General features: G+C 42.5%; 3 protein-coding genes across 10 annotated transcripts; 1 reads left to right on the top strand and 2 right to left on the bottom strand.

Annotated features, from left to right (window-relative positions):
- Positions 1-22,319: 22,319 nt before the first annotated feature.
- On the bottom strand, positions 22,320-59,196 carry LOC146344301 (ADP-ribosyl cyclase/cyclic ADP-ribose hydrolase 1-like). The gene is made up of 8 exons (XM_084857098.1): positions 58,850-59,196; positions 37,729-37,858; positions 32,494-32,629; positions 31,530-31,612; positions 29,656-29,732; positions 27,800-27,892; positions 24,896-24,982; positions 22,320-23,901 (listed from the first exon to the last, which is right to left on the bottom strand). The coding sequence occupies exons 1-8, from the start codon at positions 59,086-59,088 to the stop codon at positions 23,838-23,840; spliced, it is 909 nt and encodes a 302-aa protein (XP_084713224.1). The 5' UTR covers positions 59,089-59,196; the 3' UTR covers positions 22,320-23,837.
- Positions 59,197-88,269: 29,073 nt separating this feature from the next.
- FBXL5 (F-box and leucine rich repeat protein 5) lies at positions 88,270-122,783 on the top strand. Of its 3 annotated transcripts, none has more exons than XM_084857094.1 (11): positions 88,270-88,385; positions 101,088-101,303; positions 102,442-102,537; positions 105,018-105,207; positions 105,829-106,011; positions 107,800-107,925; positions 108,421-108,569; positions 108,796-108,878; positions 111,896-112,621; positions 113,941-114,089; positions 121,941-122,783. In XM_084857094.1, exons 1-11 carry the CDS (start codon positions 88,302-88,304, stop codon positions 122,015-122,017), a joined length of 2,079 nt encoding a protein of 692 aa, XP_084713220.1. In that variant the 5' UTR covers positions 88,270-88,301; the 3' UTR covers positions 122,018-122,783. The 3 variants fall into 3 exon arrangements, with proteins under 3 accessions (XP_084713220.1, XP_084713221.1, XP_084713222.1); XM_084857095.1 differs by lacking the exon at positions 88,270-88,385 and adding an exon at positions 93,425-95,811; XM_084857096.1 differs by lacking the exon at positions 88,270-88,385 and adding an exon at positions 94,694-95,529.
- A 238-nt stretch (positions 122,784-123,021) lies between these two features.
- On the bottom strand, positions 123,022-239,725 carry CC2D2A (coiled-coil and C2 domain containing 2A). 6 transcript variants are annotated; one of them, XM_084857088.1, is made up of 35 exons: positions 239,564-239,725; positions 235,611-235,701; positions 225,306-225,394; positions 223,492-223,593; positions 219,896-219,988; positions 217,971-218,153; positions 215,603-215,765; positions 211,385-211,521; positions 208,408-208,539; positions 207,541-207,750; positions 205,260-205,366; positions 196,514-196,654; positions 193,740-193,896; positions 190,197-190,438; positions 185,060-185,237; positions 184,112-184,268; positions 181,171-181,318; positions 177,408-177,546; positions 176,599-176,802; positions 175,430-175,522; positions 174,500-174,591; positions 169,303-169,470; positions 164,655-164,760; positions 162,631-162,740; positions 158,815-158,911; positions 153,051-153,152; positions 152,704-152,880; positions 148,292-148,495; positions 147,532-147,621; positions 146,543-146,656; positions 139,862-139,996; positions 136,411-136,533; positions 130,278-130,336; positions 128,933-129,110; positions 123,022-125,225 (listed from the first exon to the last, which is right to left on the bottom strand). In XM_084857088.1, exons 2-35 carry the CDS (start codon positions 235,639-235,641, stop codon positions 125,037-125,039), a joined length of 4,650 nt encoding a protein of 1,549 aa, XP_084713214.1. In that variant the 5' UTR covers positions 235,642-235,701; positions 239,564-239,725; the 3' UTR covers positions 123,022-125,036. The 6 variants fall into 6 exon arrangements, with proteins under 6 accessions (XP_084713214.1, XP_084713216.1, XP_084713215.1 ...); XM_084857090.1 differs by lacking the exon at positions 196,514-196,654; XM_084857089.1 differs by lacking the exon at positions 175,430-175,522.
- Positions 239,726-244,122: the final 4,397 nt, after the last annotated feature.

Genomic DNA, 244,122 nt, shown 5'->3' on the forward strand with positions numbered 1-244,122 from the left:
CACATTTTACGCATTCCTCCTGGTTCATACGAGCAGTTTATATACTTTATACGCTTAGATAACAAGCTTTGCACCCTCTGCTTGGTTAACCCTTGCCGATGGTGCCTCAGGCAGTGCAACTCTGTGCTCGTTAACTGATCTAAGTCTTCCGTTGGCTTCTTGATGTTTGTGGAACTGTTTGCTTCCTCCAGGCTGTCTCCAAGCGTGGCACTCCCTTGACTTGAGTCGTAGCTCATACTCCACACTGGGGAACTCTGTTAACATGTCAGGAAATGCTACCTGTTTTAGCATGCCGCACTTCCTTCCACTCATCTCTGCATACGCATTACAATGGACCCTGTAATCTCTCAATTATGGCAAAATGATAAGCTGATGTGCTCACATGTGGACACAGAGGGTGAAAAATTAGGGGATTCTGTAGGGTCAGTGAAGGTCTGCACCAGGGCTGGCCTGAGATATTTTGCTTCCTGAGGCAGAGCAGCAAATAGCACCCCAACCCCTTCTCAAATCCAAGTACACAGTACCCGTGGCAGGTCAGATCCTTTGGGCACTTGAGGCAGAAAATTCCACACACGCCATTTCTCCACCCTGGCAGTAAAAACTCATCAGTAAATTAAATTGCTAACAATTTGCTGCTCTTTCATGACACCTGAAATCAGCTGCCTGTGGGGGCCGCCTCAGTCTGCCTAAGGAGACTGGAGTGAATTGTGTGGCCTTCCGTTCAGCCCACACAGGAACTGCTGGCCAGGGTAGCTCTGAGAGGCTGCCCCTGTGTCCTGACAGCTCCCAGGACATGCTCTCCAAGGTTCTGTCACCACGGTATAGGGGGTTGTCTCTTTGCCACCGAAAAGATCCCAAGAACTGGGTCACAAGGACTTTGGTGCACTTTGAGACAAATCCACCCCTGTCCAATCACTTGGAGGGGTGGAACGGGATAAAACTCCCTCTGGGTGTGAACAAGGGACTGGGCTTGATCAAAGTGCTGAAAAGCCCAGTTTCCTTCCTCCTAGGGGAGGGAGATTTGGATGATCAGGTAACAGAGGTAGTGGTATGATACTTCTTTAGCTTCCTAAAATGCTTGCTGACAAACTGGTGCTAACAATGTACACATTGTCTTCAGTATGCGAACCGAGAACTACCGGAAGTACAAGCTAGGTTTCGAAGACGCAGAGGAACTAGAGATCAAATCGCCAACGTTCGCTGGATCATGGAGAAAGCAAGAGAATTCCAGAAAAATGTCTATTTCTGCTTCATTGACTACGCTAAAGCCTTTGATTGTGTGGATCACAACAAACTGTGGCACATTCTTAAAGTGATGGGAGTACCAGACTACCTTACCTGTCTCCTGAGAAACCTGTACGAGGGTCAAGAAGCAACAGTAAGAACCAGACATGGAACAACCGATTGCTTCAAAATTGGGAAAGGAGTACGACAAGGCTGCATATTGTCACCCTGCTTATTTAACTTATATGCAGAGTACATCATGAGAAACGCCGGGTTGGATGAATCACAGGTTGGAATTAAGATTGCTGGGATAATTATCAACAACCTCCGATATGCAGACAATACCACCCTAAGGGCAGAAAGCGAAGAGGATCTCAAGAGCCTCTTGTTCAGGGTGAAAGTGGAGAGTGCAAAAGCTGGTTTGAAACTCAACATTAAAAAAACTAAGATCATGTCATCTGGCCCCATCACTTCCTGGCATATAGAAGGGGAAAAAATGGAAGCAGTGATAGATTTTATTTTCTTGGGCTCCAAGATCACCGCAGACGGTGACTGTAGCCATGAAATTAAAAGACGCTTGCTCCTTGGGAGGAAAGCTATGGCAAACCTAGACAGCATAGTAAGAAGCAGAGACATCACCTTGCCGACAAAGGTCCATCTAATCAAAGCTATGGTTTTCCCAGTAGTAACGTATGGCTGTGAGAGCTGGACTATAAGGAAGGCTGAGCGCCGAAGAATTGATGCTTTCGAACTGTGGTGCTGGAGAAGACTCTTACTGGTCCCCTGGACTGCAAGGAGGTCAAATCAGTCCATCCTAAAGGAAATCAACCCTGAGTGCTCATTGGAAGGACAGATACTGAAGCTGAAGCTCAAATATTTTGGCCACCTACTGCGAAGAGAAAACTCTCTGGAAAAGACTCTGATGCTGGGAAAGACTGAAGGCAAAAGGAGAAGGGGACGACAGAGGATGAGATGGCTAGATAGCACCACAGATGCAATGAACATGAACTTGAGCACGCTCCGGGAGAGAGTGGAGGACAGGAAGGCCTGGCGTGCTATGGTCCATGGGGTCACGAAGAGTCGGACATGACTGAACGACTGAACAACAACAACTTCAGCATTGTAGATAGCGCAGCGATTAATCTTATATAGCCTGTAAATATAGTAAAAAACAATGCAATTCTGAAACATTTGTAAAGGTGGTCCTGGCCTTTTACCCAATGAAGAAATACGGAGGGGGGGGGAGAAAAACATCCAAAGTTTTCATAGAAAACCTTAAAAAAATGTATGTAATCTGTGAAGTACATGGACTAAATACTTAATTTGATCTTGAAAAAAAGAAAAACATTTTTCCTTGTTCACCTTACCCTTGTAGGTTGAAGCATCAGGAGAACTGTTTCCAAATTTCTCAAATGCATTGGGTCATCCAAATTACATGCAGCCTTCGACAAGCCTTGTGACAACAGATCCACAATATGCTGGAAGAAGATGGTTGGGTCAGTCACACCATACAGCAGCTGATTAACCCTCAGGCACTTGCTAATGGGCCTAGTTTAGAAATTGCTTGCCACCTGCCAGTTTCTTTGGAGTCCAGAAGAAGACACTGTTCTATCACCAACAATGAATTTATTAGTTAAGAACCTTCAGAAATTCTTGCTTACGTACATCCGGTGTAAGAGCTGCCCACTCAGTAAAAGGCAGTGGTGAAATGATGTGATCAGCTTGCCAAAGAGTTAGCTCCTTGTCTGCTGCCTTCCTCAGAACATTAGGTGAGGCCTAGAAAACCTAGGTGTGGCTTCTTGCTGAATAGTCTGATACACCTGCCATCCCTTTTCTTGGCCAAAGACGGAGTGTATGATTCTGTACACAACTGTTACACTGCATCTGACAGCATATGGAGAAGTGACAAGTCCAGCCCAAAATAGACAAGAGTCAGTCTAGTCCCACCCAAAGAGAATCAGATGACCATTCTTGGAAGTGAGTAACTGAATACTTGCTTTTCTGTCCTCAAAGGCAAACTTTTACCTGCCGTTTTCCTACTAACTGCACAGTATATTCAGTATAACAAAACAATTGCTAGCAGCAATAGCAGACAAGACAAATATGGCGTACCTCTGAAAATTCTGCATCCATATCTAATACACATGTGCAACTCAACATATGCCGATATGCAGAATAGTGGCATCACTCATGGTCCCAGCAAGGCATGGAAGCCCCAGTAAAGTGGATCGGGAAAAACAACAGCTATATTGCCAATCCCTGTTCACTAAAGAAAGCCATTTGACAGGGATCTTTTTAAGCTTTCTGAAATATACATGCCTCCTGTGTTGTTTTACTCTTAGCAGAAACATTCTATATAAAACCCAATTTGACTCTTTGTTTAAATTCCAGCTCCTTCATTGGTTTATGGGTACGCTACCTACATAGTCATGTTACATTACATATCATATATAGAATTTGCAATCTTGATATTATGCCAACATATCCTAGGGTGCTTCCCTGCTAGGGGTGCTTCAGACAAGGCTTTTATCTTGTAATTGCTCTGGCTCAAACATGGAATTTTACCGGGGCAGGGGGAGGGTGGTCAGATATGATTGTATTCCATATGTAGAGCTTTTCTACACGAGGCTGTTAATCCGCTATATCTACCTTCAGTTTCATCACACAATTGAGATCTGACCACTACATGAGGAATGTTTCCTTTCATTCTTTTCTGCTACACAGCCTCTAGGTGGCACTACGGTATAGCGGAATACACAAGAGGAAATTGCAAATAGACAAGAGGAAATTGCACTTTCTTTCACTTTCACAATTAAATGTTGCATTTTCCGTATTCTAAAAAAAACTCAGAAAGAACTTGTGAACAACCATGAGTAGAAACAGGCACACGAAAATGCCTTGTGTACAAAAGCCTGTAATTCTCCCTAGTTTCCCCATTTTTCCTACCACTTCTTCCATCTTTTTCCTTACCAGAACAAATCTGATATAGACGAAAAGACAGAATTGTTGCACAATGCCTTTTCACTGGTAGCACTAGGAGCCCACTGTCTAGAAGCATCCTAACAGAGAATCCTAATGCCTGGACTTCAGAGGTTCAGCACATGCAAAACTACATTGTGCTCATGCCAGCAGGGTAGATGTGAGGGAGGAGTAGCATTCACCTCCTTTCTATCCTGTATGTTTTTTTAAAAAAACTATTTCCTTCCCATTCTAAGCAATGGGAGAGGAATAATTTACACCAGCTACAGGACTGGCATAGTTTCTTCCATGTATTGGGTGGGGTGGGGGGTGTTTGAAGATCCAATCCACCCACACCATGCCTGAATCTGCCCACTTTCCCCCCTCTCTAATGACAGAGCTCTGATGTTGGAAAGGTAAGAGCCTTCCTCAGCAGTTGGGAGAGTAGTTCTGAGGTCAGATCTCCCGCTCTGACTTCAGACTTCTCTCTCCACTTTCCACGGGATTGCACCGTGTTTACATTGTAATATTACACTTTGTTCACTCACTTTTTACAGGGCCACAGGAACATAGGAAGCAGCTTTCTACCAAGTCCAACCATGGGCCCAACTAGCCCAGTGTTGTCTACACAGACTGCCAGCTGCTGCTCTCCAGGCTGTCAGAGAGGATTCTTTCTCAACCTGACCTAGAGATGCCAGAGACTGAACCTGGGATGTTTTGCTTCCAAAGTATGTGCTCTGCCATTGAACTATGGCTCTTCCCTTTCCTACTAGAAGCATTTTATCAGTGGGTTGGAAGGAACCAGTTAGCGTCTTTCCACTGACAGAAGGCTCTTGAAGGGAGGGAGGTGGGTTTTATCCTGCTATTGAGATTGCTCACTCACAGAAGTTTGCGGGCCCTTTCCCGCACACTGTGAACCCCCAGGTCTTCTACACTAAATTACCTTTATTCTGTTCTTAAATCGATTGGAGATAATGAGGTATCAAATTACCCCGCTTATGTTCTGCTTGAGTTTCCTCCATGAAAAAGGAAACTCCGCAAGAAGAGGAACTAGATCAATGAAACATAGGGAAGACTCAGAAAAGGGGGAGAAGGAGGGGGAAAGGGGAGGGGGGAAAGGAAGCATGTGTAAAGGGAGTCCGTTGCAATCTTGCCTTTAAAACGGAAGCAGAAAGCCCCGTTTTAAATGAGGGATTTTAGGCTGGTGTAGAGATGGTGAAATTTGGTGAAAGGGGAGTACAGAAGGCTGCAGGGAGGAGGAGCAATCACCAAAAATCACCTCCCTCCCTGTTCTACTGATAGAAGCCTCCACCAATGAGGGCTTGTGGCTCTGATGCCGGTGGGGTGATGAATCAATTCTGGGTTTCAGTCAGTACCAGTCAGAACTCTAAAGGAGCTATCCAAGGAGCTGAACCCAACTGAAATCGGAGCCACCAACCTCCACTGGATCAAACAGCCTTCCATCAGCAAAGGGTTACCCATTGGATACAACCCAGTGTGTTTACTTTTAATTAGTCTTTTAATTTGTGCTAAGATACTGTTTGCCCATTTAAAACAACAACAACATTGAAATGTTTTCTTAATAGTGCTTGAATGAAAAAGTACATTAATGCAAATTAAATGGGATATACAATTTTTTAAAAAAATCTATATCTCCTGAAGGATGGAAGCAATAAAGCTGAAACTCTGTTGCTGGTAGCAAATATCTCATTTTATGTTTATCTCATTCCATGTATAGTTGTTATTGAACTTGAATGGCACTTGTTGAAAACTGCAGTCATAAGGCAGTGTGAAGTGTACATGACATAGAGTTCGTAGGGCTAGTGCCACCTCACAACTTTTGACTGAGCTCAGCCTTTGATCATACAATCTCAAACACCAGTTATGATAAGTGTAATTAATCTGGGATTTCCAACTGATTTCAGAACTGAACATGCTGATATAAAGCCAGATGATGGCCACATCAGCTGGACTTTGCTATACAAGTAGGCCCCCACAACTAAGGGTGCAATCCTATGCATGTTTAGACAGAAAAAAGTCCTACAACTTCCAGCATGGTTGGCTGAGGAATGCTGCTAGTTGTAGGACTTGTTTCTGTCTAAACATGCATAGAATTCCACCCTGAATAGCTTTTCCTGCAGACCAGATTTCCCTAAAGTCCATGCCAATGAATTCCTCACGATCAGGAACAGATGCTGAGCACCAGCCCTTCTCTGCCTCCACTCTTCCTGTTTCTCCTGGCTTTTCAGCTTTTAGGCTGATTCAGATATTTCAGAGACTTGTAGAAGTTCCTAAAATGTATTATGTATAACTTGGTTTATTCATGAAATTATCATGTTTGCTATATTAAATTTAAATGTATAGTTTATTCAGACAAAATTGAGTTTTCTTTTAAATGTTTTTAATTAGAATGATAATTTTATGAGCAAAACAAGTTATTGCATTCTACAGGTATCTCCTCACAATGTGATAGTTCTCTCACATTGCAAATGATCTCTGCTGTTGCTGGTATTCCAGATTTACTTTGTTCTTCTACTGTAATTATTTTTAAAATTTAATATTAGTGAATTTAGTTTATTAAATATGGAGTTCTGAAGTGATTAACACAATGGCATACTCATTAAAACCATACACATTTCTTAAGAGCATCCATCCAAAAAACTACCTAATTCCCACCCCCATTCAACATAAGAATGGACAACAACAAAAACAGCCACCGAGGCCAAATCATTACGCCATCCATATGCTCAGGAAAGGATAAACATCTTCACCTGGCACCCAAAAGATAACAAAGAGTTTTTCTATACAAGGCATTTATTGTGCACGCATCATTCCATACTCATCACTGTTTATGGGTTCTTTAAATGATGTTGTGACCATCTAGTTCCACTTCTGTTTATAAACAGCACTTTTGGCGAGTTTTTTTAGAACAGAGAAAATAAGGTATTATTTTGATGGCGGAAAGAAAATGCTGTTTCTACTTCCGTATTTGCGCTATTTCGGTATATCACAGTGCCACCTAATGGTTCTGTAGGAGAAAAGGAGGAAAGGAAACACTCCTTGTGTAGTGCTTGGATTTCAACTCTGCAACAAAACCAAAAGTAGATACAAGAAAAGTGCAAAGGCTTGTTCCACTGCCTTTGGTTTCCGTCATGGTCATGCTTTTTTTTGTGCAAAATGGATTCATTGTTTTGGTGGCACATGGTAATTAATATAATGCAGTATCCACTGTGTTTATAAGGAAATCAAGCATCACACACAAACACATTTGTGAGAAAAGTAGAAGTCCCCCCCCTTTTTTTTTTACTTAGCTGAAAGCATGTACACCTTCAGTGGTGTACAGCAAGGGCTGTTTAAAAATAACTCGTAGATAACTCAGAGCTCCACTCCACCATATGTGTGCAGTCAAAAGTAGCTACAGAAAAAAAAATCACAGAGGAGGAGGAGAAGGATGTAGGGGGTGTTGCCTTGGAGCTACTTCAGCCTCATTATTCTCCTCTCCTCATGCCTTCAGCATGAGTGGGACCCCCACTCACCCCTGATGTCCTCTTCCTTTCTCACTAGCTGTCGCAAGGCAGTGCGCAGTAAAATGGTCCCTTGCTGCTGCCATTCCTCCCCTCCAAGTCTCTCTCTCTTCCTCCTCCTTTTATTCACTGCTCTTTCCTTGGTGATGACTGTCACGATTTTGTTGAACAGTGCCATGTGAGAGTGAGTGAGAAAGGAAGAGGGCATGGGGTGGGGCATGCCCACAAATCTCACTAAGATAAGATCAATGAGAGGAAAGAGCAGGGAACCGGAGGAGGAGGAGGAGAAAGATTGAGGTGGGGAAGCAATAAAGCAGCTCCTACCAGTAAGAGGTACAATACTGCTTGGTTGGAACACACATGTCTTTGTAGCACATGGAAACTGCAAGCCACAGAAAAAACATCATAAAGGTAGTTTGGAAAACAACAGAATATGGAGGGAGAAGTAATGAGAGGCGGGTGGTTTAGGGTGTGCATCGTGTGGCACACCGGTAAACCCGGCATTACAATGCTGGTAAAAATTCCTCATTAGATCAGTCCAAAGTGAGAGCTAGGCAAGCTTCCCTGAGGAGGGCATTCAGACAGCATTCTACCACCACAGGGCTACCACAGAAAAGGCCTGTTGCTACTCACTGAAAAGCTCTCCAAGGGGACATGGAGAGAAGGGCCTCAGACGTTGAACTCATGCTCCAGGTACATTTGTGTATAGTATTGTTAGAGCGCCATCCTAAGGTCTCGTTATACCAGCAGCCACTAAAGTTACTGTAACATCAACATAGTGTAGCCAAGATCCTATATATTCCCAGAAGATTCCTTCCCTGTCCCCACCTCTCTCCATGCTGCCCCCAGCCATACACACAAAACTGTATTTGACAGACCAGAGGCAGGCCTGACACAGGGGAGAGTGGGGATGACAGCGCCCTGGAATTTGCCAGGCATACTAACCGGGTGTGCTTAACTTGCAGCTGTATTCGGAACTGCTCCCTCTTCCCCCACCCCCACAGTGCCCCCTCCCTTGCCCTCGCACCTGCGCAACTACCTCTGGCTCTGGCTGCGGCAATCACAGGAGACAGGGAGGACCCCACCTCTGCCTCCCCGCCCCCCTCCCTGGCACGTGGGACACTGCAATGGCTCCTACATCTCCCAGGGTCCCTGGTGCCTGCAATGCTACTAGAGCAGCGCTGCAGGTGCTGGGGAACCTGGCATATGTAGGAGACGTGGTGCTGCAGAGCCTCAGACTTATCTGGTTCAGAGTTAGGACAGGAAAAGAGGGCGAGGCACCCAATTACAAGGCATTCGGGTGATTCCCCCTCTCTTCTGGCACTGTGCTGTGACTCAGAGCACAGCAGAAGAAGAGAGGGGGAGGTCCCCGGCACTGAGTAAGCAACAGTTCTCGGTCTTTCTGCACAGTGCTGTGCAGGCTCACTGTTTGCCTAGGTGACCGAGGGAGCTATTCCCGTTATCCTAACTCCAGGACAATACACACATATTGGCTGTGTAATCCATGCCTATACTCTGAATAGGGCCCATTTCCTCCATAGTTAGACAGAATAGTTTGATAAATGAAACAGAGAAAGAGAATGTGCTTTTAGACCATTCTTCAGGTCCATGGTGTCGTTGCAGGACTAGTTGCATGCAACTAGAGGTGGATTGGGGCTATCGTGTGGAAATGAGGCCCATGCAAGTCTCCTTGTAAGACTATAATGCATTTAGAATTGGGGTGTAAATCAGGACACTCTGGTACTGCAAAATTCCGGTTCAGGCTGTTCACTAAAGCAGTTCCCAGCATCAGTCTCATTGTATTATAATAAGCTTCCTTGCTCCTCCACATACATAAACAGAAATGTTCTATAGCAACCCTCGGATTTCCTGTTTCCTTAGACGCGTGTAAGCTTGTTTAAATATTACAAAAAACTTGATTGGCTTCTTAAAATCACCTCATATTCCATCTTCTAATTGTGGCAGTGTAAGGAAACTGCAGATGCCACATGATGCCTAGAGACATCTTTGCGTCCTGGCAATGTGTATGATTTTCAGGGCAGGACTCCACATAATGAGGCGAATGCAGAGTTCCCATGCCTATGTTTGATGTGTAATGCTAATGTGTGGCTGGGAAGGCATTTGTAGGGGGAAATCAAAGTGCTTAACCCTTCCCCTGATTTTTCCCCGGCAAGTCCCCCTGTCCTGTTACCACCAATTTTAACTTTTTTTTTTTTTCCTTCCCAGAACAACCCAAGACCAGAAATAAACCCAATGGGGAGGAAGATTTACCCAATCCCTCTGCCAGCCAGTTCTCCCTTGCAAGTGCCCCCTCCCATTAGGAACATACATTTGCCAAGTTAATATGCTACAATTGACTGAACATCTACAACTTAAAGATACCTTTTGATCAGCGATGGATCAGTTGACCCCGTCGTAATTCGTAATTTGTTTGCCAAGTTATGAATCCAATGTTATGAGCTTGGATGACAGTTCTCTGTTATTACAAGATTGTGAAGCATCTTCAGATTTTTGCACATGCATCTCACCAAAGTGCATCTTGGGAATGTGGCATGCATAATATGATGTTATTTTCCACCCCCTGTATCAACGCATTTCTTCTCTGCTTGGCTGTTATCACATGTGCTTTGCTTACAATAGTAGATTGACATGGAGTCACTGGTACAGGCAGCAGCCACCAAAGCAGAACAAGCAGAAGGAGAAACAAAAATGCCCTTTGGTTATGAATGGCTATTGTATGGTCCAGATCCAAACTTTTGAAATGATTGGTTCCTTTGGCAAAGAGTAATAAAAGCGTTAAAGTAAAATAATTCTACACGTGTGCATTGCAAACAGAAGGTTGTATCCAACGTAGGTCCCACTGAAAATAGACCCATTGAAATGAATGGGATTTAAGTTAGTAATGACTAACTTAAGTCCCGTTCATTTCAATGGGTCTACTAGAAATAAGACTAACTTTGGATGCAACCCAGGCCTTTTCATTTCTTTAGGAAACTAAATGGTTGCACCAAGGAACATCTGAGCACTCACAAAGATGACCGAGTTTAGCTGCTTAGGCAGGCCATTGATGGAATATGCACAAAGGATATAAATTAACACATAATCAGTCTCTGAATCAGGAAAATGTTAACATTTGTAGGATCAAAATTAGGGCTCATTATTCATTCAGGAATTACAAACCTACTAGATTTGACTTGCAAACCAACTGATTTCAAGTTTTGGCAGCATCACTAATTCTTATCAGCAGGGGCATTGCTAGAAGAGACCCACCTGGCCACAAGCCCCGGATCTTTTTGAGCTGTGCCCCAGATCTTTGAGCTGTCCTAATTGCCCCCCCCCCTTTTTTTTACATTTTCCCATTGGCTTGCATTGGAAAACAAAAATGGCCATAACGTTTTTAGTTTGTACGATAGATACATGAAATTTGGAATCTTGGTAGCCCCTGTGGAGCTGATGGAATATGCTGAATTTCAGGCAGTTAGGTCTAGTGGCTTTTGTGCTGGTCACAGGTAAAATTTGCTAGTATTTTCAAGAAACTCTGTCAAAGCAAAGAGCTATAATTTTTTCGTGCTTCCACATGCATGCATGGAATTTGGAGACCTGGCAGCCCCCATAGAGCTGACAGAGCCTGCCAAATTTCAGACAGATGTGCCTAGTGGATTTTGTGCTAGCCAAAGGTAAAATTTGCTTTTTCCAAGAAAATCTGTCAAAGTGAAGAGCTATAATTTCTTTGTGCTTCCACATACATTCATGGAATTTGGAGACCTAGCAGGCCCTATGGAGCTGACTGAACATACCAGGTTTCAGACAGTTAGGTCCAGTGGCTTTTGCTCTAACCATGCGGAAAGTTTCCTTTTCTCAAAATCTAAAACAAAAAGTAAAAACTGTCAAGTCACCCAGGGGATTGGAGATCCTAATCAGAAGGTGTTTAAGGTGACCATTGTTGTTCAGTCGTTCAGTCGTGTCCGACTCTTTGTGACCCCATGGACCATAGCACGCCAGGCCTTCCTGTCCTGCGCTCTCTCCCGGAGCGTGCTCAAGTTCATATTCATTGCATCGGTGATGCTATCTAGCCATCTCGTCCTCTGCCATCCCCTTCTCTTTTGCCTTCAGTCTTTCCCAGCATCAGAGTCTTTTCCAGAAAGTTTTCTCTTCGCATTAGGTGGCCAAAATATTTGAGCTTCAGCTTCAGTATCTGTCCTTCCAATGAGCACTCAGGGTTGATTTCCTTTAGGATGGACTGATTTGACCTCCTTGCAGTCCAGGGGACTCGTAAGAGTCTTCTCCAGCACCACAGTTCGAAAGCATCCATTCTTCGGCGCTCAGCCTTCCTTATAGTCCAGCTCTCACAGCCATACATTACTATTGGGAAAACCATAGCTTTGATTAGACGGACCTTTGTCGGCAAGGTGATGTCTCTGCTTCTTACTATGCTGTCTAGGTTTGCCATAGCTTTCCTCCCAAGGAGCGAGCATCTTTTAATTTCATGGCTACAGTCACCATCTGCGGTGATCTTGGAGCCCAAGAAAATAAAATCTGTCACAGCTTCCATTTCTTCCCCTTCTATATGCCAGGAAGTGATGGGGCCAGATGCCAGTATCTTAGTTTTTTTAATGTTGAGTTTCAAACCAGCTTTTGCACTCTCCACTTTCACCCTGAACAAGAGGCTCTTGAGATCCTCTTCGCTTTCTGCCATTAGGGTGGTATCGTCTGCATATCTGAGGTTGTTGATAATTATCCCAGCAATCTTAATTCCGAGCTGTGATTCATCCAACCCAGCGTTTCTCATGATGTACTCTGCATATAAGTTAAATAAGCAGGGCGACAATATGCAGCCTTGTCGTACTCCTTTCCCAATTTTGAACCAATTGGTTGTTCCATGTCTGGTTCTTACTGTTGCTTCTTGACCCTTGTACAGGTTTCTCAGGAGACAGGTAAGGTGGTCTGGTACTCCCATCTCTTTAAGAATGTGCCACAGTTTGTTGTGATCCACACAATCAAAGGCTTTAGCGTAGTCAATGAAGCAGAAATAGACGTTTTTCTGGAATTCTCTTGCTTTCTCCATGATGCAGCGAATGTTGGCGATTTGATCTCTAGTTCCTCTGCCTCTTTGAAACCCCTCTTGTACTTCTGGTAGTTCTCGGTTCGCATATTGCTGAAGCCTAGCTTGTAGGATTTTGAGCATCACCTTGCTGGCATGTGAAATGAGCTCAATTGTGCGGTAGTTTGAACACTCTTTGGCGTTGCCCTTCTTTGGAATTGGAATGTAAACTAACCTTTTCCAGTCTTGCGGCCATTGTTGAGTGTTCCAAATTTGTTGGCATATTGAATGCAGCACTTTAACAGCATCATCTTTTAGGATTTTAAATAGCTCAGCTGGAATACTGTCACCTCCTCTAGCTTTGTTGTTACTAATGCTTCCTAAGGCCCACTTGACTTCACTCTCGAGGATGTCCGGCTCAAGTTCAGTGAGCGCACTATCATGGCTCTCAGGGACATTAAGATCTTTCCTGTATAGTTCTTCTGTGTATTCTTGCCACCTCTTCTTAATCTCATCTGCTTCTGTTAGGTCCCTGCCTTCTTTGTCCTTGATCATGCCCGTCTTTGCACAAAACGTTCCCTTGAGATCTCCAATTTTCTTGAAGAGATCTCTAGTCTTTCCCATTCTGTTGTTTTCCTCGATTTCTTTGCATTGTTCATTTAAGAAGACCTTCTTGTCTCTCCTTGCTATTCTCTGGAACTCTGCATTCAGTTGGACATATCTTCCCCTTTCTCCCTTGCTTTTCGCTTCCCTTCTTTCCTCAGCTACTTGTAAAGCCTCATCAGACAGCCACTTGGCTTTCTTGCATTTCTTTTTCTTTGGGATGGATTTCGTTGCTGCCTCCTGAACAACGTTAGCCTTGTGATACGTTCCATGGGGTTTTCTTGGCAAGAATACTGGAGTGGGTTGCCATTTCCTTCTCCAGTGGACCACATTTTGTCAGAACTCTCTGCCATGACCTGTCCGTCTTGGGTGGCCCTGCACGGCATAGCTTACGGCTTCACTGAGTTACGCAAGCCCCTTCGCCACAACAAGGCAATGATCCATGAAGGGGAAGGTGACCATTAGGAGGTCATTATCCCTAATCTCTGGTGTAGGGTTGTTTTTGTTTTTTGTTTTTTGAGATGCAAAAACCCTCTCTCCCCCTACTTTTCTTCTCTGCTCTTACATGCCCACTGTTGGGAGCTTGCCTGCAATGAAATTTTGAAGAGGGAGGAGGAAGGGAAGAGCTCCATGTGAAATACTGGTATTTCACACAGCACCTGCTTTTACTGCCCCAAAGTGGAACTTTTGGCTTCTGCAGAAGTTTAGTAGCTTCAGTACAGCAAAGGATCCAATCAGCCTCCACAAACTTCTTTCTCCCCCTCCACTTTAACTTCTCCTAAATAGCTATAGAACTCAAATTATTCCAAAAGGAGGGTTAGGAGTATGTGGCATCATGATCAAGGAACTGCTAAGGTTTTTAAACAGGTTCTACAGTTTTAAGAAAGCTAGAAAAAGCCCTCCACCACCTCACCTCATAAAGTTAATTTCAGTATGTGCAGTCCCTGCAAACCCTGCACAGCCTCCTAAATTCCTCTGAAGTACTACCTCTCTGAAAGGAGCCCCTTGGCTTAGGGAATTCTCTCTACCCCCCCCACCCCCGTGCCCATTTCCAGTCACCATTCTTCTTCTTCCCTCCCCTATCCTGTTCTTTCTTTCTCTTCTTTATTCCACCCAGAGCATATCTTGGGGAATTCTTAAAGAGAATTCTCTTTGGCGGGCAAGAGAAGTTCTGAACTGTATTTGACTTCATACAAACAGACAAGAGGGCTGGTTTTTCTTCTCCTCACTCAAGCCTTTGAGAAGAGTGGGTTCACATGGTTGCAGAGAAACAAACCTGGGGCTGTTGTGTTTGCCAGTTGCCATTATCCAGCAATAGGAAGGGCTGTAGCTCAGTGGCAGAGCCCCTGCTTGGCAGGCAGAAGGTCCCAGGTTCAATCCCCAGCATCTCCAGGGAGGGCTAGGAAAGAATCCAGCCTGAAACCCTGGAGAGCTGCTGCTGCCAGTCTGTGTCAACAATACGGCGGTAGATGGACCCAGGATCTGACTCAGTATAAGGCAGCTTCCTATGTTCCCATGAATAGACAGCTTTAATATTTTTTTTAAAGGAGTCTTTGGTTTGTTTTTTAAGTGGAGGGGAGATAAACATTGCTAATTTATGCAATCCTTTGTTTGTCTACTGAAAAGTCCCATTATGTTTAATGAGGCTTTGCCTCAGGAAAGTGTGCATAGGATTCCAGCACAAGTTACTTTGGCAGGGCAGTTTACACCTTGATGTTCCGCATGTTTACTCAGAAATAATTGCTGAGTTACAAGCATGGTGCTGCAAGCTTAATACAGTGCTTACCCAATTCCGTCTAATGAATTGACTACCCTTTCAGCTCAGTCCTATGCATGTTTTGTCATTTGTGGGTTTGGTGGGTTTTTTTTGCATGAACTCTAGCTTCAGTGGTGAGGGAAAGGCAATTAGTACATGCTCAGAGTTTCTCTATAACTATTTTTAAAAACAGACTCATTGGCTGAATCCTGGTGAAGTCTTGGCACAAATGAAGTTACAGGGAGGAAGATACAATGACAGCTTGTGCATAACAAGGAGGAGGTAGAGAGGAGTTGCACAAAACAAGACATCTGTTTTTTATGAAGAGTTGCTGGAGGATGGTACGATGAGGAGGGATGGTTGCATGGAGGGGAATAGAATTTGTAGGGGGAGAATGTAAGTGCTCAGTGGTGAAAGAAAAACATTCTGCACATGCTCAGAGGCACTCTCTATTTAAGAACATAAGAGCCGTGCTGCATCAGACCAAGGTCCATCTAGTCCAGCATTCTGTTCACACAGTGGCCAACCAGATGTCCATAGGAAAGCCACAAGCAGGACATGAGTGCAATAGCACCTTCCCATCCATGTTCCCCTGCTGCTGACACTGGTGAAATGTAAATTCTAGTAATTCTAAATTAGAATGCATATATATCCTTCAGAAACTTTGCGGGTTTCTTGCCTGGGGGACACCAGTAATGACCTGTGCATTTTCATACAACTTTACCCAAAAACTATTGAGGAGGGGGTGAAAGGAAGGGAAAGCAAATCACTCCCTCCCCAAAACTGGAGAACTCCCCTTCCATATGAACTGCTGCACCTCTCCTTCTGAAACTTTGCTGTTTTCTTACTTAGGGACAACTGTAGGCTGTCTGTAGTTTTCAGAACAATGATCCACAAGAAACATAGGGAGATAATTATGTCCTCTTCTGGAGACCTCAAAATGTCAAGACCACCCTTGCACAAAAAAGCTTGTGGCTAGCGTTCTGAAATTTGGATGACATGATCTCCTCTGATGGGGCAATGAATCCTGAAATGTTTATCCAATTCTTCCAAGGAATTAAAATGTTATTGGCAGTTCTCTTTAAAAAAAAATCAAAATATAAACCCTGCACCTATTCTGACATTGGGCAGGTGTAATCCCCTTCTAGGGGGCTACTACACCTGAAATTATCAGCCAGTTCTGACCAAGAGAAGAAAGTTACAGTTTTTTTCTAATTTCCCATGGTAGTCAATTGGGATGTACGAATTACTTACCTGCCATTCTGGCGGGGGTAGTCCGCAGGGAGGGAGGCAATCCATCCCTCCCCCAGAAATCCTCGCTGGCTGGCTCCGCTCCACGGCAATTCCGTGGAGCTGCCGGCCAGCTCCGAAGCCCCAGCGATACGGCTGCCATTGCTGTATCGCTGGCTGGACTAACGTACTGTGTCATTTGTGTCCCTGGAACAGGGACGCAAATACGCCATTTGCATCCCTATTTTTTTACGCAATAGACTACGTAAAGATTTATGTAGCCTATCACGTCAAAGAGCAGGGACTCAAATGGTGTAGCCATTTGCGTCTGCAGTCCATCAGTCCAGCCAGCGATACGGCAATGGCAGCCGTACTGCTGGGGCTTTGGAGCTGGCAGCAGGCAGGATCCAGCCGGCGAGGACTTTGCGGGGAGGCGGAGGTCAGAGATCCAATTCTCCACGGACTTCAGGGGGCTGGATTCAATAGAATCCAGCCTCATTGGGGTCTGTGGAGGATTTCTCTGACATCCCTAGTAGTCAACAGGAGGCATTAAGATGCATTTTTCCAAACCTTGACTCAGGTTTGGTGCTGAGCTGAAGTGGTCTGACTACAAATTGGCCAGAGCAGAAGTGGGATGTTTTCCAAAATGCTGAATCGGGGTCTAAGTTGAAGTGGGGTAGGGGGTCAGTGCACACTTCTTATGTATGTATGTATGACATGCGCTTAGACATATATATATATATATATATATATATATATATATATATATGCAAATTTGTGTTATGGGCCTGTGCCCCAGATCTTTTAAGAACCTAGCAACACTCCTGCTTATAGGGCCTGAACTAAAGCCCACAATAATTCCTAAGGTTCAGGGGTGGTGACAGCTTGCAAGTTGCATCAAGTTCCTTCTTTTCTTCTCCAAAGCCCTGTTTACACATTCACTGTGAGAGTGTGTGTGGGGGGTGGGGGTCCTTGGCCCTTGTTAGGCCAGCCCCAACTTCTGAGGTTATGCGAGCGTTGACTCAGGGTTGGGCCTTTTCTGCAGTAGTGCCCTGCGTCTGAAATGCCATCCCAGTTTCCCAGGGCTATGTACCTGCTGCCTCCGCTTATGAGCCCAGTGAAAATAGCCTTCTTTTCCCATGTCTTTTCACTCAGGATTTGTGTTATTTTTATTTCCCCATTCCTTTTAATGTTATTTAAGCTGCCTCTTCTTTTAATATTAACATTATTCTTTCTTCTTATGTGTGTGTGTTTATTTAATTGTACTAATGTTCTACCTATCTAAAATAATTTCTACGCTGCCTAGATATATGTTGATATGTTTTATTATGAATATGTGCCATAACGGGCAGTGTCCTGTTTGGTACTAGCACTTACATCAATTACATTGAAATAGCAGAAGCTACCTCTGGTGCAATGCTAATAGTCTTGCTAGTGAGATGTCTTTCCCTGGAAAACCCATCACGCTAGCAAATGCTATTTTAATTCTAATTAAATTAAATACGTTGCATTAGAAGTAGCTTACACTAGTGCAATGTAACTGAAGTTAGAGCTAGTCCCAAATAGGGTACTATCCAATGTATGCATATGATGGGATATAAATACATTAACAGTAAAATCCAATGTGTGTCTGCTCAGAAGTAAGTCTCATTGAGTTCAATGGGAATGACTTCCAAGTAAGTGTGTATAGGATTGCAACCTAAGGCTGCCTGGGAGTAACTGCATATAGGATTGTGTTGTAAATGTGTAAATAAATAGATGAGGATTTGTTTCTTCACAACCCAATGAACGTGTGGAAATCACTATCATAAAAAGCTGCGACTGGCCACTAGCACAGATCTTTTTAAAAAGGGAATGGACTGATTTAAGGAGCTTGGACCTATCAACATCTATTAGGTGTTATAGCTAAATGGAGCCTCCATGTACAGAGGCAGTGTGTTTCTAATTATCAGATGGGGGAGGGTGGCAAAACCATGGGTTTGCCATTCCCTTCACGTCCTCTTTGTGGGCTTATAGAAGCCTAGATCACTCTCTGGTTGGCTCCAGCATAGCAATTCATACAGACTTATGCGTGATGCAGATGGATGAGGCCAGTTTGACAAAATTGTTCACTGCTTCTTCTCTTTTTGCATTTTGATATATGGTCCATTTAGCACTCCAGTCATAGCAATGTAAATGAAACTATTTTGTGTGAGATGCATTGACTCTCTGGCATCGCTGCAGAAAATTCATCAGCTCTGCTAATGTATTGTCACTACACTTTGAATTACTGTCCAGAAAACCTTACATCACTCCTAATTTCTTCCATTTACTGTCTGATCACTTAATGATGCTACTTTTAATTACCATAAGAGTGCTATTTCAATGTTAACAAACCCTGTGAGAATTGAGCTTGCCACACTGATCCAGAATTCTGTGCGTGTTCCAGGCACATGTTGTGTGGCACACCAGCACCTGTGTGCTGCCCTATTCACTTCAATGGAAGGGGCAGCATTGTTTGCACATATTTTTGTGCAGATCACCAAGCATTAGAATAACTATTTTTAGGCTATTTTCTTTCAGTCTACTGGCTATAATAGTAAAAGCCTTCTACCGCGATGGGTGATCAGTGCCAATCAGGGTAACGGTGTTCTGCTTGGTCAGTAAGAAAAGGGAGAGTTGAGTGTATGTATGTCATATTGGTGAGCTCCATGTCTATCATAGTCCAACTGACTACTTGCCTGGGTGGCAATTTCTGTGCATCATGTGCATGAATCCAGACAATCATGGCCTTGTTTATCGCACAAATAGTGGGACTTTCCCCAGGATATCCAAGAGGAGGAGTGTATTCAAATCTAGTGCAGCTGGCATCCATTTCAATTCTTTGTGTGCCATTAGTTGGATTCCTACTAAAGCAACAATGGTATATCTGTCCCTGTCTCTCTGCTCCCCCCACCCTGCATCCCTCATCTTGGGTCTTGTTTAAGAGATCAACTCATTTGAACTATATGTACTATTGAAAGTAGTAAAGAAATTTAAATGTATATTTATGCATCTTTCTGCAGCAGATTGAAAGCTATAATGAAAACACTCAAGTGAGAGACCATTACACAATGGCTTCCTCAGCGTTTCTGTGTTTTTCTAGAATACACCATTCAATTTAGCACCTTAGGTAAAGTTATAGTTAATATGTGTTTGTTCACCCTTAATTAAGTTCATTGGACTAATAGCAGTTTAGTTATGTGTGCTTTTCTAAGCTCATGTCACTTGGAATAAAAAATCAGGTATGATATCCCGAAATGGCAGCATTGTTCCACTTTGATTCTGGTCGACTTTGGATATGTTGATTAGGATACATTTCTGAGTATGAAAAAATACATACTTTTGTTGCAATTACTTTGAAGTTTTTCATTCCTCTCCTCCTGTATTTCTTTTCTTGTATTGTTTTACTTTACGTTTATTCATAAAATTGCATTGACTATTATGTGCTTGTTCATTTCATTTGTAACCAGTCATTCATTCCTGGGACCACTGTAATGTGTAACTTTGAAACCATTGTAATTTTACTATTTTAAAAACAGTAAAGCGTCTGAAATCTTTTCTACTGAATTTATTTTATGAGAGTGTTTGGAGGACAACTGGTACTCAACACGTATTATCTCAAGGGCTTCTCACCACCCAACAAGACTCCTCTGTGGCCAAAGGTTTGTAAAGGACTTTTATTTAGGACCCTCATTTGTTGGGTATTTCTGCCAATATGAGTTAACCACCAAATGAGTGAAAGCTTTCTGTAACTGATTTCTGAAGGACTCTTCATATAATGAGTTTGATGGGTACACAATAAAGATCTGCACTGCATACCTGCCTTAGCCCTAGTTCTCACTGAGGTGACAATAAGGTGTTTGGGCCATACCACTTCCGAGTGGATACATCTGTGTCAAGAGCTTCACCACACAGGGCTTTTATTCTGCTACTGGGATTGGTTATTCACGGATGTTTGCAGGTCCTTTACATGACAACGTCAACCTCCAGGGCCTCTCCCACACTAAATGACCTTTTCCCCATTTTTTAAAAGATCGGAGATAATGAGCTATCAAAGTACAGTGTGTTGAGTTTAACCGTGAAACGAGGAACTTCTGCAATTAGAGGAGCTAGACCACTGCGCCATCTAGTGGCTGTAGAATTAAACATATAGAACACGCAGATAAGGGGGAAAGTGCAGGGAGAAGGCTGCCCATCATGATCCTGAATTTAAAACGGAAGCAGAAAGCCCCATTAAAGTTGTGGGATTTTAGCCTGGTGTAAAAATGCTCCAAGCCCCCACTGGCAAGTTGGGGAAATCTGCAAGCTGGATTCAGCCCACAGGCTGGAGGTTCTCCACCACTGCTCTAAAGCTATTATATCTTTTTTCCATGCCAGTGTGTGTGTGTGTGTGTGAGAGAGAGAGAGAGAGAGATTCAGATATCTTTAAAAGCTGCTCTGAGAGTGTCAGCTGAAGAGCCACCAATAAGTAGTCAAATACATTTATTTGGTTATGGATATATGGATATCTGTTCTTTGGAGAGTTCAGGGTAGCTTATGTAGCACTCTCCTATCCTATCCAGGTACTGATGGGATGCATGGCCTCTTAGCTTTATTAATGCAATGGTATTATTAGTATTAGTATTACTATTATTATTATCATCATCTCCCAGTCCATGAACTGGCCCCATCCACTTTACTGGAATTTACAGAAACTTTTACAAGCAAGATGGAAGCTACAACTTTAAACTTAACAAGAACCAAGCAAGATGAATGTTTCATGACTTCATAATGTTAAATTTGTTTCACAGCCAACTGACTTGGCTTCTGACCAATCTTCTGACGAGGAAGATTGCTGCTGGCGTGGAGGCATGCCAACCACCATTTGTATGAAAGAGACATCATTTATTAAACTGCAGTGATCAGAATTAATGGCTCACTGTTGCCTTAAAATACATCATTTTCAAGATGAAATGAAAAAACCAAAGTTTGCTTTCTGTCCATTTTTGTGCATAAACAATGACAATCACCACAGTCCTCTTTTAACTTAAGTGAATTAGAGCTCAAATTGCTTGGCAACATCCAACAGTGAGGCCTGAAGTATCTCAGTATGCTTTATTGTGCAACATCCCTTCCTGCTGGTGTACTGAATTTATATATAATAGTAGGGCAGCCTTTCCCAGCCTGGTGCCTTCCAGATGTGTTGAACTAGAATTCTCAGTTCTATCCCCAGCCAGCATGAGTTTAGCTATCTATCCCTGAATAGTTCTACATCACATATTTGCCACTTTCAAAAATGGCTTTTTCAGTGGGGTGCAATTCCCACCACCACCACCGCTGCCAAAGAATTGCACAAATATTCATGTTTTCCCTATATTATTCAGCACTATTGGGTGCTGAACAGACTGGCAGCTTTTCCTAGTGCTAACTAATCTTTGCTCTTCCACTAAAAGTTACATGCAGAATTGCAGCTTTAGGGGGTATAGTGCTTGTGGATGTGTCTGTGTGTGCATCATATTATGTTCCACCCACACTAGCGGGCATAACATAACCATGTGGGTGGGGAATGGGCAATTCTAAGGATGTCATTTTTAGAAAACATTTTTAAATCAATTCTTTAATTTGCACTGAAGTGTTTTTTTAAGTGCTATTCTGGAATTATTTTCAAATTCTTTTTAAAAGGTAGGTGAAAAAGTGTTTTAGTGTTAATTAAAAGATCAGCAAAAAAAATTAACTCAAAAATTAACACACCGTTAAAATGGTGCTAATAAGAAAGGCAGTGTTAGGCTTTTAAATGAAAGTCAAAATTCACACTAAAATGCTTTTTAATTTAAGTGCTATTGGTTGAAAGGTAATCCTGAAGATGTACTAAAGTAGATGCATGGTAATGCATCCACACACCGCACACATCAAAACTGCACCTCTCTTAGCCTAACCTACCTCACTGGGTTGTTGCAATGATAAAAATGGGAGGAGCAAGATGTACATGTAATAAATAAACGTTTATTGAGATTTTCCATTATCTTTAATGACAGCAGCAATCAATAATAAACAAAGAGAGAAATATTAAGTAATAAAAATGGAACAAAAACTTGAAATTCAGAAAAGCTAGGACATTATCTCTTTGAGTAGTACAAAATTATCATGAAGAAAAGATTACATGATGGTCATCATTATCTATTTGGTCTCTGTGGATTTAAGGAGAGTTCAGTCTTGTTTTCACCTAGGTAAGTAAGATGAAGTGGAGAGGAAAAGGGAAGGAGAACATTCTCTATTTACATGAACAGCTGTACATCTCCACCTTGCATACATGACGTAACATGTGCCCCAGGCCATATTTGTGATGTTTTGTATCATCTTTTTTAAAAATAAAAAAGGAAGGTGGAAAAACTAACAAATGTACATGTTACTATAGATGTAGTATATGGGTGAAGCATTCATGCTTCCCACAGACATACAAGTATGGAGGGCTCATTCTGGTAAATGTGTGAACCAGCCTGTGTGTGTTCTGAGTCTATATGTTGGAGAAGAGGCCAGCATGCCCCTTTCAATCCAGCTGTAATGACATTAGCCATCTAGATACTCTGTTGCAAATGGGGACAGACTTTCTTAATGGACTGTTCTCTGCCTGCTTACCTTTTCCTCATTCCTGTGGCTGGGCATACTTGGAACACCGGAAGAGAGGGGAGATAAGACACTTCCTTTTCACCATCATTGGCTAATTTTTGTCCATTGTGAAATTATATATCACTTTAATGCTTTTCGAAAAGACTTAAGGATCATTATAGCTTTCTTACTATTTTGTATATGCACACATGTGCACACTCAGAAATATGCATTGTTGTTCAGTCGTTAAGTCGTGTCCGACTCTTCGTGACCCCATGGACCATAGCACGCCAGGCCTTCCTGTCCTAGAAATATGCAAACACAAATGCAAACCAAAGTGCATCAAGGAGTCAGCACATGACTATATAATTCTAAAGTATGATCACCTTCCATTTTTCTTTTAAAGCCACACCAGACTTCCATATATCATGGAAGCCTACAGTCACCATTATCAAAGACACTGTAGCAACAGATATGTGTGTTTAAACCCCAATCTCTTGAAATCAGGTAAAAGAGGGAGGGGTGGGGTGGGGCGAGTTTAAGAAGCAAAAGGCATACCATATGCCCCACCTGCAACTTATCTGCCTGCAGCCAATCTTCCCATTCTTCCCAGTGCTTTTATCCCAGGTAGGCTTACCCAGGATCAAAACTGGCTGAAGCAAAATTGATGTCAGGGGGGAGATAGAAGACAGAAACTGAAAGCAGGGGAGGGTTCTCCACTCTTCACCCCCAGTCCCTAATAACTCTGTAGGTGAAGTAGTCCTGGGTTTAAAACACAGAGATCTGTCACCATCATGTCTAGTTTTTTGGCCTTCATATATTACTCTCTCTCTGTACCCCATTCCTTATTATACAAAGCTGAACAATGATATAAACAACACAGGGCACCATGTTTTCAGGAGCAAACTCTGCAGATGGTGTGGTCAGGATTGTTGGTACACTGAAGCAACTGAACTGGCCTGTTGTAAGACAATAAAGAAATATGCAAGTGACTCAGTTTCCATATATTGGCTGTTTTAGGCAAATACGATGTCAAAAATTACCGGTGCAATCTATCCAAAATAATTATTTATGTAATCTAAAATATTAACATCCTATCTATCTTTATAATATTAGGACAGTTTTGTATTATTTATATAAATATAATAGAATAAAGCACATTCTATTCAGACATTGGAAAGTGAGTTAATTGAACTCAGCTTAGGAGAGCTATGATTCCCCTGTAAGAGATGAATGTTAGCAGTTTGCACTTTGTTTATCTGATTATGCATTTCTGCTCCTCACTCCAATGCATGTTCACTCAAACATTGTAAACCTATATGGGATTGTACTGCACAGCCACAAACTCAGATAAAGAAAATGCAGATAGTTAACATTCAGTTCTTCTGGGGGCATCAAAGCTTTCCTAAACAGAAATGTCTTCTGACTGTAGAAATTATACAACTATATAATTTCCCTCTCTAGATTCACCCATGAGAGAATATGTGCTGCGATCCAAAGAGCATTCACTGATGCTTATAGATAATAAGAGGAGGGAGCCATTATGATCATTTCAATAAATCAGATTTAAGGCCAAACTAGATGTGCCTGCCCGTTTTGTATAAAAACAGCAGAGTGTGTATGAGAGTCTTACTTTAACAATAAAAGGAATGCATGGGACAGAAGGGCTGAATTGTCCAGGCATTTTCTCCTTCCCAAGATCCTTTTTGGTATCAGGGCTGGGAAGAGAGAACAGGGCCCCCTAAAGCAACCAACTGCGGGGAAAAGAGTGTGGCATGAGATGGGTTCAGCACCTCTCTCTTGCACACTCCTTTTACTGATAAAGTAAATCCCCACTCTCCATTGTAGATGTGAATGGGACATGAGAATGAATCATGCTCCATCACGCTTAGTTTTGCCTTTACTGTTTTAAACAAGTTGATAACTATGCCACAAAAACATACAGCAAATTACCTGTAATTATCTGTACAAGACACACTTATTGTCCGGCTTTCTAGGATCTCTTTTAGCTTTGTTATGGAACGGCCTGTGCAAGATTCCCTGGAAATAAAAGCAATCACATTTCTGTTCCAAGTGTTTTTGTTTTAACATTCATTGACACTGTAATATTCACCACTGACTGTGTACAGGTAGTTTTAAAAACATTTCAAGAAAAGAAAAGTATGTCTGTCCTCAGAGCCTGATCCATAAAGGAGTTTTTGTAGAGTTCCAGTGCCTTCAGTTATGAGTTGAGAATCCCCTTCAGGCATGTTTCATAGTGGGCACATGGGGCTGTGGTCACCCTTATGTTCTGTCCCTGTGCTCTAGGAATCCCAGAAAAACCAAAAGTAATCATAGGAAAGGGTTTAATATGCATGCATTTGAATAAATTAATTTGCATTCAATGTAACTATTTTCTGGGTTGCAAGTATCAGTTTTGCCTCCAGGTTTTTTGGGGCCCTTGGGCGAGACACCCTTGATGGACCCCCTTCCTCAGTGAGTCTACTTCCCATGGCCATTGTCAGCAGCTGCTATTGTTCCTCATTCTCTTTCTCATCATTGCTACCCCTGGCTTGCTTGACAGGCAGACAACCAGTGGGCAAGTAGGCAATGGCAACTAGTGCTCCCCTACTCACTACCACTGTTGTCTGGGAAGAGCAAGAGGCAAGCAAATAAGGAGGTTGCAATGGTAAACAGCAGGAGCAACTCCAGGGGGCTTTTGTCCGTGGGCCCCTGCTGGGGTGTGACCCATCAGCAGATGCCCAGCCATGCCTACCCTTGACACCAGCCCTGACAAATAAGATGTTTCCCCCTTATAAATGGATTTACATTTCTGCATGTTCATCATGGCTACTGATCATTTTCTAGCACTGCCAGTGCAATTTCAGAAATGCTAACAATAAGAAAACACAAGCACAACACAGGGGCAAAGAATCAATGAAAATGTCACTCTTTTCCTTTCCTCTTTACTGAATTACCCAGTGATGCAATGAGGTTATTTTAGACTGTGGACACAGTCTTATTGGGGGGCATGTGTATTATTAAGTTGTGAAGCACACAATATATATTAATTTTCTCCCTCTCACCACCACCAGTCTATACTTTACAACTGCTACTACGTTCCTGATATGCTAGAGCAAAAAGCAAATAAAAAACTGTTTTCCAACCCTGATGAAAAAACATATTCTCTGAACATGTGCATTTTTACATTTTAAACTCATTTAAATCATAGCACCATCATGACTGCAGGAATAAAATGGAATGCTCTTCTGCTGCCTGGATGTTAAACACATTTACTTGGGAACAAGCACACTTCTGATGATGAAAAGGACAATATATCTTCAAAGTAAAAATAATAAAATGAGCATCTGTAACCATGTACACTCCCAGCTGGCTATACCCGACTATAAAATATTTTTTAAAATAAGAAGGCTGAAGGGATGCTGCAGTGAACAGCATCAGTGGGCTCTGGGTGGTCGTTTGGGGTCCCCCTGGCCTGCAGGGCCCACGACTTCAGCTGGAGGGTCTAGCTCTAGCAACACCACTGGAATGACCATGTGACACATTTCGCTTTGCGCCTCATTGTGGAGAGTACGTAACAAGAAAAATGAAATAGGGTGTGAAGAGGATGGATCCTAAGGGTTGCAAGAGGAGTTAAGTAGGAGGCTCATTGTACAGCACTGGAAGTTTCATATGCTTCCTTCTGTGGATAAAGAGGTCAGTAATATGCTTGATCTCTGTGTTTTTAAAAAAAGGATACTTGCACTTCCATATTAGGACTTTCTGTATCTTTGAGCAGTGATACGTGTTCTATGCATGTCCATTATCCATTGTTACCAGGCCTTTCCCCTTCCTTATCCCGCCTTTCTCTTTCTACATTCAGCCTCTAGCCTTTTCCGTTTTCAGCTGTATCCTTCCCTTCCTTCCTTCTCCTAGTTTTCTTTTATTTCTCTTCTTTCTATGGGCCAGGGGTTACTTTGGGTGCTGTTATAAAATGAAGCAAAATCTATTTATGTGGAACAGAGACCTCTACTGGCAGGAGCAGAGGGTACAAACAAACCCATTAACTTGTCCCACATAGGTGAAGCACATGTTTAAAGGAAAAAAAGCTGGACACAGACAATAGTTTTTAAGAAACTTGATGATGGAATAGTAGAAACATTGTTTCCCTTGATTTCTCATTTCTTTTGTGCTTGTTGTCTTTTGTCAAACAGGTTTGCAGGTTTTTGAAATGCAACAAAAGCTCGTAAAGCCTGTGAACAGAGATAGCAGTGGAATGAATGTGTGCAGCATGGTCCATGGTGATCCTGTCAGACTACTTTCAGCTTTCTGGTCATTGCAGACTGGAACTACTTTAATAGTCAGCCATTCTCTCTTCAGGTAGCCTTTTCAGATGTAGTTCTGTGAAGGTAGTGGGTGGGTTAAGGATCTCAGCACTCATACCAAATTAGAGTTCCCAGGATTCCTCACGGAAAGCCATGACATTAAACTGATGTATAACTGATATATGCTTTCAGTTGCTAAACCCTTTAAATCTTTCTCCAGCCCAAACTGCAGAGGACTGTGCCACAAAATGTGATACAGGATAGGACAGTATACATAATATTAAAAACACATGTTCAATATGTGGCAATGCCCTTGGCATATCAAAGTAGTATATTAATAAGAGTGTCCCTTTAAAAATGACCCTTTAAAATGGCTGCTCAAATTATGCTTATTTGACAGAAAGCAGAGCAAGACAACTAAAGAAGAAGGAAATGTTCTTAGGAGCGGAAAAAACCTGAGTGCTATTAATTAACAAGATTCCATTCTGATATGGTCCATTAAAATGAACCATAGCTATAAAGAGGCATTTTATTCTGTACTGGTAAGCCATACCTTTGAGGTCCATCAATGTCATGCACAAGCCAAATTTGCACCTTGGAGACTTTATCCGGATTTAAGTTAACCATCTCAACGCTGCCCAAAATGCTGAAAGAGCAGGAGCACAGAAAGGAACTCAAAAACATTTACTGGTTCAACAAAATATACCTGGTAAAATCCTTAGACATTATAATCCCATCATCACCAGTCAGAAATAGTTCCAGAAGACAGAGTATTTAGGCCTTGATTCACATATAGAGAATTCACATTGAGAGCCAGCGTGGTGTAGTGGCTAGAGTGTTGGACTGGGAGCTGGGAGATCCGGGTTCTAGTCCCCACTCGGCTATGGAAGCTCACTGGGTGACTTTAGGCCAGTCACAGACTCTCAGCCCAACTCACCTCACAGAGTTGTTGTTGTGAGGATAAAATGGAGGAGGATTATGTATGCCGCCTTGGGTTCCTTCCCAGAGGAAAAAAGGTGGGATATAAATGCAATAAAACAAACAAATAAATAAATATCTTTATGCATAGAGCTGGGTTGTCACAAGGATTTGTAAGTTGGTTGTGACTAATAGTCCATTCGTTTCAATAGGATTTAGGGTGTTTCCAGGTAGGCTTGTAATGCTTCCAATAAAATGACATCATGCATCTTTCTCTTCTTAATGGATTTCCCTCCTTAAAGATGGAAAAAGTGATGGGAAAACATGGGAGGCTTACAAATGGTAGACAGTGCCATCTGGATTGGAGCCCAAACCTTGAAGGAAGGGGTGGGGAAGATGTGGCCCTCCAGAAGTTGTTGGACTGCAACTTCTGTCAGCTCTAGCCAGCATAGTGAGGGATGATTTTTATTTATTTATTGGATTTATACCCCGCCTTTCCAAGAAAAAATGGTGCTCAAGGCTGATGATGGGAGTTGCAGTCCCAACAACATCTGGAATGCAACATGTTCCCCATACCTGCTTTAAGGAATATGGTAACAGCCCACCCTGTCCCCAAATCTGCTCAGTTAGCATGTTGGGTTGTGTCTAATTGTAAATAATAGAATTCATCGTTGTCTGTTATGAGTCCTTGTGTGTCTCTCTGATGCCTCAAAACAGGAGTGAGCAAGTTGTAGCCCTCCGGATGTTTTAGCTTATAACTCCCATCAGCCCTAGCAAGCATAGCCAATGGTGAAGGATCATGGGAGTTCAAGGCCAAAACACCTGGAGGGCCACACGTTGCCCTCCCCTGCCTTAAAGTAAGAACAACTGACATCGGCGCCACATCACTAGTATAGCTGCATTCTAAATCAAAATAAATGCTAAAGAATACTATCATGCTGGTTTCTGTGCTTTCCCACTACAATAAACAATGCAGGGACACTTTGAGCATCTCTACACCAGCCTAAAATGGGGCTTTCTGCTTCCATTTTAAATGCAGGGTCACGACAGACTCCCTTTATATGTGCTTCCTTTTCCCCCTTATCTGAGTCTTCCATATGTTTGATTATACAGTCGCTAGATGGCGCTGTGGTCTAGCTCCTATTATTGTGGGTTTTCCTCTTTTCACAGAGGGAACTCAAGCAGAACTCAAGTGCTGTAATTTGATAGCTCATTGTCTCTGATGTTTAAAGAAACGGAATAAAGGTCATTTTGTGCAGGAGACGCCCTAGATGACAATAGCATCTAAAGGACCCATAAACTTCCATGAGTAACCAATCTCAACAGCAGGATAAAAGCCCCCTGTAAAGAAGCCTTTTGTTAACAAACCGTGGGTAATTATCTAGTGATTCACTTAAAGAATATATCAAGCAGGTTGCTGGCCTGCCCACTACAAGATGAGTAGTGGGCAGGCATTATTCAACAAACAGACATTATTCAACAAACAGATACCTGCTATTTCTGAAAGCACCAGCTTCTATTGACCCATTGAGCATCACTTGGACTGTACCACAGGCTGCTTCTGCAAACTAAAACAAGTAGTAGCATCATTCCTAACTACGAATAAAAAAAATGAATAGGTATTTGAGGGGTTCAAAATTAGCATTACTTTTTGCAACATTAATTTCTGCAATATTTCCCCAAACCTGGGGAAAGGGCACAGCTTGAATTTTTAGTGTGCTCTCACAAATGGCTACCATGGGCTTGCCCATTCACAAAATGGCTGCCATGGTGGGCATGTCCACTCACAAAACATAAGGCAAAGTGGTGAAACTAAAAGAAAAGTACCTTGCCCAAGTACCTAATTACAAGGCAGAGGTGGGCGTCTAAGCTCCAAAACACAAAATGACTCTTTTGAACTGAAAGAAAAAAAGCGTTGGAGGACAGCACTTTGCTTTGCAGCATATCAGCTTCCCAGTTAAAAATAACAATAAAAATCTTAAGAAATAAAATAAAAATCAGGAGGGGCAGGGAGGGATGTTGGTGGGCATCACATTGGAGAACCCAAGTGTAGACCCAACCTACTATATATTTAACAAGGCATGTCTGTTAGGCTTTCTTTTTTTATTAATGGTATCTGAAAAACATCTCAATCCGCCACAAAATCTACATTCCCCAAAGCCAGTCAAAACAACTTTTTAAAGGAATGAGTAAAAATAACAACCCTGAAGATCATTTTAAAGTCAAAACAGTGAGGGTGGGGGCCTTTGGGGGAGTGAAAGTCTTAATGACATGACCCCCACTCACTGTTTTTGCTAACACTGCCTCTTAATGTCATCCTGAAGGAGGCAGCAATTGTGCTGTTATTGCTGTATAATAAGCCTGATATTGCTGGGTGACATTTTTCTTCAGTGCTTTGCTTTCTACTTACTGTTTGGCTGCAGATGACATTATTAATTAAGTCTCATTGGCTATGTGGCAATATAATGAAGCCAGATCATTGTCATGAAGCCAATCAGAGTGAGAGCAAGATACAATACAGCCTGCCTTCACTCAGGCATCTGGTGGGTAGGAAGCATTGGAGAAAGACTGTGACTAGGAGGAGAGTGAAATTGCTGCCACCAGTAAGTGGGGCAAGCACAGAGCCCTGCTTCATGCCTTCCAAATGTCTGAAATGCCCCCCAACCAGTCTGTGCACATAGTGGTAAAGCTGGAGGGCAATTTCAGTTCACCACTACTTTTAATTGCTTGTAAGTACTTAAATGCTTTTACGGCTAAATTCTTGACCTTTATGTTTACATAGCCACTGGCTAGAGCTGAAGGGAATTTTAGACCAAAACATCTGGAAGGACACAATTTGTCCACCCCTGGCCTAAGAGAAGAAAAAACTGTCCAGATTCAACAAGACATCTCAAGGCTTATTGCCTGATTATGCTGCTAGTCAAGGTATACGCTTTTTTTATTAACTATTTAAGGGTGCAATTCTATCCAAAGCAGGGCAGGAGAAGCATGGAGGGGATAGTTCTCTCCACAGTTCTCCTGCCCTGCATTTTTGGCTAGACAGCCAACTGCGGATGGATGGAGTGGGGGAAGAGGCTGCTGTATGACACATTGGATGTATACAGCATTTCCACCATCCCCGCCCCAGAAACGCCCCTTTTCAGGCGCTCCGCACTCCTCTTGAGAGCGCGGAGGACGGGGCTGTTCTACACTGCCTCCAAGGCAGGGCGGAAGTGGGGGGAGGTCAGTTCCCAGAAACAAGGTATCCTATGGACATCTAGCCGCTGTCTAGTGGCCATAGGATTGCTCCTTAATTGTATTAAATTATAGATAATTGAAGCTTAATATATAATTAGTATTATTGACTGGGGTTCTATAGAACATACCATCTTAGATGCCATTTTCCAGTATATTGTACTGGGGTTACTCTCACATTCAGTCCATTTGGGGCAAGATTTGTAGTTGACTCCTAAAAGAAATATATTTTGAACATAATTATAAAATAGATATTTTCAGCCCTATGAGAGAGTAGGCAAGAAGAATTAAGATTTAATGTACTGCCCCTAAGATTTAATGTACACAGAACGAGTCCCTTCTGTTCATGGAAGGGTGATTTAGGATCCAATGCATTATATTTTCTACTTTTACCCTAATGCTTTATATTTATTATTATTATTATTAATAATAATTACATTTCTATACCGCCCAATTGTCGAAGCTTTCTGGGTGGTTTACAAAGATTAAAAACATTAAAAATACAATAAAAAACATTTACATAAAAAACACATGAACAGACAATATACACAAAAGAAACATACATCTAAAACAACTTCAAACAAACAATCACAAAAGGAAACAACCATAACCATAAGACATTCCAGGATCGATTAAAACTTATCATATGCTGTCAAATGCCTGGGAGAAAAAGGTCTTAACCTGGTGCTGAAAAGATAACAATGTTGGCGCCAGGGGGGCCTCGTCAGGGAGATCATTCCATAATTTTAATTGTGTGTGTGTGTGTGTGTGTGTGTACAGGCGCCTGCATATGTGTCTGCATAGGTAGACAGATATAATTATTTAGTACTAAATGCTAAATCATAAGTGTTTATGGGGGGGTATGCATGCAAGTGGATGTGTAAAATCTAATCACACTCTATTGTATTTTCATAGAATATTTTATCCTAAAGGGACATGTTTCAGTCTCTTGGTAACCTGCTGCTAATCCACTAATAAATCCTTTCTATTTCAAACCTTCTTTAGGAATGAAATGCAATGCAATCTCTGCCCTCCCCACTATCAGGACAAAAAACTTATCTCTCTTTCTTGTAGAGAATAAGAAATTCTCCTTACCTGGACTGGAGGGATTTCCACACCATGATAACCCATCTGCTATGTAGCCTAGCAAAGTGTCCTCCAGTGTGAGGAAATTACTACTAGCTTTTGTGTAACGATGTACAAGGTCATTTGTCTTGCTCCAAAACAGTGACTGAAAGTAAAAGTTAATACTGAATTAATAGCTCTAGTATTATTATATATCATTGTAAACACAGGTATAGAGAATTCATTAGGGCAATATTGAACTTCGGAGCTGCCTCAAGACATTTTGATGCCTGAGGCAAAGGGCAAGATGGCGCCTCTCCCCTCCATTGCATGTACTGAAGCTGACTGGACTGGGAGCTGAACGTTACTTAAATATAGTCAATACAGCACCGTCCTCCCTTGCACCTGACAGCTGAGAGGGTGCAGGGCAGGTTGCATGTCACACACAGCTCTGACCTCCAGCACCTCACCCCTGCTCACTCACCACAGCTCCTGGCACGTACTCACTGCCTGCTCAAACAAATGCTGCACTGTAGTGGCAGTACTTGCATGTGCCATGTGAGCAGAGCAATGCCTGCTGGAGCATGTGGACTGGGCTGGCTGCTTTGCTGCCTCCTCTCTCAGCAAGAAGACTTCCCAGCAACATTCTGTGACACACTGAAAGAGGCCCACTAAGTGAGACTGACAGACAAGCAAGAACCGCCACCACCGGGGTGCCAGCTCAAAGGATGGGAGTGGAAGGGGGTACCACTGCTGCCCCTAGCAACTGCTGCCTGAGGCAGCCACCTCAATCTGCCTAATGGTAGGGACAGCCTATGATGTCTCTTCCTGTTTCCCCCAACAGTTTTCAGCTCGTAACTGAAAGGTCAACGTTTTCAGCTGTGCAGGATTTTTTTGTCTTAAGAGTCTGAGAGACCCAGACGGAGAAGCATAGAATATTTGGGCATCAGTACAAGGAAAAACAAGCATGCCTTGGCAGTTAGAATGGGTGCTTTTGAGGTTATTGGTGTTGCGGGAGGGCTGTTTCAGGGGCACAGTTCAATCTGTGAGCCCCTTATCCCCTTGGTCACAAGTTATATATGATTTCATAGGGTCCTCCTCTAATTTCTGTTGATTCCCTCCAGTTTCAGCTCCTCCTGTGCCACATTCAGTGCCATTGTGGAAGCTACCCTATGCCTCAAATGTAGCTTCTCAGGAGAGTGTAACGGGTTGCAGATGGGAGGAGGAGGGAAACTCATAAACAACACTGATATTCAGTGTATTCACTGGATTCAAGCCTTAAAATTTAATGATGAATTAATTGTTTATAGTCTAGATGCACTTAGCAAAATTTTATGGAAAGTGCAAGCACCTTGAAAATGAAAGGCCATTCTTAGCTGCTTGTTGTCTGCGCTGTCTGTCCTTTTGCCCCCAATGTATTGAAGGTGCACAAGTCTATTTCTCCCTTGCCCCACCTCCTTTTAGATAAGATATTTATTTTGAGCACCTGCATATGATGGATAATTTAATTACATTTATAGGGGCTATAATTACAATCCTGCAGATCCTCAGCCACTCCTTCCCTGCCCCCAGAATGCCCCATTTCCATTCTCATACATGTCTCCACGGTAGTTGGGAGGAGCCAAAAAGAGGGCTCTGACTATATCCTTTAAAAATCCTCTGAGGTCATAGCTCTGTGAATGGTGAAAGAGGGGTTTCTCTAGACAATCCTGTGATCCCTGGGATGCTGTCTAGGGACCATAAGGATTCTACTCTAAATCTTGTACTGTGTATATTTTATCTTATGTAATTGCTGCACTTTTTCTCTTGTGGGATTTTTATAGTTGGGTATTCTAGTTGCTACATTCTCCATCTTAATATTCAGTAAAAGTGTGAAACTTTATTCCTGTGTTCGTGTAACAGTACTGAAAGAGTGTTGGCACAGTATTATTGAAAATAACAGCAGCTGTTGGCATCAGCCAGGACTCAGATGTTACAACTATCACTAACCATATGGCTGCTGGTGACAAATACGAGTGTGGTTGCAAAACAACAAACACATTAGGTTGATCTTTACAACCAGATTCCATTCATTTTCTAGTTGACAAAAACAGCCAAATTTGGTGTAGAAATGCCCTAAGGGTGCAATCCTATGCATCATTAGATGGAAATAAGTTCCACAACTCCCAGCATCCCCCAGCCAACCATATAACTCCCAGACTAAATAGGCATAGGATCACACCCTAATAGAGATAGCAAGTCATAAAGTAAACTAGGGCTGCCTCAAAATGGCAATAATCATTTTGATGTCATTTCATTCACAAAGAGATTAACAGTGCAATCTTATGCATGCCTAATCAAAAGTAATCCCCATTGAGCTCAATGGGATTTTACTCCAGTGTAAATGTGCTGTAAATGTGCTTTGCTCTAGCAAAGGAGATCGCTACCTTGTCATGGTGCTGGAGCTTGAGCACCTCAATGATGCCATGAGCTAAACTGTGAAGGGACACCCAAGACGGGAAGGTCATGGCAGAGAGGTCAGACTAAATACGATCTCTGGGGAAGGTAATGGCAACCCACCCCAGTATTCTTGCCGTGAAAACTAAATGGATCAGTACAACCAGAGATATGTCGGTGTACCATTGGAAGAAGGGACTCCCAAGTCGGAAGATGGTCAAAATGCTACTGGGGAGGAACAGAGGATAAGTTCAACTAGCCCCAGATGTGATGATGCAGCTAGCTCAAAGCCGAAAGGACGGCTAGCGGCTGATGGTGCTGGTGGTGAACGACGAATCCGATGTTCTAAAGATCAACACACCATAGGAACCTGGAATGTAAGATCTATGAGCCAGGGCAAATTGGATGTAGTTATTGGGGAGATGTCTTGATGAAATATAGATATTTTGGGTGTCAGTGAACTGAAATGGACTGGAATGGGCCACTTCACATCAGATGACCACCAGATCTACTACTGTGGACAAGAGGACCACAGAAGAAATGGAGTAATTTCCATAATTTCTAATTATGGAAATTACTTCATAATTAATAATAAAGTGGCTAAAGCAGTGCTTGAATACAATCCAAAAAATGATAGAATTATCTCAATTTGAATTCAGGGTAAGCCATTTAACATCACAATGATCCAAATATACGCCCCAACCACAGATGCTGAAGATGCAGAAGTAGATCAGTTCTATGAGGATCTGCAGCACCTACTGGATAGTACACCAAAAAGAGATGTTATTTTCATTACAGGAGACTGGAATGCTAAGGTGGGTAGTCAAACGACACCTGGAATTACAGGCAAGCATGGTCTGGGAGAACAAAATGAAGCAGGACATAGGCTGATAGAATTTTGTCACCACAACTCACTATGCATAACAAACACTCTCTTCCAACAACCTAAAAGATGACTTTATACATGGACTTCACCAGATGGTTGACACCAAAATCAGATTGACTACATCCTTTGTAGCCAAAGGTGGTGGACATCTCTACAGTCGGTAAAAACAAGACCTGGAGCTGATTGTAGTTCAGATCACGAACTTCTTATTGCACAATTTAGAATCAGACTAAAGAGAATAGGGAAGACCCACAGATCAGGTAGATATGAGCTCACTAATATTCCTAATGAATATGCAGTGGAGGTGAAGAATAGATTTAAGGGACTAGATTTAGTAGATAGGGTCCTGGAAGAACTATGGACAGAAGTTCGCAACATTGTTTAGGAGGCGGCAACAAAAACTGTCCCAAAGAAAAAGAAAACCAAAAAGGCAAGATGACTGTCTGCTGAGATATTGGAAGTAGCCCAAGAAAGAAGGAAAGCAAAAGGCAACAGTGAAAGGGGGAGATATGCCCAATTAAATGCAAAATTCCAGAGGTTAGCCAGAAGAGGTAAGGAATTATTTTTAAACAAGCAATCCACAGAAGTGGAAGAAGGTAATAGAATAGGAAGGACAAGAGACCTCTTCCAGAAAATTAGAAACATCGGAGGTAAATTCCAGGAAAAATGGATATGATCAAAAACAAAAATGGCAAGGACCTAACAGAAGCAGAAAAGATCAAGAAAAGGTGGCAAGAATATACGGAAGATCTGTGTAGGAAGGATAATAATACCAGGGATAGATTTGACGGTGTGGTCAGTGAGTTAGAGCCAGACATCCTGAAGAGTGAGGTTGAATGGGCCTTAAGAAGCATTGCTAATAACAAGGCAGCAGGAGATGACAGTATCCCAGCTGAACTGTTTAAAATCTTGCAAGATGATGATGTCAAGGTGATGCATGCCATATGCCAGCAAATTTGGAAAACACAAGAATGGCCAACAGATTGGAAAAAATCAACCTATATCCCCATACCAAAAAAGGGAAACACTAAAGAATGTTCAAACTATCCAACAGTGGCACTTATTTCACATGCCAATAAGGTAATGCTCAAGATCTTGCAAGGTAGACTCCAGCAATTCTTGGAATGAGAATTGCCAGATGTACAAGCTGGGTTTAGCAAAGGCAGAGGAACTAGAGACCAAATTGCCAATATCTGCTGGATAATGGAGAAAGCCAGGGAGTTTCAGAAAAACATCTATTTTTATTGACTATTCTAAAGCCTTTGACTATGTGGATCATAACAAATTGTGGCAAGTTCTTAGTGGTATGGGGATACCAAATCATCTTGTCTGCCTCTTGAGGAATCTGTATAACGACCAAGTAGCAACGGTAAGAACAGACCACGGAACAACGGACTGGTTTAAGATTGGGAAAGGAGTACGGCAGGGTTGTATACTCTCACCCTACCTATTCAATGTGTACGCAGAACACATCATGCGACGTGCTGGGCTTGATGAGGCCAAGGCTGGAGTTAAAATCGCTGGAAGAAACATTAACCATCTCAGATATGCAGATGATACCACTTTGATGGCTGAAAGCGAGGAGGAGCTGAGGAACCTTATGACGAAGGGGAAAGAAGAAAGTGCAAAAGCTGGGTTGCAGTTAAACCCCCCAAAAAACCAAGATTATGGCAACCAGCTTGATTGATAGCTGGCAAATTGAGGGAGAAAATGTGGAGGCAGTGACAGACTTTGTATTTCTAGGCGCAAAGATTACTTCAGACGCTGACTGCAGCCAGGAAATCAGAAGACGTTTACTTCTTGGGAGGACAGCAATGACAAATCTTGATAAAATAGTGAAGAGCAGAGACATCACACAAGAAAGGGGGAAATAATAATTTTAAATAAAGTCACTCACAACCTTGCCCTGGGAATCAACTGGCACAAAAGGCTAGTGTTGTTACCTTGTTACATGGGATGGAATGACTGGCCAAATCCATCAGTGGCTGATAATCTTCCTCTGTCACATTGCATGGGTGCTTATACATGAATGCATTTTGCAACATTTCCCAAATTTTGAGGCAGTCTTTATCTCTGCAGAAAGATACAAACACAACAGACACTCTTAAAATCTGAATTATCAGGAATAGCACTTGGATGCTATGAAAACACATTAGGCATGATGCATGTTTAAGAATCTGTTCTCTCTCCTGAACAGCCTGGGAGATGTTGTACTGCTGTTTAAGAGGATTACTTGCAGCAGCAGTACTAGTACTTTACTTTTGGGGCATAACTATGGGCTTCTGCACACAGAGGCTTTTTCTCTCGCAATTTTACTAGGGCTTCTGCTTCCAGATTCTTTGTGGAATTAAGCTCGGCCCTTTACGTGCACTTCTCTCCCCGCCACATCTGTGAATTTTATATATTTCATTATACAGCCACTAGATGGCGCTGTAGCCTAGCTCAGAAAAATGTGCTGTATTTTAATACCTCATTATCTCTGCTATTTTAAAAAAACAGGATGAAGCTCAGAAGACATGGGAGAGGCCCTGGAGGCTGACGATGTCATGTAAAGGACCCATACATTTCCTTGAGTAACCAATGTCAATCACATGATAAAAGCACCAACCTCTCTGCCTCTCTTCTCCAGGTCAGCACCTTGGCCTCAAAGGAACAAATGTGTTCCCTGAGAGCCAGGACCTCATTACACCGAGCACACACCCATTACTTCTGTCCAGCAGGCAGATAGCCGTACATGTGGCACTCAGTGCAATACACTGGATAGCCCTCACCCCCCTGCTGGCTTTCTACCGTCATAACTGCCTCTCCCCTTGGTGAGAGGTGCCGTTCAGTGAATGAGAGAGTATTGTTTCCCACCCCTGTCCAAGCTCCCCCCTGCTACTGCGCTTTGAAATAAGGCTACATACTGTGAATCATGAAAGCTACTACTGTGCAATTGTGAAGGCTAGAAAAAGCACTGTAGTACTTTTATGAATTGGAAAGGCAGGCTAGTTACTCTGACTGGCCAAAGCAACTGCTTCACTATCCTGACTCCTTGAAAATGTGCGCCCTACTACCAATGGGGAAAAATAGTGAATGGGAGGGGGAGGGGCAGCTCCCCTTGACCATGTCACTGCCAGGTCACAGCCACATCACAGAGGCACGCCCAGGATTTAATGCAGGGGGATGGGGCACACTGCAGCGGAACCACGCAGGAGCCGCTTTAAGTAAAAAATACGGACTAAAAGGACTTTCCGAAAATGAGGCTTTTCAAGATGGAAGCTGCTGGTTGCCTGTGGACAGGCACCAGAATCATCTGTCAAAAACAACCCTGATGTGCTCTCCTTCTGCATTAAATCAGCCATGTAGATTGGCTCCAGGACTGTCAGCGGAGCTCCTTTATGCAAGCTCCACAGACCCACCCTGTTCCAGAAATGAGCGTCTTCACTCATTTTTGGTTGCCCCCTGGAAGCGTTAAATCTCCATTCCACAAGTGGTGGGTACTGCTTGCAGAAGGGAATCAGTGGGAGCGTAAGCACCCCATTGGATACTGCCCTCAGTTGTAAGTTGCCTCTGTATTCCAGCCGCTGGAGAACACAAGCAGGAAGGTCCTACTGTGCTCATGTCCTGCTTGTGGGCTACCCACAGGGTCATCTGGTTCATCACTTTGGAACAGAATGCTTGCTAGATTAGGTGGGCCTTTGGTACAGCAGGGTTCTTATTATTTACTTTTATTTATTTATTATTAAATTTATTAATCGCCCATCTGGCTGGTCACCCAGCCACTCTGGGCGATGTACAACATACAATAAAAACAGTTTAAAACAATAAAATTCTAACATAAAAACATTTTCTAAAATACCCTAACCCACCCCAAATGCCTGCCTGAACAGCCACGTTTTTAATGCATGATGGAAGCTCATTAAAGAGGGGGCATGACGGAGTTCCCTAGGGAGGGAGTTCCACAGAGTGGGGACCACCACAGAAAAGGCCCTCTCCCTCGTCCCCACCAGTCTAGCTGTCCTGGCTGATGGGACAGAGAGAAGGCCATCCGAGGCTGATCTTGTTAAGCGGCCTGTCTGGTGCTGCTGGAGGCGCGCCTTAAGATAGGCTGGGCCGGAACCATATAGGGTTTTAAAGGTCAAAACCAACACCTTGAATTTGGCCCGGAAAACAACTGGTAACCAGTGCAACTCCTTCAGCACTGGAGTGATGTGATCTCGCCGGCGGCTGCCTTTAATCAGGCGAGCCGCCGCGTTCTGTACCAGCTGCAGTTTCCGAACCGTCTTCAAGGGTAACCCCACGTAGAGCGCATTACAGTAGTCTAAACAAGAGGAGACCAGGGCATGTACTACCGATGGGAGCAGATGGTCGGGAAGGAAGGGGTGCAGCCGCCGTATCAGATGGAGTTGATACAGCGCTGTCCGGCTCACAGCTGACACCTGAGCCTCCATGGACAGCTGGGAGTCCAAAATGACCCCCAGGCTGCAGACCTGGTCTTTCAAGGGTAGCCGTACCCCATTCAACACCAGGTCAACATCCCCCAGCCTCCTCTTGTCTCCCACCAAAAGTACCTCGGTCTTGTCAGGGTTCAGCTTCAGCCTATTCCTCCCCATCCAGCCACTCACCATCTCCAGACATTTGGACAGGGATTCTACGGCCAACCTTGGTGAAGATTTAAACGAGAGGTAGAGCTGCGTGTCATCCGCATATTGATGACACTGCACCCCAAACCTCCTGATGATAGCCCCCAGCGGCTTCACATAGATGTTAAATAGCATCGGGGAGAGGATGGAACCCTGTGGCACCCCACAAGTAAGTGGCCACGGGTCTAAAACCTCCTCTCCCAGTGCTACCCTCTGGTACCTGCCGGAGAGGAAGGACTGGAACCACCGCAATATGGTGTCCCCAATGCCCAACCCCTCCAGGCGGTCCAGGAGGATACCGTGGTCAATGGTATTGAAAGCCGCTGAGAGGTCGAGGAGAACAAGGAAGGAGCATTCACCCCTATCCAGAGCCCTCCTCATATCATCCACCAAGGCGACCAAGGCCGTTTCTGTCCCATGCCCAGGCCTGAAGCCCGACTGAAATGGGTCTAGATAATCAGTTTCTTCCAAGTGTGCCTTCAACTGCACCGTCACCACCCGCTCAATCACCTTGCCCAAAAATGGCAGATTTGAGACTGGGCGAAAGTTGTTCAAAACTTGAGGATCCAAGGAGGGCTTCTTTAAGAGCGGTCTTATCACTGCCTCCTTGAGGGCTGATGGCATCACTCCCTCCTCAAGGGAGGCGTTCACCACCGCCTTGATCCCCTCACCCAGTCTCTCTCTGCAGCTCATAATGAGCCAAGATGGGCAAGGATCAAGTAAGCAGCTGGTCGGCCGTACCGATGAAAGCACCTTGTCCACTTCATCAGGAGGAAGAAGCTGGAACCGATCCCACAAAACCGGTTTGTATGCATTGAAGGGCAGGATGTAATTTTTGAATGAAATAATAATAAAAAAAAACAGCTGAGATACTTTTATAATTATAGCTTGAATTCTTTCTTCATATGAAAACTTAATTTAAGGTGAAATACTGCCACCATGTGGGAGAAAAAGGGACTAAAGGAATATTTGTGGAAAACATTAAAACTGATCTTCTGGGAATAACATAATTAACAAACGAAGAAGTTTACACAATTTTCATTTCTATAAAAACCATGGTGAGTGATAGCTTGGAGAATACATCAACATGCAGGGCTGGCAATGTGTTGTCTGCAGGCACCAATGCACCTGTAGATACAATCCACAAAAAGTCTTGCTGATAACCTGTGATTATTTTTATTTAATTTTTTTAAAATGTGGGTGCTTGGGAATGCTTCAAAGGGAATCCACTGGCCTCCAGCCATCTTTATTCCTCTGAATGCCTCTGGGCCTCACATGGACTCAAAGACATTATTAGGAAGTAAACATGGTGGGTGGCTGGGGGCAATAAACAAAATGATGGGAAGCGTGACAGAAATCTCTTAGCCTCTGTGCCTCCATTTTGTTCTGTCATTTCAGCCGATCGTGTCTTAATGAACCAAAAGCTGCTTCACCTTTTACACTTTCTTTAACTGTTGAAATGACAAAAGGTAACTGAAAGCAGACAACTGCAAACACAAGTTGTCTTAAATAAATCTGTGGCTAAGCGTGTCTCTTCTGCCTGAGAAACAATTTCTGTAAGTTCCCTTTTCACTGCAAGGCAAACATAAGTTGACCATTAGCACATCCAAGGGGAAAGGCTAGCTGATGATTCTGCGCATGCTTGAAACGTTTCAGTCTTGAAGATCAATCATATTAAAGAGGAATGTGCTGTCCATGTATTTTTTTCATGTGTGTATAAAACTTCATGTAAGCTAATTGTTCAGGGTCTAGTCTTGAGCCATTCTTGACTGTACCATGCCCTAGTGTTTGTTTTGAATAAAACATCCGCTCCAACTACCGTCTCTGGTCCTTTGACTGAGAGGGGAGAAACAGGTGGCTTAAAAATTCTCCAACAGAACCTAGGAGGGGCAGACCCCATTGCTGGTGCCTGGTAAAGGTAGACTTGAGGATGGCAGGGGGGAAACTGCGAGAAGGCTGGGGGTCACTCAATTGTGTGGGAGGATGACGTGGGGTGACCGGGCCTGGAATGGAGAGGGCTTCAGAAAGCAATGGGAGGCACTAAAGAGGCCTGTGAGGTGACCTAAGAGGGTGAGAAAATGGAGAATGATCTGTATATGGTGTGTGGAGGGGGGCAAAGAGCAGGGAGGAAGATCATTTAGGGAGTGATCCAGAATAAAAGAGAACTATCGGTTCAAAAGAGTGAGTTCGTGTTTTGGGGCTCAGATCCTACATCTGCTTTGTATTCATGTTTTGGAGCAAGTTACTTTTTTTTTTTTTTTAATCCTTACCACCTTCCTTTTCTGTGAATTAGATGCTTTGTGACTGTGTTCACCATAGCAGTCATTTTGTGAATGTGCAAACTCCATGGCAGCCATTTTGTGTTATCAAATTCAAATGTGCACACTGGCCCAAAATCATTGGAGAACCCATGGGACTCCTTGCCCCCAGGAGATCTTATAACTATGCCATCTTGTAAAGGATTTTTTCCAGTATTTTTTCAGTGGCTCATAAGCCTATTTGTTCAAAGGTAATAATATTAGGGTGGTTGGTAAGAGGAGTGTACTTGGATTTGGATCTAAACTTATGTACAATATTATTAGGTGAATCACCAAAAACCTGTCTGAGTTTCAGAATGTCAGTCCTAGTCTTTAAGGTATTATATCCTGGAGTTGGCACAAAAGAAAGTTCCTTATTCAGTCATCTAAGTTAATGTAAGTTCATCCTGACTCAGGCGGCATGATAATAAATTAACTACTAAGTCTGTCTCCAAGGAACCACCCAGTTGTAGTTGGTCCTTATCTGGATAGGGAAGTACTACTGATTTTTTTCTTTTGGAATGGATCCATTCAGTTTTTAGAAGATTGTCCTTAGATTATCCTGTTACTGGCTCAGGGGCAAGTCAGTTGGATACACAAAACTCCACTCCATGTTCCTTATAGGATTAAATAACAGAATGGACTTATCTGGGTTTTTTTGTAACCTTGTAAATTCACATGGGTGTTTGTATTTAAGAGATTTATCTGTAGACCTATTACAATATCACACGCTTTTTGTAAGTGAGAGTTCTTCTTGTCTCTATAGGTCTTTGAATTTGCTTAGGTACATAGTCTTATGTGAAAAAAATGCAGCTTTTTAATTTCTGTAACGTGGATTACAGAATCGAATCACTCCATAAAGCCCCACCATTTCTTTTCTCCATAAAAGCCCCAACAACTCCCCACCAGTTGTTTTGTCTTCTAAATTGTAGGTTAGTATTTGTATTACAAAGATTTAGATTTTCATTGGGAACTGCATATAAAAGTTGTGAATATATTTCCCATTACAGCTTTGGGCTGGGGGGGGGGGGCAAATAAAAAGAAAACCCCTTGGGAAATTCTTTGGGTAAAGATTTTGGAAGACTCACATTGGATAACGGGTGGTTTGGAAGAGGTACAGTCAGGGCCAGAAATATCGGAACAAGGATAACTGTTTTGGCAGTTGGCCTCTGTACACCACCACATTGAAGTTGAAAGGAAACACACCCAGATGGGAGCAAAGTCAGGACTTTCAGCTGTAATTCAAGGGGTTTGACAAAAGTGGGGCACTAACCATTCAGGAAGGACAGCCAGTGGCATACACCCCTCCCCCATCGTTGGTGGCTCATAAGTAATGGAATGAATGGCTGACAAGCAGCTGCATGGCCAGGTGTGACCTGTTTCCTGGGTTCCCTATGACCAATCAAGCAGATAAAAGGCGTGGAGGTGGTTCTGAGTATTACATTTGCATTTGGTAGCTGTTTGCTGGAACTCCCAACATGAGGTCCAAAGAGGTGTTCATGTGAGTGAAGGAGGCCATCATTAGGCTGAGGAAACAACATAAACCCATCAGAGAGATAGCAAAAACAGTGGGAGTGGCCAATACAACAGTTTGGAACATCCTGAAAAAGAAGGAATTAACTGACAATCTCAGCAACAGCAAAAGGCCTGGAAGACCACGGAAGACAACTAAAGTGGATGACCGCAGAATTCTGCTCATGGTGAAGAGGAAGCCTTTCACAACATCTAGCCAGGTCAAGAACGCTCTTGCGGAGGTAGGCATGTCATTGTCAACATCTACAGTCAAGGCTTTATGAATGTAAATACAGAGGCTTCACAACAAGGTGCAAACCACTGGTAACGCTCAAGAACAGACAGGCCAGATGAGCCTTTGCCAGCAAACACCTAAAAAAAGCCTTCCCAGTTCTGGAATAAGATTCTTTGGACTGATGAAACCAAGATTAACTTGTACCAGAGTGATGGGAAGAGAAAAGTATGGAGAAGGAAAGGAACAGCTCATGATCCAAAGCATACCACATCATCTGTCAAACATGGTGGAGGCAGTGTTACGGCATGGGCATGTATGGCTGCCAATGGAACCGCGTCACTGGTGTTTATTGATGACCTGACTGCTGATCAAAGCAGCAGGATGCATTCTGAAGTGTATAGGGCTATACTTTCTGCCCAGATTCAGCCGAATGCTACCAAACTGATAGGATGCCACTTCATATTGCAGATGGATAATGACCCAAAACATACAGCAAAAGCTACCCAAGAGTTTCTCCAGGCAAAGAAGTGGGATGTTCTTCAGTGGCCAAGTCAGTCACCTGATCTCAACCCAATAGAGCATGCTTCTCACTAACTGAAGACAAGACTGAAGGCAGAAAGACCCACAAACAAGCAGCAGCTGAAGGCAGTTAAGGCCTGGCAAAGCATCTTGAGGGAGGAAACTCAGCATTTGGTCATGTCCATGGGTTCCAGACTTCAGGCAGTCATTGACCGCAAAGGATTTTCATCCAGGTATTAAAGCCGATCCTTAAGTTTGAAATTATGTTGGTTTGTTCCATTACTTATGAGCCACCAACGATGGGGGAGGGGTGTATGCCACTGGCTGTACTTCCTGAATGGGTAGTGCCCTACTTTTGTCAAACCCCTTGAATTACAGCTGAAAGTCCTGACTTCGCTCCCATCTGGGTGTGTTTCCTTTCAACTTCAATGTGGGGGGGAAAAGAGGCCAACTGCCAAAACACTTATCCTTATTCTGATATTTCTGGCCCTGACTGTATATCAGAGGCCACAGAATAGCTTTAGTATTGTTTCAGTGGAGGAATGTTTTGGTTGGCTATGGTGATGCAGGCACTGGAAATCTCCTGATTGGAACACTGTAATGTGTTGTAAGTGGAGCTGCTTTTGAAGAGGACTCTGAAGTTTCAATTAGCATAGAATGCAGCTGCCAGAATTACCACTGGTACAGCCAGGTGAGGTTGTGTCACACTGATCCTTACAGAGCTATACTGGGTGCCAATTCACTTCTGAGCCCAATTCAAGGTGTTGGTGCTTACCTTTAAAGTCCTAAATGGCTTGGGACCCAAATACCTGAAGGAGCTCCTCTCCCTATATACTAAACTGCTCATGCCTTAAAGGAGGCTGTTCTCCAGGTTCCTATGTAGGAACATGGGAGAGGGCCTTGTCAGTGTTGGCATCCTTGTTTTGAAATGCCCTACCCATAGAACAGGTTCACACATCACAACAACAACACAGGGGTGGGGTGTTCCTGGGTTGTTTACAAAGCTGGATATAAAGCAGAAGTGATGAGCACTTGTGAGGCTCTCTCACTCTGGCATGGCCACAGCTAACTATAGTTTGTTTAACCCATGGTTAGCCATATGTGTGAACCAGATCTTTATGTAACGCTGTGCAGCTCTTACAACAGATATCAAAATAGCTGTAGCTTTTGCTTTCATTTCTCCACCCATGCTCCCAGAACTGCTTATCTCTGTGTACCTACTCACAGAATATTTATTCCAACTATCAAACAGGATGTCCCAACAGTAAACAAGGTCAATAAGGCACAAATCTTGTCATTTTGGGGGCTTCGTTGCAGCCTAAAGCATTCCAAACTGGATGGAGTAGAGGAGACATTTCTTCCCTTTTGGAGTCACATATTCAGAATTTAAGAGAAGTAGAAAGACTTCTCAGCACAAGTTAGATGTAATTTTGCACGTGTAGACAGAAAATAAATGGTGATTATAGACTAGCCTTCCCCAATCAGTTATCCTCCTGGGGGGGAACCACGACAACAGGTTTAGTTTGCTCTCCACTTCGCTGCGCTTTTTACTGGAGTCAAATCTGCTCCGTTTGGGGGACACATGGGGCTTGAAAACCCAGATTATCCCAAAGCTAGCCTGGGGCTCTCGGTAGGTCACATGGCAGTCTACTGTGAATTGTTTAGAAGGCTACTGGGTGGAGTCTCACCCACGTGATCATTTAGAGAGCCTGTTCTCTCCCTCCCACTCTCACCCTGTTCTGCCTCTTCTGCTTTCTCTGGCCAGTGTGTATGTTAGCACCCCCACCCTTCCCATCCTATATCCGACCCTTCTCACCCAATTTTTAAAAAACCTATTTTCCCTCTAAAACCACAATAGCGACAGGACTAAATGTGCAGACCCATTGATTTCGTTTTATTTGGGGTGCTGGAACCATCAGATGGAATAGTTGTTTCCTGGGGGACTTTGCCTATTCCCTCTTGTCTCCCCAACGGAAGTTTTCCCCATTCCCATTGAGAAAATCCCCAGGAGCGCAGCAGCGACCTTTCACATTACTACATTAGTGAGACACTCAATCACTTTAGGTAGCCTGCTTTCAATCTTTAACATTTCCCCCCCCCTATGCATGTTTACTAAGAAGTAAGAAATAAATCTCACTCCCCTGCAGGGAAAGGGTTAAAGACTAATGTAGTAACTCACCCTAAAGAGGTCTTTTGCTTCCCCTTTGCTCTCTTAAATCACTATTGTGATGTTGTGCTTCTTTGATCTGTAGTTTGTTATGTAAAGTCCCTTGCTTTATCGCATTAACAATCTTTCCTTCTCATTGTGAGCAGGGGGAAGGAGAAAGGGGGGAGTAGAAGCAGTAGGCAAAAGTGCGCACACAGGGAAAAATGGGGTGGGGAGCAATAACTCTGCAGCAGATTGCTGGGATGTGGCAAAACTGGGGTGCGGGGGGAGCTCTCAGATGCTGCACTGGCGGACTGGGAATTTTGGCTTCTTCAGGGAAATCTGCACACATGGAGAAAATTAGTTGCTCCCCATTCATAATGTGGTAGCGGCTCTCCATTCATAATGTGGCAACACTCAATCACTTTAGTTAGCCTGCTTTCAATCTTTAACATACCCCCCGTTCTGTACATGTTTACTCAGAAGTAAGAAATAAATCTCACTTCCCTGCAGTGAAAGGATTAAAGGCTAACTTTAGTAACTCACCCTAAAGCGCTCTTTCAATTCTCCGTTGCTCTCTTAGATCGTTATTGTGATGTTGTGCTTTTTTGATGTTCTGTAGTTTCTCTGTTATATAAAATCACTTCTCTGCTTTATTGCAGTAACTTCTCATTGCAAACGGGGAAGGAGAAAGAGGCGGGAGGTTGAAGCAATAGGCAAAAGTGTACACATGGGGAAAAATGGGGTGGAAAATAAGCTTTACTCATTGGTCTCCTCAGCTTGTTTTACTCTATGTCCACTTGCCCCATACCCCACTTGTAAATAAGTCCACTCCCCCCCCCCTTTGGCAGCTGTGGTTGGTGAAACTGGAGCACTTCAGGTTCACGATGTAGTGGCAATGTGCTATTTTGATGTTGCACTTTTACACAGTATCGATTTAAGAGGATTTTTTTTTTAAGGTAGAGGCTGCTGAGCAAAGCACACCTACACTTTTGGGGGGAATGGCTGGCAGAGGTTAGTGGCAGGCAAGGTGAAGTAAATACCATGAGGTAGCTCAGAACTCCTGAATGGCCCCCTGAAAAATGGCAGAAACACTGGGGAAACACAGGGAGGGGAAACATTGGGGGAACACCCCTTGCTGGGGGCCACGTCAAAGACACACCCCTGGGCAGGGCTATCATGCTGAAGTAAATGAGGAGGATTGGTAAACACTGCAACAGAAGCACTGACAAGCTGAATTAAGGAAAACAATCGGATTAAAAGTAGTCTCAGAAAACTGATTTTTCTGTGAAAATCTCCAGGATGGTTGTGGGATGGCCACAATATTGTGTGTCCCGAACGACCTCCAGAGTAGCCAACTTGCAGTAAATCGCTCGTGGAGGCACCCCCCTGGTGTGTTGGTCTGCAACTCTCCTCTTTCCCAGCCAGAATGGCGACTGTTATAGATGACATTTCCAAGCTTTTGCACAAATACCTTTAAAAAAATGCCCTAGGAGTCTGAATGCTGGTTGAATTCAGAAGAAGGAGTATTCTTTCAGGCTTCCTTACTTGTCTTTAAAAGCTCTAGCCAATTTCAGAGGTTTTGAAAAGGGAGCTTTTCAAAGCCTCTTTGTAAACTTTGTTTTCCTTTGGTGTATTCCTCTGTGCAAAGTCCTAGACACAAATAAAGAAGAATTAACTAATTCACACTTAGGATACTTCTGATGCAGTCTAACTACAAACAGCTGTCAAACGTACATGTGCATACAAAATATACAGAACCTGCTTTTTTGTTCAACGTGCCACAGTCAAAATAAAAATGTGTACAGGCAAGGGTTCACCCCAGTTTGTAAGGGTTTCATTTCAGATGTTGAACTTGACATATGATGAAGTAGTAATCCTGATCAGGAGCAATGCGTATATGGATGAAGCCAGAATTCTTAGGGGCAAACTCCATGCTACACAGAAACTGATGTAATACTTGCTCACTAAAATGGGCCTCTGAATCCTGCTAATGATCTCAAAGGGGTCCCACCTTTTGAGACCTCGGTATTCAAGCTATGTCCTGTAATCCCGGGGTGGGAAGAAGGTAGATTGATAGATCTCTAGGTCATTTGCAGTAGTTGAGAAAAGGTTTCTGGCATCCAACTATCTAACAACAGTAACAACAAAAGGCTTTCTCCCTCTCCTGGACCCCATGCCTTAATTTAGGCTGCTGAAACCAAGGAAGCTTGGCTGAAACCCAGAACTGGATTTTTTCCTGGGTTGGACATAAGCTCAGAAGCATCCTCTCCTTAATTATTAGCATTTTTCTGCACTCCTGAGACACTTTGCACCTGGCTCTGGTTGGCGGACTTTAGGGTTCTAGTAAAAAACAATAAATAATAAAGCAGATTCCACCAACCTAAAGCCTGTCCACCCATACTTCAATCTAAGGGCAAAATTGGCTACAACGAAGGATGTTACTGACCCAATAGGAGTATTATACTTCAGTGGTACTATTTTGAACTGTGTGGAGAGAATGTCCCACCGAAGGTGTCTGAGAATGACTTGTCCCTTGTAAGATCCACCATCTTGCCTGAATGACTGAGCAAGGTAACTAGTAAAGATGATGGAGAAGGGAAATCTCTGCAACTAACCTTCACTGTTTCTAGGACTTTGTGGGAAATTTGGATTCTACTTTCTTTCTGATGTACATCCACATCTTTGTACATCCACAAAACCCACACTCATGTGTTCTGTACTGATCCAATTATATAATTACTGGAAAGATGGTACCAACTCCAGTAAATTAGAGGAAGTTACCCTGGTGATGCTTTTTGAATTTTGTCTTTATTTTGGTTTGACTTGCTTGGGGAGCCCAAGTAATCCTGGGAGTGCAAACTGTCTAAAAATAAGAATATTCATTATTTTTAATAGCACTTTTTAAAATCTAGACTTAAAGGTTTTGTTTTGTTTTTTATTTCTGTATTGCTTGGCAAGTACAAAGGAGCTGTCAGTGGGCACTGTGACCTCCCAGCCTTTTGTAAGAAGACATTCCAAATAAAATGGTTTCCAGTTACATGCACATGACTGAGCAGCTATCTTTGCTGGGTTGCTCAACAGGAAGAAAAGAAATGGTGGCACACTCACATACGAGGACAGGACGAGGTTCCTAAGCATCAATCCTGAGTGGACCAGAGATAATCCTTGGCATTTCCAGGCAGGGCTGGAAATATTCCTGCCTGAAACCCTGGAGAGCTGCTTTCAGTCAATGTCAACAATACTGGGCTAAATTGACCATGGTCTGACTCAGTATAAGGCAGCTTCTTATGTTTCAGGGCTTTACTTTTAAGCTTGTGATTTTAATGGAATATATTTAACTTGTGTCTTATCACTGAACTTCTCTTAAATTAAAATCTACATCTGGGTTGAATGGGGCTTAAACTAAAGTTGTTCTACATGAGGAGAACGTTTATAATCCATAATTTGATTCTAACCCACTTGTGATTTTTTAAAAACTTAGCTATATACGTAGTGGGAAAATGAGGAAGTAGGAAGAAATAGAAGCAAGTTAAATGCCACTTAAAACTTTGTGCAGGATATATACTCAAATGATGTCAAATCTGGAAGTGAGTGCTATAGTTTTCCCTGGGGGATTATCAGCTAATATTGCTTAAAACCTTCAGCCTAGAATGCCATAATTTATGGACTTCAGCAGTAATAGAGATATTGCAGACAAGTTTACAACATTTAGATCCATACAGCCAATGTTTAAATTTGACTCAGTGAATAAAAGTATGTATTAAACAAGAAATAAGTGCCTATTAAAAAGGACATATTTGTCTTTTTAATGTTAACTTTTTAACCCTTTTATCCCTTTTTTCCTCAGCTCCATCCCTTTACCCCCTTTCCTTCCCACCCATATATCTGGCAGCTGCTGATCTGGGCAAGTGGGGGTAAGGAAAAAAGTGGGGACAGTGCTTCCCACCTTCCACATGTGAACAATGTCCATGATTCTGAGTCTCTCCCAAAGAGGGAAAATGTGTAAGATCAACCAATGCAAGGACACAATGCCTTTCAAAAGAGGCCTGGGGAGAGAAAGTACAAATCACTCACACTTCCTCTACTGCCAGTTTTTATAATCAGCAGAATTAAGTGGTAAACCCATTCCTGGGGCATCTCTACACCAGCCTAAAATCCTTCATTTAAAATGGGGCTTTCTGCTTCTGTTTTAAATGCAGGATCACGACTCCCTTTTTCACGTGCTTCCTTCCCCCTCCTTCCCCCTATATCTGAGTCTTCCATTATCTTTCATTGATCTCGCTCCTCTTCTTGCAGCTTTTACTCTTTTCACAGAGGAAACTGAAGCGGAACACAATGGGGTAATTTGATAGGTCATTATCTACAATTATTTAAAAATGGAACAAAGGGCATTTAGTGCAGGAGATGACTTGAATGATTGTGATGTCATGTAAAGAGCCCGCAAACTTCTGTGAAGGAGCAATCTCAATTGCAGGATAAAGGCTCAGTGTGAAGGTGCCCCTGGACTCTACTTCTTCAGGCTGCAAGTAGGGGTGTGAGTGGTATGTTTTAATATCCTCTCCAAACCCTCACCCTGCACATAGTGTTAGCATGTCTGGGAGGGAGACTTCAGATTAGTATTTTCCCTAGCATGTTTTTGTATACATATCAATCCCCTTTCTGGAACTGCGGGCTGAAATAGTACAGTCCGCATTGCAGCTTGATTGCATAAACTGTCTATCAAAAGCAATTTAGGGCACAATCCTATGCATGTTTAGACAGAAAAAAAGTCCTATAATTCCCAACATGCAGCAGCCAGCATGCGGCATGCTGCAAATTGTAGGACTGTTTTCTGTCTAAACATGCATAGGATTGTGCCCTTATAAGTTGATATGAGTGTGGCAGAAACCATAAACCTTTTCATTGAGCTAACATATAATTCAAGCTGAATTTAAGCACAAATAATTATTAGAACAAAAGCATACTCATTTAGCTCCAGAAGTGAGTGACTCAACTAGTTTCGTCAGCCTGACTGGCTCAACTTTAGCGTCTAGAAATACTTTGAATTAAATAGTGATTGTCATATAGAGACAAGACAGGAGCGGACAAAAAGAAGCTTGGCCAAGAATTTGTGACTCAAAAGAGTTTAGTTTTTGATGTAAAGTCAGAAACTGGAAGAAGTCTTTTTCCCTCCACAAACACAGTCTTTGAGTCACTCAGGGGTAGGAGGTATTGACCTTCCCTGGAACTCAAATCAAGTAAAACAAAACAATGAATGAAGGATTGAGACAGAATGTCACGTCTAGGGCTATGTGACATTCCTTCTGATATCATGCTGGTGACGGAGGGCACAATTCTATTGGGATAGGTGGCCGCCTCTGAACACGGAGGCGACTGCCTATCTAATGTAAGGCAGGTGGAGTGTGGAGGGGATCTTCTCCTCCATGATCTAGCTGCCCTGCATTTGTGGCCAGATGGCCAATTCCAGCTGTCTTGCTGCAGCACTTCGGAGCAGGGGGAGGGAGGAGGCTGGACGATGCATTGGAAGTGTCGTACGGGTGCATCCGAGGTCCCCTCTCCACCCGTGGGAACGCCCCCGTTCCTCCTGCTCTGTGCTGCTCTTCTGAGTGTGGAGCTGGGGACGTTCTGCACTGCCTACGAGGTGACAGGGTAGGGGGAAAGGAGGCGGTTTTTCAGGAACTGACCTTGGAGCACTGGCTCCAAGGTCAGTTCCCGAAGACCAAATAACCCTATGGCCATCTAGCTTCTGTCTAGCAGCCCTAGGGTTGCACCCTAAAGGTATTACTGAGAAGGCCTCAAGGGGGTGAAAATGAAGACTACGGTTTTAGGGGTGTTGCGTAAGTGAAACATTAAAAATAGAACAAAACATGCTTGACTATACTGATGTTCAGAAAGCTCATTCTTTGTGATCAAAGAATTTCAGAGAGAATGGTACTCTTGTGTTCTATCCACACAATTAAGCTGGAGTGTTCTTCGGAGTTCTCATGCTAGGCTTAAGAAGTCGCCAAAAAACAAACCCAGGCTTGTTAAATTATATTATTTCTATGTAATATGTAACAGTGCTTAGCATTTCTAGAGCCCTTTCAAGTGTTCAAAGCACTTGCATTCTCTTATTTTAATCCTTAAAACAATCTTATGAATTAATATTAATATCATCTCCATTTTGTGGTGCTGAGGCAGAGAAAAGTTGGCTTACTTAAGGCTACGCAGTGAATTCATAGCAGAAGCAAGAGTTAAAGTGGTGGCTTCCCAATTCATAGCTTGGTCTTTTAATCACTACACTACACCAGCTCTCTAACAGGCCACTTTTCAACAATGACTTGCCATTCATCTTGCCATTTGGAAATCTTAAGGCATATGGAATAAGACTCCACCTAGATCTGTACGTCTCCAACAGAAATCATGTTTTTAAGTTCAAGGTCATGAAGAGTCCAGGGAGAACTTAAAACAAGTGCCCCTCTCCACAATTAATGGGGGCGTTTTAAATTTGAAAAGTATACTTTAATACTTTTCAAGTCAGTTTTCCATTGAAAGTATTGTATATGGAGCCTTACCTTTTCATTCCATTTAACCCATTCCTCATTAACAGGGCAATCATATGCATGTTTATTTTCAGAAGGAAACCCCATTGTTCAATGGAGTTTACTCCCAGGTGTGAACAGGATTGCAACCTAACTGAAGTTTCCAGTTTAATGCAGAGAAAAGTGCAATCTACTCTATATGCCTGGGGCAGCTTTTATACTGGTTTCAGTAAATCAGGGTTTTATGGTGGAATGAATGAATCTGGCCCAAACTAAGGGCATTTCTACACTAGCCCAAAATCCTGCATTTAAAATGGGACTTTCTGCTTCCGTTTTAAATGCAGAATCACAACTGACTCCCTTTACATGTGCTTCCTTTCCCCCTTCTCCCTCTCCCTCCCTTCCTTCAGTATCTTTCATTAATCTCGCTCCTCTTCTTGCTGCTTTTACTCTTTTCACAGAGGAAATTGAAGTGGAGCACAATGGGGTAATTTGATAGCTCATTACTTGTGATCTATTTAAAAACATAACAAAGGGCGTTTAGTGCAGAAGGGTCACGGCAGGGTAAAGAGCCCGCAAACTCCTGTGAAGAAGCAATCTCAATCACAGGATAACAGCTCTGTGTGAAGGAGCCCTTAGAATTGAGGCCTTGCTGCATCTGTAACTATTGCCAGCTTGCTCAGGTGGGCAATGTAATTCAGTTTTAAAATTCTCATGTGACTAAAACCAGCTGTTATCAATTGAGAGAGTAAATTCCCAGATCGGCAGTGAATCATGACTGCTTTTTGTCTACCTTCTCATCCTGTCCTTAATTTCTTGTTAATCCTTGTCTATCTTTGTGTTATCTTCCTACTTATCTCACTGAAAACAAAGACTATGCTTTTTACAATTCCACAGGGGCCAAAGACTGTAATAACAGGGATATGATTTAATTATCAGAAGCCTCTAAGTTGTTGTTCTACTTTTAGTTATTTAACCTTGCCTTTTCATTTATATTGTTGTTCATTTTTATTGTTATAAACATCTTAATATACTGATAAGAATTCTTTTTCTTGGTTGCCCCATAATATAAGGTTTTCATGTGAATGAGGTTCAAAGTCCAGAGAGGATCCTAAATGTTTCCATGTTGTTTTGCTGGCTGGCTGTTCTGAGAAAATTTATGTAAAAATTTATTTATGCCCTGTAAAAGTTGTGAGCCTAGATTCTAGAATAGGCCTGACAGCCTTTCAACCATGCAATAGATAAAGTTGCTGTTTTCAACTGTAGCCCATTCTGGGTAATCCTAATGTTGTAGTTTATTCCACCCGGTACCAGTTTGACCAGATTAAGAATGTCAAAACCACTGCTCTCTGTATGGATTTTCAATTTTTAAGAATGCCATTCACATCTTTTAGCTGTTCTCCATTTTAAAACATGAAAAATCAAATCAATTTTGTTTGCTTTTTAAATTGGTGGAATATGCTGTGATGCATGTTCCACAGGAATGGCCCTTCCTTGCGCATGGCCATAATATTCAGGTGACCTTTGGAATGGCCATAGGAATGCCTTGGTCTGAGATAAGCAGCCCCACAGGAAACAGGATGAGCTCCCAAACTGCTCATGGGTGATAGATCTAGCACCCCAAGCATCCTAAGAGTCTCTGTTTGATGCATGTCCATAGGAATGGCACCTCATCTACATGGCCATAATATTCAGGCCCCAAGACACCTGATGCCATTAACCCCTACATAGCAATGGTGCCTCCTTGTGCATGGCCATAATATGCAGATGTCCTTCCGAATGGCCATAGGAATGCTGCTGAGACCAACAGCCCCACAGAAAAGTGCAGGCACCCCAGAACTGCACTGGCAAAGTTAGTACCCCCAAACATCCCAAAAGTCCTAGATTGATGAATCCGCCATAGGAACGGCTCCCTCCTTGCACATGGTCATAATATTCAGATGTCCTTCCAAATGGCCATAGGAATGCATTGGGCTCAGACAAGCAGCCTTACAGAAATGATTAGTAACCCCTGAACTGCTCACAGGTGACACAGTATGCCCAAACATCCCAAGAGTCATAATTTGATGCGTGCTCCACAGGAATGGCTGCTACTTTCGCGTAGCCATAATATTCAGGTGTCCTTCAGAATGGCCATAGAAATGTATTGGAGTGAGACAGGCAACCCCACAAGAAGGAGCAGGAGCCCCTATACTTCTCATAGGTGACAGTGGGAGCACCCCATAACATCCCAGGAGTTCCAGTGTGATTCATGCTCCATAGGAATGCCCCCCTTGTTGCGTATGGTCATAATATTCAGGTGTTGTTCAGAACGGTCATAGGAATGCATGGAAATGAGATAAACAGCTCCAAAGGAAGGAGCAGAGCCCTGATACTGCTCACAGGCAATAGGGGGAGTACCCCCAAAGGCCCAAGAGTTTTGCTGCTATCCTCCCCCCCCCCCATAGCAATGGGTCCTCCTTGCACATGGCCATAATTTTCAGGTGTCATTCCAAATGGCTATAGGAGTGGATTGGGCAGCTCCACAGAAAGGAGCAGGAGCCCCCAAACTGTCCACAGGTGATATAGTTAGTACCCCCCAAACATACAAAGAACCCAAATGTGAGGCACACTCCATAGGAATGGCCTCTCCTTCTGCACAGCCATAATATTCAGGCGTCCTTCTGAATGACCATAGGAATGCAATGGATGTATACAAACAGCTCCACAGGGGCAGTTTAAGAAGGAGCCCCTCAGAGTCATGCTTTTTGGACTGGCCAGCCTTCTGAAGAGCTGCGCCGGCCACTTCCTCATGCTGGCTGGGAATTATGGGAGTTGCAGTCAGACACATCTGAGAGCACCAAGTTGCAGAGGGCTGAACTACAGGAACTCCAAGAGGACCAGACTCTAAAGATGATGCATAAACCAGTGTCAGTAGTCAAGTTAAAGTATCCTAAACTGAATAAAACTGATGTCAACCATATTTCAGTTTTTGGCACAACATACAGCTGTGAATCACTGTTCTCTATGATACTACAGTAAACTATACTATACTAACATTGTGCAGTCTTTACAAATGAATATATCTACCTGAGTTCCTCCATATTACCTTGATAATGTTGTCAACTGGATGTCAAAAGACTTAAAAACCGCATGGAGACCCAGAAGTCCTCTACGTCTAATTAGCTGACATATAGTAAGTACAATTTCAATATTATTTCATATTATTAACATAAAATTAATATTTAAGGTGTGTATAAAAGTTGTGCATATCATGTCAATGTTGAACCTTTGGAGACTGTGTCTCCAAAAGTCTGAAAACTTGGGTCTGAAAACTTGGCCACCCATGTAATAGAACAACCTACTCATGTTTGTGTACCAGAAGCAGAGAGAAGGTACACAACAGATGAGTGACTACAAGGTAAATAAGTCCAAGCAAGAGATGCCAAATACCACAGAAGAAACAACCTGCCACTGTCCAGGGTAGCCAAACTACTTAACCCCCAAATGTGGTAATCTGTCAGTCTTGGAGTGTGAATAAAATCCAGTCACTAATTCTCTAAAATGGGGCGGTGGGGGGAGAGAGATAAATGTATATTATTCTCCAGAGAAGGGGAAGTGGAAACCTTCCCCAAACCGCATCCACATAGGAAACTGTGCACACCATAAGTAGTCAGGAATGTGTATTTTTCTGTGTTTTTGTGCTGGGAAACTTTATTACTCCAAATTTCCGGTTCATAAACACTGTGTACCTGCCCAAGGAAATACATAATTGCATCAGATCTAAAGTGGCTGCAACATTCTCCCAGAGAAAGGGAGATCAGAAGCTAAATTGAGACATCAGTTGTATATCTGTTTCTTTTCTAGGCAGGACAAATTACAAACATTTCTTGTAAGACCTCTGTTCTGCATATCTATCTGTTCATAAAAGTCAGCAACAGTATTGCCACACTGGTAAGATTCAGTGAATACTCTTGCAACACACTGATAAGGCTAACAGACACGCACCCACGTCAAGTTTTTGCAGGCTGCCTCCTAGTGCCAAATGATCAGTTACAAGCTACTAAAATAGTTCATAGTTCCATTGTCCCCACCCCAAACCAGCCATATATTGTATCACTCATTTGGAGGATTCACTTCGTTTCTCCTAGCCCTGACCTAAAAGCTAAAGCTTCAATCCTAAACTTACTAGGGAGTAAATCTCATTTCACTTAATGGGATTGATTTCTGAGTAAACATGCATAGGATTGCGCTTCAAGGCTGAAATCTGATGCATAGTTACTTGCAAGTAGGATGCATTGAACTAAGTGGGACTTGCTTCTGCATAAACACACATAGGTTTGTGCTGTCAGGCTGCAGTCCTATTCACACTTATCTGCAAATAAGCCCAGTTGAATATAGTTGGATTTATTGCCAGTAAGCCCAATTGAATATAATTGGATGTTTGCTAAGTCAACATAAATAGGATGGTGCTGTGAGCCCTGAGGAAATAACAGGAAATCCCTGTTTCAAATCTCACTTTTGTCACGAACTCACTAGATGAACTTGATCAAGTCAGAATTTTTCAGCCTCAGAACCCCATCTGCAATATGGAGATAACACTGACCTACCTTACAGGGCTGTTGTAAGGATAACAGAGTACATTTACCTTGCCATTTTTGGTAGAAAGGCAAGGTAAAAGTTAAATACATACATACATCAAGCACTTCACACACTCTGTACCATTAAGCATTATTATTCAGAAATACATTCCTGACCCATCAGGTCTCCATTACGTACACATGAAGGCAACTTTACACACTATATATACCCTGCCACCCACACAAGATTTCATTTTAAATTCCCTCTTCCAGTTTGATATCTTTAAATGCCACATTTTGCTGGGATGATTCCTGTGCCTTTAACAGCTGCATAATAAGCCAAAATTCAACAGGCGGAGTTTCCCCATCACTGCATGCTGGAAAAAAAGCTACATAACCTTTTGATCATGCAAATAATGAAGACATAGGAACCTTGCTCAGGAAGAGGTTTGCAACTTGCTGCAGGCAGTCAGATTTCTGCAGGTATTGCAGAAATGTGGGCAGAAGTCAGAGATTGTTCATCTAGTTTTCAATAAGGCTTTTGTAATGCTTAAAAATTGCTTCTCCCACCGACTTCCTTGTCCACCTGCACTTCCCTCCAGTCTGCATCCTGCTCTGTTATTCATAAGTGTATTCTTAGTACTCACCTGAGGTCAGGGTTCACCGTAGCAATATAGCTGTAACACCTGCCCAGGATGATGTCATGCAGGTGTTCAGTGGTCCCTTTGCCTTTCCACTGAATGATGTCTTTGCTGCTGGCCTCTTTCCTTCCAGGTCTCAGCACAGCAACCAACACAATCACAACTAGCACAACTAACAGAACCATGACCCCAGTCAATATCCATTTGCGCTGTGCAGACCTGGTAGAGCTATTTTGAAAGGGCATCTTGACTGAAGTTTCTGAAAAGCAGCGACAGCTGCTGCTTCCTTCATCACTGGCTGAAAAGGAGCTTTCTAATGTCACACACTGTTCCTGTTCTTCCTCCCTCCCTCTGTTTCTGTTTGTCTCCCCCCGCCCCCACGTAAAGACAAACTAGCAGAGGGGTGTGGGTTGCATTTCTGTTGGTTCAGGCAAAAAGGCTTCACCAGAAACATCACAGTATAAAACTCACTCAGGACCGCTGGGAGATTATCAATTTTGTACTTTCTGTCAGATTTACAGGGAGCAGTGACCAGTCATTCTTGTTTTTAACACTAGTCTGTATTTTGTTCTGCTATGTAGTCTTAGTCATAGACTTCTCACAGGGATGGCATTCCTTTCCCACTCTTGGGGGAAAATATGCAGAGGGTTCATTTTGTAAAGTCACTAAAGACTATTTGAAACAAGAAGCAAGGAATGCCTTCTAGCTTTTAAAGTTTAAAATTTAAACCATTGTTTTTTGTATCTTGGTAATTTGTCTTTTTGTAAGGCAGCCCACAAACCTCTTAAGTTAGTGTTAGCACTTAATGTAAACTGTAGTTAAAAATATGCTGGTTTAAGTAATATGTAGAATCACCATCTTGAAATTCTACTTTTAAATAAACATTAACAAGACAGGTCAAATAACTTGTAACAACTTCCAGAAGGGCAACTGTGTTAGTCTGTCGCAACAAAAACTACAGTTCCTTGTGGCATCTTAAAGGCTAACACAATTATTATTATTATTATTATTATTATTATTATTATTATTTCATATGCCATTATATTCCATCTCCATAAGGGGCAAACCTGTCTGACAAGCGTTCACAAACACGTTGGTCACATTCAGACTTGACATTTCCACCTGTAAACTTCAAACATCTTAGGTATACATCTAGAAATCTAATGTGTGAATTAGCCTTATGATTTTCTGGGCCTCAGCCTTTTCTGGGCCCCAGTATTTAACTGAACAGGTACTCTGTTTAACACATAATGATCATGTACAGCCCTACCATTGAGTCAATCAGGTGGGGCAGAGGTGACCCAAGACATTTTGCTGCCTGAGGCAAAGGACAAGATGGTGCCACCTCCCGTTACAGGAACAGAACCTGACCAGATGGGCAGTTAGATCTCACTCTGACAGTGGCAATGAGCCGCCACCTTCTAGTGAACTGGGAGGACGCAGACTAATTTAGGGTGTGTAGGATAGGCTACATGGCACCCACGGCTCTGTCCTCCAACATCTAGCTGCCACACTCCATCATCTGCTGAGTCAGCTGTCTCACTCTGCCTAATGGCCAGCCCTCAATGTACATAACAATGTATGGAGGAAGTGTTTGCAGACATTTCTTGCCCCTCCTATTTCCCAGGTACTTCAGGCTTGTGCCTGTCAGAGGAATAAGCCAAGTCTGTGGATTAAAGCCAAAGGATCTAATCAAAGACCATTGGACCTGGTGGGGGGGGTTGTATATATTTATTGTTTATATTTTATGTTTATCAAGGGGTTTTGTATTTAGTTTAAGAGTATATTTTAAATTCATCTTCAGTTTTGTTATTACAATTGGTAATCTTTTTCTTTAGATATTTTAAAAAGATTATGGTAATAACAAGGGCACAGATGGTTTGTAATATGGAGAAAGGATTTTCTCTTTGGCCCAGAAATCTATATTGGAATAGATATTCCCTGTGGAACCAGTGAAATATATGCTAAGACTATCTCTTCTTTGAGTCAGAAGGAAGCAGAAGAGTGTAGGCTTATGTACAGAAGACTGTTCTAATTCCTTAGCCCAACCAGGTAGACTGGGGCCCTGTCTCCCCGAGGATGGAAGGAGAAGGGAGGAGTGGCTCATCCACATTTTTGTAGGAGTCGCTTTTGGGCTGGGCGGGGCTCCACAAGGGTGTACATCGCACCATTCTAAGTGGCTTCACATAACTTACTTCCGGATGGGGTGGGGGTAGGGGTTGAAGTGAACGTCATCTGAGTGGCAGGGGCTGCTCAACCAATAACAGAGGCTGCCCCCCCCCCCAGTCTCCATAAGGAAGGTGTGAAGTAGTTACTTCCCCTTGTGCGCACTTGTAAGTCAAGCCTCCCGGCGAACCCCAAGCCCCATTGAACACAATGGGTGTTACTTCTGAGTAGACACACATATGCTAGTGCTGGGAAAGGCGGGGGTGGGGGAGAACACAGGGATGGAAAACCAGCCCCCTTTCTAACCAAACGGATACTGCGCAGGATCTCTATAACGAAGCTGTGAAGTAGTTACTTCCCAAGGCAATAAACCAAACAAAGAGAATTGGAGCCTCGAGATCCCCATTTAGAGCATTTAGAGAACGTGCTTTAAACTGTGCCATTTCAATTGAGGGGGATCTCTGTAAATTCTGATATGGGCATTCAGGGGACAAGCTTCACTGAGCAAAATGGGAGTTACTTCTGAGTAGACACTTTGGTTTGTGTAGGGATGGGAAACACACAGGAAACACCCCTTGATCAGGGTCATGGTGAAAGGCACACCCCTGGGCAGGGCTAGCATACCCAAGGTAAATGCGGGGGTTGGGGCACACAACAACTATACTGCTGAGAACCCGACTTGAGGAAAAGAATTGGACTTCAAGCAGTCTCAGGAAATCTTGTTTTTCCCTGATAAGCTCCAGGGGTGGCTACTGGATGGCCACAATGTCATGTATCCATAATGACCTCAACACGCAGCCAGCTCAGAGTAAATCGCTGGTGGAGACATCCCCTGGGAGAGAGAGTGGAGAAGCCACAAATGCAAAGTCACATGGGTGTGCAAGGTGATGTAATAGCAGACCCTCCTAGTTGTTACATGGCCAGATAACATTCCAACTAAGGAAAGAAGGAAAGGCATTATTTGAAACACACAGAGGCTGTTTCTACAACTTGATCAGGAGATTATGTTAATCAAAGTGACAAGGTAGAAACAAGTAGGGATGGGAGAATCTGTCAAGCTCCATTTTGCTCAGGTTCTCATTTTTCCAGTGCTAGGTTTGTTCTGTCCCTATTCTGTATTGGATGTTGAATATTACGTCTCTATAAAAATTTGTATGCATTTTGGGGTGCCTAAAAATAATGCTTTTTTGTGCATGCTTTCCCCAAATGTACACATTTTTGTGCACGCTCTTGCATATGTACACAGTGATTCCCACTGAAGAAAGAATTCTGGCTCATATTTTTGCAAATATAAGAATTTGGAGCACATTTAAAGTGTGCATTTTTGTATATACTTTTTCTTTTGCAAACTGCATTGAAGACATCTGAAATGTGTGTGTTTTGTCAGCAAATTGCATTCTAGTTCATCTTTAAGTTTGGGAAGTGCAAATTTGGTAAGTTTGCATTGAAATGCTAACCAAATTAATTTCTCTCCCATCTCTATAGTAAAGCTCCCCTTTCCTCATTGGTTGAATCAGGGCTGGTCCAGGACTCCTTGCTGCCTGAGGCAAAGGACAAGATGGTTCCCCTCCTCATTCCAAGTGCAAAAGCCAATCAGACTGGCAGCTGAACCTTCAACACTGGCAAGAGGACCCTCCTCCACCACACCCGAGGAGGCTGGCTAAGGGGGCACAAACTTCTGCCCAACACCTTGCTAGAGGTGGGAAAATACCACTTGCATTGTTAGGATGGGAATGTGTTACTGAGGTGCCAAGAGTCATGTAGGACGTAGTGATTGGGTTAGTCCTAGAGGTAGTGATTGAATTAGTACTAGAGGATGGTGGCTGATTAACTTACTGCACATGAGTCACAATGCCTAGCAGGGCTCTCGTTTCTGGAAACTGGAAAACTTCCTCTGAAGGACGTTTGTAGCCCCTTGACTCAGCGCTGCACCAAATACTAACCAAAGCCTAGGCCTTGCGCCTTGTTTACCTGTTTGTATTAATATCAAAGTTGCCTATTGTTCTGGGTCCAGTCCCGAGGGGCCACGTTGGCAACTCTTGACTGCACCACACCTTGGCATTCTGGTAATAAACATCTGCTCAAACAAAAACCCAGTGTCTGTTCTCTGGCTGAGCCCGGCAGAAGGGTGAAAGTCTGCAACACTATTAATCTCTAATCCTCCCAGCACCTGCCATCTAAGGTGGCCATCTAATGGGGCTGTGCTTGCCATACGTAAAATCAATTACATATGTTATGTATATTAGGACATTTTCCAAAATGTTCATATATTCCATTAATAAGGGTGCAATCTTATGGCTGCTAGTCAGCGGATAGATGGCCATAGGATAGGTTGGTTCCCGGGAACCGCCCTCCACCCCCCACCACGCTGCCTCATAGGCAGCTTGGAACAGCCCCGTGCTCCGCGCTTGGAAGAGGAGTGTGGAGTGGCGAAAACGGGGCGTTCCATGGCGGGGAAGGCGGAAATACTGGTACGACACATCCAACGTGTCATCCAGCCATCACTTCCTCCGCTCTGCCTTCCCATGGCTAGACAGCCGAAATCAGCTGTCTAGCCACAAATGCAGGGTGGCTGAAGCAAGGAGGGGACGATCCCCTCTGCACTTCTCCTGCCCTGCATTGGATAGGCAGTTGCCTCCGAGTTCGGAGGTGGCTGCCTATCCTGGTAGGATCGCTCCCTCCATCTGCTTTATTTTGGCTGCAAGACTTGCTCCTTTGCAAAGAGAGGAGAGCAAATATGGTGTAATGGCTAAGAGAAAGGAAAGGAAAGGTTCCTGCTGTGCAAGCACCGGGTCATTACTGACCCCTAGAGGGACGCTGCTTTTGCTGGCGTTTCCATGGCAGACTATAGTGGGGTGGTTTGCCATTGCCTTCCCCAGTCATGACTACCTTTCCCCCAGCAAGCTGGGTACTCATTTTACCGACCTCGGAAGGATGGAAGGCTGAGTCGACCTGAGCCGGCTACCTGAGACCTGGCTTCCGCTGGGATCGAACTTAGGTCATGGGGAGAGTTTCGGTTGCAATACTGCCGCCTACCACTCTGCACCGCACGAGGCAGTGGCTAAGAGACTGAGCTATAAAACAGGAATCCACAGTTTTATTTATTCATTTATTACATTTCTATACCGCCACATAGCCAAAGCTCTCTGGGCAGTTTACAAAAGTTAAAACAATAAAATACCATTTGTTTGAGCAGGAATAGCCTCTGCTAGCTCACATCTTGTCTTGTGTGTATATGTGTGTGTGTGTGTGTGTGTGTGTGTGTGTGTGAGAGAGAGAGAGAGAGAGAGAGAGAGAGAGAGAGAGAAGTTCTTTGTGTGAAAGCAAAAATAACAAGGAATCCAAATTCTGATTTGATTTGAAATTCCTCACAGAAATGTAGGCATAAATTCAGCAGCTGTACAAGCAATTCATTGGAGGAAGCTGTAGTGTTAGCTTTTTATCAGATGACTTCCCCCATCCATGAAGGATTACCCTTTCTGAATGCATATCCTCACCGCCGCCACCTACATGCAAAAGGATGCAGAAATGGAAATAATGCACAACCTCAGAGTCAGCTAGGGCACTGTCAGGACCAGCACAAGACCTTCCGCTGTCCTCCACTTCTCTCTCCCCCTGCCCACCAGCTGCCTCCCTCCCCTTCAATGCCCCACTTTGAGGGGTCCTTCCTCAGAGTGAGGCATTGGGAAGAAGGTGGCCTTGGAGACTGCCTGTGCCATGACAGTACAGACAGTACTCTAGGGCCACCTCACCCAGGATGCCTCGCTCTGAGAAAGGTCTCATCAGAGTGAGGCTTTTGGGACAGGTGGGCTCTCTGGAGAACCGCCCCTGTTGCTCTCCTCAGAGTGAGGCATAGGGTGAACAGTGGTGGTTGCTCTGGAGAGCTGTGCCAGTTGCTTTTCTTCTGCAACATTTGCTGCAGCAGGAGTGCAGCCAGCAGGACTATCCAGAGTGGTTGCCTGCCCTATGCTTCACTCGGAAAGGTCCTCAGAGTGAGGCATAGGGCAGCTGGGACGTGTGCCCCTCCCAGCATTGGGGGTACATGCAATGCACCCTGATCCTCCACATGAGGTGGGGGATTCACTCCACCTCATGGGAGGGCTGGCTGTGGGTAGGATCCCAGCCTCTAGTTCGATGTGGAATTGTGAATCATTCCCTGGATATGGATAAGGATGGCTGGAAGCAGCAGATGTGATTGGAGAAAGAGAATTTAATATATCAGAATTGTATTCTATCTTGGAACATTTCTGGATGGGTTAACTGGTAGGGAAATAATTTTTAAACTTTTACAGAATTATGGTATAATTTCTTTACAAGAGACATGGCATTTGGAGTATACCTTCTAGGATGGGGAGAGGTAAGGGTGGATTATTTGCATTAATGTTTACATACTCCAGCAGAGTTATCCCCATGGCATAGTCTGCATCTGCTTCTGGAAACTATTTTATTATGTTTTCCTGGTATGGATCTTTTATTACGTGGAGACCTTAATGCAGAGGTGGGCAACACCAAATTCGGTTAAAAGAAAATTAACTTTTTTTTCCAAAAGAAAAACAAGGTTCTATAGTGGCTACTGAGCACCAAAAGGGTCAACATTAGTAAGCTAATTTGACACTTTGGGCACTCTGTAGCTGCTACTGATGCCATTTTGGGGGGTTGCTGGGGAGGTGGCCCTCAGGGCGAAAATACCCCCTGGACCTCCTGCCCTTGGTCACTCCTGCTTTATTGCATGTATTGTTTTGAGATTGGAGCTGGAGTACGGTCAGATTTCAGCCTCTGGGCCATTGTTTATTTGATGTCACCTTAATAGTTCAATCCTATATATGTCTACTCAGAAGTAAGTAGCACTGTATTCACTTGAATTTACTCCCAGGTAAGTGGGTACAGGATTGCTGCCTAAATCAGTGTTCCTCACTGCAAGGCCCATTGGCCACTGATGGCTCCCAATCACCTCAAGTGCAGCTCTCTGGCTCTCTCATTCACTCTCATACTCTCTCTTTGCAATAGCTGCTTACCCTCAGCAGAGGCTCTTTAACACTGACTTGTTTTTTTGCTTTGCCTGCTTGGTGCCCTGCTCACCACCACCCCAATGTGATTTGCCAATCATGTGCTACACGCACACACACTCAGAAAGCACTCATTTTCTCCCTGCTAAGCTAGGAGCCAGGTGTTGACATTGCTTAGTTCTGGCAATGTCATTGTCTAATAAGGAGGCTTCCAGTTTGTATGCTTAGAACTCAAGACAGAGAAGGTGAATATGCCTGCCTCCCCAAAAGCAATGGAGATAAACAACCTGACCAAGAAAACTTGTAACAAGTAGAAGAAACCAGGTCCATTTCTATATGAGGCTATTATCCCGCGTCTTTACCGGGGCTTCTGCTTCTGGATTCTTTGTGAGATTAAGATTGGCTCCTTGACACGTGCTTTCTCCCCCACGATTTTTCTTTCTCTGCCTTTCTATATGTTTTGTTATACAACCACTAGATGGCACTGTGGTATAGTGGAATTGCGCATTTACACAAGGCTTCTGTAGCACAATTCAGAGAAAATGTCAGACTTTCCTCATTATGAAAAAATCCATGATAATGGTTGAAAGAGCAGGAAATGCCCTGGAGAATGGTGACATGGGTAAAGGACCCGCAAACTACTATGAGTGAGCAATCAGGGGTGCACAATAAAAGCTTTGGGTAGAAATGCCCTAGGTGTGGAAGGGCAGCCCAATGTCCCAGACGGAGGCTATCTCGATAAATTTAATGGAGATTTTGTTTTTGAGCTCTAGAGGCAGGAGTGTGGTAGTCTGTTTTTTTTTATGGCTGCCATGTTACTAGCTCCTGCGGTAAATGTTCATATTGATGAGCAAGCTGCGAGTAATTATTTGCCAATAATTCTCTCCCTGTCACGGGAGGTGTGGAATAAATCCCACTTTGAACACTGTATTTTAGGTGGTTTGAGAACGGGATAGAGGAGACTCAAATAATCTATAACTTTAGAACAAGAAATTTATCAACTTTGGTATAACCTATACATGATCTAGCTTACAGCTAACTCCAAAAGCAACAGTGGTGATATTAGAAATGTTTACTTTAGTATTATAAGCCATTTGAAGCCCTATTTGTTTAAAACCATAAAACTTAGGAATAGTTACATATCTAAATAGTTACATTTCTACATTTCTCTTGGTTTGCTCTTGATTTTGGCTATTGCTAAGAAACAACATTCTTAACAGCCTCTTAAAAGCAAAGAAGGTGGGAAATTCTAAGTGTCTATTGTGAGAGCTCAGTTTGGTTTGTCTCCAACAAAAAGAAAGCTTTGGGGTTTGGTCTTGTCAGACTTCAGAGAAGTATGAATGATATCTGATGTCCAGATCATATCTTCTGTGTGGGTTAATTACTTTCAAGCTATTTTTGATGAGTTAGGAGAAGAGATTCATTGGACAGAGGAGAGATTGCCACCTTTGAAGGATGTCCTAGAATGGCCCCCAGTAACTGCTGAACAAATTAAAAGACTGCTATCTCAGCTGCCTACTAGTCACATGCAAAGATACGTTGCTTCTAGGGATGTACAAAAGTCACTTACCTTGTTGATGGGGGGGAGGCGTTCAGTCCCTCCCCCCGGAATCCTTGATGCGGGGGGAGGCGCTCCGTTCCTCCCCCCCCGAATCCTCCGCGGCTGGCTGTGCTCCACAGCAGCTCTGTGGAGCAGCCGGCCAGGCCCAGCCAGCCCAGAGCCGTCCGCAGCTGGATTTCCGGCCGCGGAGGGCTCTGGGGAAAACAAACAAACCGCGTACGCAAATGGCGGTGGCTACGGCCGCCGCCATTTGCGTTCCTTATTTTTGCTGTCTTAATCTACGTAAATATTTACGTAGACTAAGACGGCGAAAATAAGGGGAACGCAAATAGCATAGCGGACGCTATTTGCGTTCCCCTTATTTTCGCCGTCTTAGTCTACATAATTATTTACATAGACTAAGACGACCCAAAATAAGGAACGCAAATGGCGGCGGCCGTAGCCGCCGCCATTTGTGTACGCCTTTTTTTTTTTTTTTTACCCAGACATTTTAGGCTACGTAAGTTTTTATATAGCCTAAAACGTCTGGGTAAAAAAAAAAAAGGCGTATGCAAATGGCGGTGGCTATGGCCACCATTTGCGTTACTTATTTTGGGTCGTCTTAGTCTACGTAAATAATTAGGTAGACTAAGATGGCGAAAATAAGGGGAACGTAAAAACTACGTAAAAACGTAGCCTAAAACGACTGGGTAAAAAACAAACAAAAAAGCCCTGCAAATGGCGGCGGCGGCGGCTGGTCGGAAGACCAGCCGCCGCCGCCCGGAAGATCCGCCCCAGGTAAGTCTCGTCCCGGGGGGGATCCGTGGGGGGTGGCAGGCCATTCCGCCACAGATTTCGGGGGGCCGAATGCACTGGCATTCGGCCTCCCCGAGATCCATGGAGGAATTCTCTGCCATCCCTTGCTTCAGAGTTATTCCAAGTTAATTCAGATTGGTGGGCTCCTATCCTAGCAAGGCTGTTTTCTTATATTATCTATTGGATACTTCAGGTTGTATCCAATGTTAGTCCTATTAACCAATGTTAGTAGACCCATTGAAATGATACAATCTTGAGTATTTATTTGTTATATTTATATAATAATTGTAAACCACACCAAGCGCATTTGCCAGTTGTTTATTTATTATATTTATATAATAAATAAACAACTGGCAAATGCCCTTGGTGTGGTTTACAATTATAAAAATAAAAAACAATAAATAACATTCAAAACAATAAATACAACAATGAAATATCATAATAAAATATTAAAACATTAAAGACATTAAGGGAGCAATCCTATGGCAGCTAGTCAGTGCTGAGACGGCCATAGGATACATTGGTTTCCGGGAACTGACCTTGGAGCGTGTGCTCCGAGGTTGGTTCCCTGAAAACCGACCCTCCTTCTCTCCCACGCTGCCTCGCAGGCAACTTGGAATGGCCCTGTACTCCACGCTCAGAAGAGTTGTGCGGAGCGGCCAAAACAGAGAGTTCTGGGGTGGAAAAGGTGGAAATGCTGGTACGACACATCCAACATGTCATCCAGCAGCTGCTTCCCCCGCTCTGTCTTCCTGCAGCTAGACAGCTGAAATTGGATGTCTAGCTGCAAATGCAGGGCGGCTGAAGCACGGAGGGGACAATCCCCTCCGTGCTTCTCCTGCCCTGCATTGGATAGGTGGTCACCTCTGAGTTCGGAGGCAGCCGCCTTTCCTGGTAGGATTGCTCCCAAAAATATTTAAAATATCGATGACTGGGGGCATTGTTGTGAGAAGACCCACCTGGGCACAAGCCCCAGATCTTTTTTGAACTGTGCTCTGGATCTTTTGAGCTGTCCTAATTGCTTTTTTTTTTTTTTACATTTTCCCATTGACTTGCATTGGAAAACAAAAAAAGCCATAACTTTTTTAGTTTGTAAGATAAATTCATGAAATCTGTATAAATTCATGAAATCTGGTAGCCCCCATGGAACTTATTGAATCTGCCAAATTTCAGGCAGTTATGCCCAGTGGCTTTTGTGCTAGTCACAGGTAAAATTTGCTATTTTCAAGAAAATCTGTCAAAGCAAAGAGCTATATATTTTTTTGTGCTTCCACATACATGCATGGAATTTGGGGACCTGCCAGCCCCCACAGATATGACTGAGCCTGCCAAAGTTCAGACTCTTAGGTTTAGTGGCTTTTGTGCTAGCCAAAGGTAAAATTTGCTTTTCCCAAGAAAATATGTCAAAGAGCTATAATTTTTTTGTGCTTCCACATAAATTCATGGAATTTGGGGACTTAGCAGGCCCTATGGAGCTGACTGAACCTACCACATTTCAGACAGTTAGGTCCAGTGGCTTTTGCACTAGCCATGCGTAAATGTTCCTTTTCTCAAATCAAAAACAAAAAGTAAAAACCGTCAAGTCACCCAGGGGATTAGAGATCCTAATCAGAAGGTGTTTAAGGTGACCATTAGGAGGCCACTATCCCTAATCTCTGATATAAGATTTTTTTTCATTTTTCGTTTTTTGAGGTGCAAAAAACCTCTCTCCCCTACTTTTCTTTTCTGCTCTTACTCCCACTGCTCCCACTGTTGGGAGCTTGCCTGCAATGAAATGTTGAAATTTTGAAGAGGGAGAAGGGAAGAAAGATCTCCATGTGAAATACTGGTATTTCACACAGCACCTGCTTTTACTGCACCAAACTGGAACCTTTGGCTTCTGCAGAAGTTTAGTAGCTTCAGTACAGCAAAGGATCCAATCAGCCTCCACAAACTTCTTTCTCCCCTTCCACTGTAATTTCTCCTAAATAGCTCTAGGACTCAAATAATCCCAAAGGGCCAGTGTGGTGTAGTGGCAAGAGTGTTGGACTGGGAGCCGGGAGATCCGGGTTCTAGTCCTCACTCGGCCATGGAAGCTCACTGGGTGACTTTGGGCCAGTCACAGACTCTCAGCCCAACCCACCTCACAGGGTTGTTGTTGTGAGGATAAAATGGAGAGGAGAAGGATAATGTAAGCCGCCTTGGGTTCCTTGCAAGAGGAAAAAAGGTGGGATATAAATGCAATAATAAATAAATAAACAAACAAACAAACAAACAAATAAATAAAGGGAGGGTTAGGACTATGTGGCATCATGATCGAGAAACTGCTGGGGCTTTTAAATATGTTCTACAGTTTTAAAAAAGCTAGAAAAAGCCCTCAGCCACCTCACCTCATAAAGTTCATTTCAGTACGTGAAATCCTTACAAACCCTGCACAGCCTCCTAAATTCCTCTGAAGTACTACCTCTCTGAAAGGAGCCACTTAGCTTAGGGAATTCGCTCTACCCCCCACCCCCGTGCCCATTTCCAATCACCATTCTTCTTCTTCCCTCCCCTATCCTGTTCTTTCTTTCTCTTCTTTATTCCACCCAGAGCATATCTTGGAAATTCTTAAAGAGAATTCTCTTCTTTGGGCAAGAAAAGTTCTGAACTGTATTTGACTTTATACAAACAGACAAGAGGGTTGGTTTTTCTCCTTCTCCTCACTCAAGCCTTTGAGAAACGTGGGTTCACGTGGTTGCAGAGAAACAAATCTGGGGCTGTTTTGTCAGTTGCCATTATCCAACAATAGGAAGGGCTGTAGCTCAGTGGCAGAGCCCCTGCTTGGCAGGCAGAAGGTCCCAGGTTCAATCCCCAGCATCTCCAGGGAGGGCTAGGAAAGAATCCTGCCTGAAACCCTGGAGAGCCGCGGCTGCCAGTCAGTGTCAACAATACTGCGTTAGATGGACCCAAGGTCTGACTCAGTACAAGGCAGCTTCCTATGTTCCTCTGAACAGAAAGCTTTAATAAAAATAGGAGTTTTTGGTTTGTTTTTTAAGTGGAAGGGAGATAAATATTGCTAATTTATGCAATCCTATGTATGCCTACTGAGAAGTCCCATTATGTTTAATGAGGCTTACCCTCAAGAAAGTGTGCATAGTATTCTAGCACAAGTTACTTTTGCGAGGAGGTTTGCACCTTGATGTTCTGCATGTTTACTCAGAAATAAGTCCTGAGTTGTAAGCATGGTTGTTGTTCAGTCGTTCAGTCGTGTCCGACTCTTCGTGACCCCATGGACCAGAGCACGCCAGGCCTTCCTGTCCTGCGCTCTCTCCCGGAGCGTGCTCAAGTTCATATTCATTGCATCGGTGATGCTATCTAGCCATGTCATCCTCTGCCGTCCCCTTCTCCTTTTGCCTTCAGTCTTTCCCAGCATCAGGGTCCTTTCCAGGGAGTTTTCTCTTCGCATTAGGTGGCCAAAATATTTGAGCTTCAGCTTCAGTATCTGTCCTTCCAATGAGCACTCAGGGTTGATTTCCTGTCGGATGGACTGATTTGACCTCCTTGCAGTCCAGGGAACTCGTAAGAGTCTTCTCCAGCACCACAGTTCGAAAGCATCCATTCTTCGGCGCTCAGCCTTCCTTATAGTCCAGCTCTCACAGCCATACATTACTCCTGGGAACACCATAGCTTTGATTAGATGGACCTTTGTCGGCAAGGTGATGTCTCTGCTTCTTACTATGCTGTCTAGGTTGGCCATAGCTTTCCTCCCAAGGAGCAAGCGTCTTTTAATTTCATGGCTACAGTCACCGTCTGCGGTGATCTTGGAGCCCAAGAAAGTAAAATCTGTCACTGCTTCCATTTCTTCCCCTTCTATATGCCAGGAAGTGATGGGGCCAGATGCCATGATCTTAGTTTTTTTAATGTTGAGTTTCAAACCAGCTTTTAAACTCTCCTCTTTCACCCTCAACAAGAGGCTCTTGAGATCCTCTTCGCTTTCTGCCATTAGGGTGGTATCGTCTGCATATCGGAGGTTATTGATAATTCTCCCAGCAATCTTAATTCCAACCTCTGATTCATCCAACCCGGCATTTCTCATGATGTACTCTGCATATAAGTTAAATAAGCAGGGTGACAATATGCAGCCTTGTCGTACTCCTTTCCCAATTTTGAACCACTCGGTTGTTCCATGTCTGGTTCTTACTGTTGCTTCTTGACCCTCGTACAGGTTTCTCAGGAGACAGGTAAGGTGGTCTGGTACTCCCATCACTTTAAGAATTTGCCACAGTTTGTTGTGATCCACACAATCAAAGGCTTTAGCGTAGTCAATGAAGCAGAAATAGACGTTTTTCTGGAATTCTCTTGCTTTCTCCATGATGCAGCGAATGCTGGCGATTTGATCTCTAGTTCCTCTGCCTCTTCTAAACCCAGCTTGTACTTCCGGTAGTTCTCGGTTCACATACTGCTGAAGCCTAGCTTGTAGGATTTTGAGCATCACCTTGCTGGCATGTGAAATGAGTGCAATTGTGCGGTAGTTTGAACACTCTTTGGCGTTGCCCTTCATTGGAATTGGAATGTAAACTGACCTTTTCCAGTCTTGTGGCCACTGTTGAGTGTTCCAGATTTGTTGGCATATTGAATGCAGCACTTTAACAGCATCATCTTTTAGGATTTTAAATAGCTCGGCTGGAATACTGTCATCTCCGCTAGCTTTGTTGTTACTAATGCTTCCTAAGGCCTACTTGACTTCACTCTCGAGGATGTCCGGCTCAAGTTCAGTGACCACACTATCATGGCTATCAGGGACATTCAGATCTTTCCTGTATAGTTCTTCTGTGTATTCTTGCCACCTCTTCTTAATCTCATCTGCTTCTGTTAGGTCCCTGCCTTCTTTGTCCTTTATCATGCCCGTCTTTGCACAAAACGTTCCCTTGAGATCTCCAATTTTCTTGAAGAGATCTCTAGTCTTTCCCATTCTGTTGTTTTCCTCGATTTCTTTGCATTGTTCATTTAAGAAGGCCTTCTTGTCTCTCCTTGCTATTCTCTGGAACTCTGCATTCAGTTGCGTATATCTTCCCCTTTCTCCCTTGCTTTTCGCTTCCCTTCTTTCCTCAGCTACTTGTAAAGCCTCATCAGACAGCCACTTGGCTTTCTTGCATTTCTTTTTCTTTGGGATGGATTTCGTTGCTGCCTCCTGAACAATGTTACGGACCTCCGTCCGTAGTTCCTCAGGCACTCTGTCTATCAGGTCTAATCCCTGAAATCTATTCCTCACCTCCACTGTATATTCAGAAGGGATATGATTTAGGTCATAACTGAACGGTTTAGTGGTTTTCCCGATGTTCTTCAATTTAAGCCGAAATTTTGCAAGAAGCAGCTCATGATCTGAGCCACAGTCAGCTCCAGGTCTTGTTTTTACTGACTGTATGGAGCTTCTCCATCTTTGGCTGCAAAGGACATAATCAATCTGATTTCGATATTGACCATCTGGTGACGTCCATGTGTAGAGTCGCCTCTTGTGCTGTTGGAAAAGAGTGTTTGCTATGATCAGCATGTTCTCTTGGCAAAACTCTATTAGCTTTTGTCCTGCTTCATTTTGTACACCAAGGCCATGCCTGCTTGTTATCCCGGTGATTTCTTGACTTCCTACTTTAGCATTCCAATCCCCTATGATGAAGAGGACATCTTTTTTTGGTGTTAGTTCTAGAAGGTGTTGTAGGTCTTCATAGAACAGATCAACCTCATGTAAGCATGGTGCTGCAGGCTTAATACAATGCCTACCCTATTCTGTCTAATGAATTGACTACCCTTTCAGCTCAATCCTATGCATGTTTTTTCATTTGTGGGTTTGGGTTTTTTTTTGTTTTTTGCATGAACTCTAGTTTCAGTGGTGAGGGAAAGGCACTTAGTGCATGCTCAGAGTTTCTCCATAACTTAGCCCTAGTTTTAAAAATAGACTCATTGGCTGAATCCTGGTGAAGTCCTGGCACAAATGAAGTTATGGGGAGGAAGATACAATGAGAACTTGTGCATAACAAGGAGAAGGTAGAGAGCATTTGCACAAAACAAGACATCTGTTTTTATGAAGAGTTGCTGGAGGATGGTAGGATGAGGGGGGATGGTTGCACAGAGGGGAATAGAATTGGTAGGGGGAGAATGTAAATGCTCAGTGGTGAAAGAAAAACATTCTGCACATGCTCAGAGGCACTCTCTATTTAAGAACATAAGAAGAGTCACGCTGCATCAGACCAAGGTCCATCTAGTCCAGCATTCTGTTCACACAGTGGCCAACCAGATGTCCATAGGAAAGCCACAAGCAGGACATGAGTGCAATAGCACCTTCCCATCCATGTTCCCCTGCTGCTGACACTGGTGAAATGTAAATAAATTCTAGTAATTCTAACTTAGAATGCATGTATATCCTTCAGAAACTTTGCAGGTTTCTTGCCTGGGGGACACCAGTAATGACCTGTGAATTTTCATACAGATTTACCCAAAAACTATTGGGGAGGGGGTGAAGGGAAGGGAAAGCAAATCACTCCCTCCCCAAAACTGGAGAACTCCCTTCCATATGAACTGCTGCACCTCTCCTTCTGAAACTTTGCTGTTTTCTTACTTAGGGACAACTGTAGGCTGTCTGCAATTTTCAGAACAATGGTCCACAAGGAACATAGGGAGGTAAGTATGTCTTCTTTTGGAGACCTCAAAATGTCAAGGCCACCCTTGCACAAAACTCCTTGTGGCTGTCATTCTGAAATTTGGCAGACATGATCTCCTCTGATGGGGCAAAGAATCCTGAAATTTTTATCAATTTTTCTAAGGGATAAAAAAACATTATTGGCAGTTCCCTTTAAAAGAAAATATAAACCCTCCACCTATTTTTCTGACATTGGGCAGGTGTAATCTCCTTCTAGGGGCTACTAAGTCTGAAATTGTCCAGTTCTGACCAAGAGAAGAAAGTTACAGTTTTTTTCTAATTTCCCATGGTAGTCAACAGGAAGCATAAAGACTCATTTTTCCAAACCTTGACTCAGGTTTGGTGCTGAGTTGAAATGGTCCGACTACAAACTGGCCAGAGCAGAAGCGGGATGTTTTCCAAAATGCATGCACACACCACACACACACACACACTCACACACATTAGATGTGCGCTTAGTCGTGTGTGTGTGTGTATGTGCAAATTTGTGTTATGGGCCTGTGCCCTGTATCTTTTAAGACCCTAGCAATGCCCCTGTTGATGACCCAGCATAAAGTAATCAAAACAACAGATTAAAGATTAAATGGCTGCTGGAAGAGGAAGATCTTAACCTGCAATCTAAATGCATACCGTGAAGGTGCCTCTCCCTGGGAAGGGCATTTCACAATGCAACAGAGAAGGCTCTTTCTCTGGCAACCACCTGTCACACTGTTGTGGGTGGCAGCTTATCAGTTATAGACTTATTGGATGTTACTTGCAGTATTAAGATTTCTGTTGTACAGACTACTAGACTGGGCTGAGACCTACCATATAGTCCATTTTGAACAAGCCGGTTTCAGGAAAGGATTCAGTGCAATAGATCAGTGTTTTGTTTTGCAGCATCTAATACCAATATCAGTTCATGAACTACAGCAAACAGTGTTTACTGTCTTTGTTCATGTCTCATCAGCATTTCATTTAGTAAACAGGTCTAGACTATGATACAGGCCACAAATATTGACAAAGAGACTTCCTACTCTAATCCAAGGGTTCTACAGCAATACAATCATGTAAGTATGCACTGATTATTTGAGCATCTTGACAGAAAGGATCATAGTCCTTACAGGGATAACAGGGTTGTTTGGTAGTGCCTTTCTTATTCAGTTTCTATATGAACAATATGGTGGATGAATTACCTTCCTACTCCTTCCTACAGATAGCATTTTGCACATGAATTTATGATTGATGTTACACGTTCTTCTTCTTCATCATCATCATTATATAATGTAATGCATTATTTAGCTAATCCTGATTCTGTTTCTGCCTTTATTTAAACCCTGAGAAATCCAAATTCTCATTGAGTACTGTAGGCAACATACTTTTTAGGGTAATGATCCAGAACAGTTCTCTTTTACTTAATAATCTTTCATCCCCATTCACCTTTTCAATAGCCCCCAAAATGATGTCATTTGGTTTATGTTGTTTTTCACTGAAATGCTTGACCATTGGTGCTCCTGCCCTTTGATGTCTTAAACTACACAGATGCTCCCCTACTCGGAGTTTTAGAGGTCTTGAGGTCTTGCCAATATAGATCTTTTGACAGGAGCATGCAATTGTATAAATAATTCCTGAGGAGTTGCAGGTTAGACAGTCAGAGATCTGGATAAGATTTCCAGTGTTTGGGCTCACAAAAGATGTTTTCTTTTTGGTGAATTTACAGTATACACAATGGCCACATCGATTATGTCCTTTTGGCCTTGGTGTGTGGAACATTATTGGTTGCACTGTCTTTTTTGTGTTCCATGGGTGCTCCATATGCACTAACCAGTCTTTGAGATTTTTTGTTCTCTTGAACGTTACTCTGGGTCTTGTAGTTAGACTTGGTAAATTCTGAATCAGATGCCAACTGGAAAAAAATATGCATTTGTAATTTTTTTGTGACCGGGTTGAAAGGAAGAATAGATGTTGTTTGCTGTTCAATTTGTTGTTTTGACGTTCTTTTGGGGGAACCTAATGAGAATGTCTCATTTACAGGCATGCACTCTATTCACAGCTGATTTTATCACCTGGGCAGGGTATCCCCTTTCTTGAAAGCGTTGCGTTAATTATCGTGATTCTTAAAAAAAAAAAAAAAAAAAAAAACTTGACTTCTTGAACAGTTACATTTTATTCTTAAAAACTGGCTGTCTGGTAAATTATTTTGGAGGTGTACTGGATGGTAACTGTCATATCTTAGAGAAATGTTTTCTGTGGGTTATGGAAAATAGTAGTCAAAAGATCACGTGTATGTTTTTTTACAACAACATCCAGGAAATCTACCTGTTCTGCATTGGATGTTGTTTCAAAACTCAGTTTTGAATCTCTTGCATTTACCCACTGGAAAAACTCTTCTAGCTTGTGGTGTGCACCCCTCCAAATCATAAACACATCGTCAATGTATCTTAACCATGTAATTATATTGCAACCATATGGATTATCAAAAATAAATTATTGTTCAAAATTTTATATGTACAAATTGGCAATTTCTGGGGCCATGGGGCATCCCATTGCTACCCCTTGACTTGTCCCCCAAAAGTTATTATTAAATGCGAAATAATTCTTTTACAAAGCTATATCAGCCAATGAGGTAAAAAAAATGGGTTGGTGGGTTTCTTTTTTTACATTTTTGTAATGTACTAAAGACGATATCCAAAGCTTGATCTTGTGGAATGCTGCTGTATAAGGACCTGACATCCACGATGGCTAAAATGCCTTCTTGCTGTACTTTAATGGACCCTATCTTCTGCAAAAAAATGTGTGGAATCTTTAATGTATGATTGCATAGATGGGATAAAAGGCTTTAAGAAATGATCAACGAATTGAGATGGGTTCTAGTACCGAATTATTCCCTGAGACTATGGGGCAGCCCAGACGAGGATTGATGCCTTTGTGGATCTTTGGCAAAATATAAAACAGGGGTACCCTAGGATTTTTCTGAAGCAGGAAATTAAATTCAGATACACTGATCCACCCCATAACTTGTCCCTCTTCCAAAATGTTACTAATTTGCAAACTTATTTATTTGGTGGGCTTGCATGTGGCTGGGATGTACGAGGTCTGATCTTGCAGATGGAGTAATACCTCTGCTTCATAGTCGTTCTGGTTCTGAATGATTGCACCCCTTTATCTGCCTCTTTGATGACAATATCTGGGTTTTTGGATAGTTGTAGCACATTCATTTCGGCTCCAGTCATGTTACGCCATGGTTGTTGTTTTACTGCTTCTAGAGCCTCTATCATTTTTCTGATACCTGTTTTTTTATTCCTGAAAGAACTTTATCTGATAAATGAATGACTAGGGTTTCCTGTCTGGGTGACCATTCTCTGGAATGTCTCCTTTGGCGTTTCTATCAGTAAAATCATTAAATCCTGGGTGCATTTATTTAATATAGCACACCATTTTCCAATGAAATCTTGATCATCTCAAAACATGCCTGGTTCTTTATGTATTCTGAGTCCCTGTGGAATCCTTTGGTGTCTGCAATACTCTATAAGAGTTGAAGCATGAAGCTCATTCTTGATTTTATTTTTCTGTACCTTCATTAAGTTGTTCCATGATGGAAGCTCAGAAGGCAGTGTTTTTTCAAAAACAGAAGGTCTGAAGCTTATATACATGCTCTTTAGAAAAGCTGAGAGCGTTATCGCATTACATTCCTGACGAGTAAGCAGAAGTGAAGAGGGAAAGAGCACCGTGAATAATGGTGAAAAACCTGGGAGACAGGCTCTGGTACAATAGGAGTAGCACACGATACAGTGGGGTGGTGTTCAGCTTTAAATCATCCTAGATATATAAGGCATGCCTCAGGCTTCACACCTGACATGAGAGCAATAGACCTCAACAATAGCATTTGCAAGTATCCAGAGGAAAGAACACTTGTGTGTTTCAGAACAAGAGATCAAATGGCTTTTTAATAGGTCAATGCTTGTCTGAAAGATACGACCATTCATGTGTTGGTTAAAAAGCCATGCAGCCTTGAGAAGGCTAATGCTTATGTTATTTCTTGAGTTAGAAGGTAATGTGTGGGAATATTTTATACTGCATGTAAATGGGAATTGTTTTTTTTTTAATAGCTTTAGGTGGTGGAATTTTAGCATTTTAATACAAAGAGGTTTTAAGAAATTTTATAATACAGAAATAGGGCAAGACAGTATTTCTAATCTTAATGTTCGGTTTGATCTATAACTCCAGAGGAAGGAAGCATTCTGAAACATGCCGAGTGCAATAAATTTTGTTTTCTCGAGCACTGGAGCCTGTCTCCCCTTTTTTCACCATTATTCACAGCGTTCTTTCCCTCTTCACTTCTGCTAAACAATCCAAAAGACATAAATGGATTCTGAATCAACATCCTATTGCACAAAGCTCATCTCAAGTATTTGGCTATATATTTCACAGAGGATTTGTCTTGGAAGGTTCATAAACAGGTCATGAAACTGGCTATTTCTACATTAGTGAAAGTTTCTGAAACTTTTTTCAAAACTAGGGTAGTCCAGTTGGTGTCTCCTACATTGAAAATATTTGAGGGGAAGATTCTTCGTAGGGCAGAGATAGGGGATTGGGTAAAATAGAGATTCTGGAGGTTATATAGAACAAATTCTTACGATTTGTTTTAGCCCTTCCTCTTCTTAGGCCAGCTGCTCTTCATGCTGTGGTCATGAGACCATTAAATTTTATTAGTGATCAAGGAGATTTTCTTTTATTTGAGAAGATTGAATGATATGCCTGACCATTATTTGGCAAAACTCTGCTGTTAAGAAGACAAGAGGAAGGGTACTGGGCTTATTCTTGTTCTGAAAGACTGGCCCAATTTTCTCTTTCACTGGTTTCCCTTTCTTTAAGAGAATTGGAGGTGAATATTAGAAAATGGTATATATTTACAGCATCTTAATAAAGATTTGGATGCTGTAAATATATACCCACAAAACAATATAAAAATATATATCCACAAAACAATAAACACCAGCATAAGATAGAACCTACAACACAATTACAACAATAACCCAGTCTGATAAAATATAATAAGGGGAAAGCCAGAATAAATAAAGGAGGGAACAATCCTATGGCCGCTAGTTAGCAGCTAGATGGCCATAGGGTATGTGGGTTTCTGGGAGAACTGACCTCCCCGCCACCTTCTGCGCTGCCTTGCAGGCAGCGTGGAACAGCCCTGTGCTCGGAAGAGGAGTGTGGAGTGGCCAAAACAGGGCGTTCCAGGGTGGGGAAGGCGGAAATGCTGGTACGACACATCCTATGTGTCATCCAGCAGCCTCCTCCCCTGCTCTGTCTTCCCGTGGCTACACAGCCGAAATCAGCTATCTAGCCGCAAATGCAGGGCAGGAGAAGCGCGGAGGGAATGATCCCCTCCATGCTTCTCCTGCCCTACATTGGATAGGCGGTCGCCTCCGAGTTCGGAGACAGCCGCCTATCCCCATAGGATTGCGCCTTCAGTCTTCGGGCCTTATTAAAAGCCTGCAATGATGGGGCCTGGCATACTACAGTGTGCCAAAAAAGCTCGAGTAGCTAAATTCAACCTTTTGGGGGCTCTGTAGTACTCTGGATGACTTTCGTGTTTGTGTGTGGCGCTGGTGGTAAAATTAAAAATACATTAATTTCTGGCTTGCCCAGCAGACTGGTGCTCTTATGAGAGGTCCAAGGGGCCAAAATGGCCCCCAGCCCTCCCAAAGTTGACCAGCCCTGACATATGAACTACCATGTTGTTATCCTAATCATTTTTTTCCAGAATAGCCTGTCAAGAATGACGGCCTGTTTCCACCATGAGACCAGACCTGGGCGTCACGTCCCAGGCATCCACCTGGAGTACTGTGTTATCTGCCAGCTCCTTGGCCCTGCTGCTCAAGGCCATACTCAGTCCCTGTCAATTGGGAAACAGATAACAGCTGGATCTGGCAGGAAGATCCTACCTCTTCTGGAGGAAGGTGGCCCCTTTGGGGGCTGAGCTGGTGACTGGCTAAGGGAAATCTGCCCTGGGTTGCTGGGGCTGAGCCTTAAAAGGAGGTCGTCGAGGGAGAGGGGTGGTGTCTCCCTTCATCATGGTGGTTTTGGACCTGCTGTTGGCTGGATGCTATCCTGGGAGGCCCATAGCAAGGTATGTGAATCATAGCATAGTAGGGTTGGACGGGGCCTATAAGACCATTGAGTCCAAGGCAGGGAAAGGATAGGCTAAACTACTTTGGTTATTTTGCTTGGGGATGCGGTATAAAGGCGCTGTCTGTATGTTTTGGTTTTCCTTGAAAGTTTTCAGCTTTGTAATCCTCTGTACAACCTACCACCTCTAATTCTCCCCTTCCCTCTATCGTTTCCCCTATAATAAACAGTTATCCAACCCTAAGTTGGTGGGATCTTCTCTGTTCGACCCTGGTGCTAAATTCAGTGCCTCTTGGCAGGAGAGGGAGGTTACTGGGTATATTTTGGCGCTTGAGGCCAGGGTTGGCCTGTCCTACCTTGCAGGGATGTTGGAGTTAGTTCCAGATCTCCTTCACAGAGCCCAGCAAATTAAAGGCGTGACTTTGAGACTGAGTTTTTACAGTGGCGCTGGGAAAGACTGAAGGCAAAAGGAGAAGAAACGGCAGAGGATGAGATGGCTAGATAGCATCACCGATGCAATGAATATGAACTTGAGCACGTTCCAGGAGAGAGCGCAGGACAGGAAGGCCTGGCGTGCTATGGTCCATGGGGTCACGAAGAGTCGGACACGAGTGAACAACAACAAAGACAGTACAGAGTATAGGAGAGGCTGCTTGGTTCATCTGTTGCCTTGGCCTGAGGGGAGAAAAACTGTGTGTGTTTTGATGGAACAGAGACCAAAAAGAAAAACAACCACACACATCACCACCATCAGCATCACAACCACAAATGGAGCTGATATGATATAGATGAACATATGATAATCAGTCAAGGACACCAATATTGAAGCTAATTTATGAAATAATTTATGATTATTTATGAAATAATGAAACTGGTGAAGGTTTCATGAGTTTAACAAGTACAAACACTGATAACAATGTTAGGGACAATCCTGTGTTATGCAAGTTCTAAATTATGTCTGGCTTCTATTTGGCGCCATCTAGAGGATAATGAATTCCATGCGGTTGCATACCAAACTGATTGATTTAACTTCATTAACAACTATACAAACTCCTACAGGAACTATACAATTTTTGTGAACCTCCCGGACAGCTTCATCTATTGGATGGTATAGAAATGGAATGAATGAATGAATGAATGAATGAATGAAGAAAGAAAGAAAGAAAGAAAGAAAGAAAGAAAGAAAGACAGAAAGAAAGAAAGAAAGCTCCTATAAGTACAAATAGTACTATAAGTACTATTCCTTGGGATAAGGTGGACTCCAAATGAGTAAGTACAGTTAAAAACATAAACCAGATATATACAACCTGTAATCCACCCAGCCAAATGCAGCCCACCAGCTATGTGAAATCCCACCAGGGGCTTAGTAAGACTATTGGACTAGGACTCTGGAGATCCAGGTTCAAGTCTCTTCTTGGCCATGAAGTTCACTGGGTGACTTTGGGCCAATCACTGACTCTCAGCCTAACCTGCCTCACAGGGTTGTTGTAAGGATAAAATGGAGAGGAGGAGGACGATCCAGCTGCCTTGGGATCCTTGCAAGAATAAAAAAGATGGAATGGATTTCTATAATAATAAAATAATTAAATAAGGAAAGGATATGAACAAGGCCAGCTATGTCCATGGGATACTTTAAAACAAGGACGGGTGATATGTGTCCATCCAGATGTTGTTGGACTGCAACCCCAATCATCCTTCACCATTGGCTATGCTGACTAGGGCTGATGGGAGTTGCAGTACAACAACATCTGGATGACCACACATTCCCCACCCCTGTTTTAAAACAAGGGTTATTACAAAATTATAATAATTATAGGAATTAACACAATTAGCTTGTATTAACTTGCCCTTCCAAAGATTTGCAGGATGCTTTACAATACAGAAATCGAAAGTGCAGTAACATATATTTAAAACATAAAACAGCACACTAAAAACAGCAACATCTACAAAAGAACAGCATAAAGTCCCCAGCAGAGATAAAATATTAAAGGCTTGGGAAAATTCGTCTTCACCAGGTGCCAAAATAATACCCAAGTAGGCATCAGGTGAGCCTCCCTGGGGACAGCATCCCACAACTGGGGCACCACCACCAAGGAAGTGCTTTCCCTGGTAGCTACCTGTCCCACCTCAGATGGAGGGAGAACCTAGAGAAAGGCTTCTGTTGGAGATCTTAGTGCATGGGGAGGCACATGTGGCAACAATTTATACTTCAGGTACCATGAAGGGCTTTAAAGATGAAATCCAACACTTGAAATTGTGGAAACAGACCAAGATGCTCTCAAAGAGCATCACCTTTCATCCCCCATTTTGTCCCCAGACGATCACCTTGGCTCAGAGTATCTATTTTATCTGGAAATGTTAGCTGGCAACAGTTTAACAAATTAGGACTGGGTGTATTTGCAGAGCGACAACATGGGAAAGTGTCCCAACTCTCTATACACCAGCATGGAAACTCTTGGAACTGATAAGCCAAATTCCCATTTCCTAATTCAGGTACTACAGTTCTGTAGTCCTATGTCAGCATTATTCTCTCCATGTGATTAATACTGCATGGAGATAGGATAGGGGGCTGTGCACTGGTTCCACCCCAGCTATCATGTCCCCAGGGCTGGCCCTACTGTTAGACAGGGTGAAGAAACTGCCCCAGGCAACAGAGACTGTGGGCAGCCCCCCCCCCCCCATTCACTTCTCAGAGGACAGAGGTTTGTGTGCTGCATGGCCTGTCCTATACCCTGAAAACTAATGTGCTGCCCACTAGTGTCCTGGTTTAGATTTCCTTCAAACAAACCCTCTTCAGGAGGCAGCAATTCCAAATAATCCTATCAGTCCTGCGCCCTTTGCCCTGTAAAGCCTTGCCATGAGGAACACCTGCATTTTCTGCCCTTTTTTCTTTTAGATTCACTCTTATTCTGAGGACTGTTGCTCTCTCTCTCTCTCTCTCTCTCTCTTTGGTGTTTTCAGATACATCATAAGGAAGGAAAGGTCACAGTCATTCAGCCTCCATTTCCTCTTGATTTCTTCCTCTCCTCTGAGCCCTGGGAGATGAACCACTTACCAACAGCTTCTCTGTCTTCTCTGAACTGAAATTCAGCTTACTGGACCTCATCCAGTCTATCATTTCTCCCAGCACTAATTCAGCATTTCCACTGCCATACCTAAATCAGATGAAAAAGAGAAATAGAATCAGATGTCATCTGAATATTGATGACAGCTCACCACAAATTTTCAGATGACTTTACTCAACAGTTCTATGTAGCTGTTAAAAAGCAAGGAGGACAAAACAGAACCATGTGAGACAACATAGTATCTTCTGGAACTGTCCATTCAAGTAAGAGCAGAATCACCATAACACAGTGCCTCCAATTCCTTATGTGTACAATCTGTTCAGAAAGATACCATGGCTATTGAAAGGTGATAGGGGTCAGAAGAATTAACAGGATTGCATTGCCTCCATCCTTCTCCCCAAATAGGTCATTCATCAGGGTAACTACTAAGCTAGCTTCAGTGTCAAGGTGAGGCCTGAAATCTGATTGAAATGGATCTAGAAATTCAGTCTCATTCATGAGTGCTTGTAGTTACACAGCAACCATATGAGAGAGCACTTTGCCCCGGAAGAGAATGTTAGCTGTTTTGATAGTTATTAAGATCTTCTGGATCCATGGTAAGTTTCTGCAGGAGTGGTCCCCTCTTTAAGGCAGCCAGGCCGCTCCCTCCCACAAGGAGACATTTAACACCTGCTTGATGGAATGAGCTAGGAGGGGCAAGGGGCAATAGCACAATGGTCATGGCAACTATTCAACAAGATCAGTGTTCTGCCTTACCTATGATGGAATGTTGGCTGTTGATAGAGCAAATGAACGCAACATAGTGCCCATGGGCACCAGTGTGCCTGTAGACATCTTTCTTGGCACCTGCCAAGGTGCCCTACTAGCCCTCTCACTTTTTAAAAGCATTAATGTATTTTCTTACTGGTGGCTGGGATTCCTGTGAAACAGATAATTGTTGGTGCTGAGAATGGTGGGTTCAAATAAGTTGTTTAGTGTATCAAAGAAGTTGTTTAGTGTGTTGGGCTCAGACTCACCCTCTGCCTTGTACTCTGTCTTTTGGTCAGGTTACTCATCCTTTGCCATGGCAGTCATTTTGTGGTGGTGCCTAGGAAAGTTTCTCAAATTGCCAAATATGCCCATGGCCCAAAATGTTTGCCTACCCCTGCACTAGAGTATCTATGATAGTGTGTGCAAAATTTCAGATCTTAATTATTTAAGTGCCTTAATAGTTTTGATTACCTCCTCCCTCTATGAGTTTGTGAATGAGGTCCAATCCTCTTCATGTTTGTGTGACATATAAATGTATTGCTGTTTGCATGAGGCTTGCAAGTCTGTGATGATTTCTCTGCAACATTTCTTCTTAAAAGAAAATAAAAATCAGACAACTATGTACTATGGTATATGTATTTGGGGTGCTTCCAGACAAAGCTTTTATTGTGCAGTCCCCAGCCTTCAGGGGTCTTGCTAGGCACTTAAAAGATTAATGGAGCAGACCCATAGGACACGAATCTGCATAAAATGTACATATGCAAATCTATATCTATATAGGCAAATTCAGAAGTCATTATTAGGATTTATTTAAATTTTGTAGAAGGCAAAGCCAGCCAATTAATTTCCCAACAAATCACTCCAAATAAAATATTTTTATTTAATTTGCACCCCAGCCCCAGATCATTCTAAATCAGTGATTTCTCTTCATTTTCAGTTTGAACAGGTATAAGTCATTATGAATATTGTGTTTAGTAACTGTCACCTGCATTTAAAATAAACACAGTGCAGGGGAAAATAAAGAAAAATAATACTTAAATGATGGGTGAATCACCTTTTTTATGAAGAACAGCTTAAATGTGTGTGGGGGATTCTTTTTCAGAGGCATTGCTAGGCCTGGGACCAAAGAACTCCAGCCCCGCATTTGTTTACAGGACCTTTGAATGTACCTTCACTTCCCTCCTCTGTGCACAGTAAATTCCATGAAAATCACTCACCACATGGCAATTAAGGGGGCAGGGGAGCTACCATTGATGCCAATGCAATGTTTTCTCCCTAGATTTAATTTTCATGTGGGGGGATTGCAGTGGGTCACAGTGGATAGGGAGAGTTATCAGTGGCAACAATGAAAGAGTTTTATTCTGGGACAAGAGAGAGAGGGAAATATAGGAAAAACAGGGAGACATAGGGTGGTCACTTATGAATTGCAAAAAAAGAGAAAATGCATCACCAAAAAAGAGGACAAAAGAGGGCCTCTTTTTTATATTTGCATAAAATGTGGATATGCTAATTTATATGTATATATATATTTCTACTAAGAATGAAGCCCCCCTAACTTACCTATAAGTAAGCTATTTGCAATATAGTGGGACTTGCATCTGTGTAAATAAACATGCATAGGAGTACACTGTAACCATTTTTTTGCAGCACAAGCTTTCATGGGCTAGAACCCACTTCATCAGATGTATGAAGTGGTTGACTTCTTAGAGGATAGTTATATATAACCTCAGTATAGAGAGAATATTTTTACAAAGTGAGGGCAAAAGATAAAGGCAGAAGTAGCTCTGTCAGTATCTAGGTTGATGGATTTCCAATTCATGGCATATCTATATGTTGCATTGATTAGGCGTTATCATTAGAACAAAATGTATCACCTTATTTTTACAATCAATACAGTCAAAATATTTTAGATACAAGCCTAGAATATTGACGTAGGCTCTACCCTGCTTTTCTTCCACTTAATTGAGTGCTCCCGTTCTGAGAGCAGACAACCATGTTTAAAGTGCAATCCTATGCCTGTTTAGACAGGAAAAAAGCTCAACTCCCTGCATTCCCCAGCCAGCTGGGAGATGTAGGACTTTTTTTCTGTCTAAACTTGCATAGGATTGCACACTTAAAAAACACCTCAAGTCGCTTGCCCCGACTCCATGCAGCTCCATTGATTCATAAATCTTCACCAAGATACAAAGCCATTTTCTTACTGTGGTTGAACTTTTTTCTCCTCCCCAAGGACGGAAGTGAGAGCTATAAATTAATGGAGAAAACCAGGGTTGTAGTGGAGCTGCAGCTGGAATCCAGCGAATCCACAAAACGTAGCTGCAAAGACAAAAATCCCAGTTCTAACCGGACTCTGATTTTTTGTGTAGGAAAAACTGGTGAAAAGCAGGGAGCCAATACAGTAAAGCCCTTCTGAGCGCAATGGAGCGCTGGATCTGGACGCGGTGTATGTGTGTGGTCGCAATGGAAGATTGACCTTTGCTGCAATCTGAAGAGGGTTTGTCTGAAGGAAATCTAAACCAGCCTGAGTCCCATCCTAACTTCTTTTGAGATTGGACCTTATTACAGGAAAAGCAACAAAGTCCTGTCCTGTAACACCTTAAAAACTGACGCATGTATTATATGACATAAGCTTTCGTGGACTATTACAGGCTTGATGTATGCTAGTCTCTCAGCCTCGGTCTGACCCTCAAAAAGAGAAAATGCATCAACAAAAGAGGACAAAAGAAGACACATATTTGCATAAAATGTGCATATGCTAATTTAAATGTGTATGTGCATTTCTACTAAGAAAGAAGCCCCACTAACTTACCTATAAGTAAGCTAACTGCGATATAGTGGGACTGCAACGTTAACACCGTCTAAGCCCCCCTCTCTTGGGCTTAGCTCTCCAACCTGCAACGTACGGATAACGGGCTGTGTTCCTCTTGGATCTTGAGTGGGCAGAGCTGTTTATAAAAAGATTTCGCACAAAATGAAACGTGAGGTAGCAAGAGCAGGCAGTCCCCTCCTTCCTGATCCCTTGTGTTGCGGCGTGCGACACACGCTGGTACCCCGAGTGAAAATGTTGGGCCACTCTTATTTCCGCCCGGGGTGGGGGTGGAGGGACATTTAAAAAAATGGCTTCTCCGCGGTGAGCCCGGAAATCGCCTCTACAGCTCCCGCTCCATCTCTACACGCGGCGCTTCGTCTACTTTTAACACGTGACCTGCCCAGGAAATGGCGGCGCCTGCGCCAGTCTTTCGGCCCTGACTGGCAGTTAGGCGCGCGTGCGCAGAAGAGGCCGTTTCTGCCGTCGCTTGACCGCGGTTGTCGAGCGAGTGTCTCTCTATATGGAGAAGAGAAGATGGCTCCTTTCCCTGAGGAGGTGGATGTTTTCACGGCCCCGCACTGGCGGATGAAGCAACTTGTTGGGCTTTATTGCGACAAGGTAGGGAGGGGGAGGCTTGGGGCCGCCGGCGAGACACGGGAGAAGCGCTCTGTTTACCTCAGTCGCGAGACACACCCCCGCCCCTCACCCTCCGGCCTCGCCTGGTGTTCGTGCGCGAGTGAGGGAGTGCGCGCGCGCTGCGGGGAGGGGGGCGAGACGAGCGCCTGCGCAGCTGTCACCGCCTCGCGCGCGGCCGGGCGCCCCTCGCCGCCCGCTCTCCCCGCGTTCAGTAGCGACCCGTCGCACCCCGCCTCCGAACGCCTCTCCCCACAGCTGCCCTCTCCGCCCCTCTTTCCGGCTTGTTCTGAGCCTCCCAAGCGTCAAGGGATCGTGAGGCTTCTTGCGTAGGGCGTCGCGGCCACTCTTTCCCGCGGGAGCAGCACCTATGCGACGCCACCCTCTCCTCCAGGCCCCTTCGACGCCTTCCGTAAAGGCTCTGAAACGCGGTTTAAATACATATAAGTGCATTTGCACGTATGCTTCCCTTGTTATCCTTTGCCTGTTCTTGGACACACGCCGTAGGTCGGGGGGGACGGACGGACGGACTCATAAGAACATAAGAGCCCTGCTGGATCAGACCATCTAGTCCAGCATTCTGTTCACACAAGGGCCAACCAGCTGTTAACCGGGAACCCACAGGCAGGACATGAGCGCAACAGCACGCTCCCACCCATTTTCCCCAGCAACTAGTGTACATAGGCACACTACTTCTGGTACTGGAGGTAGCACATAGCCATCAGGACTAGTAGCCATCGATAGTCTTCTCCATGAATTTGTCTGACCCCCTTTTAAAGCCATCCAAATTGATGGCCATCACTACATCCTGTGGTAGCAAATTCCATAATTTAACTATGCACTGTGTGAAGAAGTACTTCCTTTTATCTGTCCTGAATCTCCCACCAATCAGCTTTGTAGGGTGACCCTGGGTTCTAGTATTTTGAGAGAGGCTCTCGAGATGTTTTGTGCCTACAGCTTTCACTATCTCTCACCACTGACTATGCTGGCTAGGGCTGATGTAGGCCAAACCATTTGGAGGGCTGCAAGTAGCCCACCCTTGTCTTCATCCTTATTCCTTGCTGAGACTAAGCCTAAGTTTGTGCAACCGAAGTTACTGAATTGAAGACCTGCTTCCTCCTCTTTACCACCCTCTTCCTCTCCTGTATCAAATTTTAGATTGTAGGTTCCTTGAGATGGGGGTTTGTCTTCTCAGGTTTTTACTCTGTAAAAAGTAACAGGAAAGAAAGGTAAGGCACCAAGCACAGGAACAAGAAGGGAGGAGACCTCAAAGGTGTGCCGAAGATAATTTATTGCTCAACCTGTTTTGAATGTTCTAACTCTTTCTGGTGTGGATGACATTTTTGGCTTGTCCTTGAAAGGACTGGCATCACTCCAAACTATGAGTTCCAATGCTTGAAATGCCTGGAGCAATAAATTGTTTTATGTGCATCTTTGAGGTATCCTCCCCTTTCATTACTGCATATTAATGGTGTGTGTTCTCTTATACATAGTAAACACACGCTTTAAGAGTCACTGCCCTGTGTGGGATGACTGCCACTTGTTGTCAATAAATGAAGTGTTTACAATTCTGCTGGTGTAGCAGTAGTGAGGTAGAGACTCTTCAGTCCTATACATGTTTACTCAGAACCCATTGAGTTCATTTGTGCTTTTCCCATATATGAGTCCACAGAATTTCGGCCATTAACAAGTAGTGCAGGAGCTTGTGCAAAAATAGTGCATTTCCATTTACCAGCTGCATGTTTCAGATAGATGTATGCATATAGAAGTTCACAAATCACCTGGAGAGTGCTTTCCCACACAGCCCAGAACATGGAAGACTAATTGAAGTCAATGGGAGTACTTGTGAGTAAAGTTGCATAATAGCACTTTTGAGATAGTCATCAAACACATTTCCAAAGAAATGCACAGGTTAGATGGGTTCCATTATTTAAAGTATTGCAGACATTCCCTTCAAATAAAGAACAGTCTCTTGGTCAACTTTATCTTCATAAACACCTGGGCTGAAAGCAGGAAGTTGCTTTTTCAGATATGTTCTGTTAATGTCTCCAGCTGAAGTAAGAAGTCTAAACAGATAAAAACCAGATGGTTTTTCTCAAACTGTGCATGGGTTATATTTCTGCGAGTTGGCTGTCTACATGCTGGACATATACAACGTCACACCTCCCACCTTCATATTATTGCACCTAGTCAGACTTGTTCAAACTTGATTGTTTTTTAGAGCTTAGATTGGGACACATCAACAGAACCTGTTGGGAAGGTTGAGACATGTTTGGAGAGGTTGTGCTATATTTGAAGTGGACATTCGCAATGCCATATATGATGCCTATGAAAATAATACCATAGGTGATGGGATCTGTCTAGTTTTCTTTCTGAAATGGGAAGACCCAGGGTATTTATTAATTTATAAAACTTTTGTATTGCTTAATATCCTGTGATCTCTAAGTGGTTTACAATACATGCATATATTGTTGTTGTTGTTATTGTTGTTCAGTCATATATAGAGTACATTATAAAACCAGTATACAAACCAAGATACAAACACTGAAAGAATATGTACATAAAAACATTACAACAAGATAAAAATAAAATGGAGCAGCGTCATAATCCATTATAAGTTAGAAAAAGCCTGGGTAAACAAATATGTTTTTTAAAGGGCATGTAAAGCTTTGACAGGGCCACCCAAGACGGACAGGTTCTGACAAAATGTGTCAGAGAGTTCTGACAAAATGTGGTCCACTGGAGAAGGAAATGGCAACCCACTCCAGTATTCTTGCCAAGAAAACCCCATGGAACATATCACAAGGCTAAGACCCTGATGCTGGGAAAGACTGAAGGCAAAAGGAGAAGGGGACGGCAGAGGATGACATGGCTAGATAGCATCACCGATGCAATGAATATGAACTTGAGCACGCTCCGGGAGAGAGCGCAGGACAGGAAGGCCTGGTGTGCTATGGTCCATGGGGTCACAAAGAGTCGGACACGACTGAACAACAACAACAACAACAAAAGCTTTGACACACTTTCTGCCTCTCAGCACGTGGAAGGGTGTTCCAGAGGGTGGGTGCCTCTACTGAGAAGGTCTGCATATGTGCTGTTACTTGGTGACACTCTATTGGTCATGGAATCAAGAATGCATAGCTGCATTGATGTGGGTCAGCACTGATTTACCTAGGCACCCCCCCCCCCCAACAGTAACCTATAACTGTAGTTTAAGTTAACAGTTCTTTTCCAGTAAGGCAGCACATCTTTATTGTGTGGTATATTCATGCTCCTTTATTTTAAGTTGTCAGCAAAGAATAGCTATTAAAACATGTGTTTTCCTCACTATAGAAGTGTCACTTTTCTGTGGGAAAAGCTTGAAGCTTTCCGATGGATACTCTTGAGTATCTAGAGCAACAAACCCTTTATAGAAAGAGAGGCTGAGAAGGAGGTAATTTGCTTTACTTTTGCAGTCTCATAATCTTCTCAGGCTAGGGGCCACTCTGCATTTGATGTGCATATGGGGAAGCATGAAATTCACACATAAGATTGTCACATGTGACCAATGTGTTGCTATAATACAAAAGCTGGAAATGCGTCACATTGCTTTTCCTTCTGCCTAAGGGCCAGGAGGCAGCTAGGGCAGTCCCATAATGCTCTTTATCTGAATCACAAAGAATGTTATGGGACTTTATCTTTTAGCTCTAAAAAGGACAAGAAAGACAGGGGTGCACTAGTCTCCCTAAAGAGCACAGTGGTGGTGAGAGGGACAAGTGATACCACTCACCTGTTCATTTGGGCTAACGGCTACTTTTTAAACAGACAGTGGCAACTTGCACCTCTGATATATTAGGTGTAAATGTAGCTCTCTGTGTGTGCTGCTGAGATGTTATACCTTGGTGAGTTGTCTGTACTCTGCTAATTTCTCAGTGTTTAAAGAGCAGTATGAGGCACCACTATACCACATTTCATGATGGAGCACTGTTGCAGGGACATTAACTTTTCAAGTGCAGTGGGATAAGATTAACATAAGGAACCTGTTGCTAAAGGTAATGGGAGCTAAATATTTAGGGACGTGCTTTTTTCTTGGAAAGTGAGAACCTTGCTCTTGCTTAACTTAAAAGTTTTTGACTGTAATTGTGGTGAATACCACCACTGTGAAACTTTTAAATAACCTTTTAAGCATATTTGTGACAAGGCCTGAAATGATTGTCTGTGCTGCTGAATTTCATTCTTGAACCCTACAATAATTTCTCTTCTACTTTAAGCCTGCTACTTTTGGTTTCAGTTTGTTCTACATTTTATCCTACTCTTCCAAAGAATTATTTTTAAACTGTAGCGGGGGTCCTGAGCTTATCCTGCTGGCGGCAGCATTCCCTGAGCAGAGTTCCACAGCTCCTGCCTGTGGAAGGGGAGATGTGACTTTTCACTGGTTTCCCTTGTGGCCTCTTGTGCCCCTGAATATGTGTTCTGGGGGCCCCTCTAGGACAGTGGGGGGAATGCTGGAGAGGGGAATTGGTGACAATAGCCTCCAGCCCGCCCCCTTCAGTAGTGGCATCCTCCCCTGGATCTCAGTCCCATCTGTGAACAGAAGGGTGCTTTCTGTTCACAGATGCCTAGTTTGGATCCAAGTCATCATCATCATCATCATCATTATTTACTGCTACTGCTACTCCTACACTGGGTTTTCTCTTCTTTTGTGATCTGGCCAGTAATGCAGTCTTTATTTTATTACTTTCAGTTTTAATCCTTCTTTAGTCCCCACAGTCCCCATCTTATTGCTTCTCCATTCTGTGACACCCACCAATTATTTCTCTTTTTCTTTATGCTATAACTCTTGTTTCTCAAGCATACTTTTTAGTAGTTAATAGGTTTAAGGTTGCCTGAGCTAAATGTTAATTATGAGCCAAACCCGTTGGATCATAATAAACTAGTACCTGGCCTGTGATGTTTAAATTTAAAACATGTAGGCACCTTGAAAAGTTCAACTTGCATAGTACCATGGAAGATGGCAATTATTATTGCTTAATTACTTAAGTGATGCTCACAAAGTAAATAGAAAAATGGGAACAAGCTACTAGGTTGTTTTATGCTGTCTAAGCTGACTTGTGTTGCTTGCCTGCCTCTTCCTTTGCTTTCTTTGATCTTTCCAAAGAAGAATGTTGTATCCAGGGATTCTTTCCCCCTCTTCATGCATTTTGTTATCACTTTCCACAATGGCAGAAATCTACAGCAATAGGTTGTACTTTTTAAAATTGCTTGACCATGGTGGAAATTTGTGTCTAATTTTTATGAGATTAAAAAACACACACAAAAACCCACCTAAAGGGTTATCTGTTGAAGATGACAAACAAGCAGAATCTTCAGCACTGCTTAGTGGAAGAGACTCTGGGGATGGCAAAGGATTGGTTTCTGTTCTTTTAAAAATAAATCCTGCATTTAGTTGAACCCACTGTATGATACAACTGTAATGATTTTCAACTGTAAATTCTGCAAACCAACATTATAAAAGCTGCAGGGTAGTCAAACAATTAATACTTCCCCTGCCCCAGCAGTTGTTGTTGGTGCCAGTAGTACTGGTACTGTCAACTTGGGCTGAACGTTTTCCTCTGTATTTGCTCCTACAGATGTTTGATAGAATAGAATGAGGAGAAGAGAAGGGAGTCCTATGAAGGTCTTGGTCTATAATTAGTGTCTTCGTAGTAGTTACACAGTTATTATACAAGAGCATGCTATATAATCCCTTAAATAAATCTTGTATGTAGTCAATTAACTTGCAATTTGCAGAAGTTTTAGTATTCTGTTTGTCTCCCCACCCTCACCCCCTTTCTAGGATGGGGGCAATCCTTGATTAGGCCTTCAGTGCCCTTTTTTTTTTTTTTTTTGCAGAGATATCCAAACTTAAAGAATTCACAACCTAAAATAGTTGTTCTAGGCTTTATAGAAGGGGCCTAGGATTGCAGTCATGACTAATTCAAAGCATTGTCTTTAGTATAGCCTCTCTGATGCAGATCAGAAACTATGTAGTTGAGAGGAGCTCTATTTGTAGTATGGGCTCTTTAGCATATTTGATAGTTGTAGTTTCCTAAAAGGCTCTCTTGTGCAAGTTATTCAGTGTTGTCATCTCTTGGCATTTTTGTGGTTGTTTCTGGTTCTGAACTGTAGCCAGTATAAGCATGAACAGATGTACTCCAACCCTTCATATATCAAAACCTGGAAATTGGAATATTCTTAGCTAGAACCCAGAGGGCAGCCTGGAACTGCTAGGAAGTTCCTTTCTCTTACATGTTCCTCCTATTCCAAACAAGAACAGAGATTTAAAGGTAAGACTAAAATCTTAATTTGTAGCTATTAGCTAAGCACAATCAAGCTTGTAAATAGCCACTCACATGTGCAGTTGCCTTCGAGTGACCAGGCAGGGAGGCTTTAGTAAATTGGAAGAGAGTTGATACTCTTCCTCACCCAAAGAAGCATGCCCCAAGTGACTCTAGTAATGTGTGAGCACATGGACAAGTCATTCTTTTTCTGTGAGCTGGAAATTTGTAAGGATGCCTGTGCAGTTTAGATAATGGTTTTGAGCTTAGATTGTTAGGTGTCATTATAGTTGAGTTGCAATTCCTTTACAGGAACTCAACATTATCCCCCCAAAAAGTGTTATGTATTTGGACATTTTTTGAAGTATGTAATATGTATTATGCAAATAGGACCGCTTTGGATAATAAAGTGGTATACACATATTTTAAACATATTTAATAGTAGCATTTATATAATAGAGTAGCCATGATGCCATAATTTTAGTTTGCAATATAGGGGAAGTGGTAAAAGTCAACTATATTTCACAGGGTTTTGAGACTTGCTGTATTTTGAATCTAAGCTAAGAAAGGTACAATCCCTTTGTTTTTAACGTGTGGTAGAGATTGAATAAATACATCCCTGGTAGCAGTTAGTAAGCCTGAAAGGGCTAGCTGTGAATAGACTGTAAAGCTTGCTGAGTCACTGGAGAAGGGAATTTTTTTTTTTGCATCTGGGTTGAGGCGTGTTTACAGTCATTCTATGAAATAAATGCATTTGTTTTGTAGAAGATGGAAACAAGCATTTTATTCCCACCTTGAGGCAGACCCCTTCTTCTTCTTCTTTACTTGCAAAGGTACTGGTTTATTTTATTTAACTTTTTATAACATTTTTATCTATTATTTGAAGTATTTTTACTTTGCTCTTAAGCCAAAAAAGGCTCCCAGAGCACTTTTCACAGATTAATCAGGCAGTCCCTGCCCTCAGGTTTACAATCTAAAAGACACAACACAAAAGAAAAAAGGACTGGTATTTTGGATTAAACTGCACATGGCTAAGAAATCTGTTTGCTTCTGGACAGAAAGTTTGATCCTTGATTTGGCCTTTCTACATTAGCCAACTCTTCTACAGTTGAGATGTAAGTTTCCTGCTCATATTGTTTATGTTTGATCCGTATGGTTACTGCTGTGTATTCTCAAGAAATTTTGCAGGTCACAGAATTCAGTTTCTTGATTCATAGCTCTGGGGTTTTTTTAAAAGTACTTGCTTAAGTTGCATAAATTATTTGAAGATTAATTTTTTTAGTTAAAATAATACATTGTGAATTGAATGCTTAAGCATCAGTTTAATACAGCTGTACCACAGAGTCTCTTATGTTGATTTACAAAAACCCAGATTTTAGAATCTTGCTGTTGCATAACAACTGTAATTACTTAGGATTTATAACTTCTGTTTTGTATATGAACAGTATTTAAGATTTATTGTACAATCCCAAGACTAAGCCAGGCAGTTGTAAAATACAAATATTTTAAAAATGTGATTGTGGCTATAGTGCAGGGTCGGGGGTGTCTGTTCCTACATAAGGGGGCATATGGGGAGCTTGATCACTGCAGATTTGGGAAGCAAGAAACCCAGACTCCTGCCTAGATCACTTCGTCATGAGGGCATTCTTGATTGCATGAAATATTTCACTGTAGTGAAATAGATGAGCTTTCAGAGTTGTTTTTGCAGCCATAAGAAATATAATAGGAAAGCTCTGGTTTCCAGGACACTTATGTTTCTGCTAGGTTATCCCAGCTCCCACAAAATAATGAAATGCACGCAATTCAAAATATGACTTACATTATATACTTGAGGAAAATTAGCATAGACGTCACAACAGTTCAATCCGCTAAGGAAAAATAAATATTTTTGTCTGTAGTATCCTTCCCAGTGCTGTGACTGACTATGACATGCCATCTTCTAAACTTTTATGCAGCCAATTAATATACACACCTATGATGCTTAGTGCAATGTACTTCAAAGAAGGGCAGGGCTCACTTGCCAGTGGTGAACTCACATACATACTTGTGGACCCCTCACTTGTTCATGGGGAACAAAATGTCTGGATAAGTATTTTCTTCCTTGGCAGAACAAGAGAGAAGGAAGCAAAAGATTACTTCCTCTTGGTAGAAGGTACAGAACTAAAAAGGAACCGTGTATTTCCCAGAGGAGGATCCCTCTGAAGACAGGCACATGGTACTCCATTTGTGGCCCTCAGTGCTTGACAGCTGTTCATCCCAGCTTACTCTTCCTCCTCTCTTCCCCTCTCTCTTACTCCCTAGGAAAGAGAGTTCACAATATCTGCCTGGAGCAGGGATGTATGGATTGTGTAAAATACGATATCCGTTCTGTCTGTGTTTCGTGGATTGTCAAGTGCCTTTCATTCCGTCATCCATCCATCGATGGAATCACATTTTTTTTTGCGCAAATGTGCAGTTGTGCAAATTCACACATGTGAAAAAGCACAGTTTCCCCCCAAATGCACAGTTTCACGCTTTAGCCCATGAGAAAATGTGCATTTCTGGCCAGAGTTTTTTATTTTCCATATTTTTCTATGATGTAATTTACGCAAAATTCAGGAAAGTTAGAAAACCTGTCCACAAGACTCTGGAATCCACCCAGTGGGGAAAACCAGCCTGCTGCGGAATCTGCAGGTCGGATTCATGAAAATCCAGAGTCATTTGGTTCCATTGCGGATTTCTCTGACATCCCTACTCCTGGGTACTGCTGTTCCACATCCCCAGAAGGTGAGCGCACCCAGCGGCTCACCATCACTCTTCTCTATGTATGTCCAGTCCTTGGCCCAGGAAAGGGAAGGTGGTGTACCATGGACAGGTTTCTTTTGCTTGCTAAGGGATGTCTCATGCTTTTGTGCAAAGAGAGGAGGTTTCTGCTAGGTGAATTCTGAAATTCTCAGTTCTACATACTTCTAAGGAGTGCTTAGTGTTCAGGTAAAGTGGAATGCAGAAGAACAGGGAAAGGTAACTTCAAAAAATATGGAGAATAAACTAGTTGATGCTGCTAACAAACATATGCAAGTGGAAAAATCAGCTTTGCAGCTATTTAACTTATGGAACTTATCTGTGTAGAATATTATAAGTGTAGAAACTTCAGGCATAATTTGGGGTCAGTCTTTTTCCTTGTCATCACTCTGTCATCTGTGAGATAAGGCCACTTTTTTGTCTGGACTTACTATGAAAATCTTTAACTGACAGCAGTGTTGTGTAAATGCCAAGGGATTCACTTTTTTGTCACTGAAGGTTTCAGAAGAGATGGTTTGGTGCTTTTGACTGTCTACCTTGTTTGCTCCTGGAATGAAATTTAATTGTATAGCTCTGTTTTTTGAACTGCCCAGAGAGCTTTGGCTATGGGGCAGTATAGAAATATAACAAAGTTTTGAGAGAATTAGGCGTTTGATTCAAATATTCATTTGGATATGTCCTCACTGGAATATCAACCATGAAGAATCTCAGAACCCTTAACATTTCATTATGATATTGGCCTTTATAACATGCACCCCAAAAGAAGCGAAATCCTTGAACTTTTAGTGCAATCTCAGAAATAGTTGGCCATAACAAGAGTTTTCTTCAGATAAATGACAGCTGTAGAAAATCATATCGGTGCAGTGATGTACATTTTGTAGAGAGTGTTAATAGTTTTTTGGATGATAGTGCTAAAGTTTCTAAGATATTGCTTGTGGCAGTAATTTGTGGTAATAAAAGTAACATTTGTTTTGTGCCTTGTCTAAATACGGATGCTTTAAGGTATAATTTGGATCCAGACTAGTTAGTTGCATTTGGGTCCCGTTGAAATCAATGGGAAAAATTAGTTGTAACTTGATATTCCCTTGGTTTCAATGTGAACTAAGTGTGACTCACTTAGTCTGGATTCAGCCCATAATCTTAACACTGTATTCATAATCTTAACACATGCAATGTGTGAAAAGGTGAAAATCTCAACAATTCATTCCGACTTTGTTTTACCATAATGAAAAAAAATATGATGCCAGAATCAAGATGTTCTTGCAAGTGAATAGCATGAAATGGTGGCCTTTTAGGCATCATCTATGCAGCTGTATGTCAGGGGCGCCCTAGCGGCCTCTTTCAATAGACTCCAATAGCCAACTCAAGACATAGACGAAAGGATTCTTTTCAAGGCTTTAATCCTTTTACAACTTAATGACTCTTTCAGATGCTAATCACCAGCGACTAAGCAAGGAACAGCAGAGTGGCCTTTGCGCCAAGTAGGCAGTTGATCCCCGTTTGAAGCAGAGTCACTTGAAGACCCTGAACTTATGGGCTAGGGAGAGATCCTCCCTCTTTCCTTTGGGTCCACGGGAGGCAGCCGTTGCTTGCGTGCCAAATGGGCGCTACACCTCCTTTCCGCACCCTCCATCGCTCGTCGCTCTCTGCGTCGAGCATCTAGCAAGCCCCGTTCCCGCACTTTCTCACTGCTAGGATCATTATCTATCTCAGGAATGCCGGCAGGAGGGATCTCTGCCAGCTGCTGTGGCTGTGAGGGATAAGTGGGCTCCTCTCCCAAAGATTGGTGATCCTTCTCAGAATCAGAACTGCTCTGGGGTTCTATCGGCTCAGTTTCCACCCTGACACCGTACTTCACATGCTACATACAAAAGGGATGTTACGTTAAGGTTTTATGATGACACCGCAGTGTACATGAACTATGTGCCTTTTGAAATCAAAAGCATTGACTTTTTAACATGGTAATCTTTGGTCTGCTATGAATTTAGAGATAATATGAAAGTCAGAAACAATTTTAAGTCAGGAATAAAATAATGCAATTTTTAATTTAGTTTACTCTCTCTGATGCACACATATGCGCACACATAAAATCAAACATTTAAAAACAAAACTGAGATGTTTAAAATACCACTTTTAACATTTACAGAATGATATCTTTATTACGAGTAATACCTCTAATCACCAATATACATGGCAAGAAGTGATTCTAGTGGCATATACATGATGAATAGTGGATTAGATACTTCAGAGTAGAATTGAATTCAGGCTTAAATAAATCAGGAGTTATGTTCTTAAAAATAAAATATTACATTTTTATTACTCTGTGTATAAATTGTACTTGATTGCCAACATGAAAAATGTGATGGGCTGAGCTGCATATAGTAACACAATATGTATTTCTTGAAACTAACTTACAATGGAAAGTCCTCCACTCCACACCCCAGAGCCTCCATTTGTATATATGTATTTATTTCATTTCTATACCACCCAATAGCCAAAGCTCTCTGGGTGGTTCACAGAAATTAAAACCACAAAGTGCAGCATAAAACAATATAAAATATGAAAGTTTAAAACACAGTATAACAGTACAACCAGAATAAAACCTAGCAGCTATGCAGAGATTTAAAATACAGATTTAAAACACCAAAGCTAAAAGACTAGGAAGCTAAAATGCTCAAATATTGGGAGAATAAAAAGGTCTTCACCTGGCATCGGAAGGAGTACAACGTAGGTGCCAGGCAATCCTCTGTAGGGAGCTCATTCCACAGCTGGGGTGTTACAGCAGAAAAGGCCCTCTTCATCTGGACATAAAGTTGATCTAATTGTAATTACTGATGATTGGATGCAGGTCTGAACACCAGTGCACTATTGCAATTAAATAAACATATATTAGTGTGTGTGTGTTTTGTGTGTGTGTGTATTGCCACACAGAAATTGCATTTATCCCTGTAAGTGTCCTTCAAAATGCCAGAGAAATAAAATGTCTTTTCTTATGTCCACGATCCACTCTGGAAGCGTTCAGACAGGAAGGGAATCAACTTCCCTGTTGTAAACTAAATGAACATAATTATCCAGCTTTTTAAATAAAAAGACTGCACTCCTGGTTTAAAGAGCTACAGCTCCTTAGAACTATCATTGATAATGCAAACAGAGTTTTGTATTTGAATGTTTTATTACGAACATGTGATAGTAAACTTGCGTAACAAACTGTATGTGGTTGTATTTTTTAAAAATGTTTTGAGTTTTATATTGTTCCTCAGTTTGGTCAGGGATTTTTTCCTTTTGCCTTGGCTGCTATGAATATAAACATCGACTTTTTAACATAATTATAAAAAATCAAAATGTAAATAGAGTACATCTGCTATTGAAGTTAAATATCAGATTCTTCAGTGTGATATTGGCCATATATTAAAATGTCTTAATATTATGTTAATGTCTGTTAATGTTGTGTTAGATGAGGGTTTTTTTGTTTTTTTTTTAGGAAATGTCTGGTAGGGGATGCACTTGGCTAGGGAAGTGGGGTGATTTAAAATACCTCTCCTGAAGATAACTTGGCTTGCTGAAAATTAGTCCAGAGAGAAAATTATCCTTTTTTCCCCCTTCATATCAGCTTTCTAAGACCAACTTCTCCAACAACAATGATTTCCGGGCTCTCCTCCAATCTTTATATGCCACTTTTAAGGAATTTAAAATGCACGAGCAGATTGAAAATGAGTACATCATTGGCTTACTTCAGCAGCGCAGCCGGACTGTGTATAACGTACACTCGGACAACAAGCTATCGGAGATGCTTAGCCTCTTTGAAAAAGGGTTGAAGAATGTGAAGGTGAGGTGTCAGAGAGGATAGTTTGTTTGGTTTCTAGGTTGTGTAATGTATAACTTGCATTTCTAAAATCAGGAGTGATCTTGTGCAATCTTATTTAAGTTAGTATAGTTTTGGAGCTACAAGAGGTTTTTTGTTTCAGTGCAGTCCTGTGCATGTTCAGTTGGACAAAAGTCCCACTGGGTTCAATGGTGCTTACTCACTAGTAAGTGTGAGCTTGAATTGCAACCTAACACGCAACTTTAAGGTGCCTCTGATTCTTTCAGATGAATGGGAATGGAAAATTACTGTAAAGTCATGACCATCTCTTTAGCAATCTGCCTCTTTCTTTTGAGAGCAGTTTAGACAACGTCAAGAACTGACATTTCTTGCAATATGCCTAATCTGAATAACAGTCCTAATAAAACAGGAGTCAAAGTGGAATGTGGATGATCAAGTATATCATAGGCATTGAGACTTGATAGTGGTAACCAGTAAATGTATGGGTATGTGAAAGAAGCACTGAGATTGTAACCTTCTGGGCCACTGTACCTTACCTCTGCAAGACAAAATATTACTTGTCCATGTTTATGACTGATCAGAAAGTTCTCCTTCACTTTCAAGGCCTATGAAGAGCTTAAGTGATAGCATTTAATTAAGCAACAAGAAGTATCAACAGTGTTTTCGCAGACAAGTCATTCCTTAAAAATTAAACTTAAGGCATCACCTGGGCGCATACCTGACACTCTAGTAAAATATTAACTGTCATTACATTTAAAGGTAAACTATAAAATTGATCAAAACCTACAACAATCAGCTTAATCAGGCATATTTATAAAAAAAAGTATACGTTTGCACTAAATGATGGCAAATGTAAACTTCTTTTAGAAGTGAAATGTTATAATAGGCCTTATTGCAGTGATCCCAGATCTTGTATACATTGGTCTTCAAGGTATCTATTTTAAGGCTTGGAAATTAGAAAGGTAAATTAGAAAAGTGGTGGTGATGGTGGCTTCAATGTACAGTGGAAATCACTATGAACTAATTAAAGCCTAACTCCATTATCCATATTTAAGGATTTAATAATGTAACAATTTAAATATTTGTGACCTTGAATAGTATAAAGGCTCTACAATGGGATTTTTTTTTAAATCATTCTCAGAATGAATATGAACAGCTAAACTATGCGAAACAGCTGAAGGAGAGGCTGGAAGCTTTTACCAGGGATTTCCTTCCTCACATGAAAGAGGAGGAGGAGGTGAGCAGTACTTAGGAAATGATTGCAGAATTGATTTTTTTAAAAAACATTTACTTTACAAAGAATCCTTTCACAAATTTCTACTTGGAGTGAGTAGTAAGTGTGTTTGGTATACTGTTGTTAGAATCTTAGCTCTTTAAAAAGTTCTTCCCCTTTTGTGTTCAAGAAAACATTGTTTCATGATTTTCTATCTGTTAAATTGAATAGAGTAGTAAATAAACCTGTACACTTACCAGATTTTCAAATGTAAAGAATCTGTGACTGAAGAACCACCCTGACACTCACTTGCTGGCCATGGTGGGGGGCTTTTTTCTTGACCAGGGCTGACCTTTTTAATTTCACATCTCATTGCTCCTTATGAGAGAAAAAATAGCTATATAGTTCCCTCCCTGCTTGTTGGGGGAACAGGACAACTTTGGATCCAGCAGATCCAAGGCACGCTCCTACTGGCATCAGAGCCCCAATAGTGGAGGCGCAGTGGTGGTGCAGCTTTAGGCCACTTGAACAAGGAGTGTTCAATGGTGGACCTCCTCTGCCCATGGACTTCCCTCTCTACCTGCAGACAGGGGAATCTGCAATATCATATGGCCCCTAGGATACCCTCCAAGAGAGGTCATAGGATTGATTGTCCTCAGACCAATGAAAATCTAAAAATTTAGCAGCGTAAGTACTTTAAATTCCTTCTTGGCAGTGTGTGCATAAACAAAGGCTTTACTGAAACATCAGTAAATTAAATTAAGGTAACTTAGGGCGCAATCCTATGGCTGCTAGTCAGTGGCTAGATGGCCGTAGGATAGGTCGGTTCCTGGAGAACCGACCTCTATCCGCTTCTGTACTGCCTCGTAGGCAGTGCAGATTGGCCCTGTGCTCTGCTCTTGGAAGAGCAGCACAGAGCAGGGGAAACAGGGTGTTCCCAGGGGCGGGGAGGTCAGAAGTGCTGGTATGACATATCCTATGTGTTGTCTGGCTGCCACTCCCCACGCTTCGACATCCCACAAATGCAGGGCAGTGGGAGCGGGAAGGAGATCTGCTCCTCACCACTCCTCCCACCCTGCACTGGATAGGCAGCCACCCCCAGGCTCAGAGGCAACCATCGATCCACAGAGGATTACTCCCTCCACTGTATTTGTGTTTGTAAGCCTTGATTGTATTTGGATGGATATTATGTGAGTTGTTGTAAAATACTGCAAATCAGCATGAAGTTTGCATCATAATTGTCTTATTTGGCCTTTAGTGCTAAAGATGTTGTACACTGATATTGCTGTTGTGTGGCTGAACAATATTTTTAATGTTAAAACTGTTTTGAAAAAGTACAGTTGTCAGTAATATTAATATTCATTTCTAATGTGACATGTATTCAGAATTGGAGTTCTGCCTCTGAAAGTCAGTAAATTATATGCCAGGATACAAAAAATCATAAAACTAATGAGCCCAAGCACACTTTAGATGTGTCTTTCTTGAACGTAGGTACTGTCATTTCATGGCAAATGCTCCCGAAACTGAGTGAAGCTTCAAAAGTAATTTATGATACGGCATTGGTGGGTTGGAGGGAGTTTGCTGGTCAAAGGAGAAAAGTTTTTTTTTAAACCCTACTGGGTGAGCAAGCCCATTGCAGTAACCTGAGCTCTTTGGATAATGGTCATAGTAACCAACCATCTGTAGCCTTGGAATAGTGCCTCCCAGTCTGAGAGCAGAACTGGACCTTTTGCCGGATGTCAGTCTGCTGCTGAAGATATCTGACTTGTTTCTAGTTCTCCACATCATCTAATGAAACCTGCCAGATGATGTAATTGCACAGTGGATTTTCTTGTTTCTCCTACTGGTTCCATGTCACTGGATACTGGTGGGGCAGGGAAACTTGGTGTGGAGTTCTCCCACAGTGAGTTTACTAGGTATTACTAGAGTCTACTAGACTAGATTTTACTAGACATCATGCAGGTGAGGTAGAAAATTAGATACGAGACTGTATGGCTGCCATGACATGTAGTTCTGCCTGGAGTCCCTTCCTTCTATACAGCAGAATTATACAAAAACATTGCCTGATATTGTGACTCTTGCTAATTCAGTTCCCTCACATACTCCCCTCGCAAAAGAAAATAAATATTGGCATGAAACCCCCCCTCCCAACCTGTCCAGTTTAGAAGCATTATGTTTCATGCATAAGCAAATATAAAAAGTTTGTATCATGTTTCTAAGAATGTTCCTAGAATATCTCTGAGACAGGTGAGTGTAACCCTTTTTAAATATATGGGAAAACCAATGAATAAGATAAATTGGCATGTCTAGTTTTGCCAGTTATTGTCAGTTCAGGCACTAATCTGCAACAAAGTCTAATCGGGTGTTTGTGCTGTTACTTTTTCTGCAAGTAATGGGATGTTCGTTGACAGTATCAGATTGGGAAAATATTTGTAGTATTTCAAAAGCTAGAGCAAGCGCGGTATGTGTAGGTTGTTCAAGAATTGACAATTATTGTCTGTTAGGTTTTCCAGCCAATGTTGATGGAATATTTTACTTACGAAGAATTAAAGGACATAAAAAAGAAAGTAATTGCACAGCATTGCTCACAGAAGGAAACTGCAGCAGAAATACGTAGAGGTATTAGTCTCTGGAATCAAGCTGAGGAACTCCAGAAAGCTTCTAAATATTCCGTGGATGAAAAAGTGGATCAAGGTGAACCATTTAAATTGAAAGTACCCTTTAATTGGTAGCAGCCTTCTGAATGCCTGTGGTATGGTTTCTTAGAAAATAATGGTGCAAAAATTCCAGCTGCACACAGTGATGTTCCATACAACTTTGAGGGATTTGGGTGTGAGTGTATCTTATTGGTGATCTTTACCTGTTACGTACAGCTAAATTTTGGATAGACTTAATTTGTCCTGGGGGACTGACGGGCAAAAAATAAAAATCAAGATTCCAGAAAAAAATTACCTAATTGACACCAGTGTTCTTGGGCTTTAATAGATTTAGGCCACAGTCCAACACAGTTAACTGCGCTTAAGCCCATTGACTTTCCGCACACGCATGCTCATCCTTTTGTTTTGTGTTTGTACAAGCCAGCATTAGTTGTGTTTGTGATGGCTTCCACGCCTCTTATTCTTTGGGAAAGGATACTAGGGGCCAGTATGACCATGAGTGACATGTGTAAAAATGTTGGGTTGTGAGTTGTGGTTTTTTTTTTAAATGAGTACTGAGAGTTTTCCTCTTCTGCCACAATTTCAGTGATGAATACTTGTATCCTAATAAAGACTACACTCTTCAAGCCAGTGGTGAATTTTTCCCCATATATTTCAGAAACTGAAGAAACCGGCCAAGTCAGCAGTATTACTCATCTTCCTACTGAGGTGATGCTGACTATTTTTAGTTACCTTAACCCTCAAGAATTGTGTCGATGTAGTCAAGTAAACACCAAATGGTCTCAGCTGGCTAAAACTGGATTTCTTTGGAAACATCTTTACCCTGTGCACTGGGCTAGAGGTAAGTGGCTGAAATTCCTAGCTCTTTAGAAACTTCTACTATCCATTCCTACATAAAAGAAAAGGCTGTGGGGTTGGGGATATTTGACTTCGAGGTCAAGCATTGCCAATATATAAATATGATGTATTCCATTTACTGTGTATCACATTTATTTAACTTCATCAATCAAAGTTTACAACTCACTGATAAACATTTCTTCCTGGTAATTGCCAGTCTTGCTTTTTGAAAGTTCTGGGCACTTAGCCCAGTACATCTAAATCTATATTAGATTGTGGCCCTTGTCTTCAAGCAAGTGATCTTGTTTAGGGTCCTTGCATTTGTAACGAGCAAAGAGAAATCCATTAATTTCACAAATGTGCAGTGCAAAAGGTAGGTGGATTGCATGGTGACAGGTCTGGATTATGCCCCTAGGTCAGGGGTTCCCAACCTGTGGGTGCCTGCTGGTGCCAGTGTCGCCTGTAAAAGGCTTCCTAATATGGCGCCTGGGGGCACCCACAAAACATTTTTTTCATTGTTGTCCTTTTTTAAAATATGTGTTCATGGATTTGTATATATCCATAGCAATGAATACATACGAAATGCATACAATTTTATAGCAGTTATACATAAGCTTCAACAAAAGCGGACCAAATATCCAAATAAGTATCCATTTGAAGGTGGCATCTATATGCCACCTGTTCAGATATTGAAAGCATTATAAGGTCCTCAGTCCATTGTGTTATAGGCGTTGGGTACTTATCCTTGCAACATTGTAATATCAGTCTGTGCTGACCATTTGTTAATTTCCATGAAGCAGGTAAATAATTTAAAAGAGTGTGTACGTCAGTGAATATTAAAGACTGTTGCAGTACAATTTTTTTCTGTGTAATACCCTCCTCCCAAAAAGAAGCAACTATTGGACATTGCCAAAACATTTATGTAAAAGAAGCATCAGCTGTATTGCACTGCCAGCGATTATCCAGTTAGAGAGACGTTATTAAAGAGACATTGCAGTGTCCAATAGAGGTTTTGCAGAATAAGACACAGCCTAAGATACATAGACAGAACAGGTAGATGCCAAAGCAGCGATCCATGGATTAGGTGTTTTGTGGTGGTGCCCGCAACAGTTTCTCAAATTACCAGATGTGCCCACATTTCGCAGAAGGTTGGGGATCCCTGCCCTAGGTAGTATTAAAGTTTTATTTAGTTGTCATCTGATATACAATCAATTAGTATGCACTCCTATTTAGAAAATGCATGATTTACAAACTGGGAAATTCTACTCTATGCTATCTAGTATATGCAGAGTAGATTACATCAAATGGAGCACCCTTGTTCTTGAAATGAGGGCAACACTTCAGTTGAACTGAGAGTGAAGAGATTCTGGTCTCTATTTTTATTGAAATCCTTTTTTCTTTCTTTTTGCATACAACTCGATGTGCAGCCTTAAGAGATTAAGTCTTGTACTTAATCTCTTAATGACAAAATATAGTTCTCTAAAATGTCATGGTCAGGCTTCTGGCAACATAAGGATAGGGAACGCATCATCTCTGGCCATAGTTTGTAGAAGACTAAACCACCAGAAATGATTCTAGCTTGGAAAAGATGTTGTGGCACCATTCTGCATGCATTACTTTCCCAGTCCCTAAGGATTAATGATGAGGGCAACATGCACAATGTTTCTAAGTATTCTGCGGTTCTTGCTGCTTGATTCTTTGCTCCCTTATGAATTGAGCCCTGCAGCCCTTGGCTGTGCCTAATTCCAGGGCTGCTTTACCAAAGTTAAATGCATTCTTGCTGATTGATCAGGAGACTGGTCCAGTGGCCCACAAGGTGATTTTGATACAGAGCCTGATGAAGAATGGGTGAAAAACAGAAAAGATGAAAGTCGTGCTTTTCAGGAGTGGGATGAAGATGCTGATATAGATGAGTCTGGTAAGCTAGAAGTGTAAAGTGTATCTCTACCTTTTATAGTTTTGTCTCGTCCAAAGCTAGATTTGACCACAAGTGGGCTAGAATAATGCACTTCAAGATCATGACTTGTTTTCATTGGGGATTGGGGGCACTGTGTTTCAGCAGTTCTAGTCTTACCTGGATGGCCAATTGAAGCTAGTACTGGGGAATTACTGCACTGCCCTGTGGCTGTTGTTCTTTCATATGCTGCAGGGCTCTGCTTTGTCCCCTAGGCTGTTCAGCAGCTATAAGAAACCACTTGGCCAGTTTGCATAATCACTGCAGCCCACCGTGCCTTATTTAAGCCATGGTGGGTTGTGGCATACACGGCCATTTTGACTATTCATCCCCTGGCGGGGGGTTGCCATGGATTGTTGTGTCATACGAACCTGTGCGGTAAGGCTCGTCTGCGGGTCAGATAACCCTACAATATGTGCCTTTGTTTTACTCTTACATTTGTTTTTGATTCCTTTATAGAAGAAAATGCAGAAGAATCGTTGGCTATCAGCATTGTTCAGAAAGAGAAGGACTTACTGCAAGGCTTAATTCATAATGTTCTGCCACGTGTAGGCACCTCGGTGAAAACAATTGTATTGGCGTACAGCTCAGCCATATCTAACAAAATGGTACAGTATACATAATGGGCATGTATGTGATATCTGTAAAGAGTAACAGTAGAATGCAAGCTTGTATTAATTTTTTTAAGATGTGTGCTGCTTTTCTGCCATAGCTTGCATCCAAGGTGGATTAATATATATAATAGAAAGACACCAATGTATTATGCTGAAATGAGTTCCTGCTGCTGTCTTCACTCCTTTTGTAACATAGCCTTCTTGAACTGACTTTTTTTAGGTGAGGCAGATCTTAGAACTTTGTCCTAACTTGGAGTATCTTGATCTCACTCAAACTGATATTTCGGATTCTGCATTTGAAAGGTTGGTAATCCTATATTGTGGGTGGGTGGGGGTGGGTGTATTGCTAACTTTATCAGTAGTTAAAGATCAACACTACAATAACAAATAGTAGTACTAAAAGATCAACACTACAATAACACTACAATGAACTTGATGTTTTACTTGGGTAAACTGTTTTGGGAGGGAGGAAGTTTTAGTTAAGAAAGTTGTTATAGATCATATTTTAAAATATATAGATCATATTTTGCAGATCAGGGTGGTTACTGCATTACTGTTTAAGAGTAGTTTGCTGTAAGATACTAATCTACATTACTTCTAGCATGGTTTCACCTGTGTCCCTCTGGTAATGTGAAAAGCTTCCACCCTGTGTCATACTGAACTAGGCTAGCAAAACCTAGGCATAGTGGGGATGATAAATAATCATGTGATCTGCTGTAATCTCCTGGGCTTTACACTTCACTTGAATGGTGTGGGAGCAACTATTGAGGAAGCAACATCTACAGTCTTCAGTTAGTAGTTGCACAAAAATATGTGCGGATGTTAAACGTGAAATTCATACAATGACTTGGTTCGCATGATCAAACAACTGATGGTTATTAAACCATGGGTTGTTTGTGAGCATGTCGGAGTGACCATGCTGGCTTTGCTTCTGCTTTGCTAAACCCAGGAATGCCCCATTCCTGGGTTGTTTTTGTGACATCCAAACCTGGAACTCTGGGTTGTTTAGGGTTAAGCAACTCAGACTTTTACTCAAACAACAAACTATGGGTTCATCCTCTGCATTTTTTAACCCTAAACAACCCAGAGGGCTGGGTTCGCACAGGGTGTTCCTGGGTTGCTTACAAACCGGAAGTGGCCGAACGAGCGGGAGGCAGCACAGTTGCTTGCTCCAGTGTGCCCACAGCTAACTATGGGTTGTTTAACCCATAGTTGCTGTTATGTGCAAACCTGGTTGTTGTAAGAATTGCATTTTTCTGAGATCAATAGCAAAAATGCTAATTGTGAGAGATTTTAAAAATATGCCTTAGCAGGGCAAGACCTGTAAACCTTGCCCATTTTGATTGCAGCTTACCTAGTCAGTTCATATGGGAAAGAGTAACAAAGGAAAGGAGAGGGTGCCTGGGGTCCTGGCACATGGGAGAAGAAACTAAAGTAAGGCAAAAGTTCACATTGCCTAAAACCATGCACAAACTATTAAAAATAGAAGTCTCAATATTGTAAGGATAGCTACGCTCAGTGGCAGGAGTTTCAATTTTCTGTTTTTTACCCTTGAGCTTGCTCTATAATGCAACATTCATATAATTTAAAGCCTATCATTTACTCCTATTACATGCAATGTTGTGTGTGACGGTGTTACAACAAAACTACATTTGAGCCAGATCAATATGATGTCAAACATTCAGACATAACCATTAGTTTGTATGGCATACCTTTAATATGGCTATACTTAATAATGTTGTGCAGTGTTGTCCAGGTGCTTAAAAGAACAAAGTGCTCCATGAAAATCTTTTATCACATAAAAAAGTTTCTTCCCTGTTCAAAATCTTGATTTTCTACATATTTCTTGCATATACTTATCACACTAGATCCTGACCATTATTTCCTTTCAGTATTCCTGGCGTTTATGGCAGGCTGTCTGCTACAAATGAGCTGTTAGTATAGTAGTGGGGCATCTTTTCCTCCCTAGAATCAGAAATCTGACTCTCTTTCTGTAGTGCAGAGAGGAAGGCAGGCAGACACCAAGACCATTCCATAGCTTCTTTTCTTTGAATTCTGACCTGGCAACTGATGGCAATGCATTCAGGGCTGTGGTTCTTGGTACATTTGGCTGGCACTGCTTTGATTTCTGGGGTCGTTGTGGTGCAGCATATATACAAGCAACAACGGACATTTTGATAGTAGTAAAACTTTGGCTGAGCTTTCAAAACTTTCATAGTCTTCTCCCGTCTGCCTCTCTGCCCTGTTTTGGGTAATTTGGGAGTAGTGTTTGCCTTTTTTCAGCCCCCCCCCCCCCCCCCGGCACCTCTCTGTCCTCCCATTTAGGTGAGGTGGGGAAGCTTCTGCAGCCACCATTTCAAGGTGTTCTGAAACAGCAGCTCCTGACTGTGTGCTTGCCTGTATCACTTTTCTGCAGGGGGTGGGTATGGGGATGCTTCAAGGGCTGCCGATTTCAAAGTGTTTGAAGCACCTTGAAGCAGCAGCTCCCAATGGAGCACATTCCCCTCTCCCTTTCCTGAGTGAAGAGTGAGGGAAGCGTGCTCTGTCAGGAGCCGGGGATGGGACTTATAGGCTGGAGTGGGGAGCACCAAGGGCTGTATCCAGCCTATGGGCTAGTGGTTCTCTCCCACCCCAGCCCTGAGCAAGATGCACTCCTCTCCTTTTTCCTTCTTCTCTGCATAAGGGAGGATTTCAGAGGCATCTGTTCCTGGTTTGTCACTTTGGCCAAGCTAGGCAACAAACCAGGAATGGAATCCTGTAATTTCCTCCTGTAGTGCATGAAGTAAGAGGGAAGGAGAGGTGAGAGACCCAGGCTTGTCCTTGTTCTCAATGCAGCCAGAGACTCAAAGCAGTGGTAGCTACGCTCAGTCGCAGGAGTTGCAATCTTGTGTTTTTTACCCTTGGGCTTGCCCTATAATGCAGCATTCATATAATTTAAAGCCTATCATTTACTCCTGCCTCACTGCCTGAAATGTGGTGAAGGACAATTTTGGGGAAAAGTGTTCAGAATGACATGGAATCTGTGGATTGTGCTTCCTGACTCGTGTTGTGCATGGCATTGCAAGGAAGAGATGTATTTTCATACTTTGATTATACTTTTGCCAAGTGTTGCTGATTTAAAATGTTTTCCCATTTAAAAAAGGACATTCCAGGCATGCATGGCATAGTTTTTGTTACCTTAGCTGTTTCCTTGTAGTATTAGTATTTATATTTTCAGGTTTGTGGGGTCATAGTTTTTGAAGATGAATACTTTATCTGCAGTAGATTGAACATGCAGTTAAATAAATACCATTTAACAAAGATGTTAATGTTTGTTTCAGTTGGTCTTGGGTTGGTTGCTGCCAGAATCTCCGACATCTTGATGTCTCTGGATGTGAGAGAATCACGGATGTGGCTGTACAAAAGATTTCCATAGCCTTGGGAATTTTGTCATCCTGTGAAGCAGGACCTCAGAAAAGCTGCCGAAGCAGGAATGGAAAAACTGTATGGAAAAGCAAAGATGTTACCTTGCAGGCCCACAAAAAGGACTGTAGCTTGCATGATATCACAAATGAAAATGTGATTAAGGGAGAAGGAAATGAAAGCCATTGGAGGGTACCTGTCAGATCAGAGAGCTTCAGCTCTGCTTATATCTGGATGTTAGATGCAGAAGATCTGGCAGATATTGAAGATGCTGCGGAGTGGAAACACAGAAATATTGAAGGCGTTTCTGTGGTAGAACCAGCATCGAGCTTCACTTGTTCTGCATCATGCTGCAGCAAGGACATTTTTGGATTAAGGACTAGCATCTGCTGGCAGCAGCATTGTGCTTCTGCTGCTTTGACCTACTGTGGTCACTCTTTCTGTTGTGCTGGGACAGCATTAAGAACTATTCAGGCACTCCCAGGTTCCTCTGCACTATCTAAACATGCACCAAGGACTAGTACACAGTCAGAGGGGAAAGACTTGACATACTTCAGGAGTGCCAAATCTGAGCAAGACATGGGACGAGTTCTTCAATTCCTCAGTCTGTCGGGTTGTTATCAGATAACAGACAATGGTCTCAGGTATGTAGCGCCTTCAAGGCCCCTGCTGCAACCCATCGGTGCAGTCTTTCTTAAAGCACTGTTGCTGTTCCCTTATTTATCTTGTCGTTCTGTTAACCACTGCATCTGGTAGTAGCAATAGCAGCAATGCATTGGCTGTTTTTAAGTGGAGAAAAGCTTTATGTTGCTTTGTGGAGTCTAAAGGAGTTGAACAGGTCCTGAAAGCCTCTGAAACAAGTGATCTAAAATTCAGGAATTTGAGGGATTACAAACTCTTCCCTTGCAATTTAGCTGAAAATGCTTGCAAAGTAGTGGAAACAACCTGTCTCCTGCTGTTATTAATTAAACTAGCATGTCGGAGTTTCCCGTGTTATGTGCAAAGCCAAGGAACAGCCTGTAATTCCTATAGTTGAAAGATGTTTATTGGCATAATTACACAGTGCTGTTCTTCAAGTTCTGTCTGGCCTAAATATTTTTCCTTGTAATAACTGTTAGAGATGTGTAATGTTGAGAATTAGGAATTGGGGAAGACCCTTGTTCAAATGTTGTCTGTTCCAAAAATCACTAGGTGACCTTAGGAAAGCCACTTTTGTTTGACCTTGCCCCCTGCCCCACCCCCTCTGCAATATGGGGATATTGTTATCTACATTACAGGATTGTTGATATGATAAAATAATGTATGTCAACACTGTACAGCACAATATAAGTGCTAACTGTTCCGAAAGCTTGATTTTGGAAGAATTCAGGACTTCCAGAAAGCAGTATCTAAGGTACTGAGCTACAGATTGTAAAACAGTTTATTTATAGTTAGAATCAGGGTTGAAAAGTTTCTTCACTTACCATGCATAGTTTACCTACAGTCTTTTTGGAAAAACTTGAGATTTCATGTAATCTGTATTCTAAAAGTTCAGATAATTTACCTTTCTTGATAGCATGTGAGGCCAGAAACGTATGCAGATATTCTTGATCTCGTAGAACTGAACAAAGTTCCCCCCCCCCATCCCTTCTGTTTGCACTTCCACCACAGTAATATCTGTAGGGTGGGTGTGAGAGGAGGGTGCCTGAGGCGTTTGCTGTTACAAAGTTCTGGTTTAGTGCTGAACAAACCACGTACTCCAGCAAAGCCCTGAGACTGATGGCAGCAGTCCTGTATTCTCCTCATATGAAGCACAGCAGGCTTTCCCAAAGTTAATGATTGCTACAATCAAGGTAGGGGAAAAGAATGCTTGAATGGCAAAGGGTAGTTCAAATAGACTGATGGTGTTGTTCATAGAGCAGACATCTCTTGACTGTTTGGTTCCTGATATGATCTTAATGTGACTTCTATTTTGTACCCATAGGATGTTGACTCTGGGAGGTGGGCTTCCTCATCTAGAACACCTCAATCTCTCCGGTTGCCTTGCTGTAACTGGTGCAGGCCTACAAGATTTGGCCTCAGTGTGCCCTTCTCTAAATCATGAACACTTTTACTACTGTGACAACATTAACGGTAATGTCTTTTGAATGAAGTATCTTTTTAATGTTGTGGGGCTTCATATATAACCCTTGAAATGTTGAGACGTCAAAGCCATTTCCTGACTGTAGGTGTGGGTCCTCTGACAGGTCATGTAAGCCTTTTATTGCTAAAGTTGAATGTCTCTGAAGACATAGATTTACATTTTAAAACTGATTCTACACCAGTGCTTTTCTAAACTAACACTTCTCCTTAAGAAAGTGTACTTGTGATGGATTGTCTAGAATCCAGTTTCAGTTAAATAATGGGCTGGAGATATGGAAGTTCCACCTGTTGATTTCACTTATTCTGATGTGTACACATGATAGATAGACAGACAGATAGATCTCTGTATTACAATTTGCAAGTGTTAAAGCAGAATGCTAGTAGCACAGAAAGTCATATTAATCTTGAGCATTTGAAAGATCCTCGGTTATAGCATAACTTCCAAGCTTGAATGTTTTACTGCTAACTTGCTAACTATTCAGGTGTTTTGGTTTCAGCATGACAATATGGGATGTTCCATGCAATGGTAGCAAATTGTGGGTTAATTAACTCCCAGTTTGCTGCAGTGTGTGCCAGGCGTGTTGCACAGCCTTTTTGAATATTCAACTCCCAATTGGGGGTTATTATGTGATATCCAGACCCGGACACTGTACATTAATTGTGGGTTAAACAACCCAAAATTAACCTAACTAGTAATTGTAGGTTAACTGTTGCTTGTTTAACCCATGATTAACCTATAGTGTCCGGGTTTGGATGTCACATGGTAACCTCCATTCAGCCTGATCGGAGGTTGAATATTCAAAATGGCTGTGGAATGTACCCAGCATGCACCACAGCAAATCATGGGTTCATTAACCCACAATTTGCTGCTGTTATGCATGAACCAGATCTATATTTAAAAGTGACATTAGTGTACAAAGTTGGCATCCTATTAAGCCTGCACCAGTAGCTGGGCCTCTGGACCAAAAGCAAATGTTCTGTGGAAATCTTCTTGGCCCAAGTGCTTTTGATGATTGGGGTGTTTGTGCCTAAACACTGGTTCCAGCAAAACATATGGTGTGTTTTTTTTCACAGAAGGGGAGCTATGATCTTGCATGAATTCCTGACTTTTATGTTATGCCTCTCATGCAAGTAGTCTGCACACATAAGCAGTGTTTTCCTCCAAGTCTGTCAGTACAAATTCTTGTTGTCCTAATGCTTCTGAACACTTAACAAGTCTATATCAACATCTGTTCCAGTAGTGATGGCTTTGTGCTCTTCCAGTTTCTCATCACATAGATGCAGGAATTTTGTTTTTTCTGTAGTTTGTCTTTGGTGAAGTGTAGATACTTGAATGGTTTGTGTTTTAAGGTAGTTATTGAAATAATGAATAAAGTATTGTGGGGTCCTTAGGACACTTGGCAGTAGACAAAGGAGTAGACCAACAACAGTCCCACCAGTATTGTCCTGAGGATTTTGGTAGTGATTGGATGGCGGGAGAGACCCTATGTAACCATTTTTTTAAAACCCTGTTGCACAGGCATGGGTAGTCATTTTCCCCAAGACAGTGATGTCATTCTTGTCTCAGGCAACCATGATTGACCTGACCAATCTTGTATTAAGTCACAATTCTCTGACTTACCTTGTATGTACTTCTTTGGCCTCGCATGGAAGAAACAGAAGGGTGACTGATCTGTGTGTCTCAAGTACAACAAGGCATTGTGTCTTTCTATGATGTGTGTAAGTGACGGAATGTTTGTCACTGAAAAATATTTTTCTTGGCTAATGCTTGGATCAACTTTTCACGGTTTTGCTGGCATCATCCTTAAGAGTAGATTATGAAGACTTGCTATAAAGGATAGTTGCTTGCATAATATCTCCTCTTAAAATGTAAGTATTGTATGATTCATGCAACGGCATCCTGACCAGAAATTTTCCTTTGTGATATGGCTTCCCTTTTTGATGGGTTTTTGATCCTGTTCATTCTTAATAAGGGGTCATATGTGCTGAAGCCCTCCAATTGTGTAGACTAGGCTGCCATGGCTGAAGAGCTGTTGTCTTACCCTTAATTTCTGTAAGAGATAAGAGCTCAGATATACTGCTTCTGCTGGTTTCATTTTTCCTTGTCAGAAAAACTAAGAAAATAGCCAGACTGGCTGCGTTCCTCCCTTATTCTTTCTGGTAGTGTATGCTCAGGTTTAGTCTTGAGGAAGAAACTCAGGGAAAGGCCCCTTCTGCCTGAGTTTCGGGCAGAAAGAAAAACGGAAGAATTCAGAAGAAAAATTGCTGTGAGTGTGAAGTGGTGCTGTTAGGAGTGCAAGGCAAGGTGATGGCGAGAAGCGGACTCACCCAGCTTTGGATACCTGTGCTACTTGTTGGAAGCAAAGGCCATTGCTTGCACTGGATCTTCTGGTATGTGTGTTCTTTCATTAGAAGATAGCATAGAAACCAGCCCCAAATTGAGGCAAACAGTAAGTGAGTTAAAAAGTGTGGTAGCACACAGAAGTGTTGAAGTTTTGTAGCAGAATGATCTGGGCAATGTTACACCTGTTATAGGTCTCCCTTGTGTTTATAAGCGATAAACATAAGGGCTTAAATGTACCAAATCTAATTCAGACTAGAAACCTACTGTTAGGCCCATATGTTGACAACGTACTGCTGCTACCACCTAATACACACATTTTAAGCGTTAGAATCAAGGTAGAAGAATGTTTCTGAATGCTTGCTTAGATTCCCTCTCCTTGGAAGCAGTTTTCTCAGCCTCCTGTGTTGTGGATTTGTTACCAAAGATACTGGGCTACACAGATGCTCTCAGCAACTCTGGCTTTACTGGCTGCTTCAGAAGGAATTTGCAACTGTCTATAGGCTATGTTGGGGGTGCTGCTCTTGCTGACTTTCAAACCAGATTCTAGCTGTCTTAATTGTTGCTAATAGCTGAGTTACGGTCTTTTGAATGTCTCCCTCTATAGCCTATGAACAAAAAGTGCTGTGGGAGTGGGAGGGCTGTTTTACATATGTTGTGGGAGAATTTGAGCACATGGTGTTGGACCCTAAGATCTGTGAACTTTTCTTCCATTCACTTCCTATCCCATGCAGCCCCTTGAAAAATCTCTTAGAAAGTCAGGGCCCCCTCAAACAGTGTGGGATGGAGCACAGGTGACAGCTGGAGAAGGTAGAATTGCCCCAAATGGGGCAGTCTCCATGTTCTAGAGAAGCTTGGGGTGGGGGGTGCTGCCAGCTGGAGGAGGAGATGAGAAACTTTCTGTTAATTTACTTTAGAATCCAAGTTTTGTTTTCCAGGCTTTTAAAATTATAAATGCATGAATGTGCGTCTGCAAACATTTCCATATTCTATCCTGTTTTGCCCACTTTGCCTAATCTTTTCATCTTTTCCCATCTTCTAATGGGAGCGTTTTTACACATTTTGTTTCTCTGGGGTGACCACAACTGCAGACAGTTTCAAGGTATGGATTCATCATTCACTCCCTGGCAAGCTTGGTGATATTTCGTTTAATAATTTTAGCTTTGCCAGCTCTTTATAAAGTACAGATTTCACAAGCTGACTTCCATTTTTCCAGCTCCTTCCTTCCTTCCTTCCTTCCTTCCTAATCAGGAAAATGAATCCTGTGTGCATCACTCTACATTTTCATGAAACCTTAGCGAAAGCTTTTACGCTGTATATTTTTGTTACTGCGTTCACCACTAGTAAGTCACCTCCCATGCATGATTTTTGCACAAAGATGGAACTCAAATAAGTGCAGCTGAACTTGATTTTCAAGGTTTCTTTCTAAGATGGGCAGTTAGATTTTTAATTCGGAATGCAAGAACCTGCAGCACACAGCTTTATTATAAAGCTGATATAGATGAGTTTAAGACACTAGGACTGCAATCCTATACAGACTTATCACAGAGTAAGCGCCATTGAAAACAATGAGAGACATATAGGATTGCTTTGTAAGTTCATTAACTTTGAAGTCATGTGATATCTGGCTGCCTTTCTGTCTTCTTAAAAAGTTGATTAGGAGGTGAAAGAACTAGTGTCTCCATCTTTAGCAATTCATTCTGTAGAAATAATACCTCTGTGTGAGCACCAATGACCTGTGAGTCCAGGTAGTAGCCCCTGCATACTGTCAGGGTTGAGTTTGTCTGAATTACCCTGTGTTCTTGCTTCAGGCAACCAAGTTGCTGCCAACCTAGCAGTTCGAAAGCAAGAAATTGCAAGTAGATAAATAGGTACCACCTAGGTGGGAAAGGTAACAGCGTTCCGTGCACCTCGGTGTTCAGTCATGCCTGCCACATGACCACGGAAGCGTCTTCGGACAGCGCTAGCTCTTCGGCTTAGAAATGGAGATGAGCACCACACCCTCAAGTCGGACACGACTGGTTGGGGACATCTTTACCTTTACTTTGCTTCAGGCTTAATTTCAACCCCAACCAATTAAAGCCTTTTTCTGAGGAGCTTGCAATTCCCAGTGATCCAGCTATTAAGTATGGAACATGGAAAAGTAGTGCAAGTTTTTCGAAAGGTAGAAGCAAGCTGTCTTGATCCAAGTTTGCTGGTTGCTTATTCATACCTGGTGCTTTTTTTCTCATAATGAGTGTATGTTCTCCAAGCCAGTAACTTGCTTCTGCAAAACCTGACAAGAGGATCATCTGACATCCTCTGCCCTGCCATTTTGCCATGGTTAGGGCAGAAGGGGTATGTTTCTATCTCTTCCCTTTTCCCCTCCCATTGACTTGACCACACCAGCTCTATTCCATGAGTGTATCATAGGCATGAGGGGCCTTTGTATCTAGCTGGTCCACAAATGCCCCCAACTTGGCTGGTTCCCTCTCCTCAAAATGCTAGCAGGACATTACGCCAGCAAAGCTTTCCATTGGCATACTAGATTTCTGGCACAACTGCATCAGGCACTTCCTATGGCCACTCAGCCTCCTGGTGAAAGTAGGATTGCTCCCTTAAGTATACTTGTCAAAATAGGAAAAAGAATCTCCTGGAAAGTGAGTGTGAGTGAATGTGTCTGTGTACATAGATACATACAACCACAAGTTTTAGAATAAGTTTATAAAACTATATTTTATATGATTTTATAAACTTACTCTAAAACTTCCAGTTTATTAATAAGCTGGTGTTCAACCTTATTCTTTAATAGAAGGTACAGTAATTATCACATAAAAACCCTTTCTTATTTTCATCTCTGACAACTTCTTTATATAACTTTATTTGGTTCTATAGTCCAGGTTCCTTCATTATGCTTAACAGGAAGGATTATTTTTTCTTTTGTCACTTTACTTGCTAAAAGGTGTATTTGGTTTTTTCCCTCTTCAAAGTATATCTGTTTTTTTAAAGCCAAAGATTTCACCTCTAAGTTACCCGTTATCTATTTTTTCCTAACAATTTCCAGATTCTTGATAACCTTAGATTCATTTTGCTTTCTCTTTTCTCCCTTGATCTTGTTTATAAAGGACAAACAACTTGCTTTAGCTTGCCACATGTCATAATTTACTCTCATATTAGTATTGATTAGGAAAAATTTCACTCAATTCTCCCCCGTGAATTACTATAAACTGTTTGTCTTGCATCACCAAAGATCTATGTTGCCTTTGCCCAGATTTTCCTAATCTTGGAGCATGGTCTGAATAGATTTCAGACTCAATACTTAGTATATTTTTGTCTGAAATATTTTTACCCCACTCTTCAGCTGAATAGGTTCCCAGAGTGACTTGCAGATCAGTAAGAAAAAAGGCAGCGACCTGTTTTGCATGACATGACAGCCCATCATGGCTTAATTTACCTGTGGGGGCTGTTGTGTTGTGCTGGGTGTCCATAGGTAGGATTGGTGGTTTATAGGCTTGCTGTGGTTTATTGAGTTGTGGGAACTCAGGCAGCAGGGTTTGAAGGTTAGACAACCCTCAAATAACCCATGGCTTGTGCGAAAAGGCCCTTCTGACTTACAACCTAAAAGACACAGTAAACAAGAAGAAAAGGAAGAAGAGGGAAAAAGGCCAACTTCAGGCACAAGTTCTTAAAGTTAGTTCTTATACCGACTAGCTTGGATGGAAACTATTTAGGGGAGAGAATAGCTGGGGCAACCAGTAAATAATCCATTCCTGAATATGAAGTAATAGATGAAGGGAAAATGTGTGACCCCTACAGGGTGGGTTAAACAAAATCTCTTCAGTTTTTATTGTCCATGCATCTCCAAACGTTTTTTTAGGCAAGATTTGTCTTTTGGGGGATAGTGGAGGAGGTAGGTGTACATTTAGTATTTGACTCAATGACCCCCCCCCCCAATTTCACCCTCACATTAGCTAACTAGTTTTCTCCTTAGTCATTAAAATCCCTAGTGATAAGCTACCTAGAGTTTTTCTGATCTCCCAGTTAATAATCTGCTAAGACGATCTATAGTACCTTTGGACTTGAGGTATTTTTATCCCAATTCAAAATAGCAGTGCCTTTAGTTTTTGTCTTGGGAGCAACTGAATAAATCTCAGCTTTTGAATGTTAACTTAAGGAACTTGATACCAGTCTACAGGTCAAACTAAATGTTACATGGTTCACACTTGGAAAAAAAGAAAAGAAAAAAAGTATGCTTAACACTGCCACTTGGCATTTTGAAGGAAAAGCAGCTGCATTCACAGGATCAAGGCTCTGTTTCTTGCCAAAATAAGTCCTCGCCCTCCGACTGCTATTTGCCCTCAAAAGTGCTGCTTACTGCTACCAGCACCTTCAGTGACAAATTTGGGGGAGAAATATTTTGGTAGGAAACAAGTTTGGGCCCCCTCCCACACTGGGAGTGCAGCATCAGGGTGGGGCCCTGCTTTTCCTTCAAAATAAAAGGAAAGCGGAAGTTTTAAGAACACTTTAAAAAAAGCATGAATAACAAGTACTTTGGCCCTGGATTGAGTTTCCTGTAAAAAATGGTCATACATTTCCTTAAGCCATCTAGCAATTTTCTGCCTTTTAATTGTATTATTTAATGTTTACATGAAAATATACTTTGCTCCATTTAGCTTTTTAAAATCAAACAATGTGAAGCACAATTCCCAGGTTGTCTAGTTCTAGCATTCTACAGATACACAACCTGTGTTCACATGACTAATGGCTAATTGAAGATTAATAGCTAAACTCCTGTTCCAGTGTTTCCAGAATTGTATTGGATTAAATAATACTAATTTACACATGGTGGCTTTAGTTCTGAAACCAGAGGTTCACTTTTCCTGTAACCATTTCAGATATGTTGGTTTTACATATTACATACTTTTGGGCAGTTTCAAGAATATACAAAATATCTGAGTATTACAAGGCTGGTTTGAGCAATTTCATGGCTTTAGTTCATTAAGGTGAATCACCTGCCTGAAATACTGTAAGACATCTGTTTTTTGTTGCTGTATCAGTTGATCAGTGTAGTGGTTTAACTCAAGTAGTTTTAATGCTTGCAAGTGAAGGTAAGTGGCTTTTGGGACCTAGTTTTCTTAATGGGAGCGAGGACCCCCCAGGGCTGAAAATGGCTTCAGGACCTCCTCCAGTTGCCCGCTCCTGATGTATACCAACCTTGCTTGTTATCCTAGGTGCACTTTTGCTGGTGATCCCATTAATCTGGAGCTCTGCTGATGCAACTATATGAGGGTTGGAATCTCTGTTGTACAGAGGGCAAGGCAATGCATGTATATATTTAAATGTGGTCTAATCTGTTCTATGTTAATAAAATACTAATATTATTGCAAACATAGCTTGACATTCTTAGTAAAAATGATTGATATATTCTTTGATGCAAAAAATTAAAATAAAAAAATGGCTACTGCCCAAAATGAAAGCAATCCCTTTTTTCTTCCTTTCACATTTGCTCTGTCTTTACACAGGTCCCCATGCTGAAACCGCCAGTGGATGCCAGAACTTGCAGTGTGGTTTCCGAGCCTGCTGCCGCTCTGGTGAATGACCTGACCTCTTACCTTTTCAGTCTACTTCATTTAGCTCAGCAGGCTTCCTCTCATGCACTTTACTTACAGTCCGCATCTTGTGTTAACAGTTCCCTTTTGGAGTGCAATTTGTAGGTCCTTTTTGCTCCATAATTCAGAATTTTATAAACAAATTGTGTACTGTCATACTATTTCCACAGTGTTTCACTCTAATTTGGACAGCAAAGGGTTTCTTTGTGCTGTGAAATGCTTATCAAATTGTTTTTGACATTCTCCCCCCCCCCCCCCAATGTTTGGCACTTGATTTGTTTTGTGCTAAGCCCCTATTATTTTTTTAAGTTCATGCTTAAATATAAACCTTACAGTGAATGTGAATTACATCTGGGTAACAATATATATTGTTCAGTAGTGATTTCTCCTGTAGCCTTCTGATCCCAGAGTTGTCCTACTGCAAAATTAGGGAGATACCTTCTGTCTTTAGCACCAACTTTCCACTTTTAGGTTTGAAGAACAGTAAATGAAACATTCCCATCAGCATCAGTTTGTTAGTCTGATATGTTAACACAGTAGGCCAATGACTGTTTGCCACATCATTTTGTGGGCTTCACAAAAGATTTGCTTAACTGTAGTTGCATAGCAACCACAGTCCCCTGTATCTTCTGTTTAGACCCACTAAAGATGCTGAATTCTGAAAGGGATTTTCCAAGAAGTGATTTCTCTGCCATAAGAGCAACTGTAATAAATAAATGAATGAATGAATAAATAAATAAATGCAGCTTTAAGGAACTTGTTTGTAGGAATGTGTTCATTTGAATGAAGTGAGGTGCAAGTGCATTAGTATACAGCAATATTGTTCTAGCAACTTGATACTTAAATGCATTTGCAATTGGTTTTCAGTATTGCTGTGGTGTGAGATTGACATATTAGTTCATGTAGTTTGAGAACTTTAGCTTTACTGAAGTGAAAAGGACGCTTCCAAATGGCCACTGTCATAATAAGATGGTAGGAGGATTTTATCAGTCACAATATTTGAAGAAACAGATTTGGCGAAAGTACACAAAGCATTTCTGTTGTTACCCTTCACAATGAGGTGAAATATTTAATGCCTCTTGATGATAGATTTATTTATTTAGTATCCCATCTTTCCACCCAGAAAATGGAACAATCATTGGAACGTTAAAAACTCGGTTAAGCACAATACATTAACAACACAAAACACTCAAATTACAGAATAAAAACAGCACCCAACCCAATGTACCACCTTACAGTCTGCAAGCCTACTTGAACAGGAGTGTCTTCGGCTCCCTCTCCTTTGTCCTTTCACCAGCTGGCACTCTAACCTCCCTCGGCAGGGAATTGCATAACCTGGGAGCAGCCACTGAGAAAGTCGTCTCTTGTATCACCTCCGAAGGCGGCGGTATGGAGAAAGGCCTCCCACAAAGATCTTAAAACCTGGACAGGTTCATATGGGAGAAGATGTTCTTACAGGTAGTTATATAGGCCTTTAAAGGTAAACCAGCACTTTGCATTATGTCTGGAAATGTTATGTTATATATTCATAAGTTATGAAATAACAGGGAAGTTAATCAGTTCACACTGTCACACACTGTATGGCAGTGTTAATTATATGGGTAGAGAAAACTGAAGAAACATCAAGTCTGCATCAGAGCCCTAGGAGGAAATTGAGCAGATGTCCTTGATGACTGGTCGTGGGGAGGGTTCAAGCGATGCAATTGATTAACATTCTAGGGTTGGGCATTTGATGAGTTAAGCTGCGCTTTAAAATAACTGATCATTTAACTTCATTAGAACAAAAATACTTTAATCATGAACAGATTTGATTATGAATATTACAAATATAAGTTAACTTGTAAAACAAAACAGTGTTTAATTTCTTTCAAAACCCAATGATTGAGGTTTCTGTAATAGAAATTCACTAAGACAGCTCTTTGGCTTTTATCCTGGAACATACTGACTGCTTGGGTCTCTATTCAGAGACCCCTGTGATTATATCAGGTGGCCAGTAGGAGAAGTGTTACTGTGCTGTTAGGTTTGTCCCTCACTGCTGCAGGACTAAACAACACCACAGTATTAGGTTGGTGGGGAGAAGAGAAAGTAAGTTGTCACAGTAGCCGTCTTGGTTTTGTAGTATAGCTGACAGTTCAATTTACCAGTGCAAACCCTAACATATTCCAATCAATAGGTCAGAGGTGGGCACATGTCAGGCTTGTTGGATCTTCTTTGTTTTTTAGAACCTCAAGATCCACAGAGCCAGGTGCAAAAGACATACAGTTACAATTAAACAACAGGGTGCCTCTGAGCACATTCTGAGCCTAGAAGTTTGTTTCCAGTACCAGAACTGAACTGACCTCACAGTTCACAAAAAAGTCAATTTCTGGTTACTCTTCATTTCATCAGCCTACTGCAGGTGGAAAATTACTTTTATTGTTGCCACTGTAAAAATTAGGAGTCAGAAACCCTTGCTGACTGCAAATCAGCCAGAGTTCAGTACATGCTGACCTACCTTCTGTCCACCCCTGATATGATATAGCAGGAGGATTTTAGGAATCCTGAATTGTACTTCATAAACAAAGGTAAACAAGTGGCTTTTGCAATCTTTTATCTTGGATTTGCTACTGCAGCGCTTAAGCACTGGATCAAATCAACCAGAGTTTTATAGCAGAATATGTACTTCAGCATTTTCCTAATTGTGAAGTGCCTGCAACATCATGACTTCAAGGGTTTTAAGCATTTGATTTCCAGTCTCACATAAAATGTGTCAGTCCCAACTTGCTAGCAGCTTGACTAGGCCACTGCAGTCTACTTGCAGTATGGACACTGGTATGTGAATACTAAAATAACTGGTTAAAAATTGCAAAAGTAAAAGGGATAGAAGTGTCTACATTTAATGTATAAAAATACGAGAGCTCCAAGTTTTAAAATACAAAACCATTAAGATGAGATTACCAAATTCAAATACTGAAAGAATAGGTACAAGTCTTTGGTGTAGGCGATCAAAGCAGGAACAGTAGGAACTCTTTATCTATTGCGAACTATTGAAGCAATGTAAATCCACACTGAAAGGATGTTTTTAGGGTAAGCATGAACATACACAGCTAATGCAAATTCTATATTTGGAACATCAGTGCTATGAACTCCAGTACTGTATACAGCCTCTACTAAAGGTGTAACTTCTGAAAATGGCATGTGGATGGGAAATCCTGATACCTGCAAGGAGGAAAAAAATACATAAGAATTCGGTGGTTCTCAAGATTTCATCACAGTCTATCACCCACCCACCCTGATGGACTTGTAGTTAATGTATTTAATTCTCATCGACTGAGCGCATGAGGCACAGCATATATAGACTTGAACCCACAGCTTAATGGTGTTCGTGTGTCTAACCCATTCATTTATATTGGAAAAAGCAAAGGCTGCAATTAACTCCTATTGAATTCACTCCAGGCAAAATGTACTGAAGGCAGGTGTTCTACCATTTTAAAAAATGGGCAGTCAGATTCACTTGGGGCTTCTTAAGAATGGCACTTTGTTTCTTCTTCAGATCCTAATTTTTTAAAAAATGGTTCAGAATGCACTTGAGTAGATGGTATCACTGTATGTAAACCGACAACCCATCTCCACACTCAACTGAACACTGACAGGATGAAATAGCAAGAGGAGCCTATGTAAGACTTTCCAGAAGGATGACATGTATATCTTGTAGTATTTAGGTACACTTCCATAAGGAAAGGCCTTTTGTGTATTTTCCTGCCCCATAGCACTAGCTGCTGCTGGCAAGGAACTTGCAGTGTGATGCTGCTACTGCATATGATGGTAAAAGTTCCTACAATGTCATGGTGATAACACTGAGAATTTTCCCTTATAGATACCATTTTTGGCAGCATTCCTATCATACCCCCATGACAGCTTCAAAATATTCTTTATAGAGAGATCTGCATAGCAGGAACAGAGAACACAATTTTAGCTCATTTCAGGTAGGCCCTTTTCTCTCCGAGTTAGCAGCAGCAGTTGTAATTATATAAATTGGGGTGGGGGAATGATGTGTGTATGACCAAATTTAGAACACTGACAGTTGTGGTCACTTATCTCAAAAAAACTGAAAAACCCTATGAAAAGCAATGAATGGGCAGGTGTAGTACACCTGGCCAGGAGGAAGGTCTAAAGAAGTTGGTGGTTCTTAGGCTTTATTTTTTTTTAAAAGCTGAAAAGAGAAAGGAAAGCAATCTTTTTCTATCTCAATATTGGAATTTGGGTTGTCACAAGAGGTTCAGGAGTGACACAAGGAAGCACTACAGATAATTTACCACTAGCTTGTGGAAGTGAAAGACAGGTACACAATATTTTCAGTCCCAAAATCTGGGGTTGGATCCCAATTTAGGTACATACAACTTGGAAGGCATAAGTGGACTTCTCCCCCTCCCCCCGCCCCAGGCCTTCCCACAGCAGCCTCTCCACCTCCCTGAAAATACTATATACAGGGTTGGAGGACCCTGCTGAATAGGGTGAGATGTGGTATGGGGGAAGGGGGGATTTCCCAAAACCAGGCAGAGATACCTTCTATTCCTGTAAGGCAGGTCCTGGATCTAACCCCTGGTGTCGGGGGTGGGTGGGGGGGTGGAACGTGCTGGGAACCATATGTATTGCACCCACCCCAGCAACCTCGATTGGGATTGCTGCTTACTTGACAGCATTAAGGCTGTAAAACAATGATCTTGGCTGCTTTGGGGGGTCACTGGTGAAGGGGGAAGTTTCCTCCACCGTGACCCCAGTTGGAATCACTGTTCCAGACCTCCTTTCCCACAGCTATGAGAAAAGTGGGTGAGGCACCTGCAGGCTGATGGTCCACAGAGGGAGTGGTGAAGGGACACATGGAGCCCACTGTCATAGAGTGTGGTGACAGTCATCAGCTCAGAGAGCTTTAAAAAAAAAGAATAGGACCTTTTGTAACCTACCCATATTTGCTGTGATAGTTAAATGAGAATCAATTCAAGAGCTGGTACTGCTCTCAAGATAGCTGGGAATAACAGCACAGTCAGCATTTTCATGCTGTGCTTGTAAGCTTCTAGGCTAGAGGCATTTGCCTAGCTGCTCCTGGAAACAGTGCTATCTTTATCGTATCCAGCAGGGACATTCTTATTCTCATTTTCACTTTTATTGAGACAAGGTTTAGTAAAAGCAGCTAGGAAAGAACAAATTTGTGTCTGGGCCTTGCCCAAGTGTCCCTTGCTGCTTGGAAGAGTAGCTTAAAGTTATAATCAGAGCTAGGCAAACATTTGGTAGAAATATGTCTGTCCTCCTCGCTAGTTCATTTATGGTGCATTCCTATGCCTGTTTAGAGAGTTTCTGCCTAAACAGGCATAGGATTGCGTCTTTAGAATATACATATTTAAGAAAGTCCAAATTAGACCACAGTTTAGTTAGGTTAGCTCTTTTCCTTGTCATCTCACAAAAGCAGTTTAAGCAGCATCAGGAACTTCCAGCTCTAGAACCTCTCTCCCTCCTCCAGTAGGTTTCAAGGACATGTAATTTCTTTTATGTGCCTCTCTAGGGGTGGAGGAAAAGAGCCCCACCCCCCACCCCCAGAAGAACTTCCTGGGCTTGAATCACATTTTGACTCAGTTACCAGTTTTTGTACTTAGAAGTTCAGATCTAAAGCAGTGAAGAAATCTTACTGTTTAGGTTCAGAGAAAGAAGCCCCTCTGAACTGGTTCAAAGGTCTGGGTTTAGGTCTGGTTGAACTCTCTTACTGAAAGCAAGAACTACTTGCCATCCCCAAAATAACCTTTTTTGCAACATAACCCACCCCTCAGCTAGGGATCCCACAGTGAAGTGCGACGTGCCTCTGTACAAATACAAGGCACAACTAGGATCCTTGTAAGCAGTCCTGCCATGCTTTTAAAACTCATCACAATTTCCTTTAGTTCTGTTAACTCTTGCGCAACTGCTATTGGAACATACAACCACTAGCAGAACAATGCTACCTCTTCTACATTTCCCACAAGTGTTATATTGCACACAACCCAATTTTTTCAAAAAAATCACCCTTCTCACTGGTTGTTTTGTTTTTATTAATCTCATACTTTGATCATTTTTCTATTCATTTCTTCCACTATTTAACTCCCTTTCTAATGTCGACTTTCTTTTCCCACAGTGTTCTGAGCACTGTCAACCTCTCCACTTTATCATTTCCATCCCCCCTCACTTTTCTCCACAATTATTCTGTTTTGTCTTCACTCCTCACTTTAGACCAAAACTTCTATTCTCACAATTTTTCTGCCCCCCATCTTTTGCATTTTTCTATTTCTCTTCCATAAAAGCAGGGCTTAGGTTTAGCTAGGGCTTCTCACAGCTCAGTTCCAGAATCTCTTTCTCAATTCCAGAATCTCAGAAGCTGGAGCTTATCTCTGGACGGTATACAATAGAAGTAATACAAAGAATGGCTGTGAACAGAGGGTATTGTTTCGTAAAAGGGTTATGTTAGAGCACTGACATTTCTCACTTAAGCATTCCTAGAAGAAGATACCTAGGAGAATCACGGAGCAGAAACAGAACAGGCTGTACCAACAAGACCAGGGTCGACTTGGCTCTCCCTCTCCCCTAAAAAATCTTATTAACTTTCCAAAAACGTGTTGTCACCAGGCATGCAAAATCTAGCTCCAGCCCAGAGAAGACAAAATTCTAGGACTTTTTCAGTATGGCTCACAAGGAAGCCACCAAAAATGCTTTCATTCCATCACAAGCTAGAATAGAAATTTCATTATGAAAGTGGACCAAATTGTTCATAAATGTAAGACAAACATTGCACCCTGCTGAATTGAAAGATGCCATTGTGGAAGCATGTGGGAGAAGTATACTTTTTGAACGGGGCCTATAATCCCATTGTTAGTTTAGTGTTATAATATTCTGCACAGTACTCTGTAGTCTCCCAGTTGTTTCTGTAATTCTGCCTGATGGTCATCTTCCACATCTTTGCCCTGATGTTTTTCCAGCAGAGGCAAGAAGTGCCGAAGGGTTGAGGTACAGTATCTGTTCCAACGTGTCAAGTGTCTTGGCCGCCATTCCATGATCTTTTCTTTCAGTATTTTCTCAAGTCTGAGTTTAAGAAAGAAAAGTTTTAAAAGTTGCATCTGAAATTTTGTTGGTTCAGTGTAACTCTGGTTTCACAAGTAACCTGAACGCATACAAGAAACCTGGGTTGACTTCTGTGGAATTAATTTCCGCTTATAAGGATGTTTGTTTCAGGAAAGAGCAATGGAGATCTTCAAGTTGAATTCCATCACTATAGCCAGTTTCAAAATGCCTCAGACATTTCAGTAATAACTCTGCAGCATGGTGACATTAGTGAATGTCCTTACATAAGTCACGGAGGTGGTACACTTGTTTTTCAAAGATCACTTCAAACTGGAGGAGTGGGGTATCTGACTGCACCTAAAAAAACTAGACGTTAAGACTAGCCTAACGATAAGTTAGTTTTCTCTTTGTGGGGTGTGGGGAGTTTATATGGAGCAGTCATGGAGAACCTCCAGGCCACGGACAAGGGCTCCTCAATCCAACCTGCAAGGTTGCTCACCATGGTACATCCCTATCCCAAACCATGCCAGATACAGCACTGCCCACTGCTTGCAATCCTCAACCAGGGAAGGTGAGCAGGGGATGAAGCTGAATCTAGACTCGGCCAGCACCTCAAAGAGCTGCTCTTTGATGTACTATGTGAGAGTAGCCCCTTGACGGGGAGAAGGCAAAGCATTGCCAAAACCCACTGTATATGTGTCCATGACTCACACAAATATATACACATAGAAACACACATGTTGGGGGCTACATGTGCCATCCACTTTGGGCTGTGCCCCCCCCCCCCCATGTGCTTGTCTGGAACCAATTCTGTCCTTGGACCAAAAAAGCTGCCCCATCCCTGATCTAGAAGAACATTCAATCTGGTAAGACCACACCAGCAGCATGAAATTATGTAGGTGAGATACAGGTTTACCATCTCATGTGCTGTTTGTGAAAACCAAGCCAGGATGTTGAGGAATATTAAACATCAACAGGGTTAAACAAAGATATTGCAGTGTAAGCAAATGACTACCTAAGAGAGTAGTTAAGACCATAATTTTCTAAATGTCTTTGGAAAATTGCAATTTTTAAGAAAGCTGAACTGAGAAAGTAATTCATTGCCAGAACTGTCTAATATCTGACAACCAACTGACATCAGATATACACCATAGTCAATGCAGTAGAAAACACATTAGACAAGATCACCTGCTCTGTAGGTCTAGTGCACCTGCCTTGTCTGCATGTTGGTAGAACAGTTCTTCGGGCTAACAAAACAAGAAGGGATAAAGTGTAATTTTGCATTTAAGAAAAGTAAAATATGCAGCCACTTTAAAAACAACAACATTATTATACTGGTTAAAACTCCATTATACAGTCAGGGCCAGAAGTATTGGAACAAGGATAACTGTTTTGGCAGTTGGCCTCTGTACACCACCACATTGAAGTTGAAAGGAAACACAACCCAGATGGGAGCGAAGTCAGGACTTTCAGCTGTAATTCAAGGGGTGTGACAAAAGTGGGGCACTAACCACTTGTACAGCCAGTGGCATACACACACCCCTATTGTTGGTGGCTCATAAGTAATGGAATGAATGGCTGACAAGCAGCTGCATGGCCAGGTGTGGCCTGTTTCCTGGGTACCCCATGACCAATCAAGCAGATAAAAGGGCTGGAGGTGGTTCTGAGTGTTACATTTGCATTTGGTAGCTGTTCACTGGAACTCCCAACATGAGGTCCAAAGAGGTGTCCATGCGAGTGAAGGGGGCCATCATTAGGCTGAGGAAACAAAATAAGCCCATCAGAGAGATAGCAAAAACAGTGGGAGTGGCCAATACAACAGTTTGGAACATCCTGAAAAAGAAGGAATTAACTGACAAGCTCAGTAACAGCAAAAGGCCTGGAAGACCACGGAAGACAACTAAAGTGGATGACTGCAGAATTCTGCTCATGAAGAGGAACCCTTTCACAACATCTAGCCAGGTCAAGAACGCGCTTGCGGAGGTAGGCATGTCATTGTCAACATCTACAGTCAAGAAACGGCTTAATGAATGTAAATACAGAGGCTTCACAACAAGGTGCAAACCACTGGGAACGCTCAAGAACAGACAGGCCAGATGAGCCTTTGCCAGCAAACACCTAAAAAAGCCTGTCCAGTTCGGGAATAAGATACTTTGGACTGATGAAACCAAGATTAACTTGTTCCAGAATGATGGAAAGAGAAAAGTATGGAGAAGGAAAGGAAAAGCTCATGATGCAAAGCATGCCACATCATCTGTCAAACATGGTGGAGGCAGTGTTATGGCATGGGCATGTATGGCTGCCAATGGAATCGCGTCACTGGTGTTTATTGATGACCTGACTGCTGATCAAAGCAGCAGGATGAATTCTGAAATGTATTAGACTATACTTTCTGCCCAGATTCAGCCGAATGCTGCCAAACCGATAGGACGCTGCTTCATATTGCAGATGGATAATGACCCAAAACATAAAGCAAAAGCTACCCAAGAGTTTCTCCAGGCAAAGAAGTGGGATGTTCTTCAATGGCCAAGTCAGTCACCTGATCTCAACCCAATAGAGCATGCTTTTCACTTACTGAAGACAAGACTGAAGGCAGAAAGACCTGCAAACAAGCAGCAGCTGAAGGCAGCTGCAGTAAAGGCCTGGCAAAGCATCTTGAGGGAGCAAACTCAGCATTTCGTCATGTCCAAGGGTTCCAGACTTCAGGCAGTAATTGACTGCAAAGGATTTTCATCCAGGTATTAAAGGCGATCCTTAAGTTTGAAATGATGTTGGTTTGTTCCAAATGAGCCACCAGTGATGGGTGTGTGTGTATGCCACTGGCTGTATAGTTAGTGCCCCACTTTTGTCACACCCCTTGAATTACAGCTGAAAGTCCTGACTTCGCTCCCATCTGGGTTGTGTTTCCTTTCAACTTCAATGTGGTGGTGTACATAGGCCAACTGCCAAAACAGTTATCCTTGTTCCAATATTTCTGGCCCTGACTGTACTATTTTTTCAAGCCGTGAAGAATCGTATCTGTGGTAGGTGACTAAAGTGCCCAATGTGATAGGAAAATGTACATTAAAATTAATCTTATGAATGAATTTCACCAACATAAGGCACTTGTTGCTATATTTATTATTGATTTAAAGTAACACATAGAAAGAGCATTCTTGTTCAAGGTTAAATAAGAAAAATGGAAATCTATCCAAATTGACTGCAGAATGGGTTTTATATATTGTTGCACACTCCCCACTTCCCAAGTAGTAATGAATGCCAGTGGCAATGCTACATGGCTGTTTCCTTTAGATGAAAACACTGGAACTTAAGTTGACACATGTACAAGCAGAGCATAGTGGAAGCAAACAGATATTCCTCACGCAGGCAGCAAATTCAGAGCTCCAGAGAGCCCCTGCATCTGAGTGTTCTTCAGCAAACACACAATTTTGTCTCTCAAATTCCCATGACATTCAAACTCTAACTGTAGCTTCAAACAGTTTCTCTATGCCCTTGCATTAGCTGGATGCTTTACCTTCCCAATTTCTAATGGATTGTTGTTGTTCAGTTAAGTTCAGTCGTTAAGTCGTGTCCGACTCTTCGTGACCCCATGGACCAGAGCACACCAGGCCTTCCTGTCCTGCGCTCTCTCCCGGAGCGTGCACAAGTCCATATTCACTGCATCAGTGATGCTGTCTAGCCATTTCATCCTCTGGCGTCCCCTTCTCCTTTTGCCTTCAGTCTTTCCCAGCATCAGGGTCTTTTCCAGGGAGTTTTCTCTTCGCATTAGGTGGCCAAAATATTTGAGCTTCAGCTTCAGTATCTGTCCTTCCAATGAGCACTCAGGGTTGATTTCCTTTAGGATGGACTGATTTGACCTCCTTGCAGTCCAGGGAACTTGTAAGAGTCTTCCCCAGCACCACAGTTCGAAAGCATCAATTCTTCGGCGCTCAGCCTTCCTTATAGTTCAGCTCTCACAGCCATACGTTGCTACTGGGAAAACCACAGCTTTGATTATACGAGCCTTTGTCGGCAAGGTGATGTCTCTGCTTCTTACTATGCTGTCTAGGTTCGCCATAGCTTTCCTCCCAAGGAGCAAGCGTCTTTTAATTTCATGGCTACAGTCACCGTCTGTGGTGATCTTGGAGCCCAAGAAAATAACATCTGTCACTGCTTCCATTTCTTCCCCTCTATATGCCAGGAAGTGATGGGGCCAGATGCCATGATCTTCGTTTTTTTAATGTTGAGTTTCAAACCAGCTTTTGCACTCTCCCCTTTCACCCTCAACAAGAGGCTCTTTAGATCCTCTTTGCTTTCTGCCATTAGGGTGGTATCGTCTGCGTATCTGAGGTTGTTGATAATTCTCCCGGCAATCTTAATTCTGAGCTGTGATTCATCCAACCCGGCGTTTCTCATGATGTACTCTGCATATAAATTAAATAAGCAGGGTGACAATATACAGCCTTGTCATACCCCTTTCCCAATTTTGAACCAAAATTGGATATGGAACAATTGGTTATTCCATGTCCGCTTCTTAGTGTTGCTTCTTGACCCTCGTACAGGTTTCTCAGGAGACAGGTAAGGTGGTCTGGTACTCCCATCTCTTTAAGAATTTGCCACAGTTTGTTGTGATCCACACAATCAAAGGTTTTAGCGTAGTCAATGAAGCAGAAATAGACGTTTTTCTGGAATTCTCTGGCTTTCTCCATGATCCAGCGAATGTTGGTGATTTGATCTCTAGTTCCTCTGCCTCTTCGAAACCCAGCTTGTACTTCCGGTAGTTCTCGGTTCACATGCTGTTGAAGCCTAGCTTGAGGATTTTTAGCATAACCTTGCTGGCATGTGAAATGAGTGCAATTGTACGGTAGTTTGAACACTCTTTGGCATTGCCCTTCTTTGGAACTGGAATGTAAACTGACCTTTTCCAGTCTTGTGATCATTGTTGAGTGTTCCAGATTTGTTGGCACATTGAGTGCAGCACTTTAACAGCATCATCTTTTAGGATTTTAAATAGCTCAGCTGGAATACTGTCATCTCCGCTTGCTTTGTTGTTACTAATGCTTCCTAAGGCCCACTTGACTTCACTCTCTAGAATGTCCGGCTCAAGTTCAGTGACCGCACTATCATGGCTCTCAGGGACATTCAGATCTTTCCTGAATAGTTCTTCTGTGTATTCTTGCCACCTCTTCTTTATCTCATCTGCTTCTGTTAGGTCCCTGCCTTCTTTGTCCTTTATCATGCCCGTCTTTGCACAAAACGTTCCCTTGAGATCTCCAATTTTCTTGAAGAGATCTCTAGTCTTTCCCATTCTGTTGTTTTCCTCGATTTCTTTGCATTGTTCATTTAAGAAGGCCTTCTTGTCTCTCCTTGCTATTCTCTGGAACTCTGCATTCAGTTGGATATACCTTCCCCTTTCTCCCATGCTTTTCATTTCCCTTCTTTCCTCAGCTACTTGTAAAGCCTCCTCAGACAGCCATGTTGCTTTCTTGCATTTCTTTTTCTTTGGGATGGATTGAGTTGCTGCCTCCTGAACAATGTTACAGACCTCCGTCCATAGTTCCTCAGGCACTCTGTCTATCAGGTCTAATCCCTTAAATTTATTCCTCACCTCCACTGTATATTCATAAGGGATATGATTTAGGTCATACCTGAATGGTTTCGTGGTTTTCCCTACGTTCTTCAATTTAAGCCGAAATTTTGCAAGAAGCAGCTCATGATCTGAGCCACAGTCAGCTCCAGGTCTCATTTTGACTGACTGTATAGAGCTTCTCCATCTTTGGCTGCAAAGGACATAATCAATCTGATTTCGATATTGACCATCTGGTGACGTCCATGTGTAGAGTCGCCTCTTGTGCTGTTGGAAAAGAGTGTTTGCTATGATCAGCGTGTGCTCTTGGCAAAACTCTATTAGCCTTTGTCTTGCTTCATTTTGTACACCAAGGCCATGCTTGCCTGTTATCCTGGTGATTTCTTGACTTCCTGCTTTGGCATTCCAATCCCCTATGATGAAGAGGACATCTTTTTTTGGTGTTAGTTCTAGAAGGTGTAGGTCTTCATAGAACTGATCAACCTCAGCTTCTTCGGCCTCAGTAGTTGGGGCACAGACTTGAATTACTGTGATGTTGAATGGTTTGCCTTGGATTTGTACTGAGATCATTCTACCGTTTTTGAAATTGCACCCCAGTACTGCTTTTCCCACCCTTTTGTTGACTATGAGTGCTACTCCATTTCTTCTAAGGGATTCTTGCCCACAGTAGTAGATATGATGCTCACCTGAATTAAATTCGCCCATGCTTGTCCATTTTAGTTCGCTGATTCCCAAGATGTCGATGTTCAATCTTGCCATCTCATGTTTGACCACCTCCAGCTTACCTTGATTCATTGATCTTACATTCCAGGTTCCTAAACAATATTGTTCTTTACAGCATCGGGCTTTCTTTTCACCACCAGACACATCCACAGCTGAGTGTCCTTTCGGCTTTGGCCCAGCCACTTCACTCTTTCTGGCGCTACTTGGAAATTCCCTCTGCTCTTCCCCAGTAGTATATTGGACACCTTCCGACCTGAGGGGCTCATCTTCTGGCATTATGTCTTTTAGCCTTGTGATACGTTCCATGGGGTTTTCTTGGCAAGAATACTGGAGTGGGTTGCCATTTCCTTCTCCAGCGGACCATATTTTGTCAGAACTCTCTGCCATGACCTGTCCGTCTTGGGTGGCCCTGCACGGCATAGCTTATGGCTTCACTGAGTTACGCAAGCCCCTTCGCCAGAACAAGGCAGTGATCCATGAAGGGGTTCTGATGGATATTACATTGCAAAAGATGGAGAAAGGTTCCTAGCTATCTAGAGAACATCTCTCGTCATTAGTTCCCATTGATTAAACAAAGGACTATTTTCACATGTGAAAATCTTTGCTTTTAAAGATTAAATTGACACATTTCTTAGCATGAACGCTTTACTATTGTTACCCACTTCCTTTTATAGTAGACACATTTTATGCTTTCTACTACTGTTTAACAGTCTGCTTCAAATTCACCAACGTGCTGTAATAAGTCTGCAATGTTATTTGAAACATCAAGAGATTACATCCTTACAAATGAGGTAAGAATGCAGGCCTAACTGATATCTTTCTCGAGGACTACAAACCACATATACATTTCCAGTAAGCAAAATATATAATTACTTTCCCCCAAAGTAATAACTTTTACTTACTCATGCAAGTTTTTTCACATATCTGTCCCATATCCTCTCTCTTAAGAAGATTGAAACAATTCCACATATAAAGGAAAGGTTGCAAATATTCTTTCTGTGCTACAAGATGTCTGAATAAAAAGTTTAATACCTGTACACTGGAGAGACCAGGAAATGGTAAACGTCTTGAAAAAAACGGTTTCCAGAATTTGGGTTTGCTGACATCAAAGTTTATTCTTAGTGGGGAATCATATTGTTGAATATTGAACCAAACCTAAGAAAGAGTTGCTCTATTATAATCTCCAGCAATAATAAATCTATACTAATTTTGCACTCTGGCTTGGATTCAGAGAGCTACTAAGGCTCATGTAAGGGTCTTGCACTACCTTAATGGAAGTTTTCGATCCTTTTTTAACCACTGACCTCCATGTCATATCACAAAGTGCTTTCAAAACTATTTCAAAAGCAGTTTGACATTTGGAATTGGGGTCTGCTGTTGGAAAAAGCCAGGTCTAGGGCTGCTTGGCTTTGCAGAGCTAGTTCACACATTCTTTGGATCCTGGCCTCAGTATACACTTCCTATTTTCTCGTGGTATTAAAAACAGGCATAGTACTTAATGTTCACAGGTAAATAAATACTTTTAGTACTCTTCTAGTGAGCGTGTGTTAGTGCAGAACCTTCTTCAAACTACACAGGGTGCTGCAGTCCTAATCTGAAGGCTGCAACCCTGAAGTAGGGCCAGATGAATCTGTCAGTTTTGGTTTCTCTCTCACTTTTCCAATCTTAAATTCAATGTATTTCAAACTTTGAGAATTTCTCCAGTCTTACGTTTGATTTGTCCCAAACTCTGAGAATTATTTAAAGTTTTCATGAAAATTCTTAAGCATTTTCGTGCACATTTCTCCTAATAAAGAGGTCCCCAACTTTTTTAGACCCATGGACACCTTTGGGAATTTGAGAAACTGCTTTGGGCTCCCATGGTGCATGTGGCTAGTCACATAATGGTTCCTGTAGGGGCCTGACTAGTCCAAAATCACCTAAGAAACTGAGTACAAGCAGAGAAAGGGTCTGAACTCCAAAGCCAATCTACATATTTGACCCCACAGAAACACAACAAAATAACCATTTAAAGTTGCAATTCTATGCATGCTCACATGGAACTCAGTAGAAATTACTTCTGAGTAAGCCTGCATAGAATTTCTCTGCTCATCCTATCCAAACACACATACACCTTTCCCAAGATCCAAAAGGAAAGAGGTTCTCCCTACCTCAACTCCAGGCTTAGCCACTCTGTCCCCCACCTGGCACTCCTCCTCCCTCCTCTACCATCAAAGCACCTGGCCAGGAAGGTGCGGTGTATGGGTATGTAAAGAGTGAGAGAAGAGTCTAGGCAGGGAGAGAAAAAGAGCAAGACTAGGGGTAGAAGGAAGAAGTGAGATAAAGGAGTGTGAGAGAGAAACAGCAAGGCTAGGGACTGGGAGAGATGGGAAACAGCAAGTAAAAGAGCAAGGCTAGTAGAGTGGGAGACACAATGAGGTAAAGAGGTGACTGGGAAGGAATGAACAAGGCTAGGGGCTAGGAAGGAAGAGAAGAAGGCCAGGGAAGGAAGAGAAATAGTGAGGAAAGATGTTGGAGGGAGAGAAATGGTGAGGCGAGAAGCTGGGAGTCGAGAGAGCAAAGGGGAAAGCTCTGTGTGGGCGGAAGATTGGGTGAGGCCAGAAAGTAGCTTCTTCCTTCTGTTCCTGCCCGCCGAACAGCTAATCAGTGGCAGTTTCAGGAACAGGAAGGAGAACCGGGCGCCCTATCATTTTCAAGTTAAAAAAAAAATGTTTAAAGGGGGGCAGGGGTAGGGATGGCGGAGAATTTCTCCCTGAATCTTCAGGGGGCCGAGCGCCAATGCATTCGGCCCCCCGAAATCGACGGTGAAATTCTCCACCCCCTCCGGGATGGGACTTACCTTTGGCGAATGTCCCTCCCAGCGGCGGGTCCCGGCGGTGGTTCGTTGGCCTTTCGGCGGGGGCGGGGGCGGCAGCCGGTCTTCCGACCGGCCAGCACCACCGCCATTACAAAGTCTAAAAAACAAACAAACAAACAAAAAACCCGTGATAGGCTACGTAACGATTAACGTAGCCTATCACGGCTAGATTTCCAAAGTCAGCCGTGATAGGCTACGTAAATCGTTACGTAGCCTATCACGGGTGACTTTGAAAAAAAAAACCGCGTACGCAAATGGCGGCGGCCTATGGGCGCCGCCATTTGCGTACGCGCTTTTTTTTTTTTTTTTTCAAAGTCACCCGTGATAGGCTACGTAACGATTTACGTAGCCTATCACGGCTGACTTTGGAAATCTAGCCGTGATAGGCTACGTTAATCGTTACGTAGCCTATCACGGGGGGGGGGGGGGGTTGGTTTTTTTTTTAGACTTTGTTTCGCAGCCGGGGAGATGAGGCGCGTCTCCCCGGCCTGAATTTTGGCCGGGCGAGGAGGGACGGCTCCCCCCCCTCGCCTGAACTTCGGGGGGAGAAGCGAAGCGCCTCCCCCCCACCGTGAAGCACCCCTGCGAAAAGGTAAGTGACTTTCGTACATCCCTAGGCAGGGGTGGAGAGCTTCGCAGGTGCTCTCGGAGGTCCCAGGGGGCACCGCACTGGGGATGCCTGTTCTAATACATGCATTTTTTCAAGCAGTTTTCTAATATTTGAGCATTTTCTCTAATATATGCATTTTTGTATGCATCCATTGCAAAAATTGGGAAGTGCAAATTTCAAGGGCTAACCAAGGTTCAGTTTGCATAGTGGTTCAAAAGTGCAAAATTAGGTAAGTCTGCATTAAAATGTGAACTGAACAAATTTCTCCCCCATCCCTAATCTGAAACTGGCCATGACTGACACAGAAGTCAAGCCTTTCAAATACAATTATGAAAATACACAGAGTTCCAAATATTGTTCTGCATAAGATACACTTCCTTTTATTTTACACACAAATATCCATTGCATTCTGCTAATATGAGAACTAAATTATGAAAAAAAAAAACTTAACAGAATTATGACCTGCACCACTGCAACTCTGCAGCCATGCTCACCTATGGATGGAAAACAACAGCAGACTTGCTGTCCTGCTTTGATGTGACTCATGAGAACACAATTTTTACCACCTGCCAGGATGGAGAAAAAGTGTGAAGGGGGGGGCACTTTTAATGTGGTTTTGTATTAACCTTTTATGCCTGCCAGAGCCACAACGGGGAGGGAGGGATATGGGCTGAGGTAGTATAAACTGAGATTTCATAAGATTGATCGGTTTGGTGGCTCTTGTAGGATTTGTAAAAAGAATCTGCTGAAGTAAGACCACCCAAGAAACAAAAGATTAAGGAGGGGCACGTGTCAGTGGTAGAGAACATACTTTACATGCAGAGGGTTGCAGGTTTAACTCCTGGCATCTCCAGTTACATAACGGATCACAGACAGCAGCCAAGTCTGAGACTGTGGAGAGCCACCACTAATCAGTCAACAATTCTGGCGTAAATGAATCAATGGCTTGACTCAGTACAAGGCAGCTTCATAAGTTCATAAGATAATTGACAGACACAGGGATCGGAATTACTTACATTGTCACTGGAAATTAAGCAGCCTACACTTTGCAATGGACAGAAAGCATCATACTGTCCGTAAAAACGGCCACAACTGGGATTCCAGATCACATACTGGTTTTGTTCCCAAGTGAGCACATACGCTGTTGGTCCCTAGGAATAAATGTTTTAAATGTCTCTTACAATGCAGAATACGTTTAACATTTTCATGCAATTTCTATTCTGTAGTCAGCTCAGTGGTAGGCACAGCTAATCTTGTATGCCATATAAGCTTCAACCCATTTTTTCTGCAGTCATCTCAGTGAAGGCAATCAAGTATACAATGTGTGGATTACATCCATAACTCATATCATGCATAAACATTATTTTCTCATGAAATTCTAGCTAAACTACTAAACTGAGGATAAACTGATGAATAATTCTGTGTAACTGGAAACCTTGCATATCTATTGCCAACAGAAGTTGATCAGCAAAAAGATACCATCTTATGTGGTTTACATCCAGTCATTTGGAATTGATGGGTTGCATCCAATGGTGTCATTCCACTAGTGCAAGTGGTGATGCACTAGTGGAAACTAACTTCTAAACTATGCAGAAGGATAGAAACTAATTAAAGTGGTGGTACCCAGCTGGTTGCAGATCTTAGGTTTACAAAACGATAGTGCTTGCACAGCCACTTGTGAAATGGCAAAAGGCAGTAGCCATTTCACTAACTGCATGTTTATTCACATGCTGGCATTTTCACACTGACTTACAAGGGTCTGGAACATTTTGCAGAGGGTACATTTCCACAGTCAAGAAGATTCCATAGTGCTATGAGGAGGGTGCATGTATATACCCAGGTTTGGGGCTTATTTCTTGCTTCAACATGCTGAACTATGAACCGTCTCTTAAGCTTTGAAGAGATTTCAATTAGGCTGGGGGGACAGATTGCTAGAGAGCTGTTGTTGAATAGTGCCTAAGACTATCAGTTACAGATCAAGAATTCCCTGGCTCAAATCTTATCTCTGCGATAAACTCACAAACTGGCCTTAGAGAAGCCATCCTTTCTTAGCCCCTGCCCCCCCGCCCAATCTAAAATATGGGAAGGATAATAATGCTGACAGCTCAGGGATGTTTAAGGACAACAAGATAGCAGATGTGGAGTGCTTTGTGCACTTGAAAGAAATACTTAATGCTTATCGTCTTCAACCTTGGGGACCCCTGCACACACTCTGGGAAAGGTAACAATGCCTACAGCTGAGCACAGCATGGTCAATTCCCATGTTTCCTCAATACCAGGTTCGACTTCATCAACAATGTTCAAACAGGAAGTAATCTAAGACCCAACTCTTCATTTAATAATAGTGAATGTTTGTGTACTGTAGAGATGGGGCAGGTCTAAAATGAGAATGAAGGAAAGTGCTCAATTTCAGCTTTATAGCAGCTTTTGTCACATACAACTAGTGGCTCTAGAGGTAGAGAAGACCAACTCCATCTGTGTAAAGAGATGAATCCAACTACTTCAGTTTAACCTGGACCAGCATCATGAAGTAGATAGGGATGTACATCTAAATATGAATCTAGCTCAGCCGCTCGCAGGGAAGTCCCGCCTCCCAGCTGAGCAGAGCAGAGGAAGCTGCTCCAGCTGATCTAGGGACTAGAGAAGCAAGCAAGCTCCCAGAGAGCGAGCGATCAGAGCGAGCGAATAAGAGGAGCAGTGGTAGAAGAGACAAAGGAGACAAAGGCAAAGAAGTAAGTGGGCTGGAGGAAGCCCAGAGGGCTGTTCATTTCCTGCTGAGTGGCTGTGAGCTCACCAGGTGCCCCTGAGAGCTTCAGTTAATGGGGGGGGGGAATGGCCCGAGTACTCCCAGCAGCTGAGTGGGTAGGAAGTTTCAGTCTGTTTCCCGCCTCCCAGCTGCGCACAGCAGAGCAGAGGAACCTGCTCCAGCTGGTCTCGAAACTATAGAAGCAAGCAAGCTCCCAGAGAGTGAGCGATCAGAGCGAGCGAACGGGAGAACAAACAGGAGTTGGCCAGGGAAGCTGCAGTGGCAGAAGAGACGAAGAAGGCAAAGAGTGGGACTCTGTTTTTAACCTGCAGTGAGTAGAGGACCAGGCACAGGCTACTCTAGAACAGCCAGGAAGCTAGACACAAAAAGGGAAAAGAGACTATGGAAGGACAAGACTCTCCAGTGGAGGTGACCTGCAAGGTGTGTGCCATGTTTGTTTTCTTGCCTGAGAACAACATGGCCTACACATGCAACAAGTGCAAGTTGATCACGCTGCTGGAAGAAAAAGTAAGAGGATTGGAGCGGCGAGTGTCGACCCTCCAGGGAATAAGAAAACACGAAGAGTTCTTGGACAGAATGGTGGAACTACAGCAGCAAAGCGAAGAACAGAAGCTAAAAGAGCAACAGCAAACAAGCAGAAGAGGAAACTGCTGAGGAGAGGAAAAATTGAAGTAGAAGATACTCCTTGGAAAAAGGTGACAAGAGCAGAAGAACTAGAAGCCACTTGGCACCAGTGGAGGCAGTGGAACTAGGGAACCGTTTCCAGGTACTTGAGGATGAGAATGGAGGATAGCCTGCAGAGGAAGATGTACAGGGGAACCTGCATGACAGCAAGCAAGAGGCTGAAGGTCAGCCAAGCAGAGGTGACGAAACCAAGGCCTACAGCTACAAAAAGAGAAGAGTAGTAGTAGTGGGAGACTCCTTGCTGCGTGGGATCAAAACCCATGTATGTTGCAAAGTCCCGTGGACTCACCAGGTGTGCTGTCTCCCAGGAGGATGGATTAGAGACGTGACTGAAAGGTTGCCTGCACTCATAAAGCCCTCTGACAGGTATCCCCTTCTTCTCATTCATGTGGGAACAAATGATACTGCCAAGCAGAGCTACAAAGAAATCACATCAGACTTTGAAGCTTTGGGAAGGAAACTCAAGAATTTTGGGGCCCAGATAGTTTTCTCATCCATCCTTCCAGTAGTTAGACGAGGGACTGAATGGGAAAGAAAAATACTCCAGGTGAATGACTGGCTAAGAAGGTGGTGCCGACGTGAGAGATTTGGATTCTGGCAACCCGGGCTATACTTCCGGGAAGATGGACTGTTGGCAAGGGACGGGTTGCACATCACAAGGGCTGGGAAGAATGTGTTTGGCCACAGCATAAAGAACTTCATCAGGAGGGCTTTAAACTGAATCCTACAGGGAAGGGAGACGTAAAGTTGGGGATAACAATGGATGAAGGCTCAGGCACCACAACGGAGAGAACAGCTCTAATAGTGTCCAATAATAGTCTTCAGAAACATGTAGGAAGAAAGGCAGACCATGGAGCACATGGTCTTTGATGTCTATATACTAATGCCCAGAGTATGGGAAACAAACAGAACGAACTTGAACTCTTAATACAGGAGGGAAATTATGACTTGATAGGTATAACAGACTTGGCAGAATGACTCTCATGGCTGGAATACAGCAATTGAAGGATATAACTTGTTCAAAAAGAACAGAAGGAACAGAAAGGGAGGTGGGGTTGCACTATATGTTAAAAATACGTATCTCTGCACAGAAATACAGGAGGATGAGCTTGGTAGCCCCATCTAGAGCATCTGGGTTAAAATAATGGAACAAAGAATAAAAGGAACATGGTGGTCGGAGTCTACTACTGGACCCCCAATCAAGTAGAAGACGAGGATGAAACTTTTGAAAAGCAAATAGCCAATGTTTCAAGGAAGCATGATGTAGTAGTAATGGGGGACTTCAATTTCCCCAATATTTGTTGGGAGACAAATGCTGCAAAACATGGCCCCTCCAGGAAATTCCTGACTTGTGTGGCGGATAACTTCCTCCTACAGAAAGTAGAGGTAGGAACTAGAGGATCGGCTATCCTTGACTTGATCCTAATCAACAGAGCTGACTTAGTGGGTAAAATAGCAGTTACAGGAACTCTGGGGGAAAGCGACTATGTTATACTTCAGTTCATGGTTCTAAAGGAAGCAAAAGCCGAGTGTAGCCAAACCCGTACCCTGGATTTTAGGAAAGCTGATTTTAATAAACTCAGAACAATGAAAAGTTGTGTGGTGTAATGGCTAGAGTGTTGGACTGGGAGCCGGGAGATCCGGGTTCTAGTCCCCACTCAGCATGGAAGCTCACTGGGTGACTTTGGGCCAGTCACAGACTCTCAGCCCAACCTACCTCACAGGGTTGTTGTTGTGAGGATAAAATGGAGAGGAGGAGGTTAATGTAAGCCGCCTTGGGTTCCTTTGCAAGAGGAAAAAAGGCGGGATATAAATGCAATAAATAAATAATAAATAAATAAGTGAGATCCCATGGCAAGCGACTCTAACGAGAAAAGGAGTCCAAGATGGGTGGGAGCTTTTAAAAAAGGAAATTCTCAAGGCAAAATTACAAACCATTCCAACAAGGGAAAAAAGGTGGAAGACAACAGAAGAAGCCAATGTGGCTTCACGAAAAGCTAAGAGATGACCTGAAAACAAAAAAGGACACAGATAGGAAGTGGAAAGAAGGCCAAGCAACAAAGGAAGAGTACAGGCAGGTAGGACAGAATTGCAGGGATGGTGTCAGGAAGGCTAAAGCTGAGAACGAGCTGAGGTTAGCGAGGGATGCTAAAAGCGACAAAAAAGCTTTCTTCAGCTATGTGCAAAGTAAAAGTCAGAGGAAAGAAATGGTTGTTCAGCTATTAAATAAAGATGGCAAAATGATAACAGATGACAAAGAAAAGGCAGAAGTGCTCAATTCCTACTTTGGCTCAGTCTTCTCTCAAAAGAGGGTCTATGAGCCCCCTGGCAAAGGCGAAGTACAGGCTGAAGGGGCAGGATTGCAGCTTGAGATCAATAGGCATATGGTCAAGGAACACCTAATTACTTTGAATGCATTCAAATCTCCAGGGCCAGATGAACTGCACCTCAGAGTAATAAAGGAACTGGCAGAAGAATTCTCAGAACCACTGTCTATTATCTTTGAGCAATCATGGAGGACAGGTGAAGTGCCAGATGACTGGAGGAGGGCTAATGTTGTCCCTATCTTCAAAAAAGGTAAAAAGGAAGAACCTGGGAACTACAGACCAGTCAGTCTGACATCAATCCCTGGGAAAATTCTGGAGCAGATTATAAAGCAATCTGTCTGTAAGCACCTTGAAAACAATGCAGTGATTGCTCGAAGCCAACATGGATTTGTCAAGAACAAATCCTACCAGACCAATCTGATCTCATTTTTTCATCAGGTAACCTCCCTTGTGGACTGTGGGAATGCTGTGGACATAATATACCTCGACTTCAGCAAAGCTTTTGATGAAGTGCCCTATGATATCCTGATGAGCAAACTAGCTCAAAGTGGGCTAGATGAAACAACGATCAGGTGGATCCACAGTTGGCTACAGAATCGGACTCAAAGAGTGCTTCTCAGTGGGATCTTCTCAAACTGGGGAGGGGTAACGAGCAGGGTACCACAGGGCTCAGTCCCGGGCCCAGTGCTCTTCAACATTTTTATTAATGACTAGGAGGAGGTGGTGCAGGGAATGCTGATCAAATTTGCAGATGACACAAAATTGGGCAGGATAGCTAATAACTTGGAAGACAGAAACAAAATTCAAAGTGATCTTGACAGACTGGAGAGCTGGGCAGAAAACAACAGAATGACATTTAATAGGGATAAATGCCAAGTTCTGCACCTAGGAAAAAGAAACCAAAGGCACAGTTACAAGATGGGGGATACTTGGCTCAACAACACTACAAGCGAGAAGGATCTTGGAATCGTTGTCGATCACAAGCTGAATATGAGCCAACAATGTGATGTGGTTGCAAAAAAGGCAAATGCTATTTGAGGCTGCATTAATAGAAGCATAGCTTCCAAATCCTGGGAAGTACTAGTTCCCCTGTACTCAGCACTGGTTAGGCCTCATCTGGAGTACTGTGTCCAGTTCTGGGCGCCACACTTTAAGAAGGATGAAGACAAGCTGGAGAGGGTTCAGAGGAGGGCAACAAAGATGATCAGGGGACTGGAAACAAAGCTTGATGAGGAGAGACTGAAGGAACTGGACATGTTTAGCCTTGAGAAGAGAAGAGAAGACTGAGGGGAGATATGATAGTGCTCTTCAAGTCCTTGAAAGGTTGTCACAAAGAGGAAGGCCAGGATCTCTTCTCGATCATCCCAGAATGCAGGACACGGAATAATGGGCTCAAGTGCCAGGAAGCCAGATTCCAGCTGAACATCAGGAAAAGCTTCCTGACTGTTAGAGCAATACGACAACGGAACCAATTACCTAGGGAGGTGGTGGGCTCTCCCACACTGGAGGCATTCACCATGAGGCTGAACAGCCATCTGTCAGGGATGCTGTGACTTGGATTCCTGAATTGAGCAGGGGATTGGACTCGATGTTCTTGTAGCCCCTTCCAACCCTACTATTCTATGATTCTAAGTATCTATCTTATTGTGGAGCTTGACAAATACCCTAACACAACCTGTAATCAATGCATACGGGGCCGTTCCATTTAATTTGAAGATCAAGACACTGCCACTAGTCCTATATTGAGGACAATATCAAAACTGGACTTCTTGTTGCACCAATTCTTAGGCTCAAAGTTATTTTAAACCCTTGCCTGCAAGATAAAATTTGACCATTGTTTGAGATGCAGCACAAATTATGAAGAAGTGCATTTTCACAGGTATGTGGAAATTTGCTTAAACAAATAATAAGTGACTTACCTCAGGAATCGCATTTCCAATTAAAAGCCAAGCCTTTTTGCCAAGAGCAAGAAAATAATTACACAAGAGTACAGCATGTTCTTCTTCATCTCCAGCCAAAAGATCAAGGAATTGCTAATGAACAGTAAGCAAACAAGTGTTATTACCAGTATCTTTAATATTCCTAGTTTAACTGCATGATAGAGGATTGTTCTTCATAATGTGCACCCTTGTTTTTCTGGAAATGCCCTTATGCTTGCTAAGATTTTGGCTCAATTCAAACTATACTTAAAGAAACTGAATTATGATTTGACACATCTCAGTTGACAAACTGTCACCTCCAGTTTCCAGAGGCTGCTGCAGTATGGATGCAGGCATGATCTCTATTTTCATTTTGAGTGGTTCAACTTATGTACTACAAAGGCAGAACATTAATATTTTTAACAAGTAAATAATTTCCCTTCATCTCAGCATTTAGCCCCGGGAAATGAATTATTAAGAATACTTGTATCCCATCTTCCTATTTCATAAGCTGAATCCCTCAAAATGAAAGCACATAGGCACCTCTAAACCATGGTTCCGCTATGTTACATGTGGCTAGGCATAGTGTCTGAACTGAACCTTTGTGATTGCATGCAACTTTCATGACTCCTGAAATTCCATGTTTTGTAGGGATATACTATATATACTTTATAGGCCCAGCAAACAGCTCTTCATTCTACAAAACGAAGGCATACTCATTGTGGCCCTGAACTTTGGTTCTTATGCAGAAACAGTACATGTTTATGTACCTTCTCAAGTAAATGAGAAGGTCACAGTGAGCTCAGAACCATCAACAGTGACAGACCTGACAACCTCGCATACAATTTAATTATCAGGGTTTCCTCCCAATGTGTGTCAAGATAAAATAAAATATTTGTTTTGTTCTGAAACTACTATTACTCCAACTGAAGAGAAACGGAAGAATTTGTAGACAGACACTAAAGATGAATTCTAGACCTTTAACTTACATCTGATGTACTCCATAAATCACAGATTCCAGCAAATGATACAGTATCAGGTAAGAAGGGAATCAAGGCAACATAGCGGGCCACCAGTTCCTATACACAACAAAAAGAAAGCACTCCCATTAGTTTGATGCTAAAGTTGCTGTTACTGAGGATGAAATCCAGCAAGATTCCAACCGGCTTTAGCATAGCAACTACTAAAATATCTTGGAATATCTTCATATATCTTGGGATATATGAAGAATTCATTTTCTCTTTTCTCTACTATCCCTAACTCTCCACAACCTGCAGCAAGCAACCGCTGATTTGCTTGGGATTCTTCCCTGCTGGTCCAATTTAATCCAAGTTAATGGAGCCAGGGCATCTGGGGATGGGCAGTTCATCTCATAAAGCCGAAGTCTTGTTCAACGTGCAATAAAAACAAACAAGAATATTTATAGGGCTATTTGAGAAGGAATGAAATAAGGAAAAGGGACAAACGTTCCTATAATAAAATCCTAAGTGATAATTTATAAGCTGACACTTAGGAGAACTTCTTAGTAGTGTGTTTCCTATGTAAGCTCCACTGAAATGAACGGGAACCGTGAAAGATGTTTTTCCCATTAGACCAATAAAATGTGTCTGGGAGGTTCTCATTCAAGGCTAGAACTCCTGAATATTCCCTAAGGGACTTCCTTTTTCCTTAATTCTGGCAGGAGTGGGGGGTGGAAACTCTTTGCATCACTGGAAACATCCCTCTACTTCTCACGTAAGAAGCACTTACAGAAGTTTCTTGTAGATTGTCAGCATGAGTCCGCAGAAGCTCCTCTGGTGGGTTGAGGGGCTTGATGTATCTAGTAATAAAAACCGTTTTTCCATTGATGTCAATTACTGTTGTCAGGCACTGGCGACTTGGAAACTTCAGTGCACATTCAACTTTATATTGCTCAGCTGCTTGGAGAAGTTTCTCATCTTCTTGGGTGTCAAACTGGGGAGGAGGGGGAGATAATTTATTTACTGATGCCCTCAAATTCATGAAGAAAAGTCCAAATGTGTATTCTGTTCAACCACAGGGAGCACACTCTGCTGAGGCGTGTCTGAACGGAGTCCTTATGTTCTGCATGCAACTTACATGTCTTCTAAAATTCCACATTATACAGTAGTATAGCACTACAAGACCTTATCTGTGATAGCTTTAGGTAGCCAGAATTAAACTGATAGAGTAACTGACAGTGTTGGTGCTTTTTCTAATACCAATTTTATTGTTGTTGTTAAAATATTGATATCTTCCATGAATCATTTGGACTGGCAAAGACAGAAATGTAAATTAACATTCATAATACAGTCTTGAATATTTATGTGATCAGACATCTAAAACAGGTTGATGTTTAACAATATTCCCATAAGGGCCAATTCACACTTTGGGTAAAATCCAATGTCAATGCTACTTAGAGTAGACCCACTGAAATGAATGAGACTTCATTTATTTATTTTATTTCTATACTGCCCAATAGCTGAAGCTCTCTGGATGGGTCACAAAAATTAAAACCACAAAGTACGGCATAAAACAACAGAAATACGAAAGCTTAAAACCACAGTATAACAGTACAACTGGAATAAAACCTAGCAGCAATGCAGAGATTTAAAATACAGATTTAAAACACCAAAGCTAAAAGATTAGGAAACTAAAATGCTCATAAAAAGGTCTTCACCTGGCACCGGAAGGAGTACAAAGTAGGTGCCAGGCGAACCTCTCTAGGGAGCTCATTCCACAGCTGGGTGCCACAGCAGAAAAGGCTCTCCTCCTGGTAGCCTTTAAGTTAGTAATGATTAATTTAAATCTCACTCATTTCAATGGGCCTACTCTACATAGGACTTATTTTGGATTTTCCCCTTTGTTTTTTGAGATCAAATGGAAAATAAGTATATTCAATGCCATCAACTATGAATGAATGTGTAGAAACTGAATGAATGACCCACAAAAATTTAAATAACTGGCTTTCACATGGTGGCCTTATATTTTGTGTGTCTATTTTGCTATTTAAATTGTCTTATATTCAAACCCAAGTTCAAAAAATAAAGTTAACACTATGTCAGGAGCGCCCTTGCTGCCTTCTGAAATCCTCAAGTATCCAGAATCAACACACAGATGATAGGGCTCTTTTCCAAGGCTTTATTTCCATTCAACCTAATGACGCTTACAGATGCTAATTGCATGAGCCTAATGAGGGAAACTTTAGAGACCTGCCTATCAGAAGTTTCTAGCCTTAGTGAAATCAGTTGATCTCCGTTTGGAGGACAGAGGCGGGAAACCTCTGGATTTAAGGGCTAGGAGGCGAAAGTCCACCCTTTCCCGTAGGGCATCGGGGCACAGCTGGCTGAGCGCCTCCTCTCGGCGCCCTCCTTCTCTCGCTTGTCCCTGCGCCGGCGCCTAGCATCCCAAAGCTCCAGTTGTCCCTCCCCCTGCCTGCCAGGGTCGCTACCACTCTCACGAATGTGAGCAGGGAGGGACTCTCCCTCTGGCAGCACCTCTGAACAGCACGCAGGTTCTTCTCCCATGGTTTCCATCTCTTCCTCAGAATCAGAACTGCTTTGGGGCTCTATGGGCTTCGATCCAACCCTGACACACTAGCTGCTTCATGGCAATAATGAGACTGAGGTTGTCATGCTTTATGATCAAACTGCATTATTATTAATTTAATGAGCAATTGCCTTTTTAGAAGATTTATAAGCTACAGCAGTGGTGTATAGGATCCAATGTAAGACTTAATCATAAACATCTGTTCAAAAACAGTCCTTTGGATATCTAAAATAGATTTCTATTCTTCCTGCAACTACATTCTGTCTAGCCCCATTTTCTTTTTAATGAGATAATTTCCTCACAATTTGTCACCTTGTCATCCTCTCCCTCATTTTATCCTTTTCTTGTTCTCTTTTCTACACATCCTCCTTAGATCCCAAAACAATTTCCCTTCTCTTATCTACTCCACAATTTGCAATCCTTCACCTTTGCTCTTCTCTTCTGATACCCCTTTATCCTCCAATAGAGTTTCACCGGAGCCAGGAATTCCCAGTGCAGAGTTCCAAAACCTCCTTCAGTGCTTGGGCTCAGTTCTGGAAGGTGTGCAGTAACAGAAATAAGGGGCTCTAGTTTCATGGTATGAGCCCCAGCACCTCTCAATTAAGCACTGCCTGAAAGCAAAGCACCGGAGGTGCCAAAATGCACCAACAAGAACAGGATCCATTCAAATCTCCATCTGTCCCTTCCTTTCAGCCTGCTCCTAGGAAACCTTGTTGGCTCCTAAATTTTACAAAAACGGTGGTATCTCTGGTTTAAAGTATTTTCTTATAGATTATTATTCTTTTTTAAATGCCAACAAAATCTAAATTGATGCATAAATTTTGCACTATTGAGTATGCACATTTGGTATGACAGAGCAACACAGGCTACTTTTTTAAAAAAAATAATGAAACGACTGTGGAAGGCAAATATATAACAATCCTAATCAATCACCACCATTTAAAATTATATGTACATATGTAAAAATGGTACCTTCTTAATCATTTCATTCATCTACACAGATTCAGGAAGGTAAGCAAGATGAGAGACAAAGATATGAACAGTGTAAAATAACATGCAATAACGTGAAAGATCAGAAAAGCTAAGCAGCTAAGAAAATACAGGCACACAGAGTGTCATGTGTCCTTTATGAAATATAATCCCTCCATTCAGTCCCTGTTGTCATCATACTGATGGACATTTTGGTAACAATAGAAATAATAAATAAAAAATAATGTGTTCTCCATGGTGCCCATGCTTTTATCACACACACATGGGATTGTGCTTGCATAGACTACAAGGAGGACCTGCTGGAAAGTTCTGAAAGCAAGGAGGTACTATCAGACAGATAACTTGATCAGAATTTTCAGATAGAAGGATTACAACAGAAGTGTTTTAAAAAAATTAATATTCATTTCCCGCCCCCTTCTATTCTTATCTTTCCATTTTAAGACAGAGTAAATAGCTGTTCTGCAACATTTCCTTACCTGAATTGCTTTTCTCTTTCTGAATTATTTACTATTTACTTTGATAGCACTGTCTAGCTAACATTTTGATAGCGACTGGCTTCCAATACTCAAACTGAAATTTCTCTGCTACTACTTTTGAAGGTTGGTAATATAGCTTTTTGCTGCAACTCCAGAGTATGTGGTATATTCTTTCCTTTCTAGTTCTTAAGAAACTGAATTCTGTCTTGAAGAAAACTAGCTAACACTGTTTCTGAAAGAGAACAAATGAGATCAGTGCAAACTATAAAAACTCCTGAAATCCTAAGATGCAAGCTAAGCTTTGGTTTGGAAACACTAAACCTGTGGTGATAACTTCAGTCAGATAATGTTAAAAACATGAAACAGTTATGAAACTATACCAGTAACAAAATTAAGGTTCTGTAGAACATCTAGCCATGTTCCCAGTTGTGGAGATGGGCCTATTGGAACGTTAAGTTCATAAAAAAATACACAATTAAATTCTGAAAAAATATCACAGGTTACCATACCCAAGATCTCTGCACTCGTATCCCAGCATGTCCTTACCTTAACTTTCGCTCCTCCCATTCTACTCCCCTCAACCACCCATAAGATGCCGGCTACCATAAAAGACTCTGTCTACCCCATTCTCCCTAAAAATACCTATGTACACTATGGAAAACAGCAGAGGGCAACCACACTAGAAAGTCTCAAAAGAACTGCATTACCAGAATTGTGACAGCTGCCATTAATTTAACAAAGACTATGTCTGATATAATTAATTACTCTATGCTAATATGATTGACCAAATACATTTATTACTAGTAATTATGGGTGTCCTAATAATGAAAAGTGAACATTTGGTGAGCACAAATAGCTACAGACTATTCAGAAGATAAAACATTTGGCCCAATTCTAAAAAAAAAGATTTCCCCCTCTCTTTTACTGTGACTTGTCCTTCTATATATACTTAAGTTAATTTGAAAATAAAGGTGCATACCTTTGCTCAGAAAACAAGTCACAATAAAATGCCTAAGCAAAAACTCACAGCTCATTTATACTGATGTGGATCTTACTGTCTTTGATATAACTACAGCTGTTAAGTGACAGGTGAACTCCCCCTGCTAAATTTTAAAATCATGACCAGAAATAAAACCTGAAGGGGTTTACCTTTTCCCGAACGGATTCTCCAGGAATGAGCTGGGGTTCAATTGTAATAAAAAGTGATAAATAGGAGCCTTCACTCAGATTTCGAATGGAATCATAGCCTCTGTCAATTCCCATATTCTTCCCCTTAATATATCCAAGAAAAACTGGAGGAGTATCTATCTTAAATGTGCCATCAATCTAGAATAAGAAAAAAATGCATTTATCAATATGTAGTTAAGCATTAAGAGCCAAGAATGGCAAATACTTCATTCTGTTGATAATAAAAAGATGGCTTATTTTGATATCTTTATTCACTGCACCAAGCTCTGGAAAAGGTAGCGCTCTACTGCCTATTCCAGTCTACTTACTCTTGATTGAAAATATACTGTTGTAAATGGAATTCGAACAGATCCAAGCCAATGCTTCTCAACACGAGTGTGGACTCCACCACTTTCTCTTTCACGATCATCCTAACAAAAAAAAGTCACAAACATCCTGACAAATATTTGCAAAATGGACATGTTTAACCACCATGTCTTCTCTCCATTCCCAAGATACCTACTCTACTTTAGTACTCAACTTGGGATAAAGGAAAGGTGTTTTGGTCCCATGTCAAATTTGGAATTACAAGTAACAATGCAAGCTGATACTGTGCTCCCAGAGAAGCAAGTATGTTTTAGCCAATTCTCAAGAGAAGGGAATGTTTCACACAAGGAAGGCCTTGATTTACGTCACTTCCATCATTACTCTCAGGCTGCTGAAGTAACTTATATAAAACACCTGCCTTTGTGGTTAGCTAGAGATCAGCAGCACCTAGATGTCCACTTTCTCCCTCAAGAACATGTCCACCAATTAAGTTCTTCAGAGTTCATCTTTTGGGTGCTCCTCCCTTCAGAGGTTAAGTGAGTGGCAACAGAAGAAGGGGTCCTTCCTGAGGTGGTGCTCACTCTCTCCCTAGGCAGGTTCACTTGGCACCATCTTTGCTATCTGTCTTTTAGTTGCCAGGTAAGTCTTGCTGATTCTATTGTGCTTTTAATAGTATCTGAGGTCCCTAATGGTAAAATGTCTAAGAAAAAACACACAGATCTGTTTTTATCTACTGGTCTTCTGTTTGTATCTTTGCTGTTTTAAATACTGATTTGATTTTATTGTTTTTGACTGTTGTGATCTGTCTTGAGACCATTTGGCAATAAAAAAATAGTATGCAGACCCCATGAGCAAACAAGCAAAACAACGACAGCCAGATAACACATGATTGGCCCTATCGCACAATATCACTGTGTGCTACACGGCCTGCTTGGATATGGTTGTCTCTGTGCCCTGGGATTCCCCCATGCGAGCAAATGAGATCAGGGCTTGTGATTCACATGCTTCCCCTAACCCCAAAACCACAGGGAAATGTTATTGCTTGCCAGGAAAATAAGTACAGGATCTCCCTGTTCACTTCTCCCCACAGTGCGGAAAGCAGGGAAAGAAACATGTGAGATCTCCTTCTGCACAAGGCTCACTCCCAGAAACAACATCCAAACAAGCCCACCATGTGTCTACAATACGTCTCTGGAGGAACTAGTCATACATTTGGTATCTATACCTTCACGGTAACCATACCGCAGAGCAAAACATTTAATACAGGTATCTCAAATATATCCCTGGTAACACAGAGGTATATGGAAGTTCCATGACTACACCAATATTATTATTACAGTGTCACAGGTCTGTTCTGGTGAATATGCCCAAGGAATGCTGAAAATTACACCTGTACTTAGCAAAGAACAGAGGCAGCGAAGCAAGAGGAAGAGTCGTTGTTTCCCCCAAATGTGTACCTTTGCTGTGACTCTCAGCAGTTGCTTCAGCACCATTTTTTTTTAATAATGGTGTAGTTTTATAAAAAAGATCTGCTTCTTCCTCCTGGGAATAGTTATTACAGCCAATCAGGGATTACATACTCAGTGAAGACGCCACAAAGTCAATCGGATTTGGCTATATGACAATGTTATTAAGCCAATCCAAAGTAAGGCCAAGGATTCCTGCACTCACTCTGGATACGGGGGTTGGAAAGAGGTTGAAATTGTTTTAAATTAAAAATTAGTAACGGGACCTTTTTACAAACGGTAAAAGTGCTTCTCCATTTTGGCTCAGCCAAATCTGCCCCCCCCCCGCGCGCGCACACACACACACACACACACACACAGACCAGCACTTGACAGTTCATACTGTTGGACTGCAGAATGTAAACCTAATCAACATTGTGTGAAAGTGTCACGGATTTTATGAAATAGCTGACTTTGCTTCATTGCTAATTAATCTGTTTTAAAACAATATAAGATGTCTTATTATGAAATGCAAATGCTAAATATTAATGATGATTAAGAATTTGAAAATGTAAATGAAGTATTATATTAAATTGTATTAAAGAGAAGGCAACACAGACACAAGCAGTTTCACAATGAATTCTGGGTAACTGTCATAAAAATAATGGTCAAGTTGACCTGGATGGTATCCAAAGAGAAAATGCTGATTTAAAACCCTGTCACTTGGGCCAAAAAGTTATTTGACTAATGAACAAGTGTAAAGCTGTATTATTCAAGGTCAAAAGTGTACTGAAAGTTTTCACTTATCAATTAATGAGCAAAACATATTGTGTAAGGTTATATATCAGAAATCATGTTATATAGATGTCTAGAAAAATTTACAGACTCAAGTTTAATTGGCAAATTTGAGTGAGGAGTCTCCTCAGTTATAATGCAAAAGCGATCTTATCTAGCCTGAAAGGTGTACATGTAAACATTTTATGCAAGTTCTAAATGTTTAGGAATGTTGAATAAAAATGAGATAATTAAGACTGAGTCCTAATTTATGGGACAGTAGATAATATTAGTTATGAGGTAATTTCTACACAAACAGTATAAATACATGTTGATTTTAGAATGTGGGAGCTTCTTCTTAAAAGCTCACCAGGCCTGTGTACCTGTCAGCTGAATAGCCTATTCAGTATTGAATAGGGAACTTGGTACTTAGAATGAGATCTCTCATTTTTAAGCTATTAAGATTTAAGGATCTTCAGCAAAGCTCTGTTTAACAACAGAAATGTTTTCATGTCATTACGTGCAAGTTATATTCTTATGTGATATTATAAGCATATTTCTAAGAAAAATAATAAATGATTAAAAATATTTTCCTGTATTAATTCTTGTTAGTACAAAACTTGGATTGCAGCTGGTTGGCCCCATGTGCTATGGCTGCCCTTGTTAGAAATGCAGGGCATTCTTATGTTTTTGTTAATATCTATGTGTTCCTCCTAGGAGCTCACCATATTATGATGCAGATTGCTCGAACAAGTTAGAAAATTACTTAGGTGAGCATGAGGATGAATTCCCTTCAGTTCCTTAGTGGTGGCTGGTGATTTTAATGCACGTATAGGTCCAACTAGCTAGGCCATTGCTAAGGCTTTAGGAAGCGCTATGGAGTTATGGGAAGATCTGGAAACTTGAACTTCTAAAGATATAAAGCTTAATGCTTCTGGCCTTACCTTTTTTGCATTAGTAATTAAATTAAATTTAACATTAAGTAATGGTCAACTTGGTAATTCACGAGGAGAATTTACATATTTAAGTAACTTTAGTGCAAGTATTGTGGATTACGTGATTATTTCTTATTTGTTTCGATTAACAATTCTATTTTTCTCAGTTGATTCGGTAGGTGGTAATAATCACCAGCCACTTAGATTTTCTTTGCTGTGGTCTAATAGTGTGATTACTAATCTTGATACTCACTTAAATTTTGATCAAGCACTATCGACATCAGACAGGTGGATTAAATGGAACTCCTTGTTACAAGTAGATTTGGAACAGAGACTTTATTCTGAAGAACTGTTGAATTTAAGGGATGATCTGGTCCAGGTGTCCAATATAAAATCAGCGATTCAATTATATGTACAACTAATAGATTCCTTCAGACCCTTTTTCTTAAAAAAGGTATCTTCATCAGAGAATTACCAAACCAAAAGGGGTAATGTATGGTTTGACAAGGATTGCAGATGAGAAAAGTGATAAGATCTTACTGTGGCAGTGGTTCTTCCATAATCCCCCCTCAATTTTATGAAATGCGTAAAAAGTATAAAAGTTTAATCAGTGAGAAAAAAAGGATTTATTATGAGGAACAATGGGAGGAATTAGGCCTTGCACTTTTGCAAAAGAACCCAAGTAAATTCTGGGATATACTCACAAGATTGGAAAAGAGATTGGCTCCCGTTCTAGAAGGAAGTATTGTTACGACCGAATGGGAAACCCATTTTAGGAGGGTATTTAATGAGCCTAACCTTCCTAGTTCTTCCTTTGGGGTTTCTATTGAATGTAACTGGAAACATTGCTGGGAGAATATTTCAACAGACAGGGCCAAGTCATTAATCTTAAGGCTAAAAAATGGTAAAGCTTCTGGTGATGGTCTTCCACCAGATCTCTTTACCACATTCCCTGACTGGTAGACCTCAATATTTCCATAACTATTTTCCTTAATCAACATCACAGGGATTTCGCCTCTGAGTCTGTCATCGGCTATTGTGGTTCCAATTTATTAAGAGGCGTAGGAATGACCCGGCAAATTATAGGCCAATTAGTTTATTAGATGTTCCAGGGAAGAATTTACACCAGATCTCTCCTAGAAAAACTGGAGGATTGGGTGGAGCAACAATACTGGAACAAGCAAAGTTCCAGGCTGGCTTTCGTCCAGGTTGGTCAACTCTAGATAACTGCTTTATGCTGAAATACATTATTGATAAATATTTGTCTGGAATTGTGAAGCATGTCTATGTAGCTTTTATTGATTTGAAAGCTGCTTTTGATTCTATTTCTCAGGAACATCTGAGGAGCAAATTACAATCTATGAGCATTGACCCATAGCTTTTAAAATGTATAATGACTTTATATTCTGGGACATCTTTGCAAGTTAGAATTGATGGAAGACATTTATCTGACTCTGTACCGTTGTTAAAAAATGTTGAAGGTCATCTCTTGTAACGGTTTGCTTTCTATTGTCTAATGCTGACAAGCATGTATCCTTCAGAACATCTAAATTTCCCCTCTTTCTCTACATGACAATGGCTGCAAGGTTATTGTATGCACAAAAGTGGAAGAATGAAACAATACCAACTGTGAGCGAGTGGATCATGAAAATGATGGAACTGGCAGAGATGGCAAAACTTATTATTATAATTAAAGAAGGGTCAACAACTAAATTTATGTTAGATTGGAAACCATTTATAGAATTTGTACAAGAAATAAAGAAAAAATGATATCTATGTATGTGGATTTTGAACTTTTAGATGGTTGATTCTCTTTTTTCTGTTGTTAAAATTAGGAGAAGGGAGATAATGTCTGTGAACTCAATGTATGATATACAACTAAGATAAGAACTTGTTGTTGTTCAGTCGTTAAGTCGTGTCCGACTCTTCGTGACCCCATGGACCATAGCACGCCAGGCCTTCCCGTCCTCTGCTCTCTCCTGGAGTGTGCTCAAGTTCATAAGGTAAGAACTAGAGAATAATAATAAGCATTTGTTGTGTAAGGGGAGCCAAAGGTAGATAGTTTACAATCTTAAGAGATATTTTAGTGTATGTGTATTGTGTGTTTATGTTCTTGTCGTGTTTTGTTTTTCTAAATTTCTTGTCAATGTTTTACAGATGCATGTTACAAAGCTTAAAGGCTGTAAGGACAATTATTCAATTTTTGAGGGTCTATTAGTAGAGTTTTAAATTGTATAATGATCTTTTCCCCCTGTAACTGTGTATAATGGCAAATTGCTAAGATACAATAAACCCTTTTGCTATTTTGGATTGCAACCCACGAAACAAGGTGTACACTCTGTTTAGAAGTATTTAATCTGCTATAGGTGGTAAACAAGTGGCTAAATGCTCCCAAAGTACTGAACTATAGCCAGATAGCTCAAACAAAGCCCCAGCTGTAATACAAGGACCTGAATGGTTAATTCTGGGGGGAATCTCTGCTTTGCAAAACTGGAGGTTCTGCACCTTGGGGCTCCATTACAGCAAGCTTGTCTGGTTTCCCTGACCTGGCTCTTTGCACCGTAACCTCCTAGTATATAAAATCAACATAATTCTTCAGATGCTTTGCTCACCTCTAAGACATCGTATAATACTTCATCAAAAATGTTAATGAAGATGTCATCCTTCACTGACTGCAGGCTGGAAGTGCTGTAGTCACCATTTGGGGCTCTATAATAATGTTTAAACATTGGGAGAATTACTGAAAGTAAACAATTACACAATTTGCGGTCATGCATATAAAATGCCAGTTCATGATCTGCTTCCCTCTTGCTCCTCCTCATTCTCCTCTGCCACCTCTTTTCTTTCATGCACATTGTGTCCTACCCACTTCCATAAGGAAAAAGTTTATGCAAATGCTATCAGGAAGGCTGATGAGATGGAGGGTAGGGTTCAAGAGGAACTCGCCACCAGCTTTTAACACAAAGCTTTGCAGAATATGGGACAGTCAATAGGTGTAGCCCCTATCTCAACCATGTCCTAGCTGCAGCCCCTTCTCTTTCTCCCTGACAAGCCAATGGGAGTAATCTATTTCAATGAAAGAAAATACAGGCTGCTTACCTGTAGTCATAGTTCTTCAAGTGGTCATCTGTGCATTCATACACATATGATTCTGCATCTGCACAGCACCTTGGTTGGAACATTCTAGAGCTGGAGTGTTTGGGTGAAAAACCTGCCCCCACCCATCATGCATATGGACCCTGGACACAACTCCTGCCCTCTCTAGCTCCTTGAGACCAGAGTCTGAAGGACACTGAAGGAAGGAAGGACCTTGTGCAGGAATGGATGGTGGGTTGTGTGAATGCACAGATGACCACTCAAAGAACTATGGGTACAGCTAAGCAATCTGTATTTATTTCTTCATGGTCTCTGTGAATCACACACATATGGGTGAATAGCAAGCTACTCCACTTACTGGAGACACTGAAGGAAGAACTGTTTTGCCAAAGGCAGCATCTTTCTGAGATCAAGCCAGTAATGACAGATGAAGGTTGACAGCTGAGACAAAGTAGCAGCTCTGCAGAAGTCCAGAACCAAAACCCATCTAGCAGAGGCAGCAGAAGAGGCCATAGCTCTGATGGAGCGGGCCTGACTGGGACCTGGAAGAGGGAGAGATGCCAGTTCGTACGCAAGGTGTATGGTCTCTGTAACCTACTTGGTGAGTCACTGGAAGGAGAGAGGGCCCTTATAACAAAGAAATAGTCTGGGCGATCGTTGGACCGATCGAATCCTATCGATGTACAAAGCTAAAACTCTTCAAACATCTAGGGCATGAGAAAACATTTCCAGTGGTGATGAGGGCAATGGAAAAAATGTGGGCAAGGAGATGTCCTGTTGCAGGTGGAAATCAGAGACTATTTTGGGTACGTCTGGATAGAGGACAAATGTATCCCTGTGGAAAGTAAGATAGGGCATATCTGCCAGAAAGGTGCAGAGTTTGTTGGTTTGGTGAACTGAAGTTATAGCTGTGAGGAAGACAGTTTTGAAGGAGCAGACAGAAATCCATTGTTGCTAGAGGCTCAAAGGGTTTTCCCATGAGGCAGACAAGGAGAACTGAGGGACTCCAGGAAGGAGGACGAAGCCTGTATGAAGGGAAGAGGTTCTGCATGCCCTTGAGGAACTTTTTAACTAGAGGGTGGGCAAACACTGTAAAGCCTTTAATCGTGTTGTAAAAGGCAGAAACAGCTGCAAGGTAGACTCTGAGAGAAGAAAGAGCTAGTCCCTTTGAAAAGAAGAAGGAAATTAAAAACATGCTGCAATGGGCAACAAACAGGATCAACATTACAATGGACTGCGAAGGCCACAGAACAAGTCTATTTAGCTCTGTAAGAAGGCTCAGTGGATTCTTTGAATATTGATTCCAGTATGTAGCAGATAGCCAGGGAGAAAATTAAACTGGCTGAATTCTCCAGGCTGAGTCCTTAGCAGCCTGTAAGATAACTGACAGCAAAGGAATAGCCACTGGCGCTGAGGTATCAGACTGGACGAGCTGGTAGACTGGGTGCTTGATTTGGGGCTTTGCTTGATTTCAGACCAAAGCATGCCGCCATTCTAGTGACTTGTTTGATGTAGGCGTGGGAGTCCTCCAACAGTGAGGACAGACCTTCGTCTCCCACTGGAGGGTCAGGGGAGGTTGACAAGGCCAGGGTCCACGAGGAGGCGGTGCAGTCCAGGGAGCCTTTGCCAGAAGATGGTAGTGGTGACGCTTCCTGGGAGTGCAATGCAATGGGAATGAAGGCAAAAGATCGAGGTACTGGAAGTAAGGAAGACAGAGGAGGCAGGATGCTCAGGGCACCTTGGATAGTTGAGGTGATTGGCGTGATGGACATGATTAGAACCAATGGTAGCGTCGATGCTGTCTGAAGTGTAGTGGTTGAGAGACAAGTGGCAGGAGTGTAGTGGATACTGTAGGATATTGTTGGTGAGAGCGCGAGCGGGCTCAGTAATGGTGAGTTGGATAGTTGGCACCATAATAGTAGTTGTAGTCATAATGGCGACTAGTTCCCCTATAGCCCTGAGGATCTCTGCAGTAGCAGTCCCAGGCACAGGAAGGAGAGTGGGATGAATAGTATCCTTATGTCTCTCCCATAAGGAGTGGGGGTACGATGGTGAGCAGGAGTAGCGAGATCCAAGAGGATCGATGCAAAGGTGATCAGTCCCTGTCAGGGGTGGGGACAGGGACTGATTCCAAAGTGGCTACTGTGGAGGGAGTGGGGGATGCATCCCAAATTTCCCCTTTAAGGGTGGAGCCCATAGCTTGGACCACAGGAGATGGAGACAAACAGATCTCTGAAATGTTACCATGGTAAGAGTTGAGGTTGGCTCCAGGATGTTGACGTGGTGCTTGGACTTAGATTTTTTTGGTTGCCTCGTGGCTGCCAATGCCCCAGGAGTCGAAGGTGCTGGACGCTGGGTGCTCACAGATGGAGCTGAGGCAGATTATACAGTACCGTAGCTGATCATTTCATCCTGGGAACTGATGGTGGTACCAAGGACAAAGTAATACCTGAGCAGCAGTAGTCAGAGCCACTGAGGAGCAGAACAAAAGCTCAGAGGCAGTACAGATGGGAGCATTAGGGGCTGCAGCAAACAATGCCCGTTCCCACAAAAGCGCCTTTAGGCAGGAAGTCCATCTGTGGTATGCCTGCTTGGTAAAGGCAAAGCAGTGGCATCAAGAGCCTGTTTGGTGACTCTCTCCAAGGTACAGAAGGCAGAAGGAGTGACCATCACAGGAAGTAGCTTCCTCCTGCAGCAAGTCCCAAAGTCTAAGTCCCAAAGAAAGAAAACAATTACCAAAATGAAAAAAAGTCCAAGAAAAAAGAGAATAAAAACAAATAAAACTCAACAGCTTAGTTTCCTAATCTCCACAGGAGAGAATGTTCCTCGCAATGAGTCTGCTTCGGTAGCTGAAGAGGAATCGGGAAAGGCGGGAGCCACACCTGGGGATATGCACGATGGGTGGGGCAGGGCTCCTGCCAAAATGCTCTTCAGTTCTAGAATGTTCCAATCAAATTTCTGTGCAGGTGCAGCACCTCTATGTGTGTGACGCACAGAGACCACGAAGAAGTAACGGAACTGCAAGACGCTACATCATTTGTGTGTGTATGTGGTGGTGGTGGGGCAATCTGGTACTAGCACCACAGGTTGCTGATACTAATATCAGGAGTAGGAGTGAGGTTTTGTTCTCTTCTCAGAAGTGTTCCTGGCTTCATTCCCTTTACTTTCTCCCAGAGAAGTCAAATGCAATACATTTAGGTTTACAGGAGAATACAAGGCAGCCTATCATACAGGACACTTATAGGGGATTTATCCAGAGCAACTTAATATTCATCCAGACCATCATTTGTCATATTGTGAGGCATTAAATACTTTTGAAGGTGCATTCAGACCTAAATGGAAGTTCAAGTTCTTCATTCCAGTTTGGGTTTGGCCCTTCGGCAGTAGTTGTCCGACAAACTGTTCTTTGAAAAGAAACTTCTACAAAGGGCCGGATTAAAACCTACAATGAAATGAACAAAGTGCATATGTTTTTCCAAAGTTTGCAAATAATTTAATCACATAAATACATGAGGTAGCATGGCACTTTCATCTCTTGATCATGCAGAACCTCCAGGTTGCATGTATCCTTAGGTTTATGTATGCTTGAAAATCACTGGGGCCAAGGAACAGATGTTCCTTAGTCCATGGGAAGAAGCAACTTCAATCAACTGGCCTTCAGAGTGGCTACTGTTGTTTCACAGGTTGCTGTTAGAGTGAAGACCTGAGAGGTGGAAGACAATCCTCCCTCTGGCCTCAGCCCTTCACCTAAGCAGAAACTAACGTGGTGGACAGCTGGGGGCGGGGGTTCTTTTAAAGCTATTAGTCTTGAAAATAGTACACAAAAAATAATAGAATGTGTCTGCAATGCTTCTCTTAAGCTATGTTTTCTGAATGGAACTAAAGATTACTTCATACATTACATTTTTACCCCAAAATGTTTTACATGCACACATTAAAAAAATTATGTATGAATACGACAAATACTAGTTTACGAATGTGTGTATTATATGCCTTCTCGCACCAGGGAGTGATGTTTGGCCACAACTCCCCAACAAGTGTGTGCTTGGTTACCAATATGGGCTTGCCACTATGTAATGCATGAAGCATCCTTTAATCTCAGACATCACTATTGCAGTGATGCTTGTGTTATCACCCAACATTTCAATTACCAGTCTTCACTTTTTGTACTTTAATTTCCTCTGACCACACGGTTTACATTCTGCCACTGCTACTAGTATGTGTATATATATCAGCCAATTTGAGGTAGAGGGTTAGCTGACCTGCCCTGTTCCAGAAACAAGCATATTTTCTGCTCATTTCCAGTTGCTTCCAGAGCCACTAGATTTCCGCTGCACAAGCTGTGGGTCTCACTTGCAGCACAGAATCGGTGGGGGCACACTGCCCTCTTGGATACTGACTTACGCTGTGGAAGTCATCCTTGGAAAGTCTTTCAAGTGTAGGAGATAAATCCTTATACGTAAATAAATTTTAAAAAAACGATCTTTATCACTTTATTAGAAAACAGAGCAGAAAAATAAATCACAGCATGGTTCCATGAATACCGTGAGCAAGCAACCATTTTTTAAAAATTTACTACATAGCAGAATACTGAACCAGTGGGTAAACAGGTCATCTGTATTGGGTCATTATTGCACTGACTGAGGAGATAAAAGATTATTACCCAAGGCTCCTAGAATAATTTTGTTATGCTATCTCAAAATCACCGTGTTCAATAGAGACAGACTTGGATTAGTTATTGATCTTCTGACTATTGCTCAGGGGTGTATATCTTGTTCTTGGAAAGGGGCTTATGAAACATTGTTACGATGTCTGAAGTGACTTACTGTCTGATCAACTGTAGAGAAACAGAAGTAGACAAAACCTATTTTCTATAAATGTATTTGTTTCAATGCATTTATTAATTTTTCTAAAAGATTTTAAAGATTTTTATATGTATCTGTATTTTTGTTTGTTGCAAAACCATAAATCTTATTCTATTTTTTATCTATAAATATATATTTATAAATAAAAAATGAAATAAGTTATTTGGTTTTTCAACAAACAAAAATACAGATAAATATAAAAATATTTAAAATCTTTTAAAAATTAAAAAAATAAAAATATTTTATAAAAATGTATAAAATAAAATTATGTTTTTTCTATATTGATTGTTAGATCTGAAATCCTTCTATTTTGTACTATTCTAAAATAAAATATTTAAAAGGAAAAGGATTAAGGGTGCAGTCCTATGCATGTTTAGACAGAAAAAAGTCCTACTGCCAGGGGAATGATTGCAGTTGTAGGTATAGATTGTAGTTGTAGATGTTCCTATCTAAACATGCATAGGATGGCACCCAAAGGTATTTGAACTTACCTGGTTAAATGCCCATTCTGTGCTGTGGGTTGGGCTCTGTGGGGTTGTAGATGCAGCAAACATCTCGTTGAAGGACCATGATGGTCTAGATGGCTGCTGAAGTTTGCTAGAAAGGAGAATATACAAACTTTTTAGTGAACTTCCAAAATGAAAACAACATAAACATCTAAATAAAATAAGATGTTAATGTACTGATTGTGGGAAAACTGTTAAATCTCTTTGTAAGGCAATAATGTGGGGTAGAAAATTTTCTGTTGCTACATTTTCCACAGAAAATGTTCCACTGTAAAAAAAATGCTGTTTCATGAAATTGGTCAACAACATAGGAACAGATATAATTCAGTACCAGTCTTCAGGCCAGCATAGCACATAAAACGATTGGTACAAATGTAAGCAGATAGATAATGTCCAGTATCCAGTGCGGGTAAACATGCTTCCTATCAGCCTGAGGTGATAGAAAACACCCCCAAAACCTAACAATCTTGAGCGTTCTTCTAGACAAGACTTTTATTGTTCAATTACCTCGCCTCGTTCATGGAACTTTACAGATGACGTTGTCTTCAATTTGTAACCCTCCCATGTTTTCCCACCACGTCTTCTGTCTGTTTTCTTACCACACAAAATTTAATTGAGGAGGAAAAGATGGAATAGCTGCACAATGCCTTTTGGCCGATAGCACCAGAAGCCCTTTGTCCGGAAGCACCTTATGACATGTAGCTACACCCTTAGTTAGAAAGGGAATGCCTGGATTATACCCCACCTTATCTCGAAGTTGTACAGAAAGAGGATCAGAATGCAAGGCACAGAGTTCACTAGCAGGAGGTGTGGAAATCAGCCATAATATAGACAGGATCTCCACCACACCTGATGGAGAATATAATCTCTTCTTGCGTTTAGTATAGGGACTTCTGTCCTTGCGAAGATCACTCTTTCTGTCTTTTGGACTTTATGGGGGGTGGAGGGAAGGAAGCTTAGCAATCCTAAAAAATAGAGCATTGGTCCTGACTGAAGACGGCACTGGACAAAAGGCGGCCAATGGGGTTATAATGGGTCAGAAAACAGAGTAAGAGCCTGCAATGTAACACTGTTGGCAAAATAACCCAAATGATATTAACAGAAGCACAGTAATTCTCTCTCTCTCTCTCTCTCTCTCTCTCTCTCTCACACACACACACACACACACACACTTATAAAACAGAACAGAGTACCCACTATGATACATATTCCAATGTCATAATCGGAATAAAATATAAGAATAATTATCATCCAGTAAAGGTTGTCACCAAAAGGCAGTATCCAATGGGGCCTTAAACAACTGATGTAGTGCTAGTATAAACCTCTAGTGCAACACCAATAGTGAAAGTAGGCGCAACAGTTTTCTCCAGATACTGCCCAGTATTACATACACACGCGCACACACACACACACACACACACACAGCCAGTAGAATAAAGCATTATTGCATTATACAGTATTTAAAACTTCCTGCCTATCCTTTTCATATAGCTTTAACAATTCAAGCACCAAAGTAATGACCGCCAACACTTTAAAGCATCTCCATCTGATCTTAACCCATCCCACATTTGCTTATAACAAGCGAGTTTAAACATAAGTAGCTTAGCCAAATTTCCTTAACTTTTTCTCTAATGAGGGAAGGCATTGTTGTTTTGAATAGCTGGCAATCCAAATATGCATTGTGAAGATCCCCCTCAAAATTACAAATTCTCAGTGCTCTTAGCCCCCCTTTACACCAGAGGACAAGGCTTGGAACCACTCTAGCTCTCAGTTCTTAGAGGTAGGAGTCCATCTCATCACAGGGTAAGAATGAGACCTGATAATCCCTCCCACTTACAACACAATTAATTATTGTTGTTGTTGTTCAGTCGTTCAGTCGTGTCCAACTCTTCGTGACCCCATGGACCATAGCACGCCAGGCCTTCCTGTCCTGCACTCTCTCCCGAAGCGTGCTCAAGTTCATATTCATTGCATCGGTGATGCTATCTAGCCATCTCATCCTCTGCCGTCCCCTTCTCCTTTTGCCTTCAGTCTTTCCCAGCATCAGGGTCTTTTCCAGAGAGTTTTCTCTTCGCATTAGGTGGCCAAAATATTTGAGCTTCAGCTTCAGTATCTGTCCTTCCAATGAGCACTCAGGGTTGATTTCCTTTAGGATGGACTGATTTGACCTCCTTGCAGTCCAGGGGACTCATAAGAGTCTTCTCCAGCACCACAGTTCGAAAGCATCAATTCTTCGGCGCTCAGCCTTCCTTATAGTCCAGCTCTCACAGCCATACATTACTACTGGGAAAACCATAGCTTTGATTAGACGGACCTTTGTCGGCAAAGTGATGTCTCTGCTTCTTACTATGCTGTCTAGGTTTGCCATAGCTTTTCTCCCAAGGAGCAAGCGTCTTTTAATTTCATGGCTACAGTCATCGTCTGCGGTGATCTTGGAGCCCAAGAAAGTAAAATCTGTCACTGCTTCCATTTCTTCCCCTTCTATATGCCAGGAAGTGATGGGGCCAGATGCCATGATCTTCGTTTTTTTAATGTTGAGTTTCAAACTAGCTTTTGCACTCTCCTCTTTCACCCTCAACAAGAGGCTCTTTAGATCCTCTTCTCTTTCTGCCATTAGGGTGGTATCGTCTGCATATCGGAGGTTGTTGATAATTCTCCCAGCAATCTTAATTCCGACCTGTGATTCATCCAACCCGGCATTTCTCATGATGTACTCTGCATATAAGTTAAATAAGCAGGGTGACAATATGCAGCCTTGTCGTACTCCTTTCCCAATTTTGAACCACTCGGTTGTTCCATGTCTGGTTCTTACTGTTGCTTCTTGACCCTCGTACAGGTTTCTCAGGAGGCAGGTAAGGTGGTCTGGTACTCCCATCACTTTAAGAATTTGCCACAGTTTGTTGTGATCCACACAATCAAAGGCTTTAGTGTAGTCAATGAAGCAGAAATAGACATTTTTCTGGAATTCTCTTGCTTTCTCCATGATGCAGCGAATGTTGGCGATTTGATCTCTAGTTCCTCTGCCTAATTAATTATTACCGGGAATCAAATAGTTTCTTTGAATTTTCTCTGCAGTCTTACTTTGTTCTATCAGTCCTCTTCCTTCTCTCCCCTTTACTCCTAGTTCCCTGGGGTTTATAAAGCTGCCTTCTTTCCTGCTCTTTGGCTTCTCTGCCTTCCTAGCCCTGTTCTTACCTGTCTCAGCCGTGCTTGATTTTAGCCAGCACGTGTGGGCAGGAAGCCAATTCAAATCATGCCCTTTCTGGAGCTTATCACATGCAACAACTAATATATTACCAATAACATCACTATCCTTAAAACAATGCATTTATTTATTTATTTAATTCAGTATTTTTGTATCCCGCCCACTTTCAGTTTTGGAACAAAGGGCAGCTAACAACCCAAGATAATAAAATATCGATAGAAATAAGGAACATGGTATTGATATAAAAATGTAATAAAACAGCAGCAATAGATCTCTCTAAAGACATACCTAACATATCATACATCAATATCCAAATGCCTGAATAAAAATGTCTTCAGCCTTTGTTAAACAGTTGAGTTGTGGCAATAGACCTAATATCACTTGGGAGGGAGTTCCACAGATGAGGCACCACGCTACCACAGAAAATGCCCTGTCTCAGGTCATCACTTTCCTAGCCTCTACTACTGATGGGCTAATGAGCAAGGCACCCCCTACCAATCATAAGGCTCAGGTTGGACAAAACAGAAAAGCAGCATAATTTATGGTATATGGTATATTGCTTAAAGAGAAAACAAAATTTTATCTTTAAACAACTCTGAACTGTATTTAAGTAGAGACCTAAATGAGAATAGCAAAAACAATGACATTAGTGGCAGTTCAAAGACTAACCATTTTATTGTAGCATAAGCTTTTGCATAAACTTTTCTTATAATAAGCTTTCAATAAACCTTCTGAAGTGCCACAAGAGTTGTTTTGCTGCAGCTACCTGTGCAGAATATGAATGTTCACTAATTTCAAAGATCTTGTGGATAATAGCCAATACTAATCCTAAAACTACAGGGACAATCTTGCATACATATTGAGCCACTGCTGTCATAGTTGCTGACAAGCATAAATATACAGAACCCTGTGTCTTAAAAAAAAATACAAATAAAAACTATGACCTCAAATGCATTCCAGTTGCACACAAGTTATGGTATTGCATGGGGATGTGTATCTGCCATATACATCAAAAGATGCATTCAGCCAACTTAGTGGGCCCAGATGTGCATCAAAATACAGAGTTGGATATGTGGCAAGCAGGCTTCCAAATTGGCCACAGGCTGCTGGAATATGGGCCACATGCTGCAAATTTATCTCCATGACTTATTGCGGCAACTATTAGAGTAAGCCTGCCATTTGATGCAGAAAGTCTGATCTGCATTTCTATCATGAAGTAAGTGAGCTTATATTTTTTTTTCTGACATGATCATTAACACTCATTCAGAATGACTGTTGGAAAGGAGAAATTAATAGGGCCTAGGTTGGAATACTATGCGAAGTCTCCTATGTATTGGTCCCACTGAACTCAATGGGGCTTACTTCTGGGTAGACGATATAGGATTGCATTGTAAGTGTGTTTAAAAAAATTGAATGAAATCTTCATACCTCCCACCAGGCTTTCGGACTGGAATATCATAAGCTCGAATGATGTTCACCAAGAGTTTTATGTCCCCATCTGAGAGATTCTGCACAGTTACTTTTTTCCTCTCCTTTCGTCTTGGTTTTAAGGGCCGTTTTGCCTCTGCCAGTTTAAAAAGGCTGAGACCCAAAATGCTAATTACAAGAAAAGCAGCGTTAAAGAGATTTCCACATGTAAAACAAAATCATTCTCATAATATAGTATGATGCATTTTGAATTTAAAAATACAATTAAAATAAACAGGAAAATATATGTGGGAAAGTATAAAGCAGAGTTAATACTGTATGATACAGTAGGCATCTACGCTATGATAATATTCTATAAAACATGCCTGTTTGAATGCATGTATCTTGTCAAAAGCAAACAAAATTAAGAAAAATGCGTAATGACATACCCTGGGCCATCAGAACTTAACAGAAGGAAAGCAGAACAAAAAGAAAAACCAAGAATAAAACATAGTTACATAAATACAGACATTAATGTTATCAACAGCATAGAAACACAAGCAAAAGAGAATACATGCATACAATGAACTAGTTTAATATAAAACATTCCAGCAAAGTCAAAATGTATTCAAGGTCAAATTCCAATACCAATTACATTTCCCACACGTGAAAGTGAATTGCTTGCCACTGCAACTGAATTTCCCTTTGTGGGGGGTGAAGTGGCAAAGTAAGGGAGCATTATTGCAATTAAAGGCTACAGCTCGCTGGCCAGTTTCCCAGCCTCTTTTAAATTATACTGAAGCTCACATTAAAGTTGAACATAGTCCCTGGGTTGCTGAGTCGCTCCCACTTGGGCAACGTGCACTGGCATGCTCACAACAACCCAGGTATATTGTGATGTGCAAACCAGGCCACTTAGTTTCATGCACCTAAGGGGGCTTTGGGCTTGCGTTACTTGATGAGCAACCCAGGGATAGCCTGACCAATAGGCAAACAGGGGCAGCACTTTTCAGAAGCAGCAGATCTTTATTTTATTGAGTTAAAAATGACAAAGTCATTTGCTGCTGCAATTGCAGGATTCCATTTTCACGCATTTCTCTTCATTCCCCTCTCTGTTTTAAAATTGAGCGTGTGCTTTTCCTGCTCAGTTCTACTGCCCACGCCCTCTACTTCCAAGTCAATTGGAGGAGGTGAGTAACATAATGGAGGAGTAACAGCACACACCAGGATCACAAGAGGAAGAGTTGTGGAGTAGCGCACTGCAGCCTGTTGCAGTGTGCTCTGGCCAGTTCTCTTGTTCATTCACCCCTGGACCACATCACATCGTGTTGGCTCAGCAGCAGCAAGAAGGGGGGGGGAGCTGTGGAAGCTGCAGATGCCAAGGGAATATTATCAAATCTGGATTTTGTTAGAAACATGTGGGATGGGGCAGAAGATCAGAAAAGATTGGAAACTTTGAGAGGAAGGGGTACCTTGGCTGTAAGAACAGAAGAAGGCCAGGCTCTGTGGGAAACTGTGTTAGCCTGTATGTATGGGATGTGTGAAAGACACACAGCCTTGCGGTTGCCTAGTGTTGTGCTTGTGTTTCTAACAAGAAGCTCTCTCATTCATTTAAAAGGATCTGCAATTAGAAAGCCCTCCAGGAAGGCTAATATGTATGCACTAAACATCTTTAGTGTCTATGCAAGACACAGAAATTGTGTGCACGCGCAAGTGTGTGTGTGTGTGTGTGTGTGAGTGAGAGAGAGAGAGGGAAAGAGAGAGAGAGACAGAGACAGAGAGGGAGAGAAAGAGAGAGGTGAGGGGCACTGCATTTGTCTAGAGTTTGAATATGTGGCAACACGAGAGAGAGTGTTCTCGATATTGGCACCCCAACTATGGAAACCCATCCCCACCTCATATATGGGCAGCACGAAGTCGTACAGGCTTTTGTGTTGAGCTATAGACTTATTTGTTAACCCAGGCTTTTGACTGAATTTACCTCTCTTTTCTTTTGCTGCATCATGTAAACTGTTATCTCTTATTGTTCTCCCTTGTTTGATTATGTTTTCTGTCAATGTTGCATTATTTGACTGTATTTTATTGCTTGTACCTTGCTTTGGGATTATTCTATAATGAAAAGTGGGTAAGGAATTTCTTAAATAAAGTTTAATTATAAATAAAGTGTGTATGGACTTCTGCATTTGGATCCATGCTAGCAGTCTGATGGTTAATGGGTAAATTAATGAGCACCTAATTTGATGTAGACAAGTCTGTGTGTATTTCTTTGTAAACCGCTCAGAGTGCTTTGGCTATGGGACGGTATAGAAATGTAATAAATCATCATTATCAATTTTAGGTCTCCCTGTGTGTGAGGACTAAAATCTAATTGCTAAGAGAAAGACACACACACACACACAAGGGAATATGCAGAACAGTCTTATTCTGTTGCAGAAGTCTAAGTTCAATAGAACTTGCTCCCAGCTAAGCGTCATTAGGAGTAGAGTCTTAGAAAGGAAGAGGAGGACAGATGAAGGCAGGCATTGGTGTCTGAACAGTGCAGCAAGACTTTGAAACGTGGTGATCTTAGCAGGGGAGTGGGCTCACTTCAGGCAGCAAAATGGCTTGGGCCAGTACAAATGGAAGAATGCAAGATTCTTGGGGGAGGGACCTGTCTTCCTGCTTTTTGCTCTTAAAATGCCATGCAACAACAACGACGTAAATTCTCCGAACACACACAAGTGCCTTTTGGTTACATGTAAAACCATCAGTTTGAGAGAGCTACCGTGAACTTTTAAATATTTTAGGAAAATTGATTAATGCAATGATGAACATTTGTTGAATAAAATACAGGCAAACATCCAGTTTTACTGTATAAATGGTTTCTGTGGTCTTCGAATGCAGACCACAGCAGATGGTACTGTTTAAGCTGATACTACAGGATTAGTGAGCTACTTTAAAAGCACAGTACATCAGTAGATACTCCTAATTTTCTAGCAGCATAAATGAGCTGTGCCAGTCACAGAAGAGACACTGCTGACTCAAAGGGCACAATCCAGGTCCAGAAGCCATAGCCCAGGGATCTGTCCAAGCCTCTGCCCACCTGCTCAATTAAGTAGTGTCAAGGGTGCACTTCCTTACTGGCAGCTTCCTTCTCTCTCATCAGCATGAGATCTCCCCAAAGTGACTCTCTTTCTCCTGTCTCATCTCATCTCATCTCACTTACACCAAAGTCTCTTTAGGCAGGTGTCTGGCATACCATGGAGATTCCTGTTCTGCCTCAGCTGCCCCTTAGCTTCCCATCTGCCTCCAGCTCACCCCTCTTCTTTGGCTCTGGCAAAGTCTTTATGCTTCCTGAGGACATGTGTTGGGGTATCTATGTGATTGTGTTGACACATCACGTCCAACCCAGCCATGTTTATTTCACACTACAGCCTGCCACTTGCAATTACCTGTTTACTTTTAGAAAATATAAATAAAAAGTACTTGCCACAAGCTTTGTTTGATGTGATTGCATTCAAAGTTAGAACATAAGAAGAACCATGCTGGATCAGACCAAGGGTCTATCTAGTCCAGCATTCTGTTCACACTGTGGCTGACCAGCTGTCGATGGGAAACCCACAAGCAGGACATCAGTGCAACAGCACCCTCCCACCCATGGTCCCCAGCCACTGGTGTACAGAGGCTCACTGCCTCTGGTACTGGAGGTAGCACATAGCCATCAAGACTAGTAGCCATTGATAGCCTTTTCCTCCAGGAATTTGTCCAACCCCCTTTTAAAGCCATCCAAATTGGTGGCCATCACCACATCCTGTGGTAGCGAATTCCATAGTGTAACTATGCGCTCTGTGAAGAAGTATTTTCTTTTATCTGTCCTGAATCTCCCACCAATCAGCTTCATATGATGAGCCCAGGTTCTAGTATTATGAGAGAGGGAGAAAATGTCTCCCTATCCACATTCTCCACACCATGCATAATTTTGTACACCTCTATCATGTCTTCCCTAGGGATGGCAGAGAATTCCGCCATGGATTTCAGTGAGGCCGAATGCACTGGCATTCGGCCCCCCAAAATCTGTGGCGGAACGGCCTGCCCCCTCGCCCCCCCCCCCGCAGATTCCCCCCGGGACAAGGCTTACCTGGGGCGGATGTTCTGGATGGCGGCGGCGGCTGGGCTTTCAACTAGCTGCTGCGGCCGCCATTTACATCCTGGTCTTTGTCGTGATAGGCTACCTAAGTCTTTATGTAGCCTATCACGGCAAGCCAGTAAAAAAACACACCAAAAAAGGCGTATGCAAATGGCGGCGGCTATGGCGGCTGCTATTTGCGTTCCTCCCCCCCCCCCGTTTTAGCCTACGCAAATATTTACGTAGGCTAAAACGGCGAATAAAAAAGGAACGCAAATAGTGCCCACCACGCTATTTGCATTCTCCTTTTTTTTTTTTTGCCATAATAGCCTACGTAAATATTTGCGTAGGCTAAAATGGTGAAAAATAGGGAACGGAAATGGCAGCCGCTGTAGCCACCGCCATTTGCGTACGCTGTTTTTGTTTGTAGTTTGTTTTGCCCAGCCGTAATAGGCTACGTAAAGACTTACGTGGCCTATCACGGCTGCCTGGCTGGACGCAAATGGCAGCCGCTACGGCAGCCGCCATTTGCGTCCGCACCAGCCAGTCTGTGGCCAGAAATCTGGCTGCGGATGGTCCTGGCTGGCTGTTCCGCGGAGCCGCCACGGAGCAGAGCCAGCCGGGCAGGATTCCGGGAGGGAGGACCGGATCGCCTCCCCCCCGTCGAGGATTCCGGGGGGAGGGATGGAGCGCCCCCCCCCCCCGCGAACAGAATCCGTGAACAGGTTAAGTCACTTTCATACATCCGTAGTCTTCCCTCACCCTCCTTTTTTCCAAGCTGAACAATTCCAGCTGTTGCAAGCTTTCCTCACAGGGGAATTGCTCCAACCCCTTGATCATTTTAGTTGCCCTTTTCTGCTTCTGAGGGAGGATCGACATTTGGAAGCGAAATTACTTTAAAAACAGTTCAACCTGGCTGTTACCAGTTTGTGTAACAGTCAAACTTTACTTGGCTGCAGAGGTGTTTGCAATTGCAAAAACTTAAAAAAAACAATTCAAGGAAATTACAGGAAAATATAGTTTGATAAAAATTAAATGCTTGAGAATAAGACAGAAACATGGTTGACGTCAAGCACATTATTTTGACCTAGCTTTACATATGATCTTCCTTACCCGAGAGTAGGGATTTCATCTTCACTGACTAGATCAGAAAGGAGAAAATGGTGCTTTGCAATCAGGAATCGATTAATTACCGATTCCCTAACCTGAAAAAAGATAAGACTTAATTTGAATCCAAAATCACTAAACCCATATGCCAATCAGCTAACCAAATGCAGTTGCTCTTTTTCTTAAATATTTTTTTCCGGGGATGTTCATTACATTTCAACCAGTTAGGTCAAAGACTGTAGGCTGTACTTACATTTGACAACCTCAGATTTCAAAGCAAATATTTGGCATTTCAGCTGGTTGCATAGTTTCATGTTGTTCACTCTTGTATTATTTTAATCTCCACTTTGTCCCCAGCACCAGTTGTGCTAACATTTAAGCTTTCTGTTGTTTGAAATACCCAGTGTTAGGGAATTCAAATACACTCCTTTCCCTCGGGGAGGCTCATAATTAATGGGATCTGAAGAGGTATAATTTAACTCTTTGCTCTCCTGCAGCAGGCCAAAGGAAAATCCCTCTTCTGGAGGTGGCCTTTGCTTTGGGGGGAAATCCCCCATTGGGGCAAATGGAGAATTTCATGCCACAGCAAATACCACCTTCAGAAGAGGGATTTCCCTCCGGACCTCAGCAAGTGAGGAGCAGGTTACATTCCCCTTGCACATCTGTTCTAATCCCATTCCCAGCCCATTCAATTTGCTTTAAAATAAACTGACATTGGATGCAAGGATGCACTTAGTCTGGCCCTTAGTCTCCTTGGTATGATAAGAAACCAGAGTGCTAGTGGCATAAAAGGTAAGGTAAGGCTCCAGAGACTAGCTGTTGGAGGCTCTCTTTCAATACACAGACCCTGGTGCCTTATAAATGCACAGTAAAGTATTACCAAAATAAATTAACAGTTTGTAGGTACAAAAATAAATACTCTGTTTTGTTTACTACCTTTTGGAGGTACTGTGCAACTAATGCTCTGTGTGCATCCAGATGGTCTTTGGTATCAACTACATCCCTCTCACGCAATCTTTTCTCATAATCCTAAAAGAAAAAAATGCAACTATCATATGCCTTCAAGGGAGAGAAGGGACTTATAAAATATATAAACATGTTCAAATGTTCATCCATTGATTTTCATCTCTCTCCTGATGGCAGTATCCAGAATTCTATCCAAGATTTTAAAATACTTTACATCTGTCACTCAGGAGAATGACAGAAGTAGCAAGTAGGGCAAAAAGGCAGGAATGTTTCACATTTTATTCCTAACCACAACTCAAATGTTTCTGTATATACAAGACATTAAAGCTCATGCTGGTAAAAAAAGTTAATTTTTGAAGCATTAGAATTATTATCAATCCACGTTTGAGGTGAACAAACAAAATACATACAAACTGTACCCTGCAGGAGGGAATCAGGATCAGTAAGAATGTAGTATTTTAAAGATCAAGGTAAAGATGGTCAGAAAACTTATAAAACTGTATGTCCTGAATCTGCCCCCGCCACCAGATTGTACTACTACATAAAAAGAGCCATGCCAGTTCAGATCAAAGGCCTATTTAGTCCAGCATTCTGTTTGCACAGTGGCCAACCAGATGCCTATTCGAAGCTCACAAGGAGGACATCAGTGCATCAGCAACCTGCCACTCCTGTTCCCCAGCAACTCGTATACAAGCTACCTTGGGCCCAATTTTTGGTAGAAAGGTGGGGTATAAATCAAATAAATCAATATGTCGAGGCACACTTCCTCTGATACTGCAGGTAATATACAGCCATCATAACTAGTAGCCACTGATAGCTTTACCCTTCATTAATTTGTCTAGTCCCCTTCTAAAGCTGTCCAAGCTGGTGGCTATCACCTTGGGGTAGTGAATTCCACACTGTGCACTATGTGAAAAAGTACTTCCCTGAATCTGTTCTGAATCTCCACTATTCAGCTGCATTGGATGACCCCAGGTTTTTTTATTTTTATTTATATTTTTTTATTTATTTATTTATTCATTCATTCATTCATTCATTCATTCATTTCCTCATAAGGCATCCTCTAAAAGGAGGTTCATCCATGCTTTAAAATAACATGGCAGTGCAATTAATCACAATAATATTTGACGACTTCGCACCTGCAAGATTCTTTCACTGATTTCTCTTTCCAGTAATGGAATACACTTATAACTTCGAAATTCAGCCACTTCACTATTTCTGAGCTCGAGAAGTCGGAATCTTTTGGATCTGTTAAATTCCTCATCAGAAACAAAATTAAATTCTTGTTGCAACTGCTCCAGTCTGAAGAAATCAGGAACAGAAGCATCGCCACTTGTAGCAACCTAAACAATAAATGTAAGTTTAAAGAAAACTGTTACAAGACTTAATGGCTTTTCAGCCTTAAGAGGTAACTATCTGCACTAGGAATCAGCATACCTGCTGCCCCTGCATTTGGCCTAGCCTCCTCTGCACCCTCCCTACCAACCCAGCAAAACTAGTCACAAACCAGGGACCTACATATTTTCATCTACCTGCAGCCTACAAAATTTCTGCCCCTTGTTATGCAAAATTAGGGTCCCAGGACTCATTTACTTCTACTTACTTTTACATAGGCAAAAACTGCCTACCTGGGAATCACTACAGTGGCACAGATCTGGAAACCATAAAATAAATGAACAATGGTTACATTTCCCTCATCCCAATTAACTTGTGTGCCTGAAGTATCTTGATATACTAACTGATAAGCATATGGAAAAGGACCAAAAGGAATAGCCATGTTCCTATTATAGTACGTGCAGTATATGACACACCATGTGCAAATCTGCGACCGTTCAACCATATACAGAAATATGACATGGCTCCCTATGCACTGCGCTAGAAATTATTCGCTTTGAAAATTCTAGGGAAAAAGGCTTAGCATGTGCCATGTTTCACACAGCATTCTTACCATTATCAGCTGCATTAGTGCTGCGTTGCTTGGGTCATTTGGATCAAGCTTTGTCTCAGCCACCCACCTGGCTAGTTTCTTCATGTCAGTTAACCCTGATGTGCCAATTGACGCAATGGCATCAATATTTTTTAAAGCACTGAAATTGTGACAGAAAAGAACAACAACAACCACGGTTAAAAGAAATCTTCCAGTTCTTTTAGGGACAAGAAAAGCAGCACTGGCCCTTGTACAACACATAGTTTTGCTATGTATCGACTTCTGTAATTCATGTAGTGAGAGATTTAGTTCACCTGTCTTTTTAAACACAAAGAATTGCACATGTTCAATGTCTAAAACTTTGCTTTGTTTTTAAACTTCCTATGCTATGAGTACTCTTTCTATGTTGATTTGTCTGCTGCAAAGTCTTCTGGGCACATACAGTCAAGGCCAGAAATATTGGAAGAAGGGTAACTGTTTTGGCAGTTGGCCTCTGTACACCACCACACTGAAGTTAAAAGGAAACACACCCAGATGGGAGCGAAGTCAGGACTTTCAGCTGTAATTCAAGGGGTTAGACAAAAGTGGGGCACTAACCATTCAGGAAGTACAGCCAGTGGCATACATACACCCCCATCGCTGGTGGCTCATAAGTAATGGAACAAACCAACATCATTTCAAACTTAAGGATCGCCTTTAATACCTGGATGAAAATCCTTTGCAGTCAATTACTGCCTGAAGTCTGGAACCCTTGGACATGACCAAATGCTGAGTTTGCTCCCTCAAGATGCTTTGCCAGGCCTTTACTGCAGCTGCCTTCAGCTGCTGCTTGTTTGTGGGTCTTTCTGCCTTCAGTCTTGTCTTCAGTAACTGAAAAGCATGCTCTATTGGGTTGAGATCAGGTGACTGACTTGGCCATTGAAGAACATCCCACTTCTTTGCCTGGAGAAACTCTAGGGTAGCTTTTGCTGTATGTTTTGGGTCATTATCCATCTGCAATATGAAGCGGCATACTATCAGTTTGGCAGCATTCGGCTGAATCTGAGCAGAAAGTATAGCCCTGTACACTTCAGAATTCATCCTGCTGCTTTGATCAGCAGTCAGGTCATCAATAAACACCAGTGACGTGGTTCCATTGGCAGCCATACATTGCCTCCAGCATGTTTGACAGATGATGCAGTATGCTTTGCATCATGAGCTGTTCCTTTCCTTCTCCATACTTTTCTCTTCCCATCATTCTGGTACAAGTTAATCTTGGTTTCATCAGTCCAAAGTATCTTATTCCCGAACTGGACAGGCTTTTTTAGGTGTTTGCTGGCAAAGGCTCATCTGGCCTGTCTGTTCTTGAGCGTTCCCAGTGGTTTGCACCTTGTTGTGAAGCCTCTGTATTTACATTCATAAAGCCGTCTCTTGACTGTAGATGTTGACAATGACATGCCTACCTCCGCAAGAGCGTTCTTGACCTGGCTAGATGTTGTGAAAGGGTTCCTCTTCACCATGAGCAGAATTCTGCGGTCACCCACTTTAATTGTCTTCCGTGGTCTTCCAGGCCTTTTGCTGTTGCTGAGCTTGTCAGTTAATTCCTTCTTTTTCAGGATGTTCCAAACTGTTGTGTTGGCCACTCCCAATGTTTTTGCTATCTCTCTGATGGGCTTATTTTGTTTCCTCAGCCTAATGATGGCCTCCTTCACTCGCATGGACACCTCTTTGGACCTCATGTTGGGAGTTCCAGTGAACAGCTACCAAATGCAAATGTAACACTCAGAACCACCTCTAGGCCTTTTATCTACTTGATTGGCCATGGGGTACCCAGGAAACAGGCCACACCTGGCCATGCAGCTGCTTGTCAGCCATTCCTTCCATTACTTATGAACCACCAACGATGGGGGGGGGGTGCATGCCACTGGCTGTTCTTCCTGAATGGTTAGTGCCCCACTTTTGTCAGCCTCCTTGAATTACAGCTGAAAGTCCTGACTTTGCTCCCATCTGGGTGTGTTTCCTTTCAACTTCAATGTGGTGGTGTACAGAGACCAACTGCCAAAACAGTTAACCTCGTTCCAAAGTTTCTAGCCCTGACTGTATATACAAGACATGCTCTCAGTTTATACACGGCACCAGCTGGACCTGTTAGGCTTTGTTATTGCCCCACATGAAGTGAGTGTACAACCTTGGGTAGCAGCGAATAATCTCATGAGACTTGGGGAGTTCTGGAAAGTGAAGCACTGGCCTCCAGTTACCCTGCCCTCTTCTTTTCCTCTCTCCAGAATGCCTCTGGGCCCAAAGGCATGGAAAGGAAAGGAAAGGAAAGGAAAGGAAAGGAAAGGAAAGGAAAGGAAAGGAAAGGAAAGGAAAGGAAAGGAAGATAGCAGGGCAGCTGGAGCTTAGCCAGCCAAAATGGTATTTGAAAGTGGGGGAAGAAAAAGGGACTTCACTGCTGTCTGATAAACCCAGGGAGCTGGGGAGAAGGGCAGTGGGGAGCCATCCGGGGTGTTCTGAGGGTAGTGGATGCATATTTTGCCTCTGCATATTTGTGTCCCTGTGTTTACATGTGGCCTGTGTTTACTTTACTGAGCACCACTAATTTCTGTGAAATGGGCATTTTGTTGTGCTTTGTGGGAGCAAATATGTGGTTTGGCATTTGGGGCTCAGATCCAGTCTCTGCCTTGCATTCAAGTTTCTTGGGCAAGTTACTTGTACTTTGTGACTATGTAGACTCCCACAGCAGAGTTTTGCGACTAGGCCATTTTGTGGTGGTGCCCACAACAGTTCCTCAAATTTCCAAATGTTGCCACAGGCCCCAAAAGGTTTGAGAGTTTTGTTATAGACCTGGTCAAACTGTCAGCCACTACTAATTTAACTGAAGAATCAATACATTGCTAATAAGCCTCTCAGCCTGACTGCACATAACATTCATAGGTGAAAAATAGCAATGTGTAAGCAAGGTTTTGATGGATGAGAATTCTGAAGTCTCCCCAGAGAGACAGGCAGAGAAAACTGAAGGGGACTGTAGGCAAACACACAGAAGCAGGAGCTGTTGGTTATTTTTTTCAGTCTGTGATTGTATATCTCTGCATATCTTATTTCTCCTTTAATGGCTGAGAGTGGATAAGTGATTATCCGCTAAAAAGATATAAACAGAGATAACTGCTTCCTCCTGTGTTAGCCTACAATCCCCTCCAGTTTTCTCTGTCTCTCTCAGTAGTCAGAGCCAGGCTTACACATAGCTACTTTTTATATGATGCATGTAACACGTACCCAGACTTTTAGAGTTCCTAGGAACACAGTACAAAAGCCACAGTACAGTACACTGTGGAATGCAACAAGAACCAAAATGTCTGATGATCTAAATGGAACTCTTATTTGGACACAGTTAAAATGACAGAGATAAATGGGTAAATCTAATGGTTTGTTTTCTGGATGTCAAGAATATCAACAAAATAGGCTGTGGAGAAGCAACCAATCCCATAGGGGTTGGTCTTAAGGCATGTGATACAGGAAACTTGCTGAAGCTATGGTTTGAATCTGGTCAGTGCCTGGATGAAGACTATCTAGCAACCCCATGTATTCTCCTTCAGCTCCCTGGAGGAAAAGTGGAATAAAAATACAATAAACAAATAAAGAATAAAATAATGCCCTTTACAGGCACTGACAGCAGATGTGTTTCTAGCTCTTTATGCTGTCCACCTAATAATAATAATACAGTAAAACTGCTCGTCATTAGAATGGTTTATCTAAGCATTGAAAGACACTAAAGATTTATCAGATGCTTGCTGAAGTTCATTACCTTGTGATTCCAGCATTCTTCTGTGATACTGGAGGAATCAAGGGTATCCCATTTTCTCCAACTGCCCAGGAAACACTGCAAGACACTTTGCCAGATGTCATTAAAATCATTTTATTATTACCATCAGCTTCAAGTGAAAATGGTACACCTACAATAAGAGACCAAACACATTGTCCCTGTTTAGACTGAATAAACAAACCATGTTTTGTTGTTTGTTATATGCATGAGCCAGGCAAATGCCTCAGGTGTATGTGCTGTCCCCTTTCTTTTGTACACGAGACAAGAAGATTATTTAAAGTTCCCATTCTTGGTTAGCAGCAAATCACAATTGATTGCTATTCCTGAACTCAGTAAGTGGTGGTTTGTTCAGTTTGTTATCAAACCAGGATCACCCTATCTTGTGGCAGTAACAAGAACCATGGTTTGTTGTTACATCTGAATTGGGCCCTTATACAGAATTAAATGATAATTCTGTTATGTGTCTGGACTGGGAAGGCCAGATTCTAAGGAGGAGGAGAAAACTCCAATTTTTATTCATTAATTTTTTACCCCACCATTTGTCACCAAAAGGGTCCTTAAAGGGACCGACAAATTACATACGTAATAAGATTAACATAAAACCATATCAATAATGCAAAGAAATAAAACCAGTCCAGCAGATGTAGGCATAATGTTTGAACTGGCAGAGAAAAACACATCAGAATCACATCCAATGAAATTGAACAGTGGAAAATTCAGAAGTGACAAAGGAAGTCCCTTTTCACAATGCATAATTAACTTACAGGATTTGCTGCCGCAAGATAGGATGAAGGCCACTAGTTTAGAGGGCTCTAAAGGGGGATTACATAAATTCAGGGAGATCTAATAATGGCTATTAGTCCTGGTTAATATATGGAACCTTCATGTTCAAAGAGAGTATGGCACGAATTCTAGTTGCTGGGGAGCAATAGCGGGAGAGCCTTGCCTGTGCGCTTCCCAAAGGAATCACATTGGTCACTGTGGGATACCAGATCTTGGGAAGTCCATTCTCAAGTCTATTGCATTAATAGAAAAATGTGAGCAAACCTGGATTTCAACAGGTAGGTTTCCGTTTCAAGTCTCAGTAATACAGAAGGTGTACCATTCTGAGCTCCTACTGCCATTTTCTAGATTCTTTAAGTTACCCCAGATTTTGGTGTCATAAAGAATGGCACTGGATACTATACTGCTGCCAGAATTAGACTCTAGGTTTTTCAAAATGGACTATGTGCTCTCCAAAATTTTGGCCACCCTGAACAGATTGGGAAGTCAAACCCTAGGAAGCTAGCCAATCAAAATCCCTATTTCATATGTAATAAATGAAGAACAATGTAAAGTGAAGCTGCCTTATAAGTGTTTATAATTATACAGAAACAATAATAAAAGATCTGGAATACATTTGGAACATATATGGGATATGTTCCTATGTTTGGAATATGCTCTTATTATTTTAATCTTGTGAAAAATCAAAATAATTGATTGTGAAAGCGTTTATAGAACATGCAACTTTGGCTGACTTATGCCAACAATTGGAAAATAATACTTTTAATACTCCAGCAAAGACATTAAGGCATTATATAAGCAGCTGCACGTGTCAATTAGAGAGTTAGAGTAGTGGATAGCATATTGGATGTGGAATAGGGAAACTTGGATTCAAATCCCCATTCAGCCATGACGTTTACTGAATAATTTGGTGCTTGTCACCATCTCTTATCGTACCTACCTTACAGAACTTTTGTCATTTCATTTCTTATATTTCTATACCATCCCATAGCCGAAGCTCTCTGGGTAGTTCACAAAAATTAAAAAAAAACATTAAAATACATTATGGTATAAACCATTCATGTAATGGCATAGAACAAATAGTACACACAACAACAACAACAACAACAAATATCTAAAACAATTTAAAACCATCAGGAAAAAAACTTTTTTCCTCCTTTTGTGAGGAAAAAATGGGGCCAAACCACCATGCATACCACCCTGGTGTCATGTCCCCCTGGAAGACTCCTCAGAGGAAGAGCTGGGGGATGAGAAACCACCCACCACCAGCAATGTCCAAGCTTTGCCAGTAGACCAGGAGAAGCTGGTTCCTCAAAGGTGACTATCATGAGGTCATCACCTGTAGAGGTGAGACTGTCTCAGGAGTGGAGGCAGAGAAACCCCCACGACCCCTGGAGAGGCACTGCCTGGAAAGACAAACTCAGAAGGTGTGCTAGACTGAGCCAGAGGCCTCCTTGTGAGAAAAGGCCTACTTGCATACAGGAGGCTTGCTCACAAGGAGGTCCTTTTCAGCTGCAGTCACTAACAGCTCACAGCTGAAGCTTGGGTATTTCTCTGACAGCCTCTGCATAAAAACAGCAGTGTAAGGCTGAGAGAGTTGCTGGAATTAATATCAACCAGACATTCCCAAAACCAGCTTTCCTTGTCCTCAGACTGCTTTCTTGACTGATTCCTAGCATGAGTACTTCCAGACTGGTTCTCCTCCTGCCTGCCCCATGTCTGCTGTTTTGCTTTGGAACCTTGTTGCCTGTGACCTGGACTGTTGAAACCTTGCCTTTTGCCTGACCCCTGTTTGTGCTGACCATCTTTGAACTCTTGGACCTGCAACTGCTAGGCTCAGACTTGAAAAATGTGACATCTGGGCTCCTTGGAGAAAGGAAGGAATACAAAATCATGATAAATAACAATGTTTTAATAATCATGTTATTTATTTCAACTACATTTGTTGGAATCCAAGGAGGTCAGGGTGGTATACAAAGTGCAATCCCCTTTCCTTATTGAGGAACCCTATTGAGCCAAGAGCCTGAGATTAGCCCATGACTGATTGGGGATTTCAACCTCCCTAATCTATGTTGAACAATATTAGCAAGCCCTAAACCCTCGGGCAAAAATAGTAGTAGTAATGGAACAAACTCTGTACCGCTCCCCACTCCTTCATGGTCCAACAGCACGCGCTGGTCACTGCTGAATTCTATTTCTTCTATTGGAGCTCTCCCAGTCAGAACTGTAGTCTCAGGAATCGGTATAAATACTTCCATTAACAAGTTAGCACTGCCAAGTCCAACTGTTTCATATAGCTGTGGCAAAGAGTAGAACATGGTTGTCACTTCCAGACACTGTGGGGAATTCTGGGACCTTAGAATGAGCACATGTTCATTCAGAACACATGTTCTGCCTTGGAACTTGGTTCTCATAACAGTAAACAAGACTACATATTTCCAGAGATTAAGGGTTGGGGATCATTGTGTTAGCAGAAGGTGAAATTGCTTGCCTGTAGCTGTACTGTGGCTAGCAGGGATGGCTAAATAGCAGAAAGCTCTACAACAGTTGTGAGAAGACAGAGGTAGGGCTTGGCCTCCAGGAAGAAATCCTGGAAAGTGGTGGGCTGGATGGACAACCTCTGGGTGCCAGATTAGGCCCACAAGCCGGAGGGTGCCTTCCCCTGGTGTATGGAATGGAATGGTACTGTAACTGTGAGTGGGAGCACTCTCAAGGGAAGTTAGCAGACACCAATTTGTATTCTTCAAGGGGTCCCACACAGTCACATATATTCCACTAGAAACCTTGGTTGGGAAGAAGGAAACCAAACTGTCACCCAGAGAGAAATAGCATCTAGTGCAAACAACCCATATTAGGGATTTATAAGTACAAAGTAAATGCGAGTGAGAGTGCATGTGCATGCCCATGTGTGTGTGTGCCCCCAGATACTGACATTTCTTCAGTGAGAACTAGGCCTAAATGGCCATTCCTTCTGGATGCACCAGGGACCTGAACAAAGCCAGAATCTCTTCACAACTCTTGATAATGGCTAAGGCATTAGTATTTGTGTATATGTACAGAAGTATTCAAAAGAGAATCCATAACTTACCTGCAGTTTCAAACTCTCTGGCCAATTGAGTATTTGCAAGTTGAAAATCTGCCCAAAATGAATTCTGAAGTCTGAGCTTATTTGCCGGGAGACTGTTCTTGACACTTCTTTGGAATTGAAAAGAACTTTTAAGAACAGAGATCGTTTCTTTACATCTTCACGTCTTGAAATTTCAGCCCTACAAACATGTTGAAAATAATTTTACTTTAAAATGTGTGTATTTGCCTGAAAAATATATATTTAACATCTGGGCTGCACCTGTCCTGCCTCTAAGACCTCTGGATGTTCACATTTGGGTATAAGGATTGAACAGAATGTACAAGCCCGAAATGTAATGCATATAGGCCAAACTACATGAGTGACGATGGGATTTTAGAGATGGGCAGAGGATATCAACTGCAGACTTTGGGATAAAATGCAAACTGGACTTTAGGCACATACACCCTGCTTGCCCATTATGCCCACGTGTGGAGATCCAGAGTTTGTAAGAGGCAGGACAGGTAAGCCTGGTGGGCAGGGTGGTATGATCCATCTTCCCTTATGCCCATTAGGGGAGCAAGGGGAACGTATTATCCTGTTTTGAGTCAGATAGTAAAGAAACAACATAGTAAAAAAACCTCAATATATATTAAAGTTGATAATTTTTCAAATGCTAAAATGTATTCTCATATTATCATCAATGGTTTCTTCAGTTCTGAGACTGGCTCATTAGTTTCTTTTTTAACTTTACTCCTTTGGGACACAATCTGCCCGGAATTTCTCCAGTGCAAGCTCCACTGAAATGAGGGGAGCTGCACCTGCTTTCGAGCAGGAAAACTGTCTGGTGGTTTGTGCCTGGTATTTAATAATTATGCCAAGTTCAAAATATACACAATGCTACAAATGGAAATGGAAGAAACACTAATATCACAAGTGAAATCCAAGCAAGTCACTTTTATTATATTTAGTCAAACTCTTACAAAAAGGCACCTAGCTCATCTAATAATGGAGGGGAAGATTATTAAATACAAAACACGGCAAAATATCAGAGCAACAGTTAACCTACACAATTATCTGCCACCTCATTAAAAATGTTTGTCCCAAATCTTTTTGCTGCCACCAAAAAAAAAGGGTCTACTCTATATGTGGTATATAAATCTCTGTCAATAATTTAAGTTGTAGATCAGTCTATATATTAGGACAAAGCCTGGAATAAAAAGGCCCTTTTCAGCCTATATAACAAAAGCTCAGTTGCATATATGCACAGCACTGTCTACTTGGCCAGTGCCTCAAATATAGCATTGATGGGTGATAGAAATTGGATAGTAACTACCTTTCATCCAGATATGCAGAGGACAAAAGCTGACCGGGGGAGGGGCAGGTGGAACAAAGTTAAATCGGGGTGGGCAACTTCAGGCAGTCTGGGGGCTAATTCTCCCTGCCCCCCCCCTTGACAGGTGCAGTCCTGTCACTGTTGTTCAATCGTTGAAAAGGCAACTAAACACACAACCATTGCAGTTTGTCACTACAAAGGCTTAGAGTGGATAAATTTAGCTTGTTTTCAAACCATGACTTAAAAAAAACTTTTAAAAACCTTTTTAACAGGGGGCAAGGGGGGCTGCATGTGGCCCGTGGGTTTCCTTCTTCCCACCCATGTTAAATATTGGGGTCTACTGTGGTCCCATTTTTTTTTTGTAAGCCATACTGTTTTAAAAGTCTGAAGAATTAATCAAATCCACATCTGCATTAGCATCCTGCGTACATATGGGATCATGAATTTTGGGCCCCTGCAAAACTAGCTCTCTGTTGAGGAAAGAGAAAACGTCAGCCGGTTTCACCCTGTATCGCTGTGCCTGGCTCACTCTTTCAAGATGTTCTAAAAACATATCTCTTAGGCAGACAGTGTTCTGCCATCTCATACGTTCTCATCCAGAACAGAAAAATAGACTTGGCAGGTTTCTGGCAACAATGAACAGAAACCTAGTCTTTGCTCTACGAAGTACCGCTGGAGTCCCAGGCAATGTGACAAACTTCTTAGGCATGTATTTCGGAGAATCATCAAGTCGGCAAAATCCCCACACCCCAGTTTTCTGAGCCATATAATATTTTGTCAGTTTTTCCAGAAGGGACTTGGAAGGCTAGTCCTACCAAATAACCAACTCTATGCGATTCCACCTCCCTGCCAGCCCTGCTCCCGAACATTTAAACTATGTTAATTGAAAGCAATTGCATTTAATGAGATGGAACAAAAAGTTTGAACAATTTCTCTATATGATCATAACGTAAACAGAATCTTATGGCATTACAGTTTAACATAAAGGCTGATGGAGCACATAATTAAGAACACACACAAGATCACACTCACTAGCATATTCTATTATTAAAGTTCCAAAGTAGAACTGAGACCATGTTCCTCCATCATAATGTACAACACAAAGCTAAACTCGGGGACCAGGATTCAGCCTGTTCTGGATGGAGTCATGCCCTGCCTGAAAGATCAGGTTCATAACTTGGAACTGTATGCTGACTCTGGACCTTCAGGTGGCGGCAGTGGCAAGCAGTACATCTGCGCAACTACGTCTAGTGTGCCAGCTGTGGCTCAGTCTGATCTGGTAACAGGTATTCAAGCCGTGGCTCCATCATGACTACTGCAATGTGCTCTATGTGCTTTGAAGAGCATCTGGAAGCTTCAATTGGTGCAAAATGTGGAAGCTAAGCTGTTAACCAGTGCATAGTATTATGATCACATCACTCCAATACTGAAAGATCTGCATTGTTTGCCAATTGTTTTCTGGGCTCAATTTAAGGTGTCGGTTTTAACCTTTAAAGCTCTAAACGGCTTAGGGCCCAGCTATCTGAGGAACCTCCTATCTTCATATGAACTGGTTACTAAGATCAGCAGGAGAGGCCCTTTTGAAAACACCCTTGCTTTCGGAGGCCCACTTGTCGGGCATGTAGGAAAGAGCATTCTCCTCTGTTCCTCCCAAAGTCAGTAACACACTTCCCTGAGTTACGACTGGTCCCAACTCTCTCTGCACCGAGGAAGGGGGTCAAGACACATCTTTTTAATTTGGCTTTTTTAATTGTTATGGTTTTTAAGGTTGTTTTAATGTTTTCCTTTGTTTTTATTTGTTTCTGGGTTTTGTCTTTAAAATTTTTGTAAACTGCATTGGCTGGTTCCAGAAAGGCAGTGTAGGAATGAATAAAAAATATATAACGGAGGGACTATTTCACAGGCAGTGTGAGTGCAATCAAGAAACAACTGTTCAGTCATGCACAGATTGTTAGACTTGGATTTGGGAGACCCAAGTTCCAAACTAGATCAATTAAAGCAGGCTGCATTGGCTCTTTCAGGTATCGGACCAAACCATGGTTTGCAGTAATCGTAGTTCAGAACCCAAACCATGGTTTGAGCTTCCAAATGTACTGGCAGACCATGGTTTAAAGTTGCTTGTCTGCTTTCACTTTCTATTTGCTCAGCACTCCTTTATATGGCCATAGGGGCCTCTGGAAGTAGAACAACAGCCACAGCCCGTCCATTCAAACATCATGCCATACCAGCTTCCTTTACCATGGTATGGTTGATGTCCAAACTGAGTTACTCCCCCATGTCACATTCCTACCTCTAAAATGTGCAAAGGCAACTCACCTTACTGGGCAGTCTCAAAGAATAAATGAGATAGACAGGGGAGTGACTCAGTTTGGTCATCAATCAAACCATCATAAAGAAAGCTGGTCTGGCATGATGTCTGAGCTGACAAACTGTGACTGTGGCCATTGTTCTAATGGAGATTTTTTTTCTAACCCCCCAGTGGGGGAGGGGGCAATTCTGGATGAAAACAGGAAGGAGAAAAGCTTAAAAAACCTCCCGGAACACCATAGTACCTATCCGAATTGGGGCCACATGCACTGACACTAAAGTAAATAATCCAATCACACATTGCTCTCCTATGCTTGATTTGAAGTCCATTTAGTTTGGCTCTCAGTGAAATTACTGGAGTTTAAAACTTCCAGGACCACAATGGGCACTGGAAAATTTATGTTCACATTAATTTGCTCTGTCTTAAGACTTTCAAAATGATTTTTATGAATGTAAAAAACCAATATTGATTGATCTGATTGCATAACAAGCAGACAAGACAGAATATTTTTAGGAAACTGCCTTATATAAAGTCAGTTCAATGCTCCACCTAGCTCAGTATTCTCTACGCTGATTGGCAGTGGTTTTTCAGGATTTCAGGCATGAGCCTGTCCTAACTTTAGCTAACCAGAGACTGAACATGGGACTTGTTGCCAGCAAAGCACATACTCTACCACCGAGCTAGGCACCATCCATGAAGAACTTTAAAACATCATATAATTTTTTTGTTTTGCTTTTACAATTAATAACGTGTAAGACCTATGTGTCAAAGAGGTCTCTTCCTCATCCTCTATGTCCTGCAGCCAGTGCTGTATCCAGACAGCACTTTTTGTATCTCACACATGTTTAAAGTTCCAGGCAACATTATGGAACTTCCTTCTCATGGATACATAAGAAATCCTGGGCTTCTTTCAGAACCACTGTATTTACTTATTACTGTATTTTGTCCAAAGATAGGTTATGCTGACAGAGAGAGAAAGACTCGCTTGCCTGCTGCCAGTGCTTAGTAGCTTGGCAAGGAACTGAACCTGCATTTCTCACACCCAAAGCTAATGCTCTAAACACTGCATCTTACTGAATTTAATGACTTTCTATAGAAGGGAAGTATCAGTAGGGTCTTTTAAGGCTAAAGATTCTATTGGGTTCTATATTAACGTTTAAATTTTCACTGCAATCCTATAACATGTCTATTTAGAAGTCAGCCCAAGTGAGTTCAATGGAGCTTACTCCCAGGTTAAGTGGATATAGGATTGCAGCCTTAAAATAGTTTCACTCACCCATAATATGTGAACTTTTAATGAACGACTGAACAACAACAAAATGATTGAATTGTATCTGTTTTGCATTATTTTTATCCTATATACTGCTTTGAGAGGGCTTTGTGCTTAAAGGTGGCCTTAAAAATAATTTAAATAAATAGCCCCCAGGGCAATATGTACTAGTAGTTAAGTAAGTGAACAAAAACATAACATAACATTTTTATGTGAACTTCACAAAAATAGTGCTGTGCAAGCTCACCTAGGACAAAGCTCATTTGGAGTGATGCTCCCTGTTAGGCTCAACTCAGGAATTAAAACTGGCTCTCCTGGTTTCCTTCTGATGTTGCTGGCTCTCTCTCGAACCTGCAGTTCCACCTGCAGCCTGTCAACTACTGGTGGAGGAATGGGTTTCACAGGTTCTTCCGCATACTCGGAGTCTTCTGCTTCTTCTTTATCTTCTGAGTTTTGACTTGCTTTCTTCTTCTTTTTCTTCCTGATTTTCTGTGTATATAAAAATTGGGGGGTTTTACCCTCACCAAAAAATAATAATAAAAACTTGATATATCTTATCAAGGATTAGCTATTTCTGATAACTTGGAAGTTATTAAAGCAGATTAATTAAAACATGCCAAATATCCAAGAAAATGAATTTCTGGTATTTCTAGCACCCACTTGCTTTTGAGTTTAGTGCATACCATATGATAAGAATGTCACACTGTGCTTACTATTATTTCTCAACTGGTCTTCTATGCTGTCATACCATTCATATGCTTATATCATCTCCAGGGCAGCTTAACAAGGTAATGACAATAAAATCGAAAAGGAAACAAAAGTTTACAACAGCAGACAACAGTCAAAGAATAGATAAAGAATAGTTAAGCAAGCAACTGTTAAAGCAATTTCCATCAAGAATTAAAAATCTGGGGAAATGAGGATGGCATTCTACAAGCAGGCCTTCTCCCCGGTTGCCTCCTGGCTCCCTTTAGACAGCAGGAACATGTGCGGAATGCCTCTGAAGAAGACGTGAATGTACGGGTGTCAAGGTTCCCCTTATGACCTGGACCCCTGAGAAACTCCTTAAGGATCTCTTGCCTCCTTAAGAGTCCCACCTTCTTCCTTTTAAACCTCTCTTTCTCAGTAACATGGAGTTTAGGCTATCAACATGGTGCAATTGACACTCTAGACATGGGGTTTAACCACAACAGTTTACTAGCAGATTTAAAGCAAACAAATTACAACTAAAGGTACTTCTATAACAGAGTTGAGTGATACAGAAGGCATTAAAAATAAAAGCTGCAAAACACAAGTTCCTTTACCCTAGCTGTCCTTAGACCTTTCTAGACTGCTTCTTCCTACTGACTCTTCAGCCTTTGCTCTCACTCCAGGCTCTGGCTGTCTCTGCTCTTACTTGCTCTCTTTATATACCCCCTCCATCAAAACCGAAAGTACTGCTTCAAACTTGAAGAAATGAAACTTAAGTGGAGAAATGAAACTGACACTTAACCAGAGAAATGAAACTACTCCTCTCAGGGTTACCTCCTCCCAACAGAAACTCCAGGCCTCCAAGCTTGACCTTTTTTTTCTTTGCCTCTATGGGCCTCAAACCTTCACAATGGGGCAGATGGATGTTGAGCAGAAACTCCTTCAGGTACTCAGTTCTCAAGCTATATAATCCTCAGTGAAGACAAGATTTATTAAGCTTTTTCTTGGATATTGTAAAGGAGGACATCACAGGGATCATGTCCCACATTGGCCAACACAAAGGACATATCAGTGTAAAACAGAGGGGCAGTGGCAATGTAAAGCAAGCAAACAGGTGGGTATGGAGACAATATTCAAACTTTAGCAGTGCTCTGGATGATGAGCTATGGTACAGAAGTGTGGTAAGAGGGCTCGTCACTATTTTTTGCAGTCCATCATCCAAGCTGTCACCACAGGCAAACATGGGGCAGGATCAATACTAGTTATCTAAGTCCTGTCTTATGTCTTCCTTGCCAAATGGCAGTTCCTACCTGAGTTACATTGTGGCAGGAAGGGAGGAGACCATGAAGGCCTAGGGAAGCTGGAAAGGCAGAGAAAACTGCCATTCAAGGTGGGGGGTATTTGCTTCTTTCCTGAACTTGCTCACCTAGCAATCTACAAGCCCCTCAACATGAAGCACAGTGTGACTAGCATTTTGCTAGCACCTATATAACATTGAAAAATTGGAGATTATAATGAAATCCTGAGTTGGGTGGTTCTTCCCATCAGAATCTGGAGGCAGGGCTATTTCAACTTCTTTACTCTACCAGTAGAAGAAGACTACCAGTTCTTGTCTTGATACAGGCAAAGAACTGTATGCTTACTGGCAAGCCTCACTTCCTGATCTTTTTTTCAGCCAACTCATTTCCCTTTTATCTCCAACCCTCGTCCCCATCGTAATTTCTCCCTTGTCTGCGCAATCAATTGGCATGAGGGAGGAGATGTGGTAGGGAAAGGGATCCCACCAATGAAAGGAACCCCGTCTTCACACTGGACCAGCATCACCAGGCATGATTAGAGATGTAAAATTTCCAGAAATTTTGAAGCCATGGGGGGTAAAAATGTTTTTCCTCTTGTTTTTCGAAAGAAAACCTCTGAAATCTTTGGGAAAATTGAAAAGTAAGCAATACGTATATTTTTATACTCTTTACAGAACAAAAGTCACTTTGTTGCTTTAGGACATCCTTCCCCAACCTGCTTTCTAGATATTTTGGACTTCAGCTCCTATCAGCCTCAGGCAGGATGGCCACTGGTCAGGAATGCTGGGCATTGTAGTCCAAGACATCTGTAGGGCACCAGGATGAGGAAGGCCGCTTTAGGAATGTAAAGCAGCCTCTATGTTCCTAAAGTTATATTACATATAACTTAGTTTGCTCATAAAATTATCATTATATTTGAAAACTTTAAAAAGTGAACTCAGTAAATTTGTAGTTATTGTCTGAATAAACTATACTTGTAAAATTCAATATACCAAACATGATTGATTTTATGAGCAAACCAAGTTACATGTAACGTATTTTAGGTTCCCATTTTATGTCTGACCAGAAGGAACTTCAGCAAGTACTCCCTGAAACATCTATATCATCCAAGAAGCCAGAAGAAGCAGGAAGAATTGGAGGCAGAGGAAGACAAGTCCAGAAACACAGGACTCTATAGAACAAAACACAAATTGTAAAGAATGTACATTTTCTTCCATATTACAATATGGTGACTCTGTTCACATGCTGGGAAACAGAGCACGACATGGAGAGTCCCAAAATGTTTATCAGTAAAAGATATACTGAATCAATAATTTTAACAAGAAATGGAAGAAATGACTATGCTGAGAATCTTACAGAGAAGACTAAAAAACATTTTTCCCCATGGCTTCATTATTTCCAGAAATTTTACATCTCTAGTCTTTCTGTAAAAGTCATCTTACTACATAGTTTTTAGAAAACATTTTGGGGGAATAAAGGCTTGGTAAAGGTAAAGGTGTCCCCAACCAGTCGTGTCCGACTCTAGGGTGCGGTGCTCATCCCCGTTTCTAAGCCGAAGAGCCAGTGCTGTCCGAAGACGCTTCCATGGTCATGTGGCCGGCATGACTGAACACCGATATATAAACACTTTGTTTTAAATTCTAAAAGAAAATATTTCATAATCCAAAGCTGTTCAAATTTCTGAAAAAAACAAAAATGGTCCTTGGGAAAAAAAACAGAAAAAAAATTTTTTTTTCTTAATTTTTCCTTCACATCTCTATGATCAAGAATCACTTTCAAATACACAATGATGTTAAACCAACCTGTGCCTTCTTCCAAGATTTCCATTGCTGAAGTTCAGTTTTATATTCTTCCATTTTCTTTTCATAGTCTTCAATGTTTTCTTCTAACAATTCAGCTATTTCAGCCTGAATTTCTGCCTCATACACCTTCTCATCCAGCCTTTGATCAACTTCTTCCCTTAAAAAAAAATTAATGTATTATTCTTTGTTCATATACTGCACCCCATTTGTGTTTACATTCCTCAATCTGGTTTCTTAAGTTAGCTGAGTTTTACTTCTGAATGATGCCCCAATCCAAGCAAGGTGATCTAAATATGGAAGTGGGTAGATGTGTACCAGGAACTGCAAGCATAGAATTGGATACACATCCAACTGCTTCTCCAAATGGGGAAGTCATTCATCTACACTACATTGCTTTCAATGGGATGTGCATTTGTACAGAACAGTTGCAGGTAAAGTTACTTTCTTTATCACTGGAACCATCACAGTGGCAAATCTGCTTAAACTGGGATGGGAAGAGGAGCAAAAGCTGATAGAGGCAACCAAGAGCACACTTTTGACTTAGTTCTCACTGAAGTGGTAAACCTGAATCTGGGCTGTGCCATTTCAGCCTGCAAGTGAGGACTAATATGGTTTACCGTTCTCCCAGACCCCAAATTTCCAATTAGAAAGATAGATGTCTGGGAGAATTGTTCTAGCCAGATAGGTGAGTGCATCTCTCCTGACCATCTCAACAGCTTTCAATATTATCAATATGGTATCCTTCTGGGCTACCATGAGAGATGGAAGGCACTATTTTGCAGTAGCTTTAGTTGTTCACACTGGGTAGGTCCCAGAACATGCTGCTGGGAAACTACTGCTCTTTCCCATGGGCCTCTGACTTTCAGGATCCCACAAGGTTCTATCACATCTATAAGAAGTCCTTTGGGGGACATAATTGGGATACTTTATTTATTTATAGCATTTTATCTTGCCTTCCAGCCAAAAAGGCTCCCACAAAGCACCTTACAAAGATAAGAAATAAGACAGTCCCTGCCCACAGGCTCACAATCTAAAAAGACATGACCCAAAAGGAAAGGGGATTGGGAGGGAGGGAGGAAAAAACAAATTCAGGAGCCAGATTCTTAGTTACAAAGTTCAGCTGGTCATGGAGTTGGATTTAAACATACCTTGAGTCATGCAACTCTATGACCATGTTTGGAAATAACACTAAACCATAGTTTGTCCTTATGTCATAGAATGACATAAGGATTCTATAAGGGTTGGAAGGGGCCTACAAGGCGATCGAGTCCAATGTGAACAAGCCTCGGGTTCATATGCTCCTTCCTCCTCCTCTAGAGCACCCACAAGGAGTTCAGAAAAAGCTTTAATTGCAGCTTGTCATGTTGTTTGAACCCAGAAAACTATGGTCAATTTTAACTATGGTTTGTTGAAACAAGCCAGCCTCAAACCATAGTTAATGAAGGTGGCTTGTTCCAACTTACCACAGTTTAGGATTTAGATGACACAGCAAGCTACAGTTAATCTAAAAATGGAAGTGGAAGCGTCCACTCTCCTCCTCATAGTTGTGCCAGGGGAGGAGTATGCATGGTCGTCCTAATAACATTAATCCACGGCTTAGTGTTACATCTGAATGCAGCCTATGTCTCTTTTTCATCAGATTCCAGGAAGACATCAGAAGGCATAAATTGGTACCTGGGATAAGTGAAGGGCTGATCAGCTAGCCAGCTGAAATTTAATCAAGACTAGACTGGGGTACTGTTGACTGGGACTGCAACTGATTGAGATTCAGGTGTTCAGGCTATTTTGGATGGGGGTTATACTTCCTTTAAAGGAGCAGGCTCACAGGTTGGGAGTGTTCCTATACCCAGCACTGCTGCTGGAGGTGGCCCTGGAGAGCCTTTGGCAAGCTTAGGTTGATGCACCAACTGTACGCTTTTCCGGCAAGATCTGGCCTCACCACAGTTATGTATGCCTTGGTAAAATGTAGGTTAAAACGACTATAATGTGCTCTTTCTGGGGTAACCGTTGATAAATGCTTGAAAGCTTCAACTGACACAACATGCAGCTGTGAGAGTTCTGACTGGAGCCTCCCCAGGACACATATAACACCAATCCTGTGTCAAGTGCATTAGTTTATCAATTGCTTCTGGATCCAATTCAAGTGCTGGTATTAACCTGAACAGCCTAGGACCGGGACATCTCAAGGACTGCTACCTTCCACATGACCTTGTTCATTTCCTTAGATCATCAGCTCATCCCTGCTCTATCTCACAGCAGGAGCCATCAGAGATTAGGTGGTAGGATACATAGGACAGAGTTTGTTTAGCCATTGTATCCAGGTTCCAGAACTCCTTTGCTCTCCTGGGAGGCCCCCTTGCTCCTGTTCCTTTGATGTGATATAAAAACTTAACTTTTAGAAGGCTTTGGGGTTTGAGGGTTAGCTTAATCTTCTATGTTCTCTCCTGCTGATTTATGCTTAATTTTACTGTTATTTTATTGTACAAGCTATTCTTATGAATATTTTTACTTTTGTTTCTTTTAAAAGAAAAGCAGGATACATCTATTAAAAATATAAAATAAATCTCCCTGACTTTTTAATTTTTTACGTGGAGGGACTTTTAATTTTTTGGTCTGAAGGAACATTCAGTCATGTGAACCCCAATGTGCTGAAATGATACAGCAGGGTACCACCCCAGTGAGAACTAGACCTTAGAGATGAGCTAGTACCAACTCTAACTGTTAAAGCAATACTGCTGTTACATTGAGTGATGGAATTCTTGTCAAAAACATACTTTCTCAGGTAGAGCTTCAGGGGGGTGTTAGTAAATCTCTGAAAGTCACGCAGGGATTTGATTTCTTTCCACACTTTGATAAGGGCCTTAAGCAATGCTCGATCTTTTTCTTGCTCAACATCACGAAGTCTTCTTGTTTGCCTGTTCACATGTATAGATACACCATTAGAGGGAACACCACACTGAATACATATACTGTTAAAACTCAAATGATGTGGTTAGCAGTATTAAATAATGATTACAGTGCTCTAAATCCAAGTGAGCTTTAGGGCCAAACTAACATGATTTTTTTTAAAAAATCTTCAATGCAACCACAGCAGAACAGTGTGGGTGGGTGATTTACCCTTCCCCTGTGATCCATTGTTCCACTAAAAATTGCCCCCTCCAAGCTGCCTTTTCTTCTCACAGGAAAAAAGATATATAGACGTGGTATGTTTTCGCTTTGGGTGTGGAAATTAGCTGGGGGACAGTGATTTTGTTTAGAAAAATGGTTGCGGTGGGGGAGATTTAAACATCCACACTCCCTTGCTGTTGCTCCAATCAAATACCTCCGCAACTACATAAAAGGTGTTCGGAGGAGGGTGGGGATCGAAACCTTTGGAGACGTGTCTCCTGTGTCACATCTACTTTGGCCATAACTTAAGTTCCTGGTTAGTAAAACATTAAAAGAGTTTTGGACAAAGGATTACAACACTGAAGCCAGAGCACAAAGGGAGGAAGTGAGGGAGGAGTCTGTGGTAAACCCAGTTAATAGTCACAGGCAATAATAATCACAGGTAATAATAACAGAATAAAACAATTCAAGATTTAAAATATTATTTATTACATTTTTATCCTACACTTCCTGCTTCAGTGAGCTCAGTCAGCATACATGGTTTATCTCCACAACCACGCTGTGATGTTTAGCTGAGAAGAGAAACTGATCCAAGGTCACTCAGTGGGCATTAGAGTTTACTGGGATTTAGATCTAGGTCTCCCCATTCAAACATTCTAACCACTATACCACACTAGATGCAGTTCAGTGAAGTCTATTCTTAACAGTTAGTTACAAATTAAAATTTATTTCCTAGAGCTGCCCAGCTCAAATAAGGTTCATAATAGACATACATGATTAAGAACACATTAATGGTAGTGGCTGCAATCCAGCCCACAAATATGTGCAAATCCCACCAATTTCAGTGAAACAGTCATACACATGGCTACATGCTGGATGATAGCAGTATGCATTAACCACAATGATAGTGACGCTATGAAGCTTACTAAAGCTATACATGAGTCAGTGTTTTTAAAAATAGAAAGTCAATTGATTCATGCCCGAATATGTAACGATCTGTTTGTGAACAGAGACACAAAAGATTATTCTGGCCACATTAATAATAAAATGAAGCCCTTGAGAACCATACTTTGGCTATGAAGCAATGCAACTGAAGTTGTGCCTATGAGGGGCTCAGAATACTAAGACTTGGATTCATACTTGTACATCCCGCTGCATGCACGCACGCACATACACACACACACACACACACACACACACACAGGACTGCTCCCTGAGGGCTGGGGGAACTTTCAGAACAGCGAGGGATGTGGCACGGGGGCTGGAATGTTCATGAAAGGTGACCCCACCTGATTTCTGCCAATTCCCCCCTCCCTTTTCATTGGTTTTTTAAAAAAACGTAAATAGCAATTTGTGCAAATTTTGGCTGTAAATTGTAGCTGCATTTTGCGCAATTTGCTATTTACATTAACACGCAAGTGCACACTGAAAAACCACAAATTGGCTCAACTCAATGCAGATCGAGTCAGGCCAGCTCATGGGAAAGCGAGCGAAGTCCAGGGGACCAAGCTGATGAAAGCTCAGCAAGCTCCACCTCCCAGATGGATTCCTCCAACATCCCTACCCATATTGCATGCCATTCTGGAAGGTTGCCTCTGGACTGGCAATACAAAAAAACCCCTTTTTGTTGTTGCTGTCAGTTAAACAATGGGGAGCCAGAAACCTGATCTACTGCTAATCATCTAGCAATCTACCAATAGATCCTAACCTGTCCATCCATGATCTACATTTTTCAGTCAAATAACTCTCTATATTACACTGACTTAAAATGTCTTAACCTGTTTTTATGAAGATTCCAGTAAGAAGATTCCCCCTCTCCTTATATCTTGACCCAGTTACTTCACAAGAAATGCAGGTTGCTTACCTGTAACTGTAGTTCTTCAAGTGGTCATCTGTGCTCTGCGCCTGCACATATGGGGCTCTGTGCCTGCACTGAGTCTCATTCAAGAAGCTTCTATAGCTGAGGAACGTTTTGGTGGGAACCCTCCCCCACTGTCCACAGTGCAAGTCCAGGGGGTTCCCGCCCGTTCCCTGAGTTCCTTGAGACTGCCTAAGGAGGCCTCAGACCCGAGGGAAACCAATCACACCTTGGTACTAACAACGAATTCGACACAGACACCAAAGCGGGGATGGTGGGAAGGTTGTGGGAATGCACAGATGACCACTCGAAGAATTACAGTTACAGGTAAGCAACCTGCATTTCTTCTTTATGGTCTCTGTGCATCACACATATGGGGAGATTAACAAGCTCACTTACCAGTGGTGGGTAGGTGTCTTATGCCAAGACTGAAGACAGAACGGCTCACCCAAACGCACAGTCGGAACGTGCTTTGACATCGAGTTTGTAGTGCTTCACAAACGTTGCCAGCTTCGACCACGTTGCTGCCCTACATAAGTCCAACAGCAGTAAGCCTCTGGTAAAAGCTGTAGACATGGCTAGTCCCCGAGAGGAATGCGATGTGAGAAGGGCGTTCCAACCCAGACAAATCTTAGGCGAGACCAATGGTTTGGACGATCCACGAAGCCAGTCTTTGGGAGGAGATAGGAGAGCCCTTCTTGGGGCCCCCATAGCAGACAAAAAGGTGCTGCATGGTACGGCGCTGACAACGGCGCTGTCCTAGATTTGTAAAAAGCCAGAGCCCTCTTGACATCGAGAGCATGGAGCTTTCTCTCCAGGTCAGAAGAAGGATCCAGGAAGAAAGACAGTAATGATATGATTTGGTTGACATGAAAATCAGAGACCACCTTCGGTCTGGTCTCAGGTCACCCCTGTCCTTATGGAAAATCAAGTAAGGATGGTCCACACGTAGCGCACAGGTTTCACTAACATGTCTAGAGGATGTGATGATGGCCAGGAAGGCAACTTTCCATGAGAGCAAGCAAAGTCTGTTGTGACCAACGGTTTGAAGGGCTTTGAGAGAAGGACATGCGGGACAACAGAAAGACTCCACTGAGTAACCAGAGTTCGGACTGAAGGCACCAAGTTCTTTAAACCCTGCAGAAACTGGCAAGTAGTAGGGTGAGTAAAGAGGGGAAAACTTTGAACTGGGCCCCTGTAAGAAGAAAGAGCAGCTAAATAAACTCGTATGGATGAAAGTTTTAAACCTTTTTTAAACAAGCTATGTGAAAGAAGAACATTCTCAACCAACACCTGAACAGTATTGAAAGCATGAAGATTAGCAAACGTTAAAAAAGATGACTACTTCGCAGCATAGGACTGACGCGTAGCCGGCTTCCAAGCAGCATCCAAAATTGCCTGAACTATAAATGGAACTCAAGGAACAGTAGTCATTGCTGAATCGTCCAGGCTGTTAGCTTCAGAGTGTCGAGATCCGGGTGTTGAATCCTGCCTCGGTCCGAAGGGATCAGATCTGGAACCTGCGGAAGACAGAAGTACTGCTGCATTGACAGATGCAGTAGGGTTGGGAACCACGGTTGCCTCAGCCACCAAGGAGCAATTAGAATGCAGTCTGTTTTGTCGTGCGCCATCTTCTGTAGCACCTTGGAGAGGAGGGGGAATGGAGGGAACAGATAAAAAAGTCTTCCTCGCTACTGTATCTGGAACGTATAATTGCCCAGAGATGATCGACCGATCCCTGCTCTTGTGCAAAAGTGGCTGCACACCGCATTCACTGGGGTCGCGAAAAAGTCCATCATGGGGTGACCCCATTTCAAGAATCAAAGATGGGAGTTGCCATCTGCCACTTGTGAGACGACTGGTACACCTGGCTTAGTGTATCTGCCAGGACATTTTCTTATCCAGCACTGTGAAGAGCACTCAAGATGATGTCCCACTGAATTGCCCGCTGGAAAATGTCCAGGGTGAGGCTGACAAGCCTGGAAGAATGCATACCTTCTTGCTTCCAGATGTGCCATAAGACCATCGTATTGTTGGTCAGAATTTGTACGTTATCCTCAAAGGTCAGGCTCAAAAGTTCTCATCGCCTTCCAAGCCGCAAGAAACTCTAGGAATTTTATGTGGCACTCCTTTTCCTTCGCAGACCAGATGCCCTGAATCTGCAATGGGCCATAGTGGGCTCCCCATCTCGAGAGAGATGCGTCTATCATCACCATTAGTGTAGGAGGTGGCTGGACAAAAGGGAGGCCTTGGTCCAGGCTGCACGGCTGCATCCACTAGAGAAGGGATGTCAACAGTTCATCTGGGATCAAGAGATGGCAACGCTGAGCATCTGAGGTGGAATCGAATTTCGGAGCAACCAGCTCTGCAATGGTCCCATCTGAAGTCTCGCCCATCAAACAACCACAACCGTAGCCGCCATGTGTCCCAACAAGACTTGGATTGTGCGAGCGGTGACCCATCAGTGAAAGAAGACAGTCTCTGCAAGAGCAGTCAACTGATCCTGCTGGTTTCAAGGGAGGTAAGCGCGTGCAACCCTCAAATCTAGCAGCGCTCCTATAAACTGAAGACATTGTGTAGGGTTCAGAGTTTATTTCTCCTTGTTGACATACAAGCCCAATGCACCCAGAAGGTTCAGAACAATCCTGATAGAGTGGTAAAGATCCTCTTCGTAGTCCGAGACGAGATCTATCCTTACCTGGACAATTGGCTGCTCGATTCCCTGAAGTCTCAGGTACGCACACACAAATGCCAGGGCATGTACTACCAATGGGAGCAGATGGTCGGGAAGGAAGGGGCGCAGCCGCCGTATCAGATGAAGTTGATACAGCGCTGTCCTGCTCACAGCTGACACCTGAGCCTCCATGGACAGCTGGGAGTCCAAAATGACCCCCAGGCTGCGGACCTGGTCTTTCAAGGGTAGCCGTACCCCATTCAACACCAGGTCAACATCCCCTAGCCTCCTCTTGTCTCCCACCAAAAGTACCTCGGTCTTGTCAGGGTTTCCTCCCCGTCCAGCCACTCACCGTCTCCAGACATTTGGACAGGGATTCTATGGCCAACCTTGGTGAAGATTTGAATGAGAGGTAGAGCTGCGTGTCATCCGCATATTGATGACACTGTACCCCAAACCTCCTGATGATAGCCCCCAGCAGCTTATGTTAAATAGCATCGGGGACAGGATGGAACCCTATGGCACCCCACAAGTAAGTGGCCACGGGTCCGAAACCTCCTCTCCCAGTGCTACCCTCTGGTACCTGCTGGAGAGGAAGGACCGGAACCACCGCAATACGGTGTCTCCAATGCCCAACCCCTCCAGGCAGTCCAGGAGGATACCGTGGTCAACAGTATCAAAAGCCGCTGAGAGGTCGAGGAGAACAAGGAAGGAGCATTCACCCCTATCCAGAGCCCTCCTCATATCATCTACCAAGGCGACCAAGGCCGTTTCTGTCCCATGCCCAAGCCTGAAGCCCGACTGAAATGGGTCTAGATAATCAGTTTCTTCCAAGTGTGCCTTCAACTGCACCACCACCACCTGCTCAATCACCTTGCCCCAAAATGGCAGATTTGAGACTGGGCGAAAGTTGTTCAGAACTTGAGGATCCAAGGAGGGCTTCTTTAAGAGCGGTCTTAGCACTGCCTCCTTGAGGGCTCATGGCATCACTCCCTCCTCAAGGGAGGCATTCACCACTGCCCTGATCCCCTCACCCAGTCTCTCTCTGCAGCCCATAATGAGCCAAGATGGGCAAGGATCAAGTAAGCAGGTGGTCGGCCGTACAGATGAAAGCACCTTGTCCACTTCATCAGGAGGAAGAAGCTGGAACCGTTCCCAGAAAACCGGTTTGCCACAGGCTGCCTCTTGCTCACTAACTGTATCCACAGCGTGCAGAGTAACACACCTAATCTGATCAATTTTATCTGCAAAGTGCCTTGCCAAGGCCTCACAGGCCTTGGCAGGAAACGTGCCAGGATGGACCCAAAGACAGGCTGACTGGGGAGGGAGGGGATGGCAGACAGCAGGAAGTCAAAGTCAACGCTTTGAGGATGAATCAGACCTGCCATGACTTTGATGGAACTTTGAAGAGGGGGCAGACTACTTTTTCTGGTGTTGTGCTGGCTGGTAGTGCTGTTACCGGTCAAAGTGTTGTTTGGTTGTATATGGCTGAGGCCGGAACCACTTGCGGCCCTTGTATTGGTAATGCGCGGGCCCGTTTTACGGGCAGTTGTCTTTGCTTTCTGGACAGAGTCCATTTGCTCATCCATCCTGGCATTAAAGAGCCCTTCCTTGTCAAAGGGCAAGTCTTTTATTTGGGACCAAGGTTCTGGAGTCAAACCCACAGATCTCAGCCAGGCATGCCTCCTGAGAGCGATGGCGCCAACCACTGACTTGGCAGTACAGTCCGCCTCATGACAAGAGCTATTTATCTGTTGCCTCAACAGTCTGACAACCTCCATGTGGAAGACCCTGGCAAGATCCTTTGATCCTCTGGGAGATAAGCACAAAAGGAATCCATCTTTTCCAAAAGGAATAACTGGTATCTGGCCATCATGGCCTGATAATTGACCACACGGAGTCCGAGGGTGGCTGAGGAATACATTCTCTGACCCAAGAGATCCAACCTTCTCCCCTCCTTGTTGACAGGCGATGCATGAAGCTTTTGCACTGTCCCTGTGCCGACTCTATGATAATCGAGTTGGGGCGTGGGTGTAAATACAGAAACTCTGCGCCCTTTTCCTGTACTCGATAAAGGGACTTAAGGCATTTAGACATCGGAGCCATAGAAAATGGAGCCTTCCAGGACTGCTGAACAGTCTGAGGAAGGGTTGGGAAGAAGGGAACCACTACTGGTTTCAATGACTCAGTATGGACTGTTTCGAAAACATGATCCTGTATATGCTCCTCCAGTTGCTGTACTTCGACACCCAAAGAATGGGCCATCCTGCTAATTTGCTCTGCGAACTTGAACATGTCCTCCAAGGGGGACACTCCCTCCTGGGACCACACTATGTCATCCGGAGATGGAATGGATAGTGGTACAGATGAGTAGGAGGAAGAGTCCAATTGGTAATCATCAGCTGAGTCATGCTATGAGGCTGGTCGCAGCGTGGAAGCTGCAGAAGGGATAGGCTGGGCAGGGTGAGCCAGTGTAGGAGCCCCTAACTGGCTCCGCAGCAATGAAGGGGGACAAGGTGGCACAGGTGGAGGCACAAGGAACTAATCCCTCACAGGAGGGTGAGAAACCGTTGCTGATGCCCGTGGAATGCCCCATGTATTCTCGGTCCCGAAAGGTATGCCAACCCTCAAAATGGCAAGGCCTCTGTGGAGGGCAAGACCATTCTGAACTCATCTCCTAGTCATCATGGGGAGATCTAGACCTCTCCCTACAGTGGGATTCGAAACAGTGGACGTCATAGGGAGAACAAAGTAGCCTGGAATGAAAAAGCTGCCCTTGGTCCTGAGGAGAAGACAGGAGACACTGACATGAGGCTTTCTGCCTTACAGGGGACTGATGATTCCCAGATGGAGAAAACTCTCAGTCCTGAGGTGGTGGAGGGGAAAGTTCCAAGATTTCACCTTCAGACACTGTAGACACTTGCTTAGTGAAGGGAGCATTCTGTACCTCCAACAGCACACAAATTGGTGAGTTCAGCAGAGGGGGAGGTGCCAGAATCTTCAGTTTGGAAGCTTTATCAGCCCCCTTCTTTTTCTTCTGCTTTTTAAGGCCATTTGATCCCGACTTTGGAATCTTTGCCTTTTTAGAGATTTTTCTCTCGACTGAGAATGCTAAGGAGCACCCTGGAGTCAGAGGATCTGCCCATTCAACAGACGTCGTCAGCCAAGGGGACATCGACTTCGACGCAGACATAGCCGCCCCTGCTTTGTAGGTTGTAGAAGATCCCGCAGTGTTCCATAGCCAGTAGTGCCCTTCTCCACAGCTCTGCCTTAAGCCTATCCAATCTGTTTTTCTGTGCCTGTTTAGTAAACGATTGGCACAAGGAACAGGCATTGGGTAAATGGCCCTCGCCCAAACAAAAAAGGCACAGAGAATGAGGGTTGGGGGGGGTGAACTTACTCCCACACTTGACATACTTTCAAAAAGGTGCCTTTGCGGCCATAAGCAACACCGCAGCCATGAGAAGCGACAGAACGGACAGCCAACCAAGGATTGTGGGGGGGGGGGGGGATGACAAGACAGGAAGACAACAAGAGTAAAACAAAAAAGCCGTCAGCAGCAGCAAAAAAAAAAAAAAAAAAAAGCTAATTCTCTTTTCTACAACAGAGGAAGCTCCGAACAATATCCACTAGGTGGTCGAAAGAGAACTGAGGGAACGGGCGGGAACCCTCTGGAAAATGCGCAGTGGACAGTGGGGGAGGGTTCCTGCCAAAATGTTCCTCAGCTATAGAAGCTTCCTGAACGAGACTCAGCACAGGCGCAGAGCCCCATATGTGTGAAGAACAGAGACCACAAAGAAAAACTAGTCTTTCAAATGTCAAGCTTTGTAAAGTTTCTATACATACAAAAAAAATACAAAAGAGAGATTCCTCTACTCACCTTATTTCAAGCTTATATTCAGTTATGCTTTGTTGTGCTACTGGGTTAAGAATCCCACTTTCACTAGTATCCAAAATACTGTGGAAGGCATTTCTCAGAGCATGCAGCTTAAAAATAAAGATTTTTTTTAAAAAATCTAATGCAATCAATCTACTGTATTAAACATAACATTTGATTAAGCCAGAGGCTACCATATTATTGTCTCTTTATTAACAACATTTATAAGCCTCCTTTCCAATTAAAAATGCCTATAAAACAGAAAACCATCTCTAAAATAAAACTGAAAATAGCTGAAATGGAAAATGTGGTGTGATCACTGAAAGCAAAGATGACTGTGTACTGAGTTACACGTTCAAAACCATTCTAAAAAGTTAAAAATTCTGAAAGGATCAGTTCAGGATTCAAACACAGCAAGGACCTGCCATTCATCTGAGAGTGTATTTGCCCTTTATTCTGATGTCATAGCGCTTCAAAAATCAGACTATTCCATGTCTTTCATTTTACAGATATAGGATAATACTCCTGTGATTTTCTGCACATTAAAAGAGTTGCACTGACAGCATTCCAACATTCTTGAGTTGCTTCGGGCAAAGAGAGCAGCTAGGAAATATCACAGACACACAAACAGAATTTCAAAGCTCATCACATATGTTGCCTTACAAGGTTGTTCTAGGTTGTTGTTCAGTCGTTAAGTTGTGTCCGACTCTTCGTGACCCCATGGACCATAGCACGCCAGGCCTTCCTGTCCTCCGCTCTCTCCCAGAGTGTGCTCAAGTCCATATTCATTGCATCGGTGATGCTATCTAGCCATCTCAACCTCTGCCATCCCCTTCTCCTTTTGCCTTCAATCTTTCCCAGCATCAGTGACTTTTCCAGTGACTTTTCTGTTCACATTTGGTGGCCAAAATATTTGAGCTTCAGCTTCAGTATCTGTCCTTCCAATGAGCAGTCAGGGTTGATTTCCTTTAGGATGGACTGATTTGACCTCCTTGCAGTCCAGGGGACTCGTAAGAGTCTTCTCCAGCACCACAGTTCGAAAGCATCAATTCTTCAGCGCTCAGCCTTCTTTATAGTCCAGCTCTCACAGCCATACGTTACTACTGGGAAACTCCCCAGCACCTCCCTTCTGCTGCTGCCAGGGCCTCCTTGGAGAAGAGATGAGGAAGCCAGTTGCAAACCATCTCGTCGGGTGGAAAGACCCTCTTCCCCAAGATCCCACAGTGTTATTTAAACTGGGCTACTAGCAGTGTGAGCTATTTATTTTGTGCTGTTAATTTTGCTCTTGTTCTTGTATTTGATAGCATCAATTCACTATAATATGGAATTTGACTTGTTGATTTTGTTCTATTTGAATTTGTTTGATTTGTTTTGAAATAAATTGGTTTTTATGCTGTCTTTTGATATGTGACATTTATTGCGAGCTGCTTTGAGCATGGTCCACAATGGAAAAGTGACAGATAATAATTACTTTAGTTTAGTTTATCACTGTACTACAGATGAAGGAGCTGAAGCTGAGATACAATAGCTTGACTAGGGTTACCCAGCAAGTTGACAGATGACACAAGATTACAACCAGGATCTTCTTGGTTCAAAGCCCAGTCTCTTAGCGAGACAGAAAGAAGGCTATGAAATCGGAGTCCTGTGTCTATCCAAACTCCTGAAGGCAAGATCCAGGCAGGGCGGGAGGAAGATGGAGGCTCCCATTCCTCCGATTTTGTTGTTTTAAGCTAGGCAGGCCTTCCAGTGGGCAGGGACGGGTGATAGAGAAGCTTCTGGATCTGCGGATCCAGGTCTCTCCTTCCCCCTCCCTCTCACCAAAACGCCCCCTTTCCACCTTCCCCAACCTCTTCCAAGGTCACTGTGGTGACTTCAGAAAGAGGAACCGCTGCAGAGATTTCCATGGAAGCTGGGACGATTGGAAGATCTGAGATTGGATCTCCTCCTCCATGCTCATAGCTCTTTCTATGGGTGCAGCAGAGATATGCAACATCCTATGGAGCCCCAGACACTGCCTAGGGACCATAGGACTGCTCTACCCAATAGTATTCTACATCCGTTAGAATGCTCATGTACATTCCATGATATTACGACAGTTGAACCAACAGCAAAGCAGAGCTCACAGACCAGTGATAGACAGCAACAGTTCATTTTTAGCCTAAAATGTATATATTACGTGTCAGCAACAAATTTATCATGACCAAATATGACACATATCTAGCATTTACAATGCTCCAAAGGATTTCTATTTTCTTCTTAAAATGAAGAAAAACAGTGAAATTACCTTATCTGTAAGAAGTTTGGCAAGATTTCTCTGTTTTCTTGATAGATACTGATCAAACAATTGAGCCAGTTTAGCTGCTAAAACATGTTCACGGCTAAAGCAGGGATGGTGCGTGAATATTAATCCAGAAACATCAACATCCAACTGAAATTGCCCCTGAGGGTCCTCGGATCCAACAATGTATTGATTGGCAAGCCTCATTTGTATTGCCTAAAAATAAGATTAAACAAGCAAACACATACCACAGGTATGATGAAAGAGGTTTCTGAGGAAGATATTAGAAAAGACACAGCTATCAAGTCACTTTTCAGTTTTTAATTATAAAGTGCAAGTCTTTGATCCCTTTTGGATGCCACAATCCTAGTTTGCTAAACCATGGATTAGCAATCCAGAAACAAAAATTTAGACATCATTCCTTCCCTCTCCTCAGACACTGACTTCAGCACTGTGATCCTGGTCTGTTTAAATCAGAATTCTTCACTATGTCCTAAATGGGGAATTCTAGTTTAATGTTAGCTTACTAACTAGGAACAAACTGTGGTTTAAATTCCTGGGTAGTAAAGCAACATTAAATCAGAGTTCCTGTTTTGAACATAGGGTTGCAACACTGAAGCCAGGGTGCAAAGGGAGGTGGTGAGGAAGGAATGTGCGGATTCCTTCCAAGAGCACTTTGAACATCATTTTTAAATGAATCTTGGGCTTGTGAATCACCCCTCCCTTCATCAAACATAGAAATTCACAGGAAACTTAACACAATTAATTTGCTATAAAATCTCAGAGATGAACATAACAAGATAGAAAAGCAGCAATTCCACAAGTTTGAAAGTAAAACTGCCCCAGTCACGAACAAAGAGGCAGCAGGCTCACCTTTTTATAAAATGTCACCAGCTCTGGTTCTTTACCTTCCTCTACTGGAAATATTGGAGGTCTAGTACAAGACTGCTTAATTGGATTGGGCAAAGCCAAAATTTGGCCATCATCTCCAAACCACTTTTTCCCCTACAAATAATAGAGTACAATATTTAAAATTTTACTGAAAATACAATGCAGAACTAAACCATTCTTCAGTAAATGAAAGCCCAATGAACTAAATGTATACAGAACTCCAAGGTATACATAATGGCAGTGATCCTGCAATGAATGTATCCATGATCCACATGATCCACTTAGGGCGCAATCTTATGGCCGCTAGTCAGTGGCTAGACAACCATAGGATAGGTCAGTTCCCAGGAACCAACTTTGGAGCCCGCGCTCCAAGGTCGGCTCCCTGAGAACCAACCTCCACCACCTCCCGGGCTGCCTCGTAGGCAGCACACATTGGCCCTGCGCTCGTAACAGGAGCACGGAGCAGCGAAAATGGGCATTCTTGGGTGCGGGCTGGGGAGGCCGGAAGTGCCGTTCTGATGCTTCCTATGCGTTGTCCAACGTTCGCCCCCCTGCCTGAACTTCCTGCGTCTGTCTAGCCGCAAATGCAGGGTGGCTAAAGCGTGGAGGGGACAATTCCCTCCATGCGGCTCCTGCCCTGCATTGGATAGGAGGGCGCCTCTGAGTTCAGAGGTGGCCGCCTATCTCAGTAGGACTGTGCCCTTAACAGATCATTATACTTAACCTATAGGGCATGATATACTTCCATGCAGGCACTGACATTCACACACAGAGAGGAAGGATCAGCATAGGGCTCAACAGAGCCCTGTTTCCTCTGCACTTGGCATGTACAGAGCATTCCAGGCTATTACAGGAACACATCTGGTGCAGGGGGGTGCAGGGAAGGGATCTATTGAACTCCATGCCAATTTATTCCTCCATGTGCATATTTTCTTTAAAAGTATTTCTTGATGACTGTGGCCATGCAGGGATAAATCATGCCCATGCTTTTGTCAAACACAAAACAAAACAAAATAACGGATGGAAATCAGCGAAATGTTTAAAGTTTGGTCAACTAACTCGATCAGTTCTATATCTGAGATCTAAAATCTCATGGGAAACAGCCTGTTTGCTTAGATGGGTGCCTATGATTTCCTTTGTGAATTAATTAACAGACACCACCTAAGTCCTCTCAGCTGTTTGTCAATGGAGGGCTGTTTGAATATCCTCACTTTCATGTGGAGGAATCTTGTCTCACTCAGGGAGAAAATGTGGATTCCAGGTCACATCCACAGGTGAAGTCATGTTAGCACAATGGGCAGCAACTTCTACATTTACACACCTTTCTAAGATTGGGAGCTTAATCTTCTTTTTCTCACTAAGCTAACTTGTCAGTCCTAACCTTGAGTTGTTTAAAAAAAAAAAACCATTTCTGTCCAATCAATAATTAAAAAGGAGTTTGCTATGCACAAAAATATTAAAACAGGGAAGCGTTTTCTTAACAAGGGAATTCTGTGTGTTCTAAAGAGAAGAGGATTCTCCCTTAGCTTAGAGCAGCATTCCCCAAGCTGGTGCCTGCCAGATGCACTGGACCCATCATCCCCAGCCATAGGAGTTGTAGTCCAACACATCTGGAAAGCACCAGTTTGAGGAAACCTGGCTTAGAAACCTAGGTGGAGGTGCACCCATGAGCTGATGGCCTGAGCCTTTGTTCTGAGAGAGGCGTGTATTATTTCCTTAAATAAGTTCAATGTTACTTTTTCAATATTATAAATATTTATTTCATTTATATCCCACCATTACTCCAGTGAGCATTACTCCAGTTCCCCCCTCAATTTTATCCTTACAACAACCCCGAGAGGTAGGTTAGGCTGAAAGATAGTGACTGGCTGATCACTATCTCATCCAGCACACTTCATGGTCAAGTTGGGATCTGAACATGGGTCTCTCTAGTCATAGTCCAACAAGCTAACCACTATACTACACCACACCTTACTAGCTGGGGATAATTTTGTGTGTTGGGTTAGTTTACACACCCTCCCATGCCTGCTTGCCTGATGGTACCATGAGATTTGAACGATCCCTAAATAGGGAGGTTCTTTTATGCCTTTTAGACCCCTCCATAATTATTAGGGAGCACTTTATAAGAGTTTTACAATGAGGTTTACATCACAGACAGTGCTGGATGTAGTGGCAGCTGTTTTAAAAGAGCTGGGGGGGGGGGTGTCCTTATATCCACTCAGGCTACTTTTCCTTCCCCCACCACAACAATCTTTCAAAGGCATAGAGTCAGTGAGACATACTGAATAGAGTGTCAGATTTATTTTAAATGCAGGTATCTAGGGTTCAAATTCCTGCTTTAGCAACAATGTTTACCAGCAATCACAGATCAGCTGCTGTCTCTCAGCGGACAGTACATTTAGAGTTGTTTTAAGGATAAAAAAGGGGAAGGAATGTTAAATGCATTGCCCTGAGCCCTCTGATGGGGGTGAAGGCAGAGAAAAAACATGTAATAAACAACACTTCTATTTTTTTTACATTTCTTCAAGTTTGAATAAAAGAAGGCTAGAGTTTCAGTGAGAGGAGGCGCTGTAGGAAAAATGGCCCAATAAACCATAATGAAATATACAGTACATTGGATAGAGTTCACTACATTTAGGAGTTCATTTTAAATCTAAAAAGAACATTGACAACATTTATATATACTTAATCCAAAATCTACCACACTGGAGCACTAGCAAGAAGTTATATTCACATCTAGTGGAAGTATGCACACATTTTTAAAATGTAACTATGTTGCAAGCTGCAACTCATATTCTGGCTGAGAAATGCTGGAAGCTGTAGGACTTATTTCTGTCTAAACATGCATAGGTTTGCACCCTGAACTACAAAAAAATCTAATCAAGCTGATATTTAGCTCTTATATATGTTTTTGTAGCATCAGGAGGAACAAACAAAGACAATACTTGAGGCAATTTACCTGCTCCTGCTTGAGTATCCTATTCTCTAAAATGTTTTGGTTTGACAGTGACACAACAGGACGCTCTCCTGTATACAGACCTTCATCCTCTAGGTACCTTGGCTGCTTATTTTCAGGTACCTTCAGAGAGGCAGGCACTAAAAGCAAGAGTCTTGTATTACAAACCCACATTATTAATCACTATTCATAAATAGTTTATTTCTGTTAACATTGTATATCACTTTGAACATGCACACTACATTGCAATATTTGCTTTGCTTGTCCTCACATTAACCTTTGAGATAGGTTGCTATTCCTATTTTATAGATAGAGGGTAGTAGATTATCAAAGTAGATGGCCAAGGAGAACTATAAATGTAGGCCTCCCAAGTCCAAAAAATTGATCCAGTGTATAGCACTCACAGTCAGATAAGAAACAAATGTTAATAGCTTCGAAGAGTTATATACAAATCTACCTTAATAATCTATTTAAAGTGCCTAGTTAGAAGCATCAAATAAGAGAAGCACACATATTTCAAGAGGAGCAGTGATGGGAACTGATAGTAAAACAATACCTTTAAGACAAGGTAGTATGCAAGCTTTTGAGTTCACAAGAAAACTTCTTCAGGCTGGATGTTAGCAAAGAAAAAAGGAGGGAGGAACAGTAGGTAATGGAAGCTCAAGTCTGCCATTTGTGACAGTCTTAAGACAGAACGGAGGAGGTGCTCTGCAGACTTAATTAGGTTAGACTTTGCCTGGTGTAAAAAGATCTCAGGTTCCAGCAAAGTACACTGAAACAAACAGGCAATGATGAATGTTTGTTGGAAATTATAAACGCCAGCAGTTATTTCAGTCTGTCTCAGTGGTTTTAATAAAAGAATTAGCAACACAGGAAGCTGCCTTATACTATGTCAGATCGTTGGCCCATCTCTGGTGGCTGCTCCAGAGTTTCAGACAAAAGTCTTTCCCAGCCCTACCTGGAGATGCGGAGGACTGAACCTGCAACCTTTTATATGTAAAGCATGTGTTCTACCAGCTACAGCCCTTCTTGCAGGTACTTTTAGTCTTGGTCTTGTAGCCTCTCTTCTACTTTACAACTACATCCATCTACTACCTTCTGATCTTGGGCTGTGCTAAGGAAGGAAGCAATTTATGTCCAAGAGAAAATAATTTACAGAGTGAAAAGGAAGGAAAAGAATGGGAAGAAGGGAAGTGAAAATGACAGATGGACTGAGGGAGAGATAAAGGAAAAACTAAAGGAAAGATGCCAGAGGCTGCTGCTGCACCTTCTGAGCTACATCCCCCACTTCAAAGAACAGCCTGGCATTGGGCAGTGGTACTGGGAACTGGGGAGCCTGTGTGTGTGTGTGCATGCGCCTGCCTATGTGGTATGGAGTGGGGAGAGGTGGAACTGAGTTAAGGTGGCTGGAAATGGAGAAATTTGGGGCGGGGGGAGAAGGGAAGGACATCCTCCTCTGAGGGAAAAGTGCCCAAAGAGGTTTTGAAGGAAATTAAGATGTGAGATTACGGGTGCAATCCTATGCATGTTCAGACAGAAAAAGTCTACCAACTCCCAGCATTCCCCCGCCAGCCATGCTGGATGGAGAATGCTAGAAGTTGTAGGACTTTTTTCTGTCTAAAAATTCATAGGATTGCACCCTAAATGTTAATATTTTAAAACAACAACAGGACAAGAGAAGGGGATAAGAGAGGGAAGCTGTTACAGAAGAAGGTGAAAATAAAAATAGCATGAGGGAGGAATGAAAGAAACTGGCAGTCTGGAGGTGGGGGATACGGTACAAGTAGGGATGTACGAATCCCCTACCTGCCAGTCGGGGGGGGGCACGGGGGGGGAGGCGATCTGTTCCTCCCCCCAGAATCCTTGCTGGCCAGCTCCACTCCGCGGTGACTCCACAGAGCTGCTGGCTGGCTCCATACAGCAAAGCAATACATATGGAGCTGGCCGGCAAGCAGGATCCGGCTCTGCGCAGGTTCAGTGGGAGGCGGAGGTAGGTGGACCCGTTCCACCATGGACTCCGGAGGCCAGATTCAAAAGAATCCGGCCTCAACGGAGTCCGTGGCAGAATTCTCGGACATCCCTAGGTACAAGTTAAGCATGAAAAGAGAAGGGGAGAAGAAATTACAGGAAATGGGTAAAAATATTTTTGGGAGACATGCAGTTGGTGGGCAGGGGAATATAAAATATAAGTATTCTCCACTTAGAGCAGGGGTAGACAACATTGTTCCTGAAGGCACCAATATTCTCCCAGGCACTTTCTTGGCACCTGCTCTACATCTCCCACATTTTCTCACCAGGAGCTGGGGCTGCTATGAAATAGGTTTCTACTGGTGCTGAAAACTGGGTTCAAAGGAGCTTTTTAGCGTGTTGGGATTCAGACCCCACCTCACCTCTGGCTTGAGCTCACTCTTTTGAGCAGGTTACTTGTCCTTTGCCATGCCTCCCACGGCAGCCACTGGTGGTGCCCAGAACAGCTTTTCAACTGGCCAAATGTGCCCATGGCCCAAAAAGGTTGTCCGGATCAGCAATTCTTCCTAAAATGGGGAGGCTGGGTCATGATACCTCCAGAGTCAATATCTGTACTTTCCTTATACTAAGGAAAACTGAAATACAGGACTCCCTTCCACAATGAAATAATTCTGGCAAAGAATCTAGCAAATTCCAAAGAGGGATTAGCTGTCAATAGAAAATGAGATCAGTAATGGCCAACTTATTGTGCCAAGCTCCACTGCCATCTGCCACCATGTTGTGGGTGGCTCTGCCTCTGCATTTCCATTTTGTGGCTGGTGGGTCTCAGTAATTTTCAGTTCTCTCTAGTGGAGGTGGGGAGGTACAAGGAGGAAGTTTGAGAGCCCCTGGTTTATAGCTTATGATGTTACTTTCATGCCATCAGTACATTCCATACCTGACCATACCCTTTCTTACTTTCACCCTGGACTGGCAATCTTATTAAAAAAAAAAATTAGGAGTATATTTTAATGATTCAAGAAGCAGATGAGGTATGTGTAGCTATACTTTGGACTGCAGGTACATTTTGAAAGATAGTAGCTAATAGGGGTTTAATGACAGATATTGTAAACAGATCTAGGTCTGAATGTAAAATTTAAGAGATTATTATTTATTTCATTTCTATCCCGCCCCATACCTGAAGCTCTCTGGGTGTTTTACAACAATTCATGAAATAAACCAACATTACAAAATACAATGTAATAAAAGCAGTCTAAATCGATTTTAACACCAAAAATTAAAACAATATAAACAGCGAAAAACAATTTGACATAAACAATATTTTCCCTAATAGACCTGTTCAAAACAGCAGACCCCATCATATGCCCCATCATATGCTATTAAATGCCTGGGAGTAGAGGGTTGACTTTACCTGGCGCCGAAAAGACGACAATGTTAGCGCCAGGCAGGCCTCAGTGGGGAGCTCATTCCAAAGTTGGGAGGCCACCACTGAGAAGGCCCTCTCCCTTGTTGCGACCTTCCGAGCCTACCTTGGAGGTGGCTTTCTGAGGAAGGCCTCACATGTTGATCATAGTGTCCTGGTATGTGCAGTTCGGGAGAGGCTTTCCATCAGGTACTGCAGTCCCGACCTGTATAAGGCTTTATAGGTTAAAACCAACACCTTGAATCTGGCTCGGAAACATACCAGCAGCTAATGCAAGAAGGCCAGAATTGGTCTTACATGCTCAGTTATTAATCTGGCTGCTGCATTTTGCACAAGCTGCGGTTTCTGAACAGTCTTCAAGGGCAGCCCCACGTCGAGTGCATTGCAGTAACCTAACTTGGAGATTACCAGAGCACAGATTGCTGAAACCAGGTTATCCCTATCCAGATAGGGGTGTAGCTGGGCCACCAACTGAAGCTGGTATAAGGCACTCCATGCCACGGAGGCCACCTGAGCCTCAAGTGACAAAGGAGAACCTCCAAGCTACAAACCTGCTCCTGCACAGAGAGTGCAACCCCATCCAGAACAGCTTGAACACCCTCCAGCTAAGTGATCAGCTTTCTTGGTAATGCCTTAGACAGACCATCCACCTGGAAGCAATTCAGAATTATACACCATGCAAGATGTGTTCAATTATTTCATATCCAAATACTTTTATAATGCAGCTGTACTTTAACTTTATAGTTCTGCAACCCTAATAAAGTATTGTTGCAAGTAGTATGTAAATAATCTATACCACACAAAGCCTAACAATAATACACCAGACCTACCTCTTAGCATGCTGGGAACAAACAATATTTCTCTCTCTTTCTGCACTCGTCCAGAGTAGCTTTCATATTCTGCAGGTCTAACCACTAGGAAGTCAAGGGCTGTCTGTTCTATTATAAAAATGTCATCATCTTCTTTATCATGAACAAGATGCTCCTCTTCATCCTGTATTTTACATACAAATATTTTAAAAACTTTTCCGAATTCAGGTTCAACAGAATCACATTTCATGGTTTTGCATATGTAAGTAAGCACCTTGTTTCAACCATTGTGATGCAAATAATTTTCACTCATAATTTGGATTAAATGTGCACATTTTCAACACAAAGGCTATGTTTTCACATTTCAGACCTACATGTAGGAAGCCACCTCATATGAAAGTCAGCACACAGGTCCATCCAAGTCAGTATTGCCTTCACTTCTTGATAGCAGACTTCCAGAGTTCCAGACAAGAGACTTAGCAGAGTGATTAAGCCTAGAACTGTGAATGTGGCAGACAGAGATTGACCCATACTAAACATTTGTTTTTATATTGATTCCAGTAAGCAATGCCCGGGGGGGGGGGGGGGGGAGAGAGACAGAAGACTGACAAATGTGTCATTCTGTCTTTGCTGGGTTGCAAGACACTATCAAGCATTATAGCCCCATGCCAATTAATATGGAACTGGAGGTGTGTGCATCCCTAGATCCTTTGGGCCACGCCAAACATGTTTAATTCAATGAAAAAAATTCCAACATGTTTCAGACCATACACAGGTCCTTCTTCAGGGCAATCTAAAGAACGAGATACAATATTTATAGACTTACATATACCCTGTGTTCAACATCACATCAATAATACAATTATCCGTCACCATAGAAAGATATGACTTTATGTAGAACATAAAGAAAGAGAGGCTCAAATTATACAAACTATGTACAAACATGCACATCTCTTACAGATAATGTGACAAGTACTGTTTGCTCTTCAGATGCCAGTCTCCTGAAGAACTGAACTGAAGAAGCATCCATGTCTGGTCTGAAACATGCTGGATTATTTTTCATTGAATTAAACACCCTTTTCATCTACCCATTTGCTTTTGGCTTTTTGGTATACCATCACAAGTATCACAATGCTTCCTTTGGTCTCAAGACACTGTCAAGTGCATAGACCTAAGCCAGTAATACCCAACAAATAAGGAACTGTGGGAAAAGCTTTGGGCCACCCCAGATCATATATTCAAACCTCCAAGAAAGTGGCCTGTATGATACATCACTATTTATTTAAATTACTTCTTGCCCGTCTTTCAGGGCAGGAGTCCTCCCAAGGCGGTGTACAATAAAACACGTAATAAAAACTGATACAGTATTAAAAATGGTAAAAACACAATAAGAAGAGCAACAGCAAAAAAACAACCTTCTAAAAAACACCAGCATAAAATAAAACTTACAACAAACAACTGCAGCCAGAACCCAGTCCGATAAATCATGATCAGGGGAGGGCCAGAGTATATTAGTACGCATTCAGGGCCTTCTTAAAAGCCTTCAATGATGGGGCCTGGCGGACCCCCGATAGCAACTTATTCCAGAGTTTCGGGGCTACTGCAGAAAAGGCCCTCTCTCGTGTGGTCACCCACCTAACTGCTCTCACAGATGGCAAATGAGAAGGGCCTCTCTCGCTGATCTTAAAGTGTGGGCAAGCTGACACCACAACATCACATCTGGCCTAACACTTTGTTCGGATGCAAGACCCTTTCAGGGATGGTGCCCCATACAAAGGTATGCAGAAATTAATAAGGAACTTGAGATGGGAACCCCACAATAAGCTTGGGGCCACTACAAACCATACCCTCAAACTTCCAGGGGAGTGGCCTCTATGATTTGCATCCCACTGAGTCTGGCCCAATTTTTCAACAGGGAACAGGACACTGTTAAGCAGATGGGCCCACAATGGCTGTGACATAACCTCATTTTTTTTGCTGGGAAAGGCAGAAAGTTAGCTTGGGATATATGGATCACATTTCGAGATCACATTACACCTGCATTTCTGACAGTGGCAGAAGCCCCAACACAATACCATAGTACTATTTGAAAGGTCTGTAGTACTCTGTATGATAGAACCTGTGGTTTGGGCAAAGTCAATGAGACAAAACACCATCTGTTCTCAAGAAGGGACTAATCCCTGGAGAATATTAACTGCTCCACTATCTGGATGTTGGATTTTATGCACTATTTTGTGTCAGAATGATATGATGTCCAATGTGCAAGAACAAAGTAGGCTCCTATTCACCAGATCTTGATGCCACACTTCCATTTTGTTTACTATTGAATAGAAATAACTAACACTAGGAGCTTCCCTAAACAGAAAAGCACATGTAGTTTCACTGGTACCATTTCATTCTCTCCTGGTTCTTCCTGATGGACAAGTGTAGATTTCTGATCTTTCCCCTCCTTGTCATTCAACACACTCTTTTTCTTGTTTTGAGTTTCATCACCTACATTCTCTGGCTCAGGATCAAAATTGAAAGTAAAGAAATTATAGGCTTCTTCAGAAGAAGGATGACCAGTCTTGACCTAATGGGAAAAGGTAATTTTTTATTAAAAATGATTCGCACAATGCAATATTTTAATACAAATAAATAGCTAAACTCATTTCCCTTAGAATTTATGTTTTAAGAAAATTAAACAGATGCAACTGAAATCAAAGACTTAATATATAATCATTCATCATTTTTAGAGAAAGGGAAGGTGATAATAAATAGTACACAGTATCTGAGAAGCCTCACTCGAACCTTGGTAGCTATCTTGAAAACAAATGCAGGGATGGAGAGTGGGCTACTTATAATTACAGCTTGAATATGCACACAAACTTTCACTCTGATAATTCACATTGGATTGGGTGGAATATTGCATTGCCCCCTTTGAAAACAGATGGGGTGCCAAGCTTGAAACACAGAATGTTGTCCTGAGCATGCACATCAACATCCTGACATCTTAAATTTCAAGGGGAGTACTGTATTGTGCTGTGTTTTACATCTCTACCGCCCCCCTTGAAAATAGATGCAAAAGTTGAGCTGAAATGCAGAACTGCCCCCCTAACCAAACATATCAAATTTCATCCCCAATATATCAGTGTTGTTTATTTTGTTACAAGCAAACTTAAAAACAAAATGCCAAATGGTTGACTTAAACCAAAGGTCTCTTTTCGCTTGGCAAATAATCCAGGTAAAATAAAAACGATGCTATGAAGGAAGTGGTTGTGTGGCCATTCCTGAAAAAACCCTCCTTTGATCCAGAAATTTATACTATAAGCTGTCACAAATACCCCTTCTTTGAGCAAGGTGTTCGAGAGTGCGGTGATGATTCGGTTGCAGGCGTTCTTAGAATCATAGAATAGTAGGGTTGGAAGGGGCCTACAAGGCCATCGAGTCCAACCCCCTGCTCAATGCAGGAATCCAAATCAGAGCATCCCTGACAGATGGCTGTCCAGCCTCGTCTTGAATGCCTCCAGTGTGGGAGAGCCCACCACCTCCCTAGGGAATTGGTTCCATTGTCGTATTGCTCTAACAGTCAGGAAGTTTTTCCTGATGTTCAGCCGGAATCTGTCTTCCTGTAACTTGAGACCATTATTCCGTGTCCTGCAGTCTGGGATGATCAAGAAGAGATCCTGGCCTTCCTCTCTGTGACAACCTTTCAAGTACTTGAAGAGCACTATCCTATCTCCCCTCAGTCTTCTCTTCTCAAGGCTAAACATGCCCAGTTCTTTCAGTCTCTCTTCATAGGGCTTTGTTTCCAGTCCCCTGATCATCTTTGTTGCCCTCCTTTGAACCCTCTCCAGTTTGTCTGCATCTTGAATAAAAGTGAATGAAAGTGATTTCCCTAACCCATTTCAGACTGGGTTTTGGGAGCATATTCATGGTCAGCGTAAATGGGAGGCCTTTTTATATAGAAAAATGGAAGGAAGAAGCTGTTTTTACAAACAATGAGACTGAACTAGTTACAACACCAGCCACATCCTCCACACCCCCTCCTACTGCTAGTCTGTGCATGAGACTTTCCCACGGTCAACCCCTACCCATGCCTCAGTGGAAAGCTGAATGCAACCGATGATACACATAAGGGACTGGTTGAATCAGCCCCTATGTATTTGAATTGCTATTATTCATTATACTCATCATATATTATTTGATTTTAAAGTCGCACATGGTTTGTTTACCATTTCAAATTCACAATCCCATCATGATAGTCCATAGGTTACAGTCAAAGCAATCATACAAACAATGCATAACAAGCTGTTCTAACTGAACAGCCCTCACCTGTGATTTTTGCTTGATTTTTCTGACAGAATCATGAAACTTCACTCTAGAAGATACCTTGCATTCATTCTCTTGCAATTCACTTTCACCTATCTGTACAAAAGCCAACACATTAACAATTTAATTTATTTAATACTACCAACACACCCTTAAACTATGACTCATGGGAGGGGTGAGGTATTAGATGTTCATAGATGCAAGACACTTCACATGTGGAAGGAGATAAATATATTAGATTGCAAGCCTGAGAGCAGGGACTGTCTACAGGGATGTCGCGGGCACCCCACTGGGTCTGGGAGTCCGTCGGGCCCCCTCCACCTGCGACCCCCGAGCCGTGCCTGCCGAGACGCTGTTCTTGCTCGCCCCCCGCTCGCACCTGCTCATGCCCTCCCGGGCTCACTGGGAAAGCTTAATATGCACAGTATCAGAGGTATAATGCCTCTAATATTGAGCATATTAAACTTTCCTGGCCCCAGATTGCACATATTTAAATATGCACATTTTTTAAACTTTCTTTTTTAACGCAGAAAACAAAGGCAGGAAAATGGCGGGCACTCACCAGATGTGATCGTAATGAGTCTGGGCAACTCGCAGAGCTCGTGGGCAGCCCAAGCGCAGGTCCATGGGAGGGCGAGCGGGGGCGGCACTTCAGTGGGTGCCCAGAGAATCCAACCTGGGGTGGGTTCTCACATGCCTAAATATCTAATTATTTGTTTTTTAAGCTGCTCTGGAATTAACAAGTGGAATAAAAATGCTTTGAATAAATACAGACACAATTCTATCGGCTGCACCCTCGATGATTGGAAGCCCCGAACCCAGAAGGTTCCAATCATCCAATGCAGGGTGGGAGGAGCAGCAGAGGCAATCTTCACTTCCCCGTCCTCCCACTCTGCAATTTACTAGGGATGGCAGAGAAATCCGCCACAGACTCCAATGAGGCTGGATTCTAAAGAATCCAGCCCCCTGGAGTCCATGGCAGAACGGTCTACTCCCCCCTGCCACCACGCGAAATTCTCCCCGGACAGACCCTACCTGCCACCAGCCGGTCTGGGTCTGCCCGCTGCCGTCTGCTGCCCCAGTCTGCGGATGCAAATTGCATCCAACATAGAAGACGCCATTTGCATCGGCAGCCCAGCAGCGGACGGAAGTCAGGCTGTGGACGGGCTCAGCCGGCAGCTCCACGGACTCGGCGCAGAGTGGAGCCGGCCAGGGAGGATTCCAGGGGGAGGGACGGATCACCTCCCCCCCCGTGGATGCGCCGAACCAGACGGGTGAGTGGGGTTCGTACACCCCTACATTTTATGCTAGACAGGCTTTTAGGTCTTCCTGCTGCTTCTGGATTCTAGATGATTCCGATATTTCAGTGACTACTTGCTGAAGATCTCTCCGGTCAGACATATAATAGGAACCTAAAATATATTATGAATATTTTGGTGTGCTCATAAAACTATTCTGTTTGTTATATTAAATTAAAAAATATAGTTTATTCAGACAATAACTACAAATTTAGTGAGTGTACTCTTAAAAGTTTTAAAATATAACAATAATATTATTAGCAAATCATAATAAAACTTTAGGAACATGAAGACTGCTTTATGTCCCTAGAGCAACCTTCCACAACCTGGTGGCCTCCAGATGTTTTGAACTACAATGCCCACTATCCCTGACCACTGGCCATCCTGCCTGAGGCTGATTGAGAGCTGAAGTCCAAACTATTTGGAAGGCACCATCTCTAGTCTCCTTCCATATTTACCTGCCTGGACCAAGGAGGAGGGGTAGGTGGGCATATCTGCATATTGGCACTGCATGCCCTGATGCTGCAGGGAGCTTATGGGCTAGGTGCCCATAAAAGATTATCTCAGTTGACAGGAAGATTAATGTAGGAGGCAGCAGTCCATTAGATACAGTGGGGGAGGGGCATCTTCCCTAAGCTAGAGTGACTGGGAAGTTCTTGTTCAAACTGCAGGCAACTTCTCTAATTTCCTCATCTGCTCCTCTATTGGTATTCGTAATTGTGTGGAGTAGCTGTTTCCTTTGTAGCCTGTTTCCTAGAATTTGCATTTGTAAGGAACCTGGCCCTTAACTAGTAAGTAGTGAGCCTGAAGCCTGGTATCTCGGACTGTGTTGATTGCCAAGGGAGAGGATGAAGGGACGTGACAGATACCTTCTGAAGTCCAGGCTGTATAGGAGTTTAATGGCCAAAACCAGTGCACTGAATCAGGCGCAGAAACAAAAATAGAGGAATTTGGACTGTTTATCTTGCTTCCATCCCATCCCAAATCTTCCTCTTTCTCTCCTTCCCTCTGGCTTCAGGTTTGTGAGGAACCAAGGGAGTGGCAATCTTGATTAATTACAACTGAAGAGCCCTGAGAATCTGGGAAGCAGGAATAAGGAAGCGTATTCCATTGAAAAGTAGATGCACTAGGGATGGATTGGGATTGTTCTTCCTCTTTTCTAGACTTTTGGATGAAAATATATGTGATCAGGGCTTTTGTGAATGTGGGGTTTTTTGTTTTGGTTGAGAGTGTGTATATTAGTTAATAAGTCTCTTCTCTCCCATACACCTCTATTGCACAGCTTTTAAAGCATGCTGAGGTTTTGCAAGGCAAGGTTTGCATCCTGATCAAATGTCTCCATTTGCATGGGGCGAGAAAAAGCCCGCTTGACAAAATTGGCTGGAGGCAGGGGCAAAGCCCACCTCCCACCAAAGACCCTGTTGCCCCAAGAGTCCTTGGTGGGGGTAGACTTTGCCTGCCCTTCAGCCAACTTTTGGCAGAAGGTTCCCTCCCTATTTAAGCCAGTAGAGCACTCCTCTATTAGCTTAAAGAAGGAAGGGAAGACTTCCCTGCTGAAAAACAGCTGAAGAGGGGAGAGGCAGGGTCTACCCCGACCCGCCAAGGACCCTGTTCCTCCAAGGGTCCTTAATGAGGGGGGGAGGACTTCACCCCGCAACCATTTTTCAACAGAAAGGTCCTCCCCACCCCACTATACAACTGAGTGGAAGTATCGCTCCATTCACTTGCAGAGGGGGAAAAATAGCCCAGCAGGTGCCTCAGTCTGGCCTTGCAGGTGCCATGTTAGAAACCCCTGATCGAGTCCATATCCTGGATTTTAGGCAGGAGTCACTGAAAAATTCACATCTAGCTACATCTTTAACATATCTAATTCTTTTAGAACGATGTCCTAAAAGCTGGCCTATAAGTCCTGTTATAAAGAAAAGAAAAGAAAAGAAAAGAAAAGAAAAGAAAAGAAAAGAAAAGAAACTCCCTGGGCAATTTTGTTCAAATGCACAATTGCTCTGAAAACTCTTTCTAACATTGATCATAAATCTGCATCATACAACATTAAACCATCTCCCATTGTCATCCTTGGAAGAAGAGGAAACCTCTGCTTACAAGCCAAGACTGACCATGCATATCAGATACATTCTGCAATTTCTACTAGCCAGGAAACTCTTTTAAAAAAAATAAATAATGCTATCAGTAATTAAAGAAAATTAAATTAACCTTCCAACTATCAAACAATAATCCATCTCTTTATTGTGAAACATTCTGATGTAATGAGAACCAATGCAGGAATTCATATGCTACAATCACCTCATTATCCAGTCGAATTTGTGCTTTCTTCTCAACAAGACTTTTCAGGGATCGTGGACGAGGATCTGAAGCTTCCTGTAGTAAAGCACTTTCTGCTTTTAACTTAAAAAAAATAAAGGCTCTCGGTTTTCATTAGTTATATGTCACCTTTCACCAGTCCACAACCCAACAAACCAAACGAGGAGCTGCTACTAGAGGAGACGAAGGAGGACAGTCTGGTTTTCTACCCAGATGGATCTCCTTCACACACAGCTTCCTGATCTCAAGATTGCAACCCACCTATTTCAGTTTTCTAGTCTGCTAACATGAACACTCAATAGCTTGGTTCTCACGACATGACATCCCACTGTGGGTTAATTTACCCATGGGGGCTGTCGCATCATGCCAGGTGGCTGAAGGAGCCATTTTTGCATGGCGCCCACAGGTGCCTGGCTTGCCATGGCTTGTCGCATCATGTGAACACAGGCAGAAGGTTTGAGGGTTAGACAACACCCAAATAATCCATGGCTTGTTTTAGGGCTATTTGAGGGTTGTCTAACCCTCAAACAATCCCTGCCGCCTGGGTTCACATGATACGACAAGCTACAGCAAACTGGGCACCCGTGGGCACTATGCAAAAATGGCACCTGCCAGTCCCCAACATGATGCGACAGCCCCCATGGGTAAATTAACCCACAGTGAGCTGTCGCATCGTGCGAACCAGGTCAATGCCACAGCTCTTAAATGATCTTATTTCCTCTAAGGAATTGCAAATAAAGATTAAATTAGCTGTTTAAATTAACAAAATCCTCTACTAGAAAATATGTGGAGTTATGAAGTAGTGCATTAATAAATATGCTAAAACAGAAAGACATGTCAGTAAGACATTAAGAGGATACCAAAATTATAGAAAATGTGGAACCTGGAACAAAACAGTGCAGTACATCCCTACCACCCAGGAGAGTTTCTGTTCGGGGCTACAACCAGCCTGGGTCAGGAACCTTGTAGAACTGTTCAGGGCTCTCAGGGGATGGGAGAGGGAAAATAAACACCTTTTTACATCTCCATCTCCCATGGGGTTTTCCCTTGCAGGTGCTATATAATACCAGACAGTTCAAGTTTGGGGCTGGGTGCCAGTGAGTGGGAAAGGGAATAAGTTTCTTGTTCCTTTCCTTCCTCATGAAATATCCTCATATAGCACAGGAAGACGAGTATTTTAGCCACATGGCACACATTCCTGCAATTGTAGCCCCCACATTTCTATGAGACCCACTATAAGGGGCATAAGTATGCAAATTTCTCTCTCTTCCCATTCTCCTTTTCCCCCCTTTCCCCGCAGCTGACACTAGCCTTCTGTGTCTCAACTGCTTTCAACCACAGAATAAATTTATAGACTCACATATTCTGTCAAACAACTGCCCTAAGCACACTTTTTCCCTCCCCTGGGCAAAAATGGGAATTGTGCTTAGAAAATAATGGAAAAGTCTAGTATTTTTGTCATAGCTGTGAAAGAGTGACAAGCAGTACCTGAAAGTATCAGGAACTAATTGTCTTGAGTGTTCAGCGTGAAACTGGAATTTCCCCCTCCAGCCAATGAGATGAGCTATTCTACCATTTTCTTATCTCTATCCCAGTAAACCTGAAGCAAACAGGTCCTTATTAGGCCATTTGTTTTTTTCTAAATTTATGTTTCTTTTAATTTACAAATGTATACTTCTACACACCTAGGGTCTCCCTAGGTATGTAGAAACCAACCCTGTCCAAACTGCTAGGCATTTGACCACTTCAGGTCACATTAGAGGGAAAGATTAAGAATTTAATACATGAAGTCTCACCCGTGCAGCTTTCAGTTTCTCTCTCATTCGTTCTCTCATGGAAGACTCAGCAAAGCTTGCTCCTGAGGTAGATGGAACTGGAGGCAAGCCTACAACAGAAAATTATACTAATAAATTTCAAAAGGTTCTTCTCACTTGAGAGCAATCTGAAACTCTATTAAAGCTGTTCAAAACATTTACAGCAGTGTGAAAGAAGACATCTGAACACATTTCTTTATTTTTACTTTATTATTCAAATCTTACAGTTTAAAAATGGATGCTCTTAGTAAGACTGGCATTCCAAAATGAAATTGCAACAAAGCTGTTACAGCAATATGGCAATGGAACCAGTGACCTAGGGTGGTGGTGGGCTCTCCCACACTGGAGGCATTCAAGACGAGGCTGGACAGCCACCTGTCAGGGATGCTTTGACTTAGATTCCTGCATTGAGCAGGGGGTTGGACTCGACGGTCTTATAGGCCCCTTCCAACCCTACTATTCTATGATTCTGTGATAAGTACTGATCTATTTAAACACAGAATACCACCATTCAAGAACATAACTAACTGCTTTGCTGAATCAGACCAAGACATCTAGGCCAGCATTGTAACAGCTGCCAACCAGATGACTGTAGATGCTCATAGGAACAGTGTAATAATGGTGGCCATCCCTAGTTGTTTGTTTCCAGCATGCAATAGTCAGAGGTATATTACCTCTTAGCATGGAGGTTCCACCTCACCGTCATGGCTAATAGTCATAGATCTACCCTCCCTATTTTTTTCCAACCCTTTTTAGAGCCATCTAAGGACAAAACTGGAGGTGACGGACTCAATCTTGGGAGAGTTGGGGGTGGCGATGGCCGACAGGAAGCTCTGGCATGGGCTGGTCCATGAAGTCACGAAGAGTCGGAAGTGACTGACCGAATAAACAACAAACAAGGACAAAACTACACATTACTTTTGATATTAATGCAATGGTGCTCGGTGGGGGGACATTCGCAGGAGAGAATTGGGAAGGATGCAGATTGTCCCCTGAAAATCCCCTCTCCTAGCTGTGCTGAGATTGGATGTAAGCCCAGTCCAAAGTAAAAGCAGTGTGTGTGTGTGTGTGTGTAGTGGGGGTGGGGGGTGGGATGAGAGAAATGGCAGACTCAGGAAGGGCAATCTCCCTTCTATCTGCCATTTCTTTCCTACAAATGATCCCCCACATTAACTCAGCAAACAAGTGTGGGAATATGCTTTTGCTGAGCTAATATACAGTTTTGCCCCGTACCATCCCCATAGCTTGTAACAGTAAGTTCCATAAGTTAAATACATATTGTGAAAAGGTGTTTTGTTTTGTTTTTGCCTGTAATCTGAACCTACTGCCTGTCTATTTTCTGGGGTGGATTCTTGACTTTGCGTCCACAATTCTTGCAAATTAACACTGCCCTATTGAGGTCCCCAGCATGGTGGCCACTGGCACCAACATCCCCTCAGGGGCCTGCAACGGTGCCCACCAGGCACTCTGCTCCCCTCCACACAAGACTACCCTTCTCTACGTCCAATTCAAAGCGTTTCCATGTGCCTGCTTGTTGTTCTTGCATAGTCTGTGCTGCACACATCCATCTTCATTCTGACTGGTGGCAGCAGGCCTTTGGATTAGTTTGAAAGGAGAGAGAATGACCCCTGGTGGCCGAGCTCAGTTTGAACAAGACAGATCACATGGAGTAATGGGGGAGGGCTGATGGGGCCTGCATCATAGGGGAGGCAACAAGAGAAGGAAGTCAGCACCATAGTTTGGGGGAGGGGGGAGAAAACTGGCTGGTGGGAGCTGGAGGTGGAAACAGCAGCCAGGGCCATGTGGGGGAAGGCAGGAAAGGGAGCACATGGGGCTGGGGGGAGAAGTTCAAGGTATGTGTTTTTCTTCCTCTATATGTATGTGTGCATAAACGCACACACACGCGTACTTGTCTGTCTCTTGGATCTGAGATGAGGGGGGTGAGTTGGCTGGCAGAGAGAGTGTGGAAGTTTGCCTTTTGTGAAATAACTGTTTCGTGACTGGCCATGAGCACTACATCAGCCATGTTGTGAATGGGCACACTTCCCCCATGGCAGCCATTTTCTGATGGCATCCACAAACCTCTCAGAAATCCAAATGTGCCCATGGGCCAAAAGGAGTTCAGGACCCATACCTAAAATGCTTAAGCATGCATGGAAAGGGCAGGGAAGGGATGGTTGCGGAAATTTACCCTTCTACTATTGTGCATTCCCTAATGCTACTCTAAATTCTCCTCTAATAAACTTACAACAGAACTAGCAACAACACTCAAAATGAGCTTATGTTAGTTTGCAGTATATGAATGCTTAAAAGGGTAAGATTCAGTATTTAGGAACTTCATAGAGATAATTTAAGATAGGTTAATTTTACAGTATGCTAACCTAAGTAATTCATTCCTATACAATCTTATGTGAACATGCAGAGTACCCAATTAAAAATTGTGTGTCTTGGAACCGCAGGAAATATGGCATCAATATACTTTTATTTTAGGCCTTTAGCCTCAATCCTAAAGCCACTTATTTAACTCCATATCAATTACAGCTGGGGAGAAACAGTGATTCAACCAAAAATTCAGGAAATTGACCCAATAATTGAATGAGAAACAGTTTCATGAAATGGCCACTCGCCCAATTTTGTTTCTCCAAATCATTTCACCAATTCTTCAGCACATTTACTTGGAAGTAAGCCAAATGAACTCAATGAGGCTTACTTCTGATTAGACATGCATACAACTGCACTGTTCATCTGATTCCCCATTCACACCACCAGAACAAAAACTGAACATGGAACCTTTTAAACCTTTGGGTCTGCTTTCAAATAAAAACAAGAGCTGTGCAGCATCTTAAAGACTAACACATGTATTCCTGTCTTTGTTGTTTTTGCTGCAATAAACTAAAACAGCTACCCTCTGGAAATTCTTTGGACTCCTTGCAACAGGTTTTTATATTAAAGAAAAGAAAGCCAAATGTAAAAAATGTTTTTCTAGTTGTAGTTGTTCAGTTGTTAAGTCATGTCCGACTCTTTGTGACCCCATGGACCATAGCACGCCAGGCCTTCCTGTCCTCCGCTCTCTCCAGGGGTGTGCTCAAGTTCATGTTTTTCTAGTAGTTCTGGTTTAAAAATAGGGCTGCATGCACTGGCACACCGTGATGTTATAATTCTAAAAAGCCTGCTTGAATCACTGCCCTTTCTCTGGAGGGATATTTAACACAGGACCTTTCAAATAAAATGAGCTGCTGGAGGAACTCTGTATAAGTGTGTGTTTTTCTGTAGATATTCAAGGGCTGTCCAGTATAATGGCAGCCTGCAGCAAGTCTGAAGGAGGCGGCCATTTTGTAACACAGCCATTTTGAATTTTGCAAATTTCAAAAAGCACATCAGAACAGTGCTTTCAGGGGAAAAAAGATAGCTGCTCAGATTCCATTCCCTACAAAAGAATTTTTCCCCATCCCAAAATACAGCTAAAACAAAACAGCTGATTTTGAAGTGCGTGAAACAGCTGAGAAATAGTCCTTGTCAATTTAGTACATATAAATCGGTGTGGCTTACTAATTTAAGAAAATATATTAAGAATTTTGGTGTGTGCAGGGGTGTCCCCAGGGCCAAATGGCAATAAGCAGAAGAGAGGATGAAGCAGGTGCCAACTGCCTCACTGCCAAGACAACGAAAGCAAGGCCTGCCTGTCACAGGAGATGATAGAGGAATGCCAGCCCCATTGCCAGGCTACGGAGAGACATTCCCTGGGGCTACTCAGAGACCTGTATACCCTGGGGGGAGAGGGGAGGCAGAAGAGGAGAAGGCCAAAAGGCTCATATTTTCTGCTCCTGAAGATACTACCAAACCTGAGACAATTCTGCTCTCTCTCTCTCTCTAGTATTATAAATTGTAAACTGCCTTGAGAGCTTTGGCAGAAAGGCTATATATCCTATGCATTTTCTGTCTAAACATGCATAGAATTGTGCCCTAAATAAAAAATAAAATTTCTGTTCTCATGAGATATGGCAGCCAAAAGGGTACCCAAGAGGAAAGAGGAAGTGAGCATAGGCTAGGAGGACAACATTTAAGGGCTAGAGGCAGGCAGAGCAGAGAGGGTCCTCCAAGAACCTGGCTGGGTGCATGGAAGCTGAGCTAGGGAGGAGGAAAAGAAAAGCCAGGTGTTACTTCCCTCTGTCTAAGGCATGACTAGGAGTGAAAGAAGCTGAGTCCTTACAACTTTCTCTCTTGATACCTTTCCTCCATGCCTTTGTGAAAGATAATTTTGTGTGTGGAAAAAAATAAGGAACACAAGTAAAGAGAGCACTGCTCAGGGATAGCTTTCTTTATGCAATCTAACTCTTGAAGCTAGGAAAGGAAGAGGAAGGCATCTCCTTTCCTTTAAATAAAAATCAAGAGCTACAGCCAAGATTTGTAACTGAAAAGACTGTATACATTCAATAGTCTTTGTGTGAGAACTTCTGTGGACCCCTAAAAACCTAAAGCTCATAAAACTGTACGAAGGCACAACCTCTGCGAACATTTTAACGGCACTACAAATACAGAATGAACTTGCAATGTTATCATCTTCTTGTTTTTATCATGGGAATAAATGTCAAATCTTAAACGTATCTCAAAACATATTTCCTCATTATTCACAGCTGTTTTCTATTCACTATTAGTCTGCCTGATTAGTGGATTAAAATATTGCCAATGCCTTGGAGTTAAAAGGGTAGTTCTGAATCCAAGAGAGTGCAAAGATTAAACAAAGGGAAATGACATATTTTTGCCAAGGGACTTAAAAGACAAAGGAAACTATTAAATAGTACTCAGAAGGGAAAGAAAGTATCTTGTTGCAATTGTTAGTCATTCTATGGATGTAATTTTAAATACACATTGACAGACTGGGATGGGTATAACAAAATAAACATAAAGTTGAGTGGCTCTTAGGGACATTAAGTAAGGTCTGGATATTCTGGAGTCTCCCTCCTCCAAAAAAAAGCTCTTGAAAGTCAACATAGATCCCATCTATCACAAAAATGATGATTACATTAGGGTTTTCTTTTAGCAAAGCACAGCAGCAAAAAGTAAAGGCACCCATAAGAGGGTGAAACAGAATTCTGAAAGATTTATGGAGATCGTTGCATAGCACCATCTTAACATGAATACTTTTCTCTTTCTAGCTAGCTAGTATGCAAGAACTTCTGATCTCACATGCCATCTCATGCGCGAGCACAGCAGGTGAGCCACACTGCATGCACGGACACCAATGTGACTTTCCCAATCAACTATTTATAAACAACATACTGGTTTTATTTTTAATATCAACAAGATCAGTTCAATGCAGTTCAATCCTATTATGATTTGACACTTCTTTCCACTTGGAGCATAGCAGTCTACAGGGTGGGAAGAATATGTAGGATCATTATTGTGTGGTATGGAAGTGGGCATGTGTGGAAGGTTAGGCCCAGGACTAGTAGTTTATCTGGCCCCTTCCGTCCTATGAAACTGTACCATGAGCTTACTCCTAAATTCTTAACTATTTATTTATTTATTTAACTTCTAATCTGTCCAATAACTAATATCCTCTGGGCAGATTACAAACAGTCACAAAACTAAAATGACATAGAACAGTTAAAAATATAAAACACAATGCAAATATTTAAAAGAATAAAATAGCATATAATGTAAAACTAGCACAGGAATTAATAAAACAGCCATCCTCCTAAAAAAAAAAAACTTCAGCAAGAGCAGAAACAACTGAAGTGCTTCCATGCTCAACTGCTATTCCACGGAGGGAGCAATCCTGCAGCCGCTAGACAGTGGCTGGACGGCCATAAGAAAGCCAAAGAAAGAGAAGGAGCGAAGAGTCCCCAGCTTAGCAAAGGAATGTCAGGGGTGAGAGTGGCTTAGTACCAAGCACAGCTGGAATAAATCCCAGGGTACAATTGTGCAAGTGACTGTGTGTGTGCTCGCGCACTCTCAGCACGTCTGCCACGGGAACTGCAAAAAGATGCCTCAAGGGAGGCAGCAGCTGTAGCAGCATCACACATCTGTGCTTCGCTGAGGCAAACTGAAGCTGCTGCTCCAGTTGGGAGAGGACAGCCAAGCATGCGCATAGGGTTGCAGCCTAAGAAAGAAGGGAAGGCAGAAAGGAAGGAAGGAGGGGACAGATGGAGGCACTGGAGTAATAGCATAACATGATGCTGGAATGTTTTGTCAAGTTTACAGGCTACATTTCATTTCTCGCAGTTCAACTTTCAAGCAAAACTTTCTCAACTATTCATTACACTCCCCATAACAGCAGGCAAGGCATTGTGCTATATTTGTTAAGAGTGTAGGATTAGGACTAAGGAGACCACCCAAGTTCAAATCTCCAGTCAGTCATGAAGTCCAGTAGGGCTCAGTAACTGCTTAATAACTAATCTGTAGTTTTATCTTTATGCACACACCACATAAATATGAAAACGTCCTGTATTTTCGGTTACTTTCCATTACTTTCTTGCCAGAAAGCAAAGCTGCTAAACATTGTTCATGTCTTTTTTGCATGGTTGGGATGGGGACGACATTCATTAAATAGCTGATCAGATTGTATGTAAAGATCTCTGCTGGGTTTGCATGGTTGTTGGTTGGAAACAGAAACTAGTTTCTGTTTCCAACAGAATTTCCCTTTTCCAATGAAAAGGGAAATAGTTTTTAATGTGATCCATGTCTTAGACCCAATAGTTATTTTCAGTTGCAAGACCAAGTCCTTCAATATATAAAGCAACATATTAGTGGCTCTAAGGGTCTAAGCATGTACACAGTTGTTTTCCTTCAGTCTTGCATAACTGCAACTCAGTCCCACTCAAGTAATGTCATAATCATCTACAGTGAACCAGCCAACCTTTCCAAGGGAAACTTATGTTCATATATTTTTTATTTTAAAACTATATTTTGAAGATGGCCAAACTGTTGTTGTTTTACTCTAATGCAGGAATGGAGACCCGCTTTCAGCCTAATGGCCAAATTCAATTCTGGAGAAGCTCTTGGGGGCTGCATTCCCATGGTGGGTGGAGCTGAAAGCAAAGGGGGCAGGGCCACAGCTAAATGGGGTAGGACAAAAATATACCAGCATTTTTTAGCTTAGAGCTCATACTGCCAGTAACTAAGCCTTAGGAGAGGCATTTCAACCTTTTACAATGGGGGAAAAACTGCACAAAAGCTGGGAACCCGCCGATCAGTGATTGGGGGAAGCAGGATGGGGGCAGGGGAAGACAGCGTGACCCTCTAGGGAACCCCAGAGCGCAAACTGGGAATCCAGAAGGGCTAGATTAGGATCCCGGTTCTGAGTTTCCCCATCCTGCTCTAACGTATCAGCAATACAGTAGTTGTAAAACATTGTATTTATTATTTAAAAAATTTAAACTGCCCCTCGTCAATTAGATATCAGGGTAACATACAAAAAAATGGTCACAAACCATCAAATGCTACATAAAATGAAAATATAATCAAAACAACATTGTAAGAAGACAACAAAATACAGGACAGACTAATCAACTAAAATGCCCAAGCAAACAAAGTTTTTACCTGACACGGAAAGAACAGCAAAGTCAGCACCAATCACACTTCTATAGGGAGAGTACAACCAGAGTGCCCCAAGGAAAGCTCCCTGCCTCACTGACATATAACAAGTAGCAGTTACTTTGAGAAAAGCCTGTCCAGCAGATCTTCAACCACAGGCAGACTGATAGGAGAGAAGTTCCTTCAGCTACTTGGGTCCCAAGCTGTCTAGGACAAAAGGTCAAAAACAGCACATGGAATTGAGCCCAGAAGCAAATAGGGAACCAAGTGGCTTCCCTTTAGCCCAGGGGCATGCAGCTTGTGGCCATTGTTGGCCTACAACTACCATCAGCTTTAGCCAGCATAGCAAATGATGAGGGATTACGGGCATAGCAGGCCACAACCTCTGGAGGCCACCCCTACTTCAGCCAACTGAGGGCATGCAGCTGCACTCTGCTGCCATAATTCCATAGCAGTATGATGGAAATACCTAACTAGAGCCCCCGGTCTTCTTCTTTTGTTCACCCATTTAAGGTTTGCTTTTTCCAGACCTGGGGTTCCCCCAGGTATGCAGCACCCCCACCCCTCTGGCTGTAGGTGGCTCCATTTTGCTGCACTAATGGTCGGCACAGGGCCATTCACTTTGTTATTGCAAGGAATGATGATCGCCCAACACACAGGTGTACCAGACTGACATGTGTAAGTACTGATCCTGGACCTAGAGACAAGGCACTATGGGGAGGTTGTGCTCTATGTTTATACCAAGGGGATATTAGCTACTGAATACAGGCTAAGGCTTAAATCAAAGAATACCAGCTCTATTACAAAATATACAATACTATCAACCTAATTAAGCTTGGTCCAGCAACTATTACACTAGATTTGGGGTGGGCAACATGAGGCCCATGGGCCACATCCACCTCACACGATCCCCCCAACATGTCTAAAAAAGTAATCTCCCTGAAAAAAAGCATCTGTAGCAGCTATGGAGCACTCAAATGGCCAAATGTAGCCTGTTTGCACATTTAGTTTTAGGTGCTCCGTAACCATTACAGAGAGCCAAAAGGATTACATTACATTTACCTTCAAAACAAGCTAAATTTAACTTCTGTGGAAGTCTGTAGCACTACAGGACAGCAATTTCAGCTTGAGGGGGGCGCCCCACAGCACTGTGTGGGCTGCAGCCTGTGCCAGAGGTCAAAAATGGCCCCCAGACCTCTGCAAGTTGGTCACCCCTTTGCTAAATATATATGGAACCAGAAAGTAGACAGAAAAGGAGAGCAATGGAGAAGTTATGGTTGCCAAATAAGGAAGTAGGAAGGCATTATGGATTTGGTAGAGGTGTTCAAGGCCTAGACACAATGGAACAATCTCAGGATGCAAATGATGTAGGGAAGACAATGCAGGGGTTAGAATGGAGAGTTGGTAGAGAAACACTGAAAAAAATAAGAAAGGAGGCTGAAGGATATTTACCTGTTTCAGAGTAAAAGGGGTCTAAGGAGGGGCTTTCCCATAGGTTCACAGTGATCTGAAAGTTCATCAAGCGAGACCAAATACCAGAACAACAGGGATTGTGGCTCAAAAACTAATGATGGGAAAAATCACCCTCCCTCTAGAAAAGCAATTGGCAGGTTGTTTCTGTTCCCATGAAGACAAAGGCTGTGATGGGGAATCAAAAGTCCAACATATCCGTGATCAACATAATGTCGCTATACAACGTCAAAAAAGTGGGCCTTCTCAGTAGTGGCGCACACCCTCTGGAACACCCTCTCCTGTGCAGTTCAGGGAGCAGAAAATGTGGCAAGTTTAAATACGTTCTCAAAAACGTACTTTATGTAAGTTTTCCCTGGCTTGTAATTGATCATAACTCCGCTCTGTTTTATTGGGTTTTCTTACCCTTTTTTGTAAGTTGTAACTGTTTATTGTTATATTGCATTATATGTGTATTTTAGCAGTGGTTTTTGTAAAGTTGCATGTAAACCACTTCCAGATGTTATTATTTTAAGCTATGTATAAATATTATTAACAAACAAACAAATAAATAAATAAATAAATAAATAACAGGGAGGGCTATTGATATGGCATGCCCTGGCTTGTGAGCTTTTCAGAGGTACCTGGCTGGCCACTGTTCAGCACAGATTGCTGGGCTAAATTGGACTTTACTCTGATCCAGCAGGGCAGCTCTTAATCTACAATAAAACTAAGCCAGACTCAACTGAATGGTGAGCCATCTAACACAGAGAAATCAAGCTGCATCATTTGAGTTCGCTCCTCCAAGGAGATACCACAAAATTGAAAAGGTATCTGCAGATATCTGTCCAACTTCACAATGTGGCACTACAAACTGTAACACAATTGTATTATGACTTAGAATGTTTTCTGCTAAGAATTCTGGATAAAAAACATGATGTGGGAAAGAATAGTCCTTGTTACATTTTATGAAGAGCAATCTAGCCTTTGCAGTTGTGTCAAAAATAAAGCCTGGAAGTATGTAACTTTCTCATTACATATGAGAAAGTATGTAGAAAATGCCCACAATTATTAGTTTCTTCTTTCTTCCCCTCCCTGCAGTTTTTAAAAGTTCCCTGACCTACAAAGTATGCTTAATTATAATTTAATTATTGATTCCCTCATATTGGACTAGAATGTTGGAGGGTAGATTGTGTCACTAAGATCCACCCATGGAAGTAGATTCAAGAGAGGGGCAGGCACATCTCTTCCCTCGCCCTGCTTCAATTGACTGTATTTTACATGTAACTGTACAACACTTACTGCGTGCGGACTGTGTACTAGCAGTCGACATGGTGTGCCAACCTTGCCCAGTGTCCTTTTCCTCAGGCAGTGCTTATCCTGTCTCTGCCACCTACAAGACAAAGAAGTGGGGAGTGAGAACCATGAGTGATTTACAGTAAAGATCCCATTATTAGTCAAGTAAAGGTCCCATTATTAGGCAACTCAAAGCACCTCCCAGGTGACCTGGATAGAATGTGGCATTCTATCTTCCCTGCTGCTTCCCTGTGAGTGCTCTGTGCATGTGTTGATGGCCATCGTGTACTGTCAGTTTCCCAATGCCATGTGTGTGTGCCTACTTGCTTCTCACTACTGCATGCCCTCTCAGACATCTTTCATTCCTGAGGCATCTCATTTGAACTCTTTACTCTGCACATTGTAACACACAGTAAGTAAATTTGCTCAGCTGGTGGATAATATTCTGAAGGTCCATATGTGCCTTAAAAGAACTTTTCCTAACCTAATCAAACCATCCAGGGCCAAACCAGAGCCCCAGAAGGAGAAGGGGGACACCACAGTCCTGCTCCTGGAGATGGGCAAATAGACCTACCAATCCTGCCCGTAACAATTCCTCACAGCTCCAAGACAGCCAACTCACAAACTGTACATAATAGGCCCTCTGAACAGCCTGGCCAAATGATTAAGCTCTCCATGTGGTTAGGCAGCACTAATGAAATGGAAGTTGCCTAAATAGGTGTTTCACAGGGAATTAAACTAATTTTGTGACATTTTCTTTTAAAACAACTGCAGGGAAAGAGGGAGGGGGAGTAAGGCCTTCTAATCTGCACAGCAACAGGAATAAGGCAACAATCCAAGGAGCATGGGGGTGGAGAAGGACATGGAGGCGGACGGGAAAGCAAGGAACAAGCACTGTGTGTGTGTATGGATGGATAAGGTCTGCATGTGGCAGAGAGAATGGATGGATGGATTTGTGTGAGTGGAGTGTGCAGGTGGCTTTGGTTCCCCATGAAGGAATGCAGACCTTGGGCTGAAAAAGTTCCCCCATCCCTACATTAAGTAAAGCATTCTCCACTTCACTCCAATTGACAGGAATAATCCCGAGTGCTTGAATGAATTAGGCACTAGGAAAAGCCCTGTTGGGTTTGTAGGGAGTGTCCATTTACTGTCAAGCCTAATAAGGCTCTTTCCTCTGGAGACATCTGCAGGAATTTCTATCCATTAATCAGAGGTCCAGGACTCCAATCATTAACACTTTCCTGCCCTTCACATACATCCTCTAGGAATACTTGGTGCTTCCAGATGGGGGCAGCTTTGCAGCTCTCCAATTTACTTCCATTCATCTCCCTTCTGAATCTCTCCCACAGTAAAATAACCACTCTACCCACAGCACGGTTTATATTCTGAACAGTCCTCTCAAGCCCAAGTAGGACTTGCACACATGTGTAGCACCAACTGCCCTCCCATTTTGTATCTGACTCCTCCTTTCACTGTCTCCACTTGGGAGTTATCCAAATAATTGTTGGTCCAGACTAAATACTGCTTGTGTAATCACCCTTTCAATTCTTTAACAACCTCACACATTAATCAGCTTTTCATCTTTTGTAATAAACTGTACATTACTGATCCTATGCTCTAGTCCACATGTGTGTGGCCCTTGGAAAGATCTAAGCAGAGTACTTTGAAACTGCAGAGGAAAGCCACAAAAAAGGAAATCCTCAAAGAAGCCATTCCAAAAGAGAGAGAGCCTAGCACTGAGCTACTAGGGCAGAAAAGGAGGGCAGATGATGAACAAGGGAAACACAGTCAGTGAAGGTGAGGGAGGGAGTGGTAAGCAGCCCAAATGAGCAAATGCTTCTTTTATGCATGAGCCACGCCACTGGGGCGTAAAACCCGAGGGAAGGTCACCATCCAACTCCTACACCCTCCTCACCTCACTGTCTGTGGCAGTGGCAGCACCCCAAGGACACGTGAGAGTGAAGGCCTGTGTGAAGAGCTGGACTAAGGATTCCCAACAGCAACGACATTATAGGCATTTTTAGCTGACATATATGCAAGCCTTCAATTCTATACATTACCTGTACTTCTTGTCCCCAAAAATGTGGTGAATCTCCCTGCTTGACAGTGAAATCCTATACATTTCTATTCAGAAGTCCCATTATTTTCAACAAGGGTTACTCCCATATAAATGAGTACAAATATTTACCTAGCAATAGGTCTTCCTTAAAATTAGTGAGATTTACTACTAAACAAACATGCATAGGATCAGGCTATAAATAGCAAAATGTGGTTTTAGTGCTGGAAAAACACATTTCCCCTGTTACTTGAGTCCCTTCATTGTCATACGGATAGGACGGGATGGCCACTGAAATAATCCCTTAGAACAGTTTAATGTAATGTTGGTGCAGTCTGATCCATCTAAAATTCCAGTAACAAAAACTGTGAGTTTCCTCACATATTACTGCTGTTGTGAATGGATCACTGTTCTTACCTTGCAGGCATTTGGACTTTGTAAAGAAACATCACAAACCTTGTTGCCTTTTACATGCATAGCCTTGTAGCCCCATTGTTTATGCTATTTGCTTCTTCTCCCTACCCACATGCACCTGCTTCTTTACCAATTGAGAACAACACTTCATGCATTTGACAAAGTGGGCTGTCATCTACGAGAGCTTACGCCACAAGCCCGATACAACCTGATCTTATGCGTGTTGAAGTAACGGAGTTCCAAGTGGGGCTTACTCCCAGGCGAGTCTGTGTAGTGCAGCCTGCCCCAACCTGGTGCCCTCCAGATGTGCTGGACTGCAACTCCCACAAATCTCAGCCAGCAATGGCCACGCTGGCTGGGAATTATGGGAGTTGCAGTCCAACACATCTGGAGGACACCAGTTTTGGGGAAGGCTGGTGTAGTACAACTGTACTAGGAAGCAAGTGCCTTTGAAATCAACTGCACTTACTTCAACATTTTTATTAATGACTTGGAGGAGGAGGTGCAGGGAAAGCTGATCAGATTTGCAGATGACACAAAATTGGGTGGGATAGCTAATACTTTGGAAGACAGAAACAAAATTCAAAGGGATCCTGATAGACTGGAGCGCTGGGCAGAAAACAACAGAATGACATTTAATAGGGATAAATGCCAAGTTCTGCACCTAGGAAAAAGAAACCAAAGGCACAGTTACAAGATGGGCGATACGTGGCTCAACAACACTACAAGCAAGAAGGATCTTGGAATTGTTGTCGATCACAAGCTGAATATGAGCCAACAATGTGATGTGGCTGCAAAAAAGGCAAATGCTATTTTGGGCTGCATTAATAGAAGCATAGCTTCCAAATCCCAGGAAATACTAGTTTCCCCTCTACTCAGCACTGGTTAGGCCTCATCTGGAGTACAGTGTCCAGTTCTGGGCACCACACTTTAGGAAGGATGCAGACAAGCTGGAGAGGGTTCAGAGGAGGGCAACAAAAATGATCAGAGGACTGGAAACAAAGCCCTATGAGGAGAGGCTGAAAGAACTGGGCATGTTTAGCCTTGAGAAGAGAAGATAGGATAGTGCTCTTCAAGTACTTGAAAGGTTGTCACAGAGAGGAAGGCCAGCATCTCTTCTCGATCATCCCAGAGTGCAGGACACGGAATAATGGGCTCAAGTTACAGGAAGCCAGATTCCGGCTGAACATCAGGAAACACTTCCTGCCTGTTAGAGCAATACGACAATGGAAGCAATTCCCTAGGGAGGTGGTGGGCTCTCCCACACTGGAGGCCTTCAAGACGAGGCTGGACAGCCATCTGTCAGGGATGCTCTGACTTGGACTCCTGCATTGAGCAGGGGGTGGGCTCGATGGTCTTATAGCCCCTTCCAACCCTACTATTCTATGATTCCAAGTACACATGCTTAGAATCCTATTGTAACACAGCTGCTGGCCGCACTACAAAGGACACGTTCATTCCCAATTACACCCCTACTATCTGCACGTACCTTTTATCCCGCCAGAGCGCAGGGGGGTTATTTTTCCTAACGTGCGGCAGACGAGTCATATCTGGCAACCTCCATTGCCACAGCCATGAAAAGGGGCGGCGGCGGGGCGGCGGCCTCCGCTTTCCAACGTCCTAATATCAGTTGCATGCCCCGCCGTCGCCCGGAGACAGCTCCAGGGGCGGGGGCTCTGCAGCCGGCGGGAGGGCCCGGCGACCTCCTCCCTGCCGCGGCTGCGCGCTTGGACGGGTAGGCGGCTCTCCGAGCCGGTTCCTCCCGCGACGAGGCAGAAGGCGGGCGGCGCGCGTCGAGTAGGGCCTGCTCTCTGCCGCGCGGGCTTTCGGCTGCTGGCCTCGAAAGAAGGGCCGGCCAGGCGGGAGCTGAAGGGCCAGACCCGCCTTCATAGGGGCTGGCCTCGCGAGCGCTCTTGCTTTGTGCGCTTCTGCCCTGAAGGGGAGGTCGCTCTTGGGAGACCGACCCGGGACGGAGCACCCGTGCGGACAACCTGCGATGGACACGGACCCGGCCGCTCCCGCCGCAACATGATTCGAAAGAGAGAGGGGCAACCCCCTGGGTGTTCCTCTTATTTCCGGGGTCTCGTGGGAAAAGCCATCTTTAAATTTTCCCTGGAGTGGAAATAAGAGTTGTGCTTGGAAGGCATTGGAGAAACCCAAGATTGTATTGAAACCGGACAATAGGGAGTCGTGATTCCTTCCCCCCCCCCCCGCTCGCGCGCGCGCGCGCACACACACACACACTTATGCCCGCCCCGAAACAAAAGGTTTCTGCTGCAATTCAGCTCTTCCATGTGAAACATTTAATTCTTTTGTGTTCTAAAAAGGAGGGGGGGGGTTGTTTTGTTTTTTTAAATAGCCCTGCCTTTGCAAATACCGATGACAGTCCATATTGCAGGCTGCAGAAGCTGACGCTGACTTGGTTGTAACAACCCTGCAGGCTAGTCCAGTGTTAATACTGCAGCTTGGGGAGTCAGGCTGATGCTGAGAGGGTACCATACAACAACCTGCAATAGAGTCTCGTTTTAATGTTGGAATGAGGGGAGGATGAAGCTAGTTTTGATTTCCAGCCAGCAAAGTTGAGTTCCTTAAAGTGCTCCTTCAGACTACCTTCCAAACCCAGTTCAGCATTCAATTGCCTGCAACAACACTGCTCCGCTGACCTTAATACAATTGCGTTGTACGTTCAAGTTTCTAAAAAAAGCCCTTAGCAAACTTTTCACACAAAATAAACAACTTCCTATGCATGCTTAGAGAGTTTTTAAGAATTCCTACAACTCCCAGCATTCCATAACTAGTATGGCTGGCTGAGGAATGCTGGGAGTTGTAGGACTTTTTTCCTGTCCAAACATGCATGGGATTGCACCCTCAATATATTTTCTTCCTACGTTTCAGGGCGACATACATCCCCTCTTTCATTTTCACAACAACCCTGTGAGGCAGGTTAGGCTGAGTGTGACTGGCCCAAGATCACCCAATAAGCTTTGTGTCTGATCTGGGATTTGAGAACATGGATCTCCCTAGTCTAAGTCCAACATGCAAACTACTGCACTACATTCCTTTCCTTATGATAGGCAGGAAAAGTGTGGAGGGGAACTACATATTGCAGGTCCCTAGAGGACTGCAATATACGTCTGTGCTTTATGCTCAGAAGCACATCATACACACATGGGGGTTGGATCCACCTACTGTCATATTTGTGAATATGCTTTACTCCTCTGCAATGGTGTCTATAAATGCAGCCCTCTATTTTTTGCCATGTAGGTAAATAGCCATTCCCTTATATGGGAGAATGTAAAGGGGTGCACTCAATTTTTCTTTGGTATATATTTTAAACTGTATTCCACTTTGGCTCTTTTGAAGGTAAAATTAGAAGAGGGCCAACGAACTGAAGGTGAATCCTAACAAGATGGCTGTCCTGTGGATAGGTGGTTCTCGTGTCCAGGAATTGGGTGTGCAGCCTGCTTTGGAAGAGCATATGCATAACCTGGGGGTACTCCTTGATTCAGCTTTGTCACTCAGTGCTCAGGAAGGGTATGTTTTACTAGCTTCAGCTGATTTGCCAGCTACAGCTGTTCCTGAGCAGAGATAACTGTTTCATAACCTCCAGATTGGATTAATGTAATGCATTGTACATGGAGATGCCCTTGAAGATGGCCCAGAAAGTTCACCTAGTGCAGGATGCAGTTGTCTGAACTGTAACCAGTGCAGCCAGACAGAATCAGATTACACTGATTCTGAAGGGGCTGCACTGGCTGCCTGTTTGTTTCCAGGCCCAATTCAAGGCGCTTGTGTTTGCCTTTAAAACCCTAAAGAACGTAGGACCCAAATATCTGCAGAAGTGTCTCTCTCAACATTAGCCTGTCCATGACCTAAGATTATCAGGGGGGGCTCTTCTTCAAGTACTTTGGGTACATTATGTGACTACAAGGGAAAGAGCCTTCTGTGTTGTGGCACCCCCATTATGAAATACCCTTGCTGGGGAGGTGTGACTGGTGCCAACACTGCAGTTGTCTGGGCACCAACTGAAAACCTGTTTGCCCAGGCATTTTACTTTTAATGGCTTCATATGATTTATCTCTTCTTTTGTATTTGCTACCTTTTTTAATAAAAATAAAATATGTTTCATAGATGAGAACTGTGTTTATGGGGAGGGTGGATAAAAACTGGTTTTGATTTAAAGGAGTCCATCCTTTTTGCAAGGCTCTGCATTGCACACAGCTAATTGTAGTCAGCTGTGCAGAATTTGACTTCAATCAAGTCAATGGGTTTTAAGCTCACTCTAGCTGAAAGCGAGGATATCAAGAAGTTCAGTAACTAAGGGCGCAATCTTAACTAGATAGGCAGCTGCCTCCAAACTCAGAGGTGACCACATATCCAAAGCAAAGCAGGAGAGGCATGGGGGCAGGGGATCGTTCCCTCCGTGCCTCTCCTACCTTGCTATTTTTTGCTAGACAGCCGTTTTTGGCTGTCTAGCGGGGGGGGGGGGGGCAACCAGGAGAGGAAGTTGCTATACAACACATTGGATGTATCCGCTCTCCCCGCTCCTCTTCCTATTGGCCTCTAGACAGTGTCTAGTGGCCATAGGATTTCTCCCTAAAGTAATAAATAACACTGGTTTACATTTCTGATTAGGCCTATGATTTAAATTTATTTTCTGAACTAAAATTTTGTTGTAGAACAGCATCCCTACAGTACTTGGAATTTCCTTCAATGTGATGTGACATGTGCAAGAGACGGTTCTAAAAATCAGATGGAGCATTACATACTTCTGGAATGTGTGCTCTTCCTTGAATAAATGTCCAACATGCTGAATTTTAAATGGCAAGCAATAAATTATTTCTTAGAAATATAAATTACTCAAAAGGAAAGATATAACTATTAAATAAGTCAGGGCAGATGCAATTCAGTAGGTAATATATAACCTACTGACTCAGATAGATGGCTTTTCTAGCCATATTTATCACCTAAGAGTTCAGATAAATGTCTTATTGAGTTAGATTTATTGCTTTCTGTAATAGAGTTATAAAATGGACTGGATGTTCTACATTAAGCTGCAGTTACCATTTATTGATTCACCCAATTTCTCACTAAAACATCAATAAACTCATGTTGCATATTAAAGATGTAGCAAATGTTAAATCTGTAGGTGGCAAAATTAATGTCTACATTATTTCATTATGAACAGGAAGCTATACCATAATGCAAACATCCCCAAGAGACTCTTCCATAGCACTTTTATGTAATTCTTGGAAATCTGTTCTCCTTTGCAGCAAAAGGTGCTGTGGACAGTGGTGACTTCTTGGGAACATGGGGGGGGGGGAGGGGGATGTCACTAACTCACTTCCTTCCTCCTTTAAAAGCTCCAAAGTAGTTAATGTTGGAACATTGCTTCTACTTTTTAAAGATGGGGATGAATGTACATTTCACTGAATGCAAGTACGTGCAGCATCTTAAAAAAGAAGCAGATATTGGAAGTTTTCTTATACAGAGTTGGACCATAGGTCCATCAAGCTCGGTACTGTAGACTCTACACCAAGTGGCAGTGACTCTCCAGGGTTCCAGATGAACCTGTCACAGACTTACCTGGAGATGCCAAATTGAACCTGGTACCTCCTGCATGCAAGCATGTGCTCTACATCTGGGAGGGGCAAAACAGACAACAGAATCAGCATTCAGCTCCGCAGGACAACGCATAAATAAAATGGGCTGCAAGCTGTGGGAGAAAAAAATGCAGTGAGCCCTGATTTGTATGTCGTCTGCACTCTGTCTAAAGAGACAGTTCAATATTTTTTTTCCAAATAGTGAAGAAATCACCCTGCTTAAACAAATATTCATTGTAAATCACTATTATATGTATTTTAAGAACAACCACAAACGAAATCAGGGATGTATTGCTTATTCTATTTACTAATTGTGAGCCACTATGGTGTGAAGTACAAAATGGCATCCCTTCTCTTCAGCCATCCTGACTGGATGTATGCATGGTGGAGTTGGATATAATAGGGGGATGCCAGTGCGAGGGGGTGATTGCTGTGACACAGTGTG

Source organism: Heloderma suspectum, chromosome 5, assembly GCF_057233095.1.
Source record: "Heloderma suspectum isolate Gila_16-S chromosome 5, 16-S_ref, whole genome shotgun sequence".
Taxonomy (NCBI): Eukaryota; Metazoa; Chordata; class Lepidosauria; order Squamata; family Helodermatidae; genus Heloderma; species Heloderma suspectum.

Coding starts and splice junctions, on each gene's coding strand:
- LOC146344301 (XM_084857098.1), bottom strand. CDS start 59,088: ATGCCCTTTCAAAATAGCTCTACCAGGTCTGCACAGCGCAAATGGATA. Junction 37,859..58,849: donor ACGGTGAACCCTGACCTCAG/GTGAGTACTAAG, acceptor ATCTTTCTGCAG/AGATAAAGACTGCCTCAAAA. Junction 32,630..37,728: donor ATTCCATCCCATGTAACAAG/GTAACAACACTA, acceptor TTTTACTTTCAG/TCACTGTTTTGGAGCAAGAC.
- CC2D2A (XM_084857088.1), bottom strand. CDS start 235,641: ATGTCGACTGCTAGTACACAGTCCGCACGCA. Junction 215,766..217,970: donor AACCAGGAGAGAATGAAATG/GTACCAGTGAAA, acceptor TGTAAAATACAG/GATGAAGAGGAGCATCTTGT. Junction 175,523..176,598: donor TCAGTGAAAGAATCTTGCAG/GTGCGAAGTCGT, acceptor TTTTTCTTTTAG/GATTATGAGAAAAGATTGCG.
- FBXL5 (XM_084857094.1), top strand. CDS start 88,302: ATGGCTCCTTTCCCTGAGGAGGTGGATGTTTTCACGGCCCCGCACTGG. Junction 101,304..102,441: donor AAGGGTTGAAGAATGTGAAG/GTGAGGTGTCAG, acceptor AATCATTCTCAG/AATGAATATGAACAGCTAAA. Junction 112,622..113,940: donor ATAACAGACAATGGTCTCAG/GTATGTAGCGCC, acceptor TTGTACCCATAG/GATGTTGACTCTGGGAGGTG.